Raw genomic sequence first — 286,032 nt, 5'->3', positions numbered from 1 at the left:
TATCCGGGATTCTCCAGGAAAAGTCAGAAGTTTGGTTTTTAGATATCTGTGGCAACCCTGAAAGCATATTTGGTGCAAAGAATGCTATGTTGACTCCAGGCTTAGTAATCTGATATCCTGTGATGGGTCCCAGGCGGGACCAAGAGAGGGCGTAATTTACCCAGCAGCTCGGAGGTTGCTAAGTGTGGTGGGAACTGCAATTTGCTGGTTCATGAACTATTATGAAATGCAAGTCTTGCATTCACATAGCTATATTTGCTACCAACAAATTTAAAATGAACACTCTACACCAACCTGGCTCTGTTTAACCAATGTTGGGATGCTTCTGCTCAAGGCAGATAGAACAATTCTGCTATCAAAATGGTCTGGTACCCGTCCTTATATGCTCTTATATTACAGTGCTTTTGGCTTTGTTCCAGGGGTGCCTGACCTACGTCTGCAAGTTTGTCACTCAAATTCACCTGTCATTTCATGTGGTTTTTTTTTATTTATCGTCTTCTCACAATGCAGATGTATGCGGATGTACGAAGGCGCCACGCTAGCAAGCATCACGTCAGCTGCCGAGAATGAATTTGTATATAGCAGAGCAAACAACCGGTATCCTGCAAATGACTTTGTTTGGATTGGACTGACACGCGTTCAGACTGGCAACAATGACTGGAGTGAGATATGATAAGCTTTTTTGTGAAATGATAGATTTGGCACATGCTTGTGGAAATACCCAGAAACTGGGAAATTGCCATATTTCCAGATTCGCAGGATTGTGCACGACTTGGTTTTGTTTCCCGCATAAGGTAGACTTTCCCGAGACAAAAATTGTAGAAAACAAGTTGAGCCATGATAAGAAATAATTGCTCATCAGGAGAAAACTCCTTAGATACTCAAGCGTTGATGTTTGTCAATCTTTAGCATTGGTCTTGTGCCCCATTGTGCATTGGGAAGATGGCTTGTGTGTGTGTGTACCTAAAGGGCTAAATGCTGTGCTTGCATTCTTAAAAACACCAGAAAATTCTTCCTTTATATCGGGAAGAAATCCATTGGTAAGTGTGGACATTTCTATTCCCATTAAATTGAAAAAATGCCAGAAACTGCCTTAAAATTGGCAATGTGATGAAATAGATAATGAAATAATGGGGACACGTGAAAACAAGTGAAGTGATTCCAAATAAGGGTCTGCATTAAATAGACACTGTTACTCTGACTGAGTGCGTGCAAGTATACAATTGTATCAGTGTTCAAGAATGAATATCGACATTTGATGCACATGTTTGTCAAAGTTGTAACAAATCATTTATCTTTGTGACTTAAGTCATTGTAATATGGTGACTTGAGATGAGTCGTAACACAGTGATTCAAATCCAGTCATTAGGCAAAAGAGTCTCGTCAAGTCAAGTATTTATTTCAAGTCAATTCAGGTCGTCAATTTTTCGAACACCGCATGATATACAAAAACAAGAGAGAAAGTCATTTTGGGCATTTTTAAAATTTTACTGTGGGTTTCTGCATGTGGTCGAGTCAAATTGTTTATCAGGCAAGACTGAAGTAGAGTTTACCCAACTTGTGACTCGAGTTGAGCCACTGACTCGAGTCATTAAAAAACTCTGGCATTTGTTGTTTACCAGCCTCATTTGGCTGGTTAGACCAGAATGAGTTGAATTACATCTTCTGGAGCAAGGGAGAGCCCAGCGTGGTGGACTCTGACACCGTACTGTTGGAGAGCTGCGTCGCCATGTCCATCACGACCGCTGGCGCTGGAGCCTGGAGCGATGAAATCTGCCAGTTCAGTGCGCTGTACTCCGTTTGCAAGTTGCCAAAACGTGAGTGCACTACGGTGACATTGCCACTGTAACTAACTATATGCACTTGGGGCGTGCACTTTCCATCGTCAATGAGCAGCAGGGTAGCCTGGTGCCGTAGGAATCTGCGCGCACATCAGTTGTGTATCCATTGGGGGGGGGATTTGAAGTTGACTGGGGATGGAAGTGGAAATCAAGTTAGTCAGTTAGTTAGTTAATCAAGTTAGTCAAGTTAGTTAGTTAATCAACCCGGTCCTGAAGATCTGTCAAGTAAGGGAGCTTGCAAAGTACAGAAAAAAACCTCAGTTCTCATCAGCCCTCCACTTAAAAAAAGGGTAACGCTGTATACATGTATGCTGCTCACGACCGGTTCTCAACAGAGGTTTGCTCGCTGAGTAAACTGGCCGGGCAGAAAAAAATGAGCCGCGGGTTTGCACGTTTTTCACTTCTGGACCAAAAGATGAAGTTCACGTTTGCTCTATTTAATGTTTTTGTCTTGTATTACTGTCCCTTGACCAGTGGGTTTAGGCTGCTGCCATTGCGTTTCTGAACTGTGAAGAAATTCTGTTAAAACTTTACTTGCGGTATTTTAGCAGAGGAATTCCATTTGCGTATGCCCAAATTTGTAGGCCTGTATTTGCCGATTTTGATGGCTTGTATTCTCTGACCATCATTTAACCTTAGTGGCATGGTTCATCTACATGTACATGTACTAATCCAAACAGCTGCCCTATCAAACAATAGTCTGATTCATTGATCTTTGTTATTCAATTTTTTTCTTTCAGGGACAACTTATACAGACAGAAGTAAGTCACCTTTAAATCTTTGAATAGCTGTGTGTACAGTTACACCTATACATGTAATCTACAATTCCAGTTTTAGCTACACTTTTCGTACAATTTTTACTCATGTTGGAGTGAGAATTTGTCACTTTGCCAACTGTCCTGAATGAACTGTCTTCAGTGTTTTTTGTTTTGTTTTTTCCCCCTGTTTGGTGTACATAGATTTATAACTTAATTTTTCATAATTTTTATTTTTACTTTTTTTTAATTATGAATCATTTTCCATACTCTTATCATTTTATATTCCCTTCTAGTGATATGTGACGCCTTTAGATTATTGTAAATGGGGTTTTATCAGTGACCCTGATGTGGCTGCCTACCCTGTATATTTTAATAATAATTTTAAAAACTGGTAATACCATAGCTTTGTGTGATTTGTTTTTGTGACTGTATTTTGGTCTGTTGAGATGTGTGCATGTTTAGCTGTCTGGAATGTTTCCTAGACTTTGATTAGCATGGCCATTCACAGATGTAAGAATGAAGATTCAATTGCCCCATATCAAAAATTGTAACTTTCTTTTGAAATTTGGGCTTGGTGTCTGTCTTTTAAGGCTTTAAAGGCTTCCAAGATGAATGCAGATTTTATTAGCCAGTTTTTATATCTCAAAAAAGGCAAAGTCAATCAAAAACAAATTTCCACCAGTTCGAACATATATAGACTGGTGAGTTGATATATAGCTGCCGTGATAGGAGTGTATTGATGTTCTCAACTGACAGAAACATGCTCCATTTTGAGCATGTGTGGTGTGAATATGGAACTGGCCTAGCAACACAATTCATTATTGTTATGTGATTAATCTAGCACCCAATGAGTACCCTACAAATAAGAGTTTCATTGAAAGAAGGCCAAGTAAAGAAACCGGAGGGCCTCGAGTCAGCTTTGTTCTACTTCTTCTTTTGCTCATTTTTGGCTCGTAGAGTGTGTCTCTGACAATGAGATCAAATTTGGAGATTACTGCTACTTGCCCAGCACTGTGAGCGGAAGTAAACTTCGTTCTGGAACCTGGAATGAAGCAGAAAATGAATGCAGGTCGCAGGGTGGCAACCTTGCATCTGTTTTCAGCGAGGATGAACAGACCTTGGTCCAAGTTTTGGTGAGTACCTGAGCTGTTTGCTGAGATTTGAAATATTCCATCCACGAGTTTCTGCTTGTTTTTTTCCACTGTCTTCCATAATTGTATTGGTTCGAGCTCTGATCATTTATTTCAAGGATGCTAAAGGTGGGTGCTTGTGGCACTTATTGTACCTGTGTTGTATGGTCGAGGCAGGGCACAAGGCCAGTCACAAAACCAGTAAAAAGATTACCAAGAGTGGTGAGCTGCCACTTATTATTTAAACAGTGACAATGAAAATGCCTTTGTTGCAGTCCACTCGAGTAACTTGTGACGAGCATTCAGACTGGAGGTCTTAAGTCTCAAGAGGTCTCAACTGCTTCACTGTATTTCACCCCCCTCCCCTTTTTAGACAGATGTCCTAGTTTGTATCAGGCATGGGATTCCAAATCAAATGGGACAGCTTTTAGGGGACACACTGCAGGCAGTCCAGTAAGGATGAAAAACACCCCAATCACATAAAGTCTCTACAGAAGACCTATGGAGTACTGAAGTGTGCCATCACTTGAAACCAGAAAAAATCACAAGGCAAACGAATGGAGTACTCACGCGTCTTAGTTCATGCCTTGGTTCTTTTGCTAAATGCCTTTCACACGCAATCGTGCCTGTGACGTGTTCACTTTGGTACTCTATACCTGCCCAAACAGATTGGGTCGACCATTCATCAGGCTCCAGCAACAGAATTTTCCACGCATCAATTCATCAGCAAAAACAGGAAAGAATGGATCTGCCCGATTACGCATTGATGAGACTTCAGTCATTCCCAGTCCCATATAGGTCCATTTCAAAGTCTCTTCTCGGCAAATACATGTTTAAGCTCTATAATGAATTTCAAAACCCCCCACGTAGCACCCTTTCCTCCTTGTTTTATTGCTTGAGGTCAATGAACTCACCTGTTGATTATGACAAACTTCAGCTGGGTGTTTGGCTTGTCTCTTCTTGTTGCAGTCCTTCGGATTTGCCAAGAGTTACTGGATCGGCTTGCGGCAATACGGCAACAGCGATTTTGCGTGAGTTGCACACGTTACAAGTATCCAATCTTTAATCACAATAGCTACACAGCAGGATCAGAGCCAACTATCACCACAGCAGACACAAAATGCAATCAAGGGGGCCCATTACCAACTTGCATGTCAGCTAATATTAGTTGTACATGTTTGCTATGACTTCAGCGTTCCACAACCAGCTGGACATCCAGGTATTAGAATCCTTGGTGACTTTGTTGGCAGGGCAGAGGAACTTTGTTCTTGAAGGGACAAAAGACACGAAGGACTAGCAAAATGCATACTTGGACTCGAGACATTACCAATAGTCTCAACCTTTGAGATCCTTGTCATTTATTAAGTAATCAAGTGCTTTTCTGTTTTATTCCCATACAGATGGAGTGATGGCACAGCTTACGATAAAAACACCTATTCAGGATTCCCTGGTGGCCAGCCCCCAGTCAACCTGGCTGATGAGGAGGAATGTGCGGAACTGCTCATCTGGCAAAGTAGGATGCCGGACATAATACCCCTTCTAGTGTGACCACCACTAGCTCATTCCCATAATGCTCATGTCATTGTTGAATTGATTGCAATGAGCATGCAGCTTGATATTCCAACAGCGCATGGCCAAGCTGAAGGGTGTCCGAGGTCATTTTGGAACACCACTGAGTGCAGTCGTGCACCCCCTAACATGCTCGTTTTGTTTGTGAATGCTTCCCCTGCCTTGCTGAAATACTGACCTGGCTTATTGTGACAATCGACGACGTGGGTTATGGAAATCTTAATTAAACTAAGAGACACTGCAGGTTTTCAAAATTTACATGTCACAGCTCCTCTTTTGTGTTACGTGCTATATCTACCCCCCACTCCAAACGCATGAAGCCTGAGACGGAGGCAAAGTTGAGTATTGGAAAATGGCCCAAATCTTTTATGAAATTGGCACTGGTTCTTTTGCGTTAAACCACAGTAGAAGAGGCTGATTATAAACTTGTGTGAGCGCATGTCTTGCAGATGGAGAATGGGCAACAAGTGCCTGTGGAAATACGCTGAGCTTTGTCTGCAAGCGCAAAGAAACAGAGAGTGATCCAAAACCCCTCCTTCCCGGTTATCCCACAACTGGCGGCTGCCCCAACAATTACTTCAAATTGGGAAACAGGTGCTACAGCGTGAAGGGCACGACGGCGAGTGAGCGCAAGGGCTGGATCGCGGCCAGAGATGACTGTAGATCGGATCGAACAGACAGGGGTTGGACTCTTGCCACGGTCAGCCATCCTGGACAACAAGGTAGCTAGGTTATTTTACCCGCAGAAAAAAACACATCAGGGCTTGGCAACTGTTGATGTAATCGTAGTCTGCTTGGCACCTCCATTGTACATGAACTTGGTGCATTCCAAGAGAGCCAGCTTTGGACTGACACATAGGACATCAACCCTGATGAAGCAGGGGTTTTTTTTGACCACAACTCACATCTCAGTTCCAAAGACAGGTGTATGTTACACTGACCTGCTTATTGCTGTAAAGCAAAACAGTCCCTACGGCAGCTGTGATCAAAATGGATCACCACCTGAGGACAGGGAAGACCCTATGTGAAACTGACCCTCCGTGCGGCTTTTGTTCCTCTGTGCCTTCCCGGGATCCTTACCCTACTATGCCGTCTTCCCTTCTAAAAGCTGGAGCATTAACACTTCAGGTAAACACGAAAGCAAAGCAAAAATTTGATGCCATCAAATGTTTGCTGCAAAATTCACTCCAGTGAAAATGTGTTCATTGCAGCATCTACAAATTTGTCGCATCAATATTTGATCTGATTGTGTTTGCTCTCACGCCAAATGTGAGCTGGCCTTTAGGAAGGGGGGGCGTGGCATGGAAATGTGTTCAGAATTAACTTGAGGGAGGTGTGTGCCAATGATGTTTCTCCAATTCACATTGTTTACTGCAGGGATGAAAGTCATCCGATAGCTTGATTTTGCTGTGTTTTGCCAATTTTAGATAAGGGTAATTCCAGAAATTAGGGGTCCCTTTTTTAATGTCCCTATCACATCTGACGTTTGATTTCAGAACACATTTTCTAATTTCCAAGAGTGATGAATTGATTTAAATTACCTGCCAAATAAATAGCAATAGTTTGAAATCAATTCTGGTGATATTGCAACAGGGACACCAAAAGGTCACACTTCCAGACCCCTAATTTCTCAAATTACCCATAAAGCATTGGTGCCTTATTACCTGTGTGTGAACCGTTCTTGGTGCCAATTTCACAAAACTCATCTTATCTCGGAACTTATCTAAAGGCTTAACATGAGTCCCAACTCTAAGATCTTTGCTAAGCAGGGTTCCAAGATTGATTTCACCAAATCCATCTTAAGAAAGACGGGTCATAAGTAGAAATTTGGAGGCTGTTTCATGTTTCTTTGAACCCTTTGACGAAAACAGTCATTGAAAATATAGGGACAGCCAAAATATGTCTGCGTGGCAGAGCAGTTGACTCATGTATGCTTTCAATCATTTTGATAATTCCATTTTAAAATGACACATAGGTTTTCCCGTACCATTTAGATTTTTGAGCATTTCATATTAATTAAACAACCTTTTTGTAAATGACAACACTTTTCAAATCTGCTCCCGCAGCTAGTTTCCATCCCACAAAACTGTTACATTTATAGCTTTAGGACAATACTTGTCTTTCACTTCGACGATTACTGCATGCATTAATGAGATAAGACGACCCTCAGACCAATCTTAAGATAGGAAAAGTTCTTGAAGAAGTTAGGACTTGTTGAACGCGTCCTAAAGTTTAGTGAAATTGATCCTAAGACGAGTTGTAAAGTAAGACAAGTTACCCTTCTCAAGACACGTCTTAGCGTTTCATGAAATTGGCCCCTGGCTGTACTCCTAAAATTGCTGGCTACAGTGTTAGAGCCTGCTTTTTTTTTCATTTTGGGGGTTCTTGTACCTTAAGCTCTGATGACGGCCATCATCAAGGCATTCGAGGGTGTGGACATGTGGATTGGCTTGAACGGCATCGGTATCCACAACCAGTATCACTGGTCTGACGAGTCACCGTTGGAGTACACCGCCTGGATGGAAGGCCAGCCAGACAACCTCTTGCCCATCACTGACCCTGTAGGTCACATCTTCACCAAACCCTCACAAGCTGATCCCATCGTAACCCTGCCAATGTGACACAAGCTAGTTGTCTCTTTTTTCCTTGTTTGCCTATTTGAGGGGACACTGTCTCCTTCAAGTAGTGGCTTGTTTTCAAGAAGAATAGAACAGTGAGAGTTTCAGTCAGATGTTGGGTGGTATGGAACTGTAACCGTAACAGCCCTTTGTGCAAGTTGGCCATGTGGGTTTTTCTGCCACAAATCTTTTTACTTAACTTGCCACCTTTACCATAAAAAGCTTCAAAGCCCAGTATGTGATCTTGCTGGCTTGTAAACCGCATACTTTATGGCCTTGTTACTTTAAAAAAAACAGGAAGAAAGAAATGTCCGAGCTCATCTTGGTAACTTTTTAATTATAGCATAAGTTACACCATCTAGCGACTGATCTGCTTCTTACCCCGCACAGAATTCCCAAAGCTGCGTGGTGATGATGAACAATCCTGATGATCCAGGTAGCTGGAATGACGTCACCTGCAGTGTCCCACGGGCCTATCTCTGCCAGTCTCCATTAGGTAAAAGCGAGTTTATCCACCTCTCTCTCATTGTAAGCTGGAAATACTGCAACTCCTCGACCAGACAAAGACCTCGGGTGAGGAATTTCTGTTGCAGTCAGGGCACCCGTTAAAGCCATAGTCCCTGTGTGCATCAAGAATTTCTGCAAAATCAATCTGGTTCTTCACTGTAGGACGTTCATACCAAGAAGACTTCATTTTGGACAGCTCCTATGCTTGTGCCCTTTTTAGTCTGAAGCTTAGATTTGTGTTTGAAACTTGCTGTGCGAATCATTATTCTTCTACTGCTTCTAATCAATTCCAAACATTGTTCAAAATCTACCCCATGGTATAATTAATGACTTGTCTTAAACACTTGAAGCATGTGAGCAGAAGTACTCATCTCATTGGTTGAAAAGAGCCGTGTTGGTTGCGATTGTTCATTTTGTTGGTAGCGATATGACTGCAAAACTCCTGAACCAATGATGCCCAGTTACTACTAAAGGAGCCCCTGTTGCTATAGGAAACTTTCACCCTCTCTAGAGCTCAGAGAGCCGATGAAGTTTCAGTTTTATCCTTAGGCATACAACCGTGTAACCAGAGGTCAATATCAGAAAATGTTATGCAATAGCGTAATTACTTCACTTGCACTACGTTTCATTGGGTATTTTGTGCCGCAAATTTTTAAAATGTGTATATTGTCTGACACTTTCGCGACAAATTATGGTGTAACTTAGGATATCATTTTAGATAGCTTGAAGTGGGCTGAATGATTTGAAAATGGACGAGTTTAGTGAGCAAAATTTGCTGTCAGTCTCTTCATAGATCAACTTTATACAGGTGTAAACAAGAAATGCACTTGGGGACAGTGAAAGAACTTTTGAGATTTGCTTCCTGGAAAACTTTTTCCAAAATAGCAGGTACTGGAGCAAATTTAACAACTTTTTGGTGACTGCCGTAATAAACAGCCCAGGAACACCTGTTGTAAAAGCTTTGATCGTCCTCATCCAAGATGCTTTGTATAATTAAACTGCCAGGCAACTAAGCCTTTTTTGAAATTGGCAGTATAATTTATATTGTGCAGCTATGCTCCAATTTGTGACGTCAGGCTTACCCTTGGTGGAAAGTTGCGCCAAGTTTTGATTAATCTGCTCCAGATCATAACTGGCAACAAATGTTGAATGCCACCCTATAATGTTCCCTGGACTGTTTGCTTCTCAGTCTTTCCACTGCTGAGCCCTGTTTCTTCTCACCCTGCTGTGGAATTATGACGAGCTGGAGATTTCCCCCTCCCCCAGATTTGACCATTTGCTGTTCCCCCTGCATGTTCTCTTTGTCACTTTTCATTAACTTTTCAGTCACCGCGGGGGGCACTCCCCCTGACCTGCCAGGCAGCCAGTGTGCGGACAATCGATACAGTCAGTACTTCGATACTTGCTTCCTTGTGGAGCGTGAAATGAGACGCTCATTTGATGATGCCAGAACGGTAAGAAGGTCGAGCACCATATGCACGCATGTGAAGTGCAGCCTACCAAATGGCACCGCAGACCCTAACAACTGTATTAAATATACATGGAGAGCTCAAGAATAAGGGGGATTCAGTGACATTCCATGCCACGCTGGAACAATACAGGTCATGATACATGTGTACCATTGAGCTAGGCAACAAAACTGAGTAATTTGAATTACCGAGTATACAGTGTTGGTGTAAGGGCAAAATCCATAACTAAAATGGACAACTCCCTGACACAAATTACATCTTGAAAAGTAGGTAACTTGCAAGTTGTTCAGCATTCATGCACTGTCCCTGTTGCTGCGTTTTCTAGTCAAAACGTACCTCATTGGGAACCAGACGACCATTGCAAATGAAATGGCTGGGGACCAAATTTGCCATCTCTTGGAGACCACCATTCTGCCCCTTTCTCCTCACCACATTATGCGAGGCACATGAATTAACCTTGTCCTCTCATGGGTGACTTTACATGGTACTTTTACAAAGCTACGCTCCAATCCAAGCCTGCAGACTGTTTGATGTGTGTTTTCAAAACAGCCTTAGACAGTTTTCAAGAGTTGTTATGAATATTAAAGATCTCGCCCATTAGATGGTTTTATTATATTTTTCAACAGACTTTCCTTTGCAAAATTATGCCCTTTTATGTTCTTTGTGATGTTACAAGAAATTGCCAGTCGAAGGCTTGAGTTGCAATTTTGGTTGGAATCTTAACCTTGTACATTGGGGCTAGAAATTGCTGTCTCAATTTCAAGCCCTGCCCTGGTTTTTACAGAAATTGCCCCACTCATAGGGCAGTTTGCCACTTTTAACACACAAGCGGCATTCTGGCACTAACAAACCATTCATCTGTGACTATGTGATCTTCCTCGTGCAAAGCCAGAAACATACATAGAAGTTTAAACACTAGAGGCTCCCTAGTAATAGTGAGAGCTAACCTGCGGGAAACTAATGACCCATATGGGCATCTCACTTGTTTATCCATTGACCCACTCTACAAGTGCTACATGTTGTTCGTTGGGTTCGTTTTTTGTGTTTATCCTGACCGAGGGAATTCTGTTTGCCCTGATGATTAGGATTGCCAGAGTAAGGGTGGTGACTTGCTGTCGGTGTTTGACCGATACGAGGCGGCCTTGTTCACGTCCAGTCTGTATGAGGAGGGGTTGGACGAGTCATCCAAGGCATATATCGGGCTGCGACGCAATGCAGTGAGTAGAGATTGATCGACTACAAAAGGTTAGGCAGTGTATTGCACCAGATGCCATCCTTAAATTCTCTGGTGAGAAATTGCCTCATCAGGCAAGCAGATCTCAGAATATCTGATTTGAAAATTGTGAGTTTAAGAATTGAAATCCCACATTCTTCAGAAGTTGGTGTGGTAATTTATATGATCCTTAAGAGGTGAAGAAAGCAGCGTGCTCATAAGCACTCTCTCTGAGTAAGGGGATTGTACCATATGTCTCCTCTAGTTTAATTGGTGTTATTTTTGTCACATGTTTCCTTTGTTTGTCCCCCCCCCGTAGGTCACTGGAGTGTTTGAATGGATCGACAATTGGCCATTGGAATTCACCATGTGGGGCCCCAATGAACCTCACAACAGAAAAGGAGATTGTGTCGTGCTGAATCGAGAGGGCTTCTGGGAAGTCAGTTTGTGCAGCACTATACAGAATTACATTTGTGAATATCCCTGTAAGTTGAAATCCTTGCTGGAAAAAACAAAATCAAACACTGGTTTACACTTCAGTGTGTGGTGCTGTGTCCATTCGGATTTTTTGGACAGTGACGTTTTGCCAAGCTACCTGTTACTTGAACATAGGGGCGCACTTTGTGCCTGTACCTGGTTCCCACATGGTCAAGTATTTTGCCCAACTGTTATTGCAGTGAAACATCAGTAACCAGACATGCAGTAGTTCTCTCAAGGCGTGATCCCTTGCAAACTGTCATGTGCTTTTTTGTCGTATGTTATGGTTTACACATCTGACTCCTTGAAAATGGGTCATAAGTCTCCAGAGCCATGTTTGAGTTTAAAAGAATCTTGACGAATGCCGAGAGCAGTCCACCCTGAGTTGAAGTGCACAAGCAACGACAGTACAACACGAATTGGTCACACCTGCTCAGTGACTCCCACGACAAACACAACCTCCCTTCTTCCCGTTCAGAGGGGACAGGAACTCTGTACATTTTCCACCCACACATAATGGCCTTTTTCATCTGGACGGCCAGCTGGAGAGATAAATATCAAGACAAAAAGCTTGACTTGATCTTTCTAATGCAAACAAACTTATTTAAAAAAAAAAAAAGATTTATGACTTATATTCACGGAGCGGGTCATTTGTAAAATGCCCATCAACGTCTTGATCTTGCATATGACCAATGTCGGTGAAGCTGTGATCGTACTTGGATGTACTGCCATGCTTGACCTAGAATTCACTGTCGTTGACCTCTCTCTATCCCCTACCCCCCCCACCTCAGCTCCACCACCTGACAAGCCGGGGCCGAGGAGAGGCGTCTGTCCTGAAGACTACGTCGAACTACCGGGAACGGATTACTGTGTGCTCTTTGCCACATCACAGACCCGCATACTGTGGGAAGAGGGGACCTACATCTGCACAACCCAGCACAACGGAGGGGTGCTGCCCAGCATACACTCCCAGGCCGAGGATGACTTCATCTGGACTGAAGCTAAGAAGGTGTTCACGGAGACTAACGCTAAGATCTGGCTGGGGATGAGGCGCGATCAAACAGGTGAGGGCCGAGGGGGGCTACAAACTTGATGGCCTGGGCATTAGTGTGCTTTCGTTGGGCCGTGAAAGTTCGGACATCTGGCGACTGTGGTGTATCCATGTCTTGGGTGGGGGGGCCTAATTGGATTTATATTTTAAAACTGCTGTCCGAAGTTTTTCATGAGTAAATAATTCTTATATTCCCCCGGCCCAAGAAAGGTTGTATTACAGTTTTCTCAATAAGCACATGTGATTCCTTGATGACAGCATGGGGGGGGGCGAAGGAGGCAACTTTCCCACCCCTTGATATGTCACTGCTGTGTAACCCAATCATCAACTGAATGATTTTGTAAGGTTGGAGCACGGATGACTGGTTACACAGAATAGCAACCTGTGAATAGAGGCATGCAGATGAATGTAACACAAGGGTGAATAGGTGATATATGTAGCAAACCATGTATTACTTTTCTTGGGGTCCAGGTTTCAGTTCATGGGACGATCTAAGTCTCATGGACTATGTCAACTGGAAGGCCAATGAACCATCAGATGATGCAAATGAAAACAACAAGTGTGTCCAAATGGATCTGACGAGCGGTGAATGGGCCGACGTTCAGTGTTCTCTGAGAGCCAACTACATCTGCAAAGCCCCTAAATGTAGGAATCATTTCCTTTGAGTAAAGGCTAAGTAAAAAAAAAAGACATGTTTAGCGTCTTTGCCCGCTTCTGTTTCGGAGGCTGCCTTAATTTTTGGTTATATTTTCTTCAGAAACAGTTGGTTGAAATTGCAAAATGTCAATTGATTGATCCGAAAGGAAAACTTGCAAGCTAGAACTAATGTCAAACTCTGTTGGTGACCATGCAATCTGCACTTCAAACATGTCTTTGAATGGTTGCAAATGGTTTATGGCTGCAAATTGCAAACACACCTACGGAAGTGGCAGCCATCTTGAAAGCAAAGAGTAAAAGGCTCCGCCTCCCCCTTTTTTTCAAAATCCCTGACACTATAAACATGTTTTTTTTTTTAACTTGGCCTGATAAGAGTGTACGTGTAACAAAAAACAGAAAGGAGCCCGGGGACGAAAGGGCCCAAGCTTTAGGCTAGGTCTGTTGTCAGTGCCAGACCCTCAGCCAATTTTAAATGTTCTTGTTTCAAACCACTACAATCACACTTTTATAAGGACCTGTTATGATTAAAAGTCCCTTCAAATTTTGAAACCTGACATTTGTTCATGAGTTCGGTCTCATACTCCTCTTGTTGTGCCCGTAATACGTGCCTCTTGAGTGCACCAGTAACTTCTCCTGATGTGGAATTGGGTGTATGAAACACCACTGTATAGTTAGCCTCAGAATGTAAGAGTCTCAATACCTCTTAAGACCATTACAAAACCAAAGATAAGATCTGAGTTCTGAACATGTGTCACAAGTTATTTCAGTGAACTGCAAGAAAAGCATTTGGTTGTCATTTATTACCCTGTTACTTATGACTGGTCTTGTGATCTTGTGATAATCTTGACTACAACACTGACATGTATGCTGGTTTCTCTTTTTAATGAAAAATTCAAATAAAAGTGAAGTGTTCTGAATTTGCTGCTAAGCACTTTAGTAATTTGACAGAACTCTATTCCTGAAGATGTAACAGCTTACTGATCTAAAATGTTTCAGATCCGGCTCCACCCACAAGAGCCCCGACTCAGAAACCCCCACCTGACTCTGCGGCATTTCGACCAGGTTTGTTCTCTCAGTCTTTTTCTTTTGTTTTTAATTTGTTTGCTCACTATAGTAATGGCCAGTGGTATATATTGTGCTTTGTTTTGCTGGCACACAATTCGTCAGTGTTTTTACAAAGTGACAAAAACCTGGATCATCCGTAATACTTTAATCTCACGTTTTCCCATCTATTTTATTACAATTGTCTTAAAGAACAGTTCAATAGAGTTTGGAAGCAGACTGTTGTTTACTTTCTTATTTATTGTAAAAAACCATTTGACAAAATGCATGGTCTCTGCATTTCTTTGTTTTCACAATGTGACTAAAAGTGACCTCACAAGCAGGGCAGAAGAGGACCATACACGGTCTTGCTTGGGTCAGGATGTGAGCATGCTCGCAAACGATGTTGAAAAAGAACATGTGTGCACGAGTTGCTTTGTAATACATGTATAATGTAACAATTTTCCTCGTGCCTTTATATTTTCATGAAGTGACAAAAACTCTGTACAGTACGGTAAGGAAAACTAATAAATACCTCCATGTTTTGCTGTTTTCATGAAGTGAAAAAAGTTTCATTAATGAGTTACTGTTTAATTAAGACACATTTTCAGCTGCTAAGTGGGGATTAGCAATGAACGAAGCTTACATTTTAAGATATTGCAAAAATTTCGTAAATCTATAACAACAAACCAGTCAAACAACGTGCCGTGGAAAAAAGAGATCACTTCAAATGCAATCATCTCGGAATGTCAGATTTGCAGGATATGGAGGTTTCTGTCACTTTGTAAAAACACCTTCAAATTGGTCGGGTGCTAGTAGAGGGACTCTTGCAGAGCACCCTGACCTGCTTTTCTTGTTCTCTGCGATATAGCATGAATATCAGAAATTGCTGACAGTTATAAATATCTCTTTCGGGGCTCTTCAGTTGCATCGCTTGGGAAGCGTTTGGCCAGGTTCCAGGGTGGGGTAAAGTTATAAGAATGTTTAGTATTTTCTTTCCATTCTAGGAATTAGCAACTATGGCTGTGATAACGGTGCGGCGAGTTGACCTACAGAGTTTTGTTTGTGCAAAATGAAAGTTCCTGTTGGAGATGCAAATAAGCCTTTTGCGAGTTAACTTTGACCCAAATCTGGTACACTAAGTTCTTTAAATTCACATAACAATTTGATTTCTCCTTGCTAAAACCACTGTTGCTATACCTCGTGATTCAGGGCAAGCTTTGGCTTAGAGACATAACAGATGCCTTGCAACAATACACTGTTCTTAATGGATAAGAAGGGCACAAAGGAACCAGTCCATTCCAGAGACGGTGGTCGCTATGCAAAAGATTGCCCCGAATCACGAGGTATAGCAATAGTGTCTTTAGTCTGGGGAATTCAAATTGTTATGTTTATGTGCAGTCAGATAACTCAGTGCACCAGATTTTATTCAAATTTAACTTGCAAATGGCCTATTCTGCATGTGTGTCTCCTTCTCTGGTGTTTCGCTAGACTCAGAGGACAAGAGCCCAATTAGTTAATTCACTTGACAGTACTTGGTACCTGTACTTGGTCACCTCTAGGGCCCATCTCTGCATTAACAATGCGGTTTCTTCAGAGGCTTGCTGAAGAACAATTCCTGATTCTGTGTGTCACCAAACTGAACCAAACAGACAGGCCTTTGTTTTTCTCAGTGCATTATGGGAAAAGAAGTTGATGATCTTGTGGCCCAACATCATTCTGAGGATTTGACATGTAAAATAGTTTTTAACAGTCGCAGAGCAACATACGCCATAACACCCATCCTTGAGCCTCGGCTGCTTGAGGGCTTCACGCACACTGAACCTCCACCGATTAGTTTGAGCCGGTGTGCGTGCACAAACTCAATGGAAATCATTCCTACTTGAGGACAAAGATCTCTCTTGGCACTGCATGCAGAATTCCTGTCAGAGTGTGTTTCAAAGTCCTCCTTATTATGGCAAAAATCCCTGCCTCTTCTTCTGCCATCTGGGGTACATAAAATAACCTTTTGTGAACAAAAGCAAAAGGGGAGGGACAGATATCTCGCAAAAAAAGGATGTGGGGGGCACTCGCTGAGGGCACACCCCTCCCAACTCCACTTCTGTGATTTGTTGCTACCGTATTACAGTGCGATCCATAGACTAATACCTTTGGCTTACCTGTTCATCCTCAAATGTTGCATGCACAATGTGTACCTCCAATCACTCTACAACTTCTGACACTACTAATTTTTGGCTTAGTTATTTTTTTTGGTTTTCCTTGATCCAAAGATGGTCTGGCCTGTCAAGTCTGACAAAATCTAATTTCTTCTCTGTTTTCCCCCTACAGCCTCCAGTTTGCTGTCCGTACTCCTCGTGAGTGGGGCTGCTTTCCTGTGCGCAAGGTGGTAGACCAGTTCTTGATCCCAGTGTGGCCAAGCATTAGCAGATGCATAGGAGTACCTATCGCTCTTTTAAATACTGTAGCTTTTCATTTCGGACCCAATTTTAATTACTATTAAATCCAACCCAAGGGGAAGGTGGGAGGAATTTGTTCAAGTTGTTGCTGACCAGTCCCCCAACCAGTTCTTTCTTTTCTTTCCTTCTTAGATTGCTTACAGTTTCTGTGAGTGGCCCGAGTTTGCATAAATATCACCTTTTGGCTGGTTTTTTGGTTTTTTTCTTCCAATTCATTTCAAATGGACATCTGTCCCATTGATTTTGAATAGGGTTGTATTTTCCTTTCGTATTTAGTATTATGTGTATTCTTATCTAGTATTCTAATAGTTGCGTTGGATTTCTGAACACGTTGTGAATTGTTTACTTTTGTACTGATGGCCAACCGTAGTTTTAGTACCCATTTGTAGTAAAATAGGACTGTGGCATCAAGAGAACAGACCCTCTGAGAAAATTAAATATCAGTGAAAAGAAAGGATGAGAAGCAAGTTCAGTCAAGAGCGGTGAACCTGATTGATGTACTCTGGCATACAACCTCACATCTGAGGGCTATGATTGGCTAAATGTTGAGCTTTTGTTTTGAATAACACACCAATCAGTAGAGCCTACTAGCTAATGACTTCAGCCACTTCCAATCGAAAGATTTGTCACTGCTGGTGGCTGTCCAGGCTTTCAGATAACCTTAAAAGCTGTAAAGGGCTCTTAATATGAGTCTCCCTCCTCCGTGCTGTTGCCCCCCCCTGCACACCTTTCAGATTTGACCAATATGGTTATTAGGACCACCAGGCCGTGAAGACCAGACAAGTATGCACATTTACTCGAAAATTGGACAGTCCGAACACACACTGGTCCATGGGATGAAAAAAAAATCCACGCTGTTTTTCTTAACATTAATTTTAATGTCAGATTACCGTCGCTCCTGTCTTGGTAAATTTCACTGCAGAGTTTGAGTAGAATAGATAATTTACGCCTGGGGAAAAAGTGTCTGCCGTTGCTCTTTAAAAACGATGATTTGTCTTGAAAGTAAGATAGGTATGGGAACATTAATGCATGTACAGATGTTAATCGTAATAAGTCTTATTTCATTAAGCAATAAAACATAAGACATTTTAAAGCTAAATTCCTTATATTGCAACATAAATTTAAATGTTTGAATGCAAATCTATTTGTGTAATGGATATCCGCTTTATCATGCTTGTGAAGTTCTTTTTAATGGATTGAAGTCTTTAAGTCTTCCTGACCTGTTGCAAGCATTTTTAGTAATTAACTTTTCATAAAATGACCATTGTCGAATGCTAAAATGAAAACATGTAGGTCTTGCAATCTCAGTTCGTTTTTATTTTATGGTCTTGTACCACAAGTTGGCTGAGTATATCTTCTAATTCTCATTTATTTGGATCCCAATTTTTGAAAGAGAGCAGTCGTTATTCCCAAACATAAGTATAGTCAAATCCCTTTAAAAAAGTACAGTCAGTGAGGAGATGGTAGGTGAGTAAGGGCGAATTCAGAAGGGGAGGGGCCAGTGGGGGTGCCATCCCCCAAAAAACGAAGAGGATTGTTTTATTATTCTGAGTGAAGATATTAAGTGTCTTTAACGGAGATTGTTTTATATAGAGCCATTTTATTCAGGAAATTGTTTCTGAGCACTGCTATTCAAGTAAGTGTTGACAGGTGCGATCAGTTGTGATTGCTGCTTACTTGTTTCAACCCCCCCCCCAAAAAGGGGGCTGGATCCGGCCTAGTAAGTAATGAGAATGCATACTTGGTATAAATTCCGTCTCATAGTACAGTGGTATAGCCCCACCAAGGAGGGAACGCTACAGGTGGATTTACGATCATTAATGTTGCGCTTTACCAAAGTTTAAGCTAGACGGAATTGGGGTGTTAAGTGGCATTGGTGTGAGAGAATGCAAAGTTATGAGAGTAACCGTCTCCATTATCTCTGGAGCAGCTTTGACTAAAATCACCCCCTCACCAGCAAAGGGGAAGACAGGCTGATGGGACTCCCCCCCCCCACTTCCTGCAGGTCCAATAATTTCCTGGGATTTCATGGATCGGCTCATTAATAGCTGATTCCTAATGGTCTCAACTACCCCCCTTTGAAAATTGTTCCGCCGCCGTTGTGAGGGGGATATCAAAGAACACTGACATGCAAAGAGGCATAATTCTTAAAACCAAGGGGTGGAGGAAATCACCCCCACACAATGTATTATGCTTTTTTCACCTCCTTAGGGTGAACATTCCTTTTTTTGGCACACAACATGAGGGAGTGCCTATTTTTTTGTTTTTTTTCTCACACAATGATAACTCCAAGCTGGAATTTTGATGATAATTTGACCGCCACGCCACATTTCCACAGACTATTCTAGCCCCAAAACGCCTCTGAGCTCTGAAAGAGGAATGTGGACCTGTGCGAGTCCACACAATGTCCTCTGACCCAACACTATGTACATCTTTTGCTTGGAGGTCCACACTTTTTGACCTGCTGGAATTGAACCCCCAAACCCCTCTTTATTTCGCTGGAGAAAAACACATACTAATGCAGAATTTCTGTTTTTTTTTCCGAAGTTTCCACGCAGGTAGGGCTATAGTGTAATATGGTATGTGCTCTTTCAAATTCGCACTCACCCTGTCAGGTAAAATTAGGCGTGTGGCCATCACCCTATGGTACCTGCCAGTAGTGCCAACGCCAGTTAGGTTTAAGCAAAGCAGCTCACTACGTAAGCCGGTACTCATATCCAGTAGTTTTGTTTTATCAATGGTATGAATACACGTGGGCGCACGCGTGGCGCCATTGAATGCGGCCTTATTGAGACTACAAATTCTATATAATCACGTAAAACACGCAGGATACAGGTAAAGCTTGTACCAGCACAGAGATTAGTTGGTAACTAGTAGTAGCGGTAGGGCCCTACTGGGCAAGCGCAGATCGGGGGGGGCGCTATGGCACAAAATTATAGTAATATCAAAATAAAATAAATTGACGACAAAAAGTTGATAATCCTGCTACGTGCACATATATAAGTGCATAAGTAACAATGTAAAGCATTACTTATGCCTTTGCCTGTCTGTAGCAATCGGACATGAAAAAAAATTGACGACCAGGAAAAAATCCTGGATCCACCCCTTCAGGAGTACATTTCGCGGGGAGGGAGGCAGTTGGAGGCCCTCGTTTTCTGAAGGATGACATTCAGTGGGTTCGATCACAGTTGAAATACTGACCAAGACGAATCATCACCAGATTTTTTTTTCCTTTTCTAATTTCTGAGTGGGGTCACAGGCCTCGAGCGCGACCCCTTTTGGACCTCACCCTTACAGTTAGAATACCGTAAACCGGGGTAACTTTGGCACTCTTGGGTAACTTTGGCACAAGCCACACTCCTTGTTTGTAGTCGTCATATCTTTGCAGCGCAATGATATAAGATTCTCTAAAATGATTATGTGAAAGTAATTTTATCATAAAATACACCTGGAAGCTTAATTTTTGGTAAAACTTTGTTATTATTTTTTTTCATTAAATTCTAGTAACCTGCCGAAGTTGCCCCGCAGCACTTCATTAAATTCTTACTCAAAGTTAAAAGAAGTGGATGGATGTTTGCTACTACTAAATTAGACTTAAGGCGTCATATGACAAAAATATCCAATCAACAATGACAAACATTTCTGTTTTTGCAAAAGCAGAAACGATCATGATTTTAACCTTCCAAAGTTACCCCGGTTGACAGTACTGTCCGAGCTAACACCAAAGTCATGTCCAGCTGAACGCCAGACAGCTGGATTTCATCATCACCAGCTCGAAAACCAATCGTGTGTCTGACAGTAATTGCCCAGTCGGAGTGATAACTGAAGTGTTTACCTCATTTTGAAAGTTCGGGTGCAGTAAAGGGCCACCATCACCCACACCCCATCATCGCTGTACTCATTATGTTTCTGATCTCTGAACGGCTACAATGATTTCATATTAATGGTAAACAACATGCACAGTAGCACTGTTGAAGTAGCACACGGCACAGCATGGCACCATGTGTACATTCATTTATGCCTCCCAATAACAGCGATTGGTTGTTCAGAATGCAAGGGATGCCGCAATACGGTGCCCTGATCAACAGCGACTCTGAACCACTCTGCAATTTGTCATCGAGTAAACAAACAAACTGAAAAATTATCGTCGCTTCGCAAGGGAACTATCGGTTTAATTTGTTTGAGAAGTAGGAGGAGATGTGAGCAAAACAACTTAGTCCGATATTAACCTAGATTTGCAGACCCTATACCTTCAGCGTATGGAGGAGTATTGCTTGCGCTCACTAGAGGACGGGTTGGGGAATGGGAACCATGCCCCAAAGGATTAAAACATTAATGATGAGAACGGGGTGATTTGGGGAGACTTTTTCACTTTAGGCCTAATCTTTTCTAAAGCGAGTAAAATTCCCACAAGTTAAGCGCCATTTTTCAGAAAGAGGACAAGAGGTTTCTGTGCCCCATAGATTGAACGAGAACTAAGTATTGAAAACAATGATAAGAAGTTCATTATTTTTTAAAAGTTGCTCTGGATGTAAAAGATAAAGAGCAAAATAATCGGCAATTGCATACATTTCTTCAAATACTGGGTATCTAAATAATAATAATAGTAATAATACAACGTTATTATTTCTATAGCGCGTATCACTTTGAAAGTCCCTATGTGCTCATTATACTTACGCAGTGTGACAAAACCAAACACATTATACTTATTTTGTCGGTTGGCAGATCATCCTTACAAATGTCGTTTTGTTCTCAGTAAGGATATACTTAGCTGTGTAATGGAAAGGGAGAATGTGAATGCACTCTGATATACGAAACAAAGCGTAATCAAAAAGGGGTGGAGGTTGAAGTAAATGTTTACATACTTCCACCATAGGCTTGGCTGGACAAGGTGACAGTTGGAGAGGGTAAATTACATATCCGCCATAACTGCGGTACATGGCACGGCACCCACATGCACATTCTTCAGCTTGACGCGCGCGTGCATTTGGCAAATCACGCGACACCCCATTGGTCGAAGAGTTATGCCATCGCAGTGATGGCTTCCGAGTCTAATTCTGGTTGTCGAATTCCACAGCTGTACTTTGATACTGGGCGCGTGAGATAGGCTGATTTGTGCGATAACCCGATCGCTCTCCATGAATGGTCGATCTGGTATGAAATCTCCTACTTTGCTTCCCTTTTCTGAAAATAATCTTTCACAGCCGTGAATTAGAAAGACAAGTGACTGGCCGATGGCAGAACTGTCGACGAATCTTACAACAATATTGAGTGATCGCCCGATACCCAGCAACACAATGGACCCCCCCCATGTCCAAAACCCACGAAACTACTGTTACCTAATACACCCTCCCAAATATCTGAAAAGAATTCCTGAGGTTCCAGTGAAACAATGACCAACAGAAGGGGGTGGCTCGCCGTCCATGCATATCTTGCTTCAAATAATATCGGGCCTAAACTGGTACATTAAAACGCACGAATGGAAGCTTCGTCTGAGCTCGCTTCAGTACCCAGCTAATCGCATTGGACGAGCGAGCACAACATTACCAAGTGGGAAGAAAAGTAATGATCAGTGATGCCTCAGACGTTCTCTTCGTTCTGTTTCATGTCCCCGGGTGGGTTTGAGTAAAGTCTCCACTGTCTAGACAAGTTGAATTACAAAAGACTTGTGGAAATAGGAGCGTTTTGTTCATTTTTCTGACCCTCTGTTTCGGTACAAAAGTCAGTAAATAAGAATAAGCAATTATTCTGGGGAGTGACCATAAAAGCAAATACTGGATAGCCAATAAACATCGTAAATAGAGAACAAAAATTCAAACTGGCTTCTTCCAAAGTTTAACAGACCTTTGCACATTTTTGGTTGCCAGATAAGTACACACGGCTTGAAGTTTCGGTTTGTACTTTTGGAATCAGACAGCTGCGGGTCTAATTATTATGTGATGCCCCTCCAGATAAGGAAATCACGGCGATATATATGGCCCAACAGGCCTCTCGTGCAGTCACACCAACAAATGAAGCTTCGCCGTGGATTTCTTGAACTTGGAGCAAGATCACCATGGCTGGCCTGTGTGTTTGGGGACTTCTCCTGTTGGCTGTAGCAGGTGAGTGCCATTTTATTTTGGGTCATAATCTATCCCATTTCTTGGAGAAGCGCGTATTTAAACTTGAATAAAGAAAATAAGCTGGTTATCACTGTTTGCCGTAAATCTTGGTGTCTGTTCGTGTCCGACCCGTTTATCTGTCCTTTTATCTGACCGCACCCTTCTTTGACACATGCAAAGGCAAGCTTGTCTAGTAAAACTGATCTCTTTTACTGTCACTAGGCAATTTTTCTTTTGTTATCTTTTGTACGTTTTATATACTTGTCTCTCCTAGGAATATCATTTTATGTACACAGATAATTTCATTTCCTAAGGCCTTCAGGCCCAGTGTTGGTTTTTGCCTGTATGATCTGCGTCTGGGATGGACACTATACAAACTACAAGTGACCAACAAAGTCGAATTGAAATGACCCTACCCTAAAATGCTTGAGACAGCAAGATTCTATATGTGATGTAGTCTGCCCTTAGACCAGCCTTTGGGGGAATTTCCTCATTGTTCTTCGGGTTGATGTTGAGCGTCACCCACCAAAATAAACATTATCAAATGCCTATCAATGCCAAGCTCCTAGAGTAAGCTCACCTTTTCTTTAACGATAATCGTGCAAATTATTACACTAAAAAATTAACTTTAAATGGGACTCAGTCCATTTTCAATCATGTAACTTTCTGATTGTTTAAAATTAACGTCGCCGATTGTATTCGGGGAATGGGTGGGTTGGCCGAACACCTGGTGCATCGGATGTGCACAAGTTTGATTTCATCTGGTAGCCGATGTAATATGACCCGTACGTGATCCGATGAATAGGTCAAATCGGAAAGGTGTGGGGCAGGTTATAAGGCGATTGCCTACGTGACCAAACCGTGCAGCCTGAGAATGGCATGTAGCAGAGGCTGCATCCGAATCCGTTGTCTAGAGCCAGATTTAATTCACTCTATCAGAACTAGGCGGAGACGCGCAGACAATGGACCTGGCTGTAGTTCTGAAAGTTCGGGACACGGCCTCATTCCAGTGCAGACTCTGAGAACGAGAATAATTGCAGTGGAACCAGCGCGCTCGCACGCGTTACTAGTCTTCAACGACTCCGTCTTTGAGTGCGTTCAATACGGGCGTTTCACAATAGTGCGCCTCCAAGAGTTTGCAACGGGTTGGCCAATCTTAATGCACAAAATCTGTCGACCCAATGCGCGTTTGGAAACTGTCGACAAATTGCACGTTGTGATTGGCCAACGCGTTGCAAACTCTTGGAGGGCACTATTGTGAATCGCCCGTATTCAAGGGCGGACCCAGAGCTTTTTCTCCGGTGTGTGGCTAACTTTTGGAGCGCTCTGGGAAGGAAGATAAATGAAGCCTAGTCCTCTTAAATAGGCTTTCTCGTTATATAAATATGTTAAAATAATGATTCCTTTATTTTGGTCATGGAAGGTCTCCGTTGTCCACGGCTGTGCAAGTGGTTCTATCAGCTAACACGTGTGAGCCTTTAAGAACACTTGAGATCGTTCGATATTCATGTGAGCCTCTCGTATGATAGCCACCAGTACCGCCAGTGTGCGGATGGGTGTGTGTCTATGCTGCGAGATGCATGCACAATAGAGGGAGCATAATGTAAAACAAAGTTTGTAATTAATCTGATACAGTGAACGACCCAGGTCTACTCCAGTGCCACTGTAGTTAACTGAATTAATTCGATGGCGTTCCATTCCACCCTCTGGATAGAATAACCGTTAATAGTGAATATCAAATAAAAACCCTTTATGCTGCAATTTGCAGACCTGTGCCCCTACTTTTGAGAAGCGATCACGACCTATGATCATCAGTAACAGGAATAAAAAGAAGTTCTATAGTCTATTTTTGGCCGGGCCTTGCCTACGTGTGGGAGATAATTCATTTACCAACTGACCACCGTGACTGGTACTTCCCAAATCAGAGCTAATAACAATGCAGACCACCGGCTGATAATTTTTTTTTCTGTTGCAAGACAACTGCCAAGTTTTAGGTCAGCACGGTGGTTCTCAAGGTTCTAAGTTCGACCATGCTGAACTTTAACTTCGGCAAGTCATTTGTCGGTTAATTGTGGATTTTATCTTCCACAGTCACCAAAAACAACCAGTGGACTTTTAGCATCGTGTAAACAGGCTAATTTAGCATCTAGGCCTACTTTTTCTACAGACATATATACACATACATTTGTACCAGCCAGTGACTGAATCCCGGTAGCGAGATAATGAAGGGGCGTAGTCTAATCATGCCTATATCATAAGGTTTAATATGGAACCACTTTGACTCGTATCAAACATAGCAGTTCACCTGAGGAAAAAGTCCTACTCCTTTCAGTGGGTCAGGCCCGGGGATGCTGTTCACCCGAGCCGACTGTACCTTAAACATCAATAAATTAACCTTGTTCTATTGGTATAATCCTGTTAGTCTCTTTGTTCTTATCAAATGAATCGGTCAAAAGTAGTATTTCGAGTACAATAAGCCTTTGCGAGTTAAATTTGAAACAAATCGGGTACACCGAGTTATCTGACTGCAAACAAACATGCATGAACAAAAAGACCCAAAAACGATATTGCCGGAAGTGAAGGGTCGCTTATAAATTTCGTTTTTAACAAATGTCGAGGAAACTTTTCTGAAATGTCACTTTAAAAAAGGAACACAAGGGTAAAATGACGACATTAATGTTTCTTTGAATGGTTTCGTTTAGGAATCATTCGTCCCCAAATTATCGAGCGTGATAGGACGATCCCATGTAAAATCCCATAGGCGGACCACGCGAGGGTTCCAGAAGCTTGCTGCATGACCTTTTACTCTCAGGCTCTATCCCACGGACGCATATAAAAAACCTGGACTTGCAATGCCTTTGTATGAAGAAGCCAACCAGCGGCCATTTTACCGAGCCGAATACAAAAGGGTGGGGTGGCTCCCTTCTGTTGACTTCAGGAAGACCAAGGGTGGGCATTTCCAGGAAAGCTTTGTATTCGGCTCGGTAAAATGGCCGCGAGTGGATTCAGTGATCTCTATAAGCTGATTATGGGCATTGCGAGTCCAGATTTTATTATACACGTCTGTGCTCTATCCCCTGATTATTTTGAAGTGCATCCTCACCAGCGAAAAGAAGACACTGGCAGGCTGAGTAGTTTTCCAACCGGGTCCCTGCACACGTTAGGCGCATATGCACGCGAAGGCCATTATACATTTCAGCACAAATCAGCGTGCCCGCGCCAAACGCATACACTCGTGCGCCTGCGTCAGTGGAGAGTTCCGTCTTACTGAAGGCCCTTTTCCAATACTCGACTTGGGCTTCGTCCGAGGCTTCGTTCCCAAAACCAATCCCCGATTGTGGGCCAGAAGCGTTTAAATTAAATTTGATTACTGTAATTTCTGGCTCTCTTGCATCTTATTTGATGTTTTGTGGCACTATTAAACTAATTACTGCGCTTACAGCTTCAACATCAGCTAGTTAAAAAACAGTTGAAGCCTGAGACGGAGCCGAAGTTGAGTATTGGAAAACGGCCGAAAATCAACGTTCCAACCAAAGATCGTATAACGCCGCGTAGCGGCGCAAGATGGGGAACTTCACCATCGAATACGCGTGAAACTTTGTTATCACATAAGCGCCATTCTGGTTGGACTACGCCTGCGCAGTTCCTGTTAATATCACAGGCGCAAGCGCCGCGACAGGCACGCACACACATTCATTAACGTTCACACTCTAATGGCGCCCATAGTGATAACATCTTTATGGCCGAATTACCCATCTTGGGTAAACTAAACTTCCCAAAGCTGCAAAAGGTACTACTCTGGACTCACCAGCTTGAAAGACGTCAACAACTGACAGTTACAGGACCTTGTTGTTGGCCTACCATTGACAATGGCATGGGCTTACACTTTGTCCTGAGGCCAATAAAATTTGATTTTTCTTGTCGGGGTTTTTCAGATTTAGGTGGTTTTTTTTCATTATTCATCATTCATATCATGACAAAATAAGCCTAATATTCTTTTTACATGCATAAAAAGCTATTGGGTGCCCTGCTATGCTGACAAGGTGCCTACGGGCATTTGGGCTCAAGAATTTTTGTGTTTTGATGACTGGGATTGCTGGAATGTAACTTTCGATGTTGAGTGGGATTTTCCATTGAGTTTTGCCCTTTTTTCAAAAATAATGAATTATAAACTTTTTGATGTGGAGCCAAAATCACATGTGGGTGCTGATGAGAAACAAAACTACTTTTATTGGCCTAAAAGCTGAAGTACATGTAGGCTTAAAAATTGCCAGTTTGTTGGCATTCTGTTTGCATTTTTGTTTATGTATGGTGCAAAATTGGTAAATTTAAACAAAACAGTGAACCAGCAAGTAGGCCCATGCCTACTAGTTTGATGTCATGAGTGTGGATTTTGGCAGTTTGAAAACACCCTTCTCTGCCAATACTATCGTGACTATAGTTCCATCTTTTTGTAAGCCAGATTCATCCCTAATAAATACCGCGTGATTGATTTTGCACAATGGTGGAAAGGCTTTGTGGGAAGGAAAAATGCTAGAAAGGCATTGTGGGATTGCCTTTCTACCATTGTGCAAAATCACCCATGCAGTATCAGCAATAAGGCTTTTTTGACAAGAAAAGGAGTAGTTGTAGGCCCTACATGCGTATGTACTTTATATAGTAAACAATATTAATGATTTTGTTTCTTTTTTTCATCCACAGTGCCACAGGTTTACAGCATAGGTAAGTTTGTCCATTTCAGAATGACCAAATACAACAAAGGAAGTGCACATGTTCATTATTAAGCTGGTTATTGTTCATACAATACCCACAAAGTCCAAACATTTTGGTTCGCAGTCAACGTGGATTGGTACACGTAGCAATATTTCAAGACACACTTCAAGAAACGGCACTCTAATGTGATCATTGAGAAGAGAAACGTCGGTTGCCCGTTTGTATAAAATTTAGACTGCCATGAAGTGCACATTGGAAGGATAGGATGTACGTTTCAATCTCGCAGCTGCGGCAAATTTCGTCCAGAAAGATGATCTTTTCTGGAACTTTTCATATTGACCTTAAAGGGTTCATGAAATGAACACTCTGATGTCTGTTACTGTATATCGTCACAGGTTTCTAATTTCGCCACCTGTCTAGTCTGATTGGTTTTCACAATAAGGGACCTGGCGACTAGACCGTCACGGGCATTACACATATATGTTCGATAACTTGCCACTCTTTGAAGTCCTCAGCTCCTCTTTGGGGGAAAATGAAAAAACACTGGCCATTGCTTATGGAAGATTTCATTTAGAAGTGCATTTCTTTTGAACCATTTCAAATTGTTCATGCTTTTAGGGACAACTGAGGGTGCTGTTGTCATGATATGCTGTAATAGTTGGGTTCAAGAGTTTGCTTGTTAATTGAAAACATTTGTTAGAGAGTGAACCTTGCTCATATGCTTTTGCTGCTGTGTACATGCACAGCACTGGTGAATGAGTTTCTAAAGAAAAGTAGACTTACGATGGTGGAATCCAATTGTTGCAACTTTTTGTGCTGATTAAAGTAACTGCCCAGAATGACATGCTTTAGCTCGTGAATGAATATTGAAATTCACATTAGCATAAAACAGCTTGCTTACCCTTTAATTTAAAATGGCAAAGCAAAACATAGAAAAACAAATTTATAAAAAAATGGCAATTCTGTGGGTCCTTTAAACTTGCCGAATTTGAACTTTTTTGCCTACCTCTTGTACCTAGTATGGCAGTAAAATTCTTCTGGACAGTTTACCCCCTTAAGTTGGCTGGTCATGGGGTTTGCTTCAAAATGTTCATTGCCCCCAGTAGAGGGAGGCATTGCCTTTTGTGCTAATTGTAAAGTTACTGACCTTACAGAGATTTAACACACTGTACATTTTCCTTCATCAATTGCTTTCGAACTGATGGTCAGCCATGGTATACTAACCACCGAAAGGTCTCTCTCAAGTCCTATGTAGATTGCCATGAGCACTGGCACTTTGGATGTCAAATTTTGTGACGTACATTGGCTGTGCCGTATTTCAAGACACGAATGTGGAACATATGCGCACTGCACACATGCTTGTTCAAAAAATGTACATGTATGTATATCGTATGTATATCGTATGTATATCTCCAGTGAACCCATTTAATGATTTTCTTCATCTGCTTTCTGAATAAATCAGATTGTGAAATTGACTGCTTGCAAGTCTACTCTACCTTTCTTCTCATCCTGCTCTCGTGTGTAGGTTGTCCGGACGATTTTTACATGTTTGGAGATATATGCTTGAGTCTGATTAGAAACACTGAAAAATCCTGGGATGATGCAGATGCTGACTGCAAGGCACTGAACGAATCAGCGTCTCTTGCCACCATCAAGGACTACCGCGTGCAAGGTGAACTCGCCCCCACAATCTGCCCTTTTGAAGTTCGATTCTTTGCTAACCCTCAAAGAGTCGGGTTATATTGGCCCATCTCACAGCCTTGGGGCAGAATCTTCCCCCCTCCCCACTAAAACTCGGCTGTGCCAAACTCAATTTTTTTTAAAACATGGCATGCATGTAAAGGCTGCCTCATCATTATAAATGTAAAATTTGAATTTAGAGTACTTAAATTTTTGTTACAGTCATTTGAAGTTCAAGGCTACATGCATTTCAGCATGTGCATTGAGCACCACAGTGGACAAAGTAAGCATTTTGGGCTGACCTGTCTCAAAAATGTAGTCAATGAGCAACTTGGAGAACAGTATGATCAAAATTTTGTTTGTCAAAATGACCATAAAGAGTTACTCTAAAAACTCTGAAAGGCTCAGCTCCCGAAAAAATTTCACAGCAGCAGTATCAGAAAAATGCCGAGAAAGGGGGCAGATTCTACCCCATGGTTCTTTTAGGGTTAATGTTGTCGAACAACTTTACTCGCATGTGAAAATTTTGTTTAAAATTCTGCATCTTTTAAATTCGGATGTGGACTTAGGAATTTAACGAGAAGATAAAAGGGGAAAGAATAGAATTCTGTGGTCGAGAAGATTTTGAGAGCTTGAAGTGTTGATCATGTCCAAAAGAAACGATAAGCCCAGCCAAAATTCATCTAGACAACCATGTTATTTTAATCATGACCTTGACCTTTGACTTGTGGGGTCTAACTTTAATACGCTTCTTAAAGACACTGGTGCTCAAGTCGAGGACGGATGATTTACCAACTTTGAAGTTGATATGCTGCGTTCATCTAGACTAATAGCAGGAAAAGTTAACCTGCTTTCACAGTGGGTTGAATGGAAGAGCAATGGGAAGGAATTTGATTATGGGGACAAATTTTTGTTTCTATTCAGCTCAGTCCTAATAAAAGTGTTTGTTCCCTCAATAAGCCTTTTTCGAGTTGAACATTGAATAAAATCTGCTACACTGAGTTTCTGATTGCACTAAACATAACAATTTGAATTCCCTATTCAAAGGACACTGTTGCTTTTTTTGTCCTTGTCAATTAACGCCACCTGTTTTGTTTGTTCGTCTGTGCAGCACAAATTGTCGCTATGATGAGGAGTGCGAAAGGTGATGACATATACGTTGGGCTCAAGGCGACCCCTAGTAATCCTTTCTTCTTCTGGCCAGACCTGAGTAATCCTGCTTTCGAAAGATGGGGCACTGGCCAGCCAGATGGCTATCCATTGCTGGTAATGTACATGTAGCTAGTAGTTGATGTAAAGATGACCCTTTGTCGGATGTGTTTTATTGGACATATTTATATTGTTTGAAAGCCTGTAATGCATGTTTTTGAAGTTCATGATTTAGTTCTTGTGATATGTCAATATAAGAGCTTCTGTACACAGCAAACATTATGAGCTAAAAACCGTATAAAGCATTGACTTGTAATCATCCTCAGGCAGCTAGATTATGTAACATCATCAAAGTAATGAGCTGGAACATAAGACTGACAATTAAATGATTTACCGTCTCTGTTCCAAATGCAAACGCCCGAGTTATTTCCATGTATAGGTCTAGGAAAGAACATTTTTTGTAATCACATGGTAAGCAAAATGCTGTATGTATGGACTTCGTTGAAGGCTACGTGATGCTCACTGTGTATCCATCTGCTGTCTGAAGAGACTGCCCTTGAGCACATTCTGGTGAAAGTTGGTTGGATGTACCCAGTGCCAACATGCACAGAACATTCACTCTTTTCTAGTACCTCTTGTAGATAAGGCCAGACAAGCAGTTACTACATATGGGCTACTGCGCGAGGTCTATGGTGTTGTTTACTTGAATCTAATGTTACTGCAGATCCACTTTTATTATGTTGTGCATCTTTTGGTCATGACAAAACCAAACAATCCTGGATAGGTGGTCAAAATATACTTGTTGATGCAGAGAATCTTTTCATAAAGACAAATTCAACTGCCTGATGTGTTTATAGTAGTATTTCGACATTTGGATCACAAAGGTGAAGAAACTGAAAGTAACGGAAATTATTCTAAGTTTTGGCATGCGACGTTTCCTTGGAGTACCTGATTTTGTTTTTCACTTCACATGAATGACTGGTCTTACAGATTGAAATGTCTACCCTTTCCTTAGTGATTTAGAATGCAGTCAATGTTCCTGGAGCTCCCAGCTGCGTGTACATGTACATGTAGTTGATTTTATTAAGCGCTGCCCAGAAAGGTCTCGTTTAGCAAGCATGGCCTATGAATGTGGGAGAGTGGAAAGACAGACCTGAACCTATTTTACCTGATGGCGAGAAACTCAACTTAAAGTTTGAAAAGAAGTAGATTGTTTCAAAGTGTTATGCTGAAGTAAGTGAATAATTTGGCCATTTGAGTGTTTGACCTGATGAGTCACAAATCTCATCTTTGGCTTGATTGTCTTTGACATTGTCTTAGAATCGAGTAACTTAACTCATCAAGTTCAATTGCCCCAACTCAGCTGTGCTACAGCACTCGGTGACTCCTTCTCAATTATCACTGCCTGGATATTCCACAGACTAATGAAGACTACTGCGTTGTGTTGGATAACTCAAATGAGAGACAGCCTGGGTTTTGGTATGATGTGCCCTGCACTGAACCCCACAAATACATCTGCAGCATGGATCTAGGTAGGTTGCGATTTGTACTTCACCCTGTTTCAAAAATATGCTGTCCGTGCTCTGTTTGGCTTCTTGTAGCCGGCTGTGTTTAAAGACCTCTCACAGTGTCAGTGCAAACTTCAGGGGGGGGGTGCTGTGTTGAAGACTTCACTGTTGTGTTTCCTATTTTCAGTGATCACTGTCACTGAGAGTGTACCCAGCAGACACTATCTGGGACAAAGGTTTGTCTAAGCTGGGTATGCATGAATATCACAAGTTAGTTGGACTGCCTGATGCCATTTTTATAAACAAACCGAGCAGTCCGATACAAGGCCGTCACCAAGATTTTTTTCTTTGGGGGTGGGGGTGGGCATAGCAAAGCAATCATCTGGAACAAATCGACGAATCGTATACCTGTGGTGAAGAGGGGTCCATCTGACATATTGTGAAAGTGAATTGGTGATTTTCATCCCGGTTCCTTCTTTTTGTATACTTGTACTTTCTTTCCCCCTTCCCATTTTTCAATTTCCCTTTTTTTTTTAAAGGGACCAAGTACCCCGCTTGCCCTCCCCATAACATTTATGGTTGGATATAGCCAAGTGAGTCTTTTTTTCCACCAGTCAAGTCACACAATAACTCTTGAAGTTCTCTGTCCCATGTCTTGACATCAAATATCTATTGCATTATTGATGATGTGACAAAACACTTGTCTGCCTAATTAATTTCATCACGGTGCCAAGATATTTTCCAGTGCTACTGATCACATAAAGTATTTTTTGATATTTTATTTCAACAAATGTCGGTCATGTCATCAACTAGTTTGTTTAAGTTCAGTCCTGAGTCTTGTCATTCAAAGTCAAGTCAAAGATCAACTTGCAAATCTTTTTTCTCCGAGCCCAGTCTCCAGTTTAAAAAAAAATTGCATCTCAAGTCAGTAATCCACATTACAAACACTGTTTGACTTTGCCCCTCATGGGTTTATTCCTTTTTTCAAAGTTCTTTTTAATTCTTTTAAAGCATCAGCATGTTCTTTGATACCAAGAATATTAATCCCTTAAGGATGAAAGAAATTAATATCAGATCTTTAGTCTTTTTGATATGCATGGATTTTAACTTCTCAATTTGCATATTTAATAGGGTGTTAGGCTGATACTTGATAAAGGATCCTGATAGGTTTGAAAAATTGAAAGTCAAATTTATGATTTCATGTAAATAATGTATGTATGTATATAGAGTCGATAATCAATCATTTTTGTGAAACATGTCCATTAGACTGAAAAATAAAGATCACCCGTTGCTCTGAAAGAATGGAATTGTTCAGTATGAACATAATCCATCTCATCAGTGCTCTGAGTCACTTACACATACAAATTCAATATTAACCCTTACAAATACAGAAATGTATAATGAAAAGGTTACAATAATAAACAAAGGCATATAATTCAAATGCAGTCATCCTACAAAGTGCTTCACAGAGAAATATTTAAGTTGATTTAATGACCATATCGAAAGCGAGCAAGCAAGACCACCATCCGATGAAAAATTGTAATGACTGTCTGGGTAAGCATCACAAGGCCACAAAACTAGGCCTGTTGCTAGGAACACCAAAGAAACCCCAAAATGGCTAAGGGAGACAGTAAAAGACAGTGAACAAAAGCACTACAACCAGCTCCTCATGGATACTTCACAATAACAGTAAACATCATAAGAAACTGGCAAGTAACTCCTTACAAATACTCGACAATAACAGTAAATTCATAAAATATGTAAGCGATAGTCTCCCAGACGTATAAAAAAAGTTGAATTAGCAACAACAAATGCAGTGTCTCATCCAGAAATTCTAATATTGGTTTTTCTGTTTTTCTAGCGTCATTAAAAAAGTGATGAAAGATTTATCAAGCTGTTGGTGGAACATTTGGAGCCTTTTAAGGTTGTAATGTTGTATGAGTTAAACTCGTCAAGTTCTGGCATTGACACAGCCGAATACTTGTACTGTGCCTGTGGTTTTGCAAAGGCAGAGGCATTTTTTTGGGGGGGAGGGGTATTTTCCTGAATAAACTGTGAGGATGTGGCGCAGAGGTGAAAGATTTCCCACAAGTGAATCGCCTTTTCTTCTTTTCCCACCCTTCTGGCACAGTTGTAATGAGTCACTCATTTTTGTGACTTGAGTCGAGTCATTGTAACATAGTAGCTCGAGTTGAGTCATTTTAATGTAGTAACTCATGTTGAGTCATTAGGTAAAAATGTCGAGTCAAGTATTTAGCTGGAGTCAATTTGAATCAAAAATATTTGATCACGGCCTGAAAGATTAAAACAAGAGAATGTCATTCTTTGGCGTTTAAATTTTCCTGTAGGTTATTTCATGTGGTCACACCCGATCTTACTCTTTTTGCTAACAAGTGGCATGAAAACTGAAAACCACCATTTTAAATCACTGTAAATATTTTTTTTCACTAAACATAGTTTGTTTTTATTTTAGAACTCAAGTCTGGTTCACTTTCACTCCAGTCGGGTCTTCTGATAAGGGACTCGAGTTTAGATACCAAACATTGCGACTCGAGTGGGAAACGAAATCAAGTCATTGACTTGATAGTCATAATAACTCTGTCTTCTGCAGATGTGAATTCTGATGGTAGTGGTGTGCCGCCAGCACTCAGATGCCCTTATGGTTTCTATGCGCTTGGTGACTCGGCCTGCTTTGGATTCAACGACACACTGTCTACGTACACTGAGGCCGAAGCGGCTTGTCAAGCTCTAGCCCAAAACCCTGGGGAAGAGATTCATCTTGCCATGATACTAGACGGCTACGAATCAGCCCTCATTGAGACCATGATGTACTCTCTGGGTCTCGATTCTGGTTGGATTGGATTGAAGTCTACTGACGTAAGTGTCTCTATGAGAAAAACCATTAACTGAACTTTAAAGCAAACTAGCAAAACCTAGGTGGTGCCGAGGAGCAATTCCAAAATTACTCTTGTTACATTTGGAGGACCTTGAGTCATTTCCTGAGCTCTAATTCTTCCAGTTTTGTCATAAATTAAGTGGTTCTTTCTTTTATTGATGTGAAGTTTTTTTGGCCCATGTAAAGCAAAATACAAAAATCGAAAATGCCACAAAGTTGAATTTAAATGCAAACATAGAAAAAGCTTAATGTTCCATTCGGAATCGAAGTGCTAATAAGATCTGCCACTTTTGTTGAAGAATTCTTTCGGGGGGGAGGGGAATGTTAAAATGAGAGATCACACGATTCTCTGTCAGTCGATGTAACAGATGCATGAGGCTAGGAATATCAATGTATTGAATTCTGAGGGGCTTTTGGTTCTTTTTAGTTGCCTATTTTGAAGAGACTGTCAGAAAACCTACATGTGAAATACCAAAATTACAGATAGAAACTTGGAGCAGAACTTGGAGCAGTTGATTGGGGCCAGTGAAATAAGCAGAAATTACAGTAACAGATGGGAATACAGAGTATCTGGAACGAGCGTGTTGAAATTTAATTTTTAAAAGTGACCCAAAAAATCTGTCAATCATGTCAGTAAAAAAGTTACAGCAGGAGGAAAGTGGACATTAGAGAAAATTTCTAACTTTGTAGTACCACTATGCACTGTGCGTTGTTTCATGTTGCGGTGGCTCTGTGTTGTTTTTTATTTGCTGTTTTGTGCAGCGTGAGTTCAGCTGGGAGACTGGCTATCCTATTGTCTACACAAACTGGGGGCTGAATGAGCCCAGTTCTGAAAACAAAGATGCATGCGTCCGTGCCCAAACTGATGGGAAGAACTGGGATGACACCATGTGTGATGACAGAGCTGCCTACTTCTGCCGTTTTGATCGATTTGGTAGGATTCAGAAATCTTAGCATGTTGAAAAGCAGTCTGTCAGTGCTTAGAAAAGATCTGCTGAACAGCAGCAACCCCCCCCCGAAAAATTGATTTTAATATGTGCATAATTTTATGTGAGTGGCATATTGTGCATGTCAGAATTCATTGGTGCTGATCATACATTTTGATTTAGTTCCAAAGCCAAGAAGATGGAAAGGTGTTATCACTTTAATTGGTAATTGCTTGCATCAACATCAGAAATAGACAATTGAGACATCTGGCAAATCGTTTGAAAAAGTACACGCCTATGTCGGCAACATTTACAATCTCTTTTCAAAGCTTCTTGCTGATCAGAGCCTCCAAATACATGTAATGGTTGGTTGTCCCCTAACCCTGAACAGCTGATAAAAAACTTCATACAATTCTGTCTCCTTTTTTGTTGTTGTTTTTTTTTTTTCAGGTTTGTCATATCCAACTCCTGATCCTGATCTGGAGAAACTACCCTGCCCAACTGGATGGGTAGGATTTGAAGAAAACTGCTACTATTTCTCCTCCATAAAGAGAGATTGGGGCGAGTCAAATTACCGGTAAAGGCAGTGTATATTCACCATTCACTTGGCAATCTCAGTGTTACTTGCCCAGAGTAGAAGCACCCCCTCGTAGGTTGAAAAGATCGTAAGGTTCATAATAATACTGGACAAGTTTTTGCTGCAAAATTGCATTAAATGTCGTGGAAAAATCTGTAGTTTCTTTAGTCATGGAAGCCCTGGAAAAGTCCTATAATTTGGTTTTCAGATTTCTGCCCCCAGGAATTCGGTTGTGCCTCACTTGATTTTTTTGAAACGTAGCATGCCTGTAAAAATACTCCTTATCATTACAAAGGGGAAGTCTGAACTCAATCAGACGTAAAGTTTTGTTGACATGGTCATTTGAAATTCAAAGCTACATGCTTGCCAGCAGGCGTGCATTGAGCACCGCAGTGAAAAACTTTAAACAGTTTGGCTGAGGCATCTCGGACAAATAGGTGCTGTACAAGAAAGTTATATCTGATTTTCACAACAGTGGTGTCAAAATGACTGCAAAGAGTTACTCTACAAATCCTAAAAAAAAATGCACAGCAGTAATATTGGGAAAACTGACGAGGAGGGGGAGGGCAGATTCCTCCCCTGGTTCTTTGAGGGTCACGGGGACGGAGAAAAGCGTGGGTCCTCTTTCATTCATCCGGTTCTTTCAATGCAGATGTATGCAGAGTTACGAAGGGTCCTTTCTTACGAGTATCACTTCAGCTTCGGAGAGCCAATTTGTATTAAGTCAAGCACAGAGTCAATATCCTATGGACAGCTCTATTTGGATTGGTCTTGTACGATCTCAGACCGGCAACAATGATTGGAGTGAGTAATGGTAAATTTTTTCTAAGAATACCCAAGTACATTTTCAGTGCAACGCTACAGTAAGGAACATCGCTGTACCAAACAGTTGGCAATACCAGACATCCCCTCGGCTCCTGAATTTGTTTGTGTACTTTTACTGAGCATTGGAAATTTTCCCCAAATAAAGGAGACATTTAGGACTGATAGTAATGACTCGAAAGTTGAGAGAAAATTGTATTCGCAAAGGATTAATGGCCAACACACTGTCCACTGTCACATGTGCATGCCTGGCTGCTGAGCACTTGCATGCAACATGAGCAATGCTGATGTGGAGAATCTTGCTTAGTGATGTTGCTAACAAAGGCAACAAGTTTTACCTAACAAATCCTCAAAACAGAGAATAGGCATGTAGATAGACAAATTAACCTTTATGACTTGACTCACAGAAATCATTGAATATTTTGCTGCGTTTGATCCTTTGCAGCAGTGCTATTTTGCTTGAGATTTCTTACTCTGCTGGCTTTAGACTCGTAACACTAGGGCTCTACCTCTAGAAAATATAGACTTCCAGTTTAGTGGGGGAAACCCAATGGAAATATGCCGCGTGCCACATTTGATTTTTCAGCAATGACTCGAGGGAAACCCTTGGGAAACTTGCTTTCATTTTGGAATCCAACTTCCAACAAGAGCTACCTGAAAGACAAAACATGACAGGAAGTGAACATAAGCCAACACCGAATGTGCTCCAATTCAGTAATCTTTATTTTGAACTTGATAAGTTGGAAGAGTTGGTCCCAGAATCATCATGCAGAATTACTTGTGACAGATATGAATAGGCGGGAACCAGGAGCAGGTGCACTGAATGTACTGATGTCCACGGTGTTACATACTGAATGACGACAACAGGCCTCGCAAACATTTTGTGTGGACCCTTTCACGTTTGCTAGAATTCGCTGAACTGTAAATATGGATGTATATGTAAGGTCAGCAACATGGAAAATTACGTCAACGAAAGTGAGAAATGGCGTAAAGAGAAAACGTTAAGTTGTAGTGGACGTATTGAAGTTGCATGCAGCTGCAGCACTGATTTATGTAAAGTGTTTTAATGAATGGAAACAATTTGGATTTCACTGTCACATTACCGGTGTTTGCATTTCTCCTTGTTTTTTTTTCATTTTCTCAGGTACGTTTGGCTGGTTGGATGGCAGTGAGTTTAATTACGCCTTCTGGAGTAGAGGAGAGCCTGATGGCTACCCAACGGACCTGCTCTTGGAAAGCTGTGGTACCATGCACATCACGACCGCCGGCGCTGGAGCCTGGAGCGATGAAATCTGCCAGTTCAGTGCACTGTACTCCGTTTGCAAGATGCCGAAACGTGAGTTTATTGCGCGTGTGAAATTGTTGCTGTACTGCTGGCCAGTCAGGGTCGATTGGTACACTTCACAGAACATAAACAGGTTGTAATCAGCAACTGTTTGTGTATCAGCCCTGAGCCGTAGCACGCCCCCACCGGCAATGAAAGACAGCTTGGTACAAAGTTTTCCAACCAGGTTCCTGCCCGCGCTCGGCACACGTGCAAAGACCATACACTCCAGAATAAATTTGTTGCGCACACTCGGCGTGCTCCATGTTAAACGTGCATTGTGTGGGCCTGGTCAAGTCCGCATGATGTCCACACAGATTGTGTGTATCCCGTGGGCCTAATTTGTATTCGGGTCCACAAAAAAGATGGCCGTGTTTGCTCGCTCACGGAAGTGTTCTTTAATACAGAAAGAAATGCCACATGCTTGTCTCAATTGTTGGAACCAAAATGGTGGATTATCCGTAAGCACACAATCACTCCATTCCATACTGCACACGTAATGAACAGCCATTTTGGTTCCTAAGCCTGAAGTTAGAGTTCCTCTCTGTATACAGCTCTGCCTCACAAGCCCTTTCAGAACACTTACAATCACGAATCCTAAAACACAATGATGTCAGTCTTCCCTCAGACTTGAACTTCCCGACATGTATCTGCCTCGAGCAGAGGCCCTCATCAGTTGAAAAGAGCCATGTTGATGGGGAGGGTGATTATTTTGTTGGTAGCATTGTGACCGTAATGCATGTATTTCATAGTCGTTCTTGAACCAACAAAGTTCAGTTCCGACCAAAGGAGCCTCTGTTGCTAGGAAAATTGCGCCCTCTCTTGGTCCAGCTATAGACTCCTAGCCTGGACTCAGTGGATCTTGGCCCACCCACTGCTATAGCTAGGACTTGTGAACAAAGCTTGATGCTGCTATTTCGTAGGTGTTTGAACAGCAATTGTAAAAATGATAGAAAATGTTAATGGATATTTATTACTTGTGCATATCCACCCATGCATTGTTCAAAGTACTACATTATAACTAATGTGCCTTATTTTTTTCCTGTTTCAGAGCAAAATTACACGGAGAGAAGTAAGTCAGCCCTATATTTTTATTACATTTATAGAAGTTGTGTAAGTCTAATTTCAAATGATAAATCTACCATTTGTTTATTTAAGGCTATGTTACATGTTTGGTTTGGTTCTGTCTTAAGACTATTAGTTAGCATTTTTAGTTCTTTCTATCAATTCCTTAGATTTCATTTCTTGAGCAAGATCTTCCACAAGTTGGCATATATCTCATGATATGCTGCATCAGTCAGTTTGGGGAGTTTTCCAAATCTTCGCCGCGGCCGCTCCCCCTGGCCAATACCCAGGTGTACCATGATGTACAGTAAATTTATTACCATAAGCTGTGTATATGTACAACAGTTGAGTTCAAATTAGACCCGTGGTGTTTTTCCACGGACGCTTAGTTTGTGTGTGTACAAACCAAATGGGGGGGGTGATTTTGGCATATGTACACACCTACTGGCAGTGACTTTGGGCACCTGTGTTGGATCTGCGACGTAAATCAGTTAAAGAGGATAACAAGAAAGAGACTATAGACAGTTTGCATGGCTGCCATCTTGCAGACCAGTGCTTTTGTTCCACAGGGTATGCACAAAGGAGGTTTATCTGTGGAACAAAAGAAAACTGCCCTGCAAGATGGCTACCATGCAAACCCTCACTGGGGCTTGAATTTGGGAACCTAATATTGTGCTCCTTTGTTGGACGCAGTATGTGGCGACTTTTTTAATAGCGACGAAATCCAAATTGGAGACTACTGCTACTTGCCAAGCACGGTGACCGGATTCACCACATCTACTGGGACCTGGAGAGAGGCAGAGAATGCTTGTCGAGCTAAGGGGGGCAACCTGGTATCGATTCATAACCCAGAAGAGCAGGCCTTGGTCCGAATATTGGTAAGGGTCCTCCAACCATTGAAATATGGATTTTAAAGGTTTTTATTTTTTGTTTTCTAAATACTGCAGTGGTTTTTAAAAGTGGCTTCTGCTTTTGCCCTATCTGAATCTCTTGGCTTTTTGAAGGTCTGAATCAGTGGGTTGGTTCAGGCCTTACTGATTATCATTACATTGGGACAGTGTGGAGTGAACCTCTTGGTCCCAGTTAGGCACTGAGCGGAAGAATAAATTCTGTCACATACAGACGTGTCCTTTTCATTTCAACAAAACTTTTTTTTTAATAAAAGAAAATGGATTGCATTCTGCATGTCACCGTGAGTGTGTGACTTCATCTGGACCTTTGGGTCGTCTCATCCTCTTTTGTTTCGTTTGGCAGTCTTATGGCTTTGCCCGGAGTTACTGGATCGGTCTGCGGAAATTCGGCAACAGCAATTTTGGGTGAGTCCCACATGTGTCTCTAATTTGTGAAATCATGAGAACAAGATATCAACAGAAGAACTAACCACGTACAGCAGCAGTGATTAGAACGACACAAACAGCAGCAAGACCTGAAATAGCACCTCTTTTAAACAGGTGGACAGGGCTTTTAAATAGAGGTCCATTTTTTTTCGTGTCCCTGTCACATCTGACATGACTTCGTAAGTTCAGAACACATTTTCTAATTTCCAAGAGTGATGAATTAATGCAAATTACCCGCCAAACAAATGGTAATGGCTTGAAATCAATTCCGGTGATATTTCCATGTCAAGTAAAAAACACAGGCCAGATGTAACAGGGACACAAAAATGTCACTCTTTTGGACCCCTAATTTCTGGAATCACCCTTAATAAGTCAACAATCCCTTACCCCGACCCCAAAGTGTCCCATTCACTTGCAATCCCTGTTTGCCTTGAGAAAAAGTGTCTTCTTTTGGCCGAGCCTTTCATCCATTGTCGTTGGCCTGTATTTTCTTGTCTGGTTTGATGGTTTGTGTTTGTTTTTGCCCACCTCGTAAGGGGAGGGGGGCTTACACACAGACAAGACTCAGCACAGCGTCTCTCATACCAGAGCTTTTCATTGTACGGGGCATTTTTTTTTTGTTTCCTGTTCTGTTCAAGATGGAGCGATCAAACAGATTTTGACATCAACGATTATTCGGAATTCCCCAACGATCAGCTTCCAGACAACCTTGCCGATGAGGAGGAATGTGTGGAACTGCTGATCTGGCAAAGTAAGGCGCCCGACAATACCCCTTCTAGCCCTCTGTGAGCACAACAAGGCCACTCCTGTTGCTCAGACTTTGCTGTTGAAATGATCGTGGGTGTGACAAAACGATAAACTGTGTAACAGGTCAAAAAAATAGTACTCCGCCGCTGTACTGTATTTCTTGTTTTGGAGGACTTGATCAGGGGTACGTGTTACAGCTCTTTTTGAGGGAGCAACATGTCACGGTCTCATACATGTTGTTTTTGTTTGGTTGGCTCTTAAAAGGTATGCATCATCTCTTTTCAAAACATGGGGTTGCAGTTGGACATAACTCATCTTCAATTATGCCACACCCTTTCCTTTTTCAAGATGCTGAAAGCTTCCTGACCCCCTTTTCACACAATGCCAAGAAAAACTCGCAATGCTTGAGAAATTTTCTCATGCTTGAGAAATCTTACAAAAATGTCATTGTGTGAAAGGGCGCTGATGCTTCAGAGTCACCGGCATTCCTGGTGAATCCTTGAGATATTTTGGAGGAGGTCTGGACCTACATGTATGGACAAAACCTGCTGCTGGCGGAGATTTCTCAAGGCACCCTCGAGAAATGATCTTGTGAAAGGAAAATCAGTTTATTGTACAACTTTCCTTGTGATAGCCTACTCAATGCGCATGCGTGAAGACACCACACATACACAGGACGACCTTTGTGACAGCAGCGCGCACGCCCTTCCATATCCAGCTAAATTTTTAGCCCGCAGACCGTACCTTGCTGTATAGCCGACAACGCCATAATTCTGTTGCTTTATTTGCTTCATTGTGTGAATTTTATTCAACACCAGCGCTGAAGACAACAGGTGCAATCCCAACAGGAAATACGGCGTCAAACATTTGGAAGATGTGCGCTATCGCCACTTTCAGCTGCACGTGTATTTGTCGTAGTCTTCGCTGGGTGCCTTCCACTAAAGTGGTAGACTTCGTGCGATCGCATAAACATTTTGTGATCCCCACAGGTTATACAAATTTACAATAACAGGTGCCTCAATCTGGACCGGTCATAGAGATGTGCCTATAAATCACGTATTTGGGGTTTGTGGTTCCCACCTCTGGGGTCTTCATTCACAAAAACCTCCTACCTGTTGGCGTGTTGTAGAGAGGCAGGTGGCTTTATAGAGCTGATGAGTGCACAGTTGTACTACTGATTTATGGATGTTTTCAAGGAAGGGCTAACAAAAATCTCCACATGTGTAGACCCAGTAAAATTGAAAAGAAAACTGAACTCGTGGCCATAATCTTGAATTTGCAGTGAAAAAACGGGAGGCCAACCTCTTCCCGAGAGTCACCATCAAACAGCGATACTTCTGTCCGATTTTGAACTGTTTTTATCGGTGCATATTTAGTGTGGTGCAGCCATCTGGCGGTGGAGCCTCGGGGAGCATCGCACTGTTATTTGCAGCACTTACATAAATAAAATGCAGGGTCTACCATCGACCCGCAGAATAAGTGCTCGCGTTTCGAGGAATGCCAGCAAAATGTTGCGCTGTACCGTGTGAGCGGACTGAAAAGGTAATAGTGACGTAAACAATCCCCGCTTAGATATTTTTGTCTCAAGCCTTGCAAGTTTTTTTTGCATCGTGTGAAAAAGGCTGAAGTGTAAGGAAGGAAAGAGGTAACCTTACAGGACAGTCTAAAAGGTAGCCTTATAAAAGGGAAAGTGCATGCGTGGCTGGCTTTAGTGACAACATTTGTTTGCGTACAGGGATGCTGATTGTGAAGACGATTCTGAAACATTACATTTTTGCGCATATCTTCACGGTAGCATTTGTACTCGTATTTAACAATGCAGTTTCCCTCATTTTGACTTTCATGCGTATTGAGTTACCTGGTATCCTCCAAAACGCATTCCAGTTTTCATTAATGTCCTTCAGCTGACCAGCTGGCACTTCTTACATGTACATCAAACGGGAATCGAAGCACTTTGAATCATCTGAATTGACTCGGAGGGACCTCTATGCAGCGGGGTTTTGTCATGAGACATCCCTCTCAGCCCGCTGCCAAACCTTTAAGAATTATTTGTCCAGATCTCGGATCAGTGGCGCTCAGATTTGTTGTTCGTTTTTTTTCCCTTGCAGATGGAGAATGGGGAACAAGTGCCTGTGGGAACTCGCTGAACTTTGTCTGCAAGCGCAAAGAAACAGAGGGCAGTCCAAAACCCCTCCTTCCCGATTATCCTACAACTGGCAACTGCCCCGACAATTACTTCAAATTGGGAAACATGTGCTACAGCGTGAAAGGCACGACGGCGAGTGAGCGCAAGGGCTGGATCGCGGCCAGAGACGACTGTAGATCGGGTAAAGCAGCCAGGGGTTGGACTCTTGCCACGGTCAGCCACCCTGGACAACAAGGTAGGGATACCTTACCAGCAATGAATGGACTAGAGCGACCTGCCAACTGTCAGTCTGATTACAGTGTGCTTGATCAGCTGCTCAAGTCTGGTGAATGGACTTACAAATGTGGCCGCTGATCCCTGCGACACGTGTGGAGCCGATCTGCTTTGCCGTGCAACGGTTATATGAGACAATTGAAGCCAATTGCCACCACTTTTATGTTTGATGTTGCAAAGTACCATAGCTCAAGATCCTTGCGGTCTCCCACTGTCAGTGGCACACCCAGGATCTGCCAAAGGAGGGTGGAAGCTGTGACTGAAATTTCCCCTCCCCCGAATGATAATCAAGCTCCTCCCTCCCCCCGCATTGCATGACAAGGGATTGGGATGTATGGTTATATCAGAACCAGTAATGTTAAATGTAGGTTTGTTGTATCAAAATTTATTGGGGGGGAGTACCTTAGCCCTCAAATTGGTGAACCACTGCCGTGTATGTGCTGTTACGTGGAATCTGACCCTGCCACAGACCAATGGGTTTTGGACAAAGTAGTCGATTTTGGCAAGATCCACACCTATTTACCACAGATTGACGGGCCCTCGCTGTTGACTGCGGTCAGCACGTATCCACAGTTCACTTCCGAGAACGTTACTATACTGGTGATACAATGCGTCATTTGGAGTCAGGCCTATTAACAGTGTAAAATTTCAATTGTCGACAGGAGTTTTCCTGATCCTCAGCTTCCAGATTCTAACAGACCCACCCTCCCTCCCCCTTGGGCTTTGGACGAGACTTGAATTGGCAGCAAGGCTTTCGAATTCTTCTCTGGAGCCTTTGCAGCTTTCACAGAAATTTTCAGCACACCTAATATGCATGTGCATTCGGCTGTGGTATTCATTTTTCATGTCAGGCCTCCAGGAGTTTTTCCAGTAATATCTCGTTGATCATTTTGACACCAATTTCATGAAAATTGCAGGTATGTTCACACAAAACACATATACCCCACTTTCTTTGAGCCCTGTTGGGCGAAAGTGCTAACTTTTCCCATATTCTGTGCACAATGCATGCTGGCCAGCCAACGTGGGCAAAGTAATACCGCCACAATATCCCATGTTGGATTAGATCAAAACTGCACAGATGTGCTCATAGTAAGCGTTTCCAAAGATGGAGCATTGGACAGTCCAGATCCGGGGGGGGGCATCCACTCCCTCCACAGGGCTGTGAGATGGTGCGAAAAAGCTTGGTTCTTTCTTCGGATTGGGAAAGAAGATGAGAAAAGAGCGAATTTGCTAAAGAAGTGTCAAAAGAAAGGCAGCCAAAGGTTTGGGCTGTATCTTGTTAAGGGTTGAACAGGAGGAAATTTATTTCAGTTCAGAGGATTCACTGTATAGGTATACAGTGTAAGTCTCTAGCTGTTTGATTTCAGTCCCAGGTTTTTAGGCATCTGCCAGGAAAGGTATTTTATTTGTAATCAAATTCTAGATTGCAAATGGGCGCCGAACCAGTAGGTGAGCACAATTTTCCTGGACACCCTTCAATTTCAGGCCACAGTGTTTGTCCCTTTCTTGATCTGTTCATTTATTTCTGTTCTTGGTTCCATTAGCACTAATGACAGCCATCATCAAGGCATTTGAGGGTGTGGACATGTGGATTGGCTTGAACGGCATCGGTATCCACAACCAGTATCACTGGTCTGACGAGTCACCGTTGGAGTACACCGCCTGGATGGAAGGCCAGCCAGACAACGTCTTGCCCATCACTGACCCTGTAAGTTCATGCCTTCTCAAAGACTGCTCCCAAATGACACAGAATGTATCCTCACTCAACAAGCACCGGCGTTTCTTCGTTTTCCTTGTTAGCCTTTTGCCGGGGGCTTGGGATGTCCACCCCTGCCTTGAATTTCGTCATTTCGTGGTCACATGCTATTAACAAAAATCAATATATGAACTACATTGATGAAGTGGTGCGTACTCCTGTGTGACTCTGTCACACTTTGCTGTTCATCTGTGTACAAATCCACGATTGCTACATTTTTTTGTCAGAAGGGGATTTGGGAATGAGTACAGGCGGAGACCAGCCCCGCGTTGAATGGACAATTCATTTTGTTTAACTGAGTCAGGGGAACAAACATTTGTCCCCTCAATGAATTTATCCAACCTGTGTACAATCCCAGAACTATGGTGCCAGTATGTGTGAAGAGTTCACATCAGAATTAAGACCATAAAAACTGGAGTTGGGTCCTGTACCAGCCAATTATCAAATATCAGGTTGCCTAACTATCCAATTTCATTCGTTCCTTGTGAGCATGATTTCAAAGATGGATTGTCTGTCCATTTTAAAACTAATGTACAGCACCAGGCAAGTGATAATATTGATATGGACTTGTAATGCACACTCGTCCTTGAACCTGATCCAGGTGCCATACATCATTATTATCCCCGCTCATTGGACCATCACAGTTCCCTGGGGTGTATGTAGCTCAATGTTACTATTTTGGGTGCCAACAGCTGATCAAACAACAACAAGCATCTCTACCTTCACAGGTACCCATTAATACCCCCGGGTGGAGAGAGGCAAGTGGGAGTAAAGTGACTTGCCCCAGGTCACACGATGTGTAACCAACGGCGGGATTCGAACCCCCGACCCTGTGCTTTTGAGTCACTAACCCCTACCCATAATTCATAGGTGTGGCATGGATTCTGTAATCCTAAAAACCTCAATCTAAATCAAAAAGAGGGATCCGCACTTTTATGCCTGGTATGTCCTTAACAATCTTGACAAAACTGAAGTGTTGAGGCTGTGCTGTTCACAGAATTCTCAAAGCTGCGTGGTGATGATGAACAATCCTTATGATCCAGGTAGATGGAATGACGTCACCTGCAGTGTCCCACGGGCCTATCTCTGCCAGTCTCCATTAGGTAAATGCGAGTTTGTCCGCGTCTTGTTCAAACTGCTTATACTGCAACTCCTTAACCCAACTAAGACCTTGCAGTGGAAGCAGTACCTGTGTATGAAAACACCGTGTCTTACACAGTCAGGTGTGTCTTTAGTTCAGCTTGACCATTCATGACCACACATTCTCCGTCAGGAAAGCCAAAAGTGTGGCAAAGGGAATGACTGAAAAACGGAGCCCATGTCTGTTATTTTCATGGTAAAGTAATCAGCGTAAGCATTTTGGGGCTCTTATAATTCTGGGACGGCCTGTTTAACAAGAGAGCTTGGGTATTGTACTTGTGGTCCCCCCCCCCTCCAGCAAGTTGGGGAAAACAATTTCTTTTGTGCGTTACGCTGTCTTTGTTGCTTGGCATCTGTTTTCAGTCACCCCTGGGGGTACTCCTCCTGACCTGCCAGGCAACAAATGTTCCGACAACAGATACACTCAGTACTTCGCTACCTGTTTCCTGATGGAGAACACGTACCCACGTACGTTTGACGATGCAAGAGCGGTAAGTGAATGACTAGATATCCAGTCCGCGTACAGTGTGCTAGACGGAGGCCTAACCGCATGAAGTCTCGATTAGGTGACACGTCGCACGGCAAACCCAACCAGCATTTTCTTAATAGTTCATCATAGGTGTTTACAGTGAAGTCCATCACATGTTATGTGCACTTTCGGACCACTTCGTGAGCTATTCCAGTGAACCGTGACAATGAGTGTTATTTTTCACCCTGTTACTTATGACTGGACTCATGAAAGAACTTACAGTGGACTCAATTAAGCCTGGTTTCCATATCAGCGTAAGAAATGCAGAGAGCAACGTAATCGAGATGCAAACTGCAAGGCAGACGTACGGAAACATGTCAGAAGGGAAGTGTTGCCAATATTAACCCAGACATATGCAAACCAGCCCCAGATGGATCGGCAAAGTTGAGTCCGGTTCAAGTTTGCCGACTGTCTGCGTTGAGTGAGTCTTTACAAATGCACGCTGGCATGACAGGCAAACAGCAATGTTCCTCTCGCTTAGTAGCACTCATTTTGTCCATTTTCCCCTTAGAACTAGCGTATGCAGCCCCAATCGTCAACAAAATAGATGACCATGAACAAATTACATCAAACTGATGTATCAGTTTGGCTTCAAGAGGCATTATTACCACCTAAAAAAGGCATTTTCTGCAACAATTTTCCGAGTTTCGGACGCCATTTTGTTTAAGTTTGTGATGGTGGAATGATGCCACACAGCATCTCTTCCGTGTCTGTCTGCATCTTGATGTCTTGCATACCATCACTATGACAATATGGAATCCAGCCTTTATGGCACTGTCCTCAAACTTAGAGTCTATTGAACTCACTGTTACACTGAAGGTCTCTCTTTAACCCTAAAATAATGGTGGGCAGAATCCTGGAGTAAGCCTTCTCCGATTTGGGAGCAATTGTTGATCTTGTTTATCTTAGGTTTTCCACTGATGTGTTGTCATTTTGGACACAAATTTCATGAAAAGCAATCTGCTCAGGCCAAATGTCCATTTCACAAAGACAATTTGACCGAAAAAAACCCCATAAACTACAGATAAGCATGAAGCACCAAACCCATGGTCAGATTGAATTGACAGTTCATAGATTGACTTCATGGATGTTCCCACATGCATGTCAAGCTTCAAACAGATTGGTCTCGGGACAGTCGAGTTCACTGATGAGGAAGGGAGAGGTTGGAATTCAGCCCCCTCTCCTTCTAGAAGCTCGTGCATCTTCCTGCGTGAAAGTAATGAATCAAACGTGGTTGCAGAAGTCACATGTAACAGTGTAATATGCTTAGTTCACAATGGACCTTATTCCTGAGGGAGCCATTTTTGATTTTGTTCACTGCATCAGCTTTAAAAGTTGCTAACTATTGAATGGAATTTTATCAGAGTATATCAGGTAAATGTGAGTTCCAAGCCTTACTTTTTTTTTCAAATCTGGTGTAAAACACTAAAGTGTGTTTCATCACAAATATGAAGTTCTTCATTGTAGTAGTCAGGTATCGAAAGAAAGGAAATTTCACTTTATTCTCTCATTGATACTTTCAAGTTCCAAACATGAAGAGTTGAATTCACTTTTAATTTTGAAATGGTCGACTCGTAAATAAGGTCTGTTGGGAGGGTGCACTCCGTTCCCTCTGGAAAGCTGCTGGCACCTGTCGTGAGCTCACACGTGCCTGCAGTATTAATGTTTACCGCCCTCTCTCTTTTCTAGTGAGGGAGTGTCATGCTCATACTTGGAAGGTTTGAGAGTCTCTCACTGGCTGGCTTGGGGAACTTGAAGTTCCACAAGTGTTACATGCTTTGGCCTAGACCGGGTTCGCTTTGGTTCCGCCTGACATGGGGAAATTGTTTGTTTGTCTTTGGTAGGATTGCCAGTCAAAGGGCGGGAACTTACTGTCACTGAGCGACCAATATGAGATGGCGTTGCTTGTATCCGCTCTCTACGGGACGTATCCCAACTCTCCCTTAGAGGCTTGGATTGGTTTGCAAAGCACTACAGTGAGTACTCATTAACAGGTTACCAGTGATTACCACTGTGGCACGGCACATCGTTACTGGGGACTGGGTGCCAAAACCCTTTGATCCACATTTTTTTCGATGTGCAGTGCCTCTGCGCATATTCACGGAAGTGCAAAACTGCACGGAAAAAAATCCAGTGCTTCCATGTGCCTCTGCTGTGCATCATGTTTTGTCATAAAATATACTGCACTCCAGGGCTAAAACCCCTTGAACGTTTTTTGTAGGACTTATCCCGTTACTCATTCACCAGTGAGGTACATAAGGAATGATAAACCAACATGTTGAGCCATGATCGTGAAAAAGAAAAAAAAACCTGAATAGCATAGTTTTGAATGAAATTTCCTCGTAAACCAACCTATGTTTCTGAATATCTGACCAGGACATCCTGCTTGCTTTATATTTGGGCACAGCCCGTGTTGCAGAAAAAAACAATTGTGCCACCAAAGGCCCCCCTTTGAGTTGGAATCGGTCACCATATCTCCCGCAATTTTGAGTCACATTCTGTTGGCCGTGCCTTCTCTCTTTGTTTTCCTAGCAAACCGGAACATATGAATGGATTGACGATTTCCCACTGGAGTTCACCAGGTGGGGCCCCAATGAACCTAACAATAATAATGGACGTTGCGTTGTCCTGACTCCAGATGGCTACATGGCTGTCCGCGCTTGCTCCGACACTCGAAACTACTTCTGTGAATATCCGTGTAAGTTGTAATCCTGGGAATAAAAGATGTCTGGAATTACTTTAAATCAGACTTCAAGTCAATAAATAATGAATGTTTAGGAGTATTCTGTGGTGACATACTGCACGTTCTATTCCTCGAGGAGAAGCCAAGTGAAATGGAAAAATCCAATCTGTCCCAAAATGAGCCTGATGAATCATGTGTCGCTAAGCTTGTGTGAGCAGAGTTTGCTGGATTTTTCTCCAATTGTGCAGCTACTCCACCCGAAAAGCCGCAGCCGCAACGAGGGACATGTCCCGGTGACTACGTTGAACTCCCCGGGACGGACTCATGCATCCTCTTCAAGACGCAGAACCTTATCGTGCATGACGATGGAGACTACATCTGCACGACGCAGCACGACGGCGGAAGGCTGCCAAGCATACACAGCATTGCGGAGGACAACTTCATCGCCGAAGAGGCCAAGAAGGTCTTTCTCGGCACCAACGTCTATGTTTGGCTGGGGATGAGGCGCTCCAATGAAGGTGGGCGGGGATTGTGATCACTGCGGGGTGATGGGTCTGGTGGGGCTGTGGACGGAAATATATTTTAGGAAATATTCACATTTACTTTTCAAAAGAATATATGGTCATCAGTCTAGAACACTAGATAGTGAAACAATGACCTTCTGAATACCGGCATAGAAATGAATAGATGAAGTCTTAAGTGGTTGACAGCCATACCAATTTTTGATTGTCCTTTAATCAAGCAAACAAGAAAGTTCATATGTGTACGTACAGATACATATTTACCCTGTTTTACATTTCCCTTTTTGGGGGTCAGGTTTCAATACCTGGATTGACAGAAGCCTCATGGACTTTGTAAACTGGAAGACACAGGAACCAACTGATGATCGATTTCCAGATAACAACTGCGTTCGAATGGATGTGAACGGCGGGTGGGAAGATGTTGGTTGTAGCCAGAGGTCCAATTACATCTGCCAGCTTCCCAAAAGTATGTGAGGTTCAGTGGTTTACACTTCACCTTTGAATGTGTCTGGTGTATGATACATTTCGGTTGGTAGACTCTGCCTAAAAGAGAAACTGGGTGGTTATAGTTACTTGATAAAGAGCGCCCCATCTTCATTTGTTTGTGTTAGTCTCCTCACTGACGTGTACGTCAGGTACGCGCACGGGTTATTACATCGTGCAAACTGATTGGTCATTCAAATTTACTTATAACTTTTAATGTAAATTGACTCGGCATTTCCAGTGTTCTTATCCAAATGCCACTCACATGCAGTATCTTAATTCCTTTGAGGGGAACTCTTGTCTTTATATCTCAGTGCCGAGAATTTTTAGCATTGGAACGTTTGATGACACCGATCTGCACGACATCCGTCGCCGAGCTGGATAATTCTCTTCGTGAAAAAGTCAAACACTGAAGTGATTTGAATAGTGCCACATTGAAGCCTAAGAGCTTGCAGGCTGACCTACATAGCTCTAGCTGATGATGCTCTTCCCTGGAGAGTTGTCATCTTCTGTGAGGGATACCTGTTTATCACTTCCCTTGATAGATGGTGCACAGGTTTTGCAAATTCTGACAAGTGCATCTGAGCAGAGATAATGGGAGGAATCACCAATGTAAGGCTGGAAAGCTCCGGTATGAGACCGCAGGGATACTCATCGTATCCCACTGGAAGCTAGTTTCAGTCTTAGTGTCATTGGTTCTACAGTCACCTGCACAATTATCCCCGGAGTTTCAGCAGCTTTTAGATGACTGTGTTCTCCAACTCTCTCTTTTCCAGAACCTGCTTTGCCCACACCACCCCCCACTCGGGATGTCATCAAATCAGGTTAGTTCTACTTGTATCAATGCTTTGCTTGCTTTTGTGAATGTTATGTTCAAGGTTTATATTTTGTGAACCTTTGGCCTAATGTAGTTTGCAGAAAATGCCGTCCAAACTCTGTCATGTTTGGAAGCCATTATTCACTCTGCATTTTGAAGAAATGTTGCCTTAGCACCAAACCATTGTCATTTGCCAAAGGACTCGTTTGACAGTTTTCACATTTTTTGTCCTCACTCTGTTTGGAGGAGAGTAGATGAGCCTTTTGTATTTTCTTTCTCATCTTGTTATCTCCCGTGTAGAATGCCCCGACAATTTTTACCGCTTTGGAGACACGTGTTTGACGCTGATCTCGTCAGACGAAAAACCTTGGACCGATGCAAATGATGCGTGCGAAAGCTTGAACTCAAAGGCATCCCTTGCCATCATCAAGGATTACCGTACACATGGTAAGTCCCCCGCAGAAGTGCTTTTTGGAGCAGCCTTTGTAATGTTTGAAAACGCGACTCCTTGTAGTGTGGAAATATTTGGACTTACCAAGATGTCAGGAAAAAATTTACCTGCTCTGCGCTCCAGCTAGGAAAAAATGGCCATGAAATCTGTCAGTTGTAGAGTAGTGAAGCAGTCTGATTATCATTGATTGTTGATCAGAGGAGCCTCAAACATCCGAAACAGTGTCAGTGATTGAAGCCAGCTAAAAAGATACAGACTTTATAAACTGTGCTGGCAGTTTTGAGCCGAGACCTGTTGATTTTTGATGGATTTGCGTGTGAGCTAGCCGTACTTTGTCAGGTGACCTCATCAGCTGACACAACAAAAAGCATTATCTGAGAATGTGTCCGAAACGGGGTTCCAGAGCTACGGCTAGGTCTATTGTCACGCATTTCCAATGGAGTGAAGACCTAGACCTAGCTCTAGACAGCAGATTTGGATCCAGCCACTGTCTCCGTCATGTTGGGCAAGCAACCAACACAAACCAGCGCCGCCCCCTGTGTATAGGCCTATAAACAGTCTGCACAGTACAGCATGGATGTGGCAAAAGGCGTTGCTGCAGCAGCAATGCATTGCGCCACACCAGCGCCACCGCCTTAAATGTTGTGTGTGCAAGTTTTCCTTTTCATGTATGTCATCTAGCTTGGCGTGGCCAACACTGGCGGCCAATACTAGTGGTACGCCCACTTTTTCAATGGGGGAGGGTGATTGCCCTCCTACGTCTTGCAGATCTTTGGGGTCAGTGGGGCATATCGGATCGGCCTATTAATGGCTGAAGCTTGATGGTCTAACAAATGGTCCCCCCCTTCCCAGTTTGAAAATCGATTCTGTCGCCAGTTGTGGACAGTTAAGTCTATGGTAATGTATCTGCCTATCCAAATCCGGAGGTCATGTGGGCGTCATCTTCAGCATTAATGAGGCTTGTGCCGTATACCACACTTGTAAGAGGGTCCAACCCCAAATCATCATGTCTGGTCATGAGTGGGGAACAGAAAACCTAAGAATACAGGAAAACCTCTCCTAGTTTGCATAACGATGCCAGTGCTTGGTAGCAATGACTGAACTTATTGTGCATTGTTTATCCTTACAGCCCAGATCGTTGCACTGATGAGAGGCTACGTAGGTCAGGACGTTTACATCGGGCTTAAAGCCACTCCCTCATTCCCATTGTACGTTTGGCCTGACGACACCACTCCTACTTTCACAAGATGGGGTGTCGGCCAGCCGGATGGCTACCCACTGCTGGTAACGTACATGAAGCAAGGAGTTGATTTAAAGATGACCCTGTGTCCATTAAATACCGAATGTTTGCACTAAGAGCATTAGCTTTTATGTTAAGCACGTGATTTTTGGGATGGGATTTGAGCTCGTCTCCTGTTTTTAAAGTATGGAAAACTTTTTCAGGAAAATGTCAAGTTTTGAAGAAGAAGAAATATCAGTCTGGAAAATTCAACGGTTCATTTTAGGGAAAACAAAATAAAACAAGAACAAATGCCCAAAGAAAAACTGTGTACCTCCTATCCCGTTTACCTAACATTGTCAATTGTACATTCACAAATGAAAACACCAAAGTCATTTTCAGAAGAGATCCGTACTATACCCCAGTGCTGTGCAGGCATGACTTTGTGTTTTTGGCCAGTTTTCCAAATTTCGGGCCCAAAGTGTCCCTCTTTTGGTCTTTGGAATAGCCAAGATTTTGCTTTACCATAGGATCAGTGTTTTAAACTTTCGTTCCCAACATAGTCACTCCAAAACTTGGGTCTTGGTCAGCAGGACGACCAGGATGTTGATTCCCTGAGCTTGGGAACCTGTGATTCCAACACCATGAACACAGGATTGCAGACTCATAGAATTTATACCGTCTCAATAAAGTGATGGTTTGTAGTCTCCAATGTATGCTGCCTCTGCCTCCCCCCAACCATTCCTGAGAGTATTCCTTTTTTTTAATTTTGGTAAAAGTGTCATCTCCATACCTAAACCACCAAACTGTTGACTGACCGGCTGTGTTTGAGGCAGCATACTTTACAGCCTAAAAGCCATCACCTAGCAGGTACGGTTTGGAGGGGGGGGGATAAACTCCCAAGAGTCTGTATTGGGATAATGTATGTGGTGGCAACATCCCGCCGATGAAGATCAGTCAAAATATTCATTTACCAGGTGCTGTGAATGAAAGTTTAAATGAGAATCTTATCAACTACCAATCAACAGAGATGAATAGCTTTCATGCCTATGTTTGTTTTGCTGTTTGAGTTGAGTAAGTTGATACAAATTTATCCAATTTCAATGAGTTTGACGCGGTCCTCCCACGCTGCAGTCATTGCTTTTCTCTTTTATCACCGTCTGGAAACTCCACAGACTAATAGAGACTACTGCGTTGTAATGGATAACTCCAACACAAAGCAGCCTGGGTATTGGTATGACGTGCCCTGCAGTGAACGCCATCGATACATCTGCAGCATGGATCCAGGTGGGTTTCCTGGCTGTCTGCATGTCCACCAAATTCCCTTTGGCGTCTAGGAGCAGTGTTCATTTGCAGCTGAGCCTTTCCGACATAGGGAACCTGGAGACGAGCTGTTTATAGAGAGGGTTGCGACATGAGTGTCTCAATTGTTGGAACCAACATGGTGGATTATGCATCTGCGCCCATTTAAATTAGCACACAGTAGCTACATACTGTACTGCACACGTAATGAGCAGCCATGTTGGTTCCAAGGTCTGAAGCTGGCGTGTCACTCTCGATACAGCTCTAGGAGCTTGGAGTGAGGGAATTGGGAAAACACTTCACTGGCGATTGTCCCGTACCGTTGAGCGCAGTATTCAATAGAGCAGTTAGTGCTGTTCAGTTGGTGTTGGCATCCCTACTGGAAAATGTCCAATTCATTAACCTATTGACGCCAATTCACTTACCCATTGGATCCAGTCCACAGACCAATGTAATCACCAATTCCAAAACCATTCGCTTTTGCTTGGAATCGATTGGGTTCAATTGGTTTGAATAGTAAGTTCGGACCTTTTCTCAGTTGGACCATTTCAAACCAAATGACACCATTTGAGGCAGCCAATTCACAGTCCAATTGTAACCAATCAAAGAGCCAATTGAAACCATTTCAAGACCAATTCAAACCAACTGAGTCTCATTTGAAAAATCCATTTGATGGGGGAAACAAGCTGAATTAAAGCAAAGCAATTGGAACCAGTTGCATCCCATTTGAAACTTCCAATACGGGGGCAGTTCACAATAGTGCACCTCCAAGAGTTTGCCCTTGCAAAGTGAGTTCGCCTTTCTCGAGTTTTGAGTTTCTCTTGCCTTGATGTAGATCCAATTTACGATGGCACTCAGGTGCCACCAGCACGCAGATGCAGGGATGATTTCTATGCAGTTGGTGACTCGGCCTGCTTCGCCATCTTCACCAGCCTACCATCTACGTTCGACGAGGCTGAAGCGGCCTGCAGCGCAATGTCACCCGCCCCAGGGCAAGGCCCTCAGATTAATCTGGCCATGGTGCTGGACGGTTATGAGTCAGCTGTCCTGGACACTATGCTGTATGCCTTGGGACAAAATTATGCTTGGATTGGAATGAAGGCAACGGATGTGAGTGTTTCCCTAAAGCAGACCACTGAAACAACAAAAACCCAGGATGCCAAATTGGCTTTTTTTCTCTGTGCAGAGCAAAACAGTCCCTGCAGACTACATTTAATGTCAATTTGAAGCTGTACTTGGACTTCTCTGAAAATTGCTTTTGCTGGTACAAGTCCACCCATATTCCGCCCAACCCTCTTGAATTTCAACCCGGAGGTTGTTGAGAATGCAGGGTGGAAGTGTGTCAGCATGTTGACTGCCGCGCACAATTTCAAAAGGGCATTCCCATCATTTGCCGTAGGTAAATGGGTATCGTTCAGGTGTCTGTTTAAACATGAGCATTTTACAGATGTCTGTTCTCCAAACTGCCAGCAGCGTATTTGAAGTGATTTTCGGTGATGCCAGTGTATTCAATTTACGTTACAATAACCTTTCATTTCCTAAGAGTACATGTAAACCCGTAGTGGCAGAATTCAGTACAGGTTGGGAAAACTGCAACAGTGTAAATGGCCCCTCGGAATGGCATCTCATCGGATTTGTCTCGTTGTCGGCAGTCAACATGTTGAGAAAACCACCTGTAGATATTAACTTCACTAATGAATTTGAAAGAACTTTTATTACTAACATTGGAATCGAAATTTGATAAAGCTTAATTAAAAACTAAAAAAAAAACCTGTTACATGCCTGTAGGATGATTTCATTTGGGGGTCCTTAATCTCACTTTGTTGTTCGTGTTCAGCGTGAGTATGGTTGGGTGACCGGCTATCCTGTTGTGTACACTAACTGGGGCCTGAATGAACCTAGTGGCCAGGACAACGAAGGGTGCGTCCGTACCCGAATCGATGGGGACAACTGGGATGACACTACGTGCTCGGACACAGCTGCCTACTTCTGCCGCTACGATCAGATAAGTAAGAGTCAGATTATTAAGCTCACAGTATCCAGTGCTGGAGAGTTTAAACACCAGGTGTCTCTTGTATTGGTACATTTGGCTGAGGGTGTACCAGTACATGTATTTTGTGCGTTACCCCCAATTATCTTCAGGCAAACTTGAATTCTCAATTCTGATAGGCCGGTCCATGGCAACAAATAGTGTGATATGTAACTGTATTGCACGGTTCGTATCAACCCCTGCTTAATGCGCTGCTCTAACTCGGTGGGTGAAAAAATTGAGAGTACAAATAAGCTTGTTTCATATTCACTCAAATGGCTGTGACAAATCAGTGGCCTTACGCAGCAACAAAGTGTTTAGTCAACAAATTCAACTAAATTTGATAATTGGTCAGAAGTTTCATCTTTTTTGATTTCCGATCTTTTGCTGACCTGGGCTTCAAGGTTAACAGAACTTTTTTTATCCTGTCCAATATACCACCACTCCAACCAGCCAATTCAAAAGCTCTGCTGTACTTCTTTTTTTGCTCGTCCGTCAGGCATGCCGTTTCCAACTCCCGACCCCGACACTGGGAATCCCTGTCCGAGTGGATGGGAAAGTTTCGAATCCAACTGCTACTATTTCTCTGACATCGTGACTGATTGGGGCGAGGCCAACTTCAGGTGGGGCAACCTCTGACACTTTCATGCATTTCTGATCCATGTAGTTCATAAGTCGTCGTCGGCAACATTACAGACGTGAACTCTTATTGGTTTCCCATTACATGTTCCAAAGAGAGGTTTGCATGTGTACCCATGACCGTACGCATCCTACCAGCTGGAACTGTGAACACCGGTTAACCAAAATGGCAGCCTCTGCAGAAAAATCTTGAATTTAGCTAAGCTTTCTTGGGCCAATGTAAGAATGAATTTGACAGTATCGTAAAGCTTGGGCATTGGGAACATCCAAGATTGTAAGAGGGCTGATTCATCCACCTTTTAGTCTGTGAGGTGATCCTCCCCCCCAAAAAAAGCCTCTCTTAGGATTAAGGGAGACCATTTAAGGTCAAGGTCCTTAGTTCATCAACTTCTCACGACACAGGTGTTTGCGGATGTACGAAGGTGCCACACTAGCAAGCATCACATCAGCTGCCGAGAATGAATTTGTATACAGCAGAGCAAACAACCGGTATCCTGGAGGTGACTTTGTTTGGATTGGACTGACACGCGTTCAGACTGGCAACAATGACTGGAGTGAGTGATAGTGAACTTTAATCAGAAATTGAAAAAAAGAAGGACCCAAAAACTTACCCGTTCTTCAATGTGCTTCCATGCTTGCGCCTGTAATTTTTTTTTCTCCATTTTCCACCATTAGATGATGCAATTTAGACGCTTTCTGAACTGCATAATTACTGAAATATGGAACATCCTGCTATAAATTCTTACAATCATATAGTGTATGTCTGTCTGTCTGGACACCTTGCACATGATGAACTCATTACTTGTGAAAAGCTCAACAGAGTGCAGAGTGGTTAAGTATGTAGCAGGTGTGCACAGATGCTTTCGTTTGCTGTCATTCCTTATTGAGCAAAGGGAAAGATTGAAAAGGCCCCAAACACCATCAAAGGGAAATTTGCAATTACATGTGAAGGAGGCTCAAAGCTTGTATCATGGTTTATGGTTTGATTTTAAATTGTGCTACTTTCATGGCGTGATGATTTATGCGCAGTGCAGGGACGTTCAAGGGCATTTGAAGGATGGAAACGGTCATCGGTTTGACTGGCACATTTCTCAATGTTTTCATGCTTATTCACAGGGTCCTTTGGTTGGATCGACGGAAGTGAGTTTAATTACGCCTTCTGGAGTAGAGGAGAGCCCGATGGCTACCCAGCGGACCTGCTGGTGGAGACTTGCGTCACCATGTCCATCACGACCGCCGGCGCTGGAGCCTGGAGCGATGAAATCTGCCAGTTCAAAGCGCTGTACTCTGTTTGCAAGATGCCAAAACGTGAGTGCACTATGATGACTTTGCCACCAGGACTGACTCCATGACTCACACTAACGGTACCATTGAGTAGTTGCTAGAGTGGACATTCCTTTGTTTAAGTTCAGTTAAGAAAACTCGGTGAAAATACTCATTTTTTCTTGAACTGGGGGAATGATTTTCAGCTGTATTGTTGTAAAATGTTTCCCTGACTGACTTTAGACTGGAGGGATTTGGGTGACAAACCAATTGTACAAGCAGTGCCCTACTAATAACAAGCCCAGCTGCTGATAACAAGCCCAGCTGCTGATGACAAGCCCAGCTGTTGATGACATCAGCTATAGTTTACTTGTGGAAGAAAAATGAACATGAATTTCAAGATACTTTGTTGATTTGTAGAAGGGCTTCTTCTCTTCTGTAAATAAGTACTTTTTTAAGGCCTGGCATGGCAGATGTTGGTTGACGTGAACAACTTTGGCCATTACGTCTGCCTTGATGTATGCACGGCAGATTGACAACTCATCAAACGAGTGGTTCAGACGTTTGCACGAGTGAGCAGGAAGTCTTGGGTTCAAATCTCAACCAAGCCAACTTGTGAATTTTTATCCCCATGACTGTCCAACCACACTGAGAATACAATGTGAATATACTCAGTGTTGTTAGAGCAGAAACCTCGTACAAAATCAGCTTAAACCATTATCCATCAGTCAACTTTATTAATTAAATTGCATTTTATTTGTTTTCTTGTGCAGAGCAAACTTACACAAGCAGGGGTAAGTCAGTGCCGTTTATTTATGAATTTACGTTTGTTTAAGTAGAACTTGTGATACCATCAACTTGTGTCACAGTTTTTTGTAAGTTTGTTTTGCTTTTGTTCCATCTCGTTTGTATTTATCCTGTCTTGTTTACATTTGTAGCCTGCCTAGTACTTTTCTTTGTTTCTAATGAGAGGCAAAATCTTCCACAAATGCAAGGCTGATGATTAAGTTCATATCAGTGATTTCCATGGGGTTCTAAATCTCAGCTCAGTCTCCTGCTTTCAAGTTTTAAATTCCTTCCCCCCCCCTTGAGACCCTTAGGCTCTGAACGGTGACAGTGATGTCCTTGGAGTAAACATCGATGTGTCTTGTGTGAGGCCCAGGATGAAAGAATTTTCATTCCAGCTGCAAATGTTTGGTTGTTGAGATCTAGGGGCACCAGCCGTTCTTTGTATGGTTAGCCCTCATTTTTGTGTGGTTGGATCCATCTGGAACATTCTGGCGATTTCTTTCTCTGCTTGGCCTTTGCATAGGTTACAATTTCAACATATGATTTAAGGGCAGATAGTTGGCCCCAGCCAAGGGCTACTTCTTTATACACATGGCCTTGCAGTGCATAGTTTACAATTTAACATGATCTTGGGGCAGATAGTTGGTATTAGCCGAGGGCGAATCAGTTTACCTTTTTGAGACCAGCACCCACACCAGTCTTGAAAGAAACTTGTGTCATTTTAAAAATAAAAGACAGTTACGCTGGGCCTTAAAATAGCTTCTCTTATTTTTCTTGGCGTTTGAAAAAGAGTGTTCCGGTCAAGACATTGAGATCAAAATTGGAAGTGACTGCTACTTGCCAAGCACTGTTACTGGAATGGCGACGGCAGATGCAACCTGGAGAGAAGCAGAGAACATTTGCCGAGATAAGGGTGGCAACCTGGTATCAATTCATAGCTCAGAAGAGCAGTCCTTGGTCCGAATCTTAGTAAGTGCCAATCTGACTTTTAATCGATGTCTTTCTGCGCTTCATGTTCATTTGTTTGTTTGTTGGGGTGTTTGTTTGTTTGTTTGTTTGTTGGGGTTGTTTGTTGGTGTGTTGGGGGTGTTGGGGTGTTTGTTTGTTTGTTTGTTTGTTTTAGTATGGTCTTGTTTTTTATCTGTGGTGTCTGCCCATTCCTGCGACTGCCAGTAATTTATTCATCAGAGCATTTTTAGTTTTGTTGGGAGTGGGTTTTTAATCCTCGGAAGGGCCGGTCCCACTTGTGTATTGTGGAAGAGAAGGCAATCTCACACGCAGACTTGGCAGGAGAATACTCCAGGAGGAACATTTCGTGGGGACCATGTCAGGCAGTGGCCTACATCCAGATCTGGGGTAGGAGAGGGGCTTTTTGTCTAAAGTGGACTGTCCTTGGTCCTATGCAGAAGAATCCTGACCATCCCCCAGAGAGAGGTGGCAGGACCATAAAATGCTGGCACACTCGAGTCATTAAAAGAAATTGTCGACATTTCTCTGGGTCTTTTTTAGGGGGAAGGGTAGGGGAGGGGACCAGTGATTGGTCAAAAGTACCATCCTCACAAAGGAACTGCAGCACACCTGGCTCTCCAGAGTTACTAGCTTTTGTCGTATTCCCTCCCTTCTTAACGCTGCTGATTTTCCCAACAGTACGTGGAGACCTCAATTGATTCCCCACTGAAGCATTATTAACCACTCACAGATGGTGTTATCTCACAGCAAAAGGGCTCTGTGTACGGTGAATTTTCAAAACGGCAAGACACTACAAACAGATGGTGACCCCGTGCACGCATTTGATCGAGTCGCCGCCACCCAATGGGACATTGTTTGTTCAAACATCTGTCAGTCCAGCACGGAGCTGATATAAGGTCATCACCTGCTTCTACAGACAGACATTGCATACAAGTGTTCACAGGTCCTTCATGATTAAAGCTACCACCGAAAATGGTTGGGGGTTGCTCATGCCCTTGCCACCAGAGGTGGAGTATTTAATTTCTCCTCTGTCTTTCTAAATGGTTCGGGTTCAGTATGATACATAGTGATTTGAGTGTGTGTGGCCAACTTCACCTGGGTGTTTTGGGTCGCTCTTTCTTGTCCCCTTGCAGTCCTTTGGCTTTGCGAGGAGTTACTGGATTGGCTTGCGGAAATACGGCAATGGTGATTTTGGGTGAGTTACACATCTGCATCTATATGCATGCTATAATCACATTAAGAGAACGTCGGTAATAGATTAAGCAACAAGAGCAAAACACCTGCAGCTTCAGCTGTAGACAGTAACAACAGAACAGCATCCGTAGCCGCAGCAGAACAATGCCAATTACAACACCAGCTAACAGCAACAACAAACTAAACATGCTAAAAGGAAAAAAAACAATTTCCATGGCATGAATGATCATAAGCATGCATTTTAATTTTGCATTCCAACTCATGGGTTTACGTGATATTTTATCAGATTCCAACAATACCACCAACCCACCCTATCTCTTGGCTGTCCACAGGGCACCACCTATCCTACATGTATCACTCCCCAATCTCATTATAGCCACTGCTACATCCTCTTTCCATGGCATGCTTGGATAAAGCCGACTAGTTTTGAATTTTCGTTTTTACGGTCGCTTTAGTTGGCTTTGTTGATATGTGCTCTCACTCTAGCAATTCACTCAGCACCTATTCTCAGCATGCCCGTTTCCTAATCACCGACTTTGTACGCTGCAATATTTATCACCATATAGATGGAGCGATGGAACAACATTTGACATCAATCAGTATTCAGAATTCCCTGGCGATCAGCTTCCAGTCAACCTGGCCGATGAGGAAGAATGTGCGGAACTGCTGATCTGGCAAAGTAAGACACCCAACATAATGCCTCTTCAGCACCCATTCCCATCACTCGGACTTTTTGCTGTTAGATCTTGTTTGGTGAAAGGATTGTTAAAGAAAGAAGTCAGTTGGAATGTTAACTACTAAAAAGTCTGTGAACATCTGGCACCCCTCTCTGATAAAGCATTTTCCTAAAGCCTACTTGTACTCCCAAATCGTTGAAATGATCTCTGACAACACCTAAGATTTCATGACACAGACAGTCGCGGAAAAGAGTTCTGGAAGAGACAGTCCAAAAATTGAAACAAATCGATGTCCAAAACTCTGAAGATGACACATCACTTCTTGAAGTTAAACTTGTACTCTGATTCCGTGTATTTCATTCATGGTTGGCCATTTTGTTGATCATTGGGGTTTTATTTCCTAGTCCATGTGGAGACCATCGGCCAAATGCACGACACTGAAAGAAGAGGGGCGTTTTATTTTCTATCATGCCAGTGGGCATGTTTCATTGGTCTACTCTGCACAGACAATTTACTCGACAATTTACTCAACTCAAGTTGAATGTGATTCAAGTTTGTTGAATTTCTGCGTCGGTGATTGTGTAAGTTGCAAGAGTAATCAGTACGGCGTGTGGCTTAATGCATATTTTTTTTGTATGAGATGGTGAGTGACATTCGTTTAAGTCATCTGAATTTACCCCCTGGAGCCCTGATACCCTAGGATTTTTGACCCTCTCTCCTTCACAGCACATCCATTCGAAATTTAGTTGTCCAAGCTAAGACTCCGGTTCAGCTCAGTCTCTCGCCTGAACCCATGGTGATTGATGTAGAAGTTGTTGATTGATTTTTTTGTCCATTCCGGCCTTCCCAATAGGTTTTGATTTCTTGTTGATCGCAGATGGAGAGTGGGGGACGAGCGCCTGCGGAAACAAACTCAAGTACGTCTGCAAGCGCAAGGAATCGGGAAGCAGCCCCAAGGACCCCCTTGCCGATTATCCCACTAGTGGCGGCTGCCCCAACGATTACTTCAAACTGGGAAAAATGTGCTACAGCGTGAAAGGCGCCTCGGACGGGGAGGGCAAGGGCTGGATTGCAGCCAGAGACGATTGTAGATCAGGTCGAACAGAGAGGGGTTGGACTCTTGCCACGGTCAGCCATCCCGGACAGCAAGGTAAGGGGTTACTTTTAGATATCAGATGCACAGTCACAGACTTGCCAACATAAACTTTTGGGGCATGATTACAAATACAAATGGGCATTGCTGGTGGTTTCACATTGTAATCCACTGTGAGTCCCTGTAAGTTCTTTACAAGTTAGGCATCACAAATCTTAAGCCTAGTTGCAAGCCATACAACTGTGACAGTAGTTTTCCTTTGTTATTAGTCGCTGTGCTACTTATGACCGGTCATGTGACTGAAGTAGGCAAAGGAGGCAGGGGGCAATTAGGGCTTTAATTGGTTCCCCTTGCCCCCCCCAAAAAAATAGTGTCGAACTTTTTTTAAAATGAATTGTAGGCAATTGCTTGGTTTATTTCATTTCCCTTCCTTCCCAAAACGTGTAAAGAGCCCCCAAAATGTAGTCTCAACCCTCAGACAGGTCATAGGACGTGACAAAATTTCCCAATTTTTTGCCTTCCCCCCCGAAAAAAAAACAAGAGTTCCTATCCAAAGAGTTTGCAACGCATTGGCCAATCACAACACGTGAAATTTGTCGACCATTTCCAAATGCGCATTGGGTCGACAGATTTTGCACACTGTGATTGGCCAACGTGTTGCAAACTGTTGGAGGCGCACTATTGTGAAACGCCCGTATTTGCAGAAGTTAGTCACTGCAAGTAACCGAGGATGTGAAGCCTGCCACACACTTTTGTTATTTTGTCAACTACCAGATCAAAGAGCCTTGGCTATGTAGACAAGAGAGGTGTTAGGATAAATTAAGCACCTTTCAATCTTTGGCATCTGATTTCACGATATCCGGTGTCATTGCAGTTGGGGTCGGCAGCGGTCTGATTTCACATGAATGAAGCCATATGATTCAAAATGGCACCCTCCATAGACAGATTCTAAGTGGAGGAAATTGTCATGATTTCCTCATCTTGGCACCCATTTTTGGTCGGTGTCATTCAAGGCTTATCAGTGGTGTAATCTCCATCACAAATACTTTTGACTGAGTGGAACAAAACAAAAAAAGTTGGAAATGGATGGCTTTCATTTTGTCATTATCTTTTGACTGGCCGTCCTTTGCCCGATCATTGTATGGCATGCGTGCATGTAGATAATGGTGGAAAAAAGGTATTGTTTATATGATGATCTGATGAGCAGATGAATTTGGGTGTTTTGCAGGCTTAAATCATCCTGTGAAAGCCTGATTTCCATTTTTCAAAGTTGAGATGAAATATTGGTCTGCATGCTTAAATCAGTGTTCTTGGTGCGTTTCTTGTTTGTTCCATCAGCTCTGATGACGGCCATCATCAAAGCATTCTCAGGTGTGGACATGTGGATTGGCTTGAACGGCATCGGTATCCACAACCAGTATCACTGGTCCGACGAGTCACCGTTGGAGTACACCGCCTGGATGGAAGGCCAGCCAGACAACATCATACCCATCACTGACCCCGTAGGTCCATGCACGGCTCAAAGAGTGACACCTCTTGAACACAGAATGAATACCTTGGTTGGGCTAATTTAGAGCCAACCTTTTTCCATTTTGTTTCTCTTCCTTGTAAGCCTGTTTTGCTTGGCCGATGGCTAGTTATACCTCAAATTGTTCTTATTTCAAGTTTCTCTTTTGCAATGGCAGATTTCACCGGAAAAAAAAGAAGCAAACTTGACATGGTGTTGAAGACATTGGTGTAAATGGCTTCCATGCAAAGTCCCACACTCCGTCCGAGCTCAGTGCCACGTGGCACGCTGTACCCTTGACCTTTGTAAATGTTCATCTACTGAGACATTGCTTTCAGGAAGGAGAATGGCGTGGTGGGAATGTGTTATGCTTTCAAGTATTATAGAGCAGTAGAAACAACTTGCCCCCCCCAAAAAAAAATTGAACTGGGGGGAGGCAAAGCCCACCCTTGGGTAGATTCGAATCAAGTCGGACTGCGCTTCCCAGTCAGTCATTCCTTTACTGTACACAGTATACGGTTGTTGTGCTCGACCAATTGCATATCTTCTTATAAGGCACTGTCATTTGATAGCCTTTCTGCGATATTGGCATCAACGTCAAAGATTGTACAATGTGCGTCGCCCGTCAGTAAGTCCAACTTGACGCATAAGCCAATCAGACACCCCTGTCGGTGATATGTAGTTATTCATAGTTGCATATGAACGACATGATAATGTGTACGGAATTTCCACCAAAGTAGTCAGACTTGTAGGCTCTTCCATTATAATAGAGGTATGAATGATGTAAAAACAAGTCCAGCAATTTGATTGGCTGCTACCACTTTTGGTAGATGAGCGTATTCGCTGTGTACAAACGTTGGCAAATTTGTCACGTCAGGATTTCTCAACTCACAGTAATACTTGGACACAAGAGGGCGCAAAGCAAGTAACGGCGTACAGCCTTCATATCCAAAGCACAAATACAGACAACGTCACAGAGGATCGATCCCAACTTGAGTCAAGTCTATTCTCTGGGGTTCGGAGCCCACTTTAAGGACCCAAACTTTTAGAGCTCAACTCTAGTGCATTTGTTTGGCATCATAATGGAGGCCAGTTCCTGTTCTGTTCAAACTCGGAGGCATTTTTAGACCGCTTTTCCAACAAGAAACTTGGTTGAATATGCCAGAATGTCATTGTGGCTCTCAATGTTTTAAACTTGGCAGCCAGAGAAGTTCGGTGACTACCTCTTAAGACATATGGTGGGAGATAAGTGACACTTTGTTATGGGCTGGAGAGCAACAGTCCTGTAAAGGTCCTGCTATAAATTCTGGGTCCAATTTTGGTGTGTGTCCCTGTCACATCTGACATATAAGTTGGCAATTTTAGAATGCATTCTTTAATTTCCAAGAGTGATTATAGCGAAACAAGTTTTTTAACACCTGCCAAACAAATATAATTGGAATTGGATTTCAGAGATACTTCCATGGCAATGTACACAGTCGGATGTAACAGGGACACCAAGAAGTCACACTTTCAGACCCCAAATTTATAGAGTGACCCATATACCAGGCGGGATTAGAGAATTGGGCACTCTGGAGACTGGGAGCGAAGTCACTGAAACACATGGTCCGGGGGATTCTCGTTCAGCTCCAGCAAAACAAACAAAACTGACGAAGCATTTTATTAGCCAGATTTAGAATAAGTACTTGGCTGAGACTGAAATAGTTGTGGATATGCTGAAAGTGGCATTTCACTTTGCTGCCACTTTTAAGCCAGTTGGACTCAATACGTGCGGTTCACAATAGTGTGCCTCCAAGAGTTTGCAACGCGTTGGCCAATCACAGTGCCCGAAGTTTGTCGACCCGATGCGCGTTTGGAAAGGGTCAACAGATTTTGGGCATTGTGATTGGCCAACGCGTTGCAAACTCTTGGAGGCACACTATTGTGAACTGCCCGTGTTAACCTTTTTTTCCTCTGTCTCGAGATGGTGCTTGTCCAGAGTATAAGGCTGCATCCAAAACTCTTGTCTAGAGCTAGGTCTAGGTCTTCGCTCCATTGGAAATGCTTGGAGACGCCTCGACAATAGACCTAGCCGAAGCTCTGGGAGCCCGTTTTGGACACGGCCTAAGATAAGGTCATCTGTTTTCAAAACTGTAGGCTTCGCATACAGTATTACTACGTCCTTGGCAGAAAGATACTCCGCCGTATACCCAGAAATGTCTTTATCTTGAAAACAAATCTTTCTCATCAGTGAGGCCATGTATACTATCCAGCGATTGATCTAATCTTTACCATTCACAGAATTCTCAAAGCTGCGTGGTGATGATGAACAATCCTGATGATCCAGGTAGCTGGAATGACGTCACCTGCAGTGTCCCACGGGCCTATCTCTGCCAGTCTCCATTAGGTAAATGCGAGTTTGTTCATTTTCCAGCTCGCTATAAGCTACTACAGGTCTTCATCCAAACCTACTCCGCCACTGCATCCAAACACTTTCCTACTGAATGTGTGGTTCAGAGGCTTTTTAAACACCTGCAGAACATAAAAGATCTGTTAACCTTCGCAAACCCATTGCAGTATTCTGAAAGCAAAAAATTAATCATTTGCCAAAAAAAATAAGTATTTAGTGGCTTATCACATCAGTAGACACAGTATGGAAGCATTATTTGCTGAGCATGTGAGTGCAGTCCCCTCTCCTGATAGACAGTATGTAACCAGTTTTCATATTGGCTTGAAAGCAACAATTGAGCAATATGCAACAGAGTTTTTAATTGGTTGAAAAACACAATGTCGTATGCTCACAAGAATTTACTTCTCCCGGCTGCAAAGAAAATGCCAGATATATTCTTCCAAAATGACAAAGAATAGTGACGTATTTTAATAATTTGTATTTTTATAAACAAAAGTGTGAGCTTCTGTATTTTTCTTGAATGTTTGTGAGAAATTTAAAAAAACCCACCCTAGTCTGCAGCTCCGACAGGTGGCTTGGCGACACTGTGTGCTCGTTACGTACGGTTTCAGATCATGAATCAAGGTGTAAAATGAAGCACGTTCCACAGACCTTTGCACCTCAATTTCTACCAGCGTTCCACATTTCTTTGTTCTCTGTCCCATCTAAGAACTGCGAATTTTGTCCCTTGGAGATTTGACCGTTTTGGGTTGTTTTTTTTTTCCCTTCTTCTGTTACCATTTCTATCTGTTCAGTCACTCCTGGGGGCACTCCCCCCGATCCACCAGGCAACCAGTGTGCTGACAGCAGATACACACCGTACTTTGATACCTGTTACCTCATGGAATCATCAAGCCAGCGTTCGTTTGGCGATGCTAGAACGGTAGGAAGATGGCCAACTATTTCCGATCAATGTGCTGATGAAAGGGCTAGACCTTGTACGCATAGCATCCAACAGTAGGAGTAACATTCAACCGAAAAAATAGGAAACAGATGATGAGATTTTATATGACTTTACCTTTGAAGCTTGCTCATTTGTTAACCACTACTTTCAAATTGTTAGAAACGGATTTGCTCACCAGTGCACTTTCCTCGTGAATCTTGAGACCGGATGGCCAGTTCAGTTGGATGGACCAGAGTTGCTGACTTGAGTCATGTGACTTGGACTGGAGTCAGACTCAAGTCACTATTTTTGTGACTCGTGACTTGACTTGTAAATACCAGCTTTGACTTGTGACTCGACTTGGACTTGCAAATCATGACTTGCTGACACATCTTGGATGGACTGCCGAGATGTGCTTCGCAATCACTTCCTGGAGAGTTTCTTCTCACCAGATCCATTTGCGTGTGACAAATCAGTGCTGTTTAATGAATCGGCTCTGTCACCCGATGCATAGTTTGACCTGACGGTCTTTTACAAAGCTACATTCCTATCCGAACCAGCTGTATGCGTGATGCATGCTTTTGAAACACATTTCTTCCGGGTAGCTGTTCTAAGCAGCTGATCCCCTTGATGGTGACAGGTTGATTTTCAAAGTTGTTCTCATTTTGAAGTTCGCATAGGCCACATGAAACTGCTAGTTCAAGATTTTGGGTTAAAGATTCAGACTGAAATAAGTCAGTTTCTTAAATAAAAAAAAAGAACAAAAATGTAATGGGCATAATTACAGGCTCATTATCAAATGCAGAATTGTTTTAAACGAATGACTGTTTTCCATATTATGCAAATACTTAGTTTTGCTCAGCCTGACAAAACAAACCATTTTTGTCTTTGAGTAGAACTGCCAGAGTAGGGGCGGGGACTTGCTGTCGCTGTTTGACCAATATGAAGCGGCAATGCTCACGTCCTTGCTGTATCAGGATGATTTTGACGAATCAGCGGAGGCCTGGATTGGTATGCGTCGCAATACAGTGAGTACCGATTAATTGGATGCCGAAGCCTGCCCTCACTTGGCTTGGATCTCCAAACTTTTGGGGGCTCTGCATTTTGCAATGTGCCGTGTCGACATTTCACATGGGTTGCAGAATCGTAAGATTGTTATGACAAAGATGCAAACACCTCGGGGTGTACCTGCGGTGCATTAGCTTTGACTTCCCAAGTTTGTATGCTGTGCATGGAGATTCAAATTGAACCTCACAGCTTGCATAGCCCATGTTGTCACTTTGAGCGACAGAAGAGAACAAAAAACCTAACCGTCTGGAGTTTCTTCTGATGAATATTGATACTTAGCAGATCCTGACAATGCTAAGCTTTTCAGTAGCAGGGTATGATCTCAAGGACACAGCAGTGTATGCACAGGTGGATTGGGTCTCAGAAATGCTTGAATTTGTTGTCAGGGTGTAACAACTCATTCACTAAAGAAGCCAAAGAGTAGTGGTTACCCTACTTATCCACAACAAACAACTTCTTGATTTGTTTTTTTCTGAAAGTAGCTTATAGATCACCAAAAATGTCTGATCAGATTGGAAATTGGAATTCAGGAATTTTTAATTCAAGGCCTGGCCTCCGATGCTCTGAAAAACAGCACTGCACAAAAGAAAGGAGTCTCTAGGAGGCGCCAGTGTGTCTCTTCTTTCAAATTCTAATCGGACTTGTTTCAGTTTCATGTTTTTGCTTGGTTTCCGAAAGGCGACTGGAGTATTTGAGTGGATCGACAATTACCCACTGCAATTCACCAAGTGGGGCCCAAATGAACCGAACAATAATAATGGCGATTGTGTCGTTCTGACTCGAGCTGGCTACTGGGCAGTCCGTGGATGTGATACCATTAAGTACTACTATTGTGAATATCCAAGTGAGTTGGAGTCTCTCTTGAAGCCAAGGGTAGAATAGACGGCTCTCATCTCGCTGGGTTTTTCTTTAATGCCGGATAGTGTCATCTCCACCATATATCGATTCCACAGAGCTGTAAAAATTTCCTGTTATGTGTGTCAGAAATAAATGCACAAAAAGCACGTACATCTCTAATTTGACTAAAAATTGATTGAACACTCAGTTCTACATTTTCGTGCTTCCTCTTGGTCCAAATCCCCAAGTTCTTCTAGGAACATGAGTGACATTTGACGCTGTACTCAAACATGGTGCTGTGTATAGGTGTAGCTACAGTTCAGTGAAATAAATCCAAATGGCAATGTTACTGATGATCCACGCCTGCAGGAGCTATCAAAAGATGTGTACGATTTTTCCCTCAATCAGCTCAAATCCCTGAAAAGCCAGGCCTTAGGGGAGGGGTCTGCTCTGGTGACTATGTCGAACTCCCCGGCACGGATTACTGCGTGGTCTTCGACACCCCCTCGCAGATACAGTACGACAGCGGCGACTACACCTGCTCCACGAAGCACAACGGAGGGGTCATGCCCAGCGTGCACAGCCAGGCAGAGAATGACTTCATCCTGGCGGAGGCCAAGAAAGTCTTCGGGGAGATTAACACCAAGATCTGGCTGGGCATGAGACGCGACAGCACGCGTGAGTAATGGGATCTGTGACAGTGCAGAGCTCAGGGGAGTGGGGCTTGGGGCACGCGTGCAAGTAAATATAGGAAGTTAATTCACAATATGTTCCTGGGAAGGGAATAAGTTGTGAGCCTAAGGAACGCTGAACGCAAATGGTTGACAATTACAGACTGCCGTGATGTGGGAGCTAGATAAATATGATGTTCCAGTACCCGAGGGACTATAAGCACCTGAGGCAAAGACAAGGGTGGTAAATACATCATGTCCCACTTCACAGTTGTAAATCAACTGTTTTGTTAAACTCCACTCTTGAATCTCTTTCCATATTTTCCTCACCTGAAGTGTCTCGAATTTCAGTGGAATAGATATCTTGGTTCATTGCAGGAAAGAGAGGTGTACAGTTCATCACAAAATTGGTTTAACTACACTACTCCAAAAAGGTTAAGGACCACTTTTTTTTTAACTTGTGACTTTTTTCCCAAGCACTGATTGGGATCTAGTTCTTTCATTTTTTGTTTGTTTAGATGGTGTTCTCATTGGAATAAAAAATTTAAAAAATGTTATAAAACATCAAATGCATATTTTCAGCAGTAAAGGATACACAAAATAAAATGCGGTCCTTAACTTTTTGAGTGGAGTATGTTGGACCGCACACGTACAAGTCTTGCCCAAAAGATATATCTTTGCATCTTGAAAGACTTTTTTTTGGGGGGGGGGGATTCTGCACGTCTCCAATCTCAGCAGACAGCATATTTAAAAACTCATAAGGAGGAACAAGCTTCAAAACAAACTGAAAATGTTTTCAAAAACTTACCACACTCCAACAGCTGATCACAGCGGATTGGCTACTCCCACTGCAGTTGACTATAATCAACTTGTAGGTGAAAGTAGCAGAAGTACCTGAGGAATTCAGTAGTATACTAAATGGTCTCTGTATCATGGTTTAAATGAATGGGGCGGGGGACTAGTCCATGACATCACGATGTGATATGCACACGGATGAGGGTAATATATGTTTTTATCGCCTGGTCAGGTGATTGTTCTGAACCAGTGAAAATAAGTCCATAGGACTCCAAAGAGGCATAAAAGGCTTTGGAGTCATATAGCTCCAGTAAAAGGCCTTGACCGAGGACTCAGATGCATGTTTTAACCCCCCTTAACTGGTAGAAAAAACAGGGCTTGAAGTCCATGCAACATGAAACTTGTTGAATGGATTTGATGTTGTGGATTTTTTGTTTTTAATTCAATCAGGTTTCAATTCCTGGTCTGATCTAAGTCTCATGGACTATGCCAACTGGCAGGCCAATGAACCATCTGATGATGAAAATGAAAACAACAAGTGTGTCCAAATGGATCTGATGAGCGGTGAATGGGCCGATGTCAATTGTAACCTCGGAGCCAACTACATCTGCAGAGTCCGGAAACGTAGGAAACTTTCCATTTCATATATAAGGGAATTAAAAGCATGAGTGGTTTCAGTGACAAAGTAAGTTTCAAACTGGATACGAGCCTGGGGATGATAATGCAGCACGCTGAAGGCGAGGTCTTTTATCTGCCTTGAGCAGAAACACCCCCTCATCGGTCGGATAGAGAAGCGTCGGTAGGGAGTGTTCAATTTGTTGGTAGTGACGTGACTGTTACGTGTGCATTTCTTAGTCGTTTGTGAACCAGCGAAGTTCATTTCCAACCAAACGAGCCTCCGTTGCTAAGAAAATCGTGCCTTCTCTCGGTCCAGCTTGAGGCCCATTGGCGCCAGGCCCCAGCAGGTGTTAATCATACTTCTATAAAAACCACTCAGCTTTTTTTCATTCACATCACAAATACTTTTTTTCATGCAAATCGGAGTTGAAAATGATAGTTTTTTCCAGTGATTTCTGTTCATCAATTTTCTCTAATTTAGTGAGAAACTACCCTCTAGCCATTTCTGAGACTTACATGTCTCTTACATACAGCACTAAAAACTCCTTCACTGACAATTGGCGCATACAACAAGCACGATGCGATATGAGATGCAGAATGCAGCTGTATCAATGGAGAGTGAAAGTGTGGCTCTGTGCAGACTTATTTGATTGCATTGTGCATGCCCGTCTCACACTAGGTCTCTGATTTTTACGTATGATCGTTAAATTCGATAAAAGTAGGAGAAGAAACTTAAAAACTGGGAAAGGATTTACAACCAAGTTCTTTTAAAAACCATAATGGGCACTCAACTAAATAAGCTGTCAGACTTATTTATGACTGTTTACAGTTTTAAAACGAGGCCTTGGGGTCACACTTGAGCTCGTGACACACTGCAGGGAATTTCAAAAACTTGTTTTTAACTTTTAACTCGGTGTCACGGCTGTCTGTTGTGTGTGGAATCCGTTCTTTATCAAGCTCTTATTTCTCTCAGTGGCAGGTTTTGAAACTGGGAGTGTTCGGAACGGTAGGCCTACCAAGTGAAAGGATTTGCAACTGAGTAGCTTAATTTGAAGGAGCTCTTGAAACCCTGAGGATTGATCAGTTTCTTGGTGTGACGCGTTTTGTTCTTTCTTCCTTTCAGAACCAGGCCCGCCTACAAGGTCCCCCACCCAGCCGCCACCTACCAAGCCGAACTCAGCAACCCAACCAGGTTTGTTCACCCGTGTTTTCAGCCGGGATCATGCGTTTGATTTTTATGCCTGGATGTCTGGATAAACATGGCACAATAAACTCAGAGATCGTGCCACCAGACCTTGCCAGAGAGAGGGTTCTCATCCTTGTGCTGCAGAAGTAGGGCCTGACCAGAATTAGGAGACAGTGAAATCACTGATACTTGAAGTAAATGATACTGAAATGTTGAAGTGTCAGGTTTAGTCTCACAGTGAGAGAGGAAGAATTGAGGAATACTTTTTACAAGGTATCAATTTTCAGAGTAATGGGTTGGTGCTTTTTCATTGACTGCGTGATAGTGCTTTCTTAACCTCTGTAGCAATATTGATCTATTGCAGAGTTACAACTCATTCATGTCACCATTTTACTTATGTGATGCACAGTGCATGCAACCTGCCATTCTATAAAAGACATACAATACCTGCATAAATCCCCAAGATCGAATTGGTTGATCGTTAATCACTTGTCACTGAATTATTTGTTCTATTCAATGGTACCTGTTGAATGGAACTTCACTTGACTAGTTCCTACATAAAGGTATTTCATTCCCAGTAAGAAAGAGGAAAGTAATGCAGGGACGAGAACCAGTCTAGCACTACCACTGGGCTACACTTCGCATGCATATCTGTTTCGCAAAATGGCAGATGTAAATATGTGAGGACCGTTTGTTCTCAACAAGAGGATTTAATGCAGGTGTTGCATAAAACAATGAATATTTCACATTTGCCTGAATGTTGCAATTTGCCTCGTGGAATGGAATATTTCATCTGTCACCTCGTGAAATTTCTTACCATTGCAAGAATGTGAATCACCATTTGCGTACTAGTAGTCAGATGTTTCTCAGACTTGAAGTGTTCCTGACCTTATTATCTGATGTCTTCCCGCTTCTTTTCCCACAGTCTCTGGCTTGCTGTCCATCCTCTTGAGTGCAGCTGCTCTCCTGTTTGCAAGATGTTAAACCGATTCACGGTCACTGCGAGATGAGCACACCCGTTCCCTCTTTAATTCTGTGGTTTTTGTTTCTGACCCAACTCGTTTCAAGCTCTCAACTCAAGGGAAACATTTTTTAAAAAGACATGTTTTTGTCACCACTATCTCGGTAGAGAACCTCCAATGAAGAAAGAAATTTCTAGAGTAACAAGTTCGGGCTGTGCACAGTTTAATAACAGTATTGCTCAATACTTAGAAACTACATTCACTCTGGCATGATGCATTGAAGCCAGTCCATTCTAACGGCTACACCTGCACATTCCGGCTGTGACATGGAATAATGCACAAATCAATAGAAGCCAGTGTCCACAGCTGCTTGCATAGTCACAGCTTAATTATGATGTTATAGGAATCATCAAGTTTTTTTTTAAAAAAAGGTGCCCACCTGTGCTAAAAATTAAGGAACCAGGAGAAGGACGAGACAGAAGTATAATGGGAAAAACACTGTGAGTTGTACCCACTACCCAGCAGTATTACGGTTTTAGAAGAAGAAATGACAAGGTAATAGCTATCCTTCAAGCAGTAAGCCCCAGCGTTGTAGTAGGATAACCCACAGTAGCATCTGGCAGGTCTGCCTTGGGGTGTTGCGGTCAAGACCAGACACAATTAAGACCACCGGCATGTAAACAGGGTGAGCAGTGACAAGGGAACGTTGTCGTTCCAGCTCTTTGTGCATAGTTTGTCACTTTGATTTCAGACTGGAGGTCTTGTGATGGTCTTGAAGGGGTTTTGACCGCAGCACCGCGGTGAGTTAAATTCCTTGGAGCCAAAACCACTATACGAACGGTTTGCCCGGGTAGACCTCCGTGGAGCTCTGGAATCATCTTCATACGCATGCATCTGTAATGTTTCTCCCTTCAGAGTTGTTATAAGTCTCCTTAGCAGTTTTCAAGTTTTGTAGCCAAGTCTTTTTTCCAAGTCGTACCTGCTTCAGAAGCATAAAATAACGGGAGCTGCAGAAAGAAAGTGGGACGTGCTCAAAACCGAGACTCTCCTCGAAATTACACGTGTCATTCTTGCTTGGGTGTCTAAATGAAATGCGACGGCAATGAAAACGAGACACGCAAGGTTGAGTACACCATTTGATTAAGTTTACTGTAGAGAATTAGTGTCTCAAATACACAGTTTGGAGATAAACTCTAGTTCTTGAAAACTATTTAAGTAATACCAAAAGCTACCCGCAATATTTTGAATGAGACTGTAAGATTTTATGTCACTGGCAGTTGTATTATTTGAGGGCATTGCAACAATGAATTTGACAGTTCCAGCAAAGGGTAATTTATTTCATCATACATATCATTTTAGTTCATGTCAGTAATGATGAAATCCAAGAATCCTGTGTATAAACTGCAGATAACACTACTAGTTGTCATCAAGTATCTACTGGCTATTATTTCTTGATTGGAATAATCTGCAAGTACAGTGAAGTGACAGGAGTAGGGGTTGAACCTGGGACCTATGGGTTGCTACACAGCTGTGCTCCACCTGCAAAGGTGCCTTAGCCTTGTTCTTGTGACTTAATTAGCGCCCCCAAGATCAATAACTGAGAAGAGGCAAACGTGGGGCCTAGCAACACGGTTGTTTTCGACACATTGTGTTGTCTTCTCGAGGTCAGAGGTTCGATCCCACCCCAGTCAGTCTTTTCCTATGTTTTGCTCCCAAACCTAGTCAGGCATTATACCCTGCTTGTTTGTGAATCACTTTATCATCGTGTAACTGTCAGGAATCTCTGCCAGTAGGCTGCTGATTGTCATTACATAATACACATTTAAGTAATAATTGGTATAACTTCACACCAGTATATGCAAGTATTTTAAATGGGAGAGTTACAGTCAAGGTGGGTCGTGTATAATTGTAAGAGTGGCATGGGTCGCTAGAGTTATAAGCAGAATATCTGCCTTTAGATTATTTGCTTGAGAAACAAATTGCCTGTCCTTCATGGCTGTAAAAGAATGTTGGTGTTGCTTTTGTTTTTTGTATTAGTTTTGCTTTGTCTTTGCTTTGTTTGTTTATTACTTTGTTGTAGTGATAGGTTTAAATTACCTCACCTGTACCAACCTATGCTGCTGGCATTGTGTAAACAAAATGATGAGCATGTTTCAAATTTAGGACAAGGCCAAAGTGCGACTTGAGGGTTTGGTTTGCTGTCTGGTGAGTGGGGATCATGAATATTTGCATCCCTGTGATTGTAGATGTATCTCGCTTTACTCGCTTATTTGTTGTTTGTCATTTCTGTGGCGCAATTACTACGATCAAGGTTTTGATTAGATTGTTTTTCTGTTATTGGTGCATGTGTCTGATTAAGGTTGCTCTTTCTTGATGAAAATCACAATGGTGTTCACGTAATATAAGGTAAATGGAAATTTACATTAGGAATGTTTAAAAACCAGCAGATTTATGATCAAATTTAGGTTGGTTAGCAATGGTAACGAACACAGATATTAAATTTAAAACAATAAAAACTCATTGAGTTCGCCATTTTCAAACGAAAATAGTAAGCTATACAATATTATATGATAAAACTATAAGAAATTATTTTTAAATGAAAATAAGTCTTCAAACTGTATTTAATATTGTTATTTCGTTGATCTTGTAACTTGGTAATTGCTGAGTGGAAAAGTGCCTGTATTAAGTCGTATAATTTCTATAGATTGACCTTATCGGAATTTGAAATAAAAGTGGTAAGCCTCATGTAGTAATTATTATCAGGTGGAACGCATTTCGTTTCATATAATTGAGGGTGAAAGCTTCCTTTTTCAGTAGGCAATTAAACTGAAACTACAAATTCCAAATTAAAACTTCCTTTGTAAGTTCCTCACCCGTCTTTGTTGAAAGCGTGCGTAGAATGGAAGGATGCCCCCCCTCAAGAAAAAGTACCCACGTGTTCAGAATAATGGCCTAATCCCGCCCACGTCAACGCACGCTCCATAACGCGTATCTGTGACGTCATTCTCCTCTGTTGTGGTGCATTGTTACGTTATCGACGCGAGCGTTTGTTCCCGTTGCCGTAACGCCGTTTCCGTGGGCAGAATTCTAAGCTTGAGATGAGGCAACCAGTCTCCCGAAGTCAGGTGAAGCTCTGCTTGATTTTCCTTGTCTACCAGTGAACCTTTGTGAATTGGAAATTGCTGCTGCAGACATCGACATAAAATACAACTGAAGACAATGGCGTTCATCGGTAAACCTGTCCGCAAACAGACGGCATTGGGAGAAGCAGTAAGTCCATGTCAACTGTAAACGTGCATGCAACTGCAAAACGCCCAAAACAATCGTCTTTTAATTTTACGAGGATATTCCGTCTAATCCTAATCAGCAACAAAGCCCAGGGGTGGCAGAGTAGAACAGGATGCACATTTTCAAAAAAGTGACGGTGATAATATGAAAATCGGGACGGCAAACAAAGCAAAATCGGGGCGGTGAAATTAGATTATGAAAAACACTGAATAATTTAAGAACAGGTATTACCAAATCAACAAATCTACAAGGGATAAACGTTCTATTTTGCAATGGGTTAGGAAAGCACTGTCTACATACGTTCGTTCAGTATCGCAAGAGAGTGGGGATTTCAAGTATAACTGACTGAACAGTTCTGACCCCCTCGACAGAGCTTTTTTTATAAACTGAGATGTTGACACCTCTTCAGTGGAGGAATTGCAATAAGTCTGATACTTCCCCACCAGTGCTTCACAGTCAGTTGCATAGCCTAGCCAAGGAGGGGGCGGGCTTAAGGGAGGGGGAATGCCTCCTGTACTTCTGTTGGCCTCCTGAAAAAGGAACAGATAGGAAATAGTATTAAGAAAATTTTGGAACTTGCTTCCCCCCACTGTAACATCCATTTCCCCCATGTTAACCCCCCTCTGGCAGTGAGAACCCTTGCTACGCTGCGCTCACAGTGCGTTTAATATAATTATACCGATTATATTCCTTGGAACCTCCTTACATGAATTTTCTTCAATTGGCTGCATTCGTATTGTGGCCAAACGATGGTCGTTCCCACCCGACAGTTTCTGCTGCCGGTTGTAAGTTTGTTTTAATTAAGAGAAAGTAATCTCACAAAGTCATCTTCTAGCTTTTGTCTGGGGCGTTGATGGGGGACAGATCGACACATCTCTGATCGCTTGTCCAGTCTCCACGATGGCGTAGATTCATGGTGACAAGCCCATCACGACTTCTATATTTTGACGAAAGACGACTGAGCACACAGGCTGCGCAGTCGGTCGTGTGCCGACTGAAGTTTTGACAGCCTAGTCTATCTCGATAGGGATTTTTTATTTCTGAGAAAAAAAATCGTCATTTATTGTGCTGGCTTTTCGTTTCCTGGGCAACTTGTATCCAGGAGGAGCACAAACCTTCAGCGATAGAGGACGCACTATACAAATGTATAGTAAGTGCATTTTATGTGACACTGTAACGTCTAAGGGTGCACCGCAGCAAATAAATTCCCATAGACAGCAGGGATAAATCTCCATACTTCACAAATATTTAAAACATACTCACAACTCTCACAAGTTTTCAGGCTGCACAGAAAAATGATGTTCGACATGTCCTCTTTCATTTTCCTTTCAATTTTTGGTAGGAAGACCGATAAATTTTTGAGAAATTCTCACCTAAAGCAGACCACCCCTAAAATGAAGGAAATTTCACTGCCAGGAAAAGTATAGCCATTTTGAAAATGCATCCCTCTGCGAAACGGCTAAATAGTACCACTTTCGGACCCCACTGCATCCAAATTGCTCAGAACTGGAAGCCCTGAGTCCGGGCCAGAGGTTCAGTGCCATATTTCTTCAATTCCTCAGTTCCATGGCTCTCAGGACCCTCTAATAAAGAATATTTTGCGTATAAATTTATTAATGAGCTCGGCGGACGGCTCCTGTGCCTATTTACCAGGGTGCACCCCTAACAGGAAAATGGCTAACAAAACTATTAAGAATGGTTCATTTGGGTGCTTCCGGGAAATTGATAAGGAAATAGGACGTTACTTTGCATTAGTTCAAATGTTTTCTCCTCACGAAATTTATCAAAGAATGTTGGTGTTGCTTTTGTTTTTGTATTTGTTTTGCTTTGTCTTTGCTTTGTTTGTTTACTACTTTGTTGTAGTGATAGGTTTAAATTACCTCACCTGTACCAACCTATGCTGCTGGCATTGTGTAAACAAAATGATGAGCATGTTTCAAATTTAGGACAAGGCCAAAGTGCGACTTGAGGGTTTGGTTTACTGTCTGGTGAGTGGGGATCATGAATATTTGCATCCCTGTGATTGTAGATGTATCTCGCTTTACTCGCTTATTCGTTGTTTGTCATTTCTGTGGCGCAATTACTACGGTCAAGGTTTTGGTTAGATTTGTTTTTCTGTTATTGGTGCATGTGTCTGATTAAGGTTGTTCTTTCTTGATGAAAATCACAATGGTGTTCACGTGATATAAGGTAAATGGAAATTTACATAAGGAATGTTTAAAAACCAGCAGATTTATGATCAAATTTAGGTTGGTTAGCAATGGTAACGAACACAGATATTAAATTTAAAACAATAAAAACTCATTGAGTTCGCCATTTTCAAACGAAAATAGTAAGCTATACAATATTATATGATAAAACTATAAGAAATTATTTTTAAATGAAAATAAGTCTTCAAACTGTATTTAATATTGTTATTTCGTTGATCTTGTAACTTGGTAATTGCTGAGTGGAAAAGTGCCTGTATTAAGTCGTATAATTTCTATAGATTGACCTTATCGGAATTTGAAATAAAAGTGGTAAGCCTCATGTAGTAATTATTATCAGGTGGAACGCATTTCCTTTCATATAATTGAGGGTGAAAGCTTCCTTTTTCAGTAGGCAATTAAACTGAAACTACAAATCCCAAATTAAAACTTCCTTTGCAAGTTCCTCACCCGTCTTTGTTGAAAGCGTGCGTAGAATGGAAGGATGCCCCCCCTCAAGAAAAAGTACCCACGTGTTCAGAGTAATGGCTTAATCCCGCCCGCGTCAACGCGCGCTCGATGAAGCGTATCTGTGACGTCATTCTCCTCTGTTGTGGTGCATTGTTACGTTATCGACGCGAGCGTTTGTTCCCGTTGCCGTAATGCCGTTTCCGTGGGCAGAATTCTAAGCGTGAGATGAGGCAACCAGTCTCCCGAAGTCAGGTGAAGCTCTGCTTGATTTTCCTTGTCTACCAGTGAGCTTTTGTGAATTGGAAATTGCTGCTGCAGACATCGATATAAAATACAACTGAAGACAATGGCGTTCATCGGTAAACCTGTCCGCAAACAGACGGCGTTGGGAGAAGCAGTAAGTCCATGTCAACTATAAACGTGCATGCAACTGCAAAACGCCCAAAACAATCGTCTTTTAATTTTACGAGGATATTCCGTCTAATCCTAATCAGCAACAAAGCCCAGGGGTGGCAGAGTAGAACAGGATGCACATTTTCAAAAAAGTGACGGTGATAATATGAAAATCGGGACGGCAAACAAAGCAAAATCGGGGCGGTGAAATTAGATTATGAAAAACACTGAATAATTTAAGAACAGGTATTACCAAATCAACAAATCTACAAAGGATAAACGTTCTATTTTGCAATGGGTTAGGAAAGCACTGTCTACATACGTTCGTTCAGTATCGCAAGAGAGTGGGGATTTCAAGTATAACTGACTGAACAGTTCTGACCCCCCTCGACAGAGCTTTTTTTTTATAAACTGAGATGCTGACACCTCTTCAGTGGAGGAATTGCAATAAATCTGATACTTCCCCACCAGTGCTTCACAGTCAGTTGCATAGCCTAGCCAAGGAGGGGGCGGGCTTAAGGGAGGGGGAATGCCTCCCGTACTTCTGTTGGCCTCCTGAAAAAGGAACAGATAGGAAATAGTATTAAGAAAATTTTGGAACTTGCTCCCCCCACTGTAACATCCAGTTCCCCCATGTTAACCCCCCTCTGGCAGTGAGAAGTCTTGCTACGCTGCTGCTCACAGTGCATTTAATATAATTATACCGATTGTATTCCTTGGAACCTTGGCAGTGCCTTTTTATGTGACACTGTAACGTCTATTGGTGCACCGCAGCAAACAAATTCCCATAGACAGCAGTGATAAATCTCCATACTTCACAAATATCTAAAAAATGCTCACAACTCTCACAAGTTTTCAGGCTGCACAGAAAAATGATGTTCGACATGTCCTCTTTCATTTTCCTTTCAATTTTTGGTAGGTAGACCGATAAATTTTTGAGAAATTCTCACCTAAAGCAGACCACCCCTAAAATGAAGGAAATTTCACTGCCAGGAAAAGTATAGCCATTTTGAAAATGCATCCCTCTGCGAAACGGCTAAATAGTACCACTTTCGGACCCCACTGTATCCAGATTGCTCAGAACTGGAAGCCCTGAGTCCGGGCCAGAGGTCCAGTCTCATATTTCTTCAGTTCCCCATTTCCACGGCTCTCAGGACCCTTTGATATAGAATATTTTGCGTATAAATTTTATTAATGAGCTCGGCAGACGGGTCCTGTGCCTATTTACCAGGGTGCACCCCTAAGAGGAAAATCCTCACGAAATTTATCAAAGAATGTTGGTGTTGCTTTTGTTTTTGTATTTGTTTTGCTTTGTCTTTGCTTTGTTTGTTTACTACTTTGTTGTACTGATAGGTTTAAATTACCTCACCTGTACCAACCTATGCTGCTGGCATTGTGTAAACAAAATGATGAGCATGTTTCAAATTTAGGACAAGGCCAAAGTGCGACTTGAGGGTTTGGTTTGCTGTCTGGTGAGTGGGGATCATGAATATTTGCATCCCTGTGACTGTAGATGTATCTCGCTTTACTTTGCGTATAAATTTATTAATGAGCTCGGCGGACGGCTCCTGTGCCTATTTACCAGGGTGCACCCCTAACAGGAAAATGCCTAACAAAACTATTAAGAATGGTTCATTTGGGTGCTCCCGGAAAATTGTATAGAAAATAGGACGTTACTTTGCATTAGTTCAAAGGGTGCAGGTTTAACGATTGTGGTTGATCAGTTGCCTGCCATCAAGGCCACGGGGTTTAACCTTTTGCAGTATAGGATCATACTCAAATTAAATCCAAAATTGGGCCCTGAATAGTTGATATGACTCAGACAATATCAAGCTTCATATAAGTGATTTTTAGAATGCTAATTTTCCCCCCTACTCACCAAAGAGATGATTTCTTTTCTCAGTTACTTCTCGGTTAGTGCACGAAACATTTATGCAAGTTGATAGTAGTCAAGTTCTTTGCGATCCTGGTCAATTCATCATGCTAAATTCTAAGAACCAATCGGTAAGTCATTGCATTTGATGTGTATTCTCAGGTGCAGTCAAAATTCAAGCAAGATCTATCCCAATTCGAGCAAAGCTTGAAAGGTAGGCGATTTTAAGACTTAGTCGTGTGAATATTCCTCTTTGAGCCAAGATCTGTACGATAAACTTCAAAGACAGAGAATGAATGAGGAGATTCCTCGTCCAGAACCTGAAAAATTATTTGAATTGCCTAATCCTCTAGCAAGGACTCAGATTCAAGTTTGACAGTAGATCTCTTCAATGTGTGGTCCAACATTATCCGTCGACTGATTCCCCTAACCAGGCCATACCCGACGAACCGACTGACAATCAAAGACAGTGCATAAAACGTTGACTATTTTTACCATTAAGTCACACTTGTCATAATTCTGAAGATATGCAGACTTGCCTGAAAGCAGTTAACGACACGGTGGCCGAACACTACGGAGAGTTACTGCCACGGTCCAATGAATTCCAGCGGGCTCTTCAGGTAGGTCCATCTGATCTATGAGTCCTTCTTGTTTTAATACCCAAATAATTGACACTGGACGTATCTTGATCTTCAAGTTTCAGGTGCGTATGGGGAGGGTGGAAGTCTCCCCTGGAGATACTTTAAAACGGTGGGGCTCATCAAGACATTTATTTGGGTGTCAGGATAATGTTGCGGACGAAGAAATATGGATTTAGAGAAAATCTATTTTGCCCCATTTCAGCTTTATAGCATTGGACAAACTTCTTGAGCGTCGAATACTTCATTTCTCTTCATTACTGCTGTCTGTCACATCGATTTGTGAAACATAAACTTCAATCCCAAAAATTATACAGGGGGATGTTAATCCTAGATCCAAGATCCCAGAAGAGAAACAATTTCATAGGTAAAAATAGACAATACCCAGACGATTTAAGCACACACTTGTGGCGTGATCCCTGGATTTAATTAACTTAGAATGGGAGGGGAAATTTGCGATTTTTCACAAACGTGCCTGGCAACTTCAGAAGAACAACTTATTCAAACAAAAAATGCCAAAAATGAGTTTTCTTTTGATTCAAATCTTTGTAAAGATGATTTCAACATGAAGTTCCCGTATTTCTTCTTTCCCTGATCCCTTTTCCTGCTTTTTCTTTTCTTTTTTTCTACTCTGCTTCAACCAGGATGAAAACACACTTGTTGAGAACTTCATCAAGGAAACACACGATGTCGGAGACAACTTACGACGCTACAGCCAAGAGTACAGTGACACCGAAGCAGACGATTCACCTGTATCCAGGTACGCCGGGGTATTCTGGCAGATGTGTGGTACTTAGGGGGCTTGAGACATTCCCCAGAAGAGTAAAAATGGTGCCCTGCAACTTACTGTGTCCAGTATTTTGTTATCAGAACTGTAAAACAAGGTTCCCTCGGGATACACTTTTGGCAGGAAACATTGGGACTACCTTTTGGAACAAATATCTGAGGGAAAAGGACATAGGGGAACCTGAGATTTTGATTTCGTGACAGGTTTGGCAAATATTTATCGATTGACATATGAATTGTCTGACCGCAAGTTTAGCACCTTGATATTTAGTCCGAAGTGAAAAAAAAAACTTAAGCGGTTGTACGAGATTTGGCATAAATCTTTCGGCTTGGCTTATTTCACAGGGATAACCTTTTTGCTGGTGTTACTTTGCTCATAAACTGGTATAAAACAGTCACCACCCTTACTTCTCAGTCAAAATTTAGAAGCAGATGTGAGCGTATAGTATGGATGACCAATAATTTTGAGCTACGACATGGCGGGCTTTAACATGAATCTTGTAAGATTTTTTTTATAAAGTTTAAGTGTCCGCCTCGAGCAGAAACACCCCCCTCATCGCTTGAAAAGAGCCGTGTTGGTCAAAAGCGTTCATTTTGTTGGTAGCAATGCGACCATAACGCGTGCATTTTATAGTCGTTGTTGAACCTGCAAACTTCAATTCCGCGGCATCCGACCAAAGGAGCCTCCGCTGCTAGCAAATTGCGCCCTCTCTTGGGCCAGCTCGAGGCTCATATTCTCGACGAATACTTGTTGGGGAGCAATACGTATTTTGGCTTCTTACACTTGACATTTTATCACCTCTTATTTCAGCGCAAACAGAACAAGTGAATTTGCCACTTCTGTTCTCGGAGCGATGTTTAAGGGGCAGAACGTCTTCTTTTCCGAGAGTAGTAAGGTATGGCGGAATTGTTTGGACCTACTCACATGTACACATATCCATTAAAAACAAACAAAACAAACAAAGATATCAAAAGGACAAACGCAAAGACGCATTCTACGATCTATCACAAATTTCCAACGTGATTCAAATTCCCAAATTACTAACATTATAAGCAAACAAATTCCCTCATTTCCGTCTTGCCCGCAATTAATTGAGACGAATTATTAGGGAAAGAAAAATGTTTACAGACTATCTGAAAATCAAAACCTCCAAGGAGTGGTATTATCAGTCCACTTCATTCCCTTCGGCCAAGAGAATCTCGCCAAGATGACAGCAGGAACATATTTTGAAACTTTATGCAAACTGAACAAATCTGAAGTGCCTTTTATAAAAAGTAAATTATTCCCAAATTTTAAAGACCTAAAGTAAAGCGTGCAGTAATCAGCCTGCAGCAATTCAAGGTTTTATCGGTTAATCAAAAGGTATCACAGGTGCTGCTGGACATCGTATCGCAGACCAAATACACCCCTACTCCTCGCGAGATCAAACTGACTCGTGAACTGCAGGAAAAACTGGAGGACAAGCCGGTGGCTGCGCGGGGATGGACGGGACGGCCGCCGGCAGCCTCTGCCGTGTCGCCTTTCGCTACGGCGGGGGGTGGACACCGGGGCCTGGGAACTCTGATAGGCGGTGCTTACGGCAGCCAACAACCCCGTGAGTATGACGCAAAGAAGACAGGCGTCACATACGATCACCAGCATCATTGTTAAAAATCTAGAATGTTAATATATTGAAGTTTTGCCGAAATTTATTAAGAGTCAACATTGTGCCCTCTGTCATAGAGGACAGAATTTTCTTCCTCTAGTTACATGTACGTCTACATGAAATGGACGGAGCCGTAAACCGCCTTATATCGATTCTAAATTACTTCTCATTTCCAACTGCAGAATCCAAAGGCGTGTCAGCTCAGATTAAACCGGCATCGCGCTTCAGCTCACCGCCCTCAACGGTCACTGGCGGTACCCGAATCTACATCTAGGCCTCAAGAAAGCTTTCGAACCAGTAACAAGTCTCCCGATTCTGTTTGCAACCTCAAAAAAATTTTTATACTCTCTTAGCTTTCCATTGAACCACGAAATTTTTTACTTCTATGCAACAAGGTTCCTGACCCATCATATTTCTAGCAATGCCCTGAACGAATTTGGATCACATTTAATGTTAGATAAACCACACACCAGCCGTATACAAAACTGGACAATACAAAAAAATTGCCGAACGCAAACCACACTCACTCAAATTATGACGGATTGGTAAAAGCTTCTTTATTCGGATTTGTATACATCAATTAAACTGAATATAGTTAAGATATTCAGCAACGTCTGCAGTTCGTCTGTTAACCTGTACACGGAAATGGAAACTCCAAGTTGACAACAGACTTACAGAACTTCTGTTAATTCAAGAATGTTTAACTATAAAAATAGGATTACATTTTCGCTCACCACAGATAACGTTTAAATTATAATGCAAAAAACACCAACAGTACATTTAAGTACTCAGAGAGATTACTATGCGCAATGAAAAGAAATAAAGACAGAAGAAAATTTAGAGTAGTTTCGATTTATGTTTTTGTACAATTGTGAACAGGAACACAACAGTTGCGTTTGACCAGAGCGTCCCAATTTCCTTTCCGATTTATGATGTGGTCTACTGTCGAGCAGCTCAACAGCAATGTCTTGCATAGACCCAGGGGTTGAAAAAGGCAAACCACCACGTGACGCACAATCCTCACACCGTCCGTGCCTAACATTGTAAATTTGCTTTTTAGTGGCATTCCGTGTCGATGCTCTGTCCGTGCGAAACTGAAGCGCCTTGGTAGTGTGGCACTCTCGCGACACAGAGGAAAGAAAGTGTGCAATCATGAAAGAAAGAATCTTTCATTGGAAATGAAATAATTGCAACGGGGGTCCAAATGACGGAGGGCTAATGTTCCGCAATGACAAATTAATTTTGCCAACTAAACCTGTGTCTAACCAGTACGCATAGCCTACTGGCTTGACTGCCGAATGTCTGCAGTGTGGAGCTACACAGTCTGACTATGGTCGTGACTCGTGTGCTTCGATTGGGACGTCTTCCACCGATACTACAAGCTTGAGTTTATGACAACACACGGCTACAAAACACTGACGGACGGGCCAAAGTTCGCATCTGGACACCAAGAATTTCTGCCTCAAAATAGGGGTTCCCGTCCTCAGAGCACAAGAGTTTTGTCTCACTAGGATAGGCTCCAGTAAACCTTTGGTGCACTCGTAACTAAATTAGCCTCAGAGACACCATGGAGACGCCAGCAACACATAACGTGTATAGACCTGGAAATGAGTGCCTTGTGTTGTGATGGTAATCTGCCTATTCAAGACAAACTAGTCAAGCATGCAGCGCTTGCACGTGGTTGAAGCTGCCCGTAGGAATACATGCAATCACGGTCCACACGTGGTGATATTATTTACATTTAGCGCAATGATCCAGTCTGGTGGGTGAAAAAGGTCTACACACATTTTGCTTCATCAGTGTTAACACGGGAAGCATTTTCTATATTTCGTAGGAGAGTTAATAATGTGAGATATTTTAACACTTTGCGAATTATTCTTTTGATTTTGTTGCGCCTAGCCATAGTTTACAGGCTATAACAGGTCTATAATGCACTGGCCGCATTGATAGGGAAACTTCATGAGCGGGTGAATTCTGGTAGAATGTTAGTTCAATTTCTAACGCACGCAAAGATACCATGCACCGCGCATGCGCCTAACTGTGAGGCCAATCAGAACGCAAGACAGACTCATCCCGCTGGTGAATGACGACCAAAAAAATCAGAGGCTTTGGGGCTGTTCACGTCATTCACAGACTCAGGTCCCCAAGTATTATTTAGAGCAACATGTAGCTTGTACTATCAAAAGAGGTTCGTACGGAGTGCATCCGGGTTCTGCGACCATATGTAAGCACTGAATCGGATGCCGTGCGGTTTTACAGAGATACAGTACAGTCATTCACAAAACTGCCAAGCAAAAACAAGTTACAGGCAAGCTTGGCGGGTGATTGCGTTCACAATATCTTTCCTCCCTTATTCTCAGACCCAATTGTTACCAAACATCTAAAAGCCTCTCAACTTTAAGGATTCTTCATAGTTTTCTTATTACGGAGATTAAAAAAAAAAAAAAGCAGCCAAGTGAACAAACAGTACAAATCGTTGATAAGACTACAATAAAAATTCCAAATCAGGAGTTACTTTTGTACTAATGTAAATACAATGTTCTGCTTAATGTTCTTATCACTACATCACTACTAAGTAGTCAACTACTATTAAGCAGCACAAGATTAAAAAAAATTAGAACTGATGCAGATGAAACAAGAAAAGTCGGTCATCCAGACAAGCCAAATCTTAAAGCATTTAAAACAGTTCCAGCTACATACAGTATAAATCAATGTAAATCATGTCGACAGCTGATTAAAATAATTTCAGAATCATACACAAGTACCATAGAGTAACACACAGCACACAAGAAAAAAAAGGAGGGAAGTACAGTACTAGCTTAGGGGAAAATAAAGGCACTTTTTTACATGAAGTGCATTTGGACAATCTGTCGTACCGCACGACAGATATTGCATTAAACAAATCAAGCTTATAAACAAAAAGATACATGTAGTATCTCTATACAACAGCCATGTCTGTCAGCTTTTAATATTGCGGCAGTAACTTCATCACATTTCACCACCCATACCTTTTTTCATACAGCTAAACATACACATGCACATTTTCAATGCACGATAACATATACATGCACATTTTCAATGCACGATTCAAATGACTATAAGGGTAAAATAATATGAAAATACACTATGGCTACGAGTAGGCCAAAAGAAAAAATCCTTCTTTGTAAAATCCTAAACCAAATAACTACGGGATTATAACCCCCTGAAGACCTTTAGGGAGAAAAAATTACATAGCATACGTAATATTTACCAGCGTCCTGCCCTTGAATTAAAAAAAAAATGAGGAGGGGGGGTCTCCCACATCAAAATTTACTCTACTTGAAACTTCAAAAGTCACTGGTGTTTCCTTCTGTATCGTCAACTAACAAGTTTTCTTGAAATCATCATGTGATGTCAGTTACATGTATAATGCTCAAGCAAGCATCAGCTAAAGGAGACATGTCCAGCAAATCTTTGGTAGCCGCTGATTTCCCTTTTTATGATTTTCCAAGCACAGATGGTTAATTCCCGCTGTAAGGCGTGGTCACGTGGTGCACTCGATCCTGTTTAGTTTATCCCCATACCCAAAACCCCCGTCGACATTTTTTTGCCAAATGGGTGGACGTTGCTACTGAAGGCTACAAACCGACAATTGTTCTCAATGAAAACCATCTGCAAGTTAGCCTGGATATTCCTGATGTATTACTCAGACATGTCAGACTCAGAGACAACCCTGTGCCTTGATACACATGCCTGGATATCCCATGACCTTGGTCGGTGTGGACTTCAATATTTTGCATGTATGTACTGCATGCTGTGTTAACACCTAGTGACAGGAAGACCAAATCAGGATTCAGAAAGCCTGTAAATCTCACAGGGACCAATGAGATATCAGAAGCTTTGAGGGCATGGTCTAGTCCGGCCCATTACATGCGTTGGGTTCCCAACCTTGCTTGTGAGCTGGTCTGTAGTACTAGTGCATTGCTTCTTGTACTTGGCAGCTGTACAGCTCACTCCAATGTAATTTGAATCCACATACCATCATGATCTCAGAAATAAAAAAAAGTCTTCCATTTTGGCACCCAAGAAACATGGAAATTAGTCCACTTTGACAACATACATGTAATTACCTGCCCAGATACACCAAAGAAGATTTCAAGTCTCTGTGCAGTGAAAACCGGGACCAAGAAAATTAAATAAAGCAAAACAGAAAGTAATGCCCCAGCAAGTACAATATCTGCATCAAATCCTAACCTAGGACCTACTTCATAATAACCACAATAAAGCAAGACATTGTTAAATCATATAAAAAGCTTGAACATGTTAAAAAGTCTAAATTTATACACAATATATCTTATGTACATATATGCAATGAGACACTTTGGAAATTCCTGGGACCTGCGAACACACACTGGTGCATTTTAGAGCAAGTTTTTAAAGACCAGACGGTTGACCTATGATTGGTTTGGGATGAACTTTTCCTTTTTCTAGTACACCGATTCGGCGTATGACCCTCAGTCAGTGAGCAAAGTTTATGCACAACTGTTCTCTAAGAGCTACCGTTTGGGTTTGTGATCTGTCAAACCATGGCAATGTTGAGAGTGTGTATGAAATTTTGTGATCTGTCAAACCATGGCAATGTTGAGAGTGTGTATGAAATTGAGGGATTTAGCCGAGACCATCACAAACCATGCACATTCACAAGCTGTTCAAAAAGAACTGTGGAAAAAGCATTCTGATCACAGTTCATCTTGGAACTTGTGACTGGTCTTGTGAAAGTACTTGACTATAGCCCTGCATGAAATGCCATGCAAAAATGTTGGGAATTGCAGAAGGAGTTTTTAAAAAGAAAAAGAAAAAAAAGATGTCTCCTAGTTTGCTTTGCAAAATTCACAGGAGCGGATCTATGCAAAAAAAAAAAAACCAAAGAAAAAAAAACAAACCAAAACTGATCCAGTGTAACAGTAATTCCAAACAGTTGAGCCTCCAAGCTCCACTCCAACTACAGTACCCATCCTGTATTCCAAACCCTCCAAGCTCAAAATCCCCAATACACACTGTGGTAAAACCAGCTCTTGGTAACAAACATGTATGTAATAGTGAGACCAAACTCAGGTGACTCGTCCAACCACCGTAAAGCTAGTCAGACCTGACCTGCACCACTCACAGTGTATGATTACACTTGCTGGTCTCCATTCCCCCGTCGTCAAAGGTGTGAACACTTTAGTCCTCGTGGATTATCCTTCGCAAAGCCTCTGTGAGGGAAAATAACTTGAGAGGCTTTGATGATCGGAGTGGAAGTGAATTTGTTTTTTTCAGTGCTAAGCCCCCATACTGTCCCAGAACCTCTCATTTTTTTCCTACAACCGGAAATGGATTCGGGTTCCTGTAGTAATCAATGAGAAAACCCAAGAGATGTCCAGTCTCCTCGCTGGCAACTAGTAACAAGTACTTCGATAAGTTATCTTTCTTGAGCAGAAGCCTTCCCCTCCCCCTCATTGGTTGCAAAGAGCCATGCTGGTCAAGAGCGTTCATTTTGCTGGTAGCGATGGGGGCCGTAAAGCGTGCATTTCAAAGTTACTTGTGAACCAGCGAAGTGCAGTTCCGACCAATGGAGCCTCCTGTGCCAGGAAAATTGCGCCCTCTCGGTCCAGCCCAGGGCTCATAGGCTTAGAATCATCTGCATCCAGTTAGGTACATGTACATGTAATTACTGCTCAACACAGAACTTTTACATGTGATGATCTGCGCATACTGGCTCTGATACCAGCAAATGGAAAAAAGCCAGATGCTTAGTGCAATCGTGTAACTTGGTTGAAATTTACGAGGAGGCACAGGGGAGGGGGCACAGAGGAGGGGGAACAGGGGAGGGGGCACAGGGGAGGGGGCACAGGGGAGGGGGCACAGGGGAGGGGGAACAGGGGAAGGGGAACAGGGGAGGGGGAACAAGGGATGGGGCACAGGGGAGGGGGAACAGGGGAGGGGGAACAGGGGAGGCGACAAACATTTCTTAAGGTGTCACTTAAAGCAAATGAACTGCAGCTTTCATGTAGCCTGAGCACTTATTTGAATTTCAAATGGTGTTGGGATGGGGCTTGGGACAGGGGCTTCTGCTGTGGGGAGACCTCCTCTGTGGATGTCTCTAGCTTGGTGCAATGTTCCTTTATTTTCCTTAGCCTAGAAATCTCTTGTGGAAGTTTAGAAACACTTTCCACCATTTTCCCACAACTGCAGGAAGCCTGGATTACTAAAAACTGCTCTTTTGCACCCAATCTCCAGCACAAATGCAGTACTCACATTGCGGCAATGAAAGGATATTACATTTCTCATCTTAAACAAATTGCCTCATTTTTTTTTTGGTACAAGAAAAAGTACTTTTGGATCAGCATACAGTTTTCTGTGGCAGGAATTAATTACATGTAACACACACATTGTTTCTACTTCAGTCATTCTAACCAGAGGGGTAATGTGTTAGCAGTTGTACCCAGAAAATTAATTTTGTACATTCAGATTAGCTTTAAACCAAGTAGTTACTCTTGCTTACAAATGCAAGTTAAACCATCAAGCACATGTCATATCGATGAACGGTGTGAGTGGGAAAAATACCGATGCATAACAATGATGCACAAGTATGATGTGCATCAATTACAACTTGAGTAGAGACTAACCCAGCAAACTGCATTATCAAAGACCGACATGCATAATCATCGATATCTTAGGCATGGAACAGTGAAAATGGCAGGTTCTTTGAATGCATTGATAAGGACAAATATGTTTCTTCAATAATAATGTTTGTAGTTGCATACAGGTACACAAATTACAGATTTGTACACAGTCATGAAAACAGACTATAATCCAACCACTTTGAAATACAGTGGATTGGGTTTTACTGCCACAATACCAACATGGCAGGATTTTTTGGTTACTAACTGCCAGGATCCCTCCTACCACATCCCCCCTTCTATCCCGTGGGCATCTGACCCCACTGCATTCAGCCAATCAGACGCCCAATTTCAGTGATATTGCCAATGATTGGCTGTTGACAACTAGCAGGTGGTGCTTCTCTAAAAGATTTGCCCATGTTGCCAATGATTCATAAGTTCATCATAAAAAACAATACATCACACGTGGACTGCTGTCAAGACCATGCATATCATTTGCATTAATATTAATGAGGTATTTTAGTCTTGGTAAGCATTTAAAAAAAAGTTTGATTTTTGCCATAACTCCTAGAAATACTGTCTCATACATGACAAAAAAAAGTACTTCCTTTGGGTCTGGGTCATAATAAGATCGCTTTGTACTTGATTAGAAGTTAATGAAAGCAACAAGTGCATTGTACATCTTCTAGATCACTATCTTCAGACAAACGTTCTTTAAATTTTCAAGAAAACTGAAAAATATGAACAATGGAACGGAACATATATCGTGGGTCAACAAAGTGGAAGGGTTTGTCAGGACATCAAGTTGAAGCAAATAAAGTCACAGCTTCAGGAAGAGAGTGAATCATTAGTGTTGTCATATCAACCCTGAATGAGCTGGGGGGGGTGCCCCTTGACATTTTCTTCGATATTATATAAATGGAATTTTTTTTGTGCCAAGCCTTCAGAGTTTTGCCAGTGATGTCTTCCAATAACTTTGACACCAGTTTAATGAAAATCGGACGTACTGTTCTTGCAAAATTTCATTCAGAGACAGGTCAGGCAAAAATGCAAATTTTTTCCCACTGACGGGCTTTATGGCTCAGTAGCTGGTGCGTATGAGTCCATGAATTCTAAACAAACGTAATAGAACCCTTTGTCAGAATGAATGGAGACACGACAGATGTACTCAGAATGAATGTCTCTACATGCATGCCAAAGATTTAAAAGAGATCGAACAGCTGAGACCTAAGAGATGGTCTACACAGCTCAGTTCTCTTCAGGTCAAATTATGACATTTGTCCATTTTGTTCCTGGCAGGCTTGTGTAGTTCAAATTTTTCATTCACGGCCTAGAGATCTTGTGAAATTTTAAGCAAGTAACACGGACAACACCATCCTCTGTGACTCCACATTGTTTGGAGGTGGAGAAAAAAAAAGCTACTGACTATTCATACTGAAGAGGCATCAGATCTACGAACCCTGTTCTGGAGGCTTTTGGCAGCGGAGAGCTCGTCCAAGGCTGCATGATATCGTGGCGAACCATTATCCTCCATTCAAGATTTTAAGGGGAGAAAAAAATATGACAACCCCCCAAAAAAGAAGAAGCTTCGCTCAGAGTCGCACAGTGAAGTTCTCCGGGAAGACGCCTTTGGATCCATCGGATGTCTTGATTCCAAGCGACCATCCCTCATCCTACCAAGGAAATAAAGTTAATCAGAACACTTGTCAAACCCTGATCTGAAGATTTCAGTTCTGCGGGAGAAAGAGGAAGAAAATCATACAAAGGGACGTTCGGTGGTCAAGACATCACAAGTTTCACATAAGTTTTTAGTTGTATTGACGTCCAGTTTTGTTAATAACACATTTCCTTCACCCTGGGACTCAACTTGTACACTTGCCTGCAATCTCTTCTGTGTGCTATCTAGAAGATGGCTTCTGTTCACTGCACAGAGTAAGACTTTTACCCACACAAAGAAGAATGATTAAACATGGCGGATACTTGGCACAGTGCCATGAAGGACAAAAATCTTGTTGAAAATCAACCGCGGATGGGAACTTCATCTGCTAACAACACTAGTCACAAATGCACTTTGGCCAAATTTTGGCTCCCAATACGCCAGAATACAGAGTTGCTTCACTCAACTCTGAAGGGTGCCATTTTTACCTGATCGTCCGGATCATCAAATGGCAGTACGTCTATGGTCTCTCCCTTTTCAAAAGTCAGCTCGTCTGAGTCTCTCCGCACATAGTTGTGTGTGGCCCTTACCTACATGATGCCAAGACCAAATTACACACACACAAAAAAGGTGATGTCAGAGAATAGGCCCTGTGGATTAGGCTTGTAACAGCGAGTAAGGCAGTCATTGATTGGTAACCAGAAGGCCAAATGTAGATACTTAGAGAAGGAATGTATGTCACTGGTTGAAATTTTGCCAAATCTGTCTGTGAAATGAGTGGATTCGCCTCAGACTTCAGTTTTGCTGGTTCCTGTCAGAGCTTGAACATGTGGTTTTGAACGCTGCTTCAAAATGGCCAGAACCAGCGAAACTAAAGTCTTAGTTGAATTCACTCATTTCCAAAACACTCTATGGTTACAACCATGCAATGATAATTTGGTTACAAATTCAATTAACCACTTCAAGCCAGATGACGTGTAAAAATGCAAGAATCTGCACCAGTTAAATGAATGGACATTTAAAAATTAACCTGGCAGTTTGCATATAAAGTAGCAGAGGACGGCTGCACTCCTCCCTCGGCTTGTGCAATCCCAATTGTATTCGTACTCACATACGTAGGCTCGATCTAGCCAATGGGGCACGTTCCGAGTCCTCGAGCATTCGCTTGCCATGGCTGGGTCCTGTGGTAAATATATGTCTCTTCGCCATGGTCTCTGAGCGCTGAGTCACGGTTACTCACCCTATACATGACTCCAGGTGGAAGTTCCCCGTTGGATTTGTTAGGTGATACTGTTTCTGGTGATGCGAGGGGCGGGACTGCTCGCTGCTCCTCGTCCTTCTCTGATGTCCGCCTCATCTGCCAAAAAAAAAAAAAAAAGATACGAAGGAATACAAGAAACTTAGAAGACCTCCACTTCACTGCTATAAGATAGCAAGGTGACTACTGACTGATCCATTAACCGTACAGTATATTGTCAGCTCTAGTGTGAGAATATCCAGGTGATAGTAGACTAGGCATGCGTCTCAGTGACCAATAGTGGAGCTACTGCCCGGTGGTAGCATGCAAGTGAAAACACAGTACCTTAAAAGGGTGTGTTGACTGTATGGATCAGTGGATTTCATCGGCTATGCCATTACTGATCTCAACGAGGAATGAATTAGCTCTAGTCAGAGGATTATCATGATGGTCCTTCAGACTTTGTTTTGTTCAGTATTGGTGAGTGCAGTCAAGCAGAAATCATTTCGCTCTTTCTTTGTCCACTCATTCTTGGGAGCAGGAATGGGACACTAAAGGAGTGTCTCAGAAGTTGGGATGGTTCGCGTTCTGTTTGACCCTTTCCATTGGAATGCTAGCATTCCATCAAGGCATTCCTGAACAGTGTGAAGAGTCGGATTTGTTCACACACTAATCCAAGGTAGGGGTCCGATGGGAATGCCGTGTTTGCAGGAGAACAGCCATCTGTTCTGGGATGAGAACAAGGCATCCCAAAGACAACATTCTGACCGTTACAAAGTATCACACTTTCACGGAGGTGCTAAGCACATAAATTTGCTCAGCAAAAGTGGGTTTCCAACCAAAATCAAATTGCTATGCATTGTGCACTTCTGGCAACTGGTTCCCAGCTTATTGCTGCTTAGCATATTTTGCCAAGCAATAATTTGTTCTTGTCAGGTCAAGGTGAGTGGGTCCTGTGTGTGAGGCGGAGACATGCCGTGGTGAGTTCCAGGAAACCAACCTCAGCTGGGGCGGGCTCTGCCGGCCTGGGGACCTGATACTCAAAGGCGTCATCTTCGTCCTCGTCCTCGTTGCCAGGGGCTGCTGCTGTTGCTGCTGCCGATGCATCAGGCTGGGCCTGCTGTTGCTGGGCTTCGGGGCGTGGCGCCACTTCCCTCTCGTTGTAATGCTCTGGCACCTGCACCTCGTAGATGGAGTTGCCAGGAGAGGCGGAGCCGGATCTGGAGCCGGGCAGGTGAGTGTTACCTACCACATCAGGTGATCTGTGGGTGCAAAAGCACAATAAATATCTACCCTCCTGTATACAATATACAAATATTTCCTGCTCTGAGTGGTACAGCGAAAAGTGGCTTTCTGAGAAGACCAGAGAAGGAGTATTTTTCCCTAGAGAAGCTAATGGAACATGAAATGCGTCAATAAGATGTAAATTCACTGAACTATGACAACGTGATATACCCCAAATAAAGTGCCGCTATGCACTGACTCAGGCGAGAGGACGACCGGTGTTTCAAGTTTACATGACCTTGAAACACTTATTGGACCTGTTGCAGTGTGGAGTGCCCATGGAAGTTGATGACTGACTGCTCCTACATACCCAACTTGAGAAAGTCGCTTTATGTCGTATGTTCCCTTGGACGTCTCCTCATACAGCTCGCCCATGATGTTGCCGAGATTTAGTGAAAGTTTGCCGAGTTCTTCGTGCAGCGTGGCCTCTGCACCGTAGAAGAGCTGGAACGTAGCGGCGTAGAATGGAACACGACTGAAATTGAATGCCGTAAAGAAACAGATGACATTAACAACAGTACCGGTGACACAGTGATAACGGCAAGGGTTGCATTAACCCTCCCATGCAAAGATGCATTCTCAACACGGTTCTCCTATCTGTCAAAATCGGTCAAGTGACATATGATATGTCTATGTACTGCGCAGGGGAAGTGGAAGGAATTTTTGACTATTTTTGACAGTAACAGCAATGATGGCGGTGACACTTAGTGGTGATGGTGGCTAAATCAGTGTTCATGGCTGTGGTGATGATGTTGGGTGGTGACACTTAGAGGTGATGGTGGCTAATTCAGTTTTCATGGCTGTGGTGATGATGGTGGGTGGTGACACTTAGTGGTGATGGTGGCTAAATTAGTGTTCATGGCTGTGGTGGTGATACTGCTATTGCAATAAAGACCAGATCTCACAAAATAGATTTTCGAGACATTTTTATTCTTCGATTTTTATTTTGGTAATGTACCGGTCAAGCACTGCTCTTTTTGATGACGACATTGGGCCTTATACAGCAGAAATGATAGTTCCAACTGAGTTCCACGGTGCAGTATTTCCTCAAAGGCCAACCACTTGAATAAACATGTACCTTTGACAACTTATTGGGCTGGGTCACACTATGGACCGCCCATAAATTTCGCCATTTTCAGGAGCGTACAAATCGTATCGGGGGAGGAAGGGTAAAAGCCCTCCTTTTTCTGAATATGAAAAACGACGAGCTGTCAATGTGCGAATCGGCGGTCACTTTCAAGTTTTGTGGGTGTTGCTAGCTAGGTCATATCGATGTTCACTGCTTTTCAGGCCTTGGCTTTTCAGGTGTTGTTTTAAATAATGTTTGATTTGAAATTTAAGTTTCTATTAACCACAATACTTACATGTACATCATTTCGCTCGGCAATAGGGAATTTGGCCATTGGAGCTCTCCATCCATCATTTTTTGCCCGCTGATGTACATGTACGCTTTCAAGGAGGGGGGGGGAAAAGTCTACTTTTTGTACACTTATGAAAAGGATGAGACTTATGGCCGGCCCCTTAGCAATATGGTCATGTCTAAATGTGACTGTGGCTGGGAATATCATGTATTCCTATGGAAGCCACTTCCAATACACGGATGGGTTATTTTTACACTGACTGCCATAGCCAGTTGATTCTGCACAGTGACTCCAAGAGACCCTAACACACAGCCAAATAGACTGGTGCCGATGACACTCTATAGTACGTCCATCACTGTGCTCTTTGGTGGAACTAGACGGTGGCAATCTGTTAGGGAGCGCCTCAAAATTTGGAATGGTCAGAACGTTCCCATTGGAGTACCGTCTTCTCATTCCGGTATGGTCGGCCGTTCTGTTGGGAACGCGATGTTCCACATGGAACGCTGTGTTCCTTTGTAAGAATGGTCTGACGGGAACACGTGTTCCCGTCGGACCGTCCCCATTCGGGTACCTTCATATCGCCCATGTACAAATCTTAGCCAATGTCCAGAAATGGAGCCTGCCATGACAAACGAGCACAGGTAAACTACTTTGCTTTTATAATAGGCCTAAGTTTGAATAAGAATTGTAAATAAACCTAAGATGGAAATGTAATGTGGCAAAATTTGTTAATGTGATGATGGAAATTTTATTTATAACTGAGATACAAAAGTGAAAATCACTACTTGCTGACCTCATGCAGAGTACATGTATATGTCGGTGTATCACTGGGCTATAGGACGCAATACCAATGTAGAGCTTAACTGCCTTAGTCATGTCGTTCAACCTTTTCTGCGATATCTGAAGCCCTCACCCTGCACCCCGTCAATTACAAGATAGGTTTTTAAATTGTTTCTGATCTGATGGAATACTTATGCGTGGAAACATTGCGATGATAAATTCCTCTATCACACAAACCTGACAATGAATAGAACACTGGCAAGTACAGACGTTAACATTAACACAATGAAATCAACGGTGTCCAGATTATACTCTAAAGTCATTGCATGGGAAGCCATGTCATGGTGAATATGGACAAGAAAAAAGGGAGGAAAGTTAATCTCCATGAGGGGTAAATCACAAAATGCCGTGCTCCATCCAGCTGCCGTCCTGCAGACGCAGGGTCTAGGAAATGAATGCCAAACATCCTTCTTCCCGACTGAGAACGTAACTGCAGGACTGTTCCACTGGGAACACGTGTTCCCAACGGAATGCTGCTTGGAACGGTCTGGAACGTGCCTGCGACGTTCGGATGGAATGCCAGCCTTCCAGTGGGAATGGTCCAACGGAACGGGAACGTTCCCGATTTTTGAGACCCTCCCTTAGCTTTATGAGACACTGTCTGTGACGTCCTCTGTCTGATTACCTGTCATATAGTGCAGGGAGCTCTTCCAGCATTTCGTTGTTGATGTCCTCGTACATTTTCTTGGCTTCACTGTAGGCTTCTTGGGCCTTTTCAAGGTGGAAAAAAGAGACGGTCAAAAGACAGGAAACTTGTTCATTACGAGTAGATGTAGGAATGGAAGAGTGACAGAGCAGAAAAAGAAACAGTCCCCAGCTTTATACCTCCAGCAAAAGTTAATATAGTACCCTACTTCTACAAAGTTAAACATCACAGTACTAAGTAGATTTTAGTGCCATAACATTGCACTGCAACCTGACCAGAGAGTCAAATATGGGGAATGTAAATACCAATATGAATAAAACTCAGGTTCTCAAAAATGTCTCCTTCCGCATATTATTTTAGCTCCTTATTTCCCATCGAGATGTGCATCTGCAGGTGACCGTTTTGCTCCTTCAAAGTCACAAACAGCCATCTTGGTAGGAAAATGACAGAAGTACATGTAGATGTACATGTAACGCCACCAGGTGCAAGTTTGCCCAGTGTACAGAATGTTCTACATGCGCATTTGGCTTAAAATTCCATGGATATACAGCAAAAAGGCCAGCGCACGTGACAGTCTGTAGGAAGGGCCAACCAATTGAGAGAGACTTATGATATCTCATTCGTCTTTGCTTGATCCAAGCACTTATGACCGACTTCTGAACCTAGCTGATGTAAGGAAGTTCTTTTTATCAATTAATGCTGGAGGACTTGTTCACAGGAAAGGTGATGGGTCAAACCTCATATATCCTACTGGCTTGCGCCCACATGCAAGTCTGTGTGGAGGTAAATCATGTACGTGTACTGAACTGGATCTTGGCTGGGCATACACGTACATGCGTGGCACATTACTGCTGTAGATATTGCTCTATGGCTAGCCTCAGGGTGTTGAAAAGATGAAGATATGGTGAAAGGAGTTGTACGGGTATAGTACAAATTTATAGCACAGATAATTCTCAAAGGTTACTAGTGTAATGTTTGACTTAACTTTCGCTCAATTTGGCTGTCACATTTTAACTATTCCTGAAATTGGTATTTTTCAGCCAAAAATAAACCAACGCATCCGGCTGGTTCATTGCGAAAACTCCTAGTGACAAGTGCTTAAACTTTAGCCTGAATGGCCCAAGGTCACGATTTCACTGCCTCACGTACCTTTGCGGCTTTGGCGTCATCCTTCTTCTTGAGTGTTTCCAGGTTGTGTCTCGCACTGTCAAAGTCGATCATCTTCCGACACCTCTTCTCCACTCGTTTCTGCCAAGAGTGTTGAGAGAATGCGAGTGACACTCAACTCTGGCCGTTAACTTCAACACATTGCTTAGGTAACATATCAATATTGCTAAGTCAATATTCTGCCCTGTAAATTTCTGAAGTGAGCTTAAGTCAACAATGATTCAATCAACCTCAATCTGTGTAACTTGAGAGTTTGGGCCACTTGTCAGTTTTGATAAGCAAGTTGTTTTCCTGCTATAGCAAAACTCATGAAACTAGCACCACATCCTCAGGAAGCATCCGTACTGTAACCCATACAGGAATACTATGGAGCTGAAAATTTCAATAGTATCAAAGACAAATGAAAGAATGCGGATATGGTCATCCCAAGAAAAGGTCCCTAACAAAACCGGCAAAATTGAAAGCAGATGAATTGCCTCTGTTTCTGAAAGTACATGAACACGTACATTCAAATGGGTTCAACTTTTGAAAGTGAATGGACAGCTTGACCTCTCTTCACGAAGCAGTCAATAAGAAATTACTGCAAAGGCTGTATCCAAATTACTCGGCTGTGACTTGAGATTACAATCGAACCTTGTTAATAAGAACACTGTTAATACAGGATTCTGCTTATAAAAAGGAAATTTTGAGTCACAATCCTTTGTTTACCATTGTTTTCATTCCTGATAAGACAAGGTTCCTGTTATAACAAGGTAATTTACCAAGTCCAAAGGACCTCTTATTAACGAGATTCTAATGTACACAAACTCTATAAGAAATGGCTAGCAGTCACAACTATAGACTTGTGCGTAATTTCGAGTCACAACCAAATAATTCAGTCACAGATTTAGCAAGATTAAGTGCTGAGCACAAATCGGTGGGGAACCAGTCACAAGAGAGAAATGCATTGAATGACATTTCGGTTGGTAACCTGTTTCTGCTAAGCAAATATTCTCTTAGCTAAGACCGTGGCTGTGGTTGAAATTACACAAGTCTATGACTTTGGCTTCAGCCAGTTCCAATAGAGTTATGTTCCAAGCCGCAGCGAAGTGGTTCGGACAAGCCTCAGCCAAGTTCTATGCTCAGCAGCGACAAGGCACTGGGCCCCAAATTGGAAGAGTTCCCTCACCTTTACGTCTGGAAACTTGGACTGGTACGTGAAGAGCGGGTTGATCACCTGATCGTTCATCTTCCTCTGGAAATCATCCCACAGAAGGTCTAGTGTCTGAGAGAGGAGACCAAGTTCATTACTGACTTGGATGACTCATGAAGGTGTAAACTAAATCACTCTTCATTCCAATTCCATCCAAATCAGGACCTTTTTGAATTCTTGATAGCTCATACAATATAAACAATACGTGCAAAAAAAGGAGAAAATGAAAAACTGTAAGAAAACATTAAGAACAGTTTTTCAGCTCCTGCCTGCAATGGAGTGATTGCACTTTTTTTTTTTCATTGGTTCCTTGCCATGCTAAAGGAACCACTACTGAGTACCAGCTGCAAGGGGTCTAGTCAATTAAACTGGGTAATTAATTTTGGATTTTGGCCCTACCCGACATGTATTTTAACACTGTACGCTCAGCGTATGCCCCCGAAGGCTGGGTAAGCTGCGGGCTTTTTAAGTTACTTTCCAGGGAGGGGTTAGATTTGGTTGGGGATATTTTCATTAACAGTGGAAACTCTTCTACATGTATCTGGGGTTTGTTGATTTTGAAGGGATCAAAACCAACAAAGCTGGGAAGTGAAAATAATAACACTTGGCAGCTCTTCCAGGATTGGCCCAGCTTTGGCTAAGATGCAAATGCATGCCTGCAAGAGGCAAACTGGCGCCTGTCTGATCCCAGGGGACCAGCACTTTTACACCTCACTTTGTCAAACGTTTCCATAAATAGTCATATTTTCAATATTCACACGGCACTTTTAAACCCACTTTTGATGATCATTTTTCATGCCATACTTGTACGATGTCTCTAAACTGGTTGTGATTTTCACATGTGGTACGGTTACTACCTTTTTCATGCTAAGATTAGTCAGTTTTTGAACCATGGAACCCTGTCCATTGGGGGGGTCCTTACGTGTATTTTGTACATGTACTTTATCATCTTTGTCTCTGTTAGGATATAACAACATGTTCGCGTAGCTCCTTCATCTTGATACTCTATGTTAACCACTGTGATTAGGCTTTCGATTCTTTTGGCTTCTGTGATTTGGTGGTCATTCTTTAAACGAACTTACTTCTTTGGACTGAGGTACTTCACTGCTCTTCACCCAATCAGATTCGTAGATGTTCTCTAGTGCCTCGTGTAAACTCCGGCTGGCAGTGCTCATTGCTGCCGACGATAAACAAACAATGAAAATTCCAGTAACACATTTCAAAAACAAAACAAAACAAAACAAGAAGGGGCAGACATGTACCAATAACGTGCCATTCTGGAGCATGTGCGGTACCGTTGATGTACATGTACCGGGACGTAATGCTGACGCACATCTAAACATCTTCATGTACAGTACACGCTTTGTTTGTTTGCGCACAGCGTTATGGGTACGCACTATCCAGTCGGTACACAGATACCAGGTACCAGTACATGCTAGTGGTCTTCCCTCCATGTTTAAACTTCAAGTTTCAATCCGTAGCTGAGACACAAGCCGGCATGACTCCCTGTATGCTCATACCTCGTACACAGTTCATGTAGGTCTTGAGTTCTTTCTGTAACCTCGCCGCCACAGCTTGCTGCTGGCTGAAGTTCTGTGCGTAGAGGTCAAAGGCCGCATCTCTGGTCTCGTCTACTTTGCCGAGCTTCAAGAGAACCTGCCATGGGGCAAACAAGGAGACAATGTTTATCACACTTTCTGGAGAGTTTTGAGCGAAAAGAGAGTGAAACTTCAAAATAAAGAGGAAGACGGTATACATGTACATGTATTCGGTACATGCAAAACATAAAGGTACTGATATTGGCAGAATCGTAATGAAACAATTCAAAACTTGATCCATTTTTGTATTATGAAGCAGCATTAGAACCAGACACTAACCATGGTAACAAGCAATGCACAAACCTGTACAAAATGTTGGGTGAGTTACGGTTCGTGTACATGTACATTGACAGATACCGGTGCTTGTACATCAGACAACATTTTGTACTGCAGCAGCATTGAATAAGCCATTTGCAAGTTAAATTTGAATAAAATCTGGTGCACTGAGTTATCTGATTGCACATAAACATAACGATTTGAATTCCTCAGACTAAAGACACTGGTGCTATAACTCGTGATTCGGGACAAGCTTTCGCATAGCGACCACCATCTCTGGAATCAACTGGTTCCTTTGTGTCCTTCTTATCCAGTGAGAACAGTGTATTGTTGCAAGGCGTCTCTTATGTAACTAAGCAAAAGCTTGCCCCAAATCATGAGATATAGCAAAAGCGGTTTCAGTAAGGAGAATTCAAGTTGTTATGTTCACATGAATTTAAAGAACTCAGTGTACCAGATTTGGGTCAATGTTAACTTGCAAAAGGCTTATTATTAATAGGCTTCAGCACTGGCGACTGTACAGGGAACAAATTGAAAGGATTTGTACATGTACAGGTACATTGTATATTTACATAGGGTACATAAATGCATGTGCAGTACATGTACCGTACATGTACACATGTAACACTACATGTACATTGTACATGTACATGTACATCAAATGGTACTACATGTATGCGTTTCCTACACCCTTCCATGTGAGCATGGAGGTTTCCCTTCCTTAATCATGTACATGTAAGCAAATGTTCTGAGTGAATTACATGTATGGGCAAATTTCACACCGCCGCTTCACACAGAAATTTGCCATTATTACTAGGAATCACCTGTACAGTGTACCTGGTAAAATATCATACAATGTACGAAGGTACAAAATTGTGGATAATTACCAACTTCCAACCAACAGCTCTTCGATACTGGATGAAGTACCGGTACATGTATGGTACACGTACGGTACAGTTGGTCAAGCATAACAGTGCCAACGGCTGATCAAATTGGCCCAAAGCCGTGCCCACTGACCATGCTGACCAGGCACGCCAGGTGCAATCTTTACATGCAGTGCACAACAGTAATTCGCAAACACATTAATTAACATCGCAAGTCAAACATCATGTTGAAGTTTCTGTGAAATTTGAATACAAAATTAAATTCGGCAGTTTTGACAGTTCCTCATTCAAGTCATATGTACCGGTACAGCATGATGTGGGCATGGGCTACAGAAGTCCCTCGCAGTATGGTGCATACATGTACATGTATTATGTACATACATGTATGTACCGGTACATGCACATGTATTAATAATCTGGATGAGGCCAACATTGTACATGTTCTTGTAGACACATGTATGTACATGTACATGTACATTTGCTGTACTGTACATTGAATGGGTAAGCTGTCCACATCAGTAGTCTTGGACACTGGCTGTAACTGTGGGACTACATGTACATTTCAATATACAGACATGTACTGTACTGGGGCCAATTTCACAGAGCTGCGTAAGTACAGAATTGGCTGCAGTACAAAAAAAAACCTTGCTTTTAATAAACAAAGGTTACCAGCTCAAAATCCATGTGATTGTCATGCTAACCAAAAGACTGGTAAATACATGTACCAGTCCATAACAATATACATGTACATCACAAGACGTTTAGGCTGTTTAACCTGATTTGTCAAGCAAGGTTTTTTCACGCTTAAACAAGTTTTTCACTTAAGCAGTGCTATGAAAGTGACCCTAGTAGGATGGCCTTACATGTACCGGTATGTTGGCCGTAATGGTATGTATGTACATGTAGGATAGCCTAATGAGCCACCATTGCCACCAACATGGTGCTTTCATCTAGTCTGAAACTGCCCTGCTACCAAAATACATGTATTCATGTACATGTACAAGCACATGCTACACACAGCATTTTGTTATTTTCGTTCAGGCCTTCAGTTTGGTGTGCTCACAGGACCGGTGCCTGCACAGGAGGTACGCACATCATGTACATGAACACATGTACATGGATCAGATCAGAAAAAGTTGTATCATTACTTAGTTATACATTTATACTTCTAACTTGTCTAACAGCACAGGACAAGCCTCTCCATGTTCATGTACATGGTGGAAACAGATTGTGTAGATCTCAGTAATGGTTGGTGATACTTGCAATTTCCTTTTGGAATGTTTTCAATGAAAGCAATGGCTTGCGTACTGCCAAGTGTACACGGACTGGTGATACCACTGCGGCACTGACAGGTTTTCCACAGTTTACATTTTTTCCCTGAAGAGTGATTTGAAGTGATTCTAAAGGAGATACTGTGTAGGAACCGAAACAACTTAACAGCACCTTTTTTTCGGCAGAGGAAGTGAACGGTGGTGTGCATGTATGCATATTGCGAATACATCCACAAACTGTTTTCATTCCAGGAAAGATCCACCGCCAACTAACTGGGCCACTTCCCAACGAGGAAACAGTTTCAAAATCCTGCACCAGTGATTTCCCGGTCTGCATGTCTACATGTAGACCCCCTTTTTTATACTGGTGGCAAAATGCCCAATTGTATAAACTGCAAAGAATAGAGAGGTCTACAGGTACATACACTGTAAGTGTATACACAGTACAACGTAAATATATACACCCCCAAAGTGTTCACACGGGACAACAATCCTCTTCAATCAGTAAAACGGATACCTCTGGCCCACACACTGTAAAATGTTACATGTATGCGTGCTGGATAGGGTTGACTTTTTGACATGTTTGATGTCAAGCCTGTTTTGAAAGTCAAAAAGTCAGCACTTTTAGAGATCGTTCCCTTGGTTTTTTCTGGACTCATCAATTAATGTCAAGAAAATATGAAAGAGAAAGAAAAACAAGAAGTTTAAACATCTGCATGTACATGTACAGTAATGTGCTGTACCAAAGCTGCTGGTCACAGGTATTCCAAAGGACATTTTTAAATAACGGTTGTAGTCATCTGACAACAACTTGAAGATTGATTGCTTTCTTTCTACAGTATTTCTTCTACATGTACCTGAAAATTGTACAATACAAATGTGATGATCTGATGAAAAATTAACATGGGCTATGTAAACAAAACATGGAAACTAGTTCAAGAACCACACGTACTAGAAAATCTGATGGAACCAGCTGACTTTCAATTGTACTTTGCTTCTGCAATATTTTGTGCCGGGAACTTTCTTGGATCACACACAGGTACAATTTTTTTTTTTCATTTGAATGTTACTCCAAATTCCTTCCCTGTGCAGCAAAGCACAAATACGGTACTTCGTTCATGATCACATACACCTGTACATGTACATGTACAGTGCATGTGGCTTGCATGCCCTACCGGACCGCTATTCCAACATGAATGTGAAGTAACGGGGAAGGGCGGATTGAGAACCACAGTTTTTGGGTATTTTTTTGACAATGTATATGTACTTTTTGAGGAAAGGAAAATGAAGTGAAAAAAGAAATTGGACTGGAATTTGTCGGGGTTAGGAAGGTGAGGTGGATTAGAAAACTTATCAGTATGTACATGCACAGTACATGTAACGGTAGTGTACTAGTACATGTACATGTATACATATATGAGACACCTTCATGTACATGTACAGTCATTTGCAAAAGTTTAAGACCACCTTTAATTTCATTGGTATTTCTGTCACTGAGCCACTGTCTCACTGAATGATTACTTAACATGATTTTACAGTGGTGCATAACAGTGTAGTGTTATGTACCCATTTGAATGAAATATTTTGCAAAGGCAGGTCTTGTATGACATTTTGTCTGCAAGGCAGCATGGGTAAAAAAAAACACTCTAAGCAATCAGAAACAAGGGAGGGCACACTGAATATTAGACTGTTAACATGTCAAATCATGGAAATGTAGTCAAAAATGTTCAACCAAGGTACCAAGGTTACACATTGAAAATTAATATAAGTTGCCATGATTGTTTGGTTTAAGTTTGGTTTTTCTTCAGGTTAATGCATTTTCTATGGGCAGACGGGTGGTCCTTAACTTTTTCAAATGACTGTACACTGTACATGGCACATGTACAGGTACTAGACAGTGTTTTACAAGTTTTCAAATTGAAACTTTTAAATGGTACCTGTGTACATGTACGTACTGTATGAATGAAAATGGACAGCTTTAACATGTTTAACTTTTATTTACAAGTACACTGTAGACTAAACCATTGGTTCTTATGGCAGCATACATGTACGTATGCAATGTATTATTTCATACAAGATGTTGCCTTTTCTCTTCTCTGTATTACATGTACCTCCTCATGTACATGTATATGTACACGTACCCGCACATTGCTACAAACATTGAGAAATGGATTGACATCATTGGCAATGGTGGCATAATTTGAAAATACAGTACTCTGATGTACAATGTAACAGGAGTGTCCTGGTTTGAGTTACAATAGTTCAATTACATTTTTGTGAGCTGAAGTTCTTAAGAATGAAACATATCCTTTATCATCCCTTTTATTCTTTCTTTCCATTGATGGCAGACTCTTTCATACATGGTGGAATTTTCATTGATTATTCTATTGAGTGAGATCAGTGGCATATATATATAAAGGTATAAAGGTATGCATTTGTCAATGCCTTTGACACTCAGCATACCAGCATCCAAACAACTACATGTACATGTACATGTACACTGTACCAACACATTTACCACAAAGCTGTCAGTGCTGTCCAGAAAGCTCAGTCTCTTTCATCCCAAGGTCAATCAGAACAATAAAGAATTAACAGATGTGTCCTGGGCTCATTAGTGGAATTACCAGTGCTCAGTTTGAGTTGGTATTGGTGTGATTTGTTATAAGGGCAAAGACAACAAGAAGATCTGGAAACAAGTGATAATATTTGTCTGCGTAATGGAACAATCTGCGTTGTCAAATCATGGAGGAAGGAATTAAGTTCAATCCTCAGTAAACATGTTGGAGAACACTGATGTCGGAGACATGTACATGTTTCAGTAAATTAGGCCCACACGTACATGTACGTACGCATGCAGTATGGGGCTGCAATCCAGTACGGTGCTCGTACATCACAAGCAACTAGCAGTCCATCAACAGTCACTAGCCCATATTTAGACCTAAAGCCAAGTCATAAGCCAATCAATTGAACTGCGACAAAAACATCCTGTCACTGTTCACCCTTGTACTTTTGAAGGTCCCAAGAAAGGACCAGAGACAGGTCTTGTGACAGACCTGACAACAGCTGGGATACAGTACAGACGGTACACATGGTACATGGACATGCATACATGTACGCGGTACTTGTACTGTACATGTACACGTAGCCAATGTGATATTCAGTACTAACAGCCCTACTGTACCGAAGCCAAGTACATGTAAGACACCATAATGATCTGGTCCAAATTTTCCAAAGAATACATCTGTAGAATATGTAACCTACATGTACATGTACCGTACCAAGCACACACTTGCAAGTATGTACCGGTACATGTACATGTAAAAAAAAAGTTGTTGGTCATGATGTGGGGTACACATGTACATGTAGCTTTGTGCACATGGGTGTGAATAAACATTAACCTTGTGCATGCCTGTACCTGTATGCATGTACACTAGGGCTGTGCCAAATATGTGATTGCTTATCGAGTATTCGATCGTTATTTTTCGAATTTCAAAATTCAAATGCTACCGTAAATTCTTGAAAAAAAGGGAGAATTGCCTTCTTTGAATGAGAAAAATCTCACTATGGAGGCTCGTTTCAAGCAGATTCCAGACACTTGAAGGCAGTTAATATGCCCTACCGGTACAGTCCAATCTAGAATCCATCCTAGAATATGGAAATAGCTTTTTAACACAAAAAATGAATGTGCCAAGACAGTGTTCCTTGTAATAATGATGTGCTGATGCAAACTTTGTTAAAATAGATATGAAGAAATCTTGAAATAAAAGTAAGAAGTTACATGTACATGTATTACAATGATTAGAATGTAAAACTGTGTGCGTTATAACAAAGTTCTGATTTTGTATCCAGTTTGTGACTTTGTCATAAAGGCGGATGCACCACGATTTGCTGGCTTTCATAGGACGATCACTGAAGTTGTGCATTAACTTTCAATCCCATGGTTCCACATAAACGGCGATCAATGCACGTAACTCTATGTGCGGTGCTTGTGCAGTGGGCGTGGTTTAAACTGAAGGGACGTCACACTCATGAACCAGATATGGTTCATCTGAACGAATATTTGAATATTCAATCGAATTGAAAATCGAATATTCGAATGGTATATTATTCGAATTGACTCCGCCCTAAATAACACATGTGTAAAGATTATAGTATTTAAAAGCATTTGGCAGTGACATCAAAATTTCAAGGCACCCACCTGATTACATGTGATGGTATACAGTACAGTAAACATGTAGGGTAGATGCACTACTGGTTACACTACATGTACATGTACATGTATGTTGATTTCCTGTCTACTCACGGAAATATCCTTGTACACACTGAAATTACATGCACATGTACAGAACGAAGCAAAACTTTTGACTTTACAAAGTCTCGACTGACTTAACAGATCAGAAACCATCGATTGTTACACATGTGAATGCAATTATTTCTGTTTCCGCTTTCAGAATCTTGTGCATGAGCAGGCAAGAAAAAATTCTACCAGAACATATACAATGTACACGTACTGTCCAATATATACATGTGGAGATAATGTACCAGTGAACCACTGTACAGTATGTGTGTTTAAAATTTATTTGTACAAGGTTAGGCTTTCCTCTCATTAAGGGGACAATTTTTTTTTCTGTTAGGAACCATGTTGTGGGGAAAAGAATTTATCCCCATATGTGGTTCAAAGTATCTGTCTTGCCATGTGAGGATGGTGTGTACGGTGCCACCAATATCTTTGATATGCATTTCCTCGCATCCTCCGCGCATCTTTCAAAGGGCATTTTAAATGTATTCTCAGTCTTCTGACTACTGACTGGTATCACCCCTCCCACCACAAAACTAAACACACCACAAAAACCCAAATATTCATGTCGATCAACTGTCATTTTTTTAATCCTCTGAATCACAACGATTAAAAGGCATGATAATTTTACCAGATGGAGCACAGGTCAACAATGAAAAATGATGCCCAATGTTGCCGATTGGATCTACCGCCACATGTACATGTACATGTACAAGTACACGTGTACGTTTACGGAGAATGAGATTGCTGTACATGTACATGCACCGGTACAGAGGTAACCAGCAAGCAAATCAAACTTCACAGCAACAAAGACAGTTACAACAGTACAATGCAGCGCTGTGACAGTCACGTATTCCTACAAAAACAAATATGTGGCAGAATCTGTGTGATATTGGTTTACTGGCATCTGGATTGACATCTGCTGGCGGTTTTGTTGCTGGAATTTAGCCCGGGTCAGGTCCAGGATGAAAGGAACAGAGACAAAAACCCATTTACCAAAAAGTAGTTAATATGACACTTCACAAGAACGCCATCAATAAATATTCATTTATGACCCTGTCACTCCAACTCTTTGACACCAAATCTAGATACATGAATTGTCCTTGCATAGTACATGTATGGTACACCTACATGTATGTACATACACACCTGAAGTGTCCCACATAACTGGTTCCATACCGGTACACTGTATAAGTATCAAGTCTTGTACACGCATACATGTACACAGTATGTACAACGTACATGTACAGTACCACAAGGCCCTTTTCCCATCTTTCTCACGTTTCAAAAGAAACCTGAACATTTGAAATGTATTTGCCGGCACATGTACCATTGGAAATATTAACAGTCTGATGAACACTCTTTACAAGTAGGCCGTACGGGTGTCAATTCCAATCAGTAATTACCAGTGTAAGTAAGGGCCACAAGAAAGGCCACACTGTACCACCCAGTAGTAGCCAGTATACATGTGCAGTGCATGTATTTTGGACGGCAATTTTACACCTGATCGACAACGGCATACATGTACCGGTACAATACTAAATGGTAAAATTGTATGTAACTAGAACGGCAAAGCTGCCATGGCTAGCACTGCTTGTTATGAATTTGAAATTCTTTCCTGTAACAACAGCTTATGTTAAGGGACATCCAAGTTATACAAATATGGTTACTAAACTACAGTATACGAACCAAGCTTCATCCCAAATCATCTTATCCATCTTCTACTCCGCCCCTCCCCATCATTCTGTCCATCTCCTGCTCCCCACTCCCCATCATCCTATCCATCTCCTACATCTGCCCCCTCCCCATCATCCTATCCATCTCCTACTCTACCCCCTCCCCATCATCCTATCCATCTCCTACTCCGCCCCCTCCCATCATCCTATCCATCTCCTACTCCACCCCCTCCCCATCATCCTATCCATCTCCTACTCTACCCCCTCCCATCATCGTATCCATCTCCTACTCTAACCCCCTCCCATCATCCTATCCATCTCCTACTCCACCCCCTCCCCATCATCCTATCCATCTACTACTCCACCCCTCCCCAATCATCCTATCCATCTCCTACTCTACCCCCTCCCCATCATCCTATCCATCTCCTACTCCACCCCCTCCCCATCATCCTATCCATCTCCTACTCTACCCCCTCCCATCATCGTATCCATCTCCTACTCTACCCCCTCCCCATCATCCTATCCATCTCCTACTCTACCCCCCTCCCCATCATCCTATCCATCTCCTACTCTACCCCCTCCCCATCATCCTATCCATCTCCTACTCCACCCCCTCCCCATCATCCTATCCATCTCCTACCCTGCCCCTTCCCCATCATCCTATCCATCTCCTACTCCACCCCCTCCCCATCATCCTATCCATCTCCTACTCCACCCCTCCCCATCATCCTATCCATCTCCTACTCCACCCCCTCCCCATCATCCTATCCATCTCCTACTCCACCCCTCCCCATCATCCTATCCATCTCCTACTCCACCCCCTCCCCATCATCCTATCCATCTCCTACTCCACCCCTCCCCATCATCCTATCCATCTCCTACTCCACCCCCTCCCCATCATCCTATCCATCTCCTACTCTTCCCCCTCCCCATCATCCTATCCATCTCCTACTCCACCCCTCCCCATCATCCTATCCATTGCCTACTCCACCCCTCCCCATCATCCTATCCATCTCCTACTCCACCCCTCCCCATCATCCTATCCATCTCCTACTCCACCCCCTCCCCATCATCCTATCCATCTCCTACTCCACCCCCTCCCCATCATCCTATCCATCTCCTACTCTACCCCCTCCCCATCATCCTATCCGTTTTCTAATCCACCCCCTCCCCATCATCCTATCCATCTCTTACTCCTCCCTTCTCCATCATCCTATCCATCTCCTACTCTTCCCCCTCCTCATCATCCTATCTATCTCCTACTCTTCCCCCTCCCCATCATCCTACCCATCTCCTACTCTGCCCCCTCCCATCATCCTATCCATCTCCTACTCTACCCCCTCCCCATCATCCTATCCATCTCCTACTCTTCCCCCTCCCCATCATCCTATCCATCTCCTACTCTGCCCCCTCCCCATCATCCTATCCATCTCCTACTCCGCCCCCTCCCCATCATCCTATCCATCTCCTACTCCACCTCCTCCCCATCATCCTATCCATCTCCTACTCAACCCCCTCCCATCATCCTATCCATCTCCTACTCTTCCCCCTCCCCATCATCCTATCCATCTCCTACTCTACCCCCTCCCCATCATCCTATCCATCTCCTACTCTTCCCCCTCCCCATCATCCTATCCATCTCCTACTCTTCCCCCTCCCCATCATCCTATCCATCTCCTACTCCGCCCCCTCCCCATCATCCTATCCATCTCCTACTCTTCCCCCTCCCCATCATCCTATCCATCTCCTACTCCGCCCCCTCCCCATCATCCTATCCATCTCCTACTCTTCCCCCTCCCCATCATTCTGTCCATCTCCTGCTCCCCACTCCCCATCATCCTATCCATCTCCTACTCCGCCCCCTCCCCATCATCCTATCCATCTCCTACTCTGCCCCCTCCCCATCATCCTATCCATCTCCTACTCCACCCCCATCCCCATCATCCTATCCATCTCCTACTCTTCCCCCTCCCCATCATCCTATCCATCTCCTACTCTTCCCCCTCCCCATCATCCTATCCATCTCCTACTCTTCCCCCTTCCCATCATCCTATCCATTTCCTACTCCACCCCCTCCCCATCATCCTATCCATCTCCTTCTCTTCCCCCTCCCCATCATCCTATCCATTTCCTACTCCACCCCCCTCCCCATCATCCTATCCATCTCCTTCTCTTCCCCCTCCCCATCATCCTATCCATCTCCTACTCTTCCCCCTCCCCATCATCCTATCCATCTCCTACTCTTCCCCCTCCCCATCATCCTATCCATCTCCTACTCTTCCCCCTCCCCATCATCCTATCCATCTCCTCCTCTGCCCCCTCCCCATCATCCTATCCATCTCCTACTCTGCCCCCTCCCATCATCCTATCCATCTCCTACTCCACCCCTCCCCATCATCCTATCCATCTCCTACTCTGCCCTCTCCCCATCATCCTATCCATCTCCTACTCTTCCCCCTCCCCATCATCCTATCCATCTCCTACTCTTCCCCCTCCCCATCATCCTATCCATCTCCTACTCTTCCCCCTCCCCATCATCCTATCCATCTCCTACTCCACCCCCTCCCCATCATCCTATCCATCTCCTACTCCGCCCCCCTCCCCATCATCCTATCCATCTCCTACTCTTCCCCCTCCCCATCATCCTATCCATCTCCTACTCCGCCCCCTCCCCATCATCCTATCCATCTCCTACTCTTCCCCCTCCCCATCATCCTATCCATCTCCTACTCCGCCCCCTCCCCATCATCCTATCCATCTCCTACTCCACCCCCTCCCCATCATTCTATCAGTCTCCTACTCTTCCCCCTCCCCATCATCCTATCCATCTCCTACTCCACCCCCTCCACATCATCGTATTCATCTCCTACTCTGCCCCCTCCCCATCATTCCCTTCACTTCTTACTCTGGCTGTCCCATCATCCCACTAATCCAGCCCAACCATTACGCCAATCTTATCCAGCATTTTATCCACTTTCTACATACAGGTACCTTGTCCCCATGATCCTCCTCCTAGAGGTACAGTACATGTACCCCTCCCCCAACAAACATCCTAATCTGTCACTTGGAGTCTCCCCTCCTACAATTTTCCCACATACTGTACGAGTACGTTTGTATGTGTCTCAACACTGCCTATATGCAAGTACCGTACATTATAGGAGTGCTCAGTACATACAATGTAAATGTACCGGTACATGTATGTATGTACTAGAGGGTTAAGTACACAATCCAACTCAAAACATTAACATTCAACTTTCATAATTTTTTTCCATCAAATTCATAAGTTTCCAAGCATTAATGCCATATAAGACTATTTAAACACTCATGGAATTCCAAGACGAAGCAAACAAGCACTCAGCGGCACATTTTAACACCTATGGAGCTGCAAGGAATAACTTTAACATAATTTGGGGAAGGCCGGACAGACAGAAGACGGAAATCGGTATTACATACATGTAGGCTCACACTTGCTTTGCAGCTCGCCAAAAACAGCCAGCACAAATATTGGTACACACTCCACTGCACATTGTGTAACTATGAAAAATAACGGAATTTCTTGAAAGGTTGTTTTTAAGGTTGAGTTCATCCCTTGAAAATGTTCACACATGCATAAACGTAGGTTTTTATATTTTAAATAAATAAATCTATGCGAAATAAGAATCAATAAAAACCCACTGTTCTAATTGATCTCCTGCTGGAAAAGTTTCCTTTCAAACCAGTTTCGTTAACTACAGGTACACGCACACAGCATGGGACTGTGATGTCTCCAAGTATACCGGTATCATGTTTAATTTGCATACTGTCCAACTACATGTACATATATGCACCACATGTAAGTATGCGTGTATACCCTACGCGTACATGAAGTGCATGCCATACCACCCATGCAGTATGTACACTGTACATGTACATGCTCAGGACAAAAAAATGTACACGTACATGTACATGTAAGTTGGTTTTTTTTCTTTTTGCTCTGCATGACAGAAGGCAGGAAGGAAGTTATTCATTGCACTGCTAGCATCAACCCATATTCTCTTATTATCTCCCCGTCATAATGCACTGGATGGCCTCGTGATGGTGTCATCTCCATATCTGAGTCAATTGCAAAGGGCACGGCAAGTCCACAGTGCTAACTGCCAAGGACATCTCCTGTGCATCTGTGATGGTTCAACAGACCCCTATGGGATAACACTGTGGTTTTTATGACCCTCTTCCATTGATAAATATACAGACAGTGTTGGAAGCCAAGGAGTCTGACAAAACCCACACAATGGGTAAGGGCACTATTGGGTCAATGTTAAGTGCCACCATGCCAAGCGAAATGAAAAAGATGAAACAACCTTCGTAGTCAACCTAAAAAGTACATATTCATGTATGTGGTCACTCTTCCACCCCGGCCCCCCTCCTACGTCTTATTTTGTAGAATCAGTTGATTGCATTCAGTGTTCCGGATGTCAGATGCCACTGGAAGCAAACGGTAAATGTTTCCAAACTTTGGCTGAAATCCTAAGCAACTGGTGAGAAAAACAACTTGCAAGTATCATTTCCATGTGATGCTGCATGACAAAAAATGGTTATAAAAGAAGCAGTGACGTACAAATACATACATACATGTATGCAGGCCTCGAAATACATGTAGTACCAGCCCAGTGTACAAATTCTAGCGAAAAATGCTCAGATCTGAGTTCTTGTAATTCTTTTAATCTCTTAAAAAATTCGTTTTGAAGCTTTTAAAGAGTTTTGTTGATGGATTATAAATTACAAGTACATACATGTGCATGTATTTTGAAAAGACCTGTCACTTCGACCAGGTGTGTGTCACATCATGTTTCATTGTAAACAAGCAATGGGATTTGCAAAACATGTACCGGTACATGTACCAGTTCTCCTGATATCAACAGGAAATTCAAAGAAACCAGGAATAAGTTTAATCCAAAGAACATATGCACTGGTACATGTGACATCACTAAACATTATTAACCATGTTAACTGCACAAACATTTGTGATCCTTTTAACAAAGCAAAAAAATTGATAAAATTACATGAACCTACCCATTTGGAACACGAACACGTATCAGAATACATGGTTTTTATGTACATGTATCATATCTTTACTCTTCAGAAATTATTACACAAAAAAAAATCCCATGCTAACACTTCGGCACAAGAAATTCATTATCGAGGTTGAAAAGTGAAATGGCTGTATTCCCATCTGATTTGACCATGTCCCTGCTCACTGGCCAGCCATAAAATGTGTCCATGCATCCTTATTTCTGTAGATTTTTAACTTGAGGATCGGTCTTGTCAAAGATTGCATCCAAATTGGACCCTCTTTAGACAATTCATACACAGGTGTTGCGCTGACATGTTGACGAGTCTATGTCCAAAAATTGTTTGAAATCTCGTAAAAAAAGATGCACAAAGAACATGTAAAAACCATGTAATAATGTATGACAGTTTCTTTGCCCCGCACCAGTTGACCTGAAGCCCTCTACAAGTACATGTACATGTATCTATCGGCAAAAGCGGAAAATTTACAAACCTTATTTCAAGCCACATATGTATGCGGTGGCTGTGAAATTTGTGCAACATAAAATACTGCAGATTGTTTGCTACTACTTCAACTAACGGAAGCGGAAATTAAAGAGTCCCACTAATGCATACATGAATATTGATATTTAATAGGCAGCCAATCACAACAGTGATCGGATGGTTGTCAGATGCTGTTTACACACAAGGTTTGTACACGTGCGTGCATACCCTGTACATGTACGTGTGCAAACGCATATACCCTCTGTATATATACATGTATATGTACATATTCATGTACATTAGCAGCTATATCTTTCTAATTCTAGCTTAATGTGCATGTAGACTCTCAACTGTTGAACTACAATTTTTTTTCAGGTGTGTCAAAATGGTCGAAACCCGTATCTTATGGGGGAGAAAACGTACGATCATATTTTCAAGAATTTCCCGTAGGCATGGTAGGAAATACGGCTAAATCATAATAATTGGAAGGTCTGCTTGTCCTTCAGTAAATTTTAGCTGGGAAAAATATATACGCATTTAGGCTTACTTCGAAAATAGGCCCCTACTTGGAATTTTTCAGACGGTGTCAGGTCAACTCGCCCCCTGACCGACTCGCCTCTTTCCAACTCGCCCCCTCGTAAACTTGCCCCCTGACCGACTCGCCTCTTACCAACTCGCCTCCTGGCCGACTCGCCCCCTGACTGACTCGCCCCCTGACCGACTCGCCCCCTGGCCAACTCGCCCCCTCGGAACGTCAAGCAAATATGGCCGGCTCAATGTATTAAAAAAAAAAACAATGGTTCTAACCAACGACGCGACACGAACGACTCACGGACGGTGATGGATATTTGGACATCACCACTAATCACTTATTTATTCAAACGCTTCCTACGTCCACTGTCTGATTAGGTTATTTGTACATCCAACGGTATCAACAACTTCGAATCCTCCGTCCCATTAATATTTGGGTATGTGACTGTATCTTCTTGAAGTGACCCGATATCCAGTTAGTTAGTTAGTTATAGTGTTCTTTGCTAATTCACTCGACTGGGACCTCACATATACTGCGAAAATTGATTTAGGCTCTTGGATATACGCTTTTTGTGTGATGTATAAAGTCATAGTGGTATATTGTACACTAATGTCAATTTTTAATGCCCCATTATTAATTTTTTTATTTGCGTAATTTTTATTCCTTTTTTGGAATTGAATATCTCTGAGAGTGCTCTTAATTTGTTTACAAGTAACGGGCATCAGATGACATGACTGTTTTTCCCTGACGTCATGACACCGACAGTGCATGCTGGGATATAATTCAATATGGCCGATCAACAATGTGATCCTTGATGACTGTACTCGCCGAATAAATCAGTATTTAGTGTTAATTGTGAATAAATGCATCCTGTGAAGTTATCGGAACCTGAAAGTGTGCAGCGACCGTTACACCCTTTGTCATAAATCATGTCTCCTTAACACTTCCGTAGGTTTGCGTCGCCGGGCATTATGCCTAATATGTACCATTTTTTTATCTGAAATAGTTCGCGAAGTTAATTAATATGGTAGGGTGTTGGTGTTGTGGCGCACGAAATCCCATAGACAATACACAGGAAACGCTGCGCCATGGCCCATACACACGATAATACTGAATTAGTTTTACCAATATAAAAAAAATATATTGTTACCCCCAATTTCACACAAAGGGAATATCCACCAAGCTTTAAACAAACGCAACTTTGAGTGCCAGCTGCAAACCCCAGAACCTATTTTTAAGGGCAGCAATCACCGATTCCATCTCTGACTGATTGTATTTTTTTTAAAATGGTGAATGGGCCGGCCATACGTGCTTGGCAAACTTAGGGGGCGAGTCGGTCAGGAGGCGAGCCGGTCAGGGGGCGAGTCGGCTAGGGGGCGAGTCGGTCAGGGGGCAAGTTGGTAAGGGGCGAGCTGGTAAGGGGCGAGTCGGCCAGGGGGCGAGTTGACCTACAATCTTTCGGACGACCCAGTATTGGGTCTGCTCAATACATTGCATACTGGGTTTGACATGTTTTTCAGGTGAAGTCCATCAATTTTCAATCATTGAACTCTTTCCAACCAAAACTACGAAAAAGACAAGGAAGGATATTCAGGGTTCATAGGACTAACAAGTAACGTTATAAATCCGCATTGTCAAAAAGTTTTGAGCAAGTCATGCAAGTCGGCGCGGCATAAATCTGTGTCGGCCATGGTCATCAGGTCATGGAAGTCGGAAGAACTATTTCCTTTTTAAATAGGTGTCACACAAAGTAACAGTTGAAAAAGAGCCTCGTCATCGATATGGAAAAAAATTCAAGCGATAAGTATGAAACACACTTGTTTAAACTTACCTTTTCCTTCGTTCTTGTGAGATTTTTAGTAAGAATACTCGACTTGAACGCTGACTTTCTGTCTGCCATTTTGAAACACTGCCCTCAATGTTGCTTTGCTGCTAGATGGTACGGTACGTGTGCCCAGCGCTTGGTATTTTGAAACATCGGCTTATTTTCTATTTCGGATCCAAGAGACGTTTCAGGTCCGAGAATTTGGGCTCTATGGGAACTGAAAATGGTACCTCAACCCAACAGTGTTTATTCTTGTTCTATAAAATTATTATTAACATTATCATTTATTTGGCCAAAACAATAGAAAATACCAGACAACACAGAGCAATTGCACAGTCATGGAAGGAACAGTCCAAAACAGATCAGCACTCCCAGATGGGCCACGGGCAGCAAAAATAATAAAATTACTGAGTGTGATCCGTAGACCTGCTGCCCCACATCTGGTTGTGGATCAGTAAAAAACATAGACTTACGTTTGACTATTTAAAATATATAAGAGATCAGAATGAGAGACATACTTCAGGGCATGATACAGACTTTATAAACAGAAAACCATACTTACAAACTTGCAAGATAAAGGTAATTTTAAAAGACTAATATTAAAAAGGATAAATTAAATATTAAAAAGGATAGGTTCACACCTAAAAACATTAGTCATATTAGTGTGAAGATAAAACGGAACAAAAATTTTAAAGATATTTAAATGCCAATATATTTTATCATTATGATTAATGTGTCTCCATTTTGCTAAAATACTAAATTCCTAGTTAAAATAAAACAGTCTAGTTAAAAATTCCCTGAGGAAGCATTTAATGAGTTAGCCGCCTTTTGTGTTGTTACATCAATAGAGGGCGCTAACACGTTTCAGAAACAAGGAGACATGTGAAAAAATGGCAGTGTGCGTGTTGCTGAAAAGGAAAATAAATCGCTGCATTCACCGGCTGTGTCTGTTTAACATCGCCTTTTTTGTTTGGATATTTGTCATCTTCTCATTGCTTTCGCTTATGGTGACGTATATCAGCTTTATCCTGTATTTGGATGACAACGAAAGAGTGGGAGATAGGTAGGCAGTAGTTAGCGTCGGGTCCGGTCATTGCCGGTTAGGCATACAATGTTATCATGGTTTAGTCCAAGATCCCGTAAACATTTTGGCTGGTTTGATTGTACCCACTTACTCTTCCATCACACCTATTTGTGCAACCAAATTTCATACATGCCTTCTTGGTGAAATTAGATGTCAGATGGGGAGGTTTGTTCACCTTATAATATCCTCATTAAAATGGTGAAATTCTTCAGCACTTTGCCCATCCACCATATTCACTCTACAGAAACCCAGCAGCACTAGACTCTCAGTAACTGTCAGTTGTGTGATAGCTTGACCAATTGCCAACCTTTCCTTTTGTTATCCTGTCTCCCATGGATGAAAGCCACACTGTGATTGGTCCGATTTGCTTCCATTCCAATGACCATTCCAATGTCACAGCTCGGCTTTTATTTAGACTGGGTCAGGAAAACAAAAGGAAATGCATAGAGCTGCGCAGACAACAGACCTAGCCGAAGCTCAGGAAGCCCGCTTAGGACATGGCCTTATCTGTACGCCCACAGCTCTTCTTTGCATGCGTAAGGGTTGTCAGTTGCTATGTATTTCAAGCATGTGCAAATGCATAGTGCTAGATACCAGACGAACATAGATCGTTCACGACAGAAAGTGTGGAGTTGAGCTCAATTCCTGTGAATTACGTCGTCCACGGGTGGATTTAGTAATTTCAACACACTTGTGAATGACATTTGAGCTACCTCCGCCAGGTAAAAATGTGAGAAAAAACTGTTGAAAAAAAATTTCGCTTTGGCAGGAGGACTTCATACCCTGGATGTTAGTGGCAATGCAATGTACATGTAGACGACGTCCACTAGGTTAGCCGAGGCTTAGCTTTTTGTAGGGCACAAGCCACTAAGCCTTTGCCTTTATTGTCATTACTTACAACCTACCTGTAGACTAGCCCCATTATCAGGTCAGGGACCAAACCACAATCTAGCGACGTCCCTAGTTTCAGCTTATGTCGCTAGTTCAAGTGGCAATGACATCATTTTCATCAGGTCATGTGATAATGCTGTAATTTTCCTGTGCGATTTTGGGGAAAAAAGGAGATTTGAAATGCCGGCACTCAACATGGCCACCTTTGCCGTTACCGTTGGAGTCTATGGCAAACTTGTTTTCGATCTCTATTTTGGAAAATCGCCACCGTAAACACAACATCTGCCGCGTTGAATCAATGGAGATTTATAATGGCAACATTTTCATGCACAAACTTCGGCAAAGTTTCATGTTTTTCGCGTAAATGTTTTCATCGGCAGAGTTGGACTCACCTGCCCGCCGAATTCGACATATCCAGTGCAAGATTTTACCGAAAAATCTCCTCGATCCGCTTTTATAGATACCAAATGAAAGGAAAGTTTCATTTAGATCTTGGGTAGCATGTTTCCTGTAAAATTGATTGATCAGAGGAATTTGTTTTGAAGTTTCTGGCCGATAAATGAGCGGCGTATGCATAGTCTGGCGTCCTCGCTAGCTTGTGGTTTGGGTCTCCGACCTAATTATGGGGCTTAGTCTGTGATGCTTGACTGCCTCCTTTCCCTGGGCCTTACACTTAGTGTGTTGTAAAAAATGGTTGGATGTCAGCCAAATTCATTTTCAAGATCTGTTAACTTTTGTCCCATTTGAAAACATCCCAGACCAAAGCATTTGCTGCTGGGTGACACGTTTTAGCTACCGTTCCTTTCTGAGAAATTTGGAGGATTTTGCTGCCGTGATTGTACCTGTCTTTATGGAGAGTAGCTACTGTACAAATGTTCAAGATTGTGTTCCTAGTGAATCAGTGAGCACCTAACTCGTTGTTCGTGCAGGTTGTGCAGTAAGCCATGTCTGATTTATTAGGCTACCACCAGCAGTAGCACACATTGATGCAGAAAAGTGCCTCCAGCGCTGGTGTATGGCTTCCGTAAGTGGCATCAAAAAATCGGCGGTAACCAAGTAAATTCTGGGCATAGCGGTAGTCTACTGCTAAGATGTTTGTTCCTTCAGTCACCACTCACATTGTCACACTTTCCCTTACAGGTTCTGTATCATTTTCTGTTTCTACCATCACAGGAGTTTCTTGGGAGTGTCATTTTATCTCGCGCTTTGATCTGCTTATGTTTATGCTGTACACGTAGGCATTAGTCTACATGTACAATGTACGTACATGCACATTTGAATTTGTACAAGAATCTCTCCTCTTTGGGCAGGGAGCTTGACTTAGACTTCCCAGTTGCCGATGGGGTTGACGATGTTCTGCTTCTTCAGGAGGGCATCCTTCGAGGGGAGGAGTTTCATGGCCGCCCTTTCAATAATCTCATCTCTTCCCACATTATTGACTCGTCGACGGTCGAGCTGGCTGGTTGGTGGATGCCCCAGGTTCGGTGGAACCCAGAGATCGACTGCAGCCTGCCTGACCAGCCAGGAACCTGCGGGAAGGTGGGTGACCCAATTGTAAAGGTGGAAATGTTTCCTAAGCAGACTGGGGTTGAGGTTGAAGAAGAAGATAGTCCCTCTTAATTTACCCCAAAGAAATTAAATAGGTAGGAGGGCAATAGTATGCTGAGATGATTGAAGTCATGTAGGCACTTTTTGACATTTTCTGCCATTATCAGAGAGGACAGACACATGGAACAAAAGAAATTTTTCTTGTTCATGGAAGGGGGGCCAGTCCTTTATCCAGTTCTGTCCACTGTGTCTAGTTCCTGTGCCTAGTCTGTGTGAGGGTGCTACAGAAACATTTGTAACACAGTGCCTTGTCTTCTATGATCTAGTAAATAAGTAGAGTCAGGTGTTAGAGTCAGTTTGGGGAGTCGGGTTGGCGTCGTGGCTCTTTCCTTGCCTTCCATCTCTGCGGCTAGGGTTCGAATCCCTGCTACATGTACATATGTAGGTTGGCATGTGGGCTGGGTTTTCGGTCCCTGCCTGATTCCGTGGGTTTTCCCAGGTGTATTTATCTGGAGGTTTCCTCCAACCTCTTAAACTGAACATTTCCTCATTGACTTCTTCATTGCCTCTCATTTTCATCCTGTAATTGGTGCTGAATGTTGGATTTTGGATGAACAGAAAAAATATGCCAACAGTGATGTGTATGAGTTTGACGTACCTTGTGCGGATTTGAGAACAAAAGGGGTTCATGGCAGGGTCCAGAGATGTGCGGATTTGCAGAAGTCGACACGATGTTTCCCCTCATTGAATAAAAGTAGAGGTGATTTGGGGGTCGGGGTTATGTGTCTCAAAATGAAGAAGAGCAGTCAAGGAAATGGTTATTAAAAATCCATACAAAAGCAAGTATTTGTTTGCCCGTTGAACGGTTGTGACATCTGACTGCTGTCTGCGCACATGTTTGATTCTAGTTTTGTCAAATCTGGGCCTAAAAGCTGCATTCTCATAGAGACTAAAAGTCTGGATGCAACTTACAAGAAGCGCCAGGTCGTTGTGACAGTGACACTTACTGACCACAATTTGAAAAATTTTTTAAAATGCTTCTTATGTACGAACAGGAACACTTCTCAAAGATTGCATGGCTGAGGACTAAAGGAAAGATGGTAGCGTGTGAAATGGGACCTGTGACATTTCCTAGGGGGCACCGGGGAGGGGAGGTGTACATATTTTCCAAGGGGGCGGTGAAAGGAGGTGAATTGTAGCTTGTACATTGACTGTGTATGTTTCAGACTTTCGAAGGAAGGGCCTCGGAGGGAGGACGACCTGAACGCTGAAATCACAGAACCAATTAGAAAGACCCGTTTTAATTACATGCAGTGATATTTCCGACTACGGGAAGTTTCTTCAATGACCCATTGGATAGAGTCCCAAGAGAAGGTTTTTTTTTCTCTCAATGGTAATTGTATTTCATCATGACTTACAGGTTCTGAGCGTGAAATGCAAACCGGACAGCATCAGAGCCGTATATCAGTTTTTACCTGTGAGTAAAAAATACAGATTCTCCCATGAATGCAAAGCAAAACAAATTGGAAACTGTGATCTTTACCAAAGCTGATTATTAAAGTGCCCCCATGGCCTTCTTATTACTGTATCTACGAGGAAATAAGAACATGCAGCCTGACCATACTTTGCTTAAAACTTGCCTAATGGATTATTTTTCAAATCTTAGCTTTGTCTCTGACTTTGGTCTCGTATTGGATTCAGAAACATTTTCAAGTATTTACTCTGAAAGACCCATTATGTATTTGTTTTATAACATAATTCCTACAAGTGAAAGATACAAATAAACTTTTGTATTGAAAGATTTCCAGTATAACTTGCTGATAACAAAACCTGTGCTTACACAATTCTCAATGTTATTTTCCCCCCAGATTAATCCAGAAAAAAGTATAGATGGTATTTATTTTCATGCAAAAAGTGCAGCATCAAAGCTGACAAAAGACAAACAAGTGGTGAGTACATGTAATTGTTCTTACATACGTACAAATGTAGATGCTGTTGCAACGATTCCTGCTGATAAACATTAACTAAGGGCATATTTGCCCATCGCATTCCTAGAGCCTTCAAAATCCCGCAAGGAGTTTGAGGAGAATCTGGCAAACTTTGGGAAGCTGCATCTCAGCCTGTAAAATGCACATAAAGTACTTGGCTACTACTCTGAATAACACAGGTGTCTATGGAGGAAGGACGTATCCGCTACCCATTAGCTAGTGGCTTCCAAATGGCTCATATGTTCATTCATTATTGCTGCTCACAGCTGAATTATTGCGACATGGTCCTGTGTTACAAACGGCGGGTTGCCTCCATAATGTCACAGGACAATGCACCAGTCCCCATCTCTCTCCGGCAGTGTTGCAGTCAAGCCCATTCATAGCTCATTCGAATAGTTTGTGATTTGGCTTGAGTTGAGTTATACTCGTGATCAACTTTCAGGGGACTTGTGATGGATTCGCCTACAACTCTGCTGCCCAGTTGGGGATATTGAAAGATTAAGGAAGGTTCCAGCCAAAATACATGAGTTTTTAAGGTTAGGAAGGCCTTCGTTGAACACTGTCACCAGATCACTCTTAATGTTTTACTTTTCAGGCTGTTGATGCCACGTACAGTGCAATAGCTTTGCTTAGGTATAAAGATGGTACATCAGACAGAATAAGGCAAGTGCATCGCCTCCTGTGTTCAATTTCTTTCCTTTTTTTCATCTGTTGTTGGTCGTTCTTGGTCTTGATGGTAAGAATGGATGAATTATAATTGCCCAGTCAGCACAGCATTGTGTAGACTGTGAAAGGAGGGTTGCCTAACTTAGTCATGAATTGAAAATGTGCATCCAAGGTGCTATTTTGGGAGTTCAAATGTTTTCACATTGCATCCAAAATGGCCCACAAGGTGTCCAAATGACGTCCAGACGCCCCTGTTGCTAAAAGGTCTGAGAGGGACCGGTGTAGAAGTAAGGGTGGGAACCAATTAAGAAGTAATGACTTTTATTTTAGAAACTGGTTCTCATGGGTGTGCTTTTTCATCACTTCATAAAGAGCCACTGCATATAAGAATGGTTGTGCACAAATGATTTGTGTAGAGATGAAAAGATACCATCTTTAGGCTTATTTTATGAAAGCCTCACCCGAGTGAAAATGTATCTTTGCATTGACTGGGAATTCTGCCCCTCTAAACCTGCTTGATTTAGCTATTTTTTAGCCCATGCGTGGGTTGTTTTTACATTGGTTCCTCGTAGCCAGCTGTATAGGGCAGCCTTTTTTACTACTTTCTGTCAGAGATTTACATACATCTAAGATACCCCAAATTCCTTTGTTCACAGGCTGGATTTCCCGGCAGGAACGCATCCTTATATAGCAACTGAAATGGACAAGGTAGGCCTCCATTTTTGCAACTCACAAACTTTATCAATTTATTACTCTCTCTGTTTGTAATTCTGTTCGCCGTGTGGTCAACTGTAACTACATGTACCTTAAATCTACATACTGGTTTTGCTGTATATTGACCGAGTTAAGATTACAAAGCATGTTGTAGTGTGTACCATGAGTCGTTCATCAGCCAGTGATGTAAGGCCGGACCCTCAGTCAGTAATGTGAGGCTGGACTCTCAGCCAGTGATGTGAGGTGGAACCCTCAGCCAGTGATGTGAGGCCGGACCCTCAGCCAGTGATGTGAGGCCAGACCCTCAGCCAGTGATGTGAGGCCAGACCCTCAGCCAGTGATGTGAGGCCAGACCCTCAGCCAGTGATGTGAGGCCGGACCCTCAGCCAGTGATGTGAGGCCGGACCCTCAGCCAGTGATGTGAGGCCGGACCCTCAGCCAGTGATGTGAGGCCGGACCCTCAGCCAGTGATGTGAGGCCGGACCCTCAGCCAGTGATGTGAGGCCGGACCCTCAGCCAGTGATGTGAGGCCGGACCCTCAGCCAGTGATGTTACGCCGGACCCTCAGGCCACCATTTCTCTCCAGTTTCAGTAGCATTAAGTGACAGAGAGTATTTCTGATCCCTTGGATGGGATACTTGTCCATCACCTGTTCCTCCAAAGCTAACGGTTGTATCTGATACCCCTTGGATGGAGAGAGGTAAATGGGGTAAAGTGCCTTGCCCAAGAACAACAAACGGCCAGCAGTCGGATTTGAACATGTGAACCAATTAGTTCTACTTTACATTGAGCTTTATGTGCCTAGGTTTAAGTGCAAATGAGGAATGTTTGGTCTTCTGCTTGTGGATTTTATTGGGACTTCAGTTTGGGTTAATATTTGACCTGAAATGTTTTGTGCCCATCATGGTGAAAAGCTTGTTACTTTTTTCAGTATTTGGAGAAAGTAGTGGTAAGATTGCATTGTCTTCATTTGCCGGGGGGAACTATCTCTTGTACCATTCAGCAAGACAGCAAACTGAGGCCTTGGACAATGTGACTCATTGTTAAGTGATCATATTTTATTGTGTTGATAGTTATTTCCCGCTGACAAAGTGTTACAGAGTGTCACCGTCATGCTGTGTTGCCATGGCTACCAGGGTTCCGTAAAATTTATGGATGTCACAGTGCGTCCAATTTCAGGTAAGAAATTCTGCCCCCAAAAATCCATTTTCGTTTGTTGCCATATAAAAGTAGAAAGTTGAAAATCCGTTCTGCAACTTCAGAATAGCACAGTCGCGAGATAGCAGAAATTGCACAATTGTTAAGTACAGGTAGACTAGTCCAAGGAAATAGCATGTCTTTGATGGCAACTGCACTTTGGTAAGTCACGACACCCTATTGGTTGGAGAGGCATGTGACGTTCGCGGATACCACCTACATGTACAGATAAATGCAGTACCAACATAGTAATGTGTTGTATAATTCTGGTTGCTACATCGGTTTGTAGGTTCTCTGTTGGCAATATATTTTACGTGCATTGTAGACTTTGAAAGGAGACATGGTGAAAATGGGATCAGATGGGTTATCTCAGCCTAGTATATTTTTAAACCTCATCAGGTTTCAGCTTAAAGGCTTACTGCACACCTTTTTGATGTAGTGGTTTACTGGCTGCGATTGAGGTACATGTATTTGATGACTTTGTTCGGTGACTGCTGGCAAGTCGCTAAGATACACACTGCAGCGCCTAGCCATTGATTAGTCAGATTTATGAACTGAAACTCTGAACATTTATTTCAACGTTTTGTTGAAATACAAGATTAATCTCAGTACAAGATTAAGAAAAAGAAAATGGATAACATGAGAGTCTACATCAACACCACAAATGACCAAGGAATGTTACAGTAATTCAGTTTATACATGTATGAGATTTGAAGGAGATTCAGCAATGTTAGGTATTGAGTGAAGCCAACTAGCTTTAGTTCCCAAAACCTTTGGACAGACTAACAATAATTTTACAGAGGAACAGAGCATAATACAACATAACATACAGGAGTAAACATAATTAACATACATAGTTTACAAATTACAATACAATCCAAGTTTAGATTCTCATATTAAATGTAGCTAGTAACAGAATCATTACATTGTACGATGTGAGGCCACAAACTGCTGTTTCTCTATTTGGTTCCAGTTTTAAGTGTTTTAAAATGTTTGTGGAGCCCAAGACAAAGCCTGAAGCCAGGGACAAAGCCAAGGATTCAGTGGATGGATTCAGTGCATGGATTGTTGTAAAAGAGGTTCATAGATCGTCAGTGCAGAAGTTTCTTTTCTTATTCTTGAATCTTGCTTCTTCTTCGATGTCAGATGACCATTCTCAAGTCATGGTCACCAAAGACTATGTCCAGAAATGCCCTGATTACTTCAGGTCAGTCAAGACCAGCTCGGAACTTGATTTTGATGTGGAGCAGTTCCTAACGGATGGGAAAAAGGTAGACTTGTTCTGAGAAATCATTAGACACTGGTCTCAGTCTGGCACTCAATTTTGGACTAGGCATTGCATTTGCATTTGTTTTGCCTTAAACTGAAAACTGTGTATTACACCACCCGTATCTGCAATTTGTAAGTCTTAATTGCAGTCAGAATAACTCTAGGCCTTCTAGATCCTACAAAATCTGCCAGGGGTTTTCAAGATCCTGTGGGATTGAGGAGGGAAGAACTGAGTTAATGTCATTTTAAACTGGGCCTTGACATGTCAAGAAAATTCGAAGAATCTCTTATTGGATTCCAGAAAGAATGTCAAAATTTTCAGTAAGGTTTTTTAGCCAAAATGGCTGAGTATTAAGAATTTGATATATACTTGTAGGACTCAATTGGGTTAAAAGTGTGCTTTTTTATAAAAAATAATGGACAAGTTGATCTTTTGTTGAATAAAGAGAAAGTGTATTCAACCCGCTCTGCTCAAAGAAAACGTCCGTTTAAATGAGGTTCTTCATTTCATCGCTGCCTTTTTTTCTTTTGTCAGGGTGACAAGGAGTCCCAACCTGTCACCCTGGTCACCCAGGTATCACTGGACAGGATTGACCTGCTAGAATCTACCCTGGAGCATTGGCAGGGACCTGTGTCGGTGGCGCTCTACGTTCCAACGAAGGCTTCCAAGAGCGAAAACGATGACCACGGATGGAAGAGGTGAGTCGTCCAACTTGGTTGGATTTTACTTTGTAAGCTCTCTTGGTAGCAATCATCAGATCATGTGCATTATGCTTGATACTTGGGGCCGAAGGAAAATGTTACATTTGCGTAATAGACCCCTAGACAACTATTTCATCCAAATAAGGAGGAATGATTTGTAGTGCTGTAACCGTTATTGTCGATTTTACTAAACAGCTTGCAACATGTTTAAAGTTTGAATTTCCATGTAACTTTGTACAGGTTTTCACAAGAACAAGTATTAGTTATTGTGCTAAAAAAAATCACATTTTGTAGAAACTGCATAATGATGTTCTCCTGCAGGCAGTACATTAAGAAGAAACTTCGTAATAGCCATCTGCCGGGGCGATGCAACATGGTCGTCGTCTATGCTAAAACAGTAAGTAATGGCTCCACTTCAGTATGAATTTGTTCATGTTGGCAGTTCCCACTGAGCAGAGGACTGCACAAAAGACCCTGGGTCATGTTGTGCTGGCAATCTACTGTGTACACACTGAACCTGTGCATGTTTGAGTTCCCTATAGAAACTACATGCTGACCAGTGACTGTGGGCATTTGTGCACATTTGTGCTGTAAAACCAAAGGAGGGTTAAGTTACATGTTTGAACCTTTTTATCGTTATTTCAGTCAGAGGACGAGTATCCAGTCAACTATTTAAGGAATTTGGCCATCAGGTAGATACAATTTCAAAATCTTTCATCTTCATCTTGTAACCCCCACTGAGTTTTTTTTTAACCAGTTAGTACTGAGTACATACGCTTCTGGGTCAAGTCCATGATTTTGTGTACGCTCTCTCCCATACATAATGGAAGTTTTATGTTTAGAGACGTGCATAGATGTCAGTGTTTTTTCAGTCTACTGCTGGACGTCTCTGAAAGTTGTTGCAGCTTAAGATTAAGTCAAAATTCAGGAACCATCATCCATTAAAAAGAAGACAATCGTACATCAGCATGGGATTTAGCAAAATTAAGTTTTACAGACTCTAGTTTGATGAAATCCTCTATATTTTGAAGAGAAGAATTGCATCTTTGAAGAAACTAAGTCTTGTGCTAAGCCAAATTGTTCTTGTAAAGCACTAATTGGTCTTATCCTTAATGGTCATTTTACCTCTCTGTCTGTCAGACAAGCCAAGACCAAGTACATTTTCCTCCTGGATGCCGACTTTGTCCCGTCTCCAGACTTCCAAGCCACCTTCCTGTCCTCCCTGGCTATGGTGGAAAGAACCCCACAGTTTAACAAAACTGCCTTTGTGGTGCCTGTCTTTGAGTACACACAAGAATTCATCAAGGTAGGACAGGATTAGGGAGTTTGGCGCTTACACTGAAGTATAGTGATACTGCTGAATACTCGGTGCTTGTCTGAGAGCTTGCGAAAACATGTACAAGCTAACTTGAGTGGGACTCGAACCCACGACTTCCTGCTTACTAGTTCAGACGTCTTATCCTCTTGACTTCAGAGCATGCCAGGGTCGGCTGGCTGAACCATGTCAGATGTAGCAGCAGGTACTGCAAACTATTACAAGATGTAGAAGGGCTTACTCCCTTTCCACATAAAGCATGTCATGCAAGGTGTTTAACCAGACCTCAGCCATTAGTTCCTCAATGAGGCCACTTCTAGAGAATGGACTGACCATTTAATCCCTGCCCACCGGCGTCCTGACCAATGCATTCAGGAAAGACTCTGAAATGTGTGCACCAGCGTAGGACTCGCTCAGCTGGAACATGCAGCATGGCACGGGAGGGAAAGCAAAGATGGCTCCTCTCACCGTACCAGGGGATTAATCTTTACTGTGATTGCTTGATAAGTTGTTCTATCTTGAAACGTAACTGTTTCATTTGGATGATGTGTGGGCTTATACCCAGCAAGAAATGAGACCGAGGGGTACCCCCCAACATGTCCAATCCCTATACACATTCCAGACTATTGTTACTTAACACATCCCCCCAAGATGTCTGAAAGGAATTCCCCAGATTCCTGTGAGACAATGACCAACACAAAGCGGGGGGGTTCTCTCTGTCTCATACCTTGCTGCATATAACTGGGCTTGTCTTTACCAGCTACACAGATAGATGTTGAACATGCTGTGGCACTGCCGTGTGTAATAGCAGATGACATCCATAATCCTCAAGCCTGAATATTCAGAGGCTTAAACATCTTAGACAAGTGACCACCAAGGGTCAGCTTTGTCAAGTCCTACTCAGTATTAACCCCTTCACGCCGGGGATTCTTTTGACCGTGACTGCTGGGCTGGGGTATGCCCAGTATGCAAAGCTCTGTCCAGCAGCAGGCCCCGTTGAACCACCAGCTGCATGGTGAATAGACTGTATGTGTGGTATGCACTAATCCTCACACAAAGCTGTGGCTGTGGCTGTGGACAGCTCCCGGTATGAAGGGGTTAAACTGACCATGGCTGTTGTGTCATTTTGTTTTAACAAGTCCATATTTTCAGCCAAAATAACGCTGCCCTCAGGTTAGATTACTGTAGGATACTACTGTGCATGAGTGGCTACGTAACCTGTGTTTTGGGTGTTTTTTCCCCCAGGATTTTCCCATCGACCAACCCAAGACCAAGCAGGAATTGAAAGACAAGATGTTTGGTGACGGGGCCATCATCTTCCCCTTCAATATCCTTTTGTCAATTTAAAATCATGAAAGGGAAAGTCAAATGTTGGCTACTTGATCATGAAATTTCTCTGCTGATTATGGCCTTGTTGGAAAAATGCAGTTGTTTATATCAAAGCAATAGTTTCCTGCAGGCTGCCCAAGGCAAGGTCCATTGTTTTCAGTTTTACAATAAACCTGTTTAAAATCACTCTGTCACACCTTTGTTCCTATTCCTAAATACCTTTCTCGGTATGTTGCTATCCGTGTTTGTTGCCTCTTCATTATCACGTGCTGTTATGTGGGACAAAATTCAGACTTAAGCATTTCGACTGCAACTTGAAGACATATTTCAGAATTCCTTTTGAAGCTGTTGGAGGTATTTATGAATAGATCTTAAATATTATTCAAGTGATTTATCTGCAGTACTCATTTACATTTTATCGTGGTTAAATTAATTTGTCATGAATATGGGTTAAACCAAAATTTGAAACTTAACACTTGTAGTGTGACTTGCATGTGCATTTTGTAAAGGGACCTTGACTTCTGTGAAATGATTTCAACAGCTCCCGAGGCCCACAGGCCCACAGACTATAGGAGCTGGTACTCGGCAACACTGCCTTACAAAGTGACTACATACCAGGATAAGTATGAACCCTACCTCATTCTGAGGTAAGAGCTCAATTCGCAGTACTTAAGTGTAATTTGTGGTTGTTGCTAACGGCACAAGTGCAGATATTTTACAAGAAAACTCTTCGTATCTATCTCTTGTTTTCAAGAAATCTTTCAGAGAACTCATAACATCAGCACACTATTGTAAATACAAGTGTTGGTCAACAATCACAATTAGGTTGGTGAAAATGGGCTTAAAAAATTGACCGCATGTCTCTCAAGATCTCATGGATAGCTTTATCGTTGAATGTTGGTGCCTTCTTTTGCAGAAATGCAGAAACGCTTCCAACTTTTGATGAACGCTTCATGGGCTATGGGATGAACAAAGCAACATACGCAATGGAACTTTACGCCAGCGGGTATGCCTGAAGTTTATCTCATTTCAGCTTTTGGCATTATTTCCAGGAAAAACAGGAAAAAATCCTTGATTTTCAAAGTTTGGGTTTTGAAGAAGTCCGTTATGCTGTCCATCACAAGTCTGGCCCAGTAATGGACAGGGAATAAAGGAGGACACAGGACTATGTATCAGTATTCATTTATTCAAGTTGTTAGTTTAATGTGAGCTTGATGTTTAAGTAACATGAGGGTTTGGTCGGGGTTTCGATTCAGTCTTTGTCACTGTTAAATCTGCTCCATATCTTGTGCTCATAATTTGGCAACCATGCACCATAATCAAAAGATGTTTTTACAGGTTAATCTTATAAGCCATTTGTTAGTTAGGTTTGAATAAAATCTGGTGCACTGAGTTACCTGACTGCACATTAAGATAACAATTTGAATTTCTCAGAATAAAGACTCTGTTGCTATACCTCGTGATACGGAGCAAGCTTTTGCATAGCGACCACCATCTCTGAAATGGACTGGTTCCTTTGTGCCCTTCTTATCCATTGAAAAGTGTATTGGTGCAAGGCGTGTGTTATGTAACTAAGCAAAAACTTGCCCCAAATCACGAGATATAGCAACAGTGTCTTTAGTATGGAAAATTCAAAGCGTTATGTTCGTGTGAATTTGAAGAACTCTGTGTACCAGATTTAATTCAAATTAAACTTGCAAAAGGCTTATTGCATCCTGTCGTGGGGAATTCCTGTAAAGTGTCTCTTTTTTTGTGTGTTAACCATTTATAAAATCTAAAAACCTAAACTTTGCAAGATCAACATGTTTTAAGCTCAGAGGCGTACAGATATGCTGGACGTTGTAGTGAGTATGCAGACGTGGTATACATAGTGTGGACCTCTGCACAAAAGAAGTCCACATAATGTAGGGTGCGATGGCGTAGTGTGGACTCGCACGCGTCCACACAATGTTTCCCCCTCTCTGAAAACAGTTTCAGAGGCAATTTGGGGTCAAGGTTATCTGTGGCAAAATGAAGAGGAACAGTCCAGGAAATCATCAACAATGATTCAGCTCGAAAGATTTATCCTAGCTGGAGAAAAAGGAGCATTTGCCTCAAGTTTCCTTAACCACAGGAGAACAAAGGAATGTCCACACTTTATATGTAAAACAGGTATGTGTGGGTAGCTGTGTGTACTGCTAATTGTAACACATTGGCAGCTAGTCCCAATGTTTAACTCAGTCGGATCCTTTGGTGGCAGCCTAAACCTTTGAGGTCATTTCAGCTTACGGATACACAAAGCATTACACAGCAGAGTAGTCTCTGCTTCAGTAATTCAAATCTGTGGCATCGTACTACTGTCTTTGTTTTTCACTGGCCTCTTTCCTGCAGCTACGAGTACGTAGTGCTGCCCAACGTGTGGGCCATCCACGTCCCCCACCGTGAGAGTTCTGCCAAGGTCCAGTTCCTCTTGGACCCTCTCTACCGGCTCAGCAACCGGGCCGACCGGTTTGAGTTTGTGTCGGACCTCATGAGGAGGCATGGCTTGGGTGGCTGCAAGGCCGACAGGGAATGACACACAGGAAGTCGGCGAGTCTCCTTCACGTCCCCCACCGTGAGAGTTCTGCCAAGCTCCAGTTCTTCTTGAACCCTCTGTACCGGCTCAGCAACCGGGCCGACCGGTTTGAGTTTGTGTCGGACCTCATGAGGAGGCATGGCTTGGGCGGCTGCAAGGCCGACACGGAATGACACACAGGAAGTCGGCGAGTCTCCTTCAGGAGATTGGATACTCTGCATTTGAGACTGTGCAATGGACTCCCTGCTCTCTGTGGGCTGACATATCAACTTTGAATGGTCACCGCTGGAGACCTAGAACCAGTATGTCATCTCAATGTGTTACCGCATCAAGACTTATTTTGTCAGACCAAAGTCATTATTTCCAAGGATAGATTTGCACCAGGGAGATGTTAATTAATTTGGATTTTTGCCTTGCCCAACATGTATTATAACACTGTATACTCAGTGTTTGCCCCCGAAGGCTTGTTGTCGTTGTTGTTTGCAGTACCCACTGCTACATCTGACTCGAACCAGCCAGCCGACATCGGCAAGCTCGGTGGTCGAATGGTTAAGATGTCTGCAATAATGACTAGAAAGTTGTGGGTTCGATTCCCATCCGAGTACGCTTGTTGATTTTTTTTTCACCAGCCTTCGGGGGGCAAACACTGAGTATACAGTGTTATAATAAATGCTTTGGGCAGGGCAAAAATCCAGAATGAATTAAAGTCGTTATTATTGTATGTACAACTAGCTTGTTCTGGATTGTCACGGTCTCCACAGTGTGTAGCATAAGTTGCTGTCCACTGCAGTTTTTACAACATGGACACTGCTTCTTTGGAATGTGTCACTTTCTGTCAAAGTTTCTGGTGTGTAGGAGTGACAGTACACCCATTCTTCGGCAATATTCAAAAGTACGTTATATATTTGGAATAGGCACCGCAGTCATGCGCTCTGCACTGGGATATGTGCAGATGTCGCATGATTAGATTTCTCCAGAAAGCTGAGGCAGGTTTGCCAGAAACTTTGAATGAGGTGGTAGGGTTAAGATCTCACAACCATGACCAGAGACACGTTTGTAGTACTGGAGAAAGAGGCAGAATATGGTCGCAGTTCCACAAAACATTGAACTGAAATATGGTTGGCTGCATCACTCTCCTGGTATTTTGGGCCTGTCAAACACTCCAAAACGCTGGGAGATCTAAACAGATGACAGCAACTTTCAGGAAGCAGTAGACATCTTTCTGCAAGTAGTCCACATTTGTGCCCAGTGCCCTTTAAATTATTTCTTTGACCTTGCTGGGCCATAACTGCAGTCCAAGTCACATCATAAACAAATAACGCAAACTTATGGCCATAATCAGTCGTTCAAATATGTATAACTGAAGTTTGTTTTAGTGGTGTATCCAAATTCTGGTCCAGGATGGCAAAATGCGGGATTTTCCTGGTTATCCACTCTCCCCCCCTCCCCATTTGTAAGGGAATCCTCCCACAGGAATTACAATTAGTACTATTTCTAGAGTGCTTGCACTTTCAGTTCTCACAACAAAAAGGCAACAGGTCTCCAGGGTGGTGGCAACTTGCCTCCCCCCATGTGACCGGTACCTGTCAAGTCAACGTGAAGTCATGACAACGTCGTGACCTTCTTAACCTACATCTGGTTGTAGTTTTTAAAACACACCCGATGCCATTGGCATTTCCATAAATTTGGGTCCCTCTTTATTGCGTGGACTTGTGGAACTGAGAGCACTGTAAATGGGAGTGTCTTGAATCTAGACTACAAATCTCATTTACACCAAACGGGAGTCTGTGTCATATTTATGCATCGGGCAGTTTGAGTCCTTATTTCTTGGTTTGATTGTAATAAAAAGTACAGTGACGCAACTCTCATTGGTGTGAAAATTTAGACACTGTAGGTACAATGTACATTTGACAGTTTCATCTAATCCTTCAGGACAAGTTTTTCACGGCAGTTTGACTGCTCAATTATTTATTTTGTACTTCTTGAATTGTATAATAGTAGAAAAAAAATTGCTCCCACATATTTTACATATTGCTGAAAATACTGGACATGTGCTTATTTAGTTTATAGTTTAGATTGTTGTCCTTTTTATAAAGGGTCCGTGTCCATTTTGGTTCCGTTTAAAAAATAGTTACCAGCTAACAACTCAGCTTTTGTACACAAAATGTGTAATCAAGGTGAACAGTCGACCAGTATTATGTATTCCAATATTTATGCACAAGTTGCGATGTGTTCAAACCCTCGTTCACCGTACCTGCAAATCTTGCCCTTTTAGCTCAGTTACCCATGGTGCACATGGGTAGATGCTTTTATTTTGGAAAAAAAAAGGATTACCAAAACATAATAATCCTTTTTGTTGTCTAAGGCTGCATCCAAATCTCTTGTCTAGAGCTAGGTCTAGGTCTTCGCTCCATTGGAAATCTGTGGAGACGTGCAGACAATAGACCCAGCCGTAGCTCTGGAAGCCCGTTTTGGACACGGCCTTAGGTATCTGTTAACTCCAGGGTGCAAATAAGGCAGTGAGATTATTGTATTCATCAGTCAGATTTTGTAATGGAAACGAGAAGCTGATTCATACATGTAAGTGTATTTGGCTAGTCTTAAATAAGGTGTGATTTAAATGAATTAAAATTATAAGACGCTCTCTCTCAAGTTGATGGATGAAACAAATATTTGATGTGAGATTCCTTGTAACTTGAATGCAATGAAAGTCCACAAAGCACTCAGTTTGTCCTTTGTGGAGGCAGTATTGTGTAAGAAGTCTGTCCAGGTTTAGTGGGTAAAACTGAAACCATGACCTTGCTTACAAATTCAAGAAAGTTTATGCAGAAAAATGTCTGTCGTTTAACACAAATGGAAAGAATTCCACATACAGATGCCTCTAATCTTTAAGCAATTCATGTCCATAGAAATTTGAAGGCAGCAGTGAAAATATGGAGGAACTCCCTTAGAAAATACCTAGATGTTTTCAGATCAGTCTCACACGGTTTGTGCACAGGTTGTCAAGTGGCATCCGTGATATGGAATGCTTAAAGTGTGTCTTCTAGTTATTTCAAAGAATTGGGTGTACCAAGTTAATAATAAAGTCAGACTTTCGTCTTTAAAATCTGATGGGAAATTCTGGACACAGCTACGACATGCTCTTGTTCACTGCATTCCATATTTAGGGATAAAGCATAGTTCCTGACCCTGGGCTCTTCATTTAACACCAGCCACTAGATTCAAAGCTGATGATGGTTAAAGGTGTTTATTTGTTGTTTAAAGGCCGACAAAATGCCTATTACAAGTTTATCGGTTTAGGTACTGTAAATACATGCCTTCGTTTTTAAACACCTGTTCCGTTGCTTTGAAAATGGATAGTCAGTATCTCCAGCCTCCATGGATCTACGATATCAAGTGCTTTGCAAGAACCTGGCGATATATTCTTTCAACTTAAACCTGGACGAGGCATCAAGCGTTGCGGAACACTATTCTCAGTTCTACAAAACCCTTATCCTGGTGGATTTAGAAGAATCGAGAAGGGGTCTGATTAATCAACTTGTCATGGGATTGCCTAACACTTTAGAAAAATATGAAATAAAAGAAAAACATTACAGTCACTTTTGTGAATAAATGACCCCACTATGTCATCTTGGTTGAAGCGTCTTTGTTTTTTTATTTCAAGGAACAGTACAGGAGCATTGGCATAAATGGATACCGAGTGTCAACTGGATCATTTCATTACAGTTCCCTCCCTAAAAATTGTGTCAACAATATACTGGATACACGTATACCTAACAGACTGCTTGCGCCAGCTAAGTCATGTGACCTATAGTGGATATCAACCATCAACAAACATGGCATCCTCTACGCATCGGCAATCTGAGTACTTTACCGACCACTGGCTTTATATTTGGTAAATGATACTTATAACACACTGCCATAAGAGGACGGTATGTCGACATCTGATACCCACTATAAGTCACATGACTTGATGGATGCAATCGGTCTTTTGCGATCCACAGTGTCATTTTATTTTTTCTCACTTCTATTTACATATTTTAATTGTCCTGTGCCACTTTATGCGATACACTTGCTTACAAAGGTGATTTATCACCAAACTGGCTTTGTTGTATGCTACCATTGGTGCGGTATTTACGAATGCAGTGCTGTAAATCAGTGTTGCAACATGTAGTTGAGTCTATCACAAGTCACAAGCCATTCAAATGAACTATGACTAAACCATTCTGTCAGTGTTCTCTGTTACTTATGACTGTCCTCTAGTTGGAGAGATTCGTACCAGCTTTTGAAATAAAATGACTGATCTTTGAACTTTCTCTGGCCAACACCTAGCATAGTCAAGGAACTGCACGTATGTACACATAATTTCGCTTTGCTACAGTGGGGTTTGAAAACATCCGGATTTGGGCCACAAGACTATCACTTTCAAGCAAGTACACTCAAACCTCATTAATAAGAGCACTGTTAATGAAAGTTTCTGCTTGTAACAAGGAAATCCTTAGGTCCCAATATTTTGTTTTTCATTGTTTTTACTTCGTTAATACAAGGTTCCTGTTCTAACAAGGTAAATTACCAAGTTCGAAGAACCTCTTATGAACGAGATTCAATTGTACTCGGGCTTTGTTCCACAGAATTTTTCAAAAGCGATGACTCCAAACAATTCTGAATGCGGTTCAACTTCAACAGTGCTGTAGATACTAAGGTCAAACAGATTGCATTCTATGCATGAAACAACTGGCTTTTGAAGTACCATTTCAAAACAATATACACTACAAGATATAACTAATCTGTATTACATAATAAAAATACCACTTTGCTTACATATGTACATTATTGAGCAATCACGATCAATCATACTTTTACAGTTGACAGAGATGCTGAGTGATATCATCGATGTCCATATTGTCAATAACTGACAAATGACCTTTTCATGTTGATGGCAGCTGTGGTAATCCAAACTCGTCCACTGGGACTCCGTCCTACGGGAGAAAGGAATAAAATGTCCTGATGAAATTTCTGCCCACATTTCCTTTTATCGAGGAATTAAAAAGCTCTGACTTTTGATATTAAAATATGATATTTGGCTTTGTGCTGGGGAAGAATTTTTTGATACAATGTTTTGCCCTAACTCTGTCGAAATATCACAAGCTAGCATGGATTGGATTCAAATCCACAACTCCCCATGACATTTGCACTTGGGAGGCAGAAACTGGGGGCTCAAATCCCACCTAAGCAAGCTTGTCATTTTGTTGCAGCTTTGGACCACACCAAGAGCAATATACATTGGTCTAAGGGCAAAACCTAGAGTGAAAATACCAGCTATTTCAAGCTGACGCCAGCCCAACTTGAAAAACGACCAATGACACGTATGCTGTGCCTCATCCGAAGATGTAACAAACATTTAAAACTTATGGATTTGAATGATCCTTTTTGACGACTATCTGAAGTTTATGAGACCACATTTGACAGCCCCAAATGTACATGTCTGAGACGTGAACAATTTTTGAAATGGATTCAAGATCAAGATTTGTCCACTTGAGAAAAAAAAAACTTCGGCAGCCGTCATGACACTGTTCAGCCTACACACCTGCACCGACTCGGCCCCTGGGTTGGTTTCTGGGGCTGAAGGGGCACTGATGGCCTCATCTAGGTACGACGTGTCCTCGTCCATTAGGAAGTCGTCCCCAAGTGCATCCAGTTCTGAAGATGATACACAAGAAAGTCGGTCAATCAATCAATTATTACAAGAACATATAGCTGAGAAGGGATTTCTTTGTTTCATCTTTTTTTCATCTGATACAAAAGAACTTGCGAATTCTTTAAGTGAATATTCTTTAAACCAGGGGAAATGCATGTATCTATACATGTAAACCCGTACATTCAGCCAAAGGTTCATGATTACAGCGGTGATTTCCAGGTCCATCTGTAATGCTCTTTTTCTAAAGAAGGAAGACAGAAGCCTCTCCCCTAAAAAAAGTCTACCGCTAAAAGTTTTGATTCTGGGAACAGATTATGCCTTCACTTGTGATGAGAGCCCAATTCATGACGCTGCTTACTGCAGAATTCCGTGCTTACAATCTCGATTCTGCGCTAACCGCGCAAGCAGAAAAATTCTGCGCTAACCCTTTAAGCACAGAATGCTTAGTTACAGGATGTACGCAAGCGCACAAGCCAAAATTCCTCGCCAACTTGTGAAATACGTTCGCCGTAAGCACAGAGTTTTCTTCTACTGTGCGCGCCGATTTCTCGCTTGCGGTAAGCAGCGCCGTAAAATTGGGCCCAGATCCTACAAAATGAGTCTTGAGGCCTTTATCTAGTAATTTTGTTTTAGCTTGCAAGGTAAAGAGCAAACTGATTTGTTGCTTTGATACATCATTTACTTTGACATCCCAATGATAATGGATTTACGGTGGGTGACAAATGTCGACGTGGTACTGATATGCAGATTGAGTGATGTTCCTTTCACAAGCCTCAAGCTAAAATTGGTTTGGGTAGCTTATGAAGAATTGTGTTGGTTGGGTCACAGTTTGATGTAGAGTCTCATATGGTACCTGCTTCAAGGTCTGCTTCATCTAGTTCTGGCATGCCGTAACTCCGTCCCATAATCTCCTGGACCTCATCTGCCTGCTCTAACATGTCCGCCATATCATCCTGGAGATCCTGTTGTTGAAAAAAAAAAAAAAAAAGGAAGATCGAAAACCGTTGATTACCGCGCCTTGATATCACGATCAGGTCCAGTTCAGTGTGCGTGCTGGACAAAGCCTGCCGGCCAAGCTCAGCTCTACTGGGCTGCGATATCCACTCAGTAAATCAGAACCCAATCACTGGCAGAGAAACCAAAGGCTGATGGGCGACAGTCTCTACTGGGTATCCGGCACTCATGTGCAGTCTGGGCATTTCTGGTCATGCTTGTTCCGCACCATGTGCACCAGTCTGTAAGCGCGTACAGTGTGTACTATTGAACACTGCTAAAGAAAATCATACTTTCTCCTCATCGTGCATAAAGGCCGTGGCCTAGAAATGATGGTGTGAACATGCACTTACGTTGTACAAGTTCCTGTGTTTAGGTCTTTATGCACAAATTCGCATTCAATGAAGGTTCTGGCACATTGTGACTCTGCAACGCTGAGTCTTCATGGCCTGTGTGCAATTTCCACTGAAACTTGTTGCAGGTAAACCCAGGAGGTGCAGTAAGATTAGGAGTGATTGAAAATCACAGAATATCCAGCTGTGGCAGTGACACTAAAACACTTTGACAACTCAGGGCTTTGATAAGCTAACAAGGCATGAGGTCTCTTAAAAACGATTAGGATTAATGTGAATCTTGCATAATACCCACGATACTAAAATATAGCAAAAAATGACGGAACCTCTAAAAATCCACAATTTGGGAGTCAACAATTCTGAAATCTAGACAAATCCTGGCTCACCTCAATCTTGTTGAGGTCAACCTTCTTGTATTCTTTCTTCATCTCCTTGATGCCCACTTTCATGGCGTCCACCGTGGTCTTGGTGTCCTTCAGGGTCTGCGTGGCAAAGTTGGCCTGCTCCATATTGAAGGACTGCTGTCGCAGGTTGTCACACTGATTCTCGTACCTGTACAGCCAAGTAGATTGAGGAGAAAACGAACAGGAGGCAGGCAACAGGTCATGAGCAAGTTCATTTAAGAATAATGAGTATGGTCAACGACTGTCAAGGATGAAACCGGAGAGTTAAAAAAAATGTGGGTCCCCGGTGGCAATCCACTCGCTCTAAATGCCCCAAACTGTGGTATACTGTTTCAAAACAAGGCTGGATTATCTCCACTTTTGAGAGGGAAAAAATGTCGGTAATTCCCAGCAGCGTGGTCTTTTGTTCCGAGTACGGTCTTCTGTTACAAGGCCCTGCTTCCCTTTGTCCGAGTTCGGAGACCCCGGCCACGCATATAAAACATACGTGTCTGGATCCGGAATCCCCGGCAGGAAGTGGTTAAGTGTTCTTTAGTTTGATTGAAAATGCATGGTACCACAAGTTGTCTTCAGTTGGACCAGTCTGTTCAGATTCCATCTACTCGAACAAACGTTGACTGCATTGTGGATTACCAACTATGTCGATAAAGTTGGGCACACCTCAAGTCGGTACTGGACAAAGTTGGGGCAGTGGACAAAATTGGGAAGTAAGCACCGCTGGCAACCTCTGGCTACGGTGGCTTCAGTGACTTCCCAATGACATGAGTGTCATTGCAGGTTGCAGCCAAAGAACAAAAATTACGTCTGGTCTACTGCATCGGGGGGGGGGCTTTGACCGTAACCCTCAAATTACATGTACTTCACATGTCAAAGGGGCTTGCCTGCCCAGTGTAACATGATCCAACAGGTCAACTCTCACCGAGGGCAAAGAGCCTAGGAGTCTGTGTTTCCTAGTCACCACGAGATCCAACAGTGGCACTGTTCAATGAGACTAGCTCCCACTGTCTCAACATGGCAAGTTTGTGTGCCTTCTGTTGATTGCCCACTGCATCCAAGTGCATCCGACAGGGTTACAAGAACCAAAGCCTGTCCTCAGTGAGGTCTGGCCTCTGGTCTGCACACATAACCAAGCCACACACCTACATGTAGTTTGTGGGCCCAACAAACACTGAATTCTCAAGTATGCAAGGGATGGATGCACAAGATAGCCCACGGAAATACTGCCCAGTTTAATATCTATAATGTTTGACTCACATTTTCTTCTGCTTCAGAATTCTCATTGCCTTTTGCTTCACCATGTTCTATACAGAGGGACAAAACAGAAAGAATGCATCAACAAAACACGGTTTCCCCCCTCACATATACATGTACATGTTTTTATTTATGGCCGGCCTAACTGAACAAAATTCAATAGTATAAATTTGGTAAACAAGTAAAAAGACTTGTAATGGAAATGTCATACTTTGCTGTCATTTGATAGGAGTTATGTACACATCATATGCAGTTAAAACAATTGAGACAAACTAAATGTAGTTAAAAGAGCCTCATGAGCACATTTGACGCATAATTTCACCTTGGCAGGACCATCACGCATCTTCTTCATCTGGTCTTTGTACTTTTTCAGCTCAGCATCCAGCTTGGAGATCTTTTTCTCGATGGAATCTGACCGACTATCCACCTGAAATCCAATGAAGCATGTCGGTTTAAGTCAAACACTCACATAAGTGAAGGTTGGAATAATCTGCACAGTTTAATATATATGTTTGACTCACATTTTTTTCTGCTTCAGAATTCTGCAGCATAAAAAATTTGTGAGTCAAAGTTCCGAAATCAGGAAAAATCCTGAGAAGTACAATTATCCCTGCTTTGAAAAGCGAACAAGGTAAGAGTTTTCTTTAAAGTGGTTAAGATTAATTTGCTTCCATTCCAATGACCAATCATTTCTTAGCTTTCATTTGGATAAGGTCAGGAAAACAAAAGGAAAATATAGGAGCTGAGTTGCGATTGGTCAAGCTGTCACACAGCTGACGGTTACTGAGACAGTGAGAGTACATGTTGCTGATTTTCTGTCGTGTGGACGGGCAAAATGCTCAAGAATTTCACCATTTTAATGAGGACACAAGATGAATAAACCTCAAGAAGGCGTGTACAAAATTTGGTTGCACAAATAGGTGTAATGGAAGGGTAAGTCGGCACAATCACAACAGCTAAAATGTGTTTATGGGAGTTTGAACACGGCTGTAAACCTTACAGTTCTGGAAGTAGAGTTGAGTGGGGTACGAATTGGCTTGGGTTCGAGTTGACTTGGGTTTCAATTTTGGGGTATGAGCTGTCTTGGATACGAATTGTCCAGGCCGGATACAAGTTGACCCGATTCCCTATTGTAACGTTAATCATTTTATAATTTTGAACACAACTGGATACTTATTTTAGAAGATTCAGCTGTTCCAAACTGACTTTGGTAGGGGTAGTAAAGTAAAATCTTTCCTTTTTATGGTTTAAACAAGTGATCCCAAGGTGTCGACGACGATACAGCACTATCATGTAACATTAGAAGCCGCAGCACAGCCGAGGGTTCCTTCCCACATCCCTGCACATGCGTGACAATGACAACATCATTGAGAATGAACAAACCGACAGTCACACTCCTACTCACATTTTGAATGCAGTCCGTAAGATTTGGCGGTGGCGCCTTCGGCTTACTCGATCCAAACAGCCGGTTCATTGTTTCAGTAGTAAACTGCTATTAAGGAACAGGTTATGCAGAAAGTTTCGCTAGATTCCTGTGATCATTCGTTGCAAGTGAGCGAGAGGCTGGAGGACTGTACACAGCGAGCTGCAGTACATACGTCATATCAATATTTAGCGAGAGGTGTGTATTGTTCCCAACTAGTGCTTGAGAAAGTTCGACGTATTTGTACACGTTGCTCAATCTGGAAAAATGAGACACCAGACTAGATGATACCACTCAGATCAAGCGCCCTCTACGATGAGTCACGTTTCTCGTGACACTTTGTAATGCCGGTCTGAAAAAGGGGTGTTCACGAACTGCCCGTTTTCAGCTTCATACAGACAATTAGTATTACACTGATGAACACTTTTGCCACAAAAGCAATGACAGTTACAATCTCTTTATTCATTGTTTAAAACATTTTAAGATATAAATATAGTTTGTTCATATTTTACTCAAATTATGCACATGAATGATTGAAACCTACACAAAATGCACTACTAGTCAAATGAGATTTTAAAACACATAATTTTACTCAAACTAATACACCCCGGCAGGAAGCTATTTCCTTCCTAAGAAATTAAAGCACCACGCAACAAATACAATAACGAGGCTGAACTGAATGTTTCAGAATGTGGCCGAGGGGCGCAAAACTGTCTCTACTCAACTGTGCAGCAGAGAATCTGAAGCTGGGGATGAAAGTGGGGGATTTCCCTTTAGGCCAGCCCCCCCCCACCCCACTGACCACAAATAAGGTTTAAAGCCTATTATAAAGTGCATATTGAAAACAGCACAATCCATTTACAACCTCAGAAAGTAACAACACATACCAATAATCCTCAAAGCAATGATTATACAATTGAAAGCAAAAACATCACAAATCCCCAATTAAACACAACGGTAAAATTAGCTAAAACCATTAAAAAAACGGCAAGCAAATGTTTCATTCGTGACCTGAAGGTTTCATTTCAAAATATTAAAGACCAAGTAATTTGCTTCACTTCTGCATAAAATAAACAAAAATGGAGATCAATTTTCCAGCACTGGTTTTCAGTCAATAATTCTGCATTATAACATAATGCAGAACATAAACTGTCCTGAAAATTTTTTGAACCAACCTTTCAAGGTAACTGTTGAAACTAATTCATTGGGTGACAAAAACCGGCAAAGTTTGTGTAATCAATCATTGCCTGATCTCTTAACCTGCTAGGCATTGCTAGCGATCCGAATGTTAGAGCAACTTTCTTAATAACTTCTGACATCACAACCATTACAAAAATCAAGAATTTGTGTAAATACAGTGCAATGAGGGATACCAAATTCCTAGTGCACCGTTACCAGATGTTGTGCATATTTTGGTCGAAGGACAAAAATCTGGAATCTCTATCTATGAGCGGAAAATCTACCTGTCCTGAGTGATTGCTTGCTGAACTGCTACAGAGTGACTAAAAGACGATCAAAAATAGAGTGCCTGTGTAAAACACGAGTGAAGAACCGTAACACATCCTCAACCCAAATGAAGAGTGTAGGTTGGAAAAACAGAGAGATATTGATAAAAGAGAGACATTGATAAAAAGGGGAGGGCCGCACACTTTAATAGCCTCATGATGAAATGCACAGTAAAGCCTGACTTCTTTGTGTCAGGTGGGTCACAAGTCAGTGACCACTCAAACCCATACCCACTGTACAGTGGGTATGGGTTTGAGTCGTCACTGTATAGTCTAGTCACAAGTCTACATGTAGATGAGCAATGCCTTTGTCGTGGTTCATTTGAACAAAAATGAGCAAGTCCGATCAAGGACTACTAGTTAACTAGTGATGTACCTAGCACATGTGCAGTAAAGTTGAAGTGCAAACGACTCTAGTCAACCGTGTCAGGTCATTAGGCCGAAGGGGAGAAAAGGTGGCTGCAGAAAGGGCAAAATTAAAAGTAAAAATGGTCGTTTTTCCGGCATTTTTCTTGTAACTGGTCCTTTCTGCACTGTGCTATTAAAAATGATTTATGGCAACCAGTGGTAGTCCAACCTTCATCCAATGGTGTGTGTTTGATCAGCGTTAGTCAAACTATGGTTAACTATGATCACACTTGCCCTTTGTGACCTGAGACAAGTCTAACATTTTTGGCCTGCCAGCTCTCCCACTGTGAGAGAAACTCACAAATTTCAGGTTACACTCATGCTCTCACACGAGACTGGGAATACTGAAGCTCAAAAACATAAAAACTGAAGCACTGAAGAAGTAAAAACAAGTTTTAAAAAGTCATATTTAAAAAACAAGTTACTCGCTCAACATTTTTTTGCCCTCTCCTGTGATACAAGCCATGAAAAAAGTTTCCGGGTTGCAAGCCTTTGTTCTGATGGAAAATAAACAATTCGATTGACTGCTTTCACAGCGGCCATGCCATATGCATTTTCCATGCATACATGTACAAGGATACCGGGTGGGGTTTGAAACCAGCTTGCGGCATGCCAAAGATAAACTCTCACTCAATGTTGGTAGCCCTGGTGCTGTGAGTGACAGGTCAGTGGTGACAGACTTGAGGACATGTGAGGACATCAGAATACTTGTGAGGACATGTGGCTAATGACTACAATTGCTAAATTTCAAGGAAGGGCTGAACAAGGAACCAAACTGACCAAAGTGGGACTAACACCGGTGAAATTTGGAATTCTGAGCACAGAATCTGGTGAAGACTTAACCAGGAATTCATTGGAGGAAATTTAGTTTTAATTTTGATATTTTTTGTGCATTAAGGCCCATCCATGCTCCCTGTTCAGACCTCCCTCGACAATTTTAAGTAGGTCTGTCTCTGATAAATGCAAGTGATTCTCTGGGGTTATAGACAGGAGTATAGTACTTCCATTTCAATAATAAAAAGGAAATGACACGGTACTAAATGACATGGGGACAATGATGTCGAACATTGACTGGAAGGACTTTTAAGTAAAGGACATGTGTCAGTCACTTTGATGCACTTTGAATGAGAATTACAATTTTAAGTCATAAATGCGATAACTGGAAGACAGAAACAATGCATTCATTTTTCATTTCTGATGGGCATCTTGAAGTGCATGAGTCTTTTACGGACTGGACAATTCAACAAGTAATTTGACTTTTGCTTTCTTTTCTAGCCTATATAATCTTTTATCTTCAACGATGCCTTTCTGGTTGTGAATTATGATCAACAGTTTGAGGGAAAGGAATTTTTGAAAGGAGTGAATCAAAAATTGATATTAAAATGAATTATTGCCAGTGGCTAGATGTAGGGCAAACTTCAAAGTTTTTAAACAATATCACACTTCCAAACCCAAATTGCTAAAAAAAAATTACAGTAATTGCAAACAATTGTAGCTTCAGTTGCAGCTTTACCCACATAGCAACTTCATCACATGTGGACTATAAACTCAGTTTCCAAAAATAAACATGGAAAATTTAGACAACTTTCCAACTCCGGCCTTCCACGTTAAGTGGAAAGGCTAATGTACTCCCATCATTCCAACTCCGGCCTTCCACGTTAAGTGGAAAGGCTAATGTACTACCATCATTCATTTCATTGTAGTTTCAATGAATGATTTCAATAAGAATGCTGTGCTATCTCAGATTTAGTATTGCTTATTACAAATTCTCTTGATTCTCTCAGTCTTCGTTAGAATCCCTTTACACAGAGACCAACCCTCGACAAGAAAACGAAGAGATGAATGTATAATACTGCGGCTCTACCCAGTGTTCCTGAATGTACATGTACCCGTGCAAAAATGCCCAAAAGATTAAGGGGTACGGTTTTCATAAAATGACAGTTTGGGTTTACTATTACCACCATTAACGTTTCTTGAGCAAAACACATGGAAATGATTTTTTGTCACAGCATTTTTTTTTGTTGTTGTGGGGGGGGGCTTTCTGTATTTGGCAATTCAAGCTCTATCCCAAGGCTGCTGTATTGGCTTCAATCCTGGATTACAGACAGCGCCCTCAGCAGTCTAGTCACAAGAACAAAGTAGAGGCCAGCACCTCGCATGGACTGGCTATAAAAGCCGCCTGTCCCACCAAGTTGCCGCCGCCCGTCCCACCAAGTTGCCGCCGCCCGTCCCACCAAAAAGCAGGCATTAAGTGAGAAAAAGGTTCCTCGCTGACGTCAAAGAAAAGAAAATGTCATCAAAATTTCAACAGTCAACAGTAGCCGTCACATTTCCACCACTATTAGGGCCAAAAAAAAAAAGACTGTGCTGTTGAACTTTGAATGGTGAAAATGTAGCTAATTACACTGAAGTTTTTTATCAAATTCTTACTTCACAAATAACAAAATTTAAAGAAAAAACAAGACCTGTGTGGGGAAAATTACGGCCGTATAATTTCAGGAGGGCAGTCTTGATACATACAACATTTTCCCTGATACACTGATACCAGAGTGGCAGCCAGGCGACACCCCACCTCACCACTGGACCTTGTCGGCTACTTCCGGCTTGATGCTCAGCCTCTTGAGAGTTTCGTAGGAGACGGCGATGACAAAGCCAGCCGGTATGGTGGACAGAAGCCGGGCTGAAAGCCCTTTCTTGAAACCTGATATCCCCTCCTCCTGAAGAAGTCTCCTGAAGGTCCCTAAAATGGAGGTACCCCCGGTGACCTTGAGGAAAAAACAGACAACAAAAACAAATGCATTAGTGAGTACTTTGTAACTGGAGGCAAGGTTGAATACTTAGATATAATTTACAAAAATGTGTCCACAAAATATGTGCCCAAGTAAACTTTGCCTCTTGGACCCTTTAAAAAATGTCAAGAACTGTTGTGGACCGAAAAACTCAATCTTGACTTGAGCCAAAACTGAATTCTATGAAGATGTTGCTCTCGATTGATGCTATTCAGTGCAAATATTGCAACGATCAGTCGATATTAAAGTCGATGACAATGTTTTTGTATAAGCCTGTAACTGGATCACCTTTCAGATTTAGAGCACAAGTTGACCACATAAATTATTTTAAAAACCCCGTTACTACACATCCCCTCCAACCTTGCTGGACTCGTATCTTACAATGTACCTGTAATCTAGTTCTAACGATGTCCATTGGGTTTGTAATGACGGAAGCAGAGGCGCTTGCCAAGGGCCCAGACATCGCCTGGATTGCGACGGCAGGTACTGACAAGTGTAATGAGGCATTCAGTAATAAAGCTAGCTGCTCTGTGAATGAGAACAATTTTACAGATCTATATTAGAGAGAATGACTTTTGATTTGATGTGGTTCTTCATACAAAGCTCTTACACTATACCAGTTTGGTAGTGGAGTTCATTTTAACTCCCAGCAGGTCCCTGCCAGGTCACTCAGTCACAAGACAAGTCACAAGCTATTCAAGTGAACCATGATAAACTCATTCCCTTTTCATTGCCCTGTAATTTAGATTGGCCTTGTGAAAGGAAGTCTGTGACTGGACATGTGAAAAGACATGTGATAAACTCGACTACCACACTGCACAGTGCCTCATTAGGGATAAAGCAAAATGAGGGGTCTCCAACCACAAGCCAATTCTGATCTACAGGTATACGATTACTCTCAAGAGTCAATGTGGCATTGATCGGCTGTATTTTAAACGTGGACATACATATGTATCTTGCATTCTTAGGTTTTTCAGTAAAAATAACACCCTCTGCCAGTGGTTAATCCCCAGCCTAGCCAACCCTTCTCCAACACCAGAGTAATGCGAGGTTTGTGATAAGCACCTTGACACCCAATTGCTTAACAAAAAGGGCAAGTACCCATTTCTACTTCATTTTTCTCCACGTTATAAGTACCTGTTCTTTATCCAACACATCTACAAACATTCGTCACATTCATGTGTTCTGAAACAACTCTTCGGAAATAAAGCTTAACATGTTTAGCGTCCGGGTTTTGAAAAAAAAAGAGGAGGTGGAGCTTTTTTTACATTTATTTTTAAGATGGCAGCCACACTTTTTAAAATTTCAAAACAACCAGTGGTGTTTTCACCTTCCAAATTCAAACATCAAAGACACATAACAGAAAGAGGCGTGTTGAACAAGAGAATTTGATCATGGTTTTGATAGTTTGTTTAGTAAGTTTGTAGCTCCTAGATCTGTGTCTCAAAGGAATGAAAGGATACATATACATGTACCTCCTATAGAGCTCTTTGCAGGAAAATCACCCACCGGTAATAATGTCTTTTGTCTGGGTTCGGGTTTCTATAAGCAGTTGGGGTGAAACCCATTTATACCCACATGGGAAATGAAAACCCCATAAAAGCACACCTCTACCATAAAGCTCTCTCACTACACAGCAGAGATATTGGTAATATTGACATAAACTAAGACAGAGTACATGTACAGGCAAGACAAACATGCGTCATATAACTGATGCCATAAAATTCACACATTCTGACCATATACTATGCATTGCATTTCTCACCTGTTCCAACTTACCTGCATAAAAATGATAAAAAGGCCACCAAAGTGCACTATTGGGCATAAAAGTCATTATGGAAGCTGTGTACCCTTTGTAGAATCCAATGGGTCCGTCTTTGTGCCATATATTATGAATGATTCGCTGAGCATCTCTGAACGTTACTTTTCGCCGGCCTGCCTCCAAGCTCAACGAAGAGCCCTCCATCATCACGTGCTGCGAGATGATGTCGATGGGCACGGTCACGCTTTGGGCGACGAGGGAGGCGCAGGCCCCGCCCACAAATGACTTGGTCGTGTTGCTGGCATGGTTGCCGAAGGCCCGCCGAGTGACCTCGTAGGTGGTGATGTAGACCTGGCCGGAGAGGATGGTGAACGTGTTGATGAGGAAGCCCTTGTACAGCCCCCGCACACCCTCGTACTTGGTAATCTTCTTGAAGGCATCCCACGTCCCCGAGTACATGGCATTCTTGGTTTGCACCTGCAGCCGGGTCTTGATCAAGGTGGTAGGGTAGATGGTGACACGGATGAACATGCTCATCATGAAGCCAAAGGTGTAGAACTTACGCTTGTCTAGGTCGTCCCACTCCAGGATGCGAATCTGCCGTTCCTTCGGCTCCATGGCCCCCTTCAAGACCCTTGTTCAGGGAACCCGTTCTAAGAGAATGGACGAATGTTTTGGATGGTCTACTGATTGAAAGTACATGTACACGTAGCAATAAGAAAGGTAGAATCAATAAACCCAATTTCGTGGAAACGTAAAGGACAGTCCAAACTATAGTGCCATAGTGGGGCTGGCCAAATAATGGCACAGTTCCAGTGGCATTTACCTGATGAAGACGGCTCAAAATGTCGTTCACAAGTGCCTTGCATCTTGAATTCCATAAATGCTGTGTTGAAATTACTAAATATGCCTGAAAACAATGTATTTTGGAGGAAATTCTGCCAAACTCCACGCTTTCCATTGCGATTTGCGATCTACATACATGTACCTGACATAATGTACAGTACACGTTTGTCTAGCACGGGTACTCACACATGTGCAAAATGCATGGTAACGGAGTGTCCCTTACGCACGTGCGGAGGAGCGGTAGGCATTATGAAGTCGCAGATGAGGCCGTGTCCGAACAGGCTCGCGAAGATACGGCTAGGTCTATTGTCTACGCGTCTCCACGTATTTGTAATGGAGCAAAGACCTAGACCTAGCTCTAGACAACCTGCATAACTGACAGAATGAGGGTTGAGCTTGGAGGCCATTTCAAGCACGCGCAAATGCATACTAACGCACAAACATAGGTCGTTAATTAAGAAATTGCGACGGAAAGCGTGGAGTTTCGCAGAATTTCCTCCAAAACAGTTGTTCGCGGGCATATTTAGTAATTTCAACACAGCATTTATGGAATTCAGGATAGGCCCACAAGGCACTCAAGAACATTTTGAGCTGTCTTCGTCAGGTAAAAATGTGAGAAAAAAGTGTTGAAAAAAATTTCACATAGTTTAAGGACTTTCATAATCTGGACGTTAGCATGGTTAGTCGCAATGTAATGTAGACGTCGTCCAACCTGGGCTAGGCCTACGGTCAAAAAAATCACAGGCTGATCATAGACATCAGCTGAGCTGGCGCGGCGCATGCTGACTGACAGTTTGACCCAAATGGATCACCTGTGAAAACTTTGTAGGCCTAACCAGTCCAAGTTAGATACTCACCAGAAGTTGCTGAGATGAATGACGATGAAAAGGACGGTTTCTTGGAACCACCTTCCACCATCCTGCTTTACTAGAGAATTAACGTTGAATGGAACACCTGCATCCACATGCGGACTACCGGTACGAACATACCACATTCCGTTACCAGTACTGCATTGTCATCTCAGAGACGTGCACAGTACCCCACCGCCGCCATCCCTTCTCTGAAAGCGTGATAACATAGGGTACCAGAGAAAAATCATGTCGCCAGATTAACATCCATGCCTTAGCAGGATATGAAGTATTGCGTCATAGTGACACCGGAATTAAACACAATTGCCGAAGTAGATATGGGTCATTCAAAAATTCGGGATCCAAAAGTGTGACATTTCTGTGTCCCTGTTACACATTACATGTGTGATTCTTTAATGGAAATATCACTAAAAACTACTACTACTTCAAACTACTTTTATTTGCTTGGTGGGTAATTTGCATGAATTCATTCATCACTCTTGGAATTACAGAATGTGTTCTGAACATACAATATGCCAGATGTGACAGGCACACGAAAAAAATGGACCCCTAATTTCTAGAAAGATCCATATAGCTTACGAAATAAAAACAATATTTGATTGATTTCCTATCTTAATAAAGGTACCAAGTATCAATGAGCAGTGTGTAGCATAAATAGATAAATCCAGTTTACTCTGAATGTCAATGACTCGACTCGAGTCTCTACGACCAAATGACTCATCTCGACTCAAATCTTTCATGGAGACTCGACTTGAGTGCAAGCTTATGAGACTCGAGTCTAAAAAAAAATAAAAGCAAAATTTTAGTTGACTAGATACCTGTTACCTTATTCATTTTCAGTCTGTTTAAATGAAAATAAAAGTACCAAAATATTACTTACATGGAATTGTGTTTTTATTGTATTTTATTCAAAAATTTGGGACTCAAACTGAATCGAGCTCGGTAGGACTCTACTCGACTCGACTACACAAAGTGACTCAACTCGACTTCTTGACCTAATCAGTGATTCGACTCAACTTGAGTCACAATAAAATCACTCGACTCGAGTCACCAAATTTAGTAACTCGTTACAACACTGCTCGGAGGAAAGGGGTCCAGGAATCAGGTTGATAGAAATCATGATCTCTAAAAGTTTAATTAAATCCGATATTTTATTGAAATCAATTTTACATTTTGTTTTTACCATGTACCTCTTGCTTAAAAAGTTTAAATAATGTAGGTTTATATTACAAACTTGTTTTAACATTGAAAAGGGTAAAGTGGAAGATTTAAAGGAAGTTTTTTTCCATCGAGGCGAGTGATCTACATGATGTTAGACAATCCTGTTCAGAAAAACCGAGTACTTTCAGCACGCTGGTGAAAATGATGAACAAAATCGACAGTCCCTAAGCCGCTGAAAAGAAAACAGCAAACAGCACATTTTAGTTCATGGGTTTTAGAGCAACAAGCGACGAGATGGAAAGGGAGGCCCGAAGCACGGGTCGTCATCGCAATCGGGCCGGTTAAGGTTTCGCGCACGCAGCTACCTCGCTGCTGATGACTGATGAGCGAAAGATGACAACTCCTCTCGTAAGGCAAGCTGCTGAAATCATGTCGAGAGGTAATGATGGTACAGTTTGGCTTTTTTTATTTCAGGCATATTTTCACAGTTTTGGGGGGACTGACCAGTTTACAAAAATGAAAAAAGGGGGTCCCAAATATACACTGATTCACTCCCTTTTTTAGTTTTAGAATGACGTGCATCACCTATATCAGCCTGTCAATTCTTCTGCGGTTCAATTTTCAACTTCCCATGTCATGTTTCTTCAACATTAATGTGATGTTTTGATAGAACAAAAATACTTGCAATTGACCACGTTGTGTTCGATGTAGCTTGGCCAACAGGCAAACACTGTCTCGATTTGAAAGTAGAAATGAAGAGACACAGTTCCACTGAGACAGTGTTTGCCTGTGGACCAAGCTATGTGTACATGTACATCAAACACAGTGTGGTCTACTGGAAGCCTGGGATACTGCGTGTTCTGTGTACAATCATGCATGTAGGCGTTCTGCCGATGACGTCATCAAATCAGCCTGGGAGCACGAACGGTCAAAACAGGTTTTTTGTGGGTGGAAAAATGCAGGATCTTTTTATTCATTTTGGGGTCAAGATTAATGGGGTAAATATGGAATTGATGATGTTTTTAAATGGTTGTATATTTATTGTTATTTTGAAATACTTCACGTGAACTAAAAAGGCCTATTTTCAATTTCTGTTGACCTTTAAGGTCACCAGCGATTTTCAAATGAGATTAGTCAAGGAAGTAGACCAAATATCGGAGTTGTCTCTTAATCATTTTATAGGGCATCAGCGACTTTTAAATGACATTAGTGAAGGAAGTGAGTACGGTAACAGGTGGAGAAGAGTTCCCAGTTCAGTGATGCAGAATGCCAGCTGTACATCAAAAATCTGAGGGGAAATACATGTAAAAAAATAAATGCCAGGGTCACTTTTTAAAAAAATCTTGGCTTACGTTAAGAGAGTTTGACAAATGCCCTTTTTTTAAGTCTCAAAATTTTCCCCTTAAATCCTGAGGCAAAATACTGCACGTGAGTCAGTGCATTATTAGTAATAAACAGCTTTTTGTTAATTCCAATTTAGGAATGGACACAAAAGTTCTGTATGATTTTTTACATGAAAATGTAATCGACGAGAGAATCAATCAGAGTGTCTGTCATGTCCCGTGTTATTATATTTGCAGTGTGTAACAAACAATTCTTTAAGTTTTTGCATGTTCTGCAGTATTAACCAGAAACATGGCAACTGAATATAGCTTGTTACAGTTCATTGCAGCTTCTTTTTAACTGTAACATGGCGGGAGTTTAGAGTTGAATCATGAACATAACAACTGAAACATCATAAAAAACCTGACCCAACAATTTGGAATTGAATGCTAACATAAAAATGTATCGTTGCTGTAACTGACCACACAAGTACCCCTAGCTGAGGATTTTGTGCCATCGTGAGCAGGAATGCCCATCACGATTGTTTTGAATATCAGAATAAAAAACAAGGAATATACTTCCAGACGTTTACAGAAACAGAAACTCGGTTGAAATTAAGGTTCAACATTCAGCCACCAAATGACACCTGTACGCCGCCGTTGTTTGTGACAGCGCTGAAGACTGGTTCCAAGTGATTCAAGTCAAAAATGCATAGTGTAACGCTTAAGGTCCAGATACTAGACTGTGTAAGTCACTTTGTGGAAATAAAACAGCGTTGTCCACACATTTCACAAAGTGACCTACTGGTATTTCGATGTGTCAGTCCATGAAATAATTATGTGAAATTTCAGAGAGGTAGGTCAATATTTTGATTACCCAAAGTAGTTTAATTAGATTTTCAGAGCACCTACATGTATCAGTTTGAAATGTTTAGAAAATAAAGATTTCATCATACGTAACAAGGACATGCTAAAAACCCAAATTCGCCAAAAATTGAAATCGGTCAGACTACAGACATCACTTAGTAGTAAATCAATCATCAAAAAATGATAACATGTCCTAAGGGGTCAAATTTAGCAAGGAAAATGCCGAAGCCTTTTCGTAGAAAATATTTACAGTTTTACAGATCAGTCTCTTAAGGTTTGTGTATAGGGTGTCATGTGATTTCTGTGTATGGAACTCTTTCTTCAGTCCAACATTTCCTTTTGCGACCCTTGTTTTTACAGAATTGAAGGATTGATGAGCCATTCTGTGGATAACATAAGGACTGCCTCGTATGTCACTGCATGATCTTTGTTCAGAGCAGTTATCCCCAAAAATTTCTTTTCTGGAATTGGGAGGGAAAACAACCCCAATTTTCCTTCCTTTTTAGAACAATTGAGAATGATGCAACTTCATAGAAGCACCTGTAGACATGGTAGAAGTGACCAAAAAGACTTTATAAGCATCCATTTTGTCAAAAACATTTCACATTAAGGGCAATCAAACTTGCCAACTTCAAAAAGATACTTGTTGAATTTAGTAACTTCTTAATTTTCTGCACTGGCTATGTTGACTGTAGGGGATCAGCCCATCATTGCAGACTATGTGGAACTCTACCAGCAACATCAAGGTTAGTTTCACCTAGGAGCCGCTCTATCCAAATCGCCCCTTGCAGTAGTGGAGTCCCTCTCTGGTCATGCCACAGGTCAATCAGGAGTCAGTCTACAGGTCACAGTATAACTTTTACAGAATCAATTGTGACAATTGGATGCCTTTGTCACAAGTCATGTGGATGGCGTGTGACCCAAAATGGACCTGGATGACTTGTATCTAGCCTCGAATGAATGTTCTCGGACTCGAGACCAATTTTGTAGTCGAGCCCATCGCAAGTCCATCACGAGTCATACAGTGGCAAGTCAAGGTAGTCACAGGCCTTTGTCAGTGTTCACACAGTTACTGACGACTTGCTTTGTGAGAGGACTTGTGATGGACTTGTGAGAGGACTTGTGAGAGGACTTGTGATGGACTTGTGAGAGGACTTGTGAGAGGACTTGTGATGGACTTGTGAAAGGACTTTTGATGGACTTGTTAGAGGGCTTGTGATGGACTTGTGAGAGGACTTGTGATGGACTTGTGATGGACTTGAATGCAATACTGCTCAAGACAGACTCAGCTACAACACTTGTATATTTCACATACAATCACTTTGTGTATACTGGTATGTGTTAACCCCTTCGCGCCGGGAAGCGGCTAGACACGCCGTAAAAATTGAGATCCTCAGCCAGCTTTTCAGCTATTATTCTCGGCCCTCGCTCGAGCAAACACGGTGAAAGAAGTCAGACCCTGGCTCTTGTATATATGGTGATTGGCCTTTGTGTGTAGAAATGAAAAGACCAAACTTGCATCATAATCACCAGCTTCACAATAGTCCCCACTTTGAAAAGATGCAAAGGGAATGTGGAAGCGTGAATAGAGCCGCATGCCACCGAACAATCAGCCTTTTCACCATGTTATTCAAAGTGTGCAGAGCATGCAGGGCCGCAGACCGAGAATTTGCGGTTTGGCAGGTGGCCTTCGTGGCCAAGCGAGGCTGGAATTCTTGTAGTCGGCTTTCAGAAAGAAATTCCTGTCGTCAAGGGGTTAACATGGAGAGTTTGTCTCACTGGCCAGTTGGAAGAAAGCATTGATACAATTTTGCATGGACGTTTCCTTGCTTCAAATCCTTTCAGTCTTCGGAGACTGAAGGTCTCACCAACCACCACAGCTGGTTATCTTCCAGCTTAATGTGATGCTGACCCCTATTTTGTGCCTCATTGGTTGTAGTGGATCAGATCCTCCTTCCAGAAGAGACCCAGTGTCTGGCCGTCAAGACGTTTCTGCACATGTGCAATGTCAAGTTCCACCTGAAGATGCGCTCCAATGCCGAACAGATGTCACCTTCCGGTTTGTATTTGACACCGGACAGACTCGATTCTACCCATTCAGTATCTGACACTACATAACACCAAAAGATATTCAGTTCAGTCTCGCACCTAAAGCATTCATATAACTACATGTACGCTGGTGTGCATGTCACATGACTTAACACAATTGTGGGAGGGATTCTAATGTCACCTGAACCCCCAAAGGTGTTCATGCAATGGGGGGTAGAGTTTACATTCCCAACCCTTATCTTTTCCATGCAATTTACATGTACATGCGGGTTGGTAATCCTTTTGGAGTGAACTTGGAATCAGTGCCAAGAACAGTACATGTACATGACATCTGTAAGGAGTTGGTGAAGGTTAAAGGAATGTGATTCACACCTCCCTCCCTTCAAAAGAATTTACTTTGATTTTCATGAGATAGCGTCCGAATGATCCTGAGACATCAGTGGACAAACTGCTAAATGCTCAGCATTGTGGCCCCCCCCTCACGGCCTTCTATGGTTGTGTCATTCTCGCTTCAGGGGGTTTGCCGTTCATCAAAATGGGACCGCAGATCATCTCTGAGTTTGAGCCGATAGTAGACCATTTGTCACTCAAGGTGAGTCCAAGCAAGTGTGTTCAGGGAGTTTGGCTTTCTGTTAATCTCAGCAGGTTTATTTTCCTGCTGACAGTGAACTGTTCACAGCTACATGAGTAGGGCATATCCTTGGGATCTGATTTATTCAACCCTGAGAGTACCTCCAGCTTTTCAGTTGAGACAAGCCAAAATTCTGTTCTGAGTGGCCATACATGTAGTAATATCCACCAGTCAAGCTCAGCACAAGTTCTGAATCATGTGTTTAGTTTGTGATGTTGGCGTAAATTCTTTTCATCTGTTTCTGTCTCATTTTGATGCAAAGAGCTAGATACTTTGTGTATTCTGTTCATTTTTGTGTCTTGTTTTTAATCTGAATATTTGGCCTTATTCTGACCCCTGTTGGGGAGTGGAGTTCAGTTTGTGAGCCTGTGTTATGTATTCTGGCAGTACGAGTCTCAGTAGGATTTGCTATGATGCTTTGACAGGGGGTGAATCTGTCCAGAGAACTCAGCGGCTCCCAGAGGGCGCTGTTGAAAGCGTACATGTCACTGACCGTCAACAGGTTATATTTAGCGGAGGTGAGTATGGTCATTCCAACCGTGTCATAGTCGAGTCAGTTGCAGGTTCATTAACAAGTCCAGTCACACTTCCCCTTCATAAGACCAGTCACAAGTAACTGGTGAGTAGCGACCCAAAAATACCCTTTTCTCTTAATCCATTTGTGAGTTTACGTGAAAAAGAACATAACTGAATTTGCAAGGACTTGAAATAGACTCAACTGCAACTCCACCTTGTGGGTACTCAAAATATATTGAATTCTTGAAAGGAACCAGGAAATAGAAATATTTTTTATAAATTTTACTAAAACACCCTTGAAATTGCATCTTTGGGTTTCAATTAACCTGATTTAAAATTTTTGTTTTGCAGTTTTAACCCATATTTTGATGTTTTTGATTTATGCTAATGCATATTTGTATATTCATGAACAGAACTATGATGTCATCCAAGGCATCTCATTGTCACACTGATTTGTGCACAGAAAAATTTTAGATTTTTTTAACCACTGCCATGACAGATTTTATTTTTTGTGGCAGTTTACTGCTGTGTAAGTATATGGCAATAATCCAGCAAAAATCCTTTTCACAGAAATGTTCCCAGATAGCAAATTTGGGATTCACAATTTGAACATGAATACATGCAACCTGAACCATGTCTTCCTGGATTTACAACAAAGCAAAAGCGCCCTCACTTGTCCAGAAATGCTTGGTCAAGTTTTAATGTTTGAAAAAGTGCACCGTTCTGTTCACGTAACTCAAGATGTCAAACAGTCTTCACACCGGGAAGAAGAGTACAGTTCCTTGAAGTAAACGGCAGTTAACTTACACGCATATGCAGCTTGGATCAGGCTCATGACAGTTTTACCAACCCTGTATGGAAGGCAGTTAATATTTGATTCGTTGTGTCATATTCATTTTGGCTAGCTTTACGTCACCTGGCGGGACAAGCTGACTGCGGAGGAGATTACCAAAGTGCGGTATGGTTCCCCTTACTCATGGCCCCTGAACAAGATCCTACCCTGGCTCAAGCAGCGGGAAGTAGAGACGTACCTGCAGGCCCAGGGTTGGTACGACAAGACAATCAACCAGGTGAGATCATGGAACCAAACCAAGTGTAAGGGGTCCTTCAAATGCTAGTTAGGTTTGTCTGACATTGCATCTAAGATTTTGCCTGGATGGAGAAATTGCAGGTGCCTCCGTGGATCAATCTCATTGATAGTGGGGTGAATCGAAGATGACTGCAGTAGAACTGTCAAAACATGGAGTAAAAACCTCTGATTCTTCAGCACAGAGCAGTAGAGTGGAAAGAGATTATTTCTTGGTGTCACTGCAACACTGACTACCACAGGCTAAGCTTTTAAGTCTTGAGAACTGGTCTTCATAGCAAATTCGGTTATTTGAAAAAAATAAACTGTGTAGCAAAAGCATGATACCAGCCAGGCTGTCGTACAATGCCTGTGGCTTGTCACTGGCCCCCAGCTGATTTCTGCTGCACAAGAAAATTTGGGTAGCGGTATTTTTGGCTGTGAAATTAAGCCTTGGTTATGGGAAGAATAACGTTTCTGGACAGCCTGCTTTTCAATCTTTCCTTGGTAGAGCTGCCTGTCACAATTTGGAATGTGTTGCATATTTTACCAGTTCTGATTAAAAGCCTAATACAAAACGAAGCAGTGTGGTTGATAACATGTACTCTCTGTTTTACTAGAATTCTGTTTTTCTTGCTTACTGTCTTGGTTGTGCACTCATCTCAACCTGGGTTTTCCTTTGCTTCAGGTGTACACAGAGGTAGCCCTGTGCTGTAAAGCCCTGTCAGACAAGCTGGAGGATCAGTATTACTTCTTTATGGATCGGTGAGCAATCCCAGAAATCCATGACACTGGGTGTCTCCTGTTGAAATACCAGGAAAGCATTTGATGGGGCTGCTGTTTGATTGGCCAAAACTTTTGTATTCATTATTAGCACTCACAATGAACAGCGCCCTCCTTTTGTCTCTACCCTACTTCGAACAGGGAAAACGGTCTCTTTGTCTCCGGCACTTTTTTGGGTTCATTGTGAGCGATGTGCATTGTATCTGAGCTGGCCATCTCTGATATAACTTTGTAAGAAGTTGGCCGGCCAACCGTGTCGTGCACATGTATGGGAAATGACTTCGGTCATCTGCCAGTGGCTTTCATACATTGGCAGATCCAAATCTCAAAAACAATATTGCCCCCCCCCAGAAAAAAGGGTTCTGGATCTGCTCTTACCTTTGTGGGGAAAAATCAGTTAATTTTATTTGTCCTGTTTTCCTTCAGCCCAACAGAACTTGATGCACTGGTCTTTGCCCACCTGCACAACTTGCTCAACACCGAGCTGACCAGCGCCAAGTTGGCCGACATCGTCAGAAAGCACGACAACCTGATGCAATTCTGCGAGCGGATCCGCGAGCGTTACTTCCCAGACGGGGGAAACGAAGCGGACAGTTGAGGAGATCTGTACACGATGCCCAGGGGTAGCGTGTGGGTGTTGACTATCCAGACAGCTGGGTGACTTGGTGGGCAGGGGAACAGTTTCAGTCAAATTGGCAGCCATAATGGCATGGCGGCTTCCGTGGCCAGATGTTAGTGTAACAGTCGCAACAGCAAAGATATCACCAAGTGCTTTTGCAGCTAATGGTGTGGGTGCATGTATCCCTCGCACGTTTACAGTGGTCAACACCATTGCGTCCTGTGGTTACCCTGTGAATTGACCAACCAAGTATGTCCGAGGGACAGTAAAACTCTCAAGGAGGCATGGAATGCATATGGACTGCAGCTTTTGTATAGCTTTTTTTTTTTCATTTCAAGGGGGCGCAGAGACAGCTTTTGGGGGGGTGTCACTTGACATCTGTGCCCCTTCCATACTTACGGAACTTATGACACTGTTGTAAAAGCCAGTAATCGTACAGTTTGCATGCATTGAAACTCGTGTGAGCAGAGTATCCATATGGCGACCGTCCACCTTTGCGTTGCCTGTCCCAGGACCTTGAATAGCACATGAAGATTAAATGCCATGTCGCTGGTCCGCATGTTTACAAAGAAATCCTGTCATTTATGTCCCATTTGTGTCTGTGTTTGTATGTAATGCCCTCCTTATCATGAGTTCCTTTAAATTCCCTCCCTCCCCCCACCGAAAAGAGTTCTGAATCGATTCAGGTGTTGGGTATTAAGACAATTGGTCGTTTTCTTTTTTAAAAGCAAGGAGAGTACCAAGTTTCCACCTGTGTTTTTGTCGGAGTGACATGGGCATGTTTTCCAACCGTTCTTGCTCCATCGTGACATGAATGCAAAGTAGATGAAATGACTTCATGAAAAGTTGGTACACGTTGCATTGCAACTGAAATTCATTAGGCTGATACGACAAAATCGATATTTTGAATAAGGTACTTAGTTTCCTCAAAGATAGTCTCTGTTACAGCTGCGTTTGCTTTATTTTTTAGAAATGGGCCTGTCGTTCTAGTTCTTTTCCATGGTCTGGCCTCAAGTCTTCTCACCCCTTGCTGGAGGCCTCATCAGGCTTATCATTTTGGATACAAAATAATGTATTTTTTTTTAATAATTACTCCGGCAATCCGTATTCTTTCATTCTGCCTGTCATTAAAATATTCTCCCAATTATCCTATATATTTTCGATTTCCTTAAATTTTCTTCACGCTCTGCAGTTTCTTTGAAAATTCCTCAGGAAATTTCCTTAAAAAGTAGAAGCAGTGGTTTAGCTTGGCGGAACAGAGATGCGCTCCACACGCAAAGTCTTGCAATCGAATTCGCAGCGTGGAAATTGCCGTGTCGTTTCAAAGCACTCGGGAAAAGGTATACAGAGTGCAGACATGGTTGATAGGCAAGCTGGACAAAATCATCGTTGCTCGAGATGTGCCTATATTTCCACTGGCCGATGATTATTTATTCAAGCAAAGTCAATTGAATCACCAAATCAAACAGTAACGGGTCCAGATGGCCGTCGATGGGGGCCATCCGGGCTCTCCCGCCGCCCTGATTTTCGATTATTTATGTGTATCTTGAGGGAGACGCATATTCTTTTGCCCCAGCTGTTTACTGAACTTAAAAAAACAGAAATTCTCCTATAAGTGGCTCGCATATATTCAGGCACCCCTCCAACTGGAGCGTTTAACACGCCTTTCAAAAGTTCCAGAAACCCCTTGATCCGCTCTAGCGCCACTGAATATTAACATCTTGCTTAGCATAGTTTCAAGTTGATGAACATGGTGCGTTTAGAGAAATCTCAACTAATCCGTAAGTTTACCTGTGTTGAAAAATTATGAAACTATGATTATGTCTGTTATATCACACTTCATATTTGTCAGCAATACTTTCTTCTTCGTAGCCTATGTGGCTCACCGTTCACTCTAGTAAGAAATTGTGTCCAACACTATGGCTGCACGTGTTAACTTGAGGTTCCTTTGCTTACCGTCCTGTTCTATGCCCCGACTTCGACAAATACCCGGTACCGATCATGATCCGGTCCTCCCCTCGCTTCCAAATAACTTGCGCCGTGTGTCGTAGCCCAGCAACGGGGCATCGGGGGAACTCCACGCTTGTGTTGTTGTAATTGATAAGTTTAAAATGATCTGATGGCGTGATTGTGTAAGAGCACCGTTAGTTAACGTTAAGTTCAACCTTACGAGTCCCTGCCCTCATTAATTTTATTTAAAAAAAACTTCAAGGTGGGGTGTGCATTGAGGGGCCGTATAGGGGAACCGGGTACCCCGTTGAGTCAACGAAATACGGGCGTGCGCAATAGCATGTTAGATACCCATTCCAAAATATATCGTAAAAAGCTTTAACGCAATGCCCCTAACCTAACACAAAAGTAACATGGCTGTGAAATTATTGCAGAATGAGAGTCCATAAGTAAACATTAATTAACAATTGTTGAAATCCATAATGTATAAGTTTTACTTTCAAAATTCTCGATTTTAGTTTTTTTCACTGTATACTTGAGTGGTTACTGATTACCGTGCCCCATCATTCCTTGCAGGTTCCTGAAATGAACGGTCGGCGTTCCACACGTTGACCCGTATTTCTCAGAATGGTCAACAGCAAGATGTCATGTAGGCCTATCCAGTGTCCATGCAAATTAAGAGCCTATATTCTGTTTCTCTTTCGAAAGCTGTCTAGTATTTTTTGGAATCCAATTAGCAACGTTCGGTGTACATACATGACCACGTTAACATTTTATGTAAACCTATAGACGGCGCGCGATAATCGTCCGCAGGCTTTCTGCTGAAAAAGAAAGATTTAGGCCCCTTTTGTACCTTTTCCGCACTTACCTCGCCGCATCCGCAAGTTTTCTTAAGAGTTGACTTTTAAATCAAGGAATTAATGTACCATTTAATGTTAATATTTAAAATCTACACAGGCCTAGTCTGTTTAAATTGAGAAAGTTTGGGTTGTTTTAATTCCTTGTTTTTTTGGTAATTTTTTGACATGTAGTTCATAATCATGTTTGTGATTACTAATGTTTCATGTCTTTGTGCAACCCAGGGCTCCCAGTGAGAACATTCCACAGACATCTGGTGGAACTGTCCTGTTAAAAGTAACACGAAATAAAGTAGGCCTGTCCTCGCTCTGAGACTTATCTGGCGACCTGCAGTAGGATAAGAATTACTGCAGGGCCATCCTGTGCGCCAACAAGTGGTACGCCCGCGTACATTCCTCTTTGATCAAAATTTCGCCTGGAACAGAAGCACCCCCTCATCGGTTGAAAAGAGCCATGCACTAAGTAGGGAGTGTGACCGTAACGCGTGTATTTCCCAGTCGTTTGTGAACCTTGCGGCGAAGTGCAGTTCCGGCCAAAGGGGCCTCCGTTACTAAGAAAATTGCGCCCTCTCTCGGTCCAGCTCAGGGCTCATTAGAAGCCATTACTGTGGTGGCACCGTACGTCTGGAAAATTTCATTCAGATTTTGAAAACATGTTAGGTTTTGAAAAAAATTGGTGACAAAGCGCAGAATAATACGATGAGTATTATTACCCAAATTATTATTATTAAATTATTACCCAATCGACTTTTATCTAGCAGTCTCTTAAAACTTCTGTAATTTAATCCAAACGGGGGAAATCTCTCTTTCACCGCAGGAAAACTAAATCCTGGCCAGGCGCCTACATTAATCCCAAGACGCTTTTCATTTGGGAACACAATTATTTCTTAAGAGTGTTTTTTCATCCAAGAACAAACAAGGAATTGATGAGCACATTCTGGAAAACATTGACGGTTTCTGAAAGAGATAATGCCGGCGACGATTTGATGAATAGCTTCACCTCCCATGGGGCCATAGTCATTGTCACCGCAGCCACAAATAGTATATATAGCATGAAGCGTACCTGTTCTGAAGCAATTGCAAAGTGCAATTAAAGCGATGCATGATGATAATTAGTGTATCTTTGGCCAGAAAGCTTTCCGTAATAACATTTCACCATAATTGTGAAGTCGCGAAAAACAAGCACACGATGACGAAATCCACCGGCATGAGGCTTTTCACTAAATCTTTGCGGCGTCGACGTATATGTTACTTACAGAGTCCCTGTTTCTCTTGTCAGTCGGTAAATGACGCTCAGGCTGCAACGATTTAACATGCATTTTTGTTACACCATGAGAAACGTTCTTTAGGAAGACTAACCGATGACAGACAGACAATACTTCAAGCCCCAACTGAATTATGGTATTTCCCTTTTTGGATATACCATTAAAATGAAGAGCATTTCTTAATTTGTCGTGCATATTTCTTTTTTAATAGCAGTGCATTCAACGCAACTTGTGTGCTGACTCCGTACAGAGAGGGTTTACAAGGCGTCCAACTTTAACCGTGCAGAGTTTTAAAATTCTACAATTTCCAAAAAAGAGTGAAAGCTACTCCAAATGATTGAAATTTCCACTCTTCTGGGAGCTTTGTAACGGACAACGTGTTATGTCCTTTATTGGCTCCTCAATCTTTTGGAATTTATCACGAGCGACCCACTCTTTCGGAGAGGAAGTTTTTCAATCTTTTGCCTATAGAGAGAACAGGAATTTCCAACCTCAGCGGCGTAGTCCGGGGGGTCACACTCCCCCCATAAAAATTGCCGCCCCAGTCTTCTCCAACGGAAATCAAAGAAAAAAATCGTCCCTACTGTATCATCCTATGGAATTCCATATCTGCCGTCGTCCGTCGTCCGTTTTCCGTTCCCTTTTGCTTTTTGTTGTGTCCCAATTCTGCCATTTACCAGTTCCAAACATGTCATTTTCCGTCGCCCGTCGTTCGTCGTGCGTCGTCCATCAAATGGGTTGCGTAGGGCCTGCAAAAGCCGAGGTTTAACATATGACAATGTGATGATTCCATTCACTTTTAAGGATCTTTTCCTAATAGGCAAGTACAAATCCCACCTGCAAAGCATATATTAGTCCCATAATTGATACCAATAATGCTAGACTACCCCTGCCCCTTGACCAGAAAACATCGCCTCTCTGAGAATTCAACCAAGTATTGGGGAAAAACATTTTCAGCAAAAATGTTCCGGCCAACTTATCCGCAGTCTTATTCTAATTTGCATACTGTAAAAATGTGCCAACTTGTTTTCATCAAATTCCAGAAAGAAATCTGTCAACCGATACAGATATTCCATTTTGTCCTCTCAATTTCACCTTGAAATCCAGAAATATTAGACGTGCTGTGGATAACAAACTTTTTATTAAATGTATTGTTAGGGGGCAATTACCACTTGGTTTAAGTTTCAGAAAATGTGATGTGTTGGTTTTTGTGGATGTGTATGCCATGGTGGATAGACCAATGAGAACAGGTTGTCCAGCACATCAGCATTATTTATGGGGCTAACAAGTAACGTTACTGTTTAAAAGACTTCTGTGAGCCAACCTGCGACTCAAGTCATGTCTAATTTGGAGTATACAGCAGATTTCATCATAGGTATACCCGCCCTCAAAATAATGTTGAATCAGTTCGTCTATTATGAAAACTATTAAGGAATCAAACATTGTAAATAATTTATTATTTACATTCAGTTCTGTGGGATATCGTGCGGGGACAGACAGAAATATTACATAGACTATAGACCTAAAGTCAGGCTGTTAACGAGTCAAGTTACGTCTAGAGTAACTAAGTTATCGATGTAACAAAAATGGTATTATTTCATATACACGTCACTTTACCGATGTCAGTCTTTAAAAAGAAAGGATATTATTTTTTCTTTCAAGTGGAGTTCGGCGCAACCGCAAAAAACGAATACATCTTCTAGTTCTACTGCTAAAATGACAGTCACGCACGATGGATCGCTCGAACAAGTACATGGACATGTGAAACGATCAAGGGTCAAAGTTAAAAATACCACTGCGCAATCAAGACAAAAAAACCAAAACAAAACCGAAAACGTGTTGTCTGTAATGTGGACTTTCTCCTACAGGTTTAAAGGTAAGAGTCAGCGAAGTCTGTCTCAGCTGCATCGTCGGAGAGGCTTGGAGATGTGGAGTCATCCTTGAGTCCGGCACCAGTTCCATTCAGGACAAAAGATGGCGAGATTTATTTGGCAACGATGTCTATTTGGTGGGAACTAAACAGCGGGTGCACACTGGTTTTACGAAAGGTTGGAGTTTCGACGGCCCTCTTACTGCATGGACTGTGGAAGGCCATAACCCTGTCATCAAAATCTGACTGAAGGAAAAACGTCTCAGACACAAAACAGGACAGAGGGGCACCCCCAACATGTCCAATTCCAATACACACTTTAGCCTATTGTCACTTTACACACCCCTAGATGTCTGAAAAGAATTCCTGAGATACCAGTACAACAACGACCAACACATGGGGTGGGGGGTCCTCTCTGTCCCATAGTTTGCATCAAATGTGCGTGTGACTTGCTGCCGTAATCCATGCAACGTAATAGTGCGCATGTGTAATGCGCTCGGAATTGACTGACGTATAACAAAATCTCAGGACTCTAAAAGAGTTGGGTTACTTTGGCCCACCTCACAGCTGGGGGGGGGGGAATTAGGCAGTTTTCGCCCCAAAGAACTCAATTGTGCCACACTTGATTTTTGAAAACTCGGTTTGCGTGTTAAGATGCTTCTACTCATCATTACAAATGTAAAGTTTGAAATCCATCAAATTTATGGTTTTGTTGTGACGCGGGTCAAAGTTGACGTTCAAGTTTACATGAGTGTCAGGCAATATTCTGGTAAATACATATACTGTAAAATGATTTGATGACATTGTGCTAAAGTGGTTTGCCTGCAATAAACTGCAATGACAGATCCACACCATTTGTCAAGGTTGAACTTTTTAAACTGCCGTAGAATTTCGCGCAACCAGCATGCCTATTCATGTCTGTGTGTGAGTAAAGAGGGGCTGCATGGAGCGCCCTCACAGAGGACATGTTTGTCGTTTAGATTTAATAACAATGAAGGCGCCAAAGGTTTACTCGAGCCTATCCTGGAGGAAGAAAGAAATGCTCTCTGACGTGACGTCATACGCAGGGGGGTCTACAGGACTGGTAACTGGTTCGAGGCACGAACAACGTCTATTATCAAAGGACTGAATAATTCGTAACCTTCAGCGCAGACAGGGCATAATGCAGTGTCAAGTGATGCATATTATCCATGCATGCTTCATCGATTCACAAGGTGCCCAACCACGTGTGACTGGTGAACACAGGCCATAACCAAACTACTCGACTGCGGCTTGAAATTATACACAATTCTTTTTGCAGTGGCTGAAGCCACAGCCATTAGACTCGTGCGTAATTTGAAGCCACAGCCAGGTAATTCAGACACGGACACCTATCAGTCTAGTCTAGCCAAACTACTCATTGGGGTTCAGCCTACAAATAAATCAATCCAACATGGCGTACCTTACCGAGACGAGGGTAACAACACGCTCTCTTCTAGTTGTTGTTTTCTCTGTCCTTGCCGGAATGTTGCTGCACAATTTCGTCATTTGTAAGTCGAGTATTTCCTTCATAAGAGGAACGACTGGACAGCAGCCGGTGAGGTGCCGAACGTCAGCGGGCGGTGAGGGTCTAACGGGGAGGGCATACGAGCTCAGAAAAGTCCGGACATTCGAAGGGAGTCGAGCACTACCTTCGGCCGCCTCCTGCCGACCGTTCAGCCCCAATGCCGGCCGCAAGTGTGATCGGTGGATAGTGGTGACAACAATCTACAAACCAACGCCAATTCTCCCTAAGATCAGTTCTCTGAAGGGGTGGTGTATGGTTGTGGTAGCCGACAAAAAAGGACCGCAGTCCATGAACATTCCTAATGTCGACTACCTGGATGTCGTCCAGCAGGAAAGTTGCGGCTATAAGTTATGCCGGGTGGTTCCCTGGAACCACTTCGGCCGGAAGAACATCGGTTACCTCTACGCCATCGAACACGGCGCTAAGTTGATTTACGACACCGACGACGACAATGCACCGCTGTTCCCCGAGGTACCCGCGTTTGACAATGTTGGTTATGCCAGGTACGTAACCGCAGGGGGCGCGGTGTGGAACCCTTACCCGACGTTTGGGCAAAACACCAAGGTGTGGCCCAGGGGATTTCCTCTCAGTCGCATCAAGGACCAATCCACCAAGATAGCAGCTGAATCAGGCAAAGCGTTGCCACAGCAAGTCGGTGTCGTTCAATTCCTGGCGCAGCATGACCCGGACGTGGACGCCATCTACCGCTTGACCAGCGAGCTCCCGTTCGACTTCAACCCCACGCCCCGGCGGCTGGTCGTACCCAAGAGGATGTTCTCTCCGTACAACGCCCAGGCCACTTTGCACGCGCACGACGCTTTCTGGGGCATGCTGCTGCCCGTCACTGTCCACAGCCGGGTGACTGACATCTGGCGGAGCTACTTCACCCAGCGGCTCTTGTGGGACGTCAATCTGCACCTTGCGTTTCACTCCCCGTTCGTGAGGCAGGAACGCAACCAGCACAACTACATGGCCGATTTTGACGGCGAAATGGACCTATATTACAAAACCGAGAGCCTCATCAAGTTCTTGCAGGATTGGAAGCCCCGAGACTCGTCCCCGTCCCTACAGCAGAGACTGTTGGACTTGACAATCGAACTATACGAGTACGACTTCATTGGCGCAGAGGACGTTGCTATGACAAAGGCTTGGATTGAAGACCTGCAGTGTCTTGACTACATCTTCCCCCTCAAAACACAGTGACCTGGACACCTGAAATGACTTGGACATCCGAAATTGTAAGTTTAGATTGGAAAGAGTGATGCATTGACCCAAAGTGTAAAGAGCTTGGGGGATGCCAAACAAATTCAAAACACCTTCCCGTGTGACTCAACTTAGATTTTATTGAGGGGAAAGCGCTTAAAAGTTTCAGCTTGCTGTCTGCGGCTGTTTTCAGCCCCTGAACGGTTGGATGCTTTGCAGCGGCGTATCTAGCTTTTGGTGTATTCGTGTGTGTATGTGAGTTTGTTTCTGCATTCAATTGGGGACCTTGAACAATAGAGGACAATAAGGTCCCCGATTGACAGAGGGTCCCCGATTGACAACTGTGTACAAAACATATGGGTGGTCCTGTAAAAAAGTTAAAGTACAAACAAAAGAGGAACAATAGGGGGTCCCCAGTTGCAGGCAAATACACACTTGTGTGTGTGTGTGTGGGGGGGATTCAAAGTGAATCCTGCTTCAGGTTCACTCAAAGTGATGTTGTGAGATAACAAATCAAAAGCCTTCCCCACGGTCCCGACATCCTTACTTTCATTTGCAGGTGTTGTTTCCGTAGGGTTTTGGTGCTAGTATTTGATAAATAAATATAAAGAATACTTTCTTTCCTACTCACCTATGAAATATTTTTTGTAAAAAAAAATTCCGCCAGGGGGCAAGGTGGCCCTCTGCCCGCCCACCCGCTGGATACGCCACTGGCACTTTGCTGTTTTTTTTTTTTGCAGCCATAAATTACTCGTTTATTATAATGGTATACTGTGAAGTCCTTTAACTGTATTCTTTTCTAAAGAGGTGAAGAGCTAAAATATTTGTGTGTTAGCTATTTTAACGTAGCTACGTGTTTTAACGTGTATAAACCATATGTCTAGATCCCAAATAAGGAAACCGATTACGGTACCTACTCTGGAATTGATAAGCCCATAATACCTTAAATTTGTATGCGGTTCAACTGATTTTTTTCAAATTTTGGGAGTGCGTAATTAACTACGTCGCTGACAAGCATGACCAACTTTTCCTCACAAAATATTTAAGAACTGAATTACGCAGCAAAACATTTGCGGTGAGCAGATCCTCAATAGAGACACTGAGGAGTGTAAACATAGGACCGACATAAAATGTAGCTCAACAGGTCACTGTTTGACCCCGGCCCCGTGTGCATGTGTTGGTGAAAAAGAGCTGTCGAATTCTAAAGTAACAGGTTTTATCATATTTGTTTTAGACAGGAAGCATTTTGATTATCCTGCTCGTATTGTATAATTTTTTTTTCAACAAAGGTGAGTGTTAAAAGGTACCTTTATACACCAATGGTCACAACTCAAAGACGAGACAGAAGAATAATCGTCTGTAATGCTGTACAGTAACTTTTGCACTGAGTTTCTTGCTGCAGTTTTCTTGCCGAGAAGCTAGTTGTTGTAAGAAAATTTCACACTTGCGAAATGTGGCGAATTCGAATGCAGGGATGGGGGGGGGGCTAGGGTGGGGTTTGGGGCAAGGGGAAGTCCTTGGCGAGCTGCCAAGCAAATGAGTTCCTATATAATACCGATTTCCGTTCACCCGCATGATATTAAGTTTGCCTGCGGCATATGTGTAATAATAATGTTGTTATTGTTCTAGTAGTTTATCAGAACCGGGACCTTGTGCAGATTATTGTCTGAAAGTATTTTTTACTATACAACGAAAAGATTGATTTCCCCAAAATGTTAACGTTTGTACATGTAGTTGTATTGTACATGTTCACATGTATTAAATACGTGTACTGTACATAATTAGACGGTACCGGGTATTCACACAGGTGGTCAAACCCACCACACCTTGGATGAGGGCTTGGTGGGGTAAGATGAGCAAAGGTATGGGTAGGATTGGGGATGATGGGTTTGTGGCTGGACAGGGTGGAGATTCGACGGCATGGGTGGGGATATGGTGGGATGGGTATGTAGGGAGATGTGGAAATTTTGTTATTGTTGACGGTTGGGGATTAGTTGGATATGTGGAGCTATACTGGGGTGAATGGGGTTGGGTGGTGGTAGTTGAAGGATTATTCATTGTCTCGAAGGTTTGTATTATTTGCGTTCCGAATTTACCTTAGATTTGATAAAATATCTAAAGATTTGATGCATTTCAAATAGCCATAAATTGTGAAAGTTGCAAGGAAAAATTGCATTCTGATCACAAAATGTGTCGTAAAAGACGGAGTCATAGTTTTATGCATAATACACAATGCATAGTTGATTTGCACCTTTGCTTATAACTGTAGCAGCGAGCCATGGCGGCTTTGCTCTCTAGTTAGAGCACCTGCAGAAAAAATAGTACTTCCACCTTTTGCGGGAGGGGTTTTCTGTTTACCGATGGCAGTCGGTTTTGGAAAGAAACATCGCTTTCTCTCTTGACCCTACGGACCTAGAAACTCCACTGTGAATTTTACGGTTGTTTTGTTGTAGTTACACGTATCTGGAAAATAATTCTTGATCTTTGCCATTTGGATGCGTGGGCGTTCAAGACCGAGACTTTCGTTTACATAAAGTCAGAATCCTTTTTGTCAAAGGCCCACGCGAAGATTATTTTGCTCAACTTTCCTCACCTCTTAAATGTATTTAAGGTATTTAACATTCCCGTATGGTTAATAACATGCCCGGGTACTGATGACGTCACAGTTTGTTCACAATGAGCACTTTCCTATGAAGCCAGTAGAACCTTTAAAGGAAAGCATATAACATTATGCACGTTCACAACGTGTGGCGTCATCAGTACGGAGGTACGTTGCGTTGATCAGTACCCTTTTTGAACTTTTAAACTTCTGCACGCTTTGCTCAGACAAATTATGATGCTGTTGCTATGACGTCATTCCAGCAGGACACTTTATAATGAGGGATTTCTGCTCGCACAGTAAACCCCAAATGTGCTGACTGACACTTTTTTTTGGCAATGTTGTTTACTGGCCTTATGTCATGAACTGACACAACACATGGTCTGAGAAAAAAGTCAAGGATAGCAAAATATCCGACATTGTGGCCAATTTTGATGCTGAAAATAACTGGCTTATTGATGTTTCGTCCCAAGATGGTTTCAAGTTTTGTTCACGAACATGCAAATTTTAATTGGCTTAAAAACAAATATGCCTTTTACATTGCACGCACAAAAAGCTGACGAAGGTGCATTTACAAGGGTTATTTCAACAGACGTTTCGTCGTGTATTGCGATTCATTTGAACTGAACTGTTTGACAGCATATTCAATTTGATGCTTGGTTTGAATTCGAAGGGATCAATTTCTTTGTTAAAACGAATGTGAATTTTGCATTACTTTACTTATGTGAAGAGCGCCGCCCCGTGTCACCACCAAAAATGACGGTGGTGCCTCCTGCACAGCACAACGTTCTATTAACCAGTCCAAAATGGACGACCCACCAATCAGATAGCGAGAATTCGAGTGACGCATAAGATCGTATGTACTGGATCGACCCGGAATGGACGGGATAGCCTAATAGATTCATGTCACTGTGTCAAAATCACGGAGTCACACATTCCTCACTTCATTGTGTGTGCGACAAATTTAATTTCATACAACTTCCTACAACTTTTACGGTCTGTCTTGACAATGTGAGCATTATTATGCACATTTTGTACAATTCACACAATACAGGCCAACCAACTTACATAAATACAACAAGGCTGGATTGGTGTCTTAGGTGTTGCCATTACATATCCACACAAGTATGGGAGTAAATCCCGGGGGGAGGGGGAATGGTGGTATACCGGCATACCCCCGCTACAGTGGAGAATGGGCTATTGAATCACCCCCCACTTTTTGTGGTGATTAAAAAAAATGAAGCAGATATTGAAGAATTGTTCAGACTTCCCAACGACAAAAATGCATTCAATGTCGCTAAAACAAAGGAAAACCAATTTTAAAAGCCATTAATATGCCGTGCAGATGTAAGATTCCGCATGAATTGATACGTATTACAGATGTACATCAATATCATGAACATCGACCTCTGTACAGAGTCGTATGGTGTCATCGCCCCACCACGCTTTTCAAATTTTCATGGCCAGGCAGTTCCTCCTCCCTTTCCCCGTCCCCGACCCCCCCCCCAATTTCCGGCACAAATTTACGCCATTGCACACAAATTAATCAAACGGTAGTGAAAACCCCTTTTCAGATGAACTTAAAATTTGTCAAAGACGTTGGGTGAATAATAAAAATGTATAAAAATAAATATGGTTGTAATTCTTACACTGTTTACCCTTTTTTCGGACAGACAAGAAAGACAGCAAAATACGACGATAAAAAGCTTTCTTTAATACGGGCGATTCACAAAAGTGCGCCTCCAAGAGTTCGCACAGCGTTGACCAATCACAGTGCGCAATATCTGTCGACCCTTTCCAAACGCGCATTAGATCGACAGATTTCGCGCATTGTGATTGATCAAATCGTTACAAACTCTTGGGGTCGCAGTATTGTGAATTATCCGTATGCTGCATGGGCTAGGATGCCCAGTGGCCACAGAAGGTGCCAACAAACACCTTACACACTAATTCCTTGATAAAAGCGGCTCGCCGTGGGCTTAGGGGGTATGGGAACCCTGTGCCTGACACCTTGCGTTAGCCGATTTGCTCCAACAGATTTGTTATGACCAGATTGACCGTACTTCAAACCCTCCATCTGCCATGTTTGCTTGATATTTGTTTGTTTAGTTGGTGATTAAACCTTAAAACACACCTCTCTGACTTTCATAGGAGGTCAGTGCTGAAATATGCACATTCCTTCTCAAATCTTCGGAAATTATTTATAATCTATGTAGGCCACATAGGCTATCCTAGAGAATAATCCGAAATCCGGATCAGTTAATTCGCCACTGTGGCTCTGTCTTCAGACATTTACTTGCTATAGGTTGAAGGGCCATAGCTATTGAAACGTCAGTTTTGGTACAAGAAAATGAAGCAATCTTTTACTGATTAAGGGTAATGAAACCAGCGTGCCAGACAGCCTACACCGCTTATATGTTTATTTTCCTATCACTGAATTTACTGTTGGTGACAAATCGTTCACCTATTGGAATCAAGAGCTCTGTAAACCTTTTGAAGTCAAAGGCTTATAGAATCAAAGACTTGTCAAAGTGCAACGGAAAATGAACCCCTCACTGCAATGTTGAATGTGGCTGCTGTGAAACAGAAGCTGGAACAATAAGAAAGTTAAACACTTCCTTAAAAAGATGATTCGGACACAAATATAATAGTAAGCACCTTTAAAAGTTAACGCAGTGACTATTACTTTATCGTACATGAATGACATTAAACAATAGTACGACACTTGCACAAATATAACGTCAACAATTGTGGTGTCGTTGGTTTTTGGGGGGGGTTTATTACGGGTAGTTGGTACTTTGTTTCTCAAGACATTTTGAATATATTGAAAATAGAGTGGGGGAAAAATACTGCTCACGGTGTAGGTAACATCGAACCATAGAACAGAAAAATTGTCATATATGTCCTGACATTTTATATTTGACAACTTTAAGCTAAGCTTCTGAGCCGCAGTTCGTACAGATGGCAAAGAATTCTTACTGGGACGATTTTGAGGGACCAGCCTTTTCTTTATTCGCGCAGTAATAAACAAATGAAAAATTCAGAGGATAATATTTCAATTGACAGTTTACTACGTATGCTACATCCGCAGAGCACGTGGGTATGAGATACCACCGAAACGCCAACTTCCTACGAGTGGACCGAGTTCAGCTGAGCCGAAGTAAGGCTGCAATTTTTTTCAGTGCTCCGGAGTTGATAGAGTTACTGCGCCCTCGTGCGACGTAAATGGTGGCGGAACTGTGGGAGCCGAGAGACTGAGAGATAAAAAGAGCGGGAAAAACGATTGCATGGCAACTCAGCAACAACAGCACTTCGGATAAGGAGACCCATCTTCCTCTTTCGAAATTATCCTGGCTAGAACGTTTCAGTCTCTTTAAAAATACTCTCTTCCACTCTTGGAAGCATTCCGCCGCTGTTGCACTGTAAACGTACCACAATCTTTGTCCTACACAATGACTGTTCAAGCTGTTCAACCTATTTTTCTTTTCCTAAATTTTCGCCTACTTTGGAAAAGGACATATGATGAAACGTGAGATGCCACACTGTGCGTAACCATAATGTACTTTCAGCAGGTTTTCGTCTACTGATGATACGATCTGCGAGAAAGTTTTCACAAAACAAAATTCAGTTTCTATACCTCAGGAAGACCGAGGCCAAATTCTTTCAGGAACTACATCTAGTTCATTTTGAGCACCCTATACATCGACAAAAATGAGTTGATAGAGCTTGCATTTTTAAGTAGCTCTTTTGTAGGAATAGTAGATTTAAAGGCTATATTCTCAAGATTTACATTTTCAACTTGGCAGAATTCTCGCAGATCTCGACATTAAAAAAGACTTCAGGGTCACATTTGTTGCCAGTTTTCACCACCCGGCATCCGTCAGTTACTTTCGGCGGACTCTGAGCTGTGGCTCCTGTTATTTCGAAGATTGCCTCTGTTCCTGGACGCAAAGGCTGTCAGGGAGCGCAGATCCTCCGGCTGGATGGAGTGCCTCCGGTCCAGTCTAAGGCTCCTACAAGGACTGGACGGTCCTGAACGGATGGCTGGATCCCGAATGCACCCAATGTCTGGAAGGGGCACGCTGGGGTTGACCTTGAGAGGAGGCAGCCTCCCGGGTCTGGTGTGGGCCAGCTCGTCGTCTAGGACGAACGGCGCTGAGCCTCTCCTCTGCGCAAAGCACTGCCGGCGATGTATCGCAATTAGACTGGCCCGTCCGTCGGGGGGAGTTCTGGCACCCTCCCGCGGCAGGCTGCTGCCTTCCAGACCTTCCGCGCCGTTTGAACACTCCCCCTCTCCCAATAACGCGGTCTCGTCCTCGGTGTGCTCCTCCAGCAAGTTACACTGGCTACCATGCACTTTGGTTGGGCAGCTGGTGGCTGGGAGCGACGGGGGTTGCGGCTGGTTGGACGGCTCCGACGGGAGTGTGATCGAGTGGACAGTTTGGCTCTTTCGGAGTGGCGGTGGCATGCCGGGGAGTGAGCGACGTCGGTTTGCAAGAATTGCAGACATAGGCAAGATGTTGGGAGGTATCTCAGTGCGCTCCTCCAGAGGATTTGAATTGGTTGCCGCGAGCTGCTGCTTTGCTGTCAGAGGATGAACGAACTCTGCAGATTTCAGGCCTTGCAGGGTAGTGGGAGTGAAGGCCTCAGCGCTCTGCCGGCGAAGCAGCGGTCTCCGCGGCTGCTGTTGGTGCGGTGGACTGGGTGTTTGATCTCGGAGGTCCTGGAACTGGAGATGAAGGTCCCCGAGACTCTTGATGGACGACAGCGATGGTGAACTGCCCCTGGACACGAATCGCTCGTGTCTGGGGGAGAAGGCCGGTCTATCATCGGTCGGGGAGGCAGAGTCCACCCTTCGAAACTGGCGGTGATTGTACACGACAGGCGTGGAGGCCTGGCTTGCAGGTGGCTCCTTTGGGGTTAGGTGTCGGGGCGATTGTGTTCGGGAAGATACGCCTTCCTCGGCATCAGAACCCTCAAGGGAGGCCGCGCGTTCCAGGCTGGGAACACGAAGCGCAATTGGGACCTTGTCAGGGGCGGGGGCATTCTGACCATCCCTGACTTCCATCAATACGGGTTTCGTCGCCGTTCGCCCATAGGAAATGTCTGATGGAGTTATGCACTGAAAAAACGGTGGGCTCTGCGGTAAGGTTGGGGGGACGTCGAGATACTGCTTGGTCTCTGGTTCGCTGGACGGAAGGCTCTTATTGGTGGTGATAATGATAACCTCTTTCCCCTGAGCTTTGCAAGCATCGACCAGTAACCGTAGAACACCGGGTTCCCCCGCATTGACGGCATAAACTAGGGCCGAGGAACCTTTTTTATCCACAATCCGGACGTCGGAATCGCCTTTCAGCAGGGCAGAGACCACCTCGGTCCCCGCACGCTCTAAGCAGGCGTACATCAAGGCAGTCCTCCCGTGCCTGTCCTGGGCATTGGGGTTCGATTTGTTCTCGAGAAGGAACTTAACAATCTTGGCCTTGGCGCTGCTCTGCGTGTCTTTGTAGTTGCTCAGGCAGGCCACCATCAGGGCCGTGTGGCCCTCGTCGTTGGTCTTGTTGACGTCCGTGCCGCCCTCGATCAGGAGTCGCATTAGGCGCAGTCTGCCCAACCAGGCTGCTTTCAACAAGGCGTTGCCGTCGGTTTGAATCAGCGCCGTCTCGCCCAGCACGCGTTCGGGCTTCGAAGTCATTTTGGCGGCCGGCGCTGCAGGCACGACGGATATTGAAAAGTTCTTCATGAGCTGGTTGATTTACTACCCGGAACGGAAAAAAGTCAGTTGCTCCCCACCTACCACTGGTGCCCCGTTGTCCAGTGTGGTCCATGGACTGACTCACAGCGAGGCACGCGGTCCATAGCAACCTAAAGATGGTGGCTCGCTACCAAGTGCTACCTTGGTGGTGATCATGGAGATTTCCCTATTGTGTAAATACTGACAATTACAGCGCGAAGAGCAGGTGCATATGACACAGATTAACGATTGAAAAGCGAGGCACTATCAGCTCGATTTACTCAGCCACACAGTGTAGTCCGAAGTCAGCCAATTGACGCCGGCCACAGAAAGACTCACAGATTTCTCTTCCCAAGGTTCCTACAGCTGTGGATAGGTACTTACAGTTGATTAAAGTTGGGAAGGTTGCATAACACGCTTCCACACGTTACCGCCTAGTCCTCCTAATTGAAGTGGTAAGAGCAAGTAATTTCGCGTGGACAATCGCGATTTCAATAAGTATACAGTCTAGCAATCGTGTGACAATTTGTTTTACAAGATGAATCTGATGACAGAAATCACTCCTCGTACGAAAGTACGACCGATATCTCAAAAGTCCCTGTCCACGTGGATACCATGTAGGTCGGATTCATCTTTGCACTCCCTTACCCACGTGCGAGTCCGATATCGTTCACCTCCACCGTTATCTAATCTAGCTCCGCAAACAAGGCAAGCACGCACTATTTCTCCGTTGCTCCATTTCAAACATATCCGAGACAGCGGGGAAACTGTGCACGGAACAGAAAAGAAAGACCCGTGCACTTCAGTCCGATCATGGTGAGTCTCGAAATTATAACAGTTCGGCGAAAATGGCAGGAGGGACGGAGGGGGGGGCAATTGTCTGCTCCAGTGAATTTCGCCAGGTGGAACCGGCGCGCCGTTGTCCCGCCAATGCTCTAAGCAATGCCTGCCCTCCCCAACACCGCCAGCCAGTGCTCTGTAATGACGTCCGCTCCACCGTCGAGCTTCAACTGTATTCGCCGTGTACTCGTCACGTGGTCGATGATCATACTGTTCACAGCGCTTCGTTCAGACTGCGCGTGCTTTCTTCACCCCCACGCTGACGTCACGATGACGACATGGCACCGTAGTTTCCTGCCCATTTTGGTTGTTGTGATCGTCATGCCTTTGGCAAAACAAAAGAAATAACATACAGTTAATTTTGCAGCATTCTGTACATAGCAACTCGGTGTGCCCTCAAGGAGGAAATTACCTTTACCAAATAATAAAAAGAAAAAAAAAATAGCAGACTTGAGTGTGTTTCACGGCCGTTGTTCCGTAAACAAGTTAACAACGTTAGCAGTCAGCAGGCACATCGATGACGATGAAGAGATACAGACTGAAACCGTGCTGCATGAAGTTTCCGCCTGAAATGTCACAGGTAAACCACATTAAAGTCACGAAAATCGTACCCATAAAGATACGAAGCTTTGACAGTTTTTAAAAAGGTCTTGTCGAGCCAGATCCTCTCATCTTTTTCTGAACAAGTTTTTTTATGAAATAAATTTAACAATATAATTTTAATGCCGATTTGTCAATACTTAGCAGTATAATTTGTTCATTAGTCTGCCCTCAATGCAATACATGGATTACTATGTTCCATTTGCAATTGGTCATTGGTGTGCATTTATAGTGGTTTTTGTGAAGTACATGTATTCAAATCTGTTGTTGTTAATGGCAAATATGTGTGTTTTTTAGGAATGTGGAATGTTTGCCCATTTAGCCTTTTAATTGAGTTTGTATAGAAGGACTGCAATTGTAATGTGTTGGTTATTTTTTCATCAGTGAACCCCGTTTTGATTTTTTTCAACTAATGTAACTATTGTAATTTTCACCGTAATTTGGCCTTTGACCACGAGAGGGAAAACTAAATGAACAATAACTACAAGAACAACAATCCGCTTTGAAAATGCAAACGTTCAGTGGCAATTAAAGTTGAGCAGCCATTCGACAAAGTTGCCAAAAATAGTAGTACGAAAGCTTGAATATCAGAAATCATAACTCGCTATGAATAAGAGACCACCCTCAAATTCGTACTTTCAAAAACATTCTGAACAGTTTTGACGGGCATTTTCGAGAGAGATTGAGTGTATCTTATCCCGATATATAGGAGTAGAATGTTGTTTGACCAAGCAGCATAATATTTAACCCATGTACTGTCATGTGTCATGATTACTCGCGTTTGTACATAGGTGTAGTTTTTCCTGCTTCTCCGTTGCTCCTGGCAACGCAAGCACGTCTGGGAACCAATCCCTGTATGACCGGCCATCAGACATGGAAAACAAACACAGCGGGCTTTGTCCTATACTCATTATCAACATACACAGAAGAAAAAACCCACACCCTCGTGTAGATATACCTTGTCTTATCACGTAAGCTAGAAAATGGAAATCTACGGCTAATGCACTTTAATTAGGCATTTCCGTCTTTTTTTGTTTTAGTTTTACAAACGCTCACAGCCACCAAGTCAACATGACCATCACGCACGCACTCTTTTGCTGCCCTCCTCTTTTCTTCCCTCCCCCGGAAAAAAATGATTGAACGTCAAAATGACTTGGTTCTAAGACGCGGGAAACCAAAGTCCATCTCTCACTCCCTCGTCGTCTGCACTTCTTCGGGGCACTTTATCACGAATACTGGTCAAACATTATCCAAACGGCTATGCTAACGACGATCCTGCGCAAACCTCCTCAATTTTTCTTTCACTTTCCCCCACCTCTTGCAGAGGTAGGAAGTTAACTCATGCTGGTGCCCGTGGCACAAGCATGTCGTCGGCCCGTCAGTATTCACCTGGAGTGAACACGGCCTGGGGACACGGGTACCAGCCGACCCTTACAAGAGCCAAGCGAATGCGTGGGCCAGTGGTAAACTGTCTTTATTCGGAGAGGCAGTCGAAACAGACCGGACATGCTTTCTAATGAGCACTGACAAGAGAGTAATTTTAGGAGACTGTCTCTTTATCTTTAAACATTATAAACGAGACCAGTGGAGTCGGAGATGGGGCGATGGTTGAGAGGTGTAAATTAGAACCGAGCGGGGGTACCGACTCCTAGGCCTTCATAATCACTCGCGTCAGGATTTTGTTGCATCGAAATAAATCAGTTGTTGCTACGAAAGCCTCGGCAACTTAGTAGTGCGTCATTCAATTGCTACATTTTAGTTAGAGTTATGACTGTTGGGCGTGACAGAATGACGTTCAGGCGTCGTTCATTTTCTCTTGTCAACAGTTTTCCACGGAGGAGCCTTCGATATTTAAGGGAGGTTTTACGCAAATCACTACACCACATGATAACGACCTTTGTCAAATGGAACAAAAATATCCATTCTAGAAGATTGATTGTCCTTCATTAAGGTTCAGTCCTCGTATGATTCTGTCGCTACTTAGCAACCGCCGTTCTCGTTGACGCCATGTTGTGAGATTATCATCGGATTACAGTTTTAATTTTAACTATTGTGTATCTTACTACTGTACTTGTGCCAAGAATAACACCGATGTTGGGAGAGGGTGTTGCCAACGCTGCCAATGTTCCATCCAATGCTATGAATAATGCAATCAAGGACTAGTTCCTGGAATCAGTCTCGCGAAGCATGTGAGCACAAAAACTAGTTGTCTAGCAAAAGTAAGGAGGGGTATTTCCAAAACGCTGGCTAAGCTTCACTGTCGGTGAGATCGTGTCCAAATAACTTAGTTGCGGCTTGAAAATCGCATGCGACTATGATCGTGGCTGCCGTCACACCCCATAGACTTGTGTATAATGTCAAGCCGCAGCCAAGAAATTTGGACACGGCCTTACTGGGAGGCGGTCTAATAGCGCATCGTATAAATAAAATTAAAAATACAAACATGTACACAAGCAGTATAAGCTCTCGGCTTCAGCATTCTTTCCCCTGTTTTTTTGGACTTACCTAGAAATTTTCTGGAGTGGATCGTGTTCTTTGTACTGAAATATAGTGGGGCAATTCTGCTTTGAGAAGCTCCAGTTTCTGCCAAATACACTTAGAACCCGCCCGGCCTAGAGTGTCTGTGGAATTTCGCTGGAAGCAATACCAGAGAAAATTCGCAAAAAAAAAAAGTCATTTGCATAGCAGCATACAAACACGCACGCTGCCGTATCGTCCGGTCATATCCACAGACGATATCCGCATAGCAAATTAGGAACGAATGTGCTGTACTTCATCGGCGAGATCCAGCGATGCTGTTTTCCCCGCCGGTCGTCGGTTTTCGTTCAGTGCACAACAGGACCGTGCACAAACCTGAGAGGGGGAAACTGGAGACGAGTATTAATTTGTCGTCGTCAGCATATGCGCGGCTTGAGTATTTGTGGGGTAGCAGGTAGCTGCCTGCATCCCTTGACAAGCAGTACCGTTCTGTCAACAAAGGGCTGACGCTTCTGTGGATTTTATAATGTGTATGACATCGTTATTAGCAACTCCCATACACCTATTCTACCCGAGGCAGGTCATGCACTCACTTGGAACTTGGTTTTTGACTTTTGTCTAGACATTCTCGACTCCATTGCTCCCGCGTTCAAAGCAAGTAAAACCCGTACGTAGTGAGCAGCCAATACTGGACAGAATTGGGCCATCAGAGAGCACCAATTATATCGTTTAATGCATTACATAAAGAGGGAATGATTTATGATTGCTCGAGCGATCCCATTTTGCCTCTCGGCAATTTCCCCCCAGAGAAATTTGGCCGGACTGTATCAACACACCTGTTATGGTTAGATCAGGTAACAAACGACACGGAACTTGAAGACAATGGTCATGCTATGTCGACGGCTGTTCCACATTCCCCCAAATTAATAGCTCCTTAGAGAATTTTTTTTCTGTGAAACCCATATAACTGCGTCTCTATCTTCCATCCAAATCAAGTTTGGATTTTTACTTTGCCATGTCAAGACATTCTAGTGCCTTCTCTGTTCTTTGATAATGTAATGTTACATGTTTGTGAGCAAGCGTGTGATGTCCTTTCAGGATAACTCAATGCTACCGTTATTTCAACAGAAAAAGAAATTGCCCGAGGGATGATATTTTACTGTGTCAAGTTTTCTTTTCTTTGTCTAAGAGCTGTTGTTTCAGTAATACTGGGCTACAAAGCAAAGTTTTCTCCAAAATGTTTTCAATGAATAAATATCGGAGCCCTCAATCTGCACAGGAAATCCAAGCTTACAACGAACAAGATATCACGGCAAAATAGTGCCCCAAATTGACAACAAAAGCATTGCCAATGTATTTAAAAGCTAGTCTGGTTCCCAGACCGAAAAATACCGAACAGTTTGAGAGATCTTCAGGTTCATGGACGTCATATAAAAGTCTTGAGTCGCAAAGCTCTTGCATTGACTGAAAACATCGATGACCATCTTACCGTTCCGAATACAAACGTGATCTCGTGTCATCGTGTATTTATATTGTTGCCATGAATGATTTGGTTGACAATAGCGAGCAAGCCTTCGCATTACTATTGGGCCCGTTTGTTTCGCGCGCGCGGGTTCGGATCGCGGCGATCTGATCCCGGTGATCGGCGGTTCATTGACACCAGAACCCGCCTAATGGATAGTGTAAACCAGGCTCGCCATATGCAGCAAGGTATGAGACGGAGAGAACCCCCCCCTGCTTTGTGTTGGTCATTATCTCGCAGGAATCTGGGGAATTCCTTTCAGACATCTTGGGGGGGATGTGTTAAGTAACAATAGTCTGGAATGTGTATAGGGATTGGACATGTTGGGGGGGGTACCCCTCGGTCTCATTTCTTGCTGGGTATAAGGATCGCGATCCAGTTCCGTGTGAAACGTTGAGGTCCTTCTGTATTGGGTACGGTAAGATGCTTGATGACCGATGGCTTCAATGACTCATGTGGCCTGATGAATGGCATTGCGAGTCCAAACATTTTTACACGACGTCGGTACTTAGGTCCGGTAGCCCTCAAGGTCACGTGACAAAGAGGGAGTTGTTTCCGAACATTTCCGACAGAGGCCTAAAGTTTTCAAACTAATGTTCCAGATTTTGTGGGTGCTGTCGTGAATGTCTGCAAATCTATTGGGCGAGTGTTGTTCTTTGCAGACAACCCACATGCATTACGATTTCCCCAGAATCCTTAGTTTGCGCTTCTTGCTTTTTTCGCACATTGATCCAATATTGTTTAAAAACATAACGAACGTGCCCTCAGAGCCACGGTTTACAGCCGTTATTCAAGTCGGGTTCCTCCAAAGCATGTTGTGTAAAAAACACCTACCTGTCTCACATGTTATTGACAGGGTTTTGAACCAACCTATACCTAAAAGTGCACTCTCAGTAAATTATTCAAGAAGGGGACACTTCATTTTCATGCAGTCAAGAGGAGACATTTCAAAAATATGTTTCCATGTGCTTTCCCGCCGTAGACTCTTTTATGCACAATCTTGCATGGGGCAAACTCCAGCTCAATATCACAGTTGTCTGTGCGATATATTTGCTTCGGCCTAAAGTTTTGGAGCACGATTAAAATGTCAACTGTTATAATTAAAGAGGGGTGTCAGTAATCTCGTACAATGATGTTTACACAAAAACTTCTGAAATCCTTGCTGAAGTTCTCTCCAGATAATTTCATGCACCGCTGAGGGTCGGCACAAATTTTACACTTGTTTATGTGTAACATGGGTTTCCAATTTGCCAACACAGGCATGTACATGCGTAAAGGTGAAGTTTTAGTGAAGCAACAAGTTGGAGGGATCATTTCTAATATGTCAATGGATTCTTTGGTAAATGGAGCACTTTTGAAATAATTATTTTATTGCGAATTTACAAATTCTGGAACTGATAGGTGATGTCATGGCAACAAGCTGTTCAGTTTTTCATTACTTATCCTTATTTTTTAAAGTAAAATAATGTTTCAAACAGACGACTTCTTCGGGGTCATAAAAGTCTACTCAAAATCAGGCAACGGTCGTCGGGACCTGTCTTTTTCTCGCATCTTGCCTGCCTAGCAACGGAAATTAAAAATCTTGAAAACCCACTTGCACTTGTCAGCTTGCGTGGAGCGAACGTGAATTACTAATCATCGTTTGCAAAACAGTTATTACCGACTTGATGAGCTTACTGACCACAAAATGCAGACTAATATTGGATTTTTACATTATGATGATTTATATTCTGGTTTGTAAAGTGGAACTTGTTACTGTCAGTGGCATGTGAATCCTCAAAAACAGTGATGGATGGAGTATGTATGTGATGAACGCTTGAAAGTTGCGAAGTTGCCAGTGTTGACAGTTCCCAGAGGCTGATATCAAAATTACTGCATGTTTACGAAGAGGATGAAACATGTGGCAACTTAAGAACCCTGCCGAATAATTGCTCGTTCCTCCATGCAGGTGTATGTCAGACCAACAAGTACACAATCTTCAGAGCTCCCCTAACATGGTCGCGTATGTAGCCCAGAATGTTTTGAAAGACACCCCAATACCATCTTTTACTTGGTGTTCCTACATGTTTGTTTGAAGCAAGTTATGGCAATAATGAGATACCAAGACATATGGCCCATCGGACGAGATAAAAAGCAATGAATGATCGAGGTTAACGGCAATGCAGTTCTTTTTTTAGCGGAACTTTCTTGTCGGCTCAGATCAATCACTCAGAGCAACAGAATAGATTCATAAGGACAACACTAACTTCAAAAGAGCCGTCATTTACTTCCTGAAAGCTGAGGCAAGCTCCGCCCCCTCCTGTCAAATCTAGGCCTTACAATCGATAAATTCAACTTAAACTTGACATAGAGCCTGAAAGCAAAAGGTCACGCAGTGAGCTCCCGGAACCCTTGCGCGGTCTGCCTAAGGGGGTTTTCCATTGGGTCGTCCTATCACGTTCGATAAATGTTGGAAAAAGAATTCCTTACTGAAACCACTCCATGAAACATTCCTGTTGGAATTTTACCTTTGTCTTCCTCAAGTAATATTTTGGAAAAGTCACTGGGAGATGGGTAAAAAACGAATTTTATTAATGACCTTTCACGTCCGGCGGTGTTGTACCTTGGTCTTCTTGTTTTCACTCGCCGTGCTTTCTTGAAAATGAAATTGTACAACCTTGCAAAGATTTGCCTACCTGCAGTCGATGGGTTCCAGATTTCGTTGAGTTGACATCGCGCAGTTGTTGTTGGCAAAGGTTAGATAAAATATTAGAATCTTTTGTAAAAGTAGAATATTGCTTTATGTTTATTACCCCCTTATACATTACCAAAGTGTGTAAAATATTTTGATCTGTTTTATTTCTGCTTTTACCCACAGGCTACCGTGAAATTTGAAATCGTAAATGCATTGCACTCTTCTTCATGAATTTTAGATTTATCGGAAGTGATGGGTCAATTTTGGCAGGATATTTCTCTTTTAGATCAGGTAATTTTTCAGTTTCTATAAATTGATATATACTGGCAAATATTTTTCAAAGCCCTTTTTCTAAGTTGGATTTTTTTAAAGAAGAAACTGAACGAAAAATATTACAAATTCTAAATTCTTTGCACGTTATTTTTCCTATCCGAGGGTTCCAGAAGTGCGCCATCAGGGGTCAACTTTCAGGCTCTATTGTAGGTCAACGCATTGGTGACTGAAATACATCTTTGATGTTTTAGACCGATCAGACAAAACGGTTTATGATCATGGCCATAAGTTATCACGCCCACTTTTCCTAAAGCGCGTTCACCGTATGATAAAAGAAATATGTCACGGCACCCGTACTGACGATTATGTTGCACAGGCATGACAGGTTCAAATATGATGATATAAGTCTCAAAATATTAAATGGACATCATTTTACAAACTGACTCATGAAAGCTCGACAAGGAGAAGTGTGTCTGACAGGGCCGGTGATAGAGGGGAATACACGAGGGACAGGTTCTACCTCATGCCCTTTGTAGGGTAGCAGTGTATCCACGTAACCGGGGGGGGGGTTGAAAGCGTCAGCGTTATAAGGAACGGTACTTCATATTAACTTGCTTTTTTGGGGGGGAGAAGTGAGTGCTCTTTTAAGACTGAATATAAATTTGGGAGTTGCTTTTAGGCAAATTATCATTTTCCCCTCGGACCTATAAAGACCTGAACACACCAATGTTGTAGGGTTAATAGGAGCGCGCTCTCGTGAATCTCTCTTCATTTGATGATTTGTTCTGCTACTTGAAAGCTAAACAAGAAATTCAAATTTATCTCAAATTGACTGATCATCGCCCAGATAGAACGTGATTCGTTGATCTAACCAAACGAAGGTGGTGACATTGCAGTGTGTTTGGTCGGGGTATTTCTAAGTAAATGAAGATTCCTTGCCATGGTCAATGGAACGTGCCAACAATCAATCAAACACAAGTCAACATATTTTCAAAGGGTTTGAGATCAATGAAATTAAGTTTCAAAACGGCAACGCAGTCATGGCATTGGCCGAGTTTGGAAAAACGTGTCGGAGTTGTTATTCATGGCCTAATTTTTTCGACCATTGAAACAAAGCCATAAAAATTGACAATAAATTGTTCCTTTTTTCTCTTTTTTTCTAACGCAGTGTCCATGGTGAGCTTGGTTGCGATAATCTGCGACTAAACAATGCACTCCCTCGCCCGCTTTTGTTGCCTTGGTTACGATGGACGACGAGCGCGGACTTGTCGAAGTGCGATGATATTGAGGCAGTAAGTCGTGGAACCCATGGCGTCTAGGGACGAGCGGACTCTTGTAGACATGCAGGGGACTCGTTAAACCATGCATTCTATTTGCAGGGAGAAGTTCCCCCGTTTGAGGTGGCTGACAATTCGTGGCATAGCCAGGCTGAAATCAGCGGTTGCTGCAGAGTGTCGCTAACTCGTCCTGATCGTTGATTTGACAATTTTGATCCAAGGATCATCCCTTTTGGAAAAGGTCCAAATCTGGCAAATTAGACCCCCTCGGTAACCAAGGCATCGCTACTGTGACTTCGAACTCGAGACCAAGGTCTAGAATAATTGGACATTATTCCTCACTGAAATATGGCCTGGCGGACACTACTCGTCCAGGAGATCACTTGGCAGTTACTCAAGCGGTGTTCTTTCCAACGAAACCAAGGAGAGGACAGTGGTAGAAGACAAACACTGGGCGACGTAGAGCTCCATATCCCTAGCCCGCGTCCTTCCATCGTGATGATTCAATATTTTTGACTGGTCCAGCCCGATTCTACGTGCCCGTTTTAGTGTATAATGATTGACGAGTGCCATTTTAAAGCTATTTCTTAGCGAAAAACTATCCACGCTTTCCCGAAAAAGAAGCAAAATAATTACTCATCATAAATCTGCAGATGAAGAATAGGCCATCTGTGTAGAGGAGATCACAGACTTGTTGAGGAGTCTAATGAGGCGGGGGAGGGACGGCTTCTAAGGCCAAAGTGCCGATTTCAGGCAACCTTGCCACAAACCAGATGAAATTAGCTAAAATGAAATTGGCTTCAACCTTCTCAGGAAAGGCCGCTCGTCGTTGGCAATATCAGTCTCGCGAGGTCGCCCTGGCTTGCGCTGCAGCGGTGAAGGCCGAACGTGATGCCGTTATCGAATGTATGATAAGTTCACCGGTACCGACATTAACAAGAACCTCGTAATCAGTTCCTTCGTTTTAAAAGTGTCCCATGTTTAGAAAAGCATCGACGTGACATTAAGCACGCAGGAAATGCCAGTGTCTGCCAAGGCAAACTCCACACCTTTTTTCAACTAAACGCAAACTGATTATCTTTTCGGGATGACGAATCTAGTCCTGTCAATTTTGGGATCCCTAGTACAGCATGATTTTTTCGGAGGTGTAACCCAAAGGGAAAGCACTGTCATAGCAATGGGTGAAAGACCCCTTTCCCCCCAAATTTACATTGAATGCATCCGAGTCAAAGAATATGCAAAGGAAGCCTCAGTCGGTTCTGTTCTGTAGACTGGCCATCTAGGTCACCTGGGGCCAATTTCATAGAGCTGCTTAAGCAAAAATTTGCTTAAGCGTGAAAAAACCTTGCTTGACAAATCAGGTTACCAGCCAAAACTTCTCGTGACGTGTGATGTATATTATTTTGGAATGCTATTTACTTGTCTTTTGGATATAGCATGACAATCACATAGAGTTTGAGCTGGTAACCTTTGTTTATTAAGCAAGGTTTTTTCGTACTTAAGCAAATTCTGTGCTTAAGCAGCTCCATGAAATTGACCCCTGAGCTTACACCCAGCGATTGTTTCCTTTGGGGACATTTGAAGAGCATTGTTTTTTCAAGTCCTCCACATGATTCCGTTGCCTAGTTACGGACCCATACAGCGAAGTCAACGTCTAGCAATGTAGCAGTCGTGAGTCTGTGCAAAACATGCACCGCTATTGTGAAAACTGTAGATGGTTTAGACATGTAGAAGGTGTCGCTGAGTGAAAAGGTAAATTTTAAGCCTCTTTTATGAATATTAAAGAATGAATGTTATTTTGAGTTACCTATCCAGAGCCACAATGCGTAAAAAAGCTCAGATAGGCATCGGCCCAATTTGGAAAAAGGATAATTTTACTTAGTGATTTAAAAACCAATGGTGCTCACTCGTCGTAATTGCAGAGATGCTAGTTGGGGTATCAATGGAAAGCTCATAAACTACTTTTCCAGATGAAACCCTACATTGAGTGTTTCGCTTTATAACTTTAATGTACCAATCCATTACAGAGAGGTATATTGCATTTTTAAAATCAAAACAAATCAAACAGAAGTTCAATGACGAAATGGTGTTAACAAAGTTGGCTCTGACCTGAAACTAAACACGGGGACGAGCAACATGGTCTTTGGAACATTTTGCTACAGGACAGAAACAATTCGAAATGTTCCACTGCGTCGTGAAATCTGTCCTCTTCAATAGTCACAGGCCAAGATCTCGGCCCATGCTTCGTTCCTTTCACAGCTAGCGCCCCAGCATTTTACTGAAAGATTTATTAAAATATACATTTCTGCTCGCAAAATGTATATAATTCCCAGAGCCTTTTCTTTTTTCCCACCAAGTTCCTTGGCTATGTCCGCTGGAGAGATGAAATATCAAACGCTTCCAAAGACCGACCCTGGGTTGTTGTTTTTTTTCTACCCTGGGTTATTGTTGCCCCTGTCGAACACAGTCGAGAAGCCTGAATGAGGCGGGGAAGGAAGACATTCATCGGCAACGAGCAAGTGTCCCCTTGTAAATGACGACGTTCTTTGAACTGAAGGTATTAATTTCACTGGGAGTGCGAAAGGCGACACGGAATTGGCACAGCGCGGGGAGAGCGCCATGGCGAGAAGGCGGCTCGATTCACCGCCAGCACTTCAGTGTTCAAGAGGGTATGGCTATGTTTAGAAGCAGGCCCTGCACCCAAGCCCGCAGAGCTGTCAGGACTGTCATTTTAAATTACATTAAAAGTGTTACCTTTTAATAAATTGACTGGACAAAGCCAGCTTGTCTTCACAAAGACCACTCTTTCTTACAGCATAAGTCTCCCTTGAAGTGGTTTATCCAGGTTTTGAGTCGGGGTGGGGGGATTGTGGATTTTCCTTTTGTTCTGAAACAATTTCCGAATTTGCTTTTACCTGTAAGAGAACACCCCACCGGCCGATGCTAGTACGGTGTCTGAAGAATTGGCATTTTCAACTCTTAGAAAAATATTTAAACTTGTCCTCGGGGGACAAGTTGCCCTCTGCTCCCGTTCGCATGCCACAGTTGCTGGAACGCACAAAAAAATGAGAAAGACTGTACTGAGGCATATTCCGCGCTCCTCCATCACAATTCCAATCTCTTTATTCAAGCGATTCGAATATATGAGATCCTGACCTCTATTCGAGCTTGAGAAGATAAAGACGCCCATGCGTGAGGCATGCGCATCATGATTTTGTGCTCAATTTTTCCCTTCACAGTTTGAACGTGAGAATAAAACTGTACTTAAGCCCGACCGCAGTAGTAAAAAAATACTAGGCTTAAATTCAACATATGTGTCGTTACGTATAAAAAAAAAAAACAGTTTCGAGGCAACAGAAATGACGGAAGATGTGGCTTCTTCGAGTCACAGAGGGCCAGTCAGCTTGTTGTAGCCTGTTCACGCATGCAGGTGTTCCAGACGATGTTCCCCCCTGACGCTTGGTTCAGCAGAATGAATGCTCGCGCCTACTGTCGGGTAGAACGACAGGGACCTGGACTGTTTGCCTCAATGTGACGATCAGTCTACATTAACGGTTATAACTTCAGTTTATAATATTGAATGTACATAGTACAAATATTTCAGGAATTGGCCTTATTTGAAAGTCAGCCACATTGAATCGAAAGAGATGTTCACCTTTTATTTTGGGAACTGAAGATAATAATGAAAGCAATGGAATGAAACTTAATTACAAATTAACGTCATTTGTGGTGATGAATAATTGAATTTTAGATCTAAATGTTTCAAGCCACATTTAAAAAAAGAATGTTTTGTAGGCATGGAACCCAATAAAGTCTGGTCCCATGACATTTAACAGATTACAATGAATGAGATTCTGGGAACATGATCAAAAATGGCTTTCCGGTGAATAAGGTCTATACAAACATTGTTGGGTTTCTTTTGCTTATGTGCCGTAGAGGATAATGTGGCCACGAGATTACAACACACGACACGCCAGCAGTTGTGGCTTCTTATGGACCCTTATAGTTGGTACTCGGTAATCATTCTTTTAACATGAGAAGAAGCCATTGAAAAAACGTGGAGGGCAACCCCTTTAGTCTGGTCGCCGAATTAGGGCCTATACTATACCTGTAATATGTAACGGCAAAATAACTTCGCGGGGCTTCTGCATACAAAAATGATTTCCCAGCAAAAGCTGACATAGTTCTTGGGCTTTGGAGTGCTCTTGTGCTCGAATCGGTCAATACAGACTTTCTCTCTCGGCAGTGCGACCTTTTTATGACTGTTTTTCTAAAACCTTTTTCGATCTGGGTCGCATGTAAATCATTAACACGAAGTGCGCATTGCATATACTTGCGCGGCCTCGATTCTGTAGTCGACAAAACTTTTAGCCCATGCAGTAACATTGGAAAGCTGTTAAGCCAAAGGATTTAGAGCCTATTCCCTGAAACTGGATCTTGTCTCGGTTTCTAAAAGTTGTTCGCAATGCAAAAACAAAAAACGCTACACCTGTAAACCGTTCAATAAACCATACAGATAAAGCTATGAGAAAGTGACCGGGCGAGGCCCTGTGATCTTCCGAGTATACTGAACGTCTATACCTAAACAGCCATGCACCCCATCCCACGTCAACGGGTCCTCCTGTGTCTGATCAGGGGCCCCAGTCAGAGCTTAAGGCCGTGACTTGGCTACGGCTTGAAAAAATTACCCCGAGTCCATGATAATGGTTACACCCGTAGAGTTTTGTGTAACTTCAAGCTGCGGTCAAGTAATTCGTACACAGTTTAAGTTGCCGTGGATCCCGCCTAAAGTCCCGATGCAAGCAACATCAGCAACTATTCATGTCCACTGAAACATTTTAAAAAAAAGCTGCGGTCGGGTGTAGAGTACACCCCTCCCCATTGATGCTAACCTAGAACGAAAAGCAGCGAACAGACAGCACCATTTACGAGACAAAACGCTGTCGTGTCGTGTGGTCAATAAAGCGAGAGCAGTGTATGATGGGAGGCGGGGGCCACGCGCTGTTTGCTAAGTTTATCCTGTTGTCATACTGATGTGACAAAGATCGACAGCGTACGCTATAATTGTGCCGCATAGGGCTAGGAAGCTAACCACAACCAGCCCTCTCTGTAAAATCAAGACGTTGCTGTCAGAGTAGGGGACGGAGCGTCGCTTCTCTACTGGCAAAAATAACCACAAAAATCCATCCCCGTCACCGGAAATTTGCAAAATGTGCGATCCGAGACCTCGGTCTATATCTGAACGAGATGTACGTCATAGAGGAATTCTTTCTTTCTAATAGGATCGACAGCCTGCCGCACGATAATGCACGAGGGTGACGATAACAATAGTCTCGACGGGAATACAGACATAATTATAAGTATTTAGCCTGAGGGTGCATGGCCTTTGTCGTGTGTTAGGGCACATCCAACGACAAATTCGTCATTGAAGAGGAATCAACGTTCTGTTTGGTGACTAGTGACGTTTGGTTTGACTTTGGCGGAATTCAACACATGGATGACGTAGCTCCTTAAGACGTCTCAAAATTGTCGGAGGGTCAAGAGGCGAACAGCACGGAAAGGGAATCAAAACAGATTGGGACATGGGCTTAATAAACCTAACTGTTAGGCCTATTGAAACAACCAACCCATGCGCTGCTCATAAGAGACCTCTAGCACCTAAAAGGCAAACAAACGAATACAACCTCACAGATGAGGAAAGCGTGACGAAATTCGTCAATATTGATACATGTACGTACATGTATTCAACTTTTAGTAATATTTCGAATGACGTCACAGAGTCGCGTTGGCGTTTCTCTTTTCACGACGAGTAGGCTATGAGCCGACTTAGCCTTATATAGGTGGGCGTTCTTGCCTCATTCATACCAAGCCTCTGTTAACCGTCTTCTTGACACCGCTATTTTTTTTTACTCCTATCTAGGTATATCTCCGTTAATGACAACTAATGACAATCTCCAGCCGGCTCAGGCGTTTACCCGCTTGAGCTTGTGCAAGGGGGCCCAGCACTTTCTACAGGTTCTAGTTTAAGCAAAAAGAAGCAAAAGCGGAAATCTTCACGGGTGAAATGGTGACAGAAGAGACCGGCCGGCTGGAGTCAGAGGTCGGGGGGAGGGGGTAAATTCTTTATTTGGCTGAGGACCAGGTGTGATAACAATGCCTGCAGGTGTTAAGCCTGCCGTTCGCACGGACCTGCGTAAAATCATATGCATATGAAGCAAGATATGGGACAAAGAGCACCCCCTTTGTGTCGGTCATTGTTTGATCGGAACCTCAGGAATTCTTTTCAGACATGGGGGGGGGGTCGTTAGGTAACAATATTCTAGAGAGTGTATAGGGATTGGACATGTGTCGGGGTACCCCTCCGTCCCGTATCTCCGTGGGTATATAAAAGTTTGCAGGTGCGTATACACAAACCTGTTGTGCCAAGTAATTATTCGCGGCCTGTTAGGGAAAATGCACAAACCAAAGTTTGTTATATTATTTGCAACGGCGTCCGAGGAGCGTCTCAGACTCGCTATCGTCATTGCCCACAATCGGTGGCATTTTATACCAATGGCTATTAGCCTTTTGGCTGCATGGCGGACACATTAGAAGGGCGCCTTATGGTTTGGGGAAAATCCCTTGTGTTAGCTCCAAATTTTCCTCACGGTTCAAATAGCGCCCTCCTATTGTGTTTGCCACGCTTCAAAAAGCTAATAAATAATATCGGGCTCTGCGCCCAATCGTTTAAGAGTTACCGGCAGGCTCGATAATACAAAGGTTTGTTTGTCCGAAGGTTCAAGAATACAGTCTGAATTTAGAATATGCTTTATTAAGTTTCTAAAGTCCAATTTCACCAAAAGGGGCATAAGTTCGAAAATTCTTCAATCCTTAAAATAACTCAAGGTTCAAAAGTCCGAGGTTGGCCTTGACTTCCCTTAAATCTTTAATGCTTTATTTTCGGACACTTGTCGATTCGGAATAGCGAACCTTATGTGAAGGTACTGCGCGTGCTCAGAACTATGCAGCATGCTCAGAACTGGTAACCATTATATTTGTCGCCATCAAGCGTCTCAAAGTCTCCCATTTGGATTATCGATTCTTAGGACTTCTGAACAAATGGATTATCGAACCTAGCTTGGGCCTAACGAACCTTCGAACAGTTGAAACTTCAGACCATTGAGCGGTAACCTGAGTATCAAGACTGTACAACTGTTCAACTTTGTGGTATGAAGGAATGACTATGGTACATCCCGAACACTCGCTGCTGACATCGCGCCATTTGAAAATTAAAACACAGCTCTGTCATTATCCCATAATCTCACCGAAAAAAGTGCACAACTCTCTCACATCGAGTGCGCGCGCACAAATTCCGCGGCCCAGTTACAGATCGATGGAACAAGTCAATCAACAGCGCCAAAACATCTTCCCATGCACCGGATTGGCCGTTAAGCCCCCCCCCGCAACATTCAGTCAATTCTAACCTTTAGCTTGCTGCGCAGATCAATCAAGCACAAACTAGATTTTGTCCTCATCTACCTCAGTTTAAGCTTGTCATGCATTCTCTCGCAACACATGCATCCATTAACCTACCTGAAACTCGGCCATTAGCGGAACTAATCATGTCCCGGCATAGACAGAGGCAGATCCTAATTTCCAAGACCATAAAATTTTGTACTCCATTTATTAAGCGCGCTGTGGGCATGGATCTACCTAGACAGAAGTGTCTTGCATGCAAGCGAGCGACGAGTAGTATTTAATGCGTTGGTTCCCCGTAAGGTTTTTCGCGACGACACTCGGCTATACTCTGATTTCATTTCAATCTGCTGGGAAAATATGAATTCAATGATCCGTAGACCGGGCGAGTTGTAACCGTCCTCTTATCTACTCTCGACCGGTGGAATACAGGAGAAAGAAAATCAGATAACGACGAACTGGGACGCTTGCCGCGCCTCAGTGTTGGCCACACCGTGCCATAATGAACCTCTGAACAAGCGGAAGGTTCGACTCTCACGCATGGAGGAGCGTGTGTTTGATTAAGGTTTCAATGGGAGTAGTATACACCATTTTATTTATTAAACACTGATACAGGCAAAAGTTTACATATTGGTGGAGTGTCTATGTGCTAAATGTGTTTAAAAAAATCACACTACCGCAAACCAATAAAAGTCATGTTTAAAAGCATGTGTTCACGTTGGAACGGCTAATTAACATCTGTTTAAATGAACTGTGAATGCACTATAAATAGCTCGTCTGCCTAAAGACGCGTATCCAGCCGGGGATGGCCAAGTAGGCGGGGCACCCCCTTCATTGTGCAATAACATTCATTAATGTATTTGGTTGTCACTAGCCACTCCGGCTATATTGTTATAAATTCTGTCTACAGAGACAAAAAGACAAAGGCAAAGATAGGCAAAAGACCAAGAGAAAGACAACAAACAAACTTAAGGCAAAGAAAAATGAAACAAGTCAAGCAAAGCCACAGAGGTAAGAGAAAAGGGCAATATAAGGAACACAGAAAATTTGCCTTATCAAATTTGCCTTAAAACATATGTGCTTACCGTGTCTATAAGGCACCCTACATATGGGGTTTTCTGGTCCCACAAAATGTCATCCAATTTTTTCCCTGTAATAGAAATAGAGAATCAGGATTTAGGGAAAATTGTGCACGTCTTAGGCCCATACGCACCCATGCTTTTTTCCAGCAATTATTTTACCTACCCAGCCCTTTAAATAACAGCCCTTTCAGTTACGCGAGTGCAGTGTTTTACTGATCAACAAATGAAAATCAAGGAAGGTAGTCTTCAGTACAGGAGCATTGTACCCTGTTTCTCACTTTTTCGGGGGGGGGGTTAACTTGCCTCAAACAGGCAAGTTTTCTTAGTTCATTACATCGGTAAGACCACTCATTTCCTGATATCTGATGTGAGTGCATCGCTTCTTTATCTACAACGATTTCATGGTTGATAAACGCTTTCTTCGGCCATCTTGGGCCAGGTTTTTCTCGACCGTGCAAATTTGGTGACGATAGGCAAAATTACTCGGCCTGTTGACCTCGAATTTATCTAGACGAATCCGTGCGTGTCTCAGACCGCGGAATTAATCGAATTACCTGCCGGTCGGTGGCGGACAAGTTTCGCTCGAAAGACTACATTGAGAATGCAATTTCAGAGATTGCTTGGCCATATCTTATTTGTTTCCTGTATTTTTCAGCCCGTATGTTGTCACGGTGACTGAAAAACGGCAGAGCAGTGTGAGACTTCAAACTTGAGTCCTCACATTTTCATAATAATTTCTAAAAGGCTGATAATCATGGTCCGGATTTGAATTGATGAACCTAATAGAGTATTTGTTTTGTTTTTATTATTGTTCTATAAACCCACGGACCCTCTGAAATTCTTTATTGTGTCACTCGGCGAAGATGCCAACGTTTCTTCCTTTTACTCGACATTAAAATTGGCGACATCAAAGGAATTACTTTTAGTTTTAATTTGTCCGGGAGGATACGAATTGTGTGACATCTGCACAGGATGCAATAAGCGGATGCTCCTCACATACCATCGAAACGAGTGTCGTGACGTGTCAGTCGCAATGCAGCAAATTCAGGATCTTGTGTGGCTGTGCGCACTGGTTATGGTTTGGGACAGCCTCTCAGGTCTCGGGCGGAACCGCAGTATAGAAACTGTTTTTTGTTGTTGAGAAAACTGGGGACGTCTGTGCTTCAGTGTGTCCCCACAACGATGGGGGAGGGGTTGGTTGGGTTGCGTTTAGTCATGACTTGGGAAAGAATGATTTGGTTGCTCTGGTGAAACTTTGGTTCGGTCTGGGTTAATCAAGCTGCCTATTCCCGATGATGGAGGTACTTCTACGGGCATGTTCAATTAACCCAAGTTACGACGATGTGAATCCTTAAGCGTTAATAGGGCGGATCTGTGATCTGTTTTCATTGGCTATATATGCTCTATCCACTCAATAAAAAGCAAGGGATTTTCCCGGTTTCCACAGATGGCGCAATGATGCCAGTATACTACTGGAAAAGAAGCCAGCGTATATACATTTATGAGATAAAAAAGACGTTAAAGTTGGGTGGAGAAGCGAACGCTTGTCGTGGAAGCGCAGTGGGTTGGGTCAGGGGGTGCCCCTTGAGACTGAGTCATTTGGAATAATTGGACATTCGAATATTCAACCCTCCATTCGACTGAATATTTGAGTATGCGGTCGTACCAAATCCTCAGAAAAGCGGAAGCCAATTTGTGTGTTGTGGTGAAACTCATTTCGTTTCAGGCCCCCTATACTTACCTCTGACCACCTCACATCTGGAGAGGGGCGGCTTTCTCTCCTAGGCACTCATTATCATATAATTGAGAAGTTTTATTCAACCCAATCTAAGGTTTGGTTTTGTTTGAAATTCATGACCACTTGCGTGTCGGCACGAGTCACGACCCGGGTGCACTGGGCGCATCAATTTTGGCTGACCTGTTTCGGCAAAACAGGTGCTGCGTGAAAACGACATGTCCGATTAAAAAAAAAAAACAAAAAAACAAAAAAAAAACAAAACCACAATGATTGCAGGACATTACTTTCGAAGGTTCGGCGCGTGGAAAATGATTACACTGCGATGATATAGGAGAAACTGTGGGCTGGGTTTGGGTGGATAGCGCCCTTCACATTTAGGATTATAAGATGAGGGTGGGAGCCCAACTGATGTTCTGTCCCAATTGGTGATTTATTCCCTTGGTCCCAGTGAGATCTAACATCGATATCAAAAAGTGCCACAAAGTTTAAAGAAAACTGATGTCTGGCCTTATTGTTGAACATAACTGCGTTTAAACATTTTGTAACCAAACAATTGAAGTTGTCACGCTTTTAGCAGTTTTTTAAAGTGTATCTTAACTCTAACAAAACAGAGGAAACAGCTTCTCTTGCTATTGACAAGTGAAGAACACCATGGCATTTATTGTCCGCATACATGGTGTAGTATCCAGTGGAGTAACAAGAGTAAAATCTCTGGGGGGGGCAGCTGGGGTGCATGCATTTTTTTAAGGGGCCACCACAAAAAAAGCTGTACTTGCATTTTAACAGAAATTATTCACAGATTTCAAAGGGGGGGGGGGGGCACGGACATCCGTGGTGACACCGCTGGGGTGATCTTATCCAACCGCAACCTTTTCGAATCAAGAGGAAAAGCGCCCTCTTGTTTTGAGGATTCTGTATCTGACATTATGCAGACGATCGGATGACAGCTAAACGCGGAATAACTAATTTGAAGGTTCATGGTGCCAGTGAGTGAAGGCCCAAACAGCTTGTGCTTTGTGTCAACAGAAAATAATCGTGTTGTCGAAATACGTATTCGTGACAGTCACTGGAAGGGGACTGCAACCGAATAGCTCATTAATTAAAAAGTTTCTGTTATTTCAAAGGAAAGCGGGAATCAGGTGAAGTTCTAGAACTTCCAACGTGGGGCCTCTCAGCCCTGGTCGTTGACACCTCTACAGCTAACTGCCTTCTTGTGTATTAGTAGAGGGTATTTTGAGAGAGTGTTTTGGCTTTTCTGTTATCACAGGGTAACCAGATTGGTTCCCTTGGGTTGCCTAATAGGCTTAAATCACCTGAGACGAAAGGTTTTCCACCCGTCTCCTACTCTGTCTCAGAGAACTCGGACATCAAACAAGCTTGGCCTCAAGTGACTATCACAATAAGGGACAGTTTTGTCATTTGGTGTTGGATGAAAAATAAGTTGTGATTCATTACAGCATAATCTGCAGCATCTTGTTAACCTCCAGTCGAGTCGTTCATACGATTTCCTGGTCAGTAATTGATATCAGAACATGACATGCATCGCAGCATGATGTGCAAACACGTACATTGTATTTTTTTCAATCAAAGTGCGTGCTTATTGGGCTATAATTACAACTTCATTTTCGAAAAGGTAACCACTGACGAAAACAGCTGGAGGCAAGGTGAAACACTTCAAGAAAAGAAAAATCACCGTGTGCGTGGTTTGGGGATGACTGTATATATCCAGTCTTCTGAAAACGAGCAAAACACTGTTTCAAGCTTCTTCATTATGACGTTACTGTTACATAATTCGTTGCCGTTCTTGCAGTTTGCTACTTGTTTCTTGACGCTTTTCCTTGCAAAATGAATATTCAGGGTAGAGGATTTTTTTCTAGTCATAAGAGCGCACATTGACATACCCCCATTTTCTCTCAGGCTCACTGGTGATCCTGTACATTATGAACCATTATTTACTTCACGTTTAATCCCTGTAGCAGTAACATTCTTTGAGCACGTTTAACTTATAATTGAATAAATGAAGTTAACAAGCAATGAGGTTTGTAATTAAGACACTGCAAGTGGAAAGGGTTGCCACTGCAAAAGAAATGAAGTTGGAAAGTACGCGCGGTAATGATAAAAACCGCCAACCTTACGGCAGCAATTCATATAACACCGCTTCCTGCTAACACGTATCAACCTACACCAACCTTGACCTTCCAAGTTTGCAACCAATTTCTGAAAATCCTGGATTCTCTCCTTATTCACACCGTCTATGTTCCATGCACTGCTTCAACACACTATTCTCAGGTGACCGGCACTGACATTTTCTTCGTTGTCTCTGGAGTCTTTGTGGGGAGAATCAACAGGCCCGATGTACGGTATTTGTCCGGAAGACACACACCGTGTCAAGAAACGTGTTTAAATAGCGTCGCCGGCAGAGGGCGTTTGTTTGCTTGAGGGGGCGCAAATACTGATCAAACAAAGTGCGACATTTAATCGGCCGAATTCTGGCTTCTGATATCCTGTCGAGGGCAGTCACTCTACATTTGTTCGCAAATTGCAAAAAAATTAAAAATAAATAAAAAAACAATAATAATAACTGTTGTATGCATGTAAGCTGAACAAGTTGATTAGTTGACCAAGGCTTCGTCGTGGTTTTCTATTATTGTGAGACAATTCCATAAGTCAACCATATCACCTCTCTGCCAACCGTCACAAAAAGATCGATTGTAACTGGTCGCTCAAGTCAGTTGAAGTTTTCTTAATAACTCAACGATTCAATAACGTGCCAAAACACTAAATCTGTGCAGACAGAAGGGGCAGATGTGTGAATAAGTACGTTTAAAAATAAAGCAACTTCTCAATCTCTTGGATACGGCTGGAAATGCATCTGCATCATTTTTAGCCGAAGCTAAGTAGTTCAGACTTAACCTATCCTTAAAAAATGTCAGAATTCACTCATACTTCATGTGACAGACAGCAAGTGGGCTCTAAGGCGATAGATTGAAAAATGACTCGTTGGAGTCCTGCTCAAACACAGCCGGAGCCCTACTACCAGAACGGTTTCACAGCTCGCTTTTAATCACGTCCGTGCGCTGTAACATGTACGCATGCTGTCATTATGTTTGCTCAAGGCATTCGGAGCAATCGTTCAACCCGCCTCTTTCTGCGTGGTTGTGGTTTGACCATGGTTTGACAGTCTTGCTTGGTAAGTCTGATGCGCAAAGCACAGGCCAAAATATTTGCTGGACACAACTGGCGTAATTTAGGCACAGTAATACGGCGCCCTTTTTGACTCTTTGGCAGGAAATAACATGTAAATGAATCTAGCCCTAACATTTGACATTTGTGGACGTGGGAATAACATATGGAGGTTGAAATTGGGAGATTTAATACCATTTTATGAACCTTGTTTGGCTATTTCGAGAGCGTTCAAGAAAATCTCGACAAAGTGGCAAACGGTGTTCTCTGGTGATCGGATGATTCCCCGTCCAGGAAAGCACACAGGAAATCCCCACAGTCTCAACGGAATACATGTATGCCTTTTCGTTGTTTGTGAGACATTTTTAGGCCTGCCCTTCAGGCAGACGATCTCATAAACTCCCTTGAGGTCAGAGATTTATCTGAGCTGCAAGTGACGGGGCTTAGTTTTGAATCTCCAAACACTGACAGCGGGCACTTGGTTTGTACTTGAATATGGATGTATGTACATAAGAAAGAGCTGTGTTGTAACCACTGAGTCAAGTCTGTATCCACTCGAAATAGGTTGAAGAGACTTCTCCCCTATCTGGTAAAAACGTGGTAAATTAACAACGAAGCTGCTTTGCATTTTAAGAGTTTGACATTTTGGCTTGACCATGTTATCTTAAAACCATTTAACGTAAATAAGCATGGTTAATTCTCAAACGGCTGTTTTCTTTCTATTTTTGATGACTGTGTTTGTTTCACCTTTACTGCAGCCTGCAAGATACTGTTCCTGACACCCCCGCCATCCTGAGATAAATCGTGTTGAAACTCGGTATGCATGTTATCGTTAAAAGTACTGAAAGTGGTTTCATCGCAATCTGAAGGAGCACAGCACCTTGCTGTTATGTCTGCGTTTCCATGGAGCGTGGACCTGCGTGGTCGATGGGGGAAGTTGACATTTTTGGCCCATGGGCGTTCCAAAGGAAACGAATTTATTGCGGGGTGTGCCCAACTTTCATGAAATAAAATGACTAGCATAAAAAGCATGAGTGAAAATGTCGTGAGAGTTAACTTTTAAGAGTACGTTGCAAACGGACCGTGATGTACGAGACGGATTTAGGGTTTATATTACATATTATAAAAGAAAGCTGTTAAGTTGATATTTTAAATTAAATAACTTAAACAATAACCACGACGAGCTTGACTGTGTATAAAAGATAAGCTACCGATGATGCCAGTGATAACGATCGTGACAACTACGACAACGCCTTCTTGATGAGAACCCGTGCTTCATAGGAATCGTGCATGACATCACCTTAACATCACCCTTCTCCAACAATCTTGACAAACATCCAAGTCTCACTCCAACTCTTGGCATTCAATCTGACTCTTCCGCTACCTCTCCTAAGTTCGTCTATGCCTGAAATGAGGGGATCGTGTTTCCAAGCAAATGCATACTTCCACCAAAAGTGTTCCCCTCTCGATGTTATTTTACCAATCAGGCAGAAACAGGTAGCACTATAACTCATCCAGCTTAATGTCACCGCCTGTAAGTCGATGCGGCTTTGTCGGTGCTATTGCTTCCGTCGTGACACGCCACTCGAATATTACGCAAACGATTTGAGCGAATTATATGAACTCCATATTTATTAATTGAATTCGTTCTATTGCGCTGTCTTTAGTTTAGTAAAACAATATTGGCAGATACAGCACACAATACTCTGGTCGGTAAAGTGGGGTACACTATTTCTCCAGTGGAATTCCAGAACGGTGGAGCACCATATAGGAAACTTTTTTCAAAAAAAAGGTAGATCTAGTGATTCGTCTACGCGTCTTGCCTGAATAGGGCCACTTTCATGCACGCATGGAGCTGAACACAGCAAATACTTTTATTTAGCGATGCAGGTTACCGGCCAAATGTTCAAGTGATGCATACGGCTTCTCACTGGTGCTCACCGAGATCTTTCTTTGCAAATAAATGTACAAATCAGTCATTCTACAAAGCAGTTACATGAAAAGGAGTTACGCGTACACCTCCAAGAAATTCCCTTTACGCCGGGCCCCCAGAAGTCTCCCAAGTGTCTGCACGCTCACGCACCGAAAGAAAATGTAGAATCGATTCGTGGGATCGTGAGACGCAGGTGCCGACCGTGAGATCCCGGCAAGTCGAGTCGCGCCCGGCCGGGGACGTTAAGCTTCGTCGCTTAATAGTTGGAGATGACCGCGATTCCAAGCAATAAATGGCGTCTCTTCTCCCCTTGCGATGTGCGCGGGATTGTGTTCGTTATCCAAGTTGAACTGCAGGGCGAATGGTCCTTTTTCACGAATAACATTCTCAGTGAGGAGAACCCAGTTTTTGGGTGCCATGAAAGCGATAAATCAAAGGAAAAGAAATCACTTAATAAAAAAGAACAACGCGCGCGTTAGAAAAGAAAACAAGTTGTTCATCTTTTGAGGGCTTTTGTACCTGAACGACTTCATCACATGACGTAACACTTATTACGAGTCTCACACCGGTATAGGAAAAATCGAAAGATTAGAACTGAAACTCAATTTGAAACGGGCACGCAGTGAGAGAATTTTAACAAAAGAAACTCTTCCCTGTAGGCAATACTTCAATCTTTTTAAAGGAATACATGTATGTTGGCTTTTGTAGAGAGCCTGTGATTGTAAGCTGCGTGTTTGTTAGGATTTCCAATCGCCACGGATATCTGATTCCCTTTCCTGGCCTTCTTGTCGCCATTGAGTCTCTCTTTTTTTGCTGAAAAGCAGTCCCTCAACACGGGAGAGGCACTATCACCTTTCCAGCGTAATCAAAGAATCGCTTCTGTTCTATGTCTTGGCTTCCCGACGAGGAGAAGTCTATAAAATATAGCAGTACTCTGGTGATAATGGAAACGCTTAACGAGAGTTTGTAAAAAAAAACCTGGAAAAAATAAAACCAGAATGTTATGGGAATGTTTCATTTGCATGCTTTTTTGTGCATCTAAATATTCGAGTTATTTTGAGTTCCGGTGAGGGAACAAAAGTCAGGCATATTGCCAGTTTCCTATTGTGCCTGGTTTTTTTTTTTAAATAGAATCCATTTGTTTTCAAAAGAAACGACACTCATTCAGTGATCACATTTGTTTCAGTTTGTGAATTTTTTTGTTTTCGATATTATGAATGAAACAGAACCACACGGGCGTGCTGTATTCGGAAACAAAAATGCTCACTTAAACAGAGCCTTTTCAGCAGGATGGCTGTTGATTCTTACATGTCAATGATTGTCGAAAGCACATAGTCAAAAACGTAATGAATCGTAGAATGGGATCGTATTCATGTCGAATCAAGTGAGGAACGTTTTTACGAGAAAAAAATAAAAACGACCGTAAAATTCACATAAACTGTTAAGTAGCCCGTACAATTTAAAACTACCATGACCTACCGTAAATTTGCGGAAGCATGCTGGGCTGCGAGGTTATTTCTCAACAAATTTACGGCATGTATTACTTTTTGCAGAGCAGTGACTTTGAAAATCTCAGCTAATTTTGAATTGAAATTACCTGGTTTTAAACAAGGCAGGGAGTATAATTGTCCCTTGATAGATGGAGTGTGTTTCTTTTCCTTAACCTGCCGGCAGTGTTGTTATTGGGAGTGAGAGAACAGATGCACCCTCACGACTATAGCGGCCGGTGCTCCTAAAGTGCAAATGACAGGTTGCAATTAAGCAGTCGGTGTGCGGCTGACCTCTCATTCGTTACGCGTGACACTGCGGTGGATCTAAAGATGGATGTGTCAAAGGTAGACATGTGTGGCCGGGGGGCATCACTCTTTTAAAATATGAAATTTGTTATCGCTAATGTGGGTAGCCACCTTGAATGTGACTCAAAATGGCCAACGTTTCTCTTCCTAATTCAAGCATTTTCTGAGTTCAACACGCACAATGGTCCTTCCTGGAATTCTATTAGCAAATCAAGCACATGTACGCCTGAAAGCTCTTGATGAAATTTCCTATGGGGATATGAATAATGACACCGTGCTATAAAATTGGACGCCCAAATGACACAATGACTCATGCCGTTCGAAATTTCTGCAGGTAAAACGCCTATACGGTCTCAATCTATTTCACGGTATAAAACGCCGTGGCCATGGGGGGGGGGGACGCCGGATGCCAGGTGAATCGCTTTTACCTGTTAGACAAACTGACAACCAAGCCACGATGATTTCCCCAATTTTATGCCAACTCAGGCCATTTACCCAACAGTTGCAGAAAATGTCAATCTCAAAGCTGCTTTTTAAAACCAGCGTTTTTAATGTTGCCCCCACATGAAGTGATTTACCTTGTGAGTTGTATTTGGGGAAAAAAATTGGCCAGTGTTTGAAAAACCAGTTAAAAGTCACGTCTAATTAGACCATTCATTTTGAATATGTAACTCAGTACATCGTAATCAGGAATAAGTCGCTGAGGCCGTTTTACATAATGGCAGAGTAAAGTGGGGATGTGGGTAAATGTTTAAAACATCAATGTGGCGGTTTCTGTATATTTTGGAAGTGCATGTATGAAAAGTTACCATCAGCACACTTGTAATCTGTACCATTTGTAAGCTGAAGAAATTCTCTTTTTGACTATGCACATATCTCAAAAAGTCAATTTCCGACTTATTCCTGATTTCGATGTGCTGGGTCACATAATGTCCGTTTGATTTTTTTTTGGGGGGGGGTTGAAGCCTTTCATTTTGTTCGTTTGTTGAAGGAAACATAAGCCCTGGGCACTTACATGGAGTAGCGTTGGAATCATTTGAACAGGAGCTAGGAAGTATGAGATGGATGGTGTGTGCGTATAAACAAATATAGTGAATGTTTACGGGTGAACTGGCCAGAATAATTTCACGAGGTGTCAGATGGAGTGGAGCATTATTACTTCCGAACGCCTGAATACACCCTAAATCAAACCTAGCCTAAATGAGTATTTGCGTCACCGCCAAGTTCGGTATATAAACAATGAACGTTTATGAGCGCAATGGTAAGAATAATTTCATGAGGTGACAGATAAAATTCTCTATTCCACGAGGCAGAGCAGATTGGAAAACATTTCATCTGTCGTCTGATGGTCGGAATTTGTCCTAGCCCGAACAAAAACACAATACGTATGGGGAATCTATTTCATTATGTTTACATGAAATCTTTGGAAATCTTTGGGATAGGGCTCTACAGCCTTGGGTTATGCGTCAGAAGTCAATTCTAAGAATAATGTGATTTGGCTGTTTGTGTGGGTGCATGCGTGCGATTGCATCTATGGAAGGGTAGGTGTTAAATATGCATTTTTGGGGTGTCGAGTATTTTCAACCTGATGCATATTGTCACTACTGGTTGAGTTGTGAGTCCGTCGCACGTTGCAGTTTGGTCGTTTTTTAGGTGACTTCTATTGTTATTGTGTGGCTTCGTCTTATGGTCGATGCTGTTACCATAGAGGGCGTTATTTTTTATGTGGATAGAGCAGTGTACTGCTGTTGTCGTGACTACAGTGCAGGAACCGTTGTAACTGTTGTGGGTCTTGGCAGGAATTAAAGTCTTTTTCAAGCTGTGATCAAACATTTTCGAACTATGAGATTAACGAGAATAAGAATCACATTCTGGCTGAGTAACCTCCGCCTGGAACTACGCGTCAGATCGCCGAGGTTCATACGTGTCGATTATGACCGCCTCGGGGAGTTAGTTCCTTGCGTGTACGTATCGAACGAATTTCGGTGCGAGAACGAAGAGATTTTCTTTCCCCCAATGATAAATCCTGAGTGTGTCCTTGCATAGTGTAGAGGAGCATATAGGAGCGACGGCTATTTGCAACTGACACACACTACGTATTTCTAAGGGGAGACTTACACTATGGAGTTTGTGGGTTATTGAATCCAAGAATAAAGCAAGACGAGATAGAACACTCCTCGGTCAAAATGGTGCTCATGCTTAGAATTCGGTTGACCGACATTTGAAATTGTCTGACGAAATTAAACACTTTAAGTGCTCGAATCAATTCACTGGACGAACTCAAAAAGACACATTTGTGAAGTGGAATGAAACAATCCTGTTAAAATAGCCGGGGAAACCTATTGTAACAGGTGTCCGGATTCTTATATTGCGTTATTTCCATTCCCGACAACGGAATTGAAGGAGTTAGAAACATTATCACCCGATCGGCCATGGACAGGCGGCATTTTCGTGTCCACTGTCAGAGCTCAATACTGATCCTTTATATCACTAAATAATCCTGGGCAAAACTGTTATCCCGGTTTTTTCATTTCATGTTTTGTCTTTACCGTTTCCATATCGATAAATTTAAGCACACGTTTTAATCCTTGGTCTGAAATACGTGTAATACACTTGTATTAGACACAGTTTTGCCTTGAAGTAAATTACACACGATAGAACCTGAAGGACATGGATTACCATACGGGGAAGCTGTTCAACGATTTTTACAACATGTTTAGTCAAGTCAATTAGCGATCATTAATGAAAATTTAGACACAATGAGAGACTTGTATTCATAATCTGACCTGGTCTACCTAACTAAATTGTCAGCTTTCGGAATAGCCACAAGGAACTCATTTTCGATCTTGTCCCCTGAATCAGTTCTATACGTTGTGAACTGTCAATATAGTATCAGACTATTCAAAGATTGGCTTGAATTCCAAACCTTACTGTCATTTTTTTTCAAAATCTGGCATAAAAGACTCAGATATAACTAATCCTGAACTTGAAATTATTCACCAGGGCAGACGGGTCCTAATTTATCACGAAATTTCATTTTTGGTAGTTTTGTAATTGCTACCCATACACATGTTCCAAAAATGAAGAGTTGACTTCACCCTCAATTTCAATATGGCCGACCCGTGAATAAAGTCTGTTGGGCGTTTACAATTAGATGCATCGCTAGAATAGCCCAGTGAGTCTTATGGGACTGTGGACAGGATTTCGCCTGCGTCCACGCATGGTATTCTTGCTTTCGTCGGCAGTTCAATGAAACACGAAAAACCCGACCCTTGCTCTCAATGGTCAGTAAATATTCATGGCTGCAAGAAAAAAATGGCTTCGCGTGGTTTTGGAAGTAACAAGGCTCAAATTGTCACATCATTCCAAAGGCTGAAATTATGCACAGTTGTATATTAACTTCTTTTTTAACCAAGGTTCATTTGCAAACGTCTTTAACGGATGTACGAGGTTGATGTTGGAAGACAGATAAACCGCTAGAACGCTAAGTGCTTGTTTCACTGAGCCGTGACAAGTATTACAAGCTACACAGTATTAATGGGCACAGTGTCACACAAGAATCGAGCCATTTTACCCCCGACCTGACAATGATGGCCTGCTTATGGTACAAGCGGCTGGATCGATGCAAGTTTGCCGTGAAATAAGTGGAGAGAACAATAATGGGTGGCAAGTCAAACCATGGAGTTTAGGTGCTATAGCTTGGAGGGTAACATTAAGGAAAATCGACGAAAAAGTGGTGATTCTTGACGTTTTTAGTCGTTGCTCTGACTTAAACCACGCCCCTCCCCATACAATTAGTGTCTGTAGAACAAACAGTGCTTGCTGATGCTCTAGGCTGAGAGATGATTCGATCCATTGCATTGGTTATGGCTATGGCTATGTACTTCCGGCTAGCTATATTACGGCCCAAGCCTTTAATCATGCACTCTGCAGCTTTTTCATTAAATGCACGATGCATGCGTATCAAGTCACACACAGGAACTTGCAGTCGGCACCATCAGTGGATCGGCGTACAGAAAGCCTCCATTACTTCACATGTCAAAATGTATGTGTTACCTGCGGAAATATGCCACATCGATTCAAGTTATCAAATTCTGTCAATGTGACTGTGCGGAGTTGGAGACTTTTTACACCATACCACTAGCTAGCTAGCGGCTAATTTGGGAACCATTCACGGAATCTTCAAACAAAGGCCAAAATTATGTGCTTACTCACCGAAATCCCTCGGTCACCACAGGAAATTATTTTGTTTGGAAAATACATGCAATTGGAATGTCATCTGGGAAGTATTGAGAGGTAAGTTTCTACACGATTCATTGGAAAGGTTGAACTGGAAGTAAATTTTGGCTAAATGAAAAATGATTACAAAGAAGTGATGAAAAAATATACGTTAGAATTAACGTATGAATATAAAGAAGTAAAAACTACGAAACAAAGATAAAATAAAATATCATGGAAGGAGTAGGCATAAATATGAACGAGACACATTAAAACATAAGTGTAATAAAATTAAGGAGTGTTTGACTTCAAATGAAAAATCCAAGACCCCCCCGTAGAACGTGTAAAACGGTGTACTTCATCTTCAATAGCGTTAGTCGTTGTGCTTGAAGTTGTACTAATTCAGTGCCATAACTTTTATTTCTGTGTCTATCAAGTCAATGTTGATCTTGATTTTTAAATAGATTTTTAAAAGAATAATTGACACTTTTCTGGATGTCGCGAGAGTGGTTCAACATGGAATAACATAGCCGTCGTGTCCTCACAGACGAATCCAACGAAGTTTCCCTGGATATTTTCGATGGTCTTCTTGAACGGTAGATGGAGAACATTTTGCTCGATTTTGAGCTGAGTGACTGTCACGGAACAGTGACTCTGTGCATTAATTTTCACAAAGCTCATTGACATTGGCGGGAGCCACTGTAAATGACATAGCGTTTCCATGATCACCGGATCGTCTGATCTGTATCGTAGTGATGAGAGTTCAGTGCGAAACATCTGTGGGAGTTTTCTGCTCAAGACAGTTTGAATTCGTTCCGTCATTTGTCATAATCAGACAAGAAGACGCCTATTATTCCAACGTACTAATGAATCAGAAGTTGGTATGGTATATTCCTTATGACGTTTGTAGCACGGGGTTGATTTAGTGTGCGCTGTCATGTTGTATTTAGCGGCAGGATCGACAGGGGGCCGTGTACACATATTATACATGTAGACATTACAGTTTGATGCAATAGTTGGAAACAGTTTTGTTTTAATAGACGTATTTTTTTCTGTTCGTTATATTGTCACGAGAGCGCCTTATGGTGGTGATTAGAAGTCAAAATCAGGCAAAGTGAAACTAAAATAGTGGCCCGGCCACAAGTCAAGCGCATTACAGGTGCGTAGTCAGGGTTTATCAGCTATCCGCCCTTAGCAGAAACACCCCCCTGATCAGTTGGACAGAGCTATGTTCGATGGGAGTGTTCATTTTGTTGGTAGCGATGAGACGGCATGCGTTAATTCGTAGTCGTTCGTGAACCAGTGATGCGCAGTAAATACCCAAGTAACACCTGTTGCTATGAAAATTGCGCCCTCTCCTGGTCCAGCTCCGAGCCAATAGTTGCAAGGTGGAATTGTTGTCCCGTTTAGGTGATATTGTACACATGGGGCCACTTAGACACTAAGTAATATTACTGTCTATTTGGGGTCTGTGCTATTAACACCGTATCCAATGCTTTACACCTGTTGATACCGTTCAATTTTGCACACAGGATCTTCGCCTCATTTCATTCTGTCATTCTATACCCCAGCTGTGCCACTGGCTTAACTGATTGTAGGCTTTCTCTCAAATGTCGTCATGACACTAATTGCATTCTCCCAAACGGAGGCAATGGCGTGCAAATCGAAACACCGTCGGGCGAAACTTACAACCCGATAGGCCTACTTGTGCTTTGTGTATACTTGACACCTCTCAGCCACACATCTGACAATGTAAGGACATATCGCCATGACAGGACTGAACGGCTTACGGTGTGAGTTTCGCGAATTTCTCCTGCTGTTTTAAAGCAAGCCCCACGTGTTATACAACGGCACACGACTTGCTTGGAGGGACATGACATTCTTTTTTCGGTTTCGAGTTTTAATAATTCATTTTTCGTCGATGTCATTTTGCCCCCAAATTCATTTTCTTACATTATAGGCCCTACTCGTGTGCATCACGGTACTCGAACGTGGAATGGACCATTTGTCATTAATTGTGCAAGTTCCCTGTATAAACCGACACAACTGTCCCAATCGTCACACTGCTGCTTCTTTGTAACGAACTCGATGAAGTTTTCGCTCTTTGCCTGCTGTATATACCCAGGACATTTCTTGGTCTCACAAACTCGATTCCAAGGTAGCCGTGCCACGAGTTGAATTGCACCTTCCAAGCTACCAATAAAGACGCAGGTTACACGCATACGTTTCGTGCGTCTTTGACCGATGGGCATTCGCATCTCGCCACAAAAACACGTGCCACTCAGTTAAGAACGAAGCACGATTTGGAGCAATATTTTGGTCGGTTATTTTTCGGATAGCTGCAGAATGGTCCACGCGCCTTTCATATAGTTATTGTAATGTTACCCATAGTTGCCTTTTTAGTTTACTCGTGAAGATCCGCCAAGTTCTACAAGTAGTTCACGTTATCCTAAACGAAGCACCTTCAAACGACCAAAAGAATCAGCAGATACAAGTAAATTCTTGACAAAATTGCTTAAAACTGCGCGCTCTGACTGATTGTAATATTCAATTCGATAAATTATTCAAGCCTTGAATTGTAATCGACATTATGACACGTCACCGAAATGATTAATGCCCGTTCAGTCGTCTGTTATTTGCTTTCATCTTCACCTCTTCGCTGCACAGGGTTTCATCCTTCACTGATAATAAAATGTTGTGTGTCCCCCATAAAAACAAAGACTGCCTTTCTATGGGTCATTTTGTTTGGTCCATTCAGTATCCGTAACCATTAAGTTATACCGCTTTTCACGCCTGTACCATTTCAATGAACGCTCCCCTCAACCTACTACACAAAACGTACTACACAGACAGACTCGAGGCGCACTGCACGAAAACCCGTCTGTGGAGAGCAGCCTCTAGGCACGCCTGGAACACGAATTTTGTTTTTAACCTCAGTGATGATCACAGGCTTTTTCGTCAGCTTGGAACAAAACGTGTCATCTTGTAAACAAACCCAAGAAGAAGAAGAAGAGATGAGGGAGACTGAATTAAATCTTCCAGCAATGAGCAGGTCATTTATTTCGTTCACTGTTGTAGATGTAGTGACGTATACAGTTATATCTCAGTTCCTGCACGTACTAGTTGACTAATTCATATGTAACAAATGAGTGTAGTGTGTCCTTTTTTTTAAAAATCAAGCAATTAACTTAGGAGTCTGCTGAGTATTGTAACTGCATTACCGGATGAAAAAACAAAACAAAACTAAAAACACAATGCAACATTTTCTGATCTTCAAAATATTCGAAGGATTCCCCCCCACTCATAGCATTTACCTTTTATTTTCTAGAAACAAAGAGAGAAAACAGTTTGATCAATTCGTGACGTACTCAGCTATTCGAGCGTGAAAACCAAAACGATCCAATAATGGATTTTCAACCGAAAAGGAAGATCCTATGACTGTTGTAATTAACACTTTGCAGTCTCGCTTATTCTGAAAACCTTTCGTGTGTTTCCATTTATAGAATGAAAGATGTTTTTTTGCCTGTTGCATATCTGTAAAGATTCTTCATCAGGCTCAAAATGGAAATGGTGTTTTGACCACGAATGATGCTCCTCAGCAACATCTTAAAGACAATGATACCATACCAATGCCATGGTATCATTGTCTTTAAGATGCATAAATGCCATGGTATCATTGTCTTTAAGATGCATAAATGCCATGGTATCATTGTCTTTAGGATGCATAAATGCCATGGTATCATTGTCTTTAAGATGCATAAATGCCATGGTATCATTGTCTTTAAGATGCATAAATGCCATGGTATCATTGTCTTTAAGATGCATAAATGCCATGGCATCATTGTCTTTAAGATGCATAAATGCCATGGTATCATTGTCTTTAAGATGCATAAATGCCATGGTATCATTGTCTTTAGGATGCATAAATGCCATGGTATCATTGTCTTTAAGATGCATAAATGCCATGGTATCATTGTCTTTAGGATGCATAAATGCCATGGTATCATTGTCTTTAGGATGCATAAATGCCATGGTATCACTGTCTTTAGGATGCATAAATGCCATGGTGTCATTGTCTTTAAGATGCATAAATGCCATGGTATCATTGTCTTTAGGATGCATAAATGCCATGGTATCATTGTCTTTAGGATGCATAAATGCCATGGTATCATTGTCTTTAAGATGCATAAATGCCATGGTATCATTGTCTTTAAGATGCATAAATGCCATGGTATCACTGTCTTTAGGATGCATAAATGCCATGGTATCATTGTCTTTAAGATGCATAAATGCCATGGTATCATTGTCTTTAAGATGCATAAATGCCATGGCATCATTGTCTTTAAGATGCATAAATGCCATGGTATCATTGTCTTTAAGATGCATAAATGCCATGGTATCATTGTCTTTAAGATGCATAAATGCCATGGTATCATTGTCTTTAAGATGCATAAATGCCATGGTATCATTGTCTTTAAGATGCATAAATGCCATGGTATCATTGTCTTTAAGATGCATAAATGCCATGGTATCATTGTCTTTAGGATGCATAAATGCCATGGTATCATTGTCTTTAAGATGCATAAATGCCATGGTATCATTGTCTTTAGGATGCATAAATGCCATGGTATCATTGTCTTTAAGATGCATAAATGCCATGGTATCATTGTCTTTAGAATGTGGACCGACATATGCTTTGTTCGGTTTCCCTCTTACGCCTTCCCTGCAATTTTGATTAGAGCAGACAATCTCTCCCGTTGAAGACCCTGAGCTGTCTTGATTTTCATGCAATGTTTTCCAACCATTTTTCCTCGAGGGAGTGGGTATGGGAAAGAGATCTGAGTATCTGAGTCCCCGAATTTTGCAAAATAAGACTTTTTGTTTAACTGTAATGAAATCGCATCCTTTAGTCACTCAAAAGGCAAAACTCAAGCGGAAAAAATTTAATTTCCTTTAAAAAAAAGCTAAGAAAATTTAAAAATCGATAAACGGCCTTTCGCCTTTAGTTTACGAACAGACTTCGGACGTACACTGTATAGAGTTTATGGCGATTTTCAGTCGATAACACACACCATTCTGAGACGGAATTACATCTTCACATTCATCCGATTCAGCCAATTTGTTGAGTCAGACGTTCCTTCCCATAAGTTATGAGATAAATTGAGCAATTTCTAATGTTCCTAAATTCGTCAGCCCATCACCAGCGTACACAGTCGTCCTAGTTCATAATGTCGCTTGCAGCCATAAGGTTCTATCACTCATGCGTGCACTGTGATGGCTCTCGTCGTTCGATCGACTGTCCACACAACATACGTACTCTCTTATGCATGTTCCTATGCGCGTAAACCCCAAAGAGAGACATGGCATTTCCTTCAAGCTATCTGATTTATAAATTTTCTTTGATTTTCAACTGTGATCGTAAAGTGGCGTAGATGTCACAAGGACAAGAGCCGATTGGATTTGTCAGTGTACAACTCCAATCGCGGCTTATTTTTATATTTACCAGCGTATAGAATTAATCAAAAGGATATGGTCTGCATTACTCCTCTGGCAACGAAATGGCGCCAGTCTATGAAGGTAAATAAACTTCTATTGCATAAAGATATATCATTTATTGACTATAAAGTCCAATGAATAATTAAAACTGAGATTTGCTCCGTAGAATGGTGAACACGTTCTACAAAGTACACACACGGGCGTCCAATTTGATGTCGTAGATTTTGCAGTTGTCAGATGAAACATCTGTCTGTAATCCGTAATATGACGTGGTTATTATTTCGAGCTTTTTTTTCTAAGGATCATTCGAAAAGCGTATTGTTCCTTTAAGACACAGGTAAGCTTCGGTGGGTCGTCACTAAACCGCTGGGCACCGTGAAAATTGGCCGCGGAGGCGGACACTAATTGCTGTCGCCTGGACAGCCATGACATGCATATGGAACGCGGTAACCGTACAAATCCGCCGCACGCTCGACGCCACAAACCCTGAAGGTACACTCAATATTTCCGGGTGACGCGAATGCGACAGCTGATAGCACACATGGTACGATGTCGGTGAAAAAAATAAGGAAGAGACTTGGAAGGAATTGGAAGCTTTATTCATTTTGCTCTTTTTATGAAGGTCAATACGGCGGTGATTGCTAGCTGATAATGCAACAATACAGTTCTTCACCGACTCTAAAAAGATTAGGGAAGGAACAGGGTAGTAAACAAACAAATCACGTGGTGCAGATATACACGATCGATTCGGATTTGCGATTTTGCATATGTTTAGTCCGGATTTTCTTACGACACGGGTAAACTATTTCAGTGTTCAGGGTTGGAAGGGTTTGGGGGTATTTTACATAAATTTGCATTACCATTCGTGTTTTGTCCCTTTTTCGTTATAGAATAAATTGTAAGCTTTAGATATTACGTTGAATTAGCGTGCCCAAGGTTGAACCACGGGAAAGCATGTTCCGTTGAACTCCTACACGTTACTACGTGCTCCTAGCTTACTACAAAGAGAAGACATTGAATTTTTAAAGCTGACTTACCCACACGATACACGTTGCTGGTAACGAAGCTTGTTACATACCCTCCTGCGTAGTTGGACAATGGTATATCTGGATAAAGACAGTGACCGTATAACTGACCAGTCTGAAGAGATGTCCGTATGTGGAAATCCCAAATGGAACAAGTAAGCACTTACAGGGAACGCAATGATGGCGTTATGACATTATGCTCGGGCTTACTGAACGCACTTTGGTATTTAGGCACCAGTATGCAAGAATTACCGGCCACTGTTTCCAAAAATCGGCCGGGCAAATTCGCTGACTGCCAGCCGCTAGCGAGTCGATGATGACTGCACTGTGCGGTTGCCATCCGTCATTGTCCAGTGCCGGCCACCCACTGCTGCAATTTGAATCAGTAGGTTCGCAAACGTCTCTGAAAGCGTCCTTTCCTCGTCGGGAGACGAACCCATTCTCAGCCTGCTGACTCTCTCGACTCAATTTCCCCCTCGTTCATTAGACCGCACAATATTTCGGTTCTGGCCGATGAATTTGACCTTTAGCACCGGGGAGTTGCCCCTGGCAACCGCATCCTCGTTTTCTGCGTGCCGTTGATGAGAGGCCGCCCATACTCTGTCTCGTCTATCACCAGCGTGCGTGTTTTTTCTCTGTAATGTGAATGTAAACACAGCTAACACAGCGGTTAAACAAAAACGCTCTGTAGCACCGTCACTACAGAACTAATGCACTTAATGGGGAGAAGTCGAATTGGTAGGTAGAGTGTTAATGGACAGGCTGCACACTGGAGCAGGCGGATCATTGTGCGAATCATTAAAACGATGTGGGCAATTCTGAATTCAGTTATGAAGATTGCTGGGAAAGGTAGAGTCATGTGCTGTGACGTCAAAAGAGAGAAACATAATCTTTGTCTCTAAAAATGAAGAAATATCAGGCAGTGTCAGAATGAATCCCGTGAGCTTAACTGCAATGCCACAAAACAATTATTGATGATAGGAGTTGAACGAAGTTACTGTAACCTAAAATTGTTTTGATGTTTCATTTGGGTTGGCAGCAAGTTGGTAAAACTGAACAACATCGAAGCTTATAGGCAGATGGTATTTTGACTTCACGTCCAAAATTATCATCATCTACACGTCAGGTTGGCTTGAAAAATAAAATCCAACAACTTCAGTGCGCGTCGGCCTCTTGCCTTTAATTATTCATTATTTTGTTTTTCCATGATGTGAGCTTACTATGACTGAAGGAGCAGGTGGAGACGCGTGGGTGTCAAAGTGTGTCACTTCACCATATGCAGCAAGGTATGAGACGGAGAGAAACCCCCCTGCTTTGTGTTGATCATTGTCTGGCAGGAATCTGGGGAATTCCTTTCAGACATCTTGGGGGGATGTGTTAAGTAACAATAGTCTGGAATGTGTATAGGGATTGGACATGTTGGGGGGTACCCCTTGGTCTCATTTCTTGCTGGGTATACACTTCATTCCCTTGCCCTTTGTTCCATCTTCCTACCCCCCCCAACTAATCATTTCATATGAAAGTGTGATTTGATCCAGCCATCATTGCAGACAAGGATTCCAGATACTTTCTCAAATACCCCACGCATGAGCAGAAAATCGTGGGGGACGATGCATCGAAGTGGATCCATTTCGGACGAGATAAGTGTTATAGCCGAGAAAGATGGAGTGAGCAATCGATTTGAAGTCTGGAGTAAATGTTTCTTTTTCTCCTGTCTCCTGGGAAACACCTCGCCACGTGAAAGTAAAACCTTATCTCGTTGCTCATCTTCTATTCCATGCAGTACGCGTTGTGTGCCGGAAGCCGAAGTGCGAGAACAAAATTCGAGTTTGTGTCTCTGAATAAAAACACCCAGAAAATTTATCTGACAAGTTAGATTTGTTGTTCTTCATAAAACCGACGGTTGAGTTGAGCTGAGATGGATGGCCTTATGGTTCTAATGCGTTTTATAAGTTCCACTCCATACTTCCTTATATTTACTTGGGCTGCAGTTCGCGGCCATCTCTGGAAGCCTTCTTCTGAAAACAATCAGAAGGAAGTTCAAGTCCTTGGGGTAATCATGATCTGCAGGGCCCAACGAGCCAGTTCAGTGTTCCAACAGGCGGCGCACGGCCAAACTCAGTCGCGCGGTTTGCTCGTGGGGGCTCTTGTCTTTGGGAAAACCCATGCCTCATTTCATGTACTGCGCGATGAGCACAGAAATATGCTATGCATAGATCATATTTCCTCAGCAAAAGTACCTTGCCAGGGAGAATATTGCAGTGTACAAGTCACTGCTTTCGGGTTGCTTTCTTGCGGATAAAAGGTCACTACAACTTAATAGTTATCTTCAAAATACACCTTTGTGTCTCCAGTTAACTCCTTTTCAATTTTGGTTTCACTGTTATGAAGGATATTAAGCCGTTTTGGTTTTCATGCTAATAAGATTTCCATGTTCATGAGCAAAACTGTGATGCCATCCCGGGAAGCGGGAAAAATCTCAATGTATTACTGGTTTTTACACAGAAACCTGCAAGAATTTTGCTTAACTTGTCTTTCCTTTGCTGATTCATTGTTGTATGAGTACATAGCACTAAGCAAGTAAGCAAGCAAATAACCCTCTCCCAGAAATGTTTCCCGTGAGTAAATTCTGGGTTCATACTTTCAATGGAAAACCTTTGAACTGATCCATGTCTTCCCTGGATGGCATGACAGCAACAGCGCCATCAGTTTTCCATGCAGGAAAGCATGAACAATTTTGAATGCCAATATATAAACTAGTGCATTTTGCAATGTATCCAACCCAACAGGAATGTCAAATAGTTCTCATGATAAGAGAGCATACAATTGCAGAAAAAAGGGTAAAAGAAAACCGTATTGCTGCTACTCTTCAAATGTGGTCAGCGGTATTGAGCAGAGCCACAAAATTGGGCCCATCACCCGTGTATTTTGCGCGAACGCATCATGCGCAATTTCTGTGGGCCTTTGATATACGGACCAAACGAGTCTCAGTTTAGGCCTTCATTATCATAGTTATTATCATTTGATGTCCCTTAAATTGAGCTGGATTCTCTAAAGCGGGGAGCCTAAGTGAAGACGCACCAAGCCGAACGGAGACAAACCTGACGTTTGATATGTTCCGGAAGTGTTTGGAAAGGCATTTTTCTTCAGGGCAATCACATTTCGGCGATCATTGCTAAAGTGCTGATAAAAATGTCATTTGAAAAACGACCAACCCACACTGGCTTTTGTTTCTTTTTAGCGTACAACATTGGTTTCGAAAACGTCCTTAATTTAAAGAGCGGCAACAAAAGTTGGAACATTCAATTCCAGGATTTGTGACAACTGTGCAAGGTTGCCCGTGAAGATCAGTTGGCCTGATAGTTCCCATCGATTTCCAATGAACTGATCCTCCTCGGAGCATTAATAATTCACCACCTATGTCCCGCGTTGTGAGTGGACACGGCACTGGTGATCGGGAGAGTTGAGGTTCTTTGGTCCATTGTTGCCGGCAAACGGCAGTGCATGATTGTGATGCCGCTGGGCAATAGCCACTGTGTCTTCAACACCAAACACCACTGAAGGTCTAGAGATGGCTGCGCGTATCAACTTAGTTGTGGCGGTGCTGTTAGTGCTCGCTTGGATTCTCCGTGCAAAATGTCAGGTAAAATGTTAAAACCAAGTCGTGTAGTAAACTTGTTTGAGGTTGGGAAGATAATATAAGCAAATGTCTCATTGCCAATTTTGCTTGGCAAAATTCTCAACATGCACAGGGAGGACTTTTATGATGATGTTGTTACAAATCTGCACTGGGTCTCTTTCATGTCAAGAGAAAGACGCTGTTTAAAACGATCGGTTCATTCTTCAGGTTAACGCGAAAGCAAAGCGAATCTGAACGACACAATTCGTTTGCAACGAACCTTGCCCATGTTTAAATCTGTTCAGTTTTAGCGAACTCGAAGTAAAGCAGCTTTACCTGATGAATGCATTAGACTTCGACGCAGCTAAGTCGAATATACCTAGTAGGTTGCTTACAGCTCAACATACGTACAAGCGATTGTCCTCTGACTGAAGATTATTATTAAAGAACTTCCAACCCTGTATCGTTCATTCAGCTGCCATTTTAGAGCTGACTTTCTAATAATAGTTAAAGAATATTACAAATATAATTAAATGGAGGAAATCCATATGCTTTTAAATACCGTACAAAGTCGTTCTACTGAGAGCAGTGTGCACTCTCACGGCAGGACTGTTATCACTCAAAAGCACCTCAAAAACTGTGGCGTAAATTTAGCACGTGTATTCTTCACCATTATCCAACAAAGGTTTTACAGGGAATCGCGAAACTTGGTCCACCTGGGCCCAATTATGTAGCTTATGATCCTGAAATAATGCCCCTGAAATCGCAGCATCTGGGTCTATACGCACGGGCAACATTAGGCTATATCTCATGCAGTCCAATGATCTGCAAAGAACGGAATCTATAGGTTGCGACGCAGTGACCCTTTGCGTCATTCATTGCACTGGCAGTGGTCACTTGACAGTTAATAACAAACATCCTTGCGCCGAATATTCCCGGAGCACGCAATTAATTATTGCTTTCTTGGTTTTTGATCTTGTAGTGTGTTGGTCCGAAGGGGGCGCCGGGGCCACAGGGCCCAAAGGGTTCTGTCGGTGATTCGACCGACAGTGCCTGGCAGAACGTGGCACCTGTCCGTAATTGGCGACAGTGTACCTGGGAATATGGTGACGGGAAAGATAATGGCGTCCTTTATGTAAGTATTGACAATTGCATTTTTTGTTCAAAAGCCTGATTTCCTTTTCGACATAAAGAGACGCAGACGGTATCGTTGAATAATGTTCAAGGATACGCCACAACGACGGAAACATGAACGGATCATATTCAGCTTTGTCGACCGTCTGCATCAAGCAGCCAGAATAGGCCTAGACAAACACGCAAGCTAGCATGACGGCCAAAAACAAACAAAAAACCAAACGAAACAAAAACAAAACAAAACGATGTCCCTCTCGCATGTGTACCACATTTCTGGGCCATTTTTCCCCTGCATGCCTAAAAGTGTAAAACCCCATACCAAAAGAGCTCTCGGTGAACGAAGTGAATCTGTGTTGGAAATTGGGAGGGGGGAGGGGGCGACATCGTATACACCCAAATCAGTGTTGGCGTACTAGTACTCGAACTCGAGTACAACTCGAGTACCAGTAAGTACTTGGCCCGTACTCGATCGTAAGTACTCGAAAAGGAATTGGAATTTTTTTTTAATACTAAACTTTGACTACAAATTTCACACGGTGTAAACTACACGTCTCAAGTCACGCAGTGTTTTTATCGTTTCTACATCGAGTATTCGTGAATGGTGTTGGCACGTGGCAGCGCTCGCAGTATCGTTAGTGTACATTAATTAATGCAAAGTTCCATTACGGCGTCACAATAAACTCGGATGTACTCGATTTTTTAAGACTCGTACTCTGCCCGTACTCGGACTCTGATAAACTTGAACTTGGATTTTTGGCCCAGGACTTGATTAAAAAGTACTCGGACTCGGACGGTACTCGGCACTGTGTGTACTCAGAAAACTCGGTACTCGAATTTTGGTACTCAACTTTATCACTGCACTATATAGGGGCGATGTTCATGATAAAGATGTATATCTGTAATGTGTATATATCAAAATCAGGCAGAATCTTACAACAGAATGGTATATTTATTGCTTTAGAAATTGCTTTCCCTTTCAGTCGTTAGGAAATTCTGGAAATTCTTCGCAATGCACTTTAATTTTTGGGCTCATCACAAAAAGTGTGTGTGTGTGGGGGGTGATGATTCAGTAGCCCATCCCCCCTAAAAAGTGTGGGGGATATATACTCCCATCTCCCAAGGAGTTACGCCCATGAGCATATCAAATAGTTGGGCTTCAATAAGTGGCGTTGCTACCTTATGAAAAGGCTCTTCACAATAAGCTGAAACAAAAAAAATGTTTGGAAGGTTTCGGACCCCGTTTTGTTTCAATTTTTTGGGGGGGTTGGTATCACTTCAAGCACTGGTTTTTGCGACTGTCTGCGTCCTCACATCTCGCGTGTTCTTCGCGATCGTTATAGCCATGCAAATAGGCTTTACTGATACCTGATGTGATCTCAGAAACATTCATCCGATTCTGACGAGGTATTTTGCAATCATACTTATGTGCATTCCACTTCGGTCTGAGAATTAGTGCATTTTCTCTCGGCAGTGTGTTGAACTTTTAGATTTTTTTATCGGCATCTTGTGCTGGGAATGATTGCCTATTTTGCTAGTAGCTTTTACTCATTAAGATTTAACAACTTGGTGTCAACGTATCAGAGACAGCATTCCAAGAGCTCCTAATGTTCCTCAGCGTAAGAATTCAGTCCGGATGTTTTGTACATTTTTTTGAGGTTCGGGATTTGTAGCTTTCGCTTTGACCAAGGCAAAGTTGGTTTTTCACGAAAGTCAATTTGCGCGTTGGAGGAGGGCGCTTTTTATTTTTGCAAGGACGATGTGAAGTGGCGGACCGTACTCGGTGCGCACTATCTGAAATCTGTGTCAACGTAATGTGCTGCAGAGTGGACAAACGAGAAACTTGTCGACACATATTGTCCAGTCTGATAAAATAATGTTTATCTATAATCTGCGTAATTATTAATTGGCTGGGGAGAGCAAGCAATCGAGCATTTTACTGGGGGAAGTCAACGCCATTGGCGGACCGGAGGGAGGATGGCAACGGCGCCAAGGCCTCCTCCCAATAAGGAGTGTTTGAGGGGGGGTTGAAAAGTAATTAATCACCTCTGAGGAAGACCATAAAGAAATTACATAAAGAAATGTTACACAATGAAATTTCTAAATTCTTAACCCAAAACACCCCCTCCTCAATAATACAGTTCTGGGTCCACTCTTGCAAAAATAGTATCGGCCATCCTTGTATTAAATGGCGCAGAGGGAAACAGAGTTGCAGACTGAAAGAAGGTTTGAGATTTTTTCAACAAACGGGACTCCGATAAAAAAATTGAGACGGAATAACAGGTAAACTTTCGAGCAGGCAAATAAACCCCTCACCGCCCGCTTGCATCTGGGGGGGGGGAGCTAGTCATGACTTACCTGAACGGTGCACGTGAAACCAGATTTTAACAGGTTTCTCCATACGTTTTTCATTTGTTTTCACCAGACTTGTCAGTTCGAGAAGAAATTCGACAGTACCTCGCTGTTCATGGCCTACGGTGGTGTGACTCGCATCACCAACTGCCACGGCTGTTGTGGTCGCTGGTACTTCACCATCAATGGTGCCGAATGTAGCAACCCACAGAATATAGATGGGACGGTATACATGGCGCACTTTTCCGGAGCCGATCTCCACCGTCATCGGACGGTACAAGGCAAGTGTCTGAGTGCTCGGTATCGACTCTTTGAAATTCCACTGAGGTGTATTGCCTATAAAATTAAACAGTGTGATCTATGTCTTTAAGTGCATGGGCGTAAATCCGGGGGATAGGGTATAAATCCCCCCCAACTTTTCGCTGGAGGTGGGTGGGGTGGGCTTTTTGGTGAGCAAAGGAGTAAAGCGGATTGCGAAGAATTGTTTGGATTTCCCAACGACTAAATGTATTCAATATCACTCGGAGAGGAAAAACAACTTTTAAAAAGCCATAAATATGCCACTCTGATGTAAGACTGTGCATGAATGTAATACATATTGCTGATGTACATCTGTATCATGAACCACGCCCCCTATATAGTGTCATAATTATGATGTTGCTCCCCTTTGAATTTCCATGGCTGAGCAAGTCAACCCCCCCACAAATCCCCACCCCCAATTTGCAGCAGGAATTTCCTCTACTAGTCATGTATGACATGGCCCACGCATAATGTTCACTTTATCGCACGGGTGGGACGTTCCCGAAGGAACCTACAAGTTTTCATTTACAAGATTTCCTTTAAGTACATTCAGTGCAACAGCTGTTCCGTAGATGAGATTCTTATCATATAATCGATACCCCTGTTCCACACTCGCAGTTTTGTGAATCAATTCTTTGCTTAATCCCAAACACTACAGGATACTGTAATGGTATCAGTGCCGGCTGGATTGACGTCACAATCAACGTGGGCAACTGTAACGGTTACGGCAACTATGATCTCTACTCGGGATGGAACAGTGTGTCTCGGGTAGTAGTGGAAGAGGTACCTGCCTCACCCTATGGCTAACTTGAGACGGTGGGGAGTAGTCTGGTGGTACCACGGGTGGAGCTACATACCTTGATATTCTTAATCGATTCTAATTTTTTTTGACCGAAAAAAGTAGTTATTGCAAATTATGCAGGTAGCTAGACTCTATAGACTCTATAAACGAACGTTTCTGAGGCAAGGTATAACATCTCCTTATCTGATTTTGTGCGCTTAACTGAAGATGTTGGCACCGCTGCAACTGTTTGTTATTACATGTACATACTCAGAGACGTGTGGTTTGTTGCATTCTCAGTTAGTTCGTTGGGCAGTGTGATTTCAATATGTACGATTGAGCCATACAGCCTTAACAAAGTTCACACTTATGAGCATGAACCATGTCCAACCTGTTGTTCCTTTTTGTGAATTTTGCGATATCGATATAAAGTTTATTTATGTGTAAATATGAAGAGATTTTCGTTACTTTTAACTACTTGCTCGTTTATTAATCAGTAGATGTGCAGATGTAATTCTTTTTATTGGTTGAAACTGATGCCAAAGATCGTGACGTCACAGCGTTGTGCTAAGGTGTGAATAAAATCTGGCAAGACATCCGACGCTGAGGTGCTCAGTGAGAACGTGTGTGCCTAAGAGCAACGGAGGAAGAGTGAAAACGGTTTAATTATTTAAAATGCAGCATTTTTCACGAGCAAGACAGCTGATCTGAATGGGTAAATAGCCTGCAGTATGGGGTTTGATGCTCGGTAGCTCTCGATGAATGGAGGGGATTTCAGCTTTTCTTTGCACTGTAACTCTGGGTGGGGGGCGGACTTGCCCTCTAGCAGATGTTCATGTCCCGGTTCCCAGTTCTAGATCTTGAAATGAACCATCACAACACACACAGGCTCCAGGGTCATTTGATTTTGGTAGCTCCTTGAAAAAACAAGTGTGCACCGCCAATGACCACCAGCAGTTTTACCCCAGTTAATCTTCCAGTTTGCAATATAAAATTATGAAGTTCTTATAGAGGATTTTCAGTCACATGATTTTTGATGGTCAGCGTTCAATTTACACAGATGTGCACAGAAACGCATGCGCCATCGAAGTCATTCTGGCGCACGTGAAATTTCCAATAAAAATATACAGATTCGAAAATGCACGCGCCTCCATGGGCATGGGCATTCCTGAAATGCCTTTGTCCGTCATGTTACGTCACGTGAAAAACTTCTATAACCTTACTGTCAAGACTGTCAAGCCATATTGGGTTTACTTTAGTCTGCCCAGAAAACAAACTGACACAGAAGAGTCCTTGGTCCGACATAACACTTATTCCAAAATATAATCGATAATACGATGCGATCAGCAGACTTTTTTCCACGGTTGAACTCTTCCATGATATCGACCAAGACATTTTTCATTGTGCGTTTTCTTGCTCTCGGAACAACACGTTTTGTCTCCCGATGAGCGTACAAAAAGCTTGCTTGACTACTGAGTCAACAAAATCGGAGTCTTGGTATAAGTCTTCGAGCCTTGCAGACATATCGAAGGGTCAGGCCAGACGCCCAAGTCGCCTGCTTTGCAGCGTACTTTTTTTTCAAGACGACTGAATATCGACACTGGGCTGTCACTCCCTCTAGGAGCATATCTCCCTACCAATGGCCACGGCAGGGTCGGCAGCCCTCCTCGGACTACTGCTTTTCTTGGCTGTTGCTTTGGACTTGCCCTCCGCAAACTCTTGGGGATCGGTAAGAGGCTCTGTTGTGACTCGGTGTATCAGGGACCGATCTACGAATTTTGCGAATTTGCTTGGGCGGGGATTTTGGAATAAGGGGTGTTATGTATAGTTATCGTCGTTGGTAAAACCATTTCATCTCTGTTTGTCCTTAACCACACATGTGAAGTGAGACCTCCACGTGCAATTATACACCCCCAAAAAACAAACCCCCGACTGTGCGATGTTAATATCGACAGTGTAAACATCACCGAGTTAAAAAGGATTGATGAAGATGTTGCTTTCATTGAGGAGACTGTGAACAATTCATTAGCACAATGCAATGGGACACTGGTTCAAAAACAAACTACATGTACACGTAGTTATGGGAAAGGAGAAGTTGAAAGCCTATTAAAGTATTTCACCCCCGAATTGTTAAAAGAGATGCTGATTTGATTAGGTGCAGCTATAAACAAAGACTGATCGAGGATATTCTTTCCCTCTTCGCCCTCTTCCAGTTTATGCACATGAAAGCTTCTTTACACTGTCTTTCCCAACAGACCTGCGACCAGGGTTCCCCGGGCCCACCCGGCCCTCCTGGCCCGCCAGGATCGAGCGGTGAGTCCGGAGCCCCGGAATTCTTGGACTACAACAACTGGAGACAATGTGCCTGGCACTCTGCCAACGGCAACGATTATGATGGCAACATTTACGTAAGTACGGCCCTTAACGCTTCTGTCCCTCTGAGGAGTTTTCCAAGGAAGTGAAACAATTGTCCCTACATGTCGGTGATCATACACAAACTTAGCAGAAATACGGCATCGTCCTCAAATAAACGAGGCCTCCTCAAGTCCATTTGTGGGCCTCAAAAAATGGTTATCACCACATTCGTTACAGAAAAGCGTTCTGTCACGACTTGTTAACTTCCACGTTTTCGGAAAAAATTAAGCGCTTACTGGGCTGTAGACTGAGGTAGAAAACGTTTACTTTAATGTTTTTGGCGTAAATACCACTGCGGCGTCCAGACCGCCCTGTGAATCCAAACTGGTGCTCCATACTGTTCGATACGTTTCATTTTTACGGGCAGCAATTTCGGTGACAATGGAAGAGATTTCCGAAGTTTGTGTGACGGCACACTCACGGGCCCTTTTCTCTCGTTTGCGCACCGTTTAAGCTTATGTACCTGTGTTCAAAATGTTGTGAACAACAGAAAAGGACCGAATGTTTACTGCCCTACTCGACGCAGACAGCCGGCAGAGTTTGCACATGTTCCCACACGGACTCGTCCGTGTTCACTTTGACTATTTCCCCGACCAGCTAAGTTGTTACACACTTTTTGCACACGGACACACACGACTGGTCCGGGGTCGACGTGTGCATGGGCCTAATCGGTCAGTTATCAGCACGAAAGTGCCATAATATTGCACAATAAGTTGATCCTGTCTGAAATCTCCAATAATATTGCACAGTAAGTTGATCCTGTCTGAAATCTCCAACTCTGAATTCCTGTTTTGAAACGATCTTTCACAACCACGAAGAAGAATGGAAAGGTGAACACCTGAAGATGAACTCACGGGCCGATCCCGCCAAACGTGACTCAATCAAAACTCACAGTACAGAGATCAAAGGAATGTTCATAACCTTGAATTGTTTTCCCCAAATGTTTAAATTTTTCTGATAGACATGCACCATTCAGAAGCGCTATTCCAACAGCGCTCTCTACGTCGCTTATGGTGGTAATCTTCGATTGTATGGCTGCGACGGATGCTGTAAGAGATGGTACTTTACGTTCAACAACAACGAGTGCTCACCGGTACCAATAGATGGCGTTGTATACCAACACAACACCTACCACATGAACCTGCATAGGCACCGTAACATCGAAGGTAAACACGGCCGTTTGTGCTTCCCTTCTGTACAATATGAGCATTTCTCTTTGCCAAATAAGGTTTAAGCAGAGTTGTAATGACTAACTAATTTTTGTGACTCGAGTCGTGTCGGGTCATTGTAACGTAATGACTTGAGTCGAGCCATTAGGCAAAAAATTCGAGTCGAGTCCAGTGTTGAGCTCGAGTCAATTCGAGTCATCAAAATTTGAACACAATACGATAAACAAAACAAAAGACGCAAGTTAAATTTTGAATTTGCCTGTGGGTTTCTCTACCTGTGGTCACACCACATTTACCTTGGATGATAATAACACATGACATAAACATGGTAAACCGGCGCTGTAAGCCATTGCATTATTGATTCACAATGTAGCTTTTAGTTTTGGGACTTACTGAGTCTTATAAAATTTCACTTGAGTCGAGTCGTCTGATGAGGGACTCAAGTCAAGTGAAGTCATTTTCTCGCAGTCACTCGAGTCAGGTCGGGTCATTTACCCGTCTGGACTCGAGTCGAGTTGCTAAAAATTGTGACTCGAGTCCGACGAGTCATTGACTCGAGTCATTACAACTCTGGGTTTAAATCAGTTATTATTCGTTGAATCACATGGACTGTGGAAAGTGTGGTTCTGTGGGTAGGATGTGGGACCCACGGTCAGAGAGCAAGGGGAGTTTATGTTGTTATGAGCAAACCCCTTCTCCCCTATACTAGCTTCCCTCCAGTCAAAGAAATACACCTGGGGGGGATTAGCAGGGGAGTAACCTCAGGGGATCTGACATTCAAAGGGAACTGAATATACCCTCAGCTGTAACATGCCAAGGAAAGCGGCGACAAACCCCATCAGCCTTATTATCATCACCTTAAGCTTGACAATCAGACACGATGAGAAATTCTGTTTCCTCTTTTCCTTTAATACGAAAGGTGAGCGAACAGGTTTATGACAAACGAACAGGTGTCCGTATATTCAATGGCAGGCACTCCCCCCTGTTGTATGGATTGGTCGATTCTTGGAGAGCATTGTAGGACCCATCATCACCTTAATTTCTCTATATGGAGTAGATTCGTCTCATATGCATTGCAAAGACATATACTATTAGGAATCTGGGCCTGGGTGTACCCTGAACGTGACGGTGTGGGTTTACTTGTCAAGTTTTGATTGAAGCGCGCACAGGTACTTTCGAAATAAAATTTTTATCAAAGAATTTACTTACCGTAATGAATGTCGCGAACACCTGACTCCTATCACACTTATCTTTCCCTTGATAAAACAATTTTATATTTCTGCGTGCGTGTTGAACCAATGTTCGTGAACATTCCTAGGCCTGCAAATAATTACTGAACGATTTATCATTTTTAAAAAATTTGTTGCTCGTTAATAGGTTACTGTCACACGCTGGGTGCAGGGCAGATTGACGTTCGTTTTGCGGTAGGTGATTGCCACGGTCATGGGAACGCTGACGCGTACACGGGATGGAACAGCGCCTCACGTATCATCGTGAAGGAGATACCGGCCTCACCTTACGGTTACTAGACTGACGGAACCTAAGCTCACCTCACAGTTTGATGAACGATGCTCCGTGTGTCGTCAGTGTGTGGCGATCTAAGCTATTACCCGGACGGGACGGTTGTGGGTTTCCTTGGACATTTTCTCAGCAGAGCTGCTTCGTGTGGAGATGCAGTACTTAGGTCGACCTTTAATGGGTGATAATTCAATCAATCTTCAGCCTTGTTCGCACTTTACACGAATCACCTTATTGGATCGAAAGCGATTGCAAAACAGGCGGGACATGGATAGATTTCACATCGGCCTCGTCTTTTTCAGAATGCATACAAAGTACTTTAATTAAGGCAGGCGAGAATTTTTCAACCTAAAGCCTCATCTACATAAAACTCGCCTTGTCTTACGTCATCATTGGGCGTGGGGAATGCTGGGAATAAACACACCACTTTTGACGGATCTCTCATCGCTGCAAATACACAGAGTTTTTAAATTACATGAACCATCAAGCAGTTAACATGCTGACATATTTAGAAATACCATATCAACAAACACTTATGACATCCAAATTATAACGACTTGACCACACCTTGAAAGTAAAATTTAGCAATGCGTGATGCCACCCTGAAAGGAAGATATGGACTTCCTTAAAGTACAAGTTCGGTGCGGGCGATGTGATGAATGATGGACAAGACGTTGGGGGCGGTGTTGTTGCTTGGCCATCTCACATCATGATGCTGACATTTGTCATTATGATTTCTTCTAAATCAAGATGTCGACATTCTGCAATTAAGATGTTATCATTCCTTAAAAAGTTTGTTGATGTCGGCATCTTAAGTTTAGGATACCAAATAATGCATGTTTGAAATACAAGTACTTACAAAGTCGCTATAACATTTTAAGGATACTAAAAACCCCAACAGCCCTAAGTAGCAGATTTCTCATATCCAGCTACAAATATTCATTGACAAATACCCATAATTCTCATGCTTGCTTTTGGCCCCATGCAGAGACATTAATGTTTTGTTCGGAAAAGCGACCTTTAGAAACGCAATATGGCGTTGATACTGTTAATTTCGTTCTTTTGCCTCGGATAAGTAATCTCTTCTCCCAGGTTTGAGTTACCTAATGTTTGTTAGGTTCGATTTATATTCATGCTGGATGCAAGCATCCAAAAATAAATTGCGACCTCATATGATTTGTATAATGCACGAATAAACTGAATCACTAGGTCAGTAAAAGTCTTAAGGTAAAGAAGTCGAACTTCGTTAATAAGAAAACCACTAATACAAGATTCTGCTTATGACAAGGAAATTGTGGGGTCCCAATCCTTTGTTTTTCATTCTTTTAATTCCTAATAATACAAGGTTCCTGTTATAACATGGTGATTTCCCAAGTCCGAAGGACTTCTCATTAACGAGATTCGACTGTACGTTCCTTTCCCACTTCTTTACTACATGTGTATACCATCAAAGACTGTCAGACTGAAGCGTAAAATAAATCAAACAAATCAATGAAACTTAAAACGACATAAAATTGTGTAACTGCGACATCGGTTGGGTGCCATTTCAGCCATGGCCAAATACAGCCCTAATCGTAATCGCCAATGATCGATATTCAAATTGTCATCTTCATGCCCCCTTTTTAGAGGTCTATCGATTACAGTAGAAAGAATGTTACCATATACCGCCGCGTTGAAAAATCGATGAAGATGTACCCGGAGATGCGTTTATGCACCCCTCGATAACACGGAGTGGTGCTCAGTCACAACAGGTTACAAATAAGTCGATTTTCATATCGGCGCAAAACATTTCCGGATCATTTCGTGAGTACTTACTTAATACTTTGGTTTACCGGCTTAGTGTAAGGGAAATGTCTGCACCTGTCTTCCTGGCTCCTCTGTTGTTCTGTACCGTTGCTCTCCTCGGTCTTCCCAGCGTTGATACATGGGGCGCGGTAAGTTTCATGTTGATATATAGTTGTCGTTTTTTCCCCTGTATAAATAATTCACAGGGGAAAAAATGACATAGGCCTAGATGCACATTGCTCACTTTTATATGTTACACAGGTCTATGTGGCTTGCTTACGTGTCTGAGGTTTCCTGCATCTCATGCTCAGACCTCGTGAGCTCACATCCACCAAGCTAGGCCTATGTTGCCAAGTCTTGAAGGAAATTCCAAGCGTCAACACTTTAAAACCACTTCACAACCATCTTTCTTAAGCATTCTTTTATGAATGAGGAAAAATGAACAACCATTTTTCAGAGAAAAAAAATCTTCTTGTTGCCTTCGAATCGAAACCCCCATAACCCGCTGCCAGTAAAATACATAATTTTATGTATGCAAATTTTGGATTTTGTAGAAATATTTTCACGAGATCCGTCCCACACCCACAACACTGATGATCCAAACGTATCGTGCATCTCTTCTAAACACACCAGCACAAACTCAAAAAATGCATTGCAGTGGTATCAGAATAAATGTACGGGAAAGAATAAGCCGCCTATCCTCTTATCCACATTGAGCAGAAGCATCCAGTTATATTGGTTGAAAAGAGCCGTGCTGGCGGAAAGGGCTCATGTTGTTGGAAGTTATGCGACCACAACGCATGCACTTCATAGTCGTTCGTGAACCAGGGAAGAACAGTTCCCACCGTAACAGCCTCTGTTGGTAGGAAAATTGCGCCCTCTCTTGGCCCTGCTCGGAGCCCATAGAGCGATTTAGAAACGAGGGGATTCGGATTAGACATTGGTTTCACTTGTCTCAGCCATTATAAAGCGGTGTTCGAAACTGGAACCAGCAAAATCGCAGTCTAAGCCGAATCCACTCGTTTCGAAAACGCTCTAAACATCTCTTTGCAGTAGCATTAAAAAATATTATGGTTCTTTTCATCACAAATTTTTGAAATTTCCTTTGTTGCACTTATGTACTGCTCGTATTTTTGTTCACTTATGAGATTGACCGCATAGGCCTACTGCTTGTTTTTACGAATACCCGTCAATCATCAGGCCCCCCCCCCACATTTTTTTGGTCCTACATTTGATAGTAACCCCCTTCACGTTCCACAGACCTGCGACCAAGGTTCCCCGGGCCCGCCCGGCCCTCCTGGCCCACCAGGATCGAGCGGTGATTCTGGAGCCCCGGAATTCTTGGACTACAACAACTGGAGACAATGTGCCTGGCGCTCTGCCAACGGCAACGATTATGATGGCAACATTTACGTAAGTTGTCTCCACTTTAAGACGTGGAATTATGACCCAGTGTCATGTGTAAAGCTAAGGTGCGCATTAAGCTTTGGAATATTATATAATAAAGTTCCTTGTTTATTTTCTTTTCATTTTTTCACTTGGCTTGATAGACGTGTACCATTCAAAAGCGCTATTCCAACAGCGCTCTCTACGTCGCTTATGGTGGTAATCTTCGATTGTATGGCTGTGACGGATGCTGTAAGAGATGGTACTTTACGTTCAACAACAACGAGTGCTCACCGGTACCAATAGATGGCGTTGTATACCAACACAACACCTACCACATGAACCTGCATAGGCACCGTAACATCGAAGGCAAGTTTCTTCTTGTCATAACTTCGGAGTAACTGGATTACTTAAGCTGCGTCCGAATCATTTGGTTGCGGCTTGAAATTGCACACGACTCAATGGGAACCGGCTACGTCTACTACCATAGACTCGTGTGTAATTTCTAGCCGCCTCAGCCCAGGAATAGGTTAACAAGTGTATTTTACAGAATGGGGTGTGGCGGAGGCCTGTTGAAATAACGAATTGACATTGTTTTTCAGGTTACTGTCACACGCTGGGTGCAGGGCAGATTGACGTTCGTTTTGCGGTGGGCGACTGCAACGGGTACGGGAACGCTGACGCTTATACGGGATGGAACAGCGCCTCACGTATCATCATAAAGGAGATACCGGCCTCACCTTACGGATACTAGATGACAGGAGGCTCATTGCACAAGTAAAAAAATGACCTCAGACAACATTTCTATTCAGACCGAATAGTCAGTGTGAGTTAGTCATTGCATACCTTTTCTACCCGAGTAACTGCATGTATATAGATTATACTTTCACATAATGTAAGAAGTATACTTATCGGAATCACCCCGGTGTTACATTTGATTTGACTGCATAATACCTCATGTGTCTTTGTGTATTTCGTGTATAGTACTGGTTAAACCTCATTGTCAGAATTACAGAACACAAGAAAAATACTCTATGCAATGGCACATAAGATTCAAGCCATTCAGTACACGTAGGCTTAGAATGGTCTAGTGTCTCATGTTTTGCATAGTATAGGGGGTTCAGACCTCAGCTAGGCTACTTGGGGCTACAGTGTTTTGGGCAGTTATGTTTTAGATGTAGTGACAGTTATGCCTACAAAACACAATAAAGGCAAGATGTCTCAAGCTCGATTCAGCACCCATTCATCCACTGGCCGAGTTTGCCTTGTGCCTATGTGTTTTGTGCCTATAGGCCTATATATAGGAGTTCCTAATGCAAATCTAAACCTTGGTTGACAATGATTGCTGATCGAACTTGTCAATGGCCGTTGAGATGGGCTCACAAGGTTAAAACATGCGCTGAGACCTGATTTGATCAGTGACTCCTGTTACATGCACATGTGTCGCAGGTTCAGCCTCAAGGGATGAGTTTTGGCGGCTTGTTCTCGAATTGTAGGTTCACAAACAGCTGGATTTGTTGGTCATGGGTCTGCCGCTCGAACGCTACTAACGCTCAACCGGCTATCGCTGAAGTTAGTGGCATACAACATGGCACCGTCTATGTACGTTCTTCGAGGGTTAATACTTAGAACTGGGCTGAATTCTGTTCTATTTAAAAAGGAACATTTATTTCTGCGTTATGGGGAATGATTAAAACGTCAATTTTTGCAAAACTTCCCATCTCGCTATTTTATGCGGCTGATCAAAAATCAAATCTCACGAGTTTTTCCGTGTGTTCCTGTGTAAACCTTGACGAGAAGGTGGTGTGTGATCTTGGGTCATGTTCCCGCTGTTCCAAGGCAAGAACAAGAAACACGTGTCAAGGAGAAGCCGCTCAAACTCGACCAATGGGTCCCAAGATAGATGAAAAGAGAGCGCAATTTTCCTAGCAACGGAGGCTCCTTTGGTACTTGTATGGTAATCACAGGGCATCGCTGGTCTACGAACGACAATGAAGCGTGGAGTTGAAGTCGCTTCACTATACTAACAAAAGGAACACTCCCGACCAACATGGCTCTTTTCAACCGATGAGGGGGTGCTTCTGGTCAGGGCGAATACTGTACTCTTAACTAACGCCATGCAGTCGTGAAGTTTGAGAGTGCTTTATCTTTCATATTAAAGTGATCATTATAATCGTACATGTTTATGCATGCTGTGCCCACGGACGTGTATAATAAAATCTGGACTCGCAATGCCCTTAATCAGCTTATAGAGATCATTGAATCCACTTGCGGCCATTTTACTGAGCCGACTACAAAGCTTTCCTGGCAATGCCTGCCTTTGTTCTTACTGACGTCAACAGAAGGGAGCCAACCCACGTATTTGTATTCGGCTCGGTAAAATGGCCGCTGGTTGGCTTCTTTTTCATACAAAGGCGTTGCAAGTCCAGGTTTTTTATATGCGTCCGTGGCTGTGCCTTAATTTGTCCTAAAGTGTAGAATATATTCCCATAATGTTAAGTGAATTATAGGTGTAACTCTGTGCCAAAGACAGATTTTGTTTCTTGAATAAAGAGCTGCATATGCAGTGCCTAAGTTGTTCTTTATTTACTGCAAGAACTTTTACATGCATTAGTGGTTATTAGCGTATGTCTGTCAGGGGCAATTTCAGGGGCATAAACTTTATGGATGTAGCTCTAAACAACGTAAAGCTCCTTTCTGTTTTCTTCACCAAAGCAGGGAGAGGTACATGTCCCTCATTCCCGTTTGTAAATTAAATTCATTTCAAGTGGATGCGAAGTGTAAAAAGAAAGAAAGACAGGCGGTTACAAGTGGGTTCTTGCATGAGTTCTGCGAACGCAAAGACCATGCCGGAATCTGGTTCGTAAGTGTGACGTTACTCCAGCTTAAACCACGCCCACTGCACATGCACTGCACTATAGAGTTACACACATTGATCGCCGTTAGTAAACGTGGAACCATGGAACCGGAAGTTAACGCTGACCGGGTTGACGGGGGCTCGCTTCCGATGACATTTCCTCTCTTGGTTACGTTGAAACCAGCTTCATCCACGGAGGTGGATTTGACTCTTTCCGCTCGTGTATCCAGAGCCATTATTCTCTAAAACGAAAAAAAAATTACCAAAACGTCAAATGGCATGTAACGGCTTGGATGGGATTGCTCAGGTTTGACAAACTTATCTATGTTTCGATAGTTGACTTATTTAAGCGTACATTGTTTTGGTAGCGCTGCCCCCTCACTCTGCTGCTATTTCGCTCAAAAGGCATGACGGGTGACTAATCTTGTTTCAGTTGGATTCGCCTTCTCTTAAGGATTCAATCGATGGTACTCAAACTAACGCTTGAGATTGCAAACACGTCGTTGTCCTCAACTAAGACTTGTCTGGATTTCTTTTGGACGGATGCTGTTGTTTTCCAGAGCCATGTTCACCATTGCATCCTCTGTTGTTCGATGAAGAGTCATCTTCTGCCGCCAGAATGTGGTCATCTCACGGATCTGTAAATACATAAACAAACAAATAAAACACAAAATGTGAAAACAGAGTGCAAAAAACAAGGTTTCAGCCTTATGTGAGTAATTTGCGATTTGGTGATCGAATTTCAGGACAACGCAATGTACATGTACATGTATTGCATGTATACAGTAATATATGTATATAGTGTCTCTCCTTCCGCTTACTGATTCTTATTTTGAAATACCCATATAAATGTAACTTACGCTACAGTAGACCCGGGGACATTGGGTTCCGCCCGTTCACCTGCTACCCTCAGCGTTAGCCCAAGATTGATATCACGTGATTAACGAGAGTCACTCATAAATGTCGTTGGACAAATGGATGCCCGTCGTCTTTCTCTTGCTCTTCGTTGATGACCTCTCCCTCGGACTTCTGCGGTTTCAGCTTGGTCATGCCGTTCTTGTTCCATTTTACACGGCATTCCTTGAGCCGCTCACTTGGGGTCCCTCATGCAGCCAATGTTACTTGTGATGAATGATCGATTTCATTAGGTCCTTTGCATTTAGGCGCGTGTTATGCCAATGATTTCAGTAGACCGATGTTTTTTCAATTCGAACGCAATATGCCTTCAGTTGACAGAAGAATGCATTCAGTTGAAATCCATGTGAAAATTCCATTGCTAACGTTTAATGAGATGCAACAATCTGCTGGTATACTGAAAATTGTGCGAATACAACCGAATAATTGAAGTTCTACGCCAAGCACGCAAAGTTGTGAATGGTGCAATTTCAATTCTGATTATATTGTCAATTTAGTGGTAGTTGCTGTGTTAAAGCAGTTGAGAAAATCCGTAACTAACCAGTTCAGATCAGCACACAAACCAGGAAAAGACAATGTACCTCCCCTGAAAAAGGGGGGAGGATCCGGAATGAATGAAGGGGGAAAGAATGTCTGATAGTAACACTTAAGGGCGCCCTCTCTCATTGAACTAGTTACGAAACATCGGGGGCGGCGCGGCCAGGACCAGTTAAACTGGTGGAACACTACAGATAACAGACAGACATACCTGCCGAGTAGGGGAGACTTTTTTTACTCCGCCAGCGTACTTATGTACACGTATAGTTCCAGTTTCCAAAAAAAAATTAAAAAAATACACGTACATGTAAATAATAAAGTAACACCTTGGAACGTGAGGTTGGAAGAGATTACATGGCTACGTCTTCCTTCCCGTGGATAAAGTTTCAGATGTAGTCTAAGATCCAGCCTGTAAGATAATATCTGAGTGAGAACGGAATAAGAACACAATGAAATTGTCACACACCTCTCCAAAAGGGGTTTATCAGTTTTTGGATGACCCAACATAATCGCAACGTTTCTAGGAGCTCAGGAAGGAGTGTGGTCAGTTAAGTAAGTATCAAATGAGGTCATGACCGTGGGGGCCACTGAAGCACTTACTCATATCTTCAGTCAGGTTACTTAGAATGCGGGCAATAAAGATGACCTGTGCACAGGGAAGACCTTGACCGGCGAATTGTCTGGGGCACTTGTTACACTGACCAACCTGCGCACTGAATGACGGAACCAGATGCGCGAAATTGACCCCTTACACAAGCATGTCGCACAGTACACTTGCATCAAGTTGGACTTACGTTGCTCTTCCCCGAATCAGCCATTTTTCAGCCTGTACGCACGACTCGCGTAGGTCGTTCATAGATCCACGGACGTGTATAAAAAAAAAACCTGGACTTGCAACGCCTTTGTATGGAATAGAAGTCAACCGGCGGCCATTTTACCGAGCCGAATACAAATGCGCGGGTTGGTTCGCTTCTATGGACGCCAGGGAGAACAAAGGCGGGCATTGCCGGGCAAGCTTTGTGTTCGGCTCAGTAAAATGGCCGCTAGTGGATGCAATGATCTCTATAAGCTGATTGCGAGGCATTGCGAGTCCAGATTTTTTTTATATACGTCCGTGCGGTCGTCGCGCTCGTATAGGCGCCCCTATTTGATAGCCTTTATTGTACAACGTGTGTCAACGTCACCAGTTAGTAAGTCCGACTTGACGGATAAGCCACTCGGACCCCGTCGATGATATGTAGGTTTTTGCATATGAACGACATGAACTTGCATGATGCATACGAAATTTCCACCAATCAAAGCAGTCAGACTTGTAAACTCGTGATTGGCTGCTACCACTTTTGGTAGATGACCCCACTCGCTGTGTACTGACGGTTGGCACATTCGTCAAGTCATCGGGATTTCTGAACCGAACTCAAAGTAATAAGTGGACACAAGAGGGCGCGAAGCAAGTAACGGCGCGCGGTACGGTCTCCATATGTAACCAAAGCATAATCGAATTCACAGAGATCCCGGCTTGAGTCACGTCTAGTCGCACAGTTAAGAAGCGAAGGATCCGCTTTCAGCACTTCAACTTTTGGTTTCGTGATCGTCAGTGAAAGGGACCCATGCAACTGCTTGCACTACTACACTTAGCTTTCCGTTATACATATACAATGTACATGTATGTGGTACATGTACACGCAAGTAAAAAAAATGCCCATAGAAGGTAATCACACTTAAAATAAAAACGGACTCGACCTTTCTCATAATATATGACAATCTTCTCTTGATGCCTCCAAAACACATTTGAATAACAATGTCTGTTAAAGCTACCAATATACGTACCAATTATTTTTTGCCCATTACCACGTTCACTGATCACCAAGTACATGTAGTTAACCGCTTTCGTCCAAGACTCGTCCTTATTTTTTTGGCAAGATTAAAAATGGAAGCTTTTAGTACGAACTATGGACCGCATATTTAGCACACGGAATCCATAATCGTAAATGGTTCATACAAACCTAGTTCGGTTTTATGATTCCGTCTTTTACTCTTTAATGCGTCACAAATAATTTGAAACTTTGATGAAGTGATTCATGATACAACTATGTACATGTAAATAGTCCAACTTCCAAGAAGCACCTTTAAACAAGTACAAGATTCTAGTTTTTACGAGGATATTTTTGGTCCCAATCCCATCTTTTCCATTCCTGATAATACATGTACAAGTTTCCTAGACACATGTAATTCTCCAAGTCCGAAGGACCACTATACCACTGAATACAAAAAACTGACTGGATTGTATCTTTTTAAATCTTTTTATTTACTGTTCAAACGGCTAAAAATTCCATGTTTTGAACTGGAACCTCCAACCAACACAGTTAAGCTTTTCTCCCTTGTTTAGTTTACTGCTAGAAAGAAAAGTGTATGTGAGGCCTAAATCGTGACATTAATTTGGCTCGTACCACTGTGAAGTGCTGTTCACAATAATAATTCAGTGTACATGTACAACTCCCAACGGTTTATTTCAGGATTATTGATAAATACAATGTACATGTACCTGCTAGTGAACTTATAATGCCAACAAAATAAATAAAATTATCGATTTGGTTTTTGTTAATCATGGCTGATTTCAGTATGACGGTGTGTGCAATTCAAGGAATAAATAATGTCAACCTTAGGGGGAAAAGCAAATACTTCATAAATATGTGTGAAATAAAACAGTAACAAACGTTAACAATGTCAACGTGGCAAACAAAAAACACCAAATGTTTCTCAAGTACCTAAATTAACAGTAATGAACTCAACTTAAATAGGAAACATATTTACAAACATTTTCTGGGTGTTTCACTGCAAAACCATAGAATTATTTAGACATTCTGCTTTTGCTGCAATTAACGCTTCACAATGTGTTATTAAAGCACCAGTTTCTAAAGCTGAGAGAATCCATTCTCAAAGCTACAATAAACTGTCCGACGGACAACTTGGGTTTGCGGGAAATGTAATTGTCACACCCGTTGGCACAGAATTTTTCCACAGGAAAAAAATGTCAAGGTACAGAATGCATACATTCTGTGATGGCATTATACAAAATTGAATTATTAAAAATATGTACAGGTCAGGGGAGGGTGTTCGTTATACTAGGGTGGACTTGATACTCAGGGCTTGTACAGTCTCAGTTTTGGTTGTGTTGTGTGGCTCGTTGTATGCCACCATCAAAGGTCTGCCGCTGCTTGAACTTGAGTTAAGTGAGACACTGGCCTTCTTTTTGCAAGGACAGCACTTGCGCACGATTTCCAAGATCTTGGTGATCATTTTGTCAATGGGTTTTAGCGAGTGCATCCAGTCAGGCAGACTGTCCCAGGTTTGCAACTTCTTTGGCAGGATGGATTTCTTCTTGCGCTGGAGGACGTTGATGATGATGATGAAGGCCACGATGAGGAGGAAAGGGATGCCGACGCCTGCCAGGAGCCAGATGCTGACGAGGGACAAGCCAAAGACCAGCAGGGGCAGCAGGAAGAACATGACGACCAGGTAGAAGATGGCGAACCAGCGGTACTTGGCCGTGGTGTTGCCCAGAGTCTTGGCCAGGAAGATGGGCACCTTGCGCATGAAGGGGAGAGGGTACCAGAGGAGGATGCCGCTGATGTTGAAGAAAAGGTGGCAAAGGGCAATCTGGAGGCTGCTGTCCAGCTTGCCGTCTGCGCTAGCCAGTGCGGCTAGGATACCAGTGGCAGTGGTGCCGATGTTGGAGCCCAGTGTCAGCGGGTACATGCGCTCCAGCCGGATGACTCCCAGGCCCACCAGCGGGGTCATGGCAGAGGTGAACACAGAGCTGCTCTGCACGATGAACGTGACACCCGCCCCGACCACGATGGCCAGCAGGCCGGTCAGGTAGACGAAGGGGCCTGGCAGGTTTGAGTTGATGGTCTTCTGGATGATGTTAGCGATGCGGCCCTTCAAGCAGGAGTGGAGGAGCTTGACCATCAGGACCAGGCAGATGCAGAGCATGGTCAAGGAGACAACGAGTAGAATTCCCCCCACTGCCCTCTCTGACAGGCCAGCATCGGCAATGTATCGGAACAAATAGTTGCCTGCAAAGAAAAGATTGAGAGACAAAACTTGAGCAAGAGATGCAAGATGACCAGAACACAGTGAAGCACTGTTATAGCAAGGTCCATGGGACTAGATTACCATGTAATAGTTACCTTGTATTATCAGTCATGGAAAATAAAGAGAAACAAGGACTTGGGAACTAAAATCGTCCTTGTTATCAAATGTGGCCTTGTATTGAGAATGCTCTTATCTGTGTTCGACTGTAATTACAGTTATTTGCTTTGAGAGTTATTTGTTTTGTTTTGGAAAGGTGCAAAGTTGAGACCAAACTTTTTTGTCCTAGGCTTATAAAAATGTCTGGAGTTAAAAGATTTCAGTTAAAAAAGATGAAACGCCTCACAAAAAAGAGTGTGACATTTCTGCTCAAAATTTACTGATGTGTGCTCAAAGTAAAGCTCACCTTTTTTTAATAGCTTAGCATCAGTGGCATTCAATTCTCCTGTTGCAATCTTGCTGACAACTTTGCTGTCAATCTGTAGAAATGACAACGGGGAAATAACATTGATATAATTGATATGCGAGTGGTCGAGTGGTAGACCTTAAGGCTTACAATGGCACGCTCTGTCAATGCATTATACTAAGCGTCGTCGACTTGTGCAGTGTCAAGTTGTACCTGTTAAGCTGAAGTTAAAAATGAGTCTCTACTCACACTGATGACGAGCTTTGAAAAGGGCTTGGTCAACACCTTCAGCAGCTCCACCTTGGCCCCGCCTGTCCCCTGGATATTAAAGGCCTCCACGATGGCATTTGTCACGTGGTACAGATAGTGACTGGTGACCTCGATGGGCAGGAGAACTATGACAGACAGCCAGTTGAACATGTCGTGGATGGTGGCACCAGCAAATGCCCGGCGGAACTCGTTGCGGTTGCCAGACTGGGTCAAAGAGACGATGGTGTTGGTGACTGAGGTGCCGATATTGGCGCCCATAATGATGAAAATGGCAGGCTGGACTTCAAGAACTGCAGAAACAATCAAACCATAAAAAACAAATTTAAAGTCAAATGAATTATGGATCAGGGTTACAGGTGTCTTTCCCTATTACTGACAATAACAAAAACTACAAATTTTGCCCATAATCCCATGTAACTGGCAAGACAAAAGTATTCAGCATTGTACATAAATAAAGAATATGCTTCCAAAAATGTGCAGTTAGTTGAGACTTGGCAACTGTTTAAAATTTTCCGGCCCAAACCTAAAAGTCTGTGATTAAATTCTTCAGGTACATGTACATGTATGAAATACAAAACTCGGAACAATTTACAGCAATTTCAAATGACAAGTCTTCATACATACACAGGGGATCTCATAAAGTGATTTTCAATTTGTTATTACATGCGTATGCATTTAAAGTTATGAAGAGAAAATTTCTTAATTGAGGAAAAATTTGCCCGCTTTTTCATTTTTTCCCCGTTAATTTCATAAACCATGAAGAACTCCAGAACAGCATTCTCTTCTCCTGACTTCATGTAAAAAAGCTAAAACTATTCAAATAGCAAATTGGATGAGATAAACTTCATGCTTTTATATCAAAAGTGAAGTGATTTTAAGAGGGACCTGTTGACTTGTTTAAGTTAGCAAGAGAGCTTCACTTGAACTTCACACACTGAAGAAAAAAAAGCCAGGAAAATGTCTGAAAATATACAATGGAAGCATATGTCCCTGGTCATAAAAACCAAACTCAAAGACACTATGTTCATATTTAGACGAAGATTACATCTTGGAAATGCAAATTCAGTCAAGTTTAGTTCAAAATCTCAAAGCGGAACTTTACTTACTTCCAGCGGCCACGATGGAAACAACGATGGAGGTGGATGTGCTGGAGCTCTGGACCAGCACAGTGGCAAGGATGCCAATCATCAGCCCGCAGATGGGGTTGTTCAGCAGTTCGTTCTCGCTCAGGACTCGCCCGGCCTCCTTACCCCCAAGGAGACGGAAAGCAGAGCTCATCAGATCCAGGGAGCAAATGAAGAGGTACAGCAGGGCCAGTATACAGAGGGGCTTCAGTAGCCATTCGACCAAGACTCGCCGGACTTTGCCCCCAGTGGTCAATTCTAACAGTTAAAAGAAACAAAGCAAAATGCGTAAGTCTGAGTTGCTGAGCAAATATACTCAACGGAAAAGTAGACAATGCTGAATTGTCAAATAAATAAAAAAATCTGAAGATCGAACAAGCTTACTGATGCAAAAATTTGTTTTCAGCAAATGGTTGTACATGTATTAACCCTAACAGTCCTCAGTCCTCCAACAGGTGAAGGATTGAGGACTGTTAGGGTTAACCATGTCAAAATTGAAACGAATGGATACCGATAATAATCTATCACCGTCACAAATTTGTATTTCGTGAAAATTCGCAAAATGTTCTGAAATAAAGCCAGCTCATTTCACTTCTTTAATGCAAAACACACTGGCAAAAAGACAATTTTAAGGTCGATTTTTTATGGGGGGGGGTCGGCTATCAACAAAGGGCGCGCATAAATTACACATGCAGTTTTGACCAACACAATGAATACATGTTCTCATCGAAGAACATCCATCAACCCTCTTGAACCAAGGCTCACGCTTGTATAAGACTATCAAAATTCACCCCATCCAAATTTTTGAAAAATATGTTCCAGGTAGCTGGAACAAACCGAAACAGCAGTCTCTCTCTCTCTTATGAGTACCGGCTTTTCCGGTTTCTTGCACGCCTCTGACGAAGCTCTGACGCACGCGACCTATTAACCCGACCATTTGCAAGAATGCAGATGACACATACCAAGTAGTCTGGATGCCAGACAACATTTTGCGGTTGGACATGTGAACACCATGTGGCCAAGTGGTGTGATGTACAGAGCTAGCTAGCGCTGCCCACGTGCTAGATGCAATCAATATGCGCGAGAAGCACAAGCGATACACACTGACAGACTGACGCAGTTTCACAAACGATAATAAATGATCAAAATTGGTCAATTTGAATTTTTCTAACAAACAATATGTCAAGCATGTTACTTTTCATCTAGAAATAGATAAGATTTAAGACAGGAAGACTTTGAAGCGCGCATAACATACACAGGGACGAATCAAAACGTGCTTCGTTCTGTAGAGGAAATTTTGAATTATTAATTCAGGGATGATTTTCTGTTGACATGATTTACCTGACCACTTCACCCCCTGATGTTCAATTTTGGGCGGTTCCCACACATCTACTTCCTCTGTCCCTTCCTCCTGATGACCGTTAGCCTTGGTTGCCCCAAGCTGATCGTCCATCAGCCCGATCATCTGGTTTGGTGTAGCATCAAGTCCGGTCATAGGCCCTCCCAGTTTCGTCCCGACGAGAGCTTCAGCCGGGAAGGGGAAGTCTATCTTTGTCTCCAATGGAAGTGGGGTATGGGGTGGGATATGGTCGGACACTGGAACCTATACCGATGGGTGAAAGTTGAATGCTATCACTAGTCATGAGCCCAATGTCTCAAATTTTTTTGTTAACGTGGACAAAAACGAGACTTACCGGTTCGACGTTGGAAACCCATACGATCTCCTCTTTAGGGCCCGCTTCACGGGCGTAGACGGGTGGAGGCCCAGTTATCGGGCTCTTTGGCACTGGTATTGTCAAACGCATGCTTTGGCCGTCCAAGCTTGCCATTTTCAAGTAATGACTGCGACTCGTAGCTTCCAGAGTTGATATCTCGCCCCTTCTTTTGCGATCAACTGCCGGTTCTCAGATAGCCGGGTAGTATTTTCTCCTAATTCAGCGATCGTCGATGTACGTGGAATCCTGTTCCATGGTCCAATCAGAGCGCTCATCTCTGTTACGTCAGCATATCCTTCCACAGACTGTCTCACTGTTCATTCATAAAAAGGCACATGTGAGGCACATGATCGGTGTGTGTTGTGCACCGGCGTTACGGTCGGCCTCGGTAAGGACAGTCTCATGTTGTCTGTAGGGGTGTTCAGAATAAACTGATCAAATAATTTTCTTCATGCGACCTTGTGCAAGCATGGTGCAAGTAATTGAATCCATGTGATTAATTTTATAAATCAGTTGCATAGTTTTCACTAATGCAGCTTGTGGTATTTGGGAGGATATTGATCAAGTTTATATGACTTCTAAAAATGTTCAGCCGGGAAATGGGCTGTTCCGAAAGGGATTCCCTAAAACGTCAAACAGCGACTTCGAAATTCCCTCCAAAAAGCTAACCGAAGTCACTCCATTGTGTGGTCATCAAGTCCTAAACAAGCTACCCGACCTAGTAAACAATCACAAAAACTTTGTCAGCCACTGCCAATCTCCCAACTCTATGTGTTCGCTGCAGCTAGCTTTGTTTTGTGTTTATTATAACTGTCGGGACGGTACGAAGCATCCGCATGCGTTTTAATACGTAATGGTATGGACCAAGTAGCCCCAATGCAGTGAGCTCCATGGTTTGACCTATGATGGTTAGCGACCATCCCTTCATGTACATCGTGGTTTCAATCCGCTCCATTTGCCATCCAAACTCGGGCGATTTATGCAGTGCCGAAGGCCATACTATTAGAGTGGCGTTCGAAAACGAGGAGTAAGGAGTATAGCAAATATCACACTAACTTTGCGATAAAAGGCGTTAAGACGTTATGAGTGATAAAGAATTCTCAGAGCGTATATGTGGCCTATTCCGTAAAACCACTTAGCAAAGATTGATGCAAAATTGGGGTTTAGTTATCACAAGCCCTTAATAAAACACTGCGGATTGTAGACCGTCATGGAGCGATACTGTTTAAACTGCTCCATGGGAAAAATTTATTAATTAATATTAATGTATGAAAATTATATAAATGTATGAAAGTTGTAACCATTGACGCATCGAATACAAAAATCCAATAACATTCTTGATAGTGTACTGCTCCAGAAGAAAGCTTTCAGCATTTAATTACCAGAATTAGGATTTAAAGCCTCATTGTTGCAGTCTGACTTTAACGTCAGAGTTTCCATCCAACTCTTTGTAGTCGGAGAAATTTGACACGCTAATTGAAATACGTGACACAATCAACAAGGTGTACTTCAAAGCATGGAGTAAATATTACTCCATGTTCCAAGTAGGCCCTAAGCCTACTATACACCCATCATTCACTTGAAACACAGACCATTTCCGACTGTCCCCATTTCAAGTCATGACCTCATTGGACGCCTATCAAACTGACTAAACACAAGTTTCTCTCGGAAGGGCAACTGAACAATCAAAGCTACGAATTTAAGACATTTTAAAATGGATTTACTCAATCGTTGAGCTTGGCCTTGACCAAAGATCGTATAGCGCCGCTACGCGGCGCTATACGATCTTTGCCAGCCTTGACCAAGGTGTTGGGTCTTGCTCTATGGGTGCAAATCACTAATTCAAGTGAGAGTTTCTGGCCAGCTCATTAGCACTAAAACTGCCTCCAAAGTATCTTTTGAAAAGGGAGATTGTTTGGCCCCCAAAATGGTGAGATTGTGTAAATCCTTGCAAGGATCAACTCCCTGGGTCTTTGAGCTTTCATATGAGAGCAGAATGGCTAAAACCTACGGTTGAAAAATGGTCCTAAGTGCCCGAGAAAGTTGAGGATTGCCACTTGAAAAATGGCTGCAATCAGACTTCGGAAAAATCACTTTTTATGGGGGTGATTTTGTTTTGTGGGAATAATTAAAAATGTAATTGGTTAACCCACAAAAAATTGAAAAGAAATTGAAAGATTAGTGACCAGACAAGAATTTCATTTGTGCTTCAGAAATCTCAGGGATGTTGGCGTGCATGCTATTGGGCCCAGAACAGTGCTGATTTTACACTGTTTTCAATGGGGCTTGAATTAGTGGACTGTACACGGGTAGTTGACTCGCCGATCAAACTCCACAAGCAACAGCCACTCACGGACATGTCACGCTGTGTGCATGCCTTTTGCTGTGACCCTAAACATGTTAGCTCACATGACAAAGGTGCATTACGAACACGTACCAAAACTTGAATGCCGACTCGTAAGCCGCGACTGGCGCAGCACACGCGCGCCGCGCACGTATATGTGAATGACATGTAACACTTGAACAAAAAACCCCGTAGTGTCCACCTTCGACAAGGCTACAGTTGCGGTGACGAAGCACTAGTGAGCCACTACATCAGTAACAAGGGACGCAGGGATGAACAAAGAAATGTCCGCGTCGCGGTTCGCAGACATTTGCTCGTCACTTGATCAATAGGAATAACTGTGACTGACTCGTCATCACGCAGGTTCGTGCATGGAACCCTTACCTAGAAATTCTTGTCACTTCAAGCATAGAGGAATAAGAATTTTTCCTCTCAGCTCTCTCGGTGGTTACATCTCTCATACAAATTAATTAGGAAAGTCCGTTGCTGCAGTAAATAGGCTCAACAGGCCAGCAGATACTTAAAAAAATAAGACGACATGCAATATTAAGCTTTCAGAATATAGTTTGAGATTAAACAGTGACAGGTTTCTCCTCTTGGAAAAATAAAAACGAACAACAAGTGGAAGAAGAGGGGAAAAAATGAAAGAACGGGAAAACGAGACAAGGGGATGAAAATCACTAGTTTTCTTTAAAATACCTCGGAGTTAACTCCCTTCCACCATCAATGCGTTGTCACTTGAAGGAATGATGGGAGCTGATGACCATTTCCTTCCCCGGAAACAGGGGCTTAGCCACGGGGGAGGGGGGCACGTGCCCCCCTCAACAATTCCCCGGTGCCCCCCAGGTACCCCCACTAAAAAAATGAATGGATATTGAACAAGACCAACAAAAGCTTGCCCCCAAAACCACACCCCTGAAAGCTGATACATGTACCCCCATAAGATGCTGGTTCCCCCTTGTGCTCCCCACCCAGTAAAATCCTACGCCATTGCCCGGAAAGTCCTGGTGACGCTAATGAAAGACCTGGTATTTTTCAGTACAGCTCGATGCGCATTCAGCTTAACACTGTGACGAACATGGCTTTTTGTCTCTTTCGTATTGTCTTCAGCTGGCATGACATTAACTGCTTGTTGTGGTTCCTGCCAAAACAATAGTCCCGGATAAGTGGCAACATTCGCGATGAACAAAATTATGAACAATAGATCCCACAACGAGCGTCGTCTATACGCTACAGGTAATCATAGCAGAGAATATCGTTTAAAGATTACCCTCAGTTCATGGCAATTAACTTAAAAATATTTGAAAATTAGAAGATGCTAACTATTGTCTTGTTACGACATTTTAAATGGTTTAAACCGAGTATTAAACGTAAACCGGCCACAGATATTGCTTCTGAGCCGAGCGTAACTCGCAACACTTGCGATAAAAATGCAGAGATTATAAACAGGATGCCCAATATTTATAATGAAGCTCAAAGGATGATACAAATCGTGTGTCACAATGCATGCATACAATTAATGATGATGCTTCTTGTGAAAGGTAGTTCATCAAAATATGCATGATGTGAGTCCATCTTTTTTAACGTTGAAGTGCAAAACAATTTTAGCTAAAAATTGCATCACGGCCACAATACAGACTTTTCTTTCTTTTTTCTGAATTGTTTTCAAATTGTTTTTCAAACTAGACAGAACTGGTTCTCGTCTCGGTGTGGTTGCTGGGCGAGGTGTTCAGTGGTAACGTGCTGGTGCGTTCATTGACAGCATCGTAGTGTACAGCCAAATTGTTGGAGGCCTCTGTGCTGTGGTGCAGAGGTAGAGTGTCCTTGTCTGCTTCTTCCTTGTTTCTCTTGCACGGACAGCATCGGGTCAGGCTCCGCAGCACCCTGGTGATCAGCCGGTCCATGGGTGCCAGGGAGTGCATCCACAGGGGCAGGGCGTCCCAATTGCGCAGCTTCTTCGGGAGCACATCCGGCTTCTTGCGCTGCAGCACGTTGACGACAATGATAAAGATGCCGAGGAGAAGGACCGGGAGGCCTACGGCCAACAGAAGCCAGACTGTGATCAGCGACAGCCCGAAGACCACCAGCGGCACGAGGAAGAACATGACGACCAGGTAGAAGATGGCGAACCAGCGGTACTTGGCCGTGGTGTTGCCCAGAGTCTTGGCCAGGAAGATGGGCACCTTGCGCATGAAGGGGAGAGGGTACCAGAGGAGGATGCCGCTGATGTTGAAGAAAAGGTGGCAGAGGGCGATCTGGAGGCTGTTCTTGAGCTTGTCTCCAGAGCTGGCCATAGCAGCCAGAAGGCTGGTAGCCGTGGTGCCGATGTTGGAGCCCAGCGTCATCGGGTAGACGCGGTCCAAGGTGATAACGCCCAGGCCGACCAACGGGGTCATGGCTGAGGTGAAGACGGAGCTGCTCTGCACCAGGAAGGTTACACCGGCTCCCACTAGGATGGCTAAGTAGCCCGCAGCCCAGCCGAAGGGGTAGGGGAAATCGGCGTTGATGACGCGCTTGATGATGCCAGCCATGCGGCCCTTGAGGATGGAATTGAGGAGTTTCACCATGAGGATGAGGCAGGTGCAGAGAAGAATGAGAGTCAGGATGAGCAGGATTGCACCAACGCCCCTCTCGGACAAGCCAGTGTTGGCAAACAAATATGAACCTGCAGTGTATCGAAAATAGATTAACAAACACTCTCTAAGCCACTTTTTGTAAATGCGGTAAAAACAAGGTCTGATGGGCTTATTTGGAATCAGAATTTTTTGTTCTTATCGGGAAAACGCGCTAATGGTTTAGGAATATTAATCTCTCTCACTCAGACGTAAACCGACACTCTGCCAGCTGTGAATAATGAGTGCGTAAGTCCCAAGTTCTTATTCCATGCAATATCTTATATACATACATCTCTCCACTCCTACTTCGATGTACTCTGTGACCATATCCGGGTTCCCCGTGAAACCAGCACCTGCCACGGTGGCAGCCGCCGTCGGCGGCGGCATGGTGGTATTCGCCAGCACCGCTATTTTCTCCTTTTTACACCATTCCTTCAGTAGTTTGGCCTCGCTTGGATCCACCTTTCCGAGCGCGATCTTGGCTACAACTTTACTGTCGATCTGAAAGGATAGGTAATAATTATGAGGCGAAGTGGCCACACAGTTTGTAAATGGAGTACCGGTACATCGCTAGTTAACGTTGGTTTTTCTTACCCGAAAAAGCTGCCGGGACAGATTTTTTTACCCACAAATTCTTTCAACCTTGCGATTGGGCTTTGACCCAACCAAGCACGACGTGTTAATACGCCAACCGCGGATATGACAAACTTCAACAAATGTACACGTCCTCCATGGAACAAATAAGGAAAATTATGTGTGTTTACATGTCATCTGGCGTCTAGAGGTTAAATTCGAAAAGTAGTCACGTGGTTGTTCTTGCTACCCAGCCTCTGCTACGATTGAGTCTAGAAACTTCTTAGCTATGTATGTAGACATTATGAGGTTCGGGTGCCCGGAGCCATACTCACGTCGATTATCTTCTTCGAGAATGGCTTGGTGAGCACCTTCAGGAGCTCCACCTTGGAGCCCTCGCTGGTGGTGACGTTGAACCTACCCACGATGGCGTTGGTCATATGGTAGAGGTACTTTGTGGCACACTCCAGCGGCAGGAGGCAGATGACGGACAGCCAGTTGAACATGTCGTGGATGGTGGCACCGCCGAAGGCCCGCCGGAACTCGTTGCGGTTGCCTGACTGGGCCAGCGAGACGATGGTGTTGGTGACTGAGGTGCCGATGTTGGCGCCCATGATGATGAAAATGGCCGGCTCCACTTGCAGAACTGTTTGTCAAGAGAGCGATGGCGTCAGTAATTAAATGTCATGGTGAAACAACGAAATCAAATCAGCCTAGTTATCCCGATTACTATGCAGTGGCAGCGTTCAATTAATGCAGACCCTGCTGATGGGGGGGGGGACTCATCAAGCTTTGCCATGCAAGACACTCTAACGACGTAATTTCAAGAGGCCTCTAAATCTAAAAAGTTTAGCTTCTTGTACGGGATCTGTCGAAAAGGGCTAGAAATTGGACAAGTTTCCGACTACTGCCGTGTATACTTTCTCCATGACAGAACCCATTTTTCTGTTTCCAACCTAATGCCATCTCTCATACGTCGACTTCGTCTTTTGCTCTGAATTCGTCTTTTTAGCCTCTGACCGCAGACATCTGCAGGAATTTACTGCTTTATAATCAACGGAAAGAACCTTTGGCTTGTACAACTGTATGGGATATGATGATTCTATCGAAAGCAGACATCGAACCTGAGGTAGAGACCAGACGACTAAGACGAATCCGAAGTTTGCAGAGATCGATGTTTTGGAAGGCTGGCAGTTTTGCAGTCAGCTCCGTTATCGTAGACATGCATCAACATTGCAAGAACAGAAAGTGAAAAACAAAAACTTCCTTTGTTTTGTGTTAATTAGTCTTCGGGCTTGAGACATGAAATGTATTTCACGGGGGGGGGGAATAGGGAGGGCGTAGTCTTACTTCCAGCAGACACGATGGAGACCACGATAGACGTGGAAGTGCTTGAACTCTGAACAAGTACAGTTGCTAGGATACCGATCATCAAACCGCAGATGGGGTTGTTCAGCAGCGTGCTTTCGCTGAATACCTCACCAGCTTCCTTTCCTGGAGCACACAAGACAAAATACGTCATAGAACCGCAACATTCGCAGACTAGAACATCTTTTTCCTTGTGGAACAATATAAAAATGACACCTTTCCCAAGAAGAATTATAGAATGATAGTTGTCTCCGTCTCTATTTGCTCACCCCCGAGTAGCCTGAAGGCGGAACTCATCAGATCCAGCGAGCAGATGAAGAGGTACAGCAGCACTAGAACAGTGACAGGCTTGCCGATCCACTCAACGAGGACTCGGTACAACTTGCCTCTTGTGGTCAGTTCTGGTGAAGTTATAAGAAATAATGCTTGCATCTTGTAACAATGTGATTCGTAATTATAGGAGAAGGTTTCTCTTCAGCCATCAGGCGTGATTCAATCGCACATCTTTTCAGTTCTATTGAATACAATTTGGTTGTTGGGATGTTGGAAAATTATCTTAACATCTGCTCTTTTTTCTCACTACAAAAGTAGGGGGTTGATCTTAATAGCCCCATTTCCCTGGTCAAAAAGATGGGGGATAGATAACCCCATCCCCATGGATCTACGTCCATGCTTCCCCCCTCACCAGACCAAGGCTGAGTGGTATCCTGCAACTCAGACAGAGCCCATGGGTCCACAGTCTCGTCCAACTCGCCCCCAGAGATGATGGAGTCCACTGTTTTCCTCACGCTTCTCCTGACGCTTGCTGAGTACTTGCGCACACGGCCAGCGGCCCGGCCGATGCTGGTTAGCCTGGATTGACGCATTCCCGTCCCTGTCGGGTCGGTCTCTGGATGTTCTCCCACCTGTACGAGATCAGGAAACAGGTTGGTGGAAAAAAATGAATGTTTGTTGTATTCATGTCTCGGCAAACGCTCTCTGCAATCATTTCTCACCTGGGCGAACGCAAAGGGTTAGTATCTTCAAAATGCTTTTTATGGGAGGAAACAGCGGGGCCCCTGTTTAAAAAATATACCGATCTCTAAAATGGGACAATCCATACGAGGAATGGAGTTTGAATGGTAAGTCGTTAGTTCGTTCACGCATGCACACTTTCCCGCTAAATGCCAAGTATAGGCCTAGACTTGTATCCAGCGTTTTTGCAAGAGGGGAATGTTTCTGAGGTTGGTCCATTTGCGGGGATTGATGGCGTGAAAGCGTTGCTGGAAAGAACGCCCTACTTTGGGGACGAGTGCATTTTCCGGAAAAGGATGGAAGGGGTTTGAGTTTAATCTAGCATTGATATGTGCCATTGTGTCATCTCTAATGTTCTTGCCATGGTGTTTGTTATAGATCTTTGTTTTTTTATGCTGCTGCAACTTTTCGTTTCCATGAATGTATTGACGTCATCCCTGGCAGAAGCCTCGTTGGTACAGCTGCTTCAGCATCAAATGTGACACAATTGAAACATGTTTTCAATGGGCTACACGTTCAGGTTACAAACGGTGCGGAAACCCTCAGAAAGGTGCACTTAAACTGACACACAGCGACAGAATCCTCATTTGTCGGAAACAGCATGGGGAATTTGAAATGATGAAAAAAGAAATCCAAAACAAATGAAACGTGTCATCATTCCAAAGTAATGGATCTTTTTGTAATATATACTTCAGTGTGACTTTCACGTATTCAAATCTTCTAAGGAATTGATTAATTATAGCTGCACGCCATATTGAGGTACAATCTCATGACCAGCGGCAAGACCCACGTTCGCACTCGTGATCACTGCAATCGACACAGACATTACACAATGCAGTTATGGGTAATTGATGATGGCTGTGACACCTAACTGGGTCATTGTGCGACTGGACGGGCAGGAGTGCATGCATGCATGGGTGCATGCGTGATGCGCTCGTGTCTGTATTATGACGACGAAGCGAAGGTAAATATTGAATTATATCGGCAACGACCTAGTAAACTCACAAAACTAACCTAGATTTAAAGAGGTTCACTGACACTTAAGCATGTATGCCAATATAATTCTGAGACCCATAGTAAGGTCTCGTAAAAATCCACCTAAGATGTTTGGGCACTGTTTATACCATCTTTTTCAAACAAACCAGCCCAGAGAATCCACAAAGACAGGATCTTTATCTTGCACGGTGTTACCGTGTTGTATTTTTCATTCCTGCGTAGACAATCACACCTCTAATATATGACACGCCACAGTATTCATTCAAGTGTACACATTAATGTACATTGTGAAAATGAATTGCCATTTCCCTGTTCACTCTTAAAAATTGACAGCCTGCGAAGAAACACGATCGGAGATTCTCCTTCTGCGTGAGTGGCCACGCAATAGAAATCACGTGGACAGGAGCAAGTACTCTATTATAATGCCAGCAATTCAGCCCTACTGCAGGGAATAAAATGCCGTAGTAATTATACTGTGTTGTGTTTGTTTTTCCACTGTCACGCATATTGCGTGAGTAGCCCTATCAGTAGGCTCAATCAAAGCTCATCAGCAACAGAGAACGCGTGGGGTGAAGACAACACAGAAAGCAAGTTAAAACGTGGCTCTGTGCCCAGTGTACATTTACGAATTTCGAGTGGGGCGCCCAAGGGGAATGGTCTTCCGCTGGGGGGTACGATCGAGCACCTGTGATCCCTCAGTTACGCAAATGTAAAGCGCATGCGTAGTAGACATATGTGAGCTTGGCCGGTATCCCTCCTCAGCGCTTCGCCAAATTTCTCTATAGCATTTTAAGGGGCACTCCACAAGAATAAGTCAAAGGAAATCCTAAGTTTATACATGACTTGCTGAGCTTGCTCAAGAAGTCAGTGGTGTTGAAGTTGTCATATTTGACACGATTTTATAGTCGTATGAAACGTATTTTGTATACTGGACAAATGTTGGTAATACATTGCAATTTTATTGGAAGCACAAAAATAATCAATATTTTTGGTAAAAAGACACAGTTAGGGTCTACATCTTTGTCCGTGGCTACATAACAGACTGGGCCTTGAATATTTTGTGTGCCTATTTTCGCCTATACGAGGTTTGGTTGTTGCATCATTTCTGTGTTTCATGAATTCAAGTTCCGAAGGAAAAAAGAGTCCTTTTCTGTCTCATGTGTGTGAAAAAAATTTTGTACAAAATTGACTCGTGAGACAGAACCACATTCCCCCATCTGTACACGCCTTATGCACATGTCTATCACATGCACAATCACGAATGCATCCGTTTTGCGAGAACACCTGCTTAATGTACGGCTAAAATGACAATTGTCAATAAAATGAAGTCAACTAACGATATGCTGTTTGTAGCAAGGCACATTTTGTGTGATTAGCTACACCATTAGCTACACCATTAGTCTTTATGGAGTCTGCATACTATTGAGTTATCTGAATATTATCAGTGGATCACCTACTAGCTACACCGATTATGACAATAGAAATAACGTCAAAAAAGTCAAGTTATAATTAAAAGTAACAGTTTTCATTAATAACAGTGATGAAAATAGGATAGAAACATATCACATACAAATTAAAGCCCCGTCGAAAGATTAGATTGTGTTTGAAATTTGCTCAAATTTAATCCGAGCGGAGTAGCCATATATAATAGTGGTCACTGCAGAGTCTCGACAGTCGGCAGTTTTGAATTATAAGCTGCGCGGATAGCGGAGCTTTCTAGAAGCATTTCCGGGATAACCCAAGGCATCTTTGGTTGATGTTGTCTGTAGATACCATGTTCACTGAGGAGTTTCTCTGAATGGAGTCTGTCCTCTCATTGATAAGGAAGTAAAAAGGTACACACGGGTGCGATCAATAATACCTTAATCAAGACTTCACAACAGAAATAAAATTCATACAGTCCTGGTCGTGGAAGCCGATTTGCCATTTACCGATTTGTGTCCATTTTTGGCGGCCAATATAGCGGTTTCACATTTCACGCATATCATCCAGACGTTTGTCTAACGGAAAGCAGAAGGCTATAAGCATTCCATTCCACTTTGTCGGTTAAAGTCCAGGTTTTTGTTTACTGTTTACGGACGTATCAGAAAACCTGGAAGTAGCTGACTCTGTTATACAGGTAATTCTTTAAATGTCTAGGTCACTCTTTGTGTTCTGTTTACGTGTTTGATTCATTGTAGAAGGTCTGAAAAAATTGGTAAAAACAAATACTCAAAGCAATCAGGGTAATTAACATTCCCACTTCTGGGAAGAACTTGTGGCCCCCCCCCAAAAAAAGAAAAAGAAAACAATGGCAAAGGAATAACGATCTTTCAAGAAAATACCTTTCTTTCAATATTACAACGCAAAACAAACTGATAAATTGGCAGATAGCCCCTCGGTTGGTACTTTTGCCCCCCAAATGGCCACAGTATCAAGTGCCTGCATTCTTGAACAAGTTGTTTTTGAGGCAGGTTTGTCAAAAGTTTAACAACTAAGATGAATAGATACTCAACTTCGAACTAGCAATACGTTACAGTGCATCTGAAATATCACTTCACTTTTTGACATTTTAATAATATCTGTGCAGTGTTGATGCGTTGTCCTTGGACAAGTCAAACCAATTTCCATATGTTTCACGCCTGAGCATCATTCAGTATTGAACTGACATTAGTATACTGACAATCATTTTGAGTTTAGTTGATGTCCGTCACATGCTCAGTCACAAAGGCAACGCGTGTTACGAACCAATCTGCCGCCATTTCGACTTCTACTAGAGAAATGATAGCTTGAGGAAGATCACAATGTAAATATATAATTATAACTGCGTGAATACAACGCCATGGAGTGGAAATTTATTCCTGAAATAGCCAGCAGATAAGCTAAATCAGAGCTAAAAGGAAGAGTCTAATCCAGATGAAAGCCCCACAGTGGAAAGAACTGATTTATTATTCATTTATGGACTGTGTTGGTTTCTCAGGCACGATGGCCCGTGCGCATTACTCGGACGGCACTCTCGATAAAAGTGGCATCATGATATTTTATTGATTGCACACGAACCATCGGTGCCGTTGGTTCGTGTACAAATTAAAATGAACCAGTAAGGAAACGGAGGCGACGTGTATTAGGCCTTTATACACACGGTCACATACCGCGATCTACCAAGAATGATTGTGTTTGGTTGTAACTTGTTAACTAAGAGAATTTCTTTAGTTGATCTGGGCAGGAATAACACGTGCAACGATGTACTTCTCGAATCCCCCAAACAAATTAATAACAAGAAACAATCCAACAAAATGTCACGGGTTGTAACCGTAATTACGCATCCTATTGAGTATCGGTTTAGTTCCAATGATCACCAGTGGTCTATACACGGAAATTCCTGGTTGTTAAATGGCAGAACGGATACACGGAAGGGGGAATTATTACGTATGTTCCTCAAGCGAAACCCTACATCATGAAGGCATGCATGTTTCACAGAAATAAAGGGGAAAGTTTCAAATTATTTCAAACGACTAGTCAGCCGGGCCAATGCAGAATAATCGGTAAGTACCCCTGACTTTTTAGGCTGAAACTGATGCAAGAATTTATCAGGAACGAAATATTATACGGAAGAGGACATTCAAATCTAAGGTTGCCTTATCGATCTCTTAAGGTTGTGACTGCCTCTTTCATATCACGAATGGAAATTCGTGATGTGTATGTTATAAAAACAATTGTACACCGAGATCCAGGTCATACATATTAATTAGATGCAGAAACAAATTACGGTTGTTAGAATGCCTATGCGATAAAAGCGATTGTGAACAGCTACACGAAGCAAATACAGACCTTCTTCCGAAGCAAAAAGCCCTACAAATATAATGAAGTTTCTCACTGGAGTGGCCCTGGTCTTAAATTGGCCTCTTTATTGTCTGAATATTTTGGAGATCATCAAAATAAAATTAAAGTGAAATGTAAGGCTGAGACACTGCTATATTCCTCCTTAAAAATTCCCATAATTATGCCAGTTTCTAGCAGTGTAGTCAAGAGAGGGCGCAATTCAACTTCTTTCTTCCATCAAGACAGGCAGCTTCGTTCGGTCAATGACCGTAAAGACAGCAGTACTTCATTTCAGTCGCGCCATTTGTGACTGATTTCCATATAAACGCCATCATGAAAAAAACCCAGGTTAAATCACCGATGTAACACGATTTTTCTTTTGAGCACCTGGGTTAAAAGGTGGGTGTGACCAACCCCTCGACAAAAATTTTAGTCGAATAACATGCAAATCGTCGAGGTAGTGAAATTTGGAATTCGGTGAACCTTAAAAGAAAGTCTTTTGCTTTGATTCAAGCTGTCAAATCTGTGTTATAATTAACTCTTTGCATGATTCATCAATTTCCTGTCACCCCTACGCGAGCTCCCAAGGCCCCCTTTCGTTCTTCTCTCCCTTTTAGGAAAAAATACCCTCCAAGGGCTGATATCCTGAGCGTATTACTTGTCTTCCGCCGTCGGTCTTCCTTGACTGTACGTCCCGGATTGACGTAGAGTGCACTTAGTCACTTCTCCTTGCTGTGTTCCCCCAACTGAATTTCTTGTCTCTCTATGCGGCTTGTTTTTAACTTTGTCCCCACCTTCGCTTGCTCTCAGGCTTCTTCCAAACAATGACTCTATTTTTGGCCACGGAATGCCTGTGCATTTCTACCAAGAAGACACAACAGAGTTCTTATAACCTCTGTAAGAACTGTAGAGAGTATTCCCCTTATAATTTTTGTTTTCACGCAAAATCTTCCCAGATGAATACGTATGCATAAGAGCATCCATAATATACGCAGAAGGGACGAGACAGCGGGGGGGGGTTACCCCTCTCGCTTTTTGACAGGGGGAGGGCTGCGTTAAAGATGTACCCTACTGCAAGCCTTCAACCTTCCACCATTTTTATAGGCTGCCCCTCCAAATGCAACCACTGACGTCTCCCTGAAATAATCACGCAAAGGATCTAGGAGTACAGACAGCGTGAGGGAAAAAGGGCTACTAAGCCATTCTTGCATTACAAGATGAGTTAATGTCAGAGGGGCGAAAATTACAAGTACGTGCCTATATATGTACAAATCATATTGCAGTTGCATATCTCCCTCATCATCAAGCAGGCGGTGGCCCTCCTGCTGTTGATTGCCGTGTCAGAAATGGGCCTCCAGAGCTATGGCTACTCGGTGTGTTTCGCATGGAAGGAATACCTAGACCTAGCTCTAGACAACAGATTCCGGGATGCAGCCACAGACACTTGTGCTACAGTATGCATTATTCATTCAGTCATTTGACTGAGTTTGACACTGAGCTTACACAATGTACCAATAATTGAAGCAGGTATTTTACACAGTAAGGAAGAGTTTTAAGGCTGCCTGGGGCTGTAGATAGGGTTGGAAACATTTCGGCCGATTTGTTTTGCCAAGTCGGTCCAACCTGTTCCAGATTGTGAAGATAGTCCATATACCAAAGCGTTATTCTTAGCCGCAGAGCTCGATCGTCATTAGCGAAGCAGGTCTTCAAACGGGAATGAATATATTACCAACACCAAGAGAACTGAGTCACGATGCAGATCCCATTTGCGGCCATCGAGGATATTGAGAATTATACATTACGTCATCGCGGTTAAGCACAGTCCGTGAAGTGGTACAGCAATGTCACAAACGGCTGCTTTGATATGTTATGATATTTCACATCATAAGACCTCCGATCTAAACCCACAAGCTCAATCACACTCATTCTATCATTAAATTTACACTCATGAAAACTGTCTCGTCACGGCTTGTTTTTCTTTGTCGGCAAATGATAAAATCCGCATCAAATCTTGTTATTGTCTTAAATTATTAACTGAAAAACATCACTTCAGTGACCAGGCTGATTGCACACTCAGTCCTACCGTTAGAGATTTAAATCAATACTATGTCATAATAAATTGTAATGACCTGACGTGAGATTTGAGAAGAACCTTTCATGGAGGATAATGCAGTGATTTCCAACAGGACCCGGCCCTACACTCTAAAACTGCATGGCTTCAATGGCGTATCCAGCGAGGGCGGGGGGGCACGGAATTTTATTTTCACAGAGAATACTTCATACGTGAGTCGGAAAGAAAGAAATCGGTATGTTTATTGATCAAATATCAGCACCAAAACCCAAGGAAAACAACACCAGCAAATAAAAGCAAGGATGTTGGGACCTTGAGGAAGGCTTTTGATTTTTTTCATGTGTTCATGTTGAATGAGTCCGAAGCCGCTTTCGGTTTTGAATTTTCCTCCCTACCCGGACATTAAAAGCTGGATATCTTGTTCAGAAGCTAAACATCAGGCGTTCCATTCGAATTTCTAAAGACCAATGTTCAATCGCAAGACACTGTCCTTGAATAACCTAAAACATCTCTTCCCATTTAATTAAACATGTTTTCAAACTGATGGTAAATTACTAGAGAGAAGTGTTTAACCGCAAGATGAACCTCAGTTTTGCAGTGCAATCTGCTGGAATGCGAAGTCCTGAATGCCAATCTCAATACAGATCGAACAACACTGGAGAACAATCAAATTAATGTGGAGTTGGAAACACTGCCGCGGGAAAAATTGCCTTGTCGGGCAATACAACCTGTTTTAATGAGAATATGCCCTTGCGTACTCGGCACATAATACTTCTGTCAAAAAATCCCGATAAAGTTTTTCCACGCTGTCTTTAATTAACATTTTATCCTTTTGCGTGGTCTTCAACACTACTGATCCACCCCTTTTGCTCAATCGACCAACTCCGCCTTCTCCAGGGCATGCAGTGAGCCCAGACGAAAGCTCACATTTACCGCACCAACAAAATTTAAATGTCTCACCAGATCTTCCTTGTCTTCCATTCGTGTCATGCTGAACCTGAAGGTTCCCTTCTACACTCCTTCGAAAATCCCGCCCCTCGCGCAGCGAGTAGCTAGCACGAGCACCGACAGCAGCGGCTGTGATGACGGCACCCAGCAATTGTCCGGACCCTTGGCGAAGTCAAGTTAGAAGAGTCCACCATCCGCCGCAACTCCTCTTTATAAGCACACCCGGCATGAGTCATAGCCAAGAGGGAGTACTCTATCACAAGGCTTTTTTGTATAGGAGAAGTGAAAATTATGAGGACACGTGCATGAAACTCTGGGAGCGGATATTCAGAATTTGCTAGTTTTATTCTTGGCCAAAATGCTTGAACTGTTGCCAGTGCTTTCATGAGGCTTGTCGATTCATGTTCAGTTACAAATAGGATGTTTGCTTCCAACGGCCAGCAAATTTAGAGTGCAAATGCTTGTCCAATGTGATTTGCACATTGAAAAGCAGCTAACACACCGTGAGCGCCCAGACAAAGGAAAGATTGTGTGACTTTTTACTTGTGCACCCTTTTCCCCAAAGACTACAGGTCAGGACCCGAAACTCACTCCAAAGGCGACGGTTTCTGCACTTGCAAAAATGATGGTAATAATGGATGATCCACATACTAATTACATTTTAAGGGATTGGGACCACATGAAAAACAGCCTCACTTATCAGTGTGTCAGAGTGGCAAAAAGATTGAAAACAGGCAATTTGGAGGATGACCAAAAGGAACTAGTCAGGAATATGACTCTGAAACTCACTCTTTGCCTATTTTAGTTTGTAAGTGGCTATTTCCTGTAGAATTCCGAAAGGGGAAGAAATTCCTTCTTTTTATGCAGTGAGCAGCTTTCCAACAGTAAAATGCATCTAAAATTAAATTTGCCTGTTGTAGCGTTCTCGTTGAGCATCACGTTCCCTTTAAATGAGAATTACATGGAAAAAAGGAAGGGATGTATTCTAAAGGGAAATTACTAATGAAGTCCACCGCCTTCAAAGGCCCGATAGAATTCTAAATTTGCTATGTGTCTAGCACTGAGGGCACACACGCTGTGAGTTAGATTATGGGGTGAGTTCGAGCGAGGACCAGTGATAGACCGTTGGCAGATTTACCTGCTAACACCTTTATACAAAATAAATCCAGGTACCAGGCGAAACTGATCGGAAGTTGATGAATTGTCGCTTGTGGAACTTGCCTCATGACGGCTGTAAATTTGCCAACTGCAAGGACAAAGTGCAGAAGAAGACTGAACTGCGAAAGATTTGCCCAGGAAACGTAACAATTATCAAATTAAGAGAATTGCTTTTATTAGTGAAACAAACAACAGGTGGACCATATGATCGCCACAGCAGGATTTCAGTGTGTCATCCACAGTCACTGATGCGAGCAAGAAATTACAACGTAACATATCTTGAAGGCTTAAGAAGAGTGCGTATCGTAAGTCCGACGCCTCCAAAGTCCGAATTTTCGGACTTACGAGGCGTCTGACAACATTATTTTTCGGCCTCGTCATAGTTCCGACGCCTCAAAGGTCCGACGCCTCATAAATCTGACGTTGGACCAACGAGGTGTCGGTCTTTCGAGCCGTCGGACTTACGAGCTGAAACCCCTTGAGAAGATGGCCGCGTCCTGTATGCAGCAGGAAAAAAAGTCCGTCTGAGGGAAACGTGATGTGAAACCATGGCGCCTGTGTTGTTTTAGCTACAGGCTGGCCATTATTTTGGACATCGCACATCTCTACAAAAAAGAAACACCAAAAACAGAGGATTATAGTTGTATCTTGAAGAAAATAAGCATCTTCACTATACTTTCTAAAAATTGAAATAAGTTCAGTGGATTTTTACCAATTCTTTTCAGGGGCTAAAATGCCCGACGGAACTCATGAAAGTGCGCTTACTAAGCGGAAGAACCCGTCTGGTCTTCTTTTCCCATGGCATCTTCCTCATCGTGTATCGAAGGGAAGCTTTCGTAGAGCTAACTCCTGAGTCCTAACTCAAAAGGCTAAGACCTTAAACATGGGCTGTGCCCACAATTTGGTCACGTCTGGAAACCACGCGTGCGCTCAGATGGCTTCATGCATTTCCTTAGCCTTAGGCTATAGCTTAAAGGAAGTTCAGACATATCAAAAGGTCAGTAAATAAACTGCCATAGACAACAGGGATAAACGTTTCCCCCATCGCCATTATGATAACAATGCCCTCCATTGCAAAATAAAGCCCTGTGGGTGGTCCCTTTTATCCACATTAAAAGGGGTGTAAGCTACAGTACCAGCCACAGTGTCACATGTCAGCTGGCAATTTAGTCCACGGGCCTCAAAATGCTCCAATAGCAGAGAGTTTGTTAAGTTGAGAACGTGTTGAGTTGCAGGGCCTACTTAAAAGCTGTTGTATCCAACTGAATGAAAGGTCTAATTTGGGAAACAGCATGCAAGTACAGTGCACAGAATATTCCACAAAAGGACTCTTTGGGACTTCCAAATATGTCAGTTCGAGAGCTATGCTGTTTCGCGTTATCTTGGGGGATATAATTAATATTACAATAACTAAGTTAACTGTTATGCGTGGAATATACAGGAAATCCTTTAATACACGAAAAGAAACGAAATTTTCATGGATACGCTATGTCTGTTCATGAATTGCACACCAGCAAACTTGACTTGGTAGACAGTCGTCACGGCTTTTCAGCATCGATAAACCAGAGTCCGTGATCTTTAAATCTCTGCAGCTTTTTCTCTTTGCTCTGAATCCAGTTGTTGTGAACCACGGCCGCCGATTGACGGTGCAGCTGACGCCAGCCGGGCGTCATGAAGAACAGCTTCCCGTTTGGGAAGATCTCCGACGGCATGACCATCGTCCGGAGCCCGGGGATCTGATTCTTAGTCAGCATCTCGTTCATCAGGACCTGGTCCGAGATTTTCGTCTTGGATCGATGCAGCCGCCGAAGCCACTCCCGGACAAATTCCCTGGTTTTCTCGGCGGCGCGGAAGAACACGAACCCAGCGCAGTACGCCACGTAGGGTTTATGCTGGTCCTCTTCGACAGCGACGTGGAAGTCCCCCTGAAAGTAAGGGAAGGGATCATTCAGCCAGACGGTATCCACGTCGCTGAACAGCACGTCGTGGCCCCGTTGGAGCAGCTGATAGATGTAGGCCGGCCGCTTATTCACCATGGCGTTGTAGATGGGGGAATCCCAGGGAAGCTGCTCGGCCGGCGTGTCGAAGCCCCGGGACACCACCACGTGCACGCCCGGTCGTCCGTACAGGAACCGCTGGGTTTCGCGGTCCTCGGCCACGATGAGGATCTTGGGCCGAGTGGCGATCCGGCGGATGCTCTCCAACCAGTTCGCTGTGAAGTCGAGGAATGCCTTGTTGGTAGTGGCGAGGACTACCGGTCTAGGGTCGTCGGCTGCATCCTTCCATGGGCTTTGCGTTGCTGCCACGCCCGGTGGTGGCGGGGCCTCAACGAAGCGCACTACTGTTGGGTCGAAACTCTCAATCTCTTGACTGCTGTTCTTGAAATATCGCCTCCCTGCATAAGTAAAATACAAGGTCTTATATAAATTGTTTCCTGATGATTTGACTGCACCTGTGAATTGGCCTGTGACAATTTATGACACACTTACGACGGACTCGGCTACAGCTGGCCCAATAACTGACAAAATCGACTTAAATTCTTGCCGGAGCATCCTACACAAACTAAGCCATACATGTATTAGATGTTTGGAAAACGCAGACATTTCTGGAATGATGAAACTATCACAACCTTTGACAAGGAAAAGTTGTTCCCTTAACTACCTGCTTATTCCCATGTGATTACCATTCATGCATGCACTTCTCCTTAAAGGGGGCGGGCAGGGGGCACGTTACCCCCACTCATCAAGGCTTGTCTCCCCAGTGTGCCACTGTTCACCCCCCTTCAGAAATTGAGTACCCCTCAAGTTTCCCCCGTGCAAAATGCATCCCAGTTATGCCACTGACCGGACCACTGATCGTTGTGGATAGCATGCAAGCAGTAGTATCCGACCCCTACCTTCAGCCTCCTGGCTTGCATTCTCCAAGTTATTTTTTTGAAGGTTGACTTCAGTGGGGGAGACAATTGCTGAAAAAGCTTAAGAATAACAGGCCATCATGAGGTATATTCACCGTTATTCAAATCCACAAATATTTTTTTTTACAAGAGGCAATCCAAGGTACAAAACTTCCTTGCGGCACGGAGGCCTATTAGTCGGTAGGGGTCAGTCAATGCAAGAACAGGGATAAATTCTTAGAGATTTAGAGAACAAACAGATACGTGTGAGGGTAGAGATGAGATGGGTGGTGATGCCCGCTGACGGATACTGGCTCTGTGGCCTGATGGGCAGGTTGATGATTGTAATGGCGTCTCAAGTAGCAGGACCGCTGTATACGTGCGTTTTCAAGATTCACCTTAGTGTTATGATAATTAGCAAGTAACACTAAATGTTTTCAAAATAACAACTCTCATTACCGTCTAATGACTATCTGCGAAGTCTGGAATGCCGCTATAAAACAGCCCGGAAACGCAGAACGACACTTTTCCAAGATCACGGAATTTTGCATTTCCGTGATATGCTATCAGGACATTCCGCGGCTCCAAGAAATTTTATTGAGGAATTCCGCCACCCCAATACTTTTTCGAAACATTTTCTTAAAGCTCCCCCGTACGATGGAAAGTGAAAATTGATACCAATCCAGCCAATCGATGTCACACACAAGGCTGCCATCAACAACACTGCAGGCCACCTCCCGAGACGACACGTAAACTTTGCCATCTTCTGCAAAATAATTATAGAAAACAATATTTATCAGTACATCGACAAGAATATAATATGAAATCAGTGCTCTGAAATACGTCTGATATATTTGCCTTCAATATGTATAATTCCTAAATAATACGGTGATTCTTCATTCAAACATAGAGCAAATAAAGGAAGGTGGTCTCTGTGGCATTCACCATTCAACATTATGATCTCAAAATCATTGCCCTTTTATTATTTTATGCCGGAAGGATTTCCCCCCCCCCAAAGTCTGTGCAGTTTTGTAATGTTTTGTTGTAATGTTTCAATAAAGGAAATTAAAAATGAATGTTACCCACCTTTCACCCTTAGCTTTGCGCGATCGTTCGCATCAAATCACATAGGTGTGGTGCATTTTTAATCACATCTCGTAGCTGGGCGTCTCGCAGTTAGCTGTTCATGGATTTCTATGGTATGTTAACCATCCAATCCAGGGGAAACGTGAACTTTCCAGTCGTGGTTGTCTCGCAGCAGTTTTAGAATAGTTTTGGGTCAGAACTTACCCACTATTTGTCAAAGCGACGAAGCTCAGCATTTGCATTAAACTGGACAAGTCTTGCGTACGTAGCGCGCACTCTCTCGTCTGCATGAGCGTCATTACATAACCGCCATAGAAATGCTAAATAAGCCGCGCTGTATTAACGAAGAGGACAAAACCGAATGCAAACATGATTGTTTGATGAGGCTATACTCCATGTGGGTGTGGGACAAGTGTGTATACAAGACCAGTCAGGTATTCTTACGGGGGAAAACCTCCGAGCTTGAGATTTTAGTAATTTTCTTTTCTTGTTTAATACGACGCTGTCAGCCTGCTGAGTCCTCGTCTAGAATTTCGTACCCTGGAACAGATCCAGAAATATGGGCGGGTGGGATTGACTTTATGTAAGCTTGATTTAGCTTCGCGAATCCTGACATTTCGTGTGGGCACCAGAACGTTTGTATTGTAACGGAACATGGGGCTGAATCACTAAAATGAGCTGTATCATGATTATAACGTGGAAACAAGGCCCATCAATTGGACACTATTCAGTTCCGCGTTCGAGGTTTGATGTTAAGTTTAACAAGCCGTTTTAACATGACAGTCGGTCCCGTGACGGAATATGTTAACATCTGTGCAAGGACCGCCTCGCTGCGCCACATCGTCAAACCTATAGGCCGAGCTCGGGCGGTTTGTTCGCATGTGTTCACGAACAGCTCGATTTGTTGGTCGTGGGTCGGCCGCTCGAACGCCGGGAACAAACAACCGGTTATCGATGGTAGTTAGTGACCAGCAACATGCACACGGCGGCGTCCATGTACATGTAGGCTACGTTATTCGAGAGTCAATGTTTGGATGGGCTGAATTCTTTTCTATATAAACAGGAACATTCATTTCTGTGTTACGAAAAATAATTAATGTTAATTTTGCAAAACTTCCCATTGTCTATGGCTTTGGAAGCCATCTCTCTACTTTTTGCAGCTGTTCAAAAATCAAACTCTCACGAGTTTTTCCGTGTGTTCCTGTAAAACCCTAGCGAGGAGGTGGTGTGTGATCCTGTTCCGAGAACAGTGTTCTTGAGTGGGTTCCCGCCGTTCGAGCGCGAGAACAAGAAACCCTGGTCAAGAACAGGCCGCCCGAACTCGACCATAGATTTACCTTCGACGTAGGGGGCGTCTGTTTAGCAGTCCAATCAATAGACAGAGGAAAGACACAGGAGGGCGTTTGTCATAACGCAGCTTCAAACACTTTTCGACTGATAATCATAGTGCTGTACGTGCTAGCTTGTCATTGAAAATATTAAAATTTACATGACGTTATCATTTTTAACCTTTTCATCCTTTAATCTATGAAGTAGGAAATCAAGGGCGGATCCAAATCCATGGGGGGGTGGTCAAAATAGGATTTTTCTTTCATGTGACCTTTTATGGTCTTTCTGCGGGTCAAGGCTAAACATTCGGGGCAAGTTTATACTAATTAGGAAGGGAAATGAATCAGACCAAAAATTCGCCCTTTTTATTTAGGCTTCTAGTTCAGCAGAAAAGTTCATGGGGGGGGGGGCTTACCTTTAAAATGGAATTGCCGAATACGCAAATTTATTATGTTTTATATTAACAGTGGGTAAAAGGTAATTTGACCTGTCTTACTCTGAGGAATAAGCGCTGTGGGCCCACCATCAGGTTAATGGGCCTATGCAGTATATTTCGAAAGCTGTCTTTGTAAATGTACCTATGCATATATATCCTATTTAATATTATTTTCAATTTTTATTGTGCAAGTTTTAAAAACATTTTAGTGTGTTTTGTTTGTTGCTGCGAAGCTGCATAAATTTAAATTAACTGATATAAAGCAGAAAGGCATGTTAAATACATGTACAGTTTTCATACAATTTAATTAAGAGGACTACGAAGTTGCATAAAATACGTTCCCAAGTACTCAACATTCATAATTATTTTGGTGACCCTTTAAAGGAACTGTGCAATGGATTTATTTTATTTTACTAAAACACTCCGTTAGGATGTTTGATAACATTTTCTCTTGTTCTGTACCTCCTTTTGTTTGGTGTTTATTCTTTCATAAGCTTCAGGATAATATCAAGCCAGCGGGCAACCCATTCTCAGGAATGTTTCAATGAGCAAACGTTAGACCAGTCCGGGTTCGAAATTCGGGGCAAATCCGAGGGATGAAATTTTGTGAACCTTTTATCGATCTTGCTTGGTACCCGTCATGTTCCCAGGGAAAAGTCGACAAGTGGCCGTAAAGAGGAATGTCCAAAACTAAACAGAGTCCTCCCTGAAAAATAGACAACCGTACAGTGCCTTCTATCGTCCCCCCAAAATAACTTAAACAATTTCCAATGCTCTTAACCCCGAAAGGGTGTGAAATAGTTTTATACAAAATAGAGTACAAAGTTGCACAGGAATGCATCTAAGGAAAAATAAAATCATCGACCTTGCTTTTTGATGCGTATTCATTATTTTGTAACTTTCCGCGCCACGCGAACAAGCCAATGGTGAGCATTGTCACACACAAGAGTGTCCACTAGTCCTCTTGGGCAGTTCGCATTAGAGCACAATATATGTTTCATTTCCGGAGTCCAACTTTGAAAGCAGTTTAACTGGGTTGGTCAGGCAGATATAGAGAATTTAGAAACATTTGACTTGCCTCTCTGCCCACTCTCCGATATCTGAAAGACTTTGCAGCAGAACACGTATTCCTGGCACCAATCATGATGAAGGGAATTTGATGTTTTTATCCACTAACCACATGCTATTGTTCCGAAACCGTTCGACCTTTGGGTCATGTCCAATGATCCAATTGTTGTGCACTACCACGATGCCCCTTTTGTCCCTTCGCCACGTCTCGTTGAAGAAGAGCTTCCCGTTCGGGAATCGGTCTGAGTTGAGAACCTGCAGCTTCAACCGCGGGACTTTCTTCTCTGCGATCAGCAGGTTCATGACCACCTGGTCCGGTCTCAGCTTCTCGTCCGCCTCCATGAACCGGATCCACTCCCGGACGAACCTCAGGGTTCGCTCTGTTGGCCGGAAGTAAACGAACCCGGCGCAGTAGAAGGACCCCTTTTTTCCCTTCTGCCTGTATTCGTCCACCTCGAGTGCCATGTCGAAGTTGCCTTGTAGAAATGGGAATGGGTCCCTCAGCCAGAAAGTGTCGACGTCACTGAAGAGGACCTCCCATCCTTGCTCAAGGAATCGCAAGATGTACCTCTGGCGCTTGTTGACGAACTTCTTGTACTCCTTGGTGTTGAAGATCAGCTTCTTGGCGGTGGACAGGCCGGATCCAGTTTGCTGGATGTGAAGCCCAGCCACTGCCTTGCGGGACAGGAACCGATAAGCCTGCTGGTCTTCGGCCACCACCGTGATGTTGGGGCAGGCCCTGGTACGCCGGATGCTAGCCAACCAGTTCTCAGTCATATCCAAGAAAGCGTTGTTGGTGGTGGTCAGCACGACGGTACTGGCTCGTCTCTGGAGTTCGGCCGCAGTGCACTCCTGCCTTGGGGTCAGTACTGCCCCTCTCTGGCCAGGTTGCTTCGCTCCATGATGGTCGTTGGTAGCCTTCGCTCCCTTCACGCTGATCCGGGACAACTCTTCCCGGTCCTTTTTGTACGTGACCTCAACTTGGAGTTTACGGTCGATCTGATAGGCGTCTGTTTGCCATGAATGCGGTAGGCAAGTAACGTGGTTCTGCGTTGTTGAAACTGAAGAACAGAGAAGGAAAACACAGGAAACGAGAACTAAACGGTTTCACACAATTGGAAATGTCAAATATATAAAGTGCAACTGGCATGTACCAAGCACTATTACGTATATGTTTATAAAGGTTCCCGAGCAGTCCTCAGATTAAATTTCCAAAGTCGAATGCAGAATGCAGAAGTCGTGAAAAGCGCACAATATTTTCCAATGTTAAAATCTTGTTTCTTTTAAGGACTAACAGGGAAGGGTGGAGCTGAGGCTGTAACATGATTACCAGAGACTACATGTGCCAATGGAGGAAAGGGAATACGTCACAGTCGATTCCACATTTACTCACGTGCAATCAAAACATAGAGGGAGGCCAGGAACACCACTAGCACCATTATCCCCGTGGATTTGTAACGCATACTGTTAAGAGGAAACAAGAGGGCAAATGTGAACATAAAGGCTGTAACAGACGATTGAAGAACACCGTCTCCACCACACCAACCATAATTATGGAGAAGTTTTGTGATTTTTCTGCGAGTGGTCGTGTGTAAACACGTGGGTTGAGGGTTGGCCGAGCGATAACAACCCCAATATTACGTGATATAGAGTGTTTACAGAAGGGTTCGACTATTTACATTTTAACAAATCCGGACACCACTTATACTTCAGCTCAAAATGTCAAAGGCCATTTGTTTGAGAAAAAATGCATTGAAAAGGACCATGTCCATGCGAATATCTTAGTCAACAAGAAGGGCCCTTTTATGGGTGGTTTACTCTCAGAGGACAATTTCAGAAGTTGTTTGGTGATCATTGGGGAAGAGTTAATAACATGATAAAGGTTGCATAGGTGGCCTTGGCGGGGTTTCACCTAGTAAAGTTTGAGTTTCAAATGTGTTTTTTTACAGATGGTCTTTGGCATGGTAAAAATGTAGTGTTTTTATTTTAATAAATGTAATTATATTCTAAAATGATTATTCAAACTTAATATTCTCATACCACTGCCTTTTAGTCAACAGAAAATAACTGTTTAAACCGCTAAGAGACGCGGTTGTTTCTTCTACATTCAGGGCAATTCATACATACTGTGTTTTTGTACTGCAAAAAACCCTCGAATCCTTGTGATCTGTAGAAGTTTATGATCTCGTTATATCAGCGTCACTTCGTCAATTCCACTCGAAAATTTAACATTGAAATAAATACTTTGTTGTCTTGAAATCATTTCTGGTTCTTGAAATGGTGCATCTCGGACAGGAATTCACATGTTTCGTTTTCCTCAAATCAATGGACTGTTGGATGGAAACTCAAAAGGGTCCATTTCGGCCTGATTGGACTTCCTCGAATGCTGGAATGCATGACGGACCACGGATTGTCCGGATTACACCACGTCTGACTCCCCCGATCCAACAGAATATTCCCTCAGGGGTATATTTTGCTCAGTTATTGCAGGACTTTGGTGGAGAAATGGTCACAACCTTACGCACATCAATGCTGAATTGTTGGATACTTTCCTGGGAGATAGGGTCGACCATCGGACCCACTGCTTCATCAGTACACTCTCCTCATCAACTCAGTGACAGAACAGTCCAGAGTCCAACCCCATAAAAGGTTGAAAAGAAAACAGCGAGTCCACGATTAGCTCACCAAGGCTTCATCAATATTTGCCGACGGAGATCCCTGATCGCGCAACTTGGGGAAGGTGTGGAATGCCTTTTTTTGTGTGTGAAAACGTCAACTACTGTCGGTGGGTCCATATAATAGTCACCGTCGATTTTTGTCTTCATTTCGCGGCAGTAGCGTGACTAGAGTCGTAATTTGCAAGAAACATGGACAATGGGGGCCTGTCGTTTAAGAAATTGCTGAAAGAGGGCAGATGCTGAAGACGAAATGGGGAAAACCAAGAACAGAATGAACGTTCTGGTAACCTACAATCCCGCACAGCCATTTTATAAGTAACACTGAATAGTGTCCCCAAACGAGTTAAAATTCTTTTCTATAACTTTTACAGAATTTGATATACAAATGTCACTAATTTTCCCCCGCAGGGCCTTGTTAGCCCTCAAAAAGCAATTATATGGCCTACAAATCTTTAAGGAAAGCAGTATACCTTCAGACATAAAGAAATTGAAAATTGAAGAAAACTGAAATGTTAAATCCGTAGGAGTTAAAACTAACAGGTAATTTCATACAAATTGAGGTTGATTAAGTGTTGATTATTCCAAGTACAGCACGTGAAATATGTCGTTGTTCCTCAAAAACTCGTTCAGTCTGGCCACAGTCCACAGACGCAGTTCATCAATTGAAAGATCTTGCTCACATCAATCCATGGTAAAATGTAACCAAAACTTGAAAAGAATTTATCAAAATCGAAGCTCTAACTGAATCGCGCACTTAACATTCGCTACACAAACGAATGTGACGGAAGGGCGGCCACTCAGGACGCGCGGTGAAACGATTCTTTTCATGTATACAAATGACCCTTGCCCTACTTTCCAGTGCAGCACACATGCGGTAATTACGAACAGGGTTTTTAATCTTGCAGCAATCTCTTCAGTATGCGAGTTCCCACATTCATAGATATCAGTGACTTTATTATCTGCGGCAAAAGCATTTTATCAACGTGGTTTTAGTATCCCAGATTAAGATAGATTGGTAGTAATCCAACAGTGATCCCCCGCCCCTTGGAAAAAAATGATCGTGACAAACGATACCTCAATGCTGCAAATTTTGTACACGGAGTACTAGATTTTTATACTTCGCTGTCAAAGATTTCCAGTTACTTTGGCAATGCATTAGGTATACATGCATATGGGCCAGGTTGGTCAGGAGAGTTCATTTTTTGCCTGGTAGCGACAGTAACGCGTGCATTTCATAATCTTTCTTGAACTGACGAAGTGCAGATCTGACTAGAGAGTGCCTATTTAGGCTAGAAATCTGTCTACCGAGCTCATTAATAAACGTTATAAACTCAAGATATTCCATATTTGAGAGTTCTGAGAGCCATGAAACTGGGGAATTGATGAAATATGGCACTGAACCTCTAGCCCGGACTCAGGGCTTCCAATTCTGAGCAATTTGGATGCAATTGGGTCCGAAAGTGGCACTTTTTTATAGCCGTTTTGCAGAGCGATGCTTTTTCAAATGGCTACTTTCCCAGTTGGAGCATATCCTTCGTTTTAGGGGTGGTCTGCTTTGGGTGAGAATTTCCCCCAAAAGTCATTGGTTAACCCACCAAAATTTGAAAAGAAAGTGAAAGAAGACATGTTGCTAATCATGTTTTAGTGCAGCCTAAACACTTGTGAGAGTTGTATTTTCAAAAGAATTTTGAAGTTTAGGGATTTATCACTGGTGCTATTGGGAATTTATTTACAAGGATGCTCCCCAAAGGAGCCCCCGTTGCTTGGGAAAGTGCTCACTCTCAGTCCAGCTCGGAGCTCATAAGCCAGCGAGCAACCTTTTCCAAGATTTGCAGTTGTTTTCGAAGAACAAATTTGGGGCTCAAATTTGAATATGGAAACATGCAAACTGAACTGTGTCTTCCTGGATTTATATCACACTAACGGTACCCTCGGTTGTCTGGAAAAAGTGGGTAAATTCTGAATGTTTAATGAAGGGCACTCTACAGTTCAAGTAACTTCAACAGATTTTAAAGAATTTCATATACATTAACGAAGAGTTTAAAAAATGCATTGAAGAGAAAAAAATATGATTGTATTAGTAGTTCACGTGTACAAAATAGCACCCCAGTGCTTATAATTTAAAAATGTAATTGTTTTTCAACAATTAAATTGTTGAAATGGCCACTGGGGCAAGATTCTCTCTGGGTCACGTTCAACTTGTCTAAAACTCGGATAAAGTCGTACTCCTTCAATGAAGTTTGGGGTACAACCGAGCCAAGCCAGATTACGTGAGACCTCGTCGTTTAATACTACTTTTGAGCCGACGCTATGAATGAGTTATACAAACAAAGTGGCAAAAGGTTAATGCAAGCAAACAAAATATATTTTCCAGACAGGAAAATGTAACTGAAAAATAAGTGCATTAACGTCCTCTGATCAAACCATCTTCTCTTATGCAATGCTGGACCTAAAAAGAGAAAACTCTCTGTATTTGAGAAGGGAGAATGCTTACTCCGGTTTCTTCTTTCCCTCCATGCGAACAGCAGACGGCATAAGGCAGGTGAAATGAAATACCCCTCATCTATCCACACATCGTCGGATGGTCGGTGCGACAGCATTTTACACTTTGGCCCTTCTCGTCCGAAGATGGAAGGTTCACGTTCAGGGTTCTTTGTGTGCTCCGAACCACGCGTGTGAAGCAAACGACCCTGGCCCACAGCAAACATCGCTGTTCATCTCAGCTCGGCAACGAACTGGGAAGGTTATTGAGATTCCAAAAGGCATCTCAGGTAATTGTGAAACGAACCTAAGGCACGCCTATAGGTACTATATTTTTCAATGACATCAAGAGTCAACTTTACTGGCGGTAGGGCCTGCATATGAACTAGTCCGGTGTTTTTAAAAAGCAAGCTCATTCGGGAACAAGACAGTGTGCGCGAGTCCGCGTGGGACTGCAGCGCTGATAGGGCAGCAGATCTCGTATTAAAGGGCGCCCAAATCACGTCGGACGCACTTCATTCGGGCCATGTCCTGTTGGAATATCGAACTCATGCACTCATTGAAAAATGTACGCTCTGCTGATAATTTCATATTCATGCTAGGTAATCGATTTAATCTAGTAACTTTGCAATGCTTTGACATTATGGGTGGTTACAAAAAGGGAAACACGATCTCTAATGGGATATTGGACAAGGATATACCCAGCAAGAAATGAGACCGAGGGGTACCCCCCAACATGTCCAATCCCTATACACCTTCCAGACTATTGTTACTTAACACATCCCCCCAAGATGTCTGAAAGGAATTCCCCAGATTCATGCGAGACAATGACCAACACAAAGCAGGGGGGGGGGTTCTCTCCGTCTCATACCTTGCTGCATATGGACAAGGATGTGTCCGTCTGATTCCCCATCGTCGATCTTTCCTTGAACTCGTTATGGTATGTTTTCATAATGGAAGAAAGATTTGACTCTTTGGGCGTGCCATAGCAATCTTGAAACAGACAGATACCTACGATAATGATTCGTTCCATGCACTTCCGACAACAATGTATTTTACCCGTCACGTCCAGATAAGGTGTGGCTGTGAACCCTCTGTGGAGGTACGTGCACGGAAGCTGCAGTGATGTGTTAAGTACACAAAAATAACAATAAGAGCGTGAATTCCTGGGATTACTTTGGGAGTGTACCAGTCAGATTTTTGTCAAATGCACCGTAACGTAACTACGGCGGCCAGGAGACACGGGTCACGTGCATCCCAAGGAATGACGACAGTGCCTCCAGCGACTGTGGATCCTTGAAGTGAGACAAAATGTTTCAGCTGACGACTCAAACCTATCGTTTCTACCTGTGATCCAATCAAGGAAGACGTTCAAATTAAGTTATTGCATTACATGGAAATCAGAGCTGGTGGGAATACAGCTCCTGTGGGAAACGTCAGGTGTTGGAAAAAATACTGTTCATTATGTGTATAGTATGTGTACTGGTTACCAACTGTCTGTGTGCACTGGCGCATACACCTGCCATTTGGTTCCCCAAAATAGTGACACTCATGTCGCAACTTTCTCTCTGCAGACCACACTCATTTTGCCTTCAACTTGTATGGGTAGCCAAAATTTGCATCAATATCACCCTTTGGTTGGTTTTCCATTTTACCTCCAGTTCGTTCAATTTTGTCTCATCGATTTTAAATAGGGTTGTATTTTCATTTAGTGCAGTAGTCCGTGTGTCATTTTATGTGGTGTTCTGATAACTGTGCGGGGCATTTTTCACACTCTTTTAATTATTCCTTTACCCACGGCCCACCGTAGTTTTTGCAGCCACTTGTAGGAAAAACACGACTGTGACTCCAAAAGTGCAGACCCTACACACGGCTCTAGTGGGAATCGGAGCTGTACAGACAGCTGTGGTGGGAATACGACAAGAGCGCCCTCATTCAATTGTGAACTACGATCGAATTTCAAAATCATTTTGGGGCACTTTTGAGGAGGCCATCTGAAAATGATTATTCGAAAAAATATCCATTCCTGTATCCAGTTCACTGGCCTATTTTTATCCTTTTTTTGCTCTAGCTCTACGATAGGGAAGAGGCCATAGTCTGCGCCTAATTGTGCAAATTAGTGATAAGGACGCGTATCGTGTCTGAACCTTTGATCCAATGATACCTGCCGTTCATGCAAACCGCTACAACAAGAACAGCGCAAATCAATTAATGATAACCACACACAAATCTGTACAGGGTGCACGCATGTGGAAACTTTAACCTGGACCCGCAGCCATTAATGCGTGCCTTACAACGTTCGCTTGTGTATATATGGTAGCTGAGTTTGTTATCGCTGCATAAACGGAACACTAAACGACCTCGTTGATGTCCTGCGTGCGTGTCTCCAACCATTGACCAAGGACCAAAGTCAGTACTGCTTTCAAAACGATGCAGGACATAGTTTACCTCGTTCTGCTGAATATTTAGCTTTTGTGGATGTTTGATGTTGTTTTGGAGAGACAACATTCGTCAACCCAAATTTATATGCTGGTGATCGGCTGTGGAATGGTGAAGGCTGAAGTTGTTATTTCTCTGTGCTTCTCTGGTCACTCCGGTAGCGCAGATCATTTCTTAGTCTAGAATTGACTTGGCATGAACTGTGGAAGAGACAGAACAAAGTGTCAGTTACTGTAGATCCGGAAAATGTCGTTTTGTTGCAGAAGAGACAACAATTACGATGGTCTAGACGAGCCAAACAAAGAGGATTCACCACTGGTGAGGTAAGCCCCCGTAACCAGTAGTATTATGCCAAAAAGTTATGATTCTAACTGTCGTAACATCAGTGTGGTAAAATGGGGAGCGTGTAAATTCGGTTCCAGTCAAACTAGCTTTATGACAGCCCATATTTCTCGTTGTTTTATAAATGTACATCGGCAGGCATTTCATATAGATTTAAGAAAAAAAAAGATAAAAATGTTAAGCCATATGTTGGGGACAGCCGTGGCCTTGTTCGATTACTAAAAAACCAAAGTTCCCACTTGATTTAACACCCAGGAACGGTGGTGACGCCCTCGTGGACGGAGTTATAGCATCGCGGAGGTCCGCCACGGATGACCTCAATCTCTGGACTAACCCTGATGACGTCAACCACGTGATATCAGAGGATGACAGACAACTTTCCGAGCTGCTCGACCGGAGGCGAAAAGCCTTTTCCAGAGAGGTGACATTATCATTCAGCAATATCGAGCAATATTGTCATGAGTGGGGAGGGGGAAGGGCGGGGCCACTTGCTTTCCCCTTTGTAAAAGAAACGAATGGGGGGAGGGTAGAACCTTGACTCTACTAATGGGTGTGACGTAATTTTGCAATCAGGTGCGGTAGAATGCAAATTTCTAAGTGCTTGTTTTGAGGTATTATAAGCAGTGTAAAATCAAAACTGAGCCGCTAGCGCTTTTATTTCCGCCAACATAGAGTCGAGTTGAACGCACTACGGCTTTGCGGAAATTCTGTTGAAAGCAAAGCCTGTATCATTCTTCGTGTACACGTATATGTCGCGTCGGGGCGTTTTGTTTATAAAGATGTAATGTGCAGTGCTAGGTCAAAGGTGCGACTGCTTCGCCGCAAACAGTGCTTTCGCTTGCAAAAATGTTTCATGGTTCAGACTCCATGTTACTTCCTCTCTTCCATACGAGGCCATGTTAGAATTAAATCCCCGCTGCCGGCAGCACCGCACAACCGATATGGGGAAGGGATGTGTAACTGTTATTGTCAGCCGTAAACGGGTCATTCAGATTCGGCTTCATATAGAGGACGCTACTTCAGTGGAGGGCAACCTGAAGCTGGTTACTGCACCCGAGTATATGACAGACTTCACCGGTAAAAGATTTTGTTTTGCCAAGGGTTTGTACGCATTGGTTGAAAAGTGACCTAGCTGGAATTTTCTTTCTTACAACACGATCAATAACGAAAAGCTTTAATAGAGGTAGCAATGAATGTTACAATAGGTCTATACGGATTTCTCAATACGGACGTCTGTATTGTTCCACACTTTGCTTTCAGAACTCCCAGAATCCCCTTCTATTTAAACGAACCGAGTGTGCCTCTCGAATGGCATTAGTTGCAAGGCCATCACCCCCCCTTCATATAAATTCGAAATTGGGCTCAATTTTTGATCGAGGTTGCGATATGAATGAAATCTACCTCGTTGAGGTGTAGCACGGACAATGCACTTACAGATCCCCAAGCTTACTTTAGAGGTAGGGGTGCTCGTGTGTTGGGCCAGATGCCTGCCGTACTGTACATAAAGGCCCGTCTTCGCTATCAAAGCGGGAGAGAAACACAGTCGTCTGGGTCAGTCTGAGCTAGGTCCTTCTCTGTAGTGGTTATGCCACCATGCCACGAAGGTCTAAAATCACAAGGAAAGTGTATTTGCTGTGTACTAGTAGTCTTCGAATCAGTTCCAATCAGAGCCCTCTATACGCACATTGCCCCAAGAAAAATCAGAAAACAATCGGCTTATCAGTTAGGTCAGAGGTCATTGTCGAGATAGAAGAGTGGCTCTCCACAAACTCACGCAGCCATGGTTTGGTTTGTTTGAAACACTCAAGTCGAAAGGTCAAAACGGTACCCTTTTTATTTCGGTCAAATTTGGTCTAAATAACTTAATGAATACTCGAAATGAAGGTATGCTGAGTTTTCAACATTCGACCGAAATGACAGGAACTTGAAGGAACAGTTCAGCTATTCAGATTTATATTTTCGAGATATTCCTTTTCATCCGTTTTAGGAAGAAACGTTACTGCATGGGAAAATTGAAGAGATTAGAAAGGTTCGGAAGAAAGTTCAGGACAGATGGAAAAGGGTCCTGAGTGAATTAGGTATGTTAACAATTGGATTTACTAATGACAAAAAGTGAAGTTAAATACGGGATAAGGGGAAAATGATTGGTCTACAGGATCTATTTTTGTGCGATCCGCTCCCGAGCAATATTTTCCACCACGCATGACTTTGCAAAGCCCATATTGTTGTCGCGTGGAAGCCAGACTTACAAAAGAACGCATATCAAGGATAGATTCCTTGGGGGCCGGCGGGGACCATTGGTGCCATTTTTAAAAGTAAAAACTAATAGAGAAAGTCGATCTTTTTGGTCCATTTTATTTCCCTTACTAACAAGAGTATAAAAAGCCCCAAACTGTTGCTTCACCCCTTTTGACCATGAATGGTTGCATGAAAAATTTCCAATTTTTTTTCGGTCCCTCGAACAAGTTTACCCCCCATTAGAAATTTTGGTTCTTGATTTTTGCATTATGGAGTCACCTGAGGATTTTCATTTTATTATGTCTCAAAGAGACAAACTTTAAACAACAATTTTACTAAGCCTAAGTAACCCATCTAGTACGAGCTTCACAGGATTTAGGATTTCGCTTTTTCCTATGTCCCTGGTGATTGCTGGTTTAAACGATTTTGAGAAAAGAAATTTCAAGTCAACAATTTACGCATGGGCCCGATCACTAACTGTTCATAACGCACTTTTTTTCATTCAACATCAGCCTCAATTTGTGGAATATGAAAGTCTTAACATTCACAATCAAGAATGATTTCTAAACTCTAATTCTCAAGTGACTTCACGACGGGGTAATAGAAAGAGATTTATTTTAAATCAGAGTTTTAAGTTTTATCTAATTCTGTTAAGTGTAGCTGCGATCAATTTGATTTTAAAACAGACCTTCGAAAGGCACCTCTGTGTCTCAGTTAACCTTATTTTCAACTTCTGTTTCACTATTTCAAGGGTTATGTTACTCCCTTTTTGGTTTTATGCCAATGAGTATTTGCATATGCATGACAACACTGTGACGTCATCCCAGGAAGAAGCCTCAATGTTACAATGCTGTGCACATCAAAAATTCCTGCATTTTTGTAGATGTTGCTTGACTAAATTTTCTCTTCTTTACTGATTCATTGTTGTTTATGTGCATAGCATAAGCAACATAGATCCCTTTGTCAAAATGTTTTCAGTATTAAGCAAACTCTGGGTTGACAATTTGAACAGAAAGCCTTCCCTAGATGATTTCACAGCAACCGCGCCCTCAGTTGTCCAGGAAAGCATGGACACTTTTAAATGTTGTAAAAAGTGCAATTTTCAATGCATTTAACTAATTGGGAATGTTTTCATACATTGGAGAAAATACAAAGTAAAAGAAAAATTTTGTCTAAAAAAAGAAAAATTAATTGTTATGCTACTTTGAAATTGGGTTTCCTAGGCTTTGTTGACGAGCAGAACAAACTTGTTGCCGTTAGCTCCGTCACAAGAACCGCCTCTCCCAACACGTCGGTGAGGGCGTACAACCTCCACGACAAGCTGGTGAGAGAAACGTCCATCTTCGGCGATGCTCCCACACAGCGACATCGATATGCGGTGATACTGGTAAGCCGAGAGCCATTTCATAAAATACTCAAATGGTGAGAGATGACCGTGAATCGTGTTGGCGAAAGGGGCAGAGCTAGCGCTTCGTAGCACAGGGGGATAAGGAACCCTCCCCTCTAGTCACTGATACATGCAATCGCAGCAGTTTCATGAAGCAACAGTCTTGATCGTGTATTAGCTCCTCGCGTCTGATTCCTGGACCCACCCTGTCCAGTTTTCATGTATCGTGGAACTGATGTAGTCGCCAATTCTCACTAGGGGGTTAAGGAAAGGGTTGAACATGTAGTTGAGGTCTTACAAGAGGTCTTTTAAAGGCGAAAAAAGTCGCTATTTGTAGACGGGACTAATTGCGTATTGCATGAACCAAAGTCAACTGTCCATCCCTTAGCTTACAACCCCATTGCTGACTGCTGTCGCCCCCAAGATGTCTGAGCCTCGGCAACTTTTTTTCATTTTTCAGTCCATGGGTTTAAACTTAGGTTTTCTTATTTCATTTCAAAGGACCGTCTTTTAGATCTGGACATAGCCGACGATTTCTTTGAAGCAGCCCACGAACTCTACCCGAAGAGGGCCGAAAAACCGAATCGACACCACAAGAGGGCGCCACACAAGAAGCAGTCCGGGGATGGTCCTGGTGAGAACGGCAACGAGGAAATCAACGGACAGATTCCAGCATCGCCAGGGCCAGTGATCACAGCCAATGGCCACAAGACACCAACCATGGAGCAGCGAGCTGCTACGCCAATAACGACTGAGTTGGTGGTAGCTGAAGTACACGAAGAACCAAAGTAGTCCCTGGGTAGAAGACGGGAATTCCCGACACCTAACGTCACAATGCCAAAATCTGGAAATTGGACAAAGTAGCAAGAACAGTTTTTTTGAGAGGTCGGACTGTTTTCTTTAGGGAGAAAGGTTAGCTCCCTGTTTTTGCAAAACAGTAAGAACATTTCCCTAACTTCTACAGCGGTTTTTGTGTTAATTAGCATCTTGCCAGAATTTCAGTGACAAAAAATCTCCCAAGGAGTCAGATTCATGATTCGAGTCGATCATTTTTAAGAAATACATCTGTTGAATGAAAATGTCAACGACACCCAGCGCCAAAGAGGTCTGAGGAGGCAAATGTTCGTGCCAAAGTTTTGTACCGGTTTCACGTTTCTTGAATCCCCGAATCAAAGCTCAAAATTCAAAACGGCTGTGCCAGACTATGCCAACGTTGGAAACGTCGAAGAGAAGAACACTTGTGATCTTGGGCATTGCAGAAGGTTGTGTAAGGGGACGCTTTCCCAAAAATAAAATTTGAAAAACAAAAAAGCCAAAAATTGGAATAAGCGAAAAAAATGAAGAAAAAGACCCCCCTGCACACTTTTAATGGTTTTATCATTTCGTGGCTGATGAGGGCTTTGCCCACCTAGAAATTCTTCCCCGAAAAAAGGGTCCTTTCCCAGGGGCAAAACCTAGTGAAGTCCAGGTTGTCAGAAGCATTTTTAGTGTTGCATAGTTATGAAAAGCTTCTTTTCGTTTTTCCTGATTGCAATTTATTTTATCTAGACCGGTACAACTTTTACTTTTAACAGCAAGGGCGAGAATCGAATTCTTAAGTTCTGAAATAAGACTCTTACAAAGTGATATTCTCACAAATTTAAAAATAGGCCTACAGATAGCCAATCAGTATAAGTAGATCACAACTAACGGATCCAATTTTTAGCTGTGTGCTAGGCGAGTAATGTGGGAGCCTAACAGGTTTTGATTTCCTGTGAAAAAATCATTGAGGTGGTCCGTTCGATTTTTTTTTACACTCTCAGTAAAATATCAAAGGTAAAGTTCTTTTTTTGTAAAACCCTACTTTATTATGACTGGAAATTTTGTCGACAAATCTGGATTGTAATATTAAGAATTTGCAACAGTCTGTCACTGAAAGATGACGTTGCGGCAAAATAAGACACCGAGAGACGAAGAAATCTTTGCTGTGTTATTCAGGAGACAATCATTCCAAATCTTGAGTCAATCCGTCAGTAAGTGCCAGATGATCTCATGTCACTTCGAACATCAAACCCTCGCTTCCTCTCTTTCAGTCTCCCTCCAGTCTAAGAGCATTTTTGTATTACAAACCTGCCCATCGTTAGAGGATTCCATTCTCTCCATTGTTTAGGTATTCTCTTGGACCTACAGCAGCATAAGTTTGTAATCTTCTCTCCCGGATGGAACTTTGTTGACGTGATCGTAACGGTAAACAAAGTCACATCTAACGAACGAAGTAATCGCATCAGCATCGGATTCTAAATCCAATTTTCCATCATATTTTTAGCCTCTTCTGATTCATCTAGCTGCAGAATTGAGGGACCAGCACATGTACATGCAGGTGAATCTCAAGCATGCAGTCAGTCAGTGGCTATCACATACAGTCTTACGTGTAGAGGTGTAACGAGTCCCTTAATCTTGTGAATCAAGTCGAGTCGAGTCGTCACATTCTGTAAAGACTCGAGTCCAGTCGAGTTATAAGGCCAAAAAAATTGAAGTGAGTTGAGTCGAGTCAAGTATTCAGCCCGAGTCACAATAGGATAAATAAAAGCAAGAGAGAAAGTCATTTTTGCCACTTTTAAATTTACCCCTAGGTTTGTACATGTAGTCACACCGCATCTTACTCTTGGTGATAATGACACGATATGAACATTATAAACCGGCACTGTAAGTCATTCCAAATATTTCTTTGGTAAAAAAGTTCGCTTTTATTTTTGTGACTAGAGTCATATTAACTTTCACTCGGGTCGGGTCTTCTGATGTGGGACTCGGGTCGAGTCCTTTTACCCATCGGGACTCGAGTCGAGTCGCCAAAAATTGTGACTGGGGTTGGACTAGTCTAGTCCTTGTCTTATTCATGACAAATCTCTGCTTACGTGTTTTGTCCAGTAACAGCCGTAAACTTTTTGGCGCCATGCTGCATCTGGCCAATTCCGGTTGATGACGCCCTCTCGCGTTGGGAATACAGTACGAGGAAAAACTGTGGTTGAGATACTACGTGTGCAGGGTCACAATTAGCTGGTTTGTGACTGCAACCTCTTGTCATCAGGGTGCAAAGTGAAAAGCTGTAGACGATGATAGTTCTTGGACAGGGCATGAACTGAGGAATTGAGCATAGTGATTACCAAATACCGCCCTCATGCGGCAAGCCCAACTTTGTGTACAAAACAGGAATCACATACCCTCTGTCACACGCAGGCTTTCAGCACGGCGGACAGAGGGTCATGAATGGAAAAACGGCGGCACAATGCGATGGGCGCGCACACGATGCCCATAAAGATGATGACTTTATCCAATTAGTATTCATTTCATCTTCTCGCGCTCCTCGCGACGCGTGTGCCGGGAGCCACAGTCCGTGTTCCTCTCCCTCTCGGCCAACCCGATGAAAGATTGGAAAAATGGCCCGGTGAGGCTAGCCTGCCGGTCCAACCAGCCAACTGGCAAATTATCGGCATCGACCGGTAGGTGGTAAAAGGTCTCCTCATAATCGGCAGTAAGTCTTCGTCCATTTCCTTTGCGACAGGTTGTGAGAGCCAGGAGCTCTGGTGACAGTCGGGTGGGGGGGGTATCCGATGGAGTAGGTGGATAAGCCAGTGTGATTCCAGCAAACTACAGTATTGTGCATAAAGCTAAATGAGAAACAATTTCAAATCTGAGTATGACAACAAAGTAGGCTAAAATATCGATTATCACAAGCATCAAATGAATCTTGACGGTTTATATTTATGAAGTTTATTTCTATGACGTTCTTGATATGGATTTCCAGTAAATACATAGGATGACCTATTTCGGCGCGTGGCAGGACCCAAAAATGGAACAGATCAACAATGCAACTGGCGGGCCTAGTAGTGTTTTCATCAAAGATGACCGTGTGTTTGACAGGCTGCCCAGTGTGCACACTGTGTAATAACTCCGTGTACAGTTGGTGGCGCTGTCCAACCACACACGAGAGCGCAAGCGTATGTAAACTTCCAGCGGCTGCGAGATTGCGTCAAGAGGGACAACCATTTCCATCGGAGCATAATATACAAAACCATACAATCTCTCGGGCCAAGTGAGATTTCATTCAAAAAAATCGATACACTGCAGCTAAATCCAGACCAAAGTCAACCCATTTTCCTCTTGAAATTCGTAATATGTTTAATTCTATGTATGCAGTGGGGTGTGAAACTAGCATTCCAGCCGCATGTTTTCGAGGCACTCAAAACGGAGACACAATTGGGCACTCCTTTTCTTGTTAGGTTTTTCCGCCTCAGTGTTTACACGAATGAGAAGACCGGCTCATTCTGGCTATATCAAGCAGTGAGGGGACACAGGGCACGATTCTCTTCACCAAAAAGTAAAAAAAATAAAATAAAATAAAAAAATCGCAGAATGTGTAAGAACTGAATTTAAAGGTCGATCCCATACAACAGTCGCAAGGGACCTCGTAATATCCGCGCACGTTCCCGACTTGTAGCCGCAGTGCTCATGATTGAGTGGGCGCCGTCATCGGCCGGACCAGACGTCACAAACAGCGCTCAGTATCAATTATTAAGTCAATCTTTATCTATAATTTCCTGTAATCGTTTAATGCGTTGACGGTGAGGCCCGGTTGCTAGGGAGTGTGGTAGGGCGAACACGATAGCGCGGCCGCAAATCACGCTGCGTGATGTAACTAATATTGAATTAAAAATTAGTTAGCGCACTTATGTTTTAATCCTTTTGTTTGCGATCCACTGATATTATTTTGTCGTAAGATCCCGGCAGGTAAAACTGTGCATCTTCTTAGATGATTTTACATGCCTTTTCGGATGGTTACTCAAGCTGTTCACGCATAAGAAGAGAACAAAAAGATTTCAATCCAGACGAAAATTAAGGTTATCTAGCATTTACGTAGCAAGTGTGCGTCTTCTTTTTAGAAAACGAAATCGTGATACATGATAAAGAAAACTGGTATGGAATATTTCTCTCACTCACTCCTGTGGGTGGGGTCTGTCTCGTGCGAATATCGTCGAGACAGAAACCAAGATGACATAAGTCTTTAACAATGAAAGATAAGATTAAACAGTGCTTCCACTGCTTGGATTTTTAAGCAGCTAAGGGAGAAAGACAGCAAGGTTAACAGCAACATCGACATGAGCTCCACATTGCCTTTGGCCATTGCCAGCTTCCGAGGGTCGAAACACATCAGGTGATTTTGAACAGTTTGTTTGACAGCTATTTTATTATGTGATCAAGAACTTGTTTGTCTTTCCCGATTCCACGTCGATGAGGCAGGCATCAGTGTAGACTTAAGTAAAATACAACCACAATTCACAAAGACAGACAGATTGGAACAGATTTCACATTAGTTCGACTGTTAAGCTACCGGCTCGATGACTAGCGGATATTTAGCTTATTGGCACGAGGGAATTACGGTCCATGACCGTAGGGACTGCAGAGGCTGGCTGGCCGG

General features: G+C 42.7%; 18 protein-coding genes across 27 annotated transcripts in view; 10 read left to right on the top strand and 8 right to left on the bottom strand.

Moving 5' to 3' along the window:
• Positions 1–18,073, top strand: part of LOC110976018 (macrophage mannose receptor 1-like) — a 34,223-nt gene extending 16,150 nt beyond the window's left edge. The window contains exons 9-24 of the mRNA XM_022228937.2: positions 511–662; positions 1,623–1,817; positions 2,582–2,602; positions 3,557–3,732; positions 4,699–4,760; positions 5,130–5,242; positions 5,748–6,020; positions 7,696–7,859; positions 8,307–8,412; positions 9,750–9,877; positions 10,978–11,109; positions 11,425–11,590; positions 12,374–12,646; positions 13,105–13,278; positions 14,287–14,352; positions 16,660–18,073. Coding sequence (XP_022084629.2) covers positions 511–662; positions 1,623–1,817; positions 2,582–2,602; positions 3,557–3,732; positions 4,699–4,760; positions 5,130–5,242; positions 5,748–6,020; positions 7,696–7,859; positions 8,307–8,412; positions 9,750–9,877; positions 10,978–11,109; positions 11,425–11,590; positions 12,374–12,646; positions 13,105–13,278; positions 14,287–14,352; positions 16,660–16,721 — 2,263 coding nt within the window. The 3' untranslated portion in view covers positions 16,722–18,073. The remainder of the gene's footprint in view (positions 1–510; positions 663–1,622; positions 1,818–2,581; positions 2,603–3,556; positions 3,733–4,698; positions 4,761–5,129; positions 5,243–5,747; positions 6,021–7,695; positions 7,860–8,306; positions 8,413–9,749; positions 9,878–10,977; positions 11,110–11,424; positions 11,591–12,373; positions 12,647–13,104; positions 13,279–14,286; positions 14,353–16,659) is intronic.
• A 4,674-nt stretch (positions 18,074–22,747) lies between these two features.
• LOC110976017 (C-type mannose receptor 2-like) lies at positions 22,748–77,319 on the top strand. Its single transcript, XM_022228935.2, has 45 exons — positions 22,748–22,888; positions 27,590–27,610; positions 29,127–29,273; positions 30,393–30,547; positions 31,851–31,962; positions 34,550–34,815; positions 35,597–35,768; positions 36,211–36,337; positions 36,990–37,141; positions 38,304–38,495; positions 39,535–39,555; positions 40,242–40,426; positions 40,803–40,864; positions 41,524–41,636; positions 43,741–44,013; positions 45,596–45,759; positions 46,805–46,910; positions 47,311–47,438; positions 49,321–49,452; positions 50,009–50,174; positions 50,408–50,677; positions 50,976–51,146; positions 51,940–51,987; positions 52,281–52,427; positions 53,561–53,715; positions 54,826–54,937; positions 55,788–56,062; positions 56,790–56,961; positions 57,481–57,604; positions 58,023–58,174; positions 58,737–58,928; positions 59,657–59,677; positions 60,463–60,641; positions 61,775–61,836; positions 62,402–62,514; positions 63,390–63,662; positions 64,944–65,107; positions 67,393–67,498; positions 68,296–68,423; positions 69,320–69,451; positions 70,170–70,335; positions 70,737–71,006; positions 72,245–72,418; positions 73,536–73,604; positions 74,524–77,319. The coding sequence occupies exons 1-45, from the start codon at positions 22,843–22,845 to the stop codon at positions 74,580–74,582; spliced, it is 6,474 nt and encodes a 2,157-aa protein (XP_022084627.2). The 5' UTR covers positions 22,748–22,842; the 3' UTR covers positions 74,583–77,319.
• Positions 77,320–77,676: 357 nt separating this feature from the next.
• LOC110976012 (uncharacterized) lies at positions 77,677–86,681 on the top strand. Of its 2 annotated transcripts, none has more exons than XM_022228921.2 (7): positions 77,677–77,830; positions 82,934–82,985; positions 83,297–83,391; positions 84,054–84,169; positions 85,007–85,091; positions 85,559–85,790; positions 86,024–86,681. In XM_022228921.2, the coding sequence occupies exons 1-7, from the start codon at positions 77,780–77,782 to the stop codon at positions 86,113–86,115; spliced, it is 723 nt and encodes a 240-aa protein (XP_022084613.1). In that variant the 5' UTR covers positions 77,677–77,779; the 3' UTR covers positions 86,116–86,681. The 2 variants fall into 2 exon arrangements, with proteins under 2 accessions (XP_022084613.1, XP_022084612.1); XM_022228920.2 differs by lacking the exon at positions 77,677–77,830 and adding an exon at positions 80,695–80,902.
• Positions 86,682–91,754: 5,073 nt separating this feature from the next.
• LOC110976011 (myc box-dependent-interacting protein 1-like) lies at positions 91,755–119,871 on the bottom strand. Its single transcript, XM_022228919.2, has 11 exons — positions 119,764–119,871; positions 103,387–103,522; positions 102,949–103,043; positions 101,843–101,938; positions 100,657–100,755; positions 99,487–99,572; positions 96,971–97,135; positions 96,377–96,638; positions 95,380–95,496; positions 94,628–94,729; positions 91,755–94,155 (listed from the first exon to the last, which is right to left on the bottom strand). The coding sequence occupies exons 1-11, from the start codon at positions 119,830–119,832 to the stop codon at positions 94,075–94,077; spliced, it is 1,308 nt and encodes a 435-aa protein (XP_022084611.1). The 5' UTR covers positions 119,833–119,871; the 3' UTR covers positions 91,755–94,074.
• A 750-nt stretch (positions 119,872–120,621) lies between these two features.
• Positions 120,622–138,648, top strand: LOC110976065 (xylosyl- and glucuronyltransferase LARGE2s-like). The gene is made up of 16 exons (XM_022229028.2): positions 120,622–120,820; positions 123,043–123,271; positions 124,701–124,757; positions 125,149–125,229; positions 125,864–125,931; positions 126,591–126,642; positions 127,722–127,827; positions 128,992–129,116; positions 129,650–129,813; positions 130,138–130,213; positions 130,462–130,508; positions 130,957–131,122; positions 132,377–132,458; positions 132,990–133,107; positions 133,377–133,466; positions 134,831–138,648. Exons 1-16 carry the CDS (start codon positions 120,648–120,650, stop codon positions 135,012–135,014), a joined length of 1,818 nt encoding a protein of 605 aa, XP_022084720.2. The 5' UTR covers positions 120,622–120,647; the 3' UTR covers positions 135,015–138,648.
• chmp5 (charged multivesicular body protein 5) lies at positions 138,646–145,328 on the bottom strand. The gene is made up of 7 exons (XM_022228903.2): positions 145,119–145,328; positions 144,036–144,140; positions 143,717–143,763; positions 142,445–142,610; positions 141,566–141,674; positions 140,602–140,714; positions 138,646–139,993 (listed from the first exon to the last, which is right to left on the bottom strand). Exons 1-7 carry the CDS (start codon positions 145,185–145,187, stop codon positions 139,943–139,945), a joined length of 660 nt encoding a protein of 219 aa, XP_022084595.1. The 5' UTR covers positions 145,188–145,328; the 3' UTR covers positions 138,646–139,942.
• Positions 145,329–145,577: 249 nt separating this feature from the next.
• Positions 145,578–153,521, bottom strand: slc25a44 (solute carrier family 25 member 44). Of its 2 annotated transcripts, none has more exons than XM_022228902.2 (4): positions 153,304–153,521; positions 151,618–152,253; positions 150,227–150,366; positions 145,578–149,814 (listed from the first exon to the last, which is right to left on the bottom strand). In XM_022228902.2, exons 2-4 carry the CDS (start codon positions 152,216–152,218, stop codon positions 149,623–149,625), a joined length of 933 nt encoding a protein of 310 aa, XP_022084594.1. In that variant the 5' UTR covers positions 152,219–152,253; positions 153,304–153,521; the 3' UTR covers positions 145,578–149,622. The 2 variants fall into 2 exon arrangements, with proteins under 2 accessions (XP_022084594.1, XP_086996048.1); XM_087139922.1 differs by lacking the exon at positions 153,304–153,521 and adding an exon at positions 153,159–153,288.
• Positions 153,522–154,753: 1,232 nt separating this feature from the next.
• Positions 154,754–162,902, top strand: mtx2 (metaxin 2). Its single transcript, XM_022229018.2, has 8 exons — positions 154,754–154,915; positions 157,361–157,411; positions 158,605–158,724; positions 159,230–159,306; positions 159,771–159,863; positions 160,767–160,931; positions 161,616–161,692; positions 162,137–162,902. The coding sequence occupies exons 1-8, from the start codon at positions 154,852–154,854 to the stop codon at positions 162,306–162,308; spliced, it is 819 nt and encodes a 272-aa protein (XP_022084710.2). The 5' UTR covers positions 154,754–154,851; the 3' UTR covers positions 162,309–162,902.
• Positions 162,903–169,393: 6,491 nt separating this feature from the next.
• LOC110976025 (uncharacterized) lies at positions 169,394–173,190 on the top strand. The gene has a single exon (XM_022228950.2). It carries the CDS (start codon positions 169,704–169,706, stop codon positions 171,018–171,020), a length of 1,317 nt encoding a protein of 438 aa, XP_022084642.1. The 5' UTR covers positions 169,394–169,703; the 3' UTR covers positions 171,021–173,190.
• A 1,372-nt stretch (positions 173,191–174,562) lies between these two features.
• On the bottom strand, positions 174,563–217,879 carry ankrd34c (ankyrin repeat domain 34C). Of its 3 annotated transcripts, none has more exons than XM_087140014.1 (3): positions 216,953–217,879; positions 197,555–197,619; positions 174,563–180,515 (listed from the first exon to the last, which is right to left on the bottom strand). In XM_087140014.1, exon 3 carries the CDS (start codon positions 179,357–179,359, stop codon positions 177,500–177,502), a length of 1,860 nt encoding a protein of 619 aa, XP_086996140.1. In that variant the 5' UTR covers positions 179,360–180,515; positions 197,555–197,619; positions 216,953–217,879; the 3' UTR covers positions 174,563–177,499. The 3 variants fall into 3 exon arrangements, with proteins under 3 accessions (XP_086996140.1, XP_086996141.1, XP_022084639.1); XM_087140015.1 differs by lacking the exon at positions 216,953–217,879 and adding an exon at positions 201,479–201,673; XM_022228947.2 differs by lacking the exon at positions 197,555–197,619.
• A 2,302-nt stretch (positions 217,880–220,181) lies between these two features.
• LOC110976023 (collagen triple helix repeat-containing protein 1-like) lies at positions 220,182–225,724 on the top strand. The gene is made up of 4 exons (XM_022228949.2): positions 220,182–220,583; positions 221,542–221,694; positions 224,116–224,323; positions 225,001–225,724. The coding sequence occupies exons 1-4, from the start codon at positions 220,512–220,514 to the stop codon at positions 225,147–225,149; spliced, it is 582 nt and encodes a 193-aa protein (XP_022084641.1). The 5' UTR covers positions 220,182–220,511; the 3' UTR covers positions 225,150–225,724.
• Positions 225,725–226,295: 571 nt separating this feature from the next.
• Positions 226,296–231,729, top strand: LOC110975992 (collagen triple helix repeat-containing protein 1-like). The gene is made up of 4 exons (XM_022228891.2): positions 226,296–226,852; positions 227,379–227,531; positions 228,500–228,704; positions 230,085–231,729. Exons 1-4 carry the CDS (start codon positions 226,763–226,765, stop codon positions 230,234–230,236), a joined length of 600 nt encoding a protein of 199 aa, XP_022084583.1. The 5' UTR covers positions 226,296–226,762; the 3' UTR covers positions 230,237–231,729.
• Positions 231,730–231,857: 128 nt separating this feature from the next.
• Positions 231,858–235,296, top strand: LOC110976052 (collagen triple helix repeat-containing protein 1-like). The gene is made up of 4 exons (XM_022229004.2): positions 231,858–232,159; positions 233,271–233,423; positions 233,561–233,765; positions 233,999–235,296. The coding sequence occupies exons 1-4, from the start codon at positions 231,935–231,937 to the stop codon at positions 234,148–234,150; spliced, it is 735 nt and encodes a 244-aa protein (XP_022084696.2). The 5' UTR covers positions 231,858–231,934; the 3' UTR covers positions 234,151–235,296.
• A 4,690-nt stretch (positions 235,297–239,986) lies between these two features.
• On the bottom strand, positions 239,987–245,584 carry LOC110976049 (sodium-dependent phosphate transport protein 2A-like). Of its 4 annotated transcripts, XM_022228996.2 has the most exons (6): positions 245,292–245,584; positions 244,939–245,200; positions 243,580–243,855; positions 242,453–242,763; positions 242,204–242,276; positions 239,987–241,781 (listed from the first exon to the last, which is right to left on the bottom strand). In XM_022228996.2, the coding sequence occupies exons 1-6, from the start codon at positions 245,424–245,426 to the stop codon at positions 240,823–240,825; spliced, it is 2,016 nt and encodes a 671-aa protein (XP_022084688.2). In that variant the 5' UTR covers positions 245,427–245,584; the 3' UTR covers positions 239,987–240,822. The 4 variants fall into 4 exon arrangements, with proteins under 4 accessions (XP_022084688.2, XP_022084690.2, XP_086996381.1 ...); XM_022228998.2 differs by lacking the exon at positions 244,939–245,200 and having other exon boundaries at positions 245,292–245,473; XM_087140255.1 differs by lacking the exons at positions 244,939–245,200; positions 245,292–245,584 and adding an exon at positions 244,435–244,670.
• A 939-nt stretch (positions 245,585–246,523) lies between these two features.
• On the bottom strand, positions 246,524–261,248 carry LOC110976073 (sodium-dependent phosphate transport protein 2B-like). The gene is made up of 7 exons (XM_022229043.2): positions 261,055–261,248; positions 252,898–253,117; positions 252,482–252,613; positions 252,195–252,338; positions 251,180–251,490; positions 250,562–250,772; positions 246,524–250,321 (listed from the first exon to the last, which is right to left on the bottom strand). The coding sequence occupies exons 1-7, from the start codon at positions 261,082–261,084 to the stop codon at positions 249,339–249,341; spliced, it is 2,031 nt and encodes a 676-aa protein (XP_022084735.2). The 5' UTR covers positions 261,085–261,248; the 3' UTR covers positions 246,524–249,338.
• Positions 261,249–262,361: 1,113 nt separating this feature from the next.
• Positions 262,362–268,096, bottom strand: LOC110975991 (uncharacterized). 3 transcript variants are annotated; one of them, XM_087140240.1, is made up of 4 exons: positions 266,180–268,096; positions 265,772–265,859; positions 265,097–265,174; positions 262,362–264,595 (listed from the first exon to the last, which is right to left on the bottom strand). In XM_087140240.1, exons 2-4 carry the CDS (start codon positions 265,854–265,856, stop codon positions 263,739–263,741), a joined length of 1,020 nt encoding a protein of 339 aa, XP_086996366.1. In that variant the 5' UTR covers positions 265,857–265,859; positions 266,180–268,096; the 3' UTR covers positions 262,362–263,738. The 3 variants fall into 3 exon arrangements, with proteins under 3 accessions (XP_086996366.1, XP_086996368.1, XP_086996367.1); XM_087140242.1 differs by lacking the exon at positions 265,097–265,174; XM_087140241.1 differs by lacking the exon at positions 266,180–268,096 and having other exon boundaries at positions 265,772–266,169.
• A 134-nt stretch (positions 268,097–268,230) lies between these two features.
• On the bottom strand, positions 268,231–274,647 carry LOC110976063 (uncharacterized). Its single transcript, XM_022229025.2, has 3 exons — positions 274,185–274,647; positions 270,406–270,476; positions 268,231–270,073 (listed from the first exon to the last, which is right to left on the bottom strand). The coding sequence occupies exons 1-3, from the start codon at positions 274,223–274,225 to the stop codon at positions 269,085–269,087; spliced, it is 1,101 nt and encodes a 366-aa protein (XP_022084717.2). The 5' UTR covers positions 274,226–274,647; the 3' UTR covers positions 268,231–269,084.
• Positions 274,648–275,389: 742 nt separating this feature from the next.
• LOC110975990 (melanoregulin-like) lies at positions 275,390–282,535 on the top strand (the record flags this gene model as incomplete). The annotated part of the gene is made up of 6 exons (XM_022228888.2): positions 275,390–275,472; positions 276,874–276,933; positions 277,208–277,373; positions 278,940–279,030; positions 280,414–280,577; positions 281,079–282,535. Coding segments are annotated over 6 exons (855 nt in total), but the record flags the coding sequence as incomplete, so codon positions are not given.
• Between the last annotated feature and the right edge of the window lie 3,497 nt (positions 282,536–286,032).

The sequence above is a fragment of the Acanthaster planci genome, linkage group LG08, assembly GCF_054643075.1.
Source record: "Acanthaster planci isolate LZ-2023a linkage group LG08, COTS_SCS, whole genome shotgun sequence".
Taxonomy (NCBI): domain Eukaryota; kingdom Metazoa; phylum Echinodermata; class Asteroidea; order Valvatida; family Acanthasteridae; genus Acanthaster; species Acanthaster planci.
This window is presented reverse-complemented; position numbering and strand designations above follow the sequence as displayed.

Coding starts and splice junctions, on each gene's coding strand:
- LOC110976017 (XM_022228935.2), top strand. CDS start 22,843: ATGGCTGGCCTGTGTGTTTGGGGACTTCTCCTGTTGGCTGTAGCAG. Junction 59,678..60,462: donor GCAAACTTACACAAGCAGGG/GTAAGTCAGTGC, acceptor CGTTTGAAAAAG/AGTGTTCCGGTCAAGACATT. Junction 67,499..68,295: donor TCTCTGCCAGTCTCCATTAG/GTAAATGCGAGT, acceptor CTATCTGTTCAG/TCACTCCTGGGGGCACTCCC.
- LOC110976012 (XM_022228921.2), top strand. CDS start 77,780: ATGGCGTTCATCGGTAAACCTGTCCGCAAACAGACGGCATTGGGAGAA. Junction 77,831..82,933: donor AGACGGCATTGGGAGAAGCA/GTAAGTCCATGT, acceptor GTGTATTCTCAG/GTGCAGTCAAAATTCAAGCA. Junction 82,986..83,296: donor ATTCGAGCAAAGCTTGAAAG/GTAGGCGATTTT, acceptor ATAATTCTGAAG/ATATGCAGACTTGCCTGAAA.
- LOC110976011 (XM_022228919.2), bottom strand. CDS start 119,832: ATGGCAGACAGAAAGTCAGCGTTCAAGTCGAGTATTCTTACTAAAAAT. Junction 103,523..119,763: donor TCACAAGAACGAAGGAAAAG/GTAAGTTTAAAC, acceptor GCCCCATGGCAG/GTTCTCTTGAAGCTCGGCAA. Junction 101,939..102,948: donor AAGTACCTCAGTCCAAAGAA/GTAAGTTCGTTT, acceptor CTCCTCTCTCAG/ACACTAGACCTTCTGTGGGA.
- LOC110976065 (XM_022229028.2), top strand. CDS start 120,648: ATGGCAGTGTGCGTGTTGCTGAAAAGGAAAATAAATCGCTGCATTCAC. Junction 124,758..125,148: donor CCGTATATCAGTTTTTACCT/GTGAGTAAAAAA, acceptor TTTTCCCCCCAG/ATTAATCCAGAAAAAAGTAT. Junction 131,123..132,376: donor ACACACAAGAATTCATCAAG/GTAGGACAGGAT, acceptor TTTTTCCCCCAG/GATTTTCCCATCGACCAACC.
- chmp5 (XM_022228903.2), bottom strand. CDS start 145,187: ATGAACCGGCTGTTTGGATCGAGTAAGCCGAAGGCGCCACCGCCAAAT. Junction 143,764..144,035: donor TGCGTGATGGTCCTGCCAAG/GTGAAATTATGC, acceptor CCCTCTGTATAG/AACATGGTGAAGCAAAAGGC. Junction 140,715..141,565: donor TGAAGCAGACCTTGAAGCAG/GTACCATATGAG, acceptor TATCATCTTCAG/AACTGGATGCACTTGGGGAC.
- slc25a44 (XM_022228902.2), bottom strand. CDS start 152,218: ATGGAGCCGAAGGAACGGCAGATTCGCATCCTGGAGTGGGACGACCTA. Junction 150,367..151,617: donor TTTTTATCATTTTTATGCAG/GTAAGTTGGAAC, acceptor TCTCATTCACAG/AGCAGCTAGCTTTATTACTG. Junction 149,815..150,226: donor TCGTTAGAACTAGATTACAG/GTACATTGTAAG, acceptor TTTTTCCTCAAG/GTCACCGGGGGTACCTCCAT.
- mtx2 (XM_022229018.2), top strand. CDS start 154,852: ATGACTGATGAGCGAAAGATGACAACTCCTCTCGTAAGGCAAGCTGCT. Junction 154,916..157,360: donor TGCTGAAATCATGTCGAGAG/GTAATGATGGTA, acceptor TGTTGACTGTAG/GGGATCAGCCCATCATTGCA. Junction 157,412..158,604: donor ACTCTACCAGCAACATCAAG/GTTAGTTTCACC, acceptor CATTGGTTGTAG/TGGATCAGATCCTCCTTCCA.
- LOC110976025 (XM_022228950.2), top strand. CDS start 169,704: ATGGCGTACCTTACCGAGACGAGGGTAACAACACGCTCTCTTCTAGTT.
- ankrd34c (XM_087140014.1), bottom strand. CDS start 179,359: ATGAAGAACTTTTCAATATCCGTCGTGCCTGCAGCGCCGGCCGCCAAA.
- LOC110976023 (XM_022228949.2), top strand. CDS start 220,512: ATGGCTGCGCGTATCAACTTAGTTGTGGCGGTGCTGTTAGTGCTCGCT. Junction 221,695..224,115: donor AAGATAATGGCGTCCTTTAT/GTAAGTATTGAC, acceptor TGTTTTCACCAG/ACTTGTCAGTTCGAGAAGAA. Junction 224,324..225,000: donor CCGTCATCGGACGGTACAAG/GCAAGTGTCTGA, acceptor CAAACACTACAG/GATACTGTAATGGTATCAGT.
- LOC110975992 (XM_022228891.2), top strand. CDS start 226,763: ATGGCCACGGCAGGGTCGGCAGCCCTCCTCGGACTACTGCTTTTCTTG. Junction 227,532..228,499: donor ATTATGATGGCAACATTTAC/GTAAGTACGGCC, acceptor TTTTTCTGATAG/ACATGCACCATTCAGAAGCG. Junction 228,705..230,084: donor TAGGCACCGTAACATCGAAG/GTAAACACGGCC, acceptor GCTCGTTAATAG/GTTACTGTCACACGCTGGGT.
- LOC110976052 (XM_022229004.2), top strand. CDS start 231,935: ATGCACCCCTCGATAACACGGAGTGGTGCTCAGTCACAACAGGTTACA. Junction 232,160..233,270: donor GCGTTGATACATGGGGCGCG/GTAAGTTTCATG, acceptor CACGTTCCACAG/ACCTGCGACCAAGGTTCCCC. Junction 233,424..233,560: donor ATTATGATGGCAACATTTAC/GTAAGTTGTCTC, acceptor TTGGCTTGATAG/ACGTGTACCATTCAAAAGCG.
- LOC110976049 (XM_022228996.2), bottom strand. CDS start 245,426: ATGGCAAGCTTGGACGGCCAAAGCATGCGTTTGACAATACCAGTGCCA. Junction 243,856..244,938: donor TCAGGGGGTGAAGTGGTCAG/GTAAATCATGTC, acceptor TTTAACTGTTAG/AATTGACCACTGGGGGCAAA. Junction 242,277..242,452: donor TTTCAAAGCTCGTCATCAGT/GTGAGTAGAGAC, acceptor TCATTTCTACAG/ATTGACAGCAAAGTTGTCAG.
- LOC110976073 (XM_022229043.2), bottom strand. CDS start 261,084: ATGACACGAATGGAAGACAAGGAAGATCTG. Junction 252,339..252,481: donor CGCCTTCAGGCTACTCGGGG/GTGAGCAAATAG, acceptor TGTGTGCTCCAG/GAAAGGAAGCTGGTGAGGTA. Junction 250,773..251,179: donor TCTCGAAGAAGATAATCGAC/GTGAGTATGGCT, acceptor CTATCCTTTCAG/ATCGACAGTAAAGTTGTAGC.
- LOC110975991 (XM_087140240.1), bottom strand. CDS start 265,856: ATGGCAAAGTTTACGTGTCGTCTCGGGAGGTGGCCTGCAGTGTTGTTG. Junction 265,175..265,771: donor GACATCGATTGGCTGGATTG/GTATCAATTTTC, acceptor GTTATTCTTAAG/CTTTTTCAGCAATTGTCTCC. Junction 264,596..265,096: donor TGCAAGCCAGGAGGCTGAAG/GTAGGGGTCGGA, acceptor TTACTTATGCAG/GGAGGCGATATTTCAAGAAC.
- LOC110976063 (XM_022229025.2), bottom strand. CDS start 274,225: ATGCCGTCTGCTGTTCGCATGGAGGGAAAGAAGAAACCGGA. Junction 270,477..274,184: donor GAGGGAAAGAAGAAACCGGA/GTAAGCATTCTC, acceptor TCCTCTTAACAG/TATGCGTTACAAATCCACGG. Junction 270,074..270,405: donor CCTCTATGTTTTGATTGCAC/GTGAGTAAATGT, acceptor TCTGTTCTTCAG/TTTCAACAACGCAGAACCAC.